Here is a 261,652-nt window from a genome sequence, read left to right on the forward strand (position 1 = left end):
GCATCTAGCCTGTCCAATCCTTTTAGGATTTTATACATTTCAATAAGATCCCCCCTCAATCTTCTAAATTCCAGAGAGTATAAGCCTAGTCGATCCAGTCTTTCATCATATGAAAGTCCTGCCACCCCAGGAATCAATCTGGTGAACCTTCTTTGTACTTCCTCTATGGCAAGAATGTCTTTCCTCAGATTAGGGTACCAAAACTGCACACAATACTCCAGGTGTGGTCTCACCAAGGCCTTGTACAACTGCAGTAGAACCTCCCTGCTCCTGTACTCGAATTCTCTTGCTATGAATGCCAGCATACCATTCGCCTTTTTCACCACCTGCTGTACCTGCATGCCCACTTTCAATGACTGGTGTACAATGACACCCAGGTCTCATTTCCCCTCCCCTTTTCCTAATCGGCCACCATTCAGATAATAATCTGTTTTCCTGTTTTTGCCACTAAAGTGGATAACCTCACATTTATCCACATTAAATTGCATCTGCCATGAATTTGCCCACTCACCTAACCTATCCAAGTCACCCTGCATCCTCTTAGCATCCTCCTCACAGCTAACACTGCCGCTCAGCTTCGTGTCATCCGCAAACTAGGAGATGCTGCATTTAATTCCCTCGTCTAAGTCATTAATATATATTGTAAACAACTGGGGTCCCAGCACTGAGCCTTGCGGTACCCCACTAGTCACTGCCTGCCATTCTGAAAGGGTCCCATTTATTCCCACTCTTTGCTTCCTGTCTGCCAACCAATTCTCCATCCACATCAATACCTTACCCCCAATACCATGTGCTTTAAGTTTGCACACTAATCTCCTGTGTGGGACCTTGTCAAAAGCCTTTTGAAAATCCAAATATACCACATCCACTGGTTCTCCCCTATCCACTCTACTAGTTACATCCTCAAAAAATTCTATGAGATTCATCAGACATGATTTTCCTTTCACAAATCCATGCTGACTTTGTCCGATGATTTCACCACTTTCCAAATGTACTGTTATCACATCTTTGATAACTGACTCTAGCAGTTTCCCCACCACCGATGTCAGGCTAACCGGTCTATAATTCCCCGGTTTCTCTCTCCCTCCTTTTTTAAAAAGTGGGGTTACATTAGCCACCCTCCAATCCTCAGGAACTAATCCAGAATCTCAAGAGTTTTGAAAAATTATCACTAATGCATCCACTGTTTCTTGGGCTACTTCCTTAAGCACTCTGGGATGCAGACCATCTGGCCCTGGGGATTTATCTGCCTTTAATCCCTTCAATTTACCAAACACCACTTCCCTACTAACATGTATTTCCCTCAGTTCCTCCATCTCACTAGACCCTCGGTCCCCTACTATTTCCAGAGATTATTTATGTCCTCCTTAGTGAAGCCAGAACCAAAGTAGTTATTCAATTGGTCTGCCATGTCTTGTTCCCCATAATCAATTCACCTGTTTCTGTCTGTAGGGGACCTACATTTGTCTTAACCAATCATTTTACAGTCAGTTTTTATGTTCCCTGCCAGCTTTCTCTCATAATCTTTTTTCCCTTTCCTAATTAAGCCCTTAGTCCTCCTCTGCTGGACTCTGAATTTCTCCCAGTCCTCAGTCCGCTTTTTCTGACTAATTTGTATGTTTCTTCTTTGGAATTGATACTATCCCTAACTTCCCTTGTCAGCCACGGGTGCACTACCTTCCCTGGTTTATTCTTTTGCCAAACTGGGATGAACAATTGTTGTAGTTCATAGAAACATAGAAAATAGGTGCAGGAGTAGGCCATTCGGCCCTTTGAGCCTGCACTGCCATTCAGTATGATCATGGCTGATCATCCAACTCAGAACCCTGTACCGCCTTCTCTCCATACCCCCTGATCCCTTTAGTCACAAGGGCCATATCTAACTCCCTCTTATATATAGTCATAGTCATACTTTATTGATCCCAGGGGGAAATTGGTTTTTGTTACAGTTGCACCATAAATAATAGTAATAGAACCATAAATAGTTAAATAGTAATATGTAAATTATGCCAGTAAATTATGAAATAAGTCCAGGACCAGCCTATCGGCACAAGGTGTCTGACCCTCCAAGGGAGGATTTGTAAAGTTTGATGGCCACAGGCAGGAATGACTTCCTATGACGCTCTGTGCTGCATCTTGGAGGAATGAGTCTCTGGCTGAATGTACTCCTGTGCCCAACCAGTACATTATGGCCAGTGAACTGGCCTCAACTGTTTCCTGTGGCAGAGAATTCCACAGATTTACCACTCTCTGTGTGAAGAAGTTTGTCCTCATCTCGCTCCTAAAATGCGATCTTTAAATGCTTGCCATTGCATATCCACCATCAACCCTTTAAGTATCATTTGCCAGCCTATCTTAGCTAATTCACGTCTCATACCTTCAAAGTTACCCTTCTTTAAGTTCAGAACCTTTGTTTCTGAATTAACTATGTCACTCTCCATCTTAATGAAGAATTCCACCATATTACGGTCACTCTTACCCAAGGGGCCTCGCACGACAAGATTGCTAACTAACCCTTCCTCATTGCTCAATATCCAGTCTAGAATGGCCTGCTCTCTAGTTGGTTCCTTGACATGTTGGTTCAGAAAACCACCCCGCATATATTCCAAGAAATCCTCTTCCTCAGCACCCTTACCAATTTGGTTCACCCAATCTATATGTAGATTGAAGTCGCCCATTATAACTGCTGTTCCTTAGATACGCCTTAATGCTCTTTGAGATAACTGATACTACCTCCTTTATCTCAAAATATCCTCACATATAACAATAATGGAGACAGTCACAGGGTTTCACAATCTCATTCTGCAGGGAAACTATTGTTTCATGCATTCTCAGGCAAGTTGCCTTCAGATGGAAACGTGGTCTATCAGTTTTGTATGACACCATCACCACACATAGCACTACTCTGAGACATACCGAAGGTGCAAGAACTCAGCGATCTTATCAATGGCAGCAATATCAACATCATTGTGGTTGGAGGTTTGACAGTGGAAGTAAAACTCGAGATTGACAGAAGCAGTTCCTCTGAAATACAAATAGAAAAATGTGGCTACAACTGCTGAGTGTGTCCCAGCATCCGTGGAGTGAACCTTCACCCACCTCAACAGTGAACTAAGTCCACAAGCTTCCTACTTATTTTCAACTTGTGCTCTCAGTATTATTTATTTTCTTATTATTTGCATGATTTTCAATTTGCATATTAATTGTGATCAAGTGAGAAGCTTGGAGGTGATAGGTGGATGAGTTAACAAGATGGCAACAGAGACAAATTCACAGGAAAGTCCTGAGTAAATTTTGTTATCAAATCACATATATGTAACCTAAAAAAACTCATCGCTTGCTTCTCTGAGATAATACAACCCTGAGATTAATTTTCTTGTGGGCATACTCAATAAATCTATAGAAAAATAACCAATGCCCAACTAGGGCATTCAATCAGAGTGCAGAAGACAACAAACTGTGCCAATACAAAAGAAGAATTAATAGTAATAAGTAAGCAACAAATATTGAGAACATCAGATGAAGAGTCCTTAAAAGTAATTGGTCGTGGAAACATTTCAGTGATGGGGAAGTGAATTTGAATGAAGCTTAGCCCTTTTGTTCAAAGCCTGATGGCCGAGGGGTAGTAAATGTTCCTGAAACTTGTGGTATGGGACGAGGCTTCTGTCCCTTCTTCCTGCTGGCAGCAATGAAAAGAGAACAGGGCCTGGACGCTGCTTTCCTGTGACAGCGTTTCATGAAGATGTGCTCAATAGTTGGGAGGACTTTACCCACTACTTTTATCCACTACATTTTGTAGGATTTTCTGTTTAAGGGCATTGGCATTTCCATACCAAGCTGTGATGCAGCCAGTCAATATACTCTGCAATCAGGAATTTATCAACTTCCACTTTGAATATATCCACGGACTCGGCCTCCACCGCTGTCTGTGGCAGAGCGTTCCACTCATTCACCACTCTATGGCTAAAAAACAAAAATCCTCGTTACTTCTGTTCTGAAAGGTCACCCCTCAATTCTGAGGCTGTGCCCTCTAGTTCCGGATACCCCCACCATAGGAAACATCCTCTCCAGATCCATCAATATTCCTTCAACATTCGGTAGGGTTCAATGAGATCCCCATGCATTCTTCTAAATTCCAGTGAGTTCAGGCCCAAAGCAGCCAAACACTTCTCATGGATTAACCACTTCATTCCTGCAATCATCCTCCTGAACCTCCTCTGGACTCTTTCTGATGACAACACTGGACTGGAACCAATGTCCTGGGGGAGCGTTTGCTACTGTTGTTCAGGAGGATTTAAACTAATGTGGCGGGGGGGAGGTGGGAACAAGTGCAGAGAGACAGAAGGGTGTAAAATGAGGGTAGAAGCAAAAAGTAGTAAGGTGAAAAGTAAAAGTGGCAAGCCGGCAAATCCAGGGCAAAAATCAAAAAGGGCCACTTTTCAACATAATTGTATAAGGGTTAAGAGTGTTGTAAAAGCGCGCCTGAAGGCTTTGTGTGTCAATGCAAGGAGCATTCGTAACAAGGCGGATGAATTGAATGCGCAGATAGTTATTAATGAATATGATATAGTTGGGATCACAGAGACATGGCTCCAGGGTGACCAAGGATGGGAGCTCAACATTCAGGGATAATCAATATTCAGGAGGGATAGACATGAAAGAAAAGGAGGTGGGGTGGCGTTGCTGGTTAAAGATGAGATTAACGCAATAGAAAGGAAGGACATTAGCCGGGAGGATGTGGAATCGATATGGGTCGGGCTGCATAACACTAAAGGGAAGAAAATGCTGGTAGGAGTTGTGTACAGGCCACCTAACAGTAGTAGTGAGGTTGGGCACAGCATTAAACAGGAAATTAGAAATGCATGAAATAAAGGAACAGCAGTTATAATGGGTGACGTCAATCTACATATAGGTTGGGTGAACCAAATTGGTAAAGGCAGGACTACCATCCTGTCTAGTAGTCTCTTAAACTTCACTAGTGTACCTGCCTCCACCACTGACTCAGGCAGTGCATTCAACGCACCAACCACTCTCTGAGTAAAAAACCTTCCTCTGATATCCCCCTTGAACTTCCCACCCCTTACCTTAAAGCCATATCCTCTTGTATTGAACAGTGGTGCCCTGGGGAAGAGGCGCTGGCTATCCACTCTATCTATTCCTCTTATTATCTTGTACACCTCTATCATGTCTCCTCTCATCCTCCCTCTCTCCAAAGAGTAAAGCTCTAGCTCCCTTAATCTCTGATCATAATCCATACTCTCTAAACCAGGCAGCATCCTGGTAAATCTCCTCTGTACCCTTTCCAATGCTTCCACATCCTTCCTATAGTGAGGCGACCAGAACTGGACACAGTACTCCAAGTGTGGCCTAACCAGAGTTTTATAGAGCTGCACCATTACATCGCGACTCTTAAACTCTATCCCTCGACTTATGAAAGCTAACACCCCATAAGCTTTCTTAACTACCCTATTTACCTGTGAGGCAACTTTCAGGGATCTGTGGACATGTACCCCCAGACCTTCTGCTCCTCTACACTACCAAGTATCCTGCCATTTACTTTGTACTCTGCCTTGGAGTTTGTCCTTCCAAAATGTACTACCTCACACTTCACCGGGTTGAACTCCATCTGCCACTTCTCAGCCCACTTTTGCATCCTATCAATGTCTCTCTGCAATCTTCAACAATCCTCAACACTATCCACAACACCACCAACCTTTGTGTCATCTGCAAACTTGCCAACCCACTCTTCTAACCCCACATCCAGGTCGTTAATAAAAATCACAAAAAGATAAAGGTAAAATAAAACTCACGAAAAGATAAAAGATAATTTTTATGGAAAACAAAAGGAATAACATGTTTTTGTGATTTATTCATGGATGATCGTTTTATGTCTTTTAAACAGTTGTGTAATAAATATAATTTGCCTAGATCACACTTTTTCAGATATTTACAGATTAGAAACTTTCTGAATATTATTTTACCTACCTTTCCGATATCACATCAAATTGAAGTTACAGAAAAAATTTTAAACACAAAATAATCTGCAGATGCTGGGGTTAAAGCAACACTCACAACACGCTGGAGGAACTCAGCAGGTCAGGCAGCATTCATGGAAAAGATTGGTCAATGTTTCGGGCCCGAACCCTTCGTCAGGATTGAAGAGGGAAGGGGCAGAGGCCCTATAAAGAAGGTTCGGCCTCCTTCTACTACCCATTGTGTTTTCTCCAATTCCTTCTTCACCTTTCCTGCCTATCACCTCCCTGCTTCCCCTCCCCCACACCTTTATCGTTCTCCTTCCTGGTTTTTCACCTGGAACCTACCAGCCTTCTCCTTCCCACCCTCCCCCACCTTCTTTATAGGGCCTCTGCCCCTTCCCTCTACAGTCCTGATGAAGGGTTTCAGCCCGAAACGTCGACCAACCTTTTCCACGGATGCTGCCCGACCTGCTGAGTTCCTCCAGCATGTTGTGAGAAAAAATTTTAAGTGTAAATCCCCATCAGAAGAGTTTAATAGCATTTATTTATGATGTAATTATGAAAATACACTTTGGTACTTCTGATAAAATTAAGAATGAGTGGGAAAAAGAACTTCAGATATCTTTACCCACAGAGAAATGGGCGAAAATTCTTCAACTAGTTAATACTTGTTCAATGTGCGCCAGACACGCTTTGATACAATTTAAGGTGGTTCATATGGCTCATATGTCCAAGGATAAGTTAGCTCACTTTTACTGCCATATAAATCCTGTTTGTGATAGATGTAATCCAAAGGTAGCTTCCTTGACACATATGCTCTGGTCTTGTCCTCTTCTAGAAAACTATTGGAAAGATATTTTTGATATTATTTCAGTAGTTCTGCGTATTGATTTACAACCTCATCCTATTACTGCAATTTTTGGACTACCAGTGATAGACTCCAGTCACTTATCCTCGTCAGCTCGTCATCTAATTGTATTTGTTACATTAATAGCCAGAAGATCCATTTTATTTAAATGGAAAGATTCCAATCCCCCTACTACATTTCAATGGTTTTCCCAAACGATAGCATATTTAAACTTGGAAAAGTTTAAATCCTAAACTTGGAAAAAATTAGGTTTGGTACTATGGATCCTTCGGTTAAATTTGAAGAAACTTGGAGGCCATTTATTCAATATTTTCATATGATGTAAGCTGACCCTTTCTGAATCCTTTGTAGTAATTTTTTGTTCAGGTATAGAGGAGCGGAGTTAACGACAAATAATAATTTTAGTTGATGAAATATGGCAGCCCAATCTTTTTTTTTAGTTTAAGGGTTTTTTTCCTCTTTATAAAATATCTTTTTCATGGTTATTTAATAAGAGATTGGGAGGCTAAACTACATTTGTTACTTGGAATCTGTGCTTGTACATGTTAACCGTTATTAATGTAATCCCGATTTCTTTGTATCATTATTATTATTGTTATCTTTATTAATTTTGAAACTTAATAAAAAGATTGAAAAAGAAAGAAGAGATTATAGAGGCATTAGTAATAATCTTTCTGGTATCAATTGATTCTGGTCTGGTTCTGCAGGACTGAAAATTGCAAACGTCACTCAACTTTTCAAGAAGGGAAAGAGGCCGAAGAAAGAAAATTAAAGTTAGTCTGACTTCATTGGTTGGGAAGATGGTGGAGATGATTGTTAAGGATGTGGTTTTGGATTACTTGGAGGCACATGATAAAAAAGGCCATAATCAGCATGGCTTCCTTAAGGGAAAATTTTGCCTGACAAATCTGTTGGAATTCTTTGAAGAAATATCAACCAAGATAGACAAAGAGAATCAGTGGATGTTGTATACTGTATTTGGACTTTCAGAAAGCCTTTGACAAGGTGCCACACACAAGGCTAGATAACAGGTTAAGAGCCCATGGTACTTACAGGAAAGATACTAGCATGAATAGAGCATTGGCTGATAGACAGGTGGCAAGGAGTGGGAATAAAGGGAGCCTTTTCTGATTGGCTGCCGATGATAGAGGGATTCTCTGTGTTGGGACCACTTCTTTTTACATTTTCTGTCAATGATTTGGTTGACAGAATTGATGTCCTGTAGCCAAGTATGCAAGTAATACAAAGATAGGTGGGGGGCAGGTTGTGTTAAGGAAGTAGGGAAGCTACAGAAGGACAGATTAGGAGAACGGGCAAAGAAGTGGCAGATGGAATACAGCGTCAGGATGTGTGCGGTCATGCACTTTTGTAGACGAAATGAAAGGGTTGACTATTTTTTAAATGGAGAGAAAATTCAAAAATCTGAAGTACAAAGGGACTTGGAAGTTCTCGTGCAAGATTCCCAAAAGGTTAGTTTGAAGATTGAATTGGTGATGAGGGTGCAAATGTGATGTTAACATTAATTTTGAGAATGTAATGTTGAGGCTTTATAAAACACAGTGTGTGAGGCCTCACCTGGAGTATTATGAGCTGTTTTTGGGACCCTTATCAAGAAAGGGAGCCGGCTGGTGGCATAGTGGCATCAGCGTTGGACTGCGGGGCGAGAGGTCCCGAGTTTGAATCCAGCTGGCACCCTTGCACGCTCTCCATCCGTACTGGGTTAAGAGCTGGTGATCTCTTAAGAAAAACTCAAAGTTGTTCATAGAGCACATATGTCCAAAGATAAATTAGCTCGCTTTTATTCTCATATTAATCCTTTTTGTGATAGATGTCCGGGGCAGATAGCCTCTTTAACTCATATGTTTTGGTCTTGTCCTACTCTGGAAACTTTTTGGAGAGACATTTTTAATATTATCTCCAAGGTATTGAATATAGATATCTCTCCTCACCCTATTACTGCTATCTTTGGACTACCTAAAATTTCCAGTAATCTTTCTCCTTCAGCCCGTAGAATGATTGCATTTCTTACTTTAATGGCGAAAAGATGTATCTCACAATATTGGAAAGAGCTTAATGCTCCAACTACCTTTTTTTGGTTTTCTCAGACGATATTATGCTTGAATTTGGAGAAAATTAGAAGCAATCTTTATGATTCCTCACTTAAATTTGAACAGACCTGGAGATCTTTTATTCAATATTTTCATTTAATGTAATTTTTTTCTCCTTTTTTTTGCTCCATATTTATATACCCTTCTTGTTTTTTTTTACTGTTTTTAATGGAGGTCGGGATTGAGGACGTGATTTTAAGTTTTTTAACTCTGCTTGGTTCCAAGTTAACCCATTGCTTTGCTTTGCTTTTAGTTAGTTGCACGGTGGTTTTTTTGGGGTTTTTTTTCCTTTTCTCTATTGATATATATATATATAAATTAGTATACTATTATGTTACCTTAGTATGTTATGTTTAAATTACATTGTTTGTATCATTTTTTTTGTATTAATATCTCCTGTAATTTTATTATATTCTAACAGTGTATTAGCGCCTTTGTGGCTTACCCTTTTGTATACTTATTCAATAAAAAGATTTAAAAAGAAAGAAAGAAAAACTCAGCCGGCAGAAGGCAATGGCAAACCACGGCTGTAACTTGCCTCGTCGCGATTTCCCACTACGTCAGAGTGGCGTGGAAGGAAATCGCCCGCTAACTGGAAAATTCCGGATGCGACATACCTTTCCCATCAAGAAAGGCTGTGCTGACATTGGAGAGGGTTCAAAAGAGTTTCATGTAAATGATTTTGAGATTGAAAGACTTGTCATATCAGGAGCGTTTAATAACTCTGGACCTTTATTCATTGGAATTCAGAAGAATGAGTGGTGACCTCATTGAAAGCTAATGAATGTTGAAGAGCCTCGATAGATTGGGTGTGTTGAGGATGCTTCCAGTGGTGGGGGAGTCAAAGACTGGAAGATGTAGCCTCAGAACAGAGAGGCGCCCTTTTAGAATGGAGATGAGGAGGAATTTCTCGAGCAAGAGAGTGGTTAATCTGTGGAATTTGTTGGCACAGGCATCTGTGAAGGCCATATCCTTCACAGACCATAAGAAATAGAAGTCTCCCCTCGTGCCCTGTCCAATCAGGGATCGTTCAACCTCTGCCTTAAATATACATAAAGATTTGTCCTCCACAACCGTCTGTGGCAAAGAATTCCACTGATTCACCACTCTCTACCTAAAAAAAAAATTCCTCCTCATCTCTGTTATAAAAGGACACCCCTCTATTCTGAGGCTGAGTTTTCTGGTCTTAGACTCTCCCACCATAGAAATCATCCTCTCCACATCCACTCTATCAAGGCCTCTCACCATTTGATAGGTCACCTCTCATTCTTCTGCATTCCAGTGAATACAGGCCTAGAGCCATCAAAAGATTTTCATATAACAAGCCATTCAATCCCGGATTCATTTTTGTGTGCTTCCTTTGAACCTTCTCCAGTTTCAGTCCATCCTTTATAAGGGGACCAAAATTGCTCACCATGTTCTGTGAGGCCTCACCAGTGCTTTATAAAGTTTCAACATTACATCCTTGATTTTACATTCTAGTCCTTTTGCTCTATTATATGCCCTCTCTTTGTCTTTGACTTCTCTTGTTAGCCACGGCTGTATCATCTTGCCTTTAGAGCTTTACAGTACTCCTACCTCTCTGGGATATATATACATAAATAAATATATAAATTGGGTGAATTGGATCATATTATGATCACTCTCCCCTAAGGGTTTTTCAAGATTCAAGATTCAAAAAACTTTATTGTCATTCTAACCGTACATCAGCTCTGCAGGGCAGAATGAGACAGTGTTTCCCAGGAGCAGTGCAATCATAACATAACACACGCAACACTAAATAATAAACATAACAATAAATAGTAAAACACAACAGCCACATGTCAGTTAAAATCAGATATAATTGTCCAGTGCAAGTTAAAAGTGTCCAAAGCAAGAGTCAGGGGGAGCAGCTATTTAGCAGTCTGACTGCCTGAGGGAGGAAGCTGTTTAGTAGCCTTGTGGTTTTAGTTTTGATGCTCCTGTACCTTCTTTTACCTTAAACTCTCTAATCTATTCCAGTTCACTGCACAACACCCCATCCACAATAACTGATCCCCCTACTGGGCGCAATCACAAACTGCTCTAAAAACCTTCTCATAGGCATTCTAGAAATCCTCCTCCTGGAATTCAGCACCAATCTTATTTTCCCAATCTACCTGCAAATTAAAATTCCCTATGATTATTGTAACATTGTCCTTTTGGTATGCATTTTCTATCTCACATTGTTATTTGTAGACCACATCCTTACTCCTGTTTGTGGGACTGTATACAATTCCCATCAGGGTCTTTTTACCTTTGCAGTTCCTTAACTCTATCCACAATGATTCAGCACCTTCTGACCCTGTCACCTCTTTCTAATGATTTGATTTCATTTTTTACCAACAAAGCAAGAAGCTCCCTCTGCCTTCCTGCTTGTCCTTTCAATACGTGTATCCTTGCACATTAAGCTCCCTGCTATAATCTTCTTTCAGCCATGATTCAGTGATGCCTACAACATCATACACGCCAATCTGCCACTGTGCCACAAGTTCATCTACATTATTCCGCATACTGCGTGGTTTCACATGTAACACCTCAGACTAGTATTCAGTCTTTTCAATTTGGTCGCCTTTTATGTTTCAACTCAACCTGTTGACTGCAATTTGGCCCTATCAACAGCCTCTCCATGCAAAACCTCGTCACTCGTCCTACCCATGTAATTAGTACCTCCGGGGACCACGGTTTCTGGCTGTTCACCATCCCACTTAAAAATGCTGAGGTCTCAAACCAATCTATCCTGGACTCTGGCACCCTGGAGGCAACATACTATCTGGGAATCTCGTTCTCTCCCACAGAACCTCCTGTCCAATTCCCCTGACTAACGAACCCCCATCACCACGGCATGCATCTTCTCCCCTCTTCCCTTCTGAGTCACAAAGCAAGATAGTGCCAGAGACCCACCCACAGTGACTTTCCTCTGTAACGTCGCCAAACCCCACCACCCCCGAAGAGTATCTTGTTGTTGAGGGGGATGGCCACAGGGGTACTCTGCACTGGCTCCTCAACCCCTTTCCCCTTCTTGACTGTCACCCAGTTTCCTGTGCCCTGCACCTTGCGAGTAGCTACCCCTCTATATATCAACCCTTCAGCCTCCCGAATGATCGGAGTTCATCCAGTTCCAGCTCCAACTCCTAGGGAAGGCAACCTCTGGCCCTGCCAAACTAGTGAGATTGAGACTAGTGCCGATTGCATCGCCTCTGATCTGGGGCGACAGTTACGTGTCGGGCAGCACCTAATTAATTAGCATGTTTATTTTGGCTTTTTTCTTAAAGATGTGCTGTGTGTCTCCTGGCTACTGCTGCATTCTCCGCGAATCGGTATCTGTCCGTGGCCTGGGTGTTGGGGTGGTGGGACACTGGGGTGTCATCTCGTTGTCTGTTTCCATTAGAGCAGGCAGCTCATCTTCTCCTATGAGATCGGCTGTGTCATTTGCTACTATGTAACAAGTTAATGCCAAGAAACGCTACACTGCATAAGATTGCAGGGATTATATTTATGAATCTTAACTAGAGAGTTAGTAAAGAAAAACAAAAAGAAAAGGGCCCATTCAGTCAAATGTGCACAAGTCGGAGTTCACCTTGAACTTCTCTGCCACTCATGCACTGGGCCCTCGGTCAACTTGAAAGCACATACCGCCTTCCGAATGTCGCTCACAATCCATCTGAAACAAACAGGTCTCCCACAGGATTGTAACCTACGACCAGTTGTTTCCAACATCTTCTCTCTTTATCACTATCAGCTCTCGAACAAAAAAAACCCCCAGCATAACCGTATTGTCCCTCACCCAGAAAACCTCCTGCTAATTGGACGGCACCACATTCCACATCATCCCTTATCTTCAACAATAACCCAAACAGGCTGAAAGCAGAACAGCAGCACTTACAGAGCTGCTAAGGGAAATGTGAACCAGGGCATTACTTTAGGTACTTGACTGAGAATGGTCTCGAGTTTAGAAGATCATTACGTGAAGCTCCTTGTGTCCACATTCAATTGCTCTGATTAGACTATCCCAGATCAAGAAAGTGTTCAGAGTCCACAAAATGAGGGGAAACAAAGACAACTGATTTGTCTACTTCCCCTGTCCTTGATTCATCAAATCCAATCCTTGATCAGACTGTAGTTTCTTCTGGCCAACATCTCCCTCCTCTTGATCCAAAGATATTTATCTTAGGATCATTATCCTCCTCTCATTCAGTTGACTGCCCATAGGACAGCCACGGAACCCCAGTAGGTGTGCAACACTTGCATTCTATAAATAATATTAACATTTACTAACTAACTTCTCCAACTTTATACTGACAATCGTCTGCTGTTTCCATGAAAACCTTATCCTCTAATTTTTACATTATTTCAGCCTTCCATCTTTTCAGTTGATATACATTGAGCAATACAATTATCAGGGTACATAAAATTAGTATTACAGCAGCATGTGGTACTATTCTTACCCATGGATGTATTTGAATATTTGTCCCCCCAATTCCAAAACTTACTCCAAAAACCTGGTCACTCAATATTTCATTTGCCACCCAGCAACATACTAATTTAATGCTAATACCGGACAACTTACAATGATCAATTAAGCTACGTCTTTAGACTGTGGGAGGAAACCGGAGCACCAGGAGGAAACCCACACATACACACACAGGAAGAACGTACAAACATTCCTGCAGAGGATGCCAGAATTGAACTCTGACGCTCCAAGCTGTAATCAAGTCATGCATCTACTCCTCCACTCTGGTCCCTTTGATCCCTCCTGCCACCTGGTAGTCAGTAAGGGCACTGCAGCTTCCTCCCACCACCTGGTGGTCAGTAAGGGCACTGCAGCTCCCTCCCACCACCTGGTGGTCAGTAAGGGCACTGCAGCTCTCTCATGCCACCTGGTGGTCAGTCAACGCCTCAGGTCACAGAGTTTTACAGCAGAAACAGACCCCTTTGACCAATCTCAGTGTATTTATGTGATATATTTGGGTGAGATGCAAAGCAAAGCTTTCACTGCATCTCAGTACTTGTGACAATAATAAACTAATATTAATCTGGCAGGAGGAGCATAAAGCTGTCCATATTGCCATCTCAAAGACTTTGGGAGAAATCTGGAGATTATAACCTTCAAACATACAAAACTGAGAAGGCGGGGGAGTGGGACTAAATGGGAGAATGGATCGGCTCATGATAAAATGGCGGAGCAGACTCGATGGGCCGAATGGCCGACTTCTGCTCCTTTGTCTTATGGTCTTATGCTGGAGGAACTCAGCAGGTCAGGCAACATCTGTGGTAAAGAATAAGCAGTCGATGTTTTGACCAAAGACACTTCATTCAGTGTTTGTGTTTACGATTTCCTGCTTTTCAACCTGCCACTCACATCTACAGTGATGAAATGCTCTGAGAGGTTGGTCATGAGTAGACTGAACTCCTACCTCAGCAAGTTCCTGGACCCTTTGCAATTTGCCTATTGCCACAATAGGTCAATGGCAGATGTAATCTCAACGGCTCTTCACTCAGCCTTACATCAATGTCAGGATGCTGTTCATCAACCATAGCTCAGCATTTAACACCAGCATGCCCACAATCCTGATGGATAAATTACAGAACCTGGGCCTCTGTACCTCCATCTGCAATTAGATCCTCGTCTTCCTAACCAGAAGACCACAATCTGTGCAGATTGGTGATAATATCTCCTCCTCGCTGACAGTCAACACTGGTACACCCCAGGAGTGTACTCTGCTCACCCACTGCTCACTCTCTGTATCCCATGACTGTGTGGCTCGGCATAGCTCAAATATCATCTATAAATTTGCTTATGTTACAACTATTGTTGGTAGAATCTCAGGTGGTGATGACAGGGCGTACAGGAGTGAGACATACTAACTAGTTAGTGGAGTGGTGTTGCAGCAACAACCTGGCTCTCAACGTCAGTAAGACGAAAGAGCTGATTGTGGACTTCAGGAAGGGTAAGATGAAGGAACACATACCAATCCTCATAGAGGGATCAGAAGCGGAGAGAGTGACAGTTTCAGGTTCCTGGGTGTCGAGATCTCTGAGGACCTAACCTGGACACAACATGTTGATGTAGTTATAATGAAGGCAAGATAGCGACTATACTTCATTAGGAGTTTGAAGAGATTTGGTCTGTCAACAAAAACGTTCAAAAATTTCTGTAGATGTACTGTGGAGAGGCTGCATCACTGTCTGGTATGGGGGGGGGGGGTGGGTGGCTACTACACAGGACCAAATGAAGCTGCAGAAGGTTGTTTAGTCAGCTCCATCTTGGGTACTAGCCTACAAAGTACCCAGGACATCTTCAAGGACCAGTGTCTCAGAAAGGCAGTGTCCATTATTAAGGACCTCCAGCACCCAGGGCATGCTCTTTTCTCACTGTTACCATCAGGGAGGAGGTACAGAAGCCTGAAGGCACACACTCAATGATTCAGGAACAACTTCTTCCCCTCTGCCATCCGCTTCCTAAATGGACCTTGATACCGTGAGCAGTACCTCAATTTTTAAATATATATTATTTCTGTTTTTGCATGATTTTTAATCCATTCAATATACATATATAGCAATTGATTAACTGATAGATTTTTCTTCTAGATTATGTATTGCATTGACTGCTGCTGCTAAGTTAACAAATTTCACAACACATGCCGGTGAAAATAAACCTGATTCTGGTTCTATATTCACTCTGTAGGGCATCATCTCTTTCTACATTGATGGTTGGTAGCAATGTGCACCACAACTCTGGCTGCTCACCGTCCCCCTTGGAAATATTCTGCAATAACTCAGAGACGTCCTCAACCCTGGCACCCCACACACCCCTCACACAAACTCTTCTCCCCCTAGCCATCTGGCTAAAGGTACGGAAGCATTCCAGCTCTCACGACCAGACTGTGCAACAGTTTCTTCCCCCAAGCCATCAGAATCCTCAATACTCAGAGTCTAGACTGACATCTTCATCACTTATTACTATATTGTAATTTGTCCTCTACTGTGATTATTGTCTTGTTTATTAATTATTGTACTGCCCTGCAATGTTTTGTGCACTTTATGTAGTCCTGTGCAGGTCTGTAGTCTAGTACAGCTTTTATGTTGTTTTCTGTAGTCTTGTGCTGTCTCACATAGTCTAGTGTAGTTTTGCGTTGTTTCATGTAGCACCGTGGTCCTGGAGGGACATTGTTTCATTTTTACTGTGTACTGTACCAGCAGCTCATGGTCAAAATGACAATGAACTTGACTTGACTTCAGGAGAAATGGCCACAGAATCTCCTGATTGTCCTCCTAATTAGACCATAAGACCATAAGACAAAGGAGCAGAAGTCAGCCATTCGGCCCAACGAGTCTGCTCCACCATTTTATCATCTGATCCATTCTCCCATTTAGTCCCACTCCCCCGCCTTCTCACCATAACCTTTGATGCCCTGGCTACTCAGATACCTATCAATCTCTGCCTTAAATACACCCAATGACTTGGCCTCCACTGCTGCCCGTGGCAACAAATTCCATAGATTCATCACCCTCTGGCTAAAAAAATTTCTTCGCATCTCTGTTTTGAATGGGCGCCCTTCAATCCTTAAGTCATGCCCTCTTGTACTACACTTCCCCACCATGGGAAACAACTTTGTCTCATCCACTCTGTCCATGCCTTTCAATATTCGAAATGTTTCTATGAGGTCTCCCATCATTCTTCTAAACTCCAAGGAATACAGTCGAAGAGCAAAACAAATGTTCCTCATATGTTAACTCTCTCATTCTCAGAATCATTCTAGTGAATCTTCTCTGAACCCTCTCCAATGTCAGCACATCCTCTCTTAAATAAGGAGACCAAAACTGCCCACAGTACTCCAAGTGAGGTCTTACCAGTGCCTTATAGAGCCTCAACATCACATCCCTGCTCCTATACTCTATTCCTCTAGAAATGAATGCCAACATTGCATTCGCCTTCTTCACCACCAACTCAACCTGGAGGTTAACTTTAAGGGTATCCTGTACAAGGACTCCCAAGTCCCGTTGCATCTCAGAACTTTGAATTCTTTCCCCATTTAAATAATAGTCTGCCCATTTATTTCTTCTGCCAAAGTGCATAACCATACACTTTCCAACATTGTATTTCATTTGCCACTTCTCTGTCCATTCTTCCAATCTATCCAAGTCTCTCTGCAGACTCTCTGTTTCCTCAGCACTACCGCCCCTCCACCTATCTTCATGTCGTCAGCAAACTTAGCCACAAAGCCATCTATTCCATAATCCAAATCGTTGATGTACAATGTAAAAAGAAGCAGCCCCAACACGGACCCCTATGAAACACCACTGGTAACTGGCAGCCAACCAGAATAGGATCCCTTAATTCCCACTCTCTGTTTCCTGCCAATCAGCCAATGCCTATCCACGTATGTAACTTTCCCGTAATTCCATGGGCTCTTATCTTGTTAAGCAGCCTCATGTGCGGCATCTTGTTAAAGGCCTTCTGAAAATCCAAATATACAACATCCACTGCATCTCCGTTGTCTAGCCTACTCGTAATTTCCTCAAAAAATTGTAATAGGTTTGTCAGGCAGGATTTTCCTTTAAGGAATCAATGCTGAGTTGTGCCTATCTTGTCATATGCCTCCAGGTACTCTGTAACCTCATCCTTGACAATCGACTCCAACAACTTCCCAACCACCGATGTCAAGCTAACAGGTCTATAATTTCCTTTTTGCTTCCTTGCCCCCTTCTTAAATAGTGGAGTGACATTTGCAATCTTCCAGTCTTCCGGAACCATGCCAGAATCTATCGACTTTTGAAGATCATCGCTAATGCCTCCGCAATCTCCACAGCTACTTCCTTCAGAACACGAGGGTGCATTCCATCTGGTCCGGGAGATTTATCTACCTTTAGACTATTCAGCTTCCTGAGTACTTTCTCTGTCGTAATTGTGACTGCGCACACTTCTCTTCCCTGACACCCTTGAGTGTCCGGTATACTGCTGATGTCTTCCTCAGTGAAGACCGATGCAAAATACTCATTCAGTTCCTCCGCCATCTCCTTATCTCCCATTACAATTTCTCCAGCATCATTTTCTATCGGTCCTATATCTACTCTCAACTGTCTTTTACTCTTTATATACTTGAAAAAGCTTTTAGTATCCTCTTTGATATTATTTGCTAGCTTCCTTTCATAGTTAATCTTTTCCTTCTTAATGACCTTCTTAGTTTCCTTTTGTAAGCTTTTAAAAACTTCCCAATCCTCTGTCTTCCCGCTAATTTTTGCTTCCTTGTATGCCCTCTCCTTTGCTTTAACTTTGTCTTTGACTTCTTTTGTCAGCCACGGTTGCAACCTTTTTCCATTCAAAAATTTCTTCTTTTTTGGAATATACCTGTCTTGCACCTTCCTCACTTCTCGCATAAACTCCAGCCACTGCTGCTCTGCCGTCTTTCCCGCCAGTGTCTCTTTCCAGTCAACTTTGTCCAGTTCCTCTCTCATGCCACTATAATTTCATTTACTCCACTGAAATACCGACACATCAGATTTCAGCTTCTCTTTCTCAAAATTCACAGTGAACTCAATCATGTTATAATCACTGCTTCCTAAGGGTTCCTTCACCTCAATCTCTCTAATCACCTCCGGTTCATTAAACAATACCCAATCCAGTATAGCCGATCCCCTGGTGGGCTCATCAACAAGCTGTTCTAAAAAGCCATCTCGCAGACATTCTACAAATTCTTTTTTGACATCCAGTGCCGACCTGAGTTTCCCAATCCACTCGCATGGTAAAATCCCCCACAATTATCATAACACTGTCCTTCTGACAAGCCTTTTCTATTTCCTGTTGTAATTTGTAGTCCACATCACTGCAGCTGTTTGGAGGCCTGTATATAACTGCCATCAGCGTCCTTTTACCCCTGCGATTTCTTAGCTCAACCCATAAAGATTCTGCACCTTCCGATCTTATGTCACCTCTTTCTAATGATTTAATATCATTTCTTACCAATAAAGCCACGCCTCCCCTCTGCCTACCTTCCTATCCTTCCGATACACTGTGTATCCTTGGACGTTCAGTTCCCAGAGACATGCATCGTTTAGCCACGTCTCAGTGATGACCACAATATCATACCTGCCAATCTGTAGCTGTACAACAAGATCATCCACCTTATTCCTTATGCTGCGTGCATTTAAGTACAACAACTTAAGACCAGTATTTGGTACTTTTTGCTTTGATTTCACTGCAACTTTATTGCACTGCAACTCATCCCAATGGCTACAAATTAGCCCCATCACCTGCCTGTCTTTCCTGACATATTTACTGCTCACTATCTTAGATTTATTTCTGTTTTCCCCTTCCTCCGCTCTATCATTCCAGTTCCCATCCCCCTGCCAAATTAGTTTAAGCCCTCCCGAACAGCTCTATTAAACCTTCCCGCCAGGATATTGGTCCCCTTCGGGTTCAGGTGTAATCTGTCCATTTTGAACAGGTCATACTTCCCCCAGAAAAGATCCCAATGATCCAAGAATCTGAAGCCCTGCTCCCTGCACCAGTCTCTCAGCCACACATTCATCTGCCTGATCCGACTATCCTTGCCCTCCTCGCTAGCACGTGGCACAGGTAGCAATCCCGAGTAATTAGTCTTCTATTACTCTACGTCTCATCTCCACTCTCCTCTACAATGCATCTGAATGAGTCATTAATACGCTTGTTAGAGAGGGAAATGGCCACAGGGGAACCTTGTGCTCTCTTCCTTACTCCTTCAACCTTTCCTGCTGGTCAGACAACCAGCCGCTGTGACCAGCTCACTGACGCTCCTGTCTATAACGTCATTGGTCCTGAGTGACTCCATCTGCAGCTCCAGCCTCTGGAGGTGATTGGTCTGGAGCTGCAGCCCGACACACTTCCCATAAGAGTATTCACTGGGGTTACTGGCAGATTCCCACTTCCTGCAGGAAGAGCATACCACTGACAACTCAAAAAGAGCAAAGACTCAATGTTCTTGCCAAAGCTACCTTGACAACAGCCACTTTCACAATTCAAAGTTCAAAGTAAATTTATTATCAAATGACATATATGTCACCGTGAGAGTCATTTTCTGGCAGGCATCTACAGGAAAAACCTAAAAATACTATTGAATTGATGAAAAACTGTGCATAGCAAAGACTGACAAACATCCGATGTGCCGAAGAGGAGAAATTTTGCAAAAAATCAATTTTTTTAAAAAGTGAACGAATGGCTGTCCACTGGAGCCCTTTTCCTCACAGTGATGGTCTGAAATTAACCTCTGAGTTTGCTCACGAGGCCTCTGCCAGGAACAGGAACCTGTTAAGCTTACCCTGCTCACTCTTTAAACTGCTCCTTGATCCAGCCGTATCCAAAACAAGGGATTGTGAAGTTGCTGCAAATGTGTAAACCTAAGAGGAATGTTTAATTGGTGCAGAGCATGAATTAGTTGTTTAACTGCTGGTCACTGGCCGTGAGCTGTCAAACCAGTTGATGTGGCAGTGTGGAGGGAGGAGGATGCAGCTGTGGGTCAGGAAACCAGCTACAGACACCGGTCATCATTCAGTACCCAGCACCATGGCATCACGATTCAGGACATGAATATGGTGACAGGTGTGATGGGGAGGAAGACCAGGTGAATATTTCTACAAATTTATAATTTAATCAGAATCAGGTTTATGATCACTGATATATGATGTGAAATTTATTTATGTTTTGCGATAGCAGTACGGTGCAGAAGATTACAATATTGCTATATTGTCTTGTCCCCCTTTCTCTTCACCATTTACACCTCGGACTTCAACTACTGCACAGAGTCTTGTCATCTTCAGAAGTTTTCTTATGACTCTGCCATAGTTGGATGCATCAGTAAGGGAGATGAGGCTGAGTACAGGGCTCCGGTAGGAAACTTTCTCACATGGTGTGAGCAGAATTATCTGCAGCTTAATGTGAAAAAGACTAAGGAGCTGGTGGTAGACCTGAGGAGGGCTAAGGTACCAGTGACCCCTGTTTCCATCCGGGGGGTCAGTGTGGACATGGTGGAGGATTACAAATACCTGGGGATACGAACTGACAATAAACTGGACTGGTCAAAGAACACTGAGGCTGTCTACAAGAAGGGTCAGAGCCATCTCTATTTCCTGAGGAGACTGAGGTCCTTTAACATCTGACGGACAATGCTGAGGATGTTCTACGAGTCTGTGGTGGCCAGTGCTATCATGTTTGCTGTTGTGTGCTGGGGCAGCAGGCTGAGGGTAGCAGACACCAACAGAATCAACAAACTCATTCGTAAGGCCAGTGATGTTTTGGGGATGGAACTGGACTCTCTCACGGTGGTGTCTGAAAAGAGGATGCTGTCTAAGTTGCATGCCATCTTGGACAATGTCTCCCATCCACTACATAATGGACTGGGTGGGCACAGGAGTACATTCAGCCAGAGACTCATTCCACCGAGATGCAATACAGAGCGTCATAGGAAGTCATTCCTGCCTGTGGCCGTCAAACTTTACAACTCCTCCCTTGGAGGGTCAGACACCCTGAGCCAATAGGCTGGTCCTGGACTTATTTCCTGGCATAATTTACATATTACTATTTAACTATTTATGGTTCTATTACTATTTATTATTTATGGTGCAACTGTAACGAAAACCAATTTCCCCCGGGATCAATAAAGTATGACTATAACTTAAAATAAGAATATATTAAAAATAGTGAAAAAGAGAACAAATGTTGATGGGTTCATTGTCCATTCAGAAATCCGATGGTGGAGGAGGCGATGCTGTTCCTAAAACACTGAGTGCATGGCTGAGGCTCCGGTCCCTCCTCCTTGATGGTGGCACTGAGACGAGAGCATGTCCTGGATGGTGAGGGTCCTTCATGGCTAATGCCGCGTTCTTCAGGCATTGCCTTTTCAAAGATATCCTCTTCTAAGGTCACTTAAACTAAAATAAATACAAGACTGGTCATTTAAATGTGAGGTGTGTTGGAGCAGAGGCTTGAGGAGGCCAGCTCTCCACAGCTATTTAAAGAAGTCGGTAAATGTTTGACAGATCAGTGCAATGAGGGTGGTAGTGAACTGGTACAGAGAGGAGGGGCCGGGGGCAGTTCAGCCATAACCACATTTAATGGACATAGAACACCATTCCACCCATCTAGTCTCTGCCAAATTATTAATCTGTCTAGTCCCATCACCCTGGTGGGCAGAATGGCCTGCTCCTGCTCCTAATTCTTTTTGATTTTATTTCCTGTTTCAGATCAGGCAGATGGGGCTTGTCAGCTATGATCAGCAGCTTGTCTAGGAGAAGGAAAAACTCTAATCACAAAACTCTGTTGCATTGCAACTGTACATACTCACGGAGAAGGCTTTGGGAGTTAACCCCGAGGGAAAAATCAGGAGCTGGAGTCCTACTTTAAGTTCAATGCTGACTGGCAACTCCTGTGATGCTGCTGGTGCCAAACTGTATTGGTCTTTGCCATAGAACATAGAATAGTACAGCACAGTACAGGCCCTTTGGCCCACAATGTTGTGCTGACCCTCAAACCCTGCCTCACATATAACCCACCTTAAATTCCTCCATATACCTGTCTAGTAGTCTCTTAAATTTCACTAGTGTATCTGCCTCCACCACTGACTCAGGCAGTGCATTCCACACAACAACCACTCTCTGAGTAAAAAACCTTTCTCTAATATCCCCCTTGAACTTCCCACCCCTTACCTTAAAGCCATGTCCTCTTGTATTGAGCAGTGGTGCCCTGGGGAAGAGGCGCTGGCTGTCCACTCTATCTATTCCTCTTAATATCTTGTATACCTCTATCATGTCTCCTCTCATCCTCCCTCAGAAGGTCAGACAGGATCTATGGAGAGGAATAAAGAAGCAATATTTCAGCCAGAGTCACTTCATCAGGACTTGAATGAAAGGGGGAAGATCCCTAGTTATCTTCTTCTGAAAATGCAAGTCCAAAATGCTTTGGGATTTGCTTTACTCCTAGCTGCAAAAGATAACAGTTGCTACCTCTCAATCATCAGTCTTGAACAAAATGGGGTAACTAAACTCATTTAAAGACTGTTTTATACTTTTTCACATCCATTATTTATTGCTATTTATTTATATCTGCATTTGCAGTTTGTGGTCCATTGAATCTGTTTACAATTTCTATAGATTTGCCAAGTACAGGTGTCCCCTGCTTTTTGAACGTTCGCTTTACGAAACCTCACTGTTACGAAAGACCTACATTAGTACCCTGTTTTCGCTTTCATAAGGTGTTTTCACTGTTACGAAGAAAGGCAGCGCGCGCTCTGAGCAGCCGCTCTCCCCTGGATTCGGAACGGCATTGCTTTAACACGTGCCTGTGAGCAGCCGTTTGCAAGATGAGTTCTATGGTACTGTATCAGAAAAGCCTGAAAGAGCTCGTAAGGGTGTTACACTTAGCGTAAAACTAGACATAATTAAGTGTTTTGTTCGTGGTGAACGAAGTAAGGACAAAGTGAGTTTGGCTTGTGGAAGCTGACGAACATGATGTTGACGAGGTTTTGGCATCCCATGACCAAGAACTGACAGATGAAGAGCTGATGCAATTGGTAGAAAAAAGGATAACAATTGAAACCGAATGAGTAATGATAAAGTACGACTTTAATTTTGAAAGGGTACGTCGGTTTAGGGGATATTTGCAGGATGGTTTGAGTCCTTACTAAAGAACTGTGTGATAGAAAACTGCACGAGTCTCAGCAGTCAAGCAAGCCTTCCACATCAGCTACAGCAGACGACGAACCTCGACCTTCGACATCGAGGCGGGCAGTCATAGGAGAAGATGAGCTGCCTGCTCTAATGGAAACAGACAATGAGATGACACCCCAGTGTCCCACCACCCCAAATCCCGGGCCCCGGACAGGTACCGATTCACGGAGAATGCAGCAGTAGCCGGGAGGCACACAGCACATCTTTAAGAAAAAAGCCAAAATAAACATGCTAATTAATTAATTAGGTGCCGCCGACATGTAATTGTCGGCCCAGATCAAAGGCAATGCAATCAGCACTGATCTGGGCCGAGCATTACGTGTCAAGCAGCACCTAATTAATTAGCATGTTTGTTTCGGCTTTTTTCTTAAAGATGTGCTGTGTGCCTCCCGGCTACTGCTGCGTTCTTCGCAGATCGGTATCGCTCAGCGGCCCGGAGGGTGGGGGCCACTGCACCACCCCAGCCTGCTACGACTCGGTCTAACACACCATCATCAGTGAGCTCGATGTCTTCCCAATTCCGGTAAGTGATACTACATTGTACATACATTATTTCTACTTTATATCGGCTGTGTATTTTTATGTGTTATTTGGTAGATTTGGTAGATTTGGCAGCTTCATCGCTTAAAGGTTATTGGAGAGCGTGTTTTTGCCGAGAACGCTTGCGTGAGATTTTCGCTGCGGAGAGCAGTGCAGTAATGATTGTGGAAAAGTATTTCTACTTTATATAGGCTGTGTATTTATCATATCATTCCTGCTTTTACTATATGTGACTGTTAATTTAGGTTTTATGTGTTATTTGGCATGATTTGGTAGGTTATTTTTGGGTCTGCGAACGCTCACAAAATTTTCCCATATAAATAAACGGCAATTGCTTCTTCGCTTTATGACATTCCGGCTTACGAACCGTTTCATAGGAACGCTCTACCTTCGGATGACGGGGGAAATCTGTGTTTCCATAGAAAAATAATCTCAGGCATGTACTCTGACAATAAATTTTACTTTGAACTTTTTATTTCAGGGCACCCTGTCCTTGCTAACTCCCTGCTTGAGCTCTTTTCCGCTTCATCCACGTCCCTCATGATTTTACCTCACATCTGCTGTGGACAGCTCTCGGTGCTGCCCGGCCAGTTTTACTCAGCCTCAGGACTCTGCCCAGGCAGACTTGTGGAGTGCACTGGGAGCGATCTGCGCGCGTCCCTCACATAAAAAAAGAAAAGCGGCGCAGACAGGCGACGAGAAGCAGATTCCCGCTGCTTTCGGGGAACGAAGAGCGTGTTAGTCCGCCCGCTCGGTCGGCCTGCTCTCGGGGCCGCCACACGTCCATTACTGCAGCAGGCGCGCCGCCGAGCCCTTCCGTGATTGGTCAGGCTCCCGGAGTGGTGGGCGGGGATTCCGGAGATGGACGTGACGGCGAGAGGCCGGGCCGGTTTCCACGGAAGCCGTTGCCATGGTGACCGAAGGCCCACGCTGCGAGTGGAGCCCGGAGATCGCGGAAGATGACGGAAATTCTCTGCCGGTGGTTGAATGAGGAGCTCGGGCTGTCCCGGAGAGTGGGTGGGTGAGCGGCTGGGGGAGGGACTGAGGGAAGGTGGGTGGGGGCTGGGGGAGGAATGAACAGAAGGTGGGGGGGCTGGGGGAGGAATGAACAGAAGGTGGGGGGGCGGGGGAGGAATGAACAGAAGGTGGGTGGGGGCTGGGGGAGGAATGAACAGAAGGTGGGGGGGCTGGGGGAGGAATGAACAGAAGGTGGGGGGGCGGGGGAGGAATGAACAGAAGGTGGGGGGGCTGGGGGAGGAATGAACAGAAGGTGGGGGGGCTGGGGGAGGAATGAACAGAAGGTGGGGGGGGCTGGGGGAGGAATGAACAGAAGGTGGGGGGGCTGGGGTAGGAGTGAACAGAAGGTGGGGGGGCTGGGGGAGGAGTGAGCAGAAGGTGGGGGGGCTGGGGGAGGAATGAACAGAAGGTGGGGGGGCTGGGGGAGGAGTGAGCAGAAGGTTGGGGGGGCTGGGGGAGGAATGAACAGAAGGTGGGGGGCTGGGGTAGGAGTGAACAGAAGGTGGGGGGGCTGGGGGAGGAGTGAACAGAAGGTGGGGGGGCTGGGGGAGGAATGAACAGAAGGTGGGGGGGCTGGGGGAGGAGTGAGCAGAAGGTTGGGGGGGCTGGGGGAGGAATGAACAGAAGGTGGGGGGCTGGGGGAGGAATGAACAGAAGGTGGGGGTGCTGGGGGAGGAATGAACAGAAGGTGGGGGGCTGGGGGAGGAGTGAACAGAAGGTGGGGGGCTGGGGGAGGAATGAACAGAAGGTGGGGGGGGCTGGGGGAGGAATGAACAGAAGGTGGGGGGCTGGGGGAGGAATGAACAGAAGGTGGGGGTGCTGGGGGAGGAATGAACAGAAGGTGGGGGGCTGGGGGAGGAGTGAACAGAAGGTGGGGGGCTGAGGGAGGAGTGAACAGAAGGTGGGGGGCTGGGGGAGGAGTGAACAAGGTGGGGGGACTGGGGGAGGGAGTGAACAGAAGGTGGGGGGCCAGGGGAGGGAGTGAACAGAAGGTGGGGGGACTGGTGGAGGGAGTGAAAGAAGGTGGGGGGCTGGGGGAGGTGGGTGAAAGAAGGTGGAGGGCTCGGGGAGGAGTGAACAGAGGTGGGGGGGACTGGGGAGGGAGTGAACAGAAGGTGGTTGGGGGCTGGGGGAGGGAGTGAACAGAAGGTGGGAGGACTGGGGAGGGAGTGAAAGAGGTGGAGGGGCTGGGGGAGGTGGGCGAAAGAAGGTGGGGGCTGGGGCGGTGGGTGAAAGAAGGTGGGGGGCTCGGGGAGGAGTGAACAGAAGGTGGGGGGACGGGGGAGGGAGTGAACAGAAGGTGGGTGGGGGCTGGGGAGGGAGTGAACAGAAAGTGGGGGGACAGAAGGGAGTGACAGAATGTGGGGGGGCTGGGGAAGGAGTGAACAGAAGGTGGGGGGCTGGGGGAGGAGTGAACAGAAGGTGGGGGTCTGGGGGAGGGAGTGAAAGAAGATGGGGGGCTGGGGGAGGTGGGTGAAAGAAGGTGGGGGGCTGGGGGAGGAGTGAACAGAAGGTGGGGGGACTGGGGAGGGAGTGAACAGAAGGTGGGTGGGGGCTGGGGAAGGAGTGAACAGAAGGTGGGGGTCTGGGGGAGGGAGTGAAAGAAGGTGGGGGGCTGGGGGCGGTGGGTGAAAGAAGGTAGGGGGGCTCGGGGAGGAGTGAACAGAAGGTGGGGGGACTGGGGAGGGAGTGAACAGAAGGTGGGTGGGGGCTGGGGGAGGGAGTGAACAAAAGGTGGGGGGACAGGGGAGGGAGTGACAGAATATGGGGGGCTGGGGAAGGAGTGAACAGAAGGTGGGGGGCTGGGGGAGGAGTGAACAGAAGGTGGGGGTCTGGGGGAGGGAGTGAAAGAAGGTGGGGGGCTGGGGGCAGTGGGTGAAAGAAGGTAGGGGGGCTCGGGGAGGAGTGAACAGAAGGTGGGGGGGACTGGGGAGGGAGTGAACAGAAGGTGGGTGGGGGCTGGGGGAAGGAGTGAACAGAAGGTGGGGGGACAGGAGAGGGAGTGACAGAATGTGGGGGAGCTGGGGAAGGAGTGAACAGAAGGTGGGAGGCTGGGGGAGGAGTGAACAGAAGGGGTCTGGGGGAGGGAGTGAAAGAAGGTGGGGGGCTGGGGGAGGTGGGTGAAAGAAGGTGGGTGTCTGGGGGAGGGAGTGAAAGAAGGTGGGGGGCTGGGGGAGGTGGGTGAAAGAAAGTGGGGGGGCTGGGGGCATTGGGTGAAAGAAGGTAGGGGGCTGGGGGAGGTGGGTACACTATTACAGATAGTCAGGTATGATGTTGAGGGATGGTTGTAGTTGGGAGCCAAACGCCCAAGGTTACAAGTTGTACAGGGGAGGGCGAGGCGTGGCTCTCATGTTAAAGTCTGTCCCAAGTCTTGTGGCTCATCAGGCCGGTGCTTATGTCGGTTTCTGTGGCATGAAACAACCGAGAGTACGAGACTTCCCCCTGGAATACGATGCCAGTCTATCGCCCAGCATTTGCCGATACCCATTTTCATCTGGATGGACTGGAGCAGTGTATAGTTAAGTGCCTTGCTCAAAGACACAACACGCTGTCTTGGTGGAGACTCGAACCCACGATTGTGAGCCTAACGCCCTAACCACTTGGCCACACGCCACACTCTACTGGTGAAGAATGGCATCAAATCAGTAGAAAGATGTGACATTGGTTCAGAAGATGTTGAATCCTTGTAGGTTGAGTTAAGAAACTGCAAAGGTAAAAGGACGTTGATGGCAGTTGTATACAGGCCTCCCAACAGTGGCTGGGAGGTGGACCACACTCTACAACAGGAAATAGAAAAGGCGAGTCAAAACGGCAATGTTATGGTAGTCATGGGAGATTTTAACATGCAGGTCGATTGGGAAAATCAGGTTGGTAATGGATCTCAAGAGAGTGAATTTGTTGAATGCCACCATGAGATGGCTTTTTAGAGCAGTTTGGTGTTGAGCCTACTTGGGCATCGGCTACACTGGATTGGGTGTTATGTAATGAACCAGAGGCGATTAAGGAGTTTACGGTAAAAGAACCCTCAGGAACCAGTGATCACAATATGATTGAGTTCAACTTGAAATTTGATAAGGAGAAAGTATTTCAGTGGAGTAAGGGAAATTACAGAGGAATGAGAGAGGATTTGGCCAAAGTAAAGAGAAAGGAGCTGCCGGCAGGGATGTCAGCAGAGCAGCAATAGCATGTGTTTTTGTGAAAAATGAGGAAGATGCCTTATGAAGTATGGGTCCAGTATATGCTTTGGTGAAATAGCTACTCACATTTTAAGCCTTAAAGATAATGCTGGATTCAATGTAATGTTTCATCCTTTTCTTTAATCACTTGTTTCATCACATGAAAACTTCATTTACCCCCTTTTACATTTCACAGACTTTATTTATTGACAGAATTTCCTCAAACCTCATTTCCTTTTAATTTTTATTTCCTTTCCATAGAGGTGTATTAGGTTTGCCTTTGGCCCTTTGAAGTAATATACTGAGTTCGTCCCAATCCATCTCTGAAGACAATCCAATGCTCCGTACTTTAATTTGCACTTACCTTTCCTATTATAACTGTGCCAGTAAATAGAAACATAGAAAACCTACAGCCCAATACAGGCTCTTCAGCTCACAAAGTTGTGCAGAACATGTCCTTACCTTAGAACTACCTAGGCTTACCCAAAACCCTCTATTTTCCTCAGCTCCATGTACCTATCCAAAAGTCTCTTAAAAGACCCTATCATTTCTGCTTCCACCATTGCCACTGCCGGCAGCCCATTCCACGCACTCACCATTCTCTGCGTAAAAAAACTTACCCCTGACATCTCCTCTGTACCTACTCCCCAGCACCTTAAACCTGTGTCCTCTTGTGGCAGCCATTTTAGCTCTGGGAAAAAGCCTCTGACTATCCACACGAAATACATAGTCATAGTCATACTTTATTGATCCCGAGGGAAATTGGTTTTCGTTACAGTTGCACCATAAATAAATAAATAGTAATAAAACCATAAATAGTTAAATAGTAATATGTAAATTATGCCAGGAAATAAGTCCAGGACCAGCCTATTGGCTCAGGGTGTCTGACCCTCCAAGGGAGGAGTTGTAAAGTTTGATGGCCACAGGCAGGAATGACTTCCTATGACGCTCAGTGTTGCATCTCGGTGGAATGAGTCTCTGGCTGAATGTACTCCTGTGCCCAACCAGTCCATTATGTAGTGGATAGGAGACATTGCCCAAGATGGCATGCAACTTAGACAGCATCCTCTTTTCAGACACCACCGTCAGAGAGTCCAGTTCCATCCCCACAACATCAATGGCCTTACGAGTGAGTTTGTTGATTCTGTTGGTGTCTGCTACCCTCAGCCTGCTGCCCGAGCACACAACAGCAAACATGATAGCACTGGCCACCACAGACTCGTAGAACATCCTCAGCATCATCCAACAGATGTTAAAGGAACTCACTCTCCTCAGGAAATAGAGATGGCTTTGACCCTTCTTGTAGACAACCTCAGTGTTCTTTGACCAGTCCAGTTTATTGTCAATTCGTATCCCCAGATATTTGTAATCCTCCACCATGTCCACACTGACCCCCTGGATGGAAACAGGGGACCTCGGTGCCTTAGCTCTCCCCAGGTCTACCACTAGCTCCTTAGTCTTTTTCACATTAAGCTGCAGATAATTCTGCTCACACCATGTGACAGAGTTTCCTACCACAGCCCTGTACTCAGCCTCATCTCCCTTGCTGATGCATCCAACTATGGCAGAGTCATCTGAAAACTTCTGAAGATGACAAGACTCTGTGCAGTAGTTGAAGTCCGAGGTGTAAATGGTGAAGAGAAAGGGAGACAAGACAGTCCCCTGTGGAGCCCCAGTGCTGCTGATCACTCTGTCAGACACACAGTGTTGCAAGCACACGTACTGTGGTCTGCCAGTCAGGTAATCAAGAATCCATGACACCAGGGAAAGCATCCACCTGCATCGCTGTCAGCTTCTCTCCCAGCAGAGTAGGGCGGATGGTGTTGAACACACTGGAGAAGTCAAAAAATATGACCCTCACAGTGCTCGCTGGCTTGTCCAGGTGGGTGTAGACACAGTTCAGCAGGTAGATGATACCTTAATTAAGTACTTTAATTTGCAATTACCTTTCCCATTGTAACTGTGCCAGGTCTTTTAAATAATTGAAATTTACATCAAAACATAGTGAAATGTATCATTTTGCATCACCAACAAATACAGTCCAAAGATGTGCTGAGTGGCAGCCTACAAGTGATGCCAAGCTTCCGGTGCCAACATAACATGCTCACAACTTCTTAACCCTACAAGTGATGCCAAGCTTCCAGTGCCAACATAACATGCTGACAGCTTTTTCGCCTGCAGGTACTTTGAATGTGGGAGGAAACCCACGGTCACGGGAAGAACTTACAAGCTCCTTCCGGACAGCGCTGGGAATTCAATCCAGATTCCAGATCACTGGCGTTGTAAAGTGTTCTGCTAACCACTACGCTACCATGCTGCCCCTCAGGTTACTTATTTTCTTAACCATATAACAATTACACCACAGAAACAGGCCATCTCGGCCCTTCTATTCCGTGCTGAACTCTTACTCTCACCAAGTCCCACTGACCTACACTCAGCCCATAACCCTCCATTCCTTTCCTGTCCATATATCTATCCAATTTAACTTTAAACGACAACAACGAACCTGCCTCAACCACTTCTGCTGGAAGCTCGTTCCACACAGCTACCACTCTCTGAGTAAAGAAGTTCCCCCTCATGTTACCCTGAAACTTTTGCCCTTTATCTCTCAACTCATGTCCTCTTGTTTGAATCTCCCCCACTCTCAATGGAAAAAGCAAATCCACGTCAACTCTATCAATCCCCCTCATAATTTCAAATACCTCTGTCAAGTCCCCCCTCAACCTTCTACACTCCAAAGAATAAGGACCCAACTTGTTCAACCTTTCTCTGTAACTTAGGAGATGAAACCCAGGTAACATTCCAGTAAATCTTCTCAGTACTCTCCCAATTTTGTTGACATCTTTCCTATAATTCGGTGACCACAACTGTGCACAATACTCCAAATTTGGCCTTACCAATGCCTTGTACAATTTCAATATTACATCCCAACTGTGTGTTGATTGAAATTCCAGTATCTGCAGATTTCCTCGTGTTTCCTATACTCAATGCTCTGATTTATAAAGGCCAGCATACCAAAAGCTTTCTTCACCACCCTATCCACATGAGATTCCACCTTCAGGGAACTATGCACTATTATTCTTGAATCCCTCTGTTCCACTGCATTCTTCAATGCCCTACCATTTACCATGTATGTCCTATTTTGATTAGTCCTACCAAAATGTAGCACCTCACATTTATCAGCATTAAACTCCATCTGCCATCTTTCAGCCCACTCTTCTAACTGGCCTGAATCTCTCTGCAAGCTTTGAAAACCTACTTCATTATCCACAACTTCACCTATCTTAGTATCATCTGCACACTTACTCATCCAATTTACCACCCCATCATCCAGATCATTAATGTATATGACAAACAACATTGGACCCAGTACAGATCCCTGAGGCACACCACTATTCTCCAGCCTCCAATCTGACAAACAGTTATCCACCACTACTCTGTGGCGTCTCCCATCTAGCCACTGCTGAATCCATTTTACTACTTCAATATTAATACCTAACGATTGAACCTTCCTAACTAACCTTCCGTGTGGAACCTTGTCAAAGGCCTTACTGAAGTCCATATAGACAACATCCACCGCTTTACCCTCGTCAACTTTCCTAGTAACCTGTTCAAAGAATTCAATAAGATTTGTCAAACATGACTTTCCATGCACAAATCCATGTTGACTGTTCCTAATCAGACCCTGTCTATCCAGATAATTATATATACCATCTCTAAGAATACTTTCGATCAACTTACCCACCACTGACGTCAGACTCACAGGCCGATAATTGCTAGGTTTACTCTTAGAACGCTTTTTAAACAATGGAACAACATGAACAATAAGCCAATCCAATGGCACCATTCCCGTTTCTAATGACATTTGAAATATTTCTGTCAGAGCCCCTGCTATTTCCACACTAACTTCCTTCAAGGTCCCAGGGAATATCCTGTCAGGACCCGGAGACTTATCCACTTTTATATTCCTTAAAAGCGCCAGTACTTCCTCTTCTTTAATCATCAAAGTTTCCATAACTACCCTACTTGTTTCCCTTACCTAACACAATTCAATATCCTTCTCTGGACTGGACTCTCTGATGGTGGTGTCTGAAAAGAGGATGCTGTCCAAGTTGCATGCCATCTTGGACAATGTCTCCCATCCACTACATAATGTACTGGTTGGGCACAGGAGTACATTCAGCCAGAGACTCATTTCAGCGAGATGCAACACAGAGCGTCATAGGAAGTCATTCCTGCCTGTGGCCATCAAACTTTACAACTCCTCCCTTAGAGGGTCAGACATCCTGAGCCAATAGGCTGGTCCTGGACTTATTTTCTGGTATTTACATATTACTGTTTAATTATTTATGGTTTTATATTGCTTTATATATATTCTTGGTTTGTGCAACTGTAACGAAAACCAATTTCCCTCGGGATCAATAAAGTATGACCATGACTATGAAGACCGAAGAAAAGAAATTGTTCAAAATCTCCCCCAACTCTTTTGGCTCCGCACATAGCTGTCCACTCTGATTCTCTAAGGGACCAATTTTATCCCTCACTATCCTTTTGCTATTAATATAACTGTAGAAACCCTTTGGATTTATTTTCACCTTACTTGCCAAAGCAACCTCATATCTTCTTCAGGGTATCTAATTTCTTTCTTAAGATTCTTTTTACATTATTTATATTCCTGGAGCACCTCATTTACTCCATGCTGCCTATATTTATTGTAGATTTCTCTCTTTTTCTGAACCAAGTTTCCAATATCCCTTGAAAACCATGGCTCAAACTTTTAACCTTTCCTTTCAACCTAACAGGAACATAAAGATTCTGTACCCTCAAAATTTCACCTTAAATGACCTCCATTTCTCTATTACATCCTTCCCATAAAACAAATTGTCCCAATCCGCTCCTTCTAAATCCTTTCGCATCTCCTCAAAGTTAGCCTTTCTCCAATCGAAAATCTCAACCCTGAGTCCAGTCCTATCCTTCTCCATAATTATATTGAAAGTAATAGCATTGTGATCACTGGACCCGAAGTGCTCCCCAACACATACCTCCATCACCTGATCTATCTCATTCCCTAACAGGAGGTCCAACATTGCCCCTTCTCTAGTTGGTACCTCTATGTATTGCTGCAAAAAACTATCTTGCACACATTTTACAAACTCCAAACCATCCAGCCCTTTTACAGAATGGGTTTCCCAGTCTATGTGTGGAAAATTAAAATCTCCCACAATCACAGCCTTGTGCTTACTACAAATATCCGCTATCTCCTTACAAATTTGCTCCTCCAATTCTCGCTCCCTATTAGGTGGTCTATAATACACCTCTATAAGCATTACTACACCTTTCCCATTCCTCAATTCCACCCAAATAGCCTCCCTAGATGAGTCCTCTAATCTATCCTGCCAAAGCACCGCTGTAATATTTTCTCTGACAAACAATGCAACGCCTCCCCCTCTTACCCCTCCTATTCTATTACACCTGAAGCAACAAAATCCAGGAATATTTAGTTGCCATTTACACCCCTCCTGCAACCATGTTTCACTAATAGCTACAACATCATATTTCCAGGTATCAATCCATGCCCTAAGCTCATCCACCTTTCTTACAATGCTCCTAGCATTAAAATAGATGCATTTAAGAAACTCTCCTCCTTTTACTCTCTGTTTATCCCTAATGGTGCAAACAACTTTGTTATCTTTTTCTTCCTTCTCCCCTACGTCATCGGTATGAGTGCTCCCTTTCTCTGTCCCCTGCCTATCCTCCCTCACAGACTGTCTACTAGCTTTCTCTATTTGTGAACTAACCTCCTCTCTCCCAGTCTCTTCAATTTGATTCCCACCCCCCAACCATTCTAGTTTAAAGTCACCTCAGTAGCCCTCGCAAATCTCCCTGCCAGGATATTGGTCCCCTTGGATTCCGGTGCAACCTGTCCTTTTTGTCCAGGTCACACCTGTGCCAAAAGAGGTCCCAAAGGTCCAGAAACTTGAATCCCTGCCCCCTGCTCCAATCCCTCAGCCATGCATTTATCCTCCACCTCATTGCATTCCTACTCTCACTGTCGCGTAGCACAGGCAGTAATCCCGAGATTATTACCTTTGCGGTCCTTTTTCTCAACTCCCTTCCTACCTCCCTATATTCTCCTTTCAGGATCCCTTCCCTTTTCTGACCTATGTCATTGGTACCTATATGTACCACGACCTCTGGCTCCTCACCCTCCCACTTCAGGATATCTTGGATGCGATCAGAAACACCCCGGACCCTGGCACCAGGGAGGCAAACTACCATCCGGGTCTCCTGACTGCGTCTACAGAATCGCCTATCTGACCACCTAACTATTGAGTCCCCTATTACTACTGCCCTCCTCTTCCTTTCCCTACCCTTCTGAGCTACAGGGCCTCTCCATTTTGTCCCTCTAACTTGTCCCACTTGTCCCATTTGAACTTGCTTGGACCAGATTTAACACTTGTAGTACTGTGCTCAGTTCTGATCACCTTGCTACAGGAAGGATGTGGAAACTATACAAAGGGTGCAGAGGAGATTTACAAGGATGTTGCCTGGATTGGGAACCATGCCTTATGAGAATAGGTTGAGTGAACTCGGCCTTTTCACCTTGGAGCGACGGAGGATGAGAGGTAAACTCCCTGCTTCCCCTCTCCCACCCCTTTATCTTTCCCCTTACTGGTTTTTCACCTGGAACCTACCAGCCTTCTCCTTCCCAACCTCCCCCTACCTTCTTTATAGGGCCTCTGCCCCTTCCCCCTTCAGTCCTGACGAAGGGTTCCAGCCTGAAATGTTGACTGATCGTTTCCACGGATGCTGCCCAACCTGCTGAGTTCCTCCAGCATGTTGTGGAGGATGAGAGGTGACCTGATAGAGGTGAACAAGATGATGAGAGGCATTGGTCGTGTGGATAGTCAGAGGCTTTTTCCCAGGGCTGAGATGGCTAGCACGAGAGGGCACATTTTTAAGGTGCTGGGGAGTAGGTACAGAAGAGATGTCAGGGATAAGTATTTTACACAGAGAGTGGTGAGTGGCTGGAATGGGCTGCCAGCGGTGGTGGTGGAGGCGGATACAATAGGATTTTTTAAGAGACTCCTGGATGGATACATGGAAAATAGAGGGCTATGGGTAAGCCCAGGTAGTTCTAAGGTAAGGACAAGCTCGGCACAGCTTTGTGGGCCAAAGGGCCTGTATTGTTCTGTAAGTTTTCCATGTTTCTGCGACTTTGAAATGTGTATTTCAAAAATGAAGAAGTACTCGTATGGCAAAATATTACAACCATGGCTGATAAGGGAAGTCAAAGCTAATGTAAAAACAAAAGAGAGGGCATACAACAAAGCAAAAATTAGTGGGAAGGTACAGGATGGGAAATTTTTAAAACCCTACAGAGAGCAACTAGAAGAATCATTAGAAGGAAAAGATGAAATATGAAAGCAAGCTAGCAAATAATATCAAAGTGGCTTGTAAAAACTTTTTTCAAGTATGTAAAAAATAAAACAGATGGGAGTGGATATAGGACTGCTAGAAAATAAGGCAGGTGAAATAATAGACAATAGGTGCAGGAGTAGGCCATTCAGCCCTTCAAGCCAGCACCGCCATTCACTGTGATCATGGCTGATCATCCACAATCAGTACCCTTTTCCTGCTTTCTCCCCATATCCCTTGACTCCGCTATCTTTAAGAGCTCTATCTAACTCTTTTTTGAAAGAATCCAGAGACTTGGCCTCCACTGCCTTCTGAGGCAGAGCATTCCACAGAACCACAACCCTCTGTGTGAAAAAGTTTTTCCTCAACTCTGTTCTAAATTGTCTACCCCTTATTCTTATCTGTGGCTGCTGGTTCTGGACTCCCCCAACATCAGGAACATGTTTCCTGCCTCTAGCGTGTCCAATCCCTTAATAATCTTATATGTTTCAATCAGATCCCTTTCATCCTTCTAAATTCCAGTGTATACAACCCCAGTTGCTGCAATCTTTCAACATATGACAGTCCCGCCATCCCGGGAATTAACCTCGTGAACCTATGCTGCACTCCCCCAATAGCTAGAATGTTCGTCCTCAAATTTGGAGACCAAAACTGTACACAATGTTCCAGGTGTGGTCTCACCAGGGCCCTGTACAACTGCAGAAGGACCTCTTTGCTCCTATACTCAATTCCCTTTGTTATGAGGGCCAGCATGCCATTAGCTTTCTTCACTGCCTGCTGTACCTGCATGCTTGCTTTCAGTGACTGGTGTACAATGACACCCAGGTCTCGTTGCACCTCCCCTTTTCCTAATTGGCTGCCATTCAGATAATAATCGGTTTTCCTGTTCTTGCCACCAAAGTGGATAACCTCACATTTATCCACATTAAACTGCATCTGCCCACTCACCCAATCTGTCCAAGTCACCCTGCATTCTCATAACATCCTCCTCACATTTCACACTGCCACCCAACTTTGTATCATCTGCAAATTTGCTAATGTTACTTTTAATCCCTTCATCTAAATCATTAATGTATATTGTAAATATCTGCGGTCCCAGCACCGAGCCTTGCGGTACCCCACTAGTCACTGCCTGCCATTCTGAAAAGGACCCATTCATCCCTACTCTTTGTTCCTGTCTGCCAACCAATTTTCTATCCATGTCAGTACCCTACCCCCAATACCATGTGCTCTAATTTTGCACACTAACTTCCTATGTGGAACCTTATCAAAGGCTTTTTGAAAGTCCAGGTACACTACATCCATTGGCTTTCCCTTGTCCATTTTCATAGTCAGGTTCTCAAAAAATTCCAGAAGATTAGTCAAGCATGACTTCCCCTTCGTAAATCCATGCTGGCCCTCGGACCTATCCTGCCACTGCTATCCAAATATGCCACTATTACATCTCTTATAATTGATTCCAGCATCTTCCCCACCACTGATGTCAGACTAACTGGTCTATAATTCCCTGTTTTCTCTCTCCCTCCTTTCTTAAAAAGTGGGATAACATTAGCTACCCTCCAATCTGCAGGAACTGATCCTGAATCTATAGAACTTTGGAAAATGATTACCAATGCGTCCACGATTTCTAGAGCCACCTCCTTAAGTACCCTGGGATGTAGACCATTAGGCCCTGGGGATTTATCAACCTTCAGTCCCATCAGTGTACCCAACACCATTTTGTGCCTGATGTGAATTTCCTTCAGTTCTTCTGTTACCCTAGGTCCTCTGGCCAATAACAATAATAACAGGGTGCAAGGAGATGGCAGATGATCTAAATGAGTATTTTGCATCAGTCTTCACTGTGGAAGACACTAGCAGTGTGCCAGATGTTGTAGTGTGTGAAGGAAGAGCAGTGAGTTCAGTTAGTATTACAAGGGAGAAAGTGCTCGAATAGCTGAAAGACCTAAAGTTACAGAAGTCACCCGGACCAGATGAACTGTACCCTAGAGTTCTGAAAGAGGTAGCATTGGAGATTATGGCGGCATTAGCAATGAAATTTCAAAAATTATTGGACTCTGGTATGGTGCCAGAGGACTGGAAAATTGCAAATGTCACTCCACTCTTTAGGAAAGGAGGAAGGTAGCAGAAAGGAAGTTACAGACTAGTTAGCCTGACCGCAGTGGTTGGGAAAATGTTGGAGTCAATTGTTAAGGATGAGATGATGGAGTACTTGGTGACACAGGACACGATAGGACAAAGTCAGCATAGTTTTCTGAAGGGAAAATCTTGCCTGACAAAGCTGTTGGAATTCTTAGAGGAGATTACAAGTAGGATAGATAAAGGGGATGCAGTAGCTGTTGTATATTTGGACTTTCAGAAAGCCTTTGGCAAGATGCTACATATGAGGCTGCTTACCAAGTTAAGAGCCCATGGTATTACAGGAAAGTTGCTAACATGGTTAGAGCATTGGCTGATTGGTAGGAGGCAGTGAGTGGGAATAAAAGGATACTTTCCTGGTTGGCTGCCAGTCACTAGTGGTGTTCCGCAGGGTTTGGTGTTGGGACCTCTTTTTTTTTACTGTATATAAATGATAGATGATGAAAAAGATGGCTTTGTTGCCAAGTTTGCAGATGATACAATGATTGGCGGAGGGGCACATGGTGTTGAGGAAACAGGTAGGATGCAGAAGGACTTAAACAGATAAGGAGAATGGGCAAGAAAGTGGCAAATGAATTATAATGTTGGAAAATGCATAGTTATGCACTTTGGTAGTAGAAGTAAATGTGCGGTGGGTGGGGTCTGGGGGAGGAGTGAGAGGAGGTGGGTGGGGACTGGGGGAGTGAGAGGAGGTGGATGGGGACTGGGGAGGGACTGAGAGAAGGTGGGTGGGGACTGGGGGGGAGTGAGAGAACGTGGGTGGAGACTGGGGAGGAGTGAGAGAAGGTGGATGGGGACTGGGGGAGTGAGAGGAGGTGGGTGGGGACTGGGAGAACATGGGTGGGGACTGGGGGGGAGTGAGAGAAGGTGGATGGGGACTGGGGGAGTGAGAGGAGGTGGGTGGGGACTGGGGGGTAGTGAGAGAACGTGGGTGGGGACTGGGGGGAGTGAGAGAAGGTGGGTGGGGACTGGGGGAGTGACAGGAGGTGGGTGGGGACTGGGGAGGGAGTGAGAGAAGGTGGGTGAGGGGCTGAGGGAGGGTGGGTGGGAAAGAGGGATGGGCTGGGATGGGAAGGTGAATGGCTGATGGAGGGAAGATGGGTGAGGGGCTGAATGAGGGAGAGACTGGAAGAGGGTGAGTAGGTGGCAGTGGTTAGAAAAGGGTGGTAGAATGAGGAGAGAGTAGTGAGGAGCAGTGGTGGAGTGGGGTTATGGGATTAGATGGAGCAGAGAGAGTGGGGAGAGTCCTGGCGAACGAGTGAGATCGGTTGGGCTCTCTGCTCCACATTGCAGTGCTCCCTGGGCCAGACCCTTCCTGGTGCACAGCGCTTCCTCAGCCCTGGCCCTCCCAGGTCTCTCTGCTTCCTCAGCCCTGGCCCTCCCAGGTCTCTCTGCTTCCTCAGCCCTGGCCCTCCCAGGTCTCTCTGCTTCCTCAGCCCTGGCCCTCCCAGGTCTCTCTGCTTCCTCAGCCCTGGCCCTCCCAGGTCTCTCTGCTTCCTCAGCCCTGGCCCTCCCAGGTCTCTCTGCTTCCTCAGCCCTGGCCCTCCCAGGTCTCTCTGCTTCCTCAGCCCTACCTGGCCCTCCCAGGTCTCTCTGCTTCCTCAGCCCTGGCCCTCCCAGGTCTCTCTGCTTCCTCAGCCCTGGCCCTCCCAGGTCTCTCTGCTTCCTCAGCCCTGGCCCTCCCAGGTCTCTCTGCTTCCTCAGCCCTGGCCCTCCCAGGTCTCTCTGCTTCCTCAGCCCTGGCCCTCCCAGGTCTCTCTGCTTCCTCAGCCCTGCCTGGCCCTCCCAGGTCCCTCTGCTTCCTCAGCCCTGCCTGGTCCTCCCAGGTCCCTCTGCTTCCTCAGCCCTGGCCCTCCCGGGTCCCTCTGCTTCCTCAGCCCTGGCCCTCCCGGATCCCTCTGCTTCCTCAGCCCTGGCCCTCCCGGGTCCCTCTGCTTCCTCAGCCCTGGCCCTCCCAGGTCCCTCTGCTTCCTCAGCCCTGGCCCTCCCGGGTCCCTCTGCTTCTTCAGCCCTGGCCCTCCCGGGTCCCTCTGCTTCCTCAGCCCTGGCCCTCCTGGGTCCCTCTGCTTCCTCAGCCCTGCCTGGCCCTCCCAGGTCTCTCTGCTTCCTCGTCCCTGGCCTTCCCAGGTCTGTCTGCTTCCTCGGCCCTGGCCCTCCCAGGTCTCTCTGCTTCCTCGGCCCTGCCTGGCCCTCCCAGGTCTCTCTGCGGCCCTCCCAGGTCTCTCTGCTTCCTCGGCCCTGCCTGGCCCTCCCAGGTCTCTCTGCTTCCTCGGCCCTGCCTGGCCCTCCCAGGTCTCTCTGCTTCCTCGGCCCTGCCTGGCCCTCCCAGGTCTCTCTGCTTCCTCGGCCCTGGACCTCCTAGGTCTCTCTGCTTCCTCGTTCCTGGCCCTCCCAGGTCTCTCTGCTTCCTCGGCCCTGGGCCTCCTAGGTCTCTCTGCTTCCTCAGCCCTGGCCCTCCCAGGTCTCTCTGCTTCCTCAGCCCTGCCTGGCCCTCCCAGATCTCTCTGCTTCCTCGGCCCTGCCTGGCCCTCCCAGGTCTCTCTGCTTCCTCGGCCCTGCCTGGCCCTCCCAGGTCTCTCTGCTTCCTCAGCCCTGCCTGGCCCTCCCAGGTCTCTCTGCTTCCTCGGCCCTGGCCATCCCAGGTCTGTCTGCTTCCTCGGCCCTGGCCATCCCAGGTCTCTCTGCTTCCTCGGCCCTTCCTGGCCCTCCCAGGTCTCTCTGCTTCCTCAGCCCTGGCCCTCCCGGGTCTCCCTGCTTCCTCAGCCCTGGCCCTCCCAGGTCTCTCTGCTTCCTCAGCCCTGGCCCTCCCAGGTCTCTCTGCTTCCTCAGCCCTGGCCCTCCCAGGTCTCTCTGCTTCCTCAGCCCTGGCCCTCCCAGGTCTCTCTGCTTCCTCAGCCCTGGCCCTCCCAGGTCTCTCTGCTTCCTCAGCCCTACCTGGCCCTCCCAGGTCTCTCTGCTTCCTCAGCCCTGCCTGGTCCTCCCGGGTCCCTCTGCTTCCTCAGCCCTGGCCCTCCCGGGTCCCTCTGCTTCCTCAGCCCTGGCCCTCCCGGGTCCCTCTGCTTCCTCAGCCCTGGCCCTCCCGGGTCCCTCTGCTTCCTCAGCCCTGGCCCTCCCGGGTCCCTCTGCTTCCTCAGCCCTGGCTCTCCCGGGTCCCTCTGCTTCCTCAGCCCTGGCCCTCCCGGGTCCCTCTGCTTCCTCAGCCCTGGCCCTCCCGGGTCCCTCTGCTTCCTCAGCCCTGGCCCTCCCGGGTCCCTCTGCTTCCTCAGCCCTGGCCCTCCTGGGTCCCTCTGCTTCCTCAGCCCTGCCTGGCCCTCCCAGGTCTCTCTGCTTCCTCGTCCCTTGCCTTCCCAGGTCTGTCTGCTTCCTCGGCCCTGGCCCTCCCAGGTCTCTCTGCTTCCTCAGCCCTGGCCCTCCTGGGTCCCTCTGCTTCCTCAGCCCTGCCTGGCCCTCCCAGGTCTCTCTGCTTCCTCGTCCCTGGCCTTCCCAGGTCTGTCTGCTTCCTCGGCCCTGGCATTCCCAGGTCTCTCTGCTTCCTCGGCCCTGCCTGGCCCTCCCAGGTCTCTCTGCGGCCCTCCCAGGTCTCTCTGCTTCCTCGGCCCTGCCTGGCCCTCCCAGGTCTCTCTGCTTCCTCGGCCCTGCCTGGCCCTCCCAGGTCTCTCTGCTTCCTCGGCCCTGCCTGGCCCTCCCAGGTCTCTCTGCTTCCTCGGCCCTGGACCTCCTAGGTCTCTCTGCTTCCTCGTTCCTGGCCCTCCCAGGTCTCTCTGCTTCCTCGGCCCTGGGCCTCCTAGGTCTCTCTGCTTCCTCAGCCCTGGCCCTCCCAGGTCTCTCTGCTTCCTCAGCCCTGCCTGGCCCTCCCAGATCTCTCTGCTTCCTCGGCCCTGCCTGGCCCTCCCAGGTCTCTCTGCTTCCTCGGCCCTGCCTGGCCCTCCCAGGTCTCTCTGCTTCCTCAGCCCTGCCTGGCCCTCCCAGGTCTCTCTGCTTCCTCGGCCCTGGCCATCCCAGGTCTGTCTGCTTCCTCGGCCCTGGCCATCCCAGGTCTCTCTGCTTCCTCGGCCCTTCCTGGCCCTCCCAGGTCTCTCTGCTTCCTCAGCCCTGGCCCTCCCGGGTCTCCCTGCTTCCTCAGCCCTGGCCCTCCCAGGTCTCTCTGCTTCCTCAGCCCTGGCCCTCCCAGGTCTCTCTGCTTCCTCAGCCCTGGCCCTCCCAGGTCTCTCTGCTTCCTCAGCCCTGGCCCTCCCAGGTCTCTCTGCTTCCTCAGCCCTGGCCCTCCCAGGTCTCTCTGCTTCCTCAGCCCTGGCCCTCCCAGGTCTCTCTGCTTCCTCAGCCCTACCTGGCCCTCCCAGGTCTCTCTGCTTCCTCAGCCCTGCCTGGTCCTCCCGGGTCCCTCTGCTTCCTCAGCCCTGGCCCTCCCGGGTCCCTCTGCTTCCTCAGCCCTGGCCCTCCCGGGTCCCTCTGCTTCCTCAGCCCTGGCCCTCCCGGGTCTCTCTGCTTCCTCAGCCCTGGCCCTCCCAGGTCTCTCTGCTTCCTCAGCCCTGGCCCTCCCAGGTCTCTCTGCTTCCTCGTCCCTGGCCTTCCCAGGTCTGTCTGCTTCCTCGGCCCTGGCCCTCCCAGGTCTCTCTGCTTCCTCGGCCCTGCCTGGCCCTCCCAGGTCTCTCTGCGGCCCTCCCAGGTCTCTCTGCTTCCTCGGCCCTGCCTGGCCCTCCCAGGTCTCTCTGCTTCCTCGGCCCTGCCTGGCCCTCCCAGGTCTCTCTGCTTCCTCGGCCCTGCCTGGCCCTCCCAGGTCTCTCTGCTTCCTCGGCCCTGGACCTCCTAGGTCTCTCTGCTTCCTCGTTCCTGGCCCTCCCAGGTCTCTCTGCTTCCTCGGCCCTGGGCCTCCTAGGTCTCTCTGCTTCCTCAGCCCTGGCCCTCCCAGGTCTCTCTGCTTCCTCAGCCCTGCCTGGCCCTCCCAGATCTCTCTGCTTCCTCGGCCCTGCCTGGCCCTCCCAGGTCTCTCTGCTTCCTCGGCCCTGCCTGGCCCTCCCAGGTCTCTCTGCTTCCTCAGCCCTGCCTGGCCCTCCCAGGTCTCTCTGCTTCCTCGGCCCTGGCCATCCCAGGTCTGTCTGCTTCCTCGGCCCTGGCCATCCCAGGTCTCTCTGCTTCCTCGGCCCTTCCTGGCCCTCCCAGGTCTCTCTGCTTCCTCAGCCCTGGCCCTCCCGGGTCTCCCTGCTTCCTCAGCCCTGGCCCTCCCAGGTCTCTCTGCTTCCTCAGCCCTGGCCCTCCCAGGTCTCTCTGCTTCCTCAGCCCTGGCCCTCCCAGGTCTCTCTGCTTCCTCAGCCCTGGCCCTCCCAGGTCTCTCTGCTTCCTCAGCCCTGGCCCTCCCAGGTCTCTCTGCTTCCTCAGCCCTACCTGGCCCTCCCAGGTCTCTCTGCTTCCTCAGCCCTGCCTGGTCCTCCCGGGTCCCTCTGCTTCCTCAGCCCTGGCCCTCCCGGGTCCCTCTGCTTCCTCAGCCCTGGCCCTCCCGGGTCCCTCTGCTTCCTCAGCCCTGGCCCTCCCGGGTCCCTCTGCTTCCTCAGCCCTGGCCCTCCCGGGTCCCTCTGCTTCCTCAGCCCTGGCTCTCCCGGGTCCCTCTGCTTCCTCAGCCCTGGCCCTCCCGGGTCCCTCTGCTTCCTCAGCCCTGGCCCTCCCGGGTCCCTCTGCTTCCTCAGCCCTGGCCCTCCCGGGTCCCTCTGCTTCCTCAGCCCTGGCCCTCCTGGGTCCCTCTGCTTCCTCAGCCCTGCCTGGCCCTCCCAGGTCTCTCTGCTTCCTCGTCCCTTGCCTTCCCAGGTCTGTCTGCTTCCTCGGCCCTGGCCCTCCCAGGTCTCTCTGCTTCCTCAGCCCTGGCCCTCCTGGGTCCCTCTGCTTCCTCAGCCCTGCCTGGCCCTCCCAGGTCTCTCTGCTTCCTCGTCCCTGGCCTTCCCAGGTCTGTCTGCTTCCTCGGCCCTGGCCCTCCCAGGTCTCTCTGCTTCCTCGGCCCTGCCTGGCCCTCCCAGGTCTCTCTGCGGCCCTCCCAGGTCTCTCTGCTTCCTCGGCCCTGCCTGGCCCTCCCAGGTCTCTCTGCTTCCTCGGCCCTGCCTGGCCCTCCCAGGTCTCTCTGCTTCCTCGGCCCTGCCTGGCCCTCCCAGGTCTCTCTGCTTCCTCGGCCCTGGACCTCCTAGGTCTCTCTGCTTCCTCGTTCCTGGCCCTCCCAGGTCTCTCTGCTTCCTCGGCCCTGGGCCTCCTAGGTCTCTCTGCTTCCTCAGCCCTGGCCCTCCCAGGTCTCTCTGCTTCCTCAGCCCTGCCTGGCCCTCCCAGATCTCTCTGCTTCCTCGGCCCTGCCTGGCCCTCCCAGGTCTCTCTGCTTCCTCGGCCCTGCCTGGCCCTCCCAGGTCTCTCTGCTTCCTCAGCCCTGCCTGGCCCTCCCAGGTCTCTCTGCTTCCTCGGCCCTGGCCATCCCAGGTCTGTCTGCTTCCTCGGCCCTGGCCATCCCAGGTCTCTCTGCTTCCTCGGCCCTTCCTGGCCCTCCCAGGTCTCTCTGCTTCCTCAGCCCTGGCCCTCCCGGGTCTCCCTGCTTCCTCAGCCCTGGCCCTCCCAGGTCTCTCTGCTTCCTCAGCCCTGGCCCTCCCAGGTCTCTCTGCTTCTTCAGCCCTGGCCCTCCCAGGTCTCTCTGCTTCCTCAGCCCTGGCCCTCCCAGGTCTCTCTGCTTCCTCAGCCCTGGCCCTCCCAGGTCTCTCTGCTTCCTCAGCCCTGGCCCTCCCAGGTCTCTCTGCTTCCTCAGCCCTACCTGGCCCTCCCAGGTCTCTCTGCTTCCTCAGCCCTGCCTGGTCCTCCCGGGTCCCTCTGCTTCCTCAGCCCTGGCCCTCCCGGGTCCCTCTGCTTCCTCAGCCCTGGCCCTCCCGGGTCCCTCTGCTTCCTCAGCCCTGGCCCTCCCGGGTCCCTCTGCTTCCTCAGCCCTGGCCCTCCCGGGTCCCTCTGCTTCCTCAGCCCTGGCTCTCCCGGGTCCCTCTGCTTCCTCAGCCCTGGCCCTCCCGGGTCCCTCTGCTTCCTCAGCCCTGGCCCTCCCGGGTCCCTCTGCTTCCTCAGCCCTGGCCCTCCCGGGTCCCTCTGCTTCCTCAGCCCTGGCCCTCCTGGGTCCCTCTGCTTCCTCAGCCCTGCCTGGCCCTCCCAGGTCTCTCTGCTTCCTCGTCCCTTGCCTTCCCAGGTCTGTCTGCTTCCTCGGCCCTGGCCCTCCCAGGTCTCTCTGCTTCCTCGGCCCTGCCTGGCCCTCCCAGGTCTCTCTGCTTCCTCAGCCCTGCCTGGCCCTCCCAGGTCTCTCTGCTTCCTCGGCCCTGCCTGGCCCTCCCAGGTCTCTCTGCTTCCTCGGCCCTGGCCCTCCCAGGTCTCTCTGCTTCCTCGTTCCTGGCCCTCCCAGGTCTCTCTGCTTCCTCGGCCCTGGGCCTCCTAGGTCTCTCTGCTTCCTCAGCCCTGGCCCTCCCAGGTCTCTCTGCTTCCTCGGCCCTGGCCATCCCAGGTCTGTCTGCTTCCTCGGCCCTGGCCATCCCAGGTCTCTCTGCTTCCTCGGCCCTTCCTGGCCCTCCCAGGTCTCTCTGCTTCCTCAGCCCTGGCCCTCCCGGGTCTCCCTGCTTCCTCAGCCCTGGCCCTCCCAGGTCTCTCTGCTTCCTCGGCCCTGCCTGGCCCTCCCAGGTCTCTCTGCTTCCTCGGCCCTGGCCCTCCCAGGTCTCTCTGCTTCCTCGTTCCTGGCCCTCCCAGGTCTCTCTGCTTCCTCGGCCCTGGGCCTCCTAGGTCTCTCTGCTTCCTCAGCCCTGGCCCTCCCAGGTCTCTCTGCTTCCTCGGCCCTGGCCATCCCAGGTCTGTCTGCTTCCTCGGCCCTGGCCATCCCAGGTCTCTCTGCTTCCTCGGCCCTTCCTGGCCCTCCCAGGTCTCTCTGCTTCCTCAGCCCTGGCCCTCCCGGGTCTCCCTGCTTCCTCAGCCCTGGCCCTCCCAGGTCTCTCTGCTTCCTCAGCCCTGGCCCTCCCAGGTCTCTCTGCTTCCTCAGCCCTGGCCCTCCCAGGTCTCTCTGCTTCCTCAGCCCTGGCCCTCCCAGGTCTCTCTGCTTCCTCAGCCCTGGCCCTCCCAGGTCTCTCTGCTTCCTCAGCCCTACCTGGCCCTCCCAGGTCTCTCTGCTTCCTCAGCCCTGCCTGGTCCTCCCGGGTCCCTCTGCTTCCTCAGCCCTGGCCCTCCCGGGTCCCTCTGCTTCCTCAGCCCTGGCCCTCCCGGGTCCCTCTGCTTCCTCAGCCCTGGCCCTCCCGGGTCCCTCTGCTTCCTCAGCCCTGGCCCTCCCGGGTCCCTCTGCTTCCTCAGCCCTGGCTCTCCCGGGTCCCTCTGCTTCCTCAGCCCTGGCCCTCCCGGGTCCCTCTGCTTCCTCAGCCCTGGCCCTCCCGGGTCCCTCTGCTTCCTCAGCCCTGGCCCTCCCGGGTCCCTCTGCTTCCTCAGCCCTGGCCCTCCTGGGTCCCTCTGCTTCCTCAGCCCTGCCTGGCCCTCCCAGGTCTCTCTGCTTCCTCGTCCCTTGCCTTCCCAGGTCTGTCTGCTTCCTCGGCCCTGGCCCTCCCAGGTCTCTCTGCTTCCTCGGCCCTGCCTGGCCCTCCCAGGTCTCTCTGCTTCCTCAGCCCTGCCTGGCCCTCCCAGGTCTCTCTGCTTCCTCGGCCCTGCCTGGCCCTCCCAGGTCTCTCTGCTTCCTCGGCCCTGGCCCTCCCAGGTCTCTCTGCTTCCTCGTTCCTGGCCCTCCCAGGTCTCTCTGCTTCCTCGGCCCTGGGCCTCCTAGGTCTCTCTGCTTCCTCAGCCCTGGCCCTCCCAGGTCTCTCTGCTTCCTCGGCCCTGCCTGGCCCTCCCAGATCTCTCTGCTTCCTCGGCCCTGCCTGGCCCTCCCAGGTCTCTCTGCTTCCTCGGCCCTGCCTGGCCCTCCCAGGTCTCTCTGCTTCCTCAGCCCTGCCTGGCCCTCCCAGGTCTCTCTGCTTCCTCGGCCCTGGCCATCCCAGGTCTCTCTGCTTCCTCGGCCCTGGCCATCCCAGGTCTCTCTGCTTCCTCGGCCCTTCCTGGCCCTCCCAGGTCTCTCTGCTTCCTCGACCCTGGCCCTCCCAGGTCTCTCTGCTTCCTCAGCCCTACCTGGCCCTCCCAGGTCTCTCTGCTTCCTCAGCCCTGGCTCTCCCGGGTTCCTCTGCTTCCTCAGCCCTGGCCCTCCCGGGTCCCTCTGCTTCCTCAGCCCTGGCCCTCCCGGGTCCCTCTGCTTCCTCAGCCCTGGCCCTCCCGGGTCCCTCTGCTTCCTCAGCCCTGGCCCTCCTGGGTCCCTCTGCTTCCTCAGCCCTGCCTGGCCCTCCCAGGTCTCTCTGCTTCCTCGTCCCTTGCCTTCCCAGGTCTGTCTGCTTCCTCGGCCCTGGCCCTCCCAGGTCTCTCTGCTTCCTCGGCCCTGCCTGGCCCTCCCAGGTCTCTCTGCTTCCTCAGCCCTGCCTGGCCCTCCCAGGTCTCTCTGCTTCCTCGGCCCTGCCTGGCCCTCCCAGGTCTCTCTGCTTCCTCGGCCCTGGCCCTCCCAGGTCTCTCTGCTTCCTCGTTCCTGGCCCTCCCAGGTCTCTCTGCTTCCTCGGCCCTGGGCCTCCTAGGTCTCTCTGCTTCCTCAGCCCTGGCCCTCCCAGGTCTCTCTGCTTCCTCGGCCCTGCCTGGCCCTCCCAGATCTCTCTGCTTCCTCGGCCCTGCCTGGCCCTCCCAGGTCTCTCTGCTTCCTCGGCCCTGCCTGGCCCTCCCAGGTCTCTCTGCTTCCTCAGCCCTGCCTGGCCCTCCCAGGTCTCTCTGCTTCCTCGGCCCTGGCCATCCCAGGTCTCTCTGCTTCCTCGGCCCTGGCCATCCCAGGTCTCTCTGCTTCCTCGGCCCTTCCTGGCCCTCCCAGGTCTCTCTGCTTCCTCGACCCTGGCCATCCCAGGTCTCTCTGCTTCCTCGGCCCTGCCTGGCCCTCCCAGGTCTCTCTGCTTCCTCGTTCCTGGCCCTCCCAGGTCTCTCTGCTTCCTCGGCCCTGGCCCTCCCAGGTCTCTCTGCTTCCTCAGCCCTGGCCCTCCCAGGTCTCTCTGCTTCCTCAGCCCTGGCCCTCCCAGGTCTCTCTGCTTCCTCAGCCCTGGCCCTCCCAAGTCTCTCTGCTTCCTCAGCCCTGCCAGGCCCTCCCAGGTCTCTCTGCTTCCTCGGCCCTGGCCATCCCAGGTCTCTCTGCTTCCTCGGCCCTGGCCATCCCAGGTCTCTCTGCTTCCTCGGCCCTTCCTGGCCCTCCCAGGTCTCTCTGCTTCCTCGACCCTGGCCATCCCAGGTCTCTCTGCTTCCTCGGCCCTGCCTGGCCCTCCCAGGTCTCTCTGCTTCCTCGTTCCTGGCCCTCCCAGGTCTCTCTGCTTCCTCGGCCCTGGCCCTCCCAGGTCTCTCTGCTTCCTCAGCCCTGGCCCTCCCAGGTCTCTCTGCTTTCTCAGCCCTGGCCCTCCCAGGTCTCTCTGCTTCCTCAGCCCTGGCCCTCCCAAGTCTCTCTGCTTCCTCAGCCCTACCTGGCCCTCCCAGGTCTCTCTGCTTCCTCAGCCCTGCCTGGCCCTCCCAGGTCCCTGCTTCCTCAGCCCTGCCTGGCCCTCCCAGGTCCCTGCTTCCTCAGCCCTGCCTGGCCCTCCCAGGTCCCTGCTTCCTCAGCTCTGGCCCTCCCATTGTGCAGTGCTCCTTCAGCACCATGCTCCTCTGCAAAGTTATGCTCCTTTATTTACAGCTGTTAGGCAGATGTGTCTGACAAGAAGACAAAACAAAACCAAAGATTAGAAACAGCAAAAATGAGGGAGACATTTACGAACAATAGAACAGGTGACACCGAGGAAGTTAGACACATTCAATGTGATAAGGGCAGGCATGGAAGCGAGCTTAAACAGGGCTTAAAGCAGAGCGATATTGATAGATAATGGAGTTGAGTAGGAGAGACGCAGGGACAGAGAGACAGGTAGCAGGAGTTGGCCATTCATCCATCCAATATGTGCCGCCACTTAATAAGATAGTGACTGATGTGATTGTAAACTCACCCTTACAATTCTGTGCGCTCCCAGAGTTTCCATCTCTGATTTAAACTATTCAGATGTTATACTTCCACTGCCCTTTACAAAAGAGAATTCCAAAGACCGCCATTTTCTAAGAGAAAAACAATCACCTCATCTCTATCTTAAATGGGTGACCCCTAGAGAGAGCTAAGATCAAGAAAGATACCACAATAGTGGAAACTTTCCCTGTGCCAGATGCTTGGACTGATTGTCATTTGCCTATTTGAAGAGCCTAGAACATTTGCGAAGGAATTTTCCACTGGCTATCTGATTGGAGAGATTCTGAACAAGCACCAACTTCAAGAGGATTTTGATCAGTTCTCCCAGGGCAGGTGAGAAAATTTTCAGTCTAACAGAAAGTTAAATAAATCTAAATCACACTGTAGAAACTGAAAATTTTGAACTCATGCGCTGGTACCCCAATTTGGATACCGTTAGTTTTGGCAGGGGGCGGGGTGGAGGAATCGTTCAGCTTCATTATCACCAGCATGTGTCATTAAATTTGTTAACTTAGCAGCGGCAGTACAATTCAATATATGATAATATAGAAAGAAAAAAATGAATAAATCTATTACAGTAAGTATATATATTTTTATTCATTAATTGAATTGACGTTAATACTTACATCTTTCATATACAGGAGTAAAAATCTTTACGTTATGTCTCCATCTAGATGGGTAATGTGCAATTATAGTAATTTATAATAAATATTATGTACAACAGGATAGTCAATATAACACAGATATACAGTGGCATTAGCATGAATTAATCAGTCTGATGGCCTGATGGAAGAAGCTGTCCCGGAGCCTGTTGGTCCTGGTTTTTATCCTGCGGTACTGTTTCCCGGATGAGTAACGTTGTACACTGAGGGACAGAGGAAAGGGTGACATTGTTCAGTGAGGGACAGAGGGGAGAGTGATGTTGTTCAGAGAGGACAGAGGTGAGAGTAGCGTTGTTCAGTGAGGACAGAGAGGAGAGTAATGTTGTTCAGTGAGGACAGAGAGGAGAGTGACTATTGTTCAGTTAGTGACAGGGGAGAGTAACATTGTTCAGTGAGGACAGAGGGAGAGTAACGTTGTTCAGTGAGCAACAGAGAGGAGAGTGATGTTGTTCACTGAGGGACGGAGGGAGAATAACGTTCAGTGAGGACAGAGGGGAGAGTGACATTGTTCAGTGATGGACAGAGGGGAGAGTAACGTTCAGTGAGGACAGAGGGGAAAGTAACGTTGTTCAGTGAGGGACAGGAAAGAGTGACATTGTTCAGTGAGGGACAGGAAAGAGTGACATTGTTCAGTGAGGGACAGGGGAGAGTGATGTTGTTCAGTGAGGGACAGAGGGAGAGTAACGTTCAGTGAGGACAGGGGAAAGTAACGTTGTTCAGTGAGGGACAGGAAAGAGGGACATTGTTCAGTGAGGGACAGGGGAGAGTGATGTTGTTCAGTGAGGGACAGAGGGAGAGTAACGTTCAGTGAGGACAGAGGGGAAAGTAATGTTGTTCAGTGAGGGACAGGAAAGAGTGACATTGTTCAGTGAGGGACAGGGGAGAGTGATGTTGTTCAATGAGGGACAGGGGAGAGTGATGTTGTTCAGTGAGGGACAGAGGGGAGAGTAATGTTCAGTGATGGACAGAGGGAGAGTAACGTTCAGTGAGGGACAGAGGAGAGTAACGTTGTTCAGTGAGGACAGAGGGGAGAGTGACTATTGTTCACAGTGGGACAGAGGGGAGAGTGACATTGTTCAGTGAGGGACAGAGGGAGAGTAACGTTCAGTGAGGACAGAGGGGAGAGTGACTATTGTTCACAGTGGGACAGAGGGGAGAGCGACATTGTTCAGTGAGGGACAGAGGGAGAGTAACGTTGTTCAGTGAGAGACAGAGGGGAGAGTGACATTGTTCCGTGAGGGACAGAGGGGAGAGTGACCTTGTTCACTGAGGGACGGAGAGTAACGTTCAGTGAGGACAGAGGGGAGAGTGACATTGTTCAGTGAGGGACAGAGGGAGAGTAACGTTCAGTGAGGACAGAGGGGAGAGTGACTATTGTTCACAGTGGGACAGAGGGGAGAGCGACATTGTTCAGTGAGGGACAGAGGGAGAGTAACGTTGTTCAGTGAGAGACAGAGGGGAGAGTGACATTGTTCCGTGAGGGACAGAGGGGAGAGTGACCTTGTTCACTGAGGGACGGAGGGAGAGTAACGTTCAGTGAGGACAGAGGGGAGAGTGACGTTGTTCAGTGAGGGACAGAGGGAGAGTAACATTGGTCAGTGAGGGACAGAAAAGAGTGACATTGTTCAGTGAGGGACAGAGGGAGAGTAACATTGTTCAGTGAGAGACAGAGGGGAGAGTGACATTGTTCCGTGAGGGATAGAGGGAGAGTAACATTGTTCAGTGAGGACAGAGGGGAGAGTAACTTTGTTCTGTGAGGACAGAGGGGAGAGTAACATTCACTGTGGGACAGAGGGGAGAGGGACTATTATTCACTGTGGGACAGAGGGCGAGTAACTTTGTTTTGTGAGGGACAGAGGGGAGAGAAATGTTATTCAGTGAGGGACAGAGGGGAGAGTAACATTGTTCAGTGAGGGACAGAGGGGAGAGTAATGTTCTGTGAGGGACAGGGGAGAGTAATGTTGTTCAAAGAGGGACAGAGGGAAGAGTGACGTTGTTCAGTGAGGGATAGAGGGGAGAGTGACATTGTTCCGTGAGGGATAGTGGGAGAGTAACATTGTTCAGTGAGGACAGAGGGGAGAGTAACTTTGTTCTGTGAGGACAGAGGGGAGAGTAACATTCACTGTGGGACAGAGGGGAGAGGGACTATTATTCACTGTGGGACAGAGGGCGAGTAACTTTGTTTTGTGAGAGACAGAGGGGAGAGAAATGTTATTCAGTGAGGGACAGAGGGGAGAGTAATGTTCTGTGAGGGACAGGGGAGAGTAATGTTGTTCAAAGAGGGACAGAGGGAAGAGTGACGTTCAGTGAGGGATAGGGGAGAGTGATGTGGGTTTATTGGGACATAATGGGGTGTGAAGTGGGTTCAGTGGGGGCAGAGTGGAGAGTGATATTGGTTTACTGAGTGATAGAGGGGAGTTTGAAGTGTGTTCTCTGAAGGGAGTGTGATGTCGTTCACTGAGGGATAGAAGGCTGAGCATTGTGTATTCAGTTTGGGACAGGGTTACAGTGATGAGGGTTCAATGACGTACAGAGGGGTGAGTGACATGGGTTCAGTCAGGAACAGGGGAGAGTGAGACTGGTTCACTGAGGGACGGGGAGAGTGATGTATGTTCACTGAGGGATGCAGGAGAGTTTCATAGTTTCACTGAGGGTCGGGGAGAATGATGTTCACTGAGTGGCAGGTGAGATTGACGTGGGTTCAGTGAGGGATGGGAGTGTGACGTGGGTTCACTGAGGGTCAGAGGGATCAGCGATGTAGGTTCAGTGAGGGGTAGAGGTGTGCCATGTGGAGATTTGTCGATTTGGAAGCAAGAATGAAAGGTATTGAGTGTTTATGTAGATGGACTCCCAATGGGTAAAAGAGGTGAAACGTTTAGGTAGGTGGACACCCAATCAATTAAGGGGATGAACATTTAGGTTGATAAACACTTAATAATTAAGAGTTGTAGGTTTGCTGTGAGTGGTGGGGATTATGCAGTTGAGGTTACAACTGGATCAGCTCTACTGAAATAGTGGAGTAGATTTGCAGGGCCAAGTGGCCTAACTGAGATGTTTGTAATAGATTTCTGGCATTTCAGGGAATTGGGTTGTCATTGTTCTTGAAGATAATTTGAACTTGTTTCCTTAGGGATGTGGTTTCCTTGCCCTGTGACAACCCACCTTGTGGTTTATGGTTTGAATTCATCCTTGAGCAGGTTGAAGGCAGCTAATGATTCCCAGTTGTTGACTGGAGGGGTCGATTTCAATGAGATCTGGTTTCTCAGTATTTTGGACCCTAATGGTTTTAACGTAGCAATGCTAATCATTGTACAGCTCCACTGAAAGCTCTTCCAATACAGCTACAATGCCAGGCTTACCTGAAGTGATCATAGACAGTGCATGATGTAACCCAGTGGCAACTAGCCCTCTGCACAGTAAGCTCTCCTTCTCTCCACAGAAATGCAGTTTCTCAGCTCAATAACTTCCAGCGTCTATTACCCACGCTGCAGCTGTTGGGGGTGATGTTCAGTGACAATGTGGTGAAGGCACTCATTGAAGAGCAGCACGGAGTGGCCACACGCCTCCTGTATCAGATTTACATTGCACTCCGCAGGAAAGAGAAGGCCCAGCTCTCAAAAATGGCGATGGAAACCATGAGACCACCTGCAGCGGCCAAACTTGCAAGCATCAGCGCTGAGATGTACAAAGAGGTAAATGGGAGCAATGTGGCAACCAAGGGCAATTTGGCATAGGAGTGTTAAGGGGAGCCGGAGAGGAGTCAGAGGGACGGGAGAAGATATGCCAATACTGCCTTCAATGTTGTCCTAGGCTTACTTTCCATGGAGGGTCTGCAGTGAAGTTTCATCAGACCAGGATTTGCTGTATTTGAAGAGATGGAATTGAGTCACAGAACACCACTAGTCATGGACCTGCAGCCCGAACAAGACCCATCAACCACTACCCTCTGTCTTCAATGGGCAAGCCAATTCTGATTTCAAATAACCAAGTCATGGTTATGCTATGCATCTTAACCTGATGGATGTGCCTCCCATGAGGCACCTTGTCAAATGCCTTACTAAAGTCCATGTAGACAACATCCACAACTCTACCTTCATCAATCATCCTCGTCACCTTATCAAAAAACCCAATTAAATTAGAAAGACATGACTAGCCCAGATTGTCCCTAATTAGACCATGTTTTTCCAAGTACTTGAATCTTAACCCTAAAAATCCTCTCCTATAGTTTCCATAGCATTGACATAAGACATGTCAGTATGTAGTTTGTAGGATTAAACTTATTTCCCTTCTTGAACGAGGAACAGCATCACCTACCTGCCGATCATCTGGGGCCTCGTCTGTGGGCAGAGAGAAGGTCTGAGCAATCTCATCTCTCGTCTCAATACCTTGGGGTGTATCCCATCAGACCCTGGAGACTTATCCACCTTAACGGTTCTTTAGAAGACTCACTGCCTCTATCTTTATCTCAAAATGCCCTAACTATTTTCCACATCCTTCTCCTTGCTAAACACTGACTCAAAGTATTCACCCGTCTCCTCTGCCTCCAAGTATGATCACTCCTCTCTACTTAAAGGACAGAAAAGGACAATTGGCTTGAAATGTCAACTGTTCCTTTCCCTCTCAGATACTGCCTAACCTGCTGTGTTCCTCCAGCTTCTTGTTTGATGCTGTACTGTTACTAGGAGTATTTTTGTGTTTTCTTCCACGATTGATCTACAATAATTACTTAGAACTATTGTCATTTCTTACTTACCATTACTCTCCATTGAGGGTCTGTTGTTTCCTTTGTCTGCTCACTTAGACTCATAGAGTCATGGAACCCTGCAGCACAGAACCAGGCCACTGAGCCCATTTGTTCTGTGCCAAACCATTAATCTGCCTGGTCCCAACCTGTATTGTCTTCCAGATCCCTCTGGCCCATGGACTTTCCCAAATTTCTCTTCAATGTTGAATTCAACCCTGCTCCACCCCTTACGCTGGCAGCTCATTCCACACTTTCACCACCCTCTGAATGAAGATATTCTCCTTAAATGTTTCACCTTTCACCCTTAACCTCCAGTTATGGTATCACCCAATCTCAGTGGAAAGAGCCTATCTATATCCCTTGTAATTTTGTGTACCTCTATTAAAGTTGAATTCTATTACCTCTATTAAATCTCCTCTCATTCTTCTACATTCTCAGGAATAAAGTTCTAACCTGTTCAACCTTTCCCGGAAACATCCTTGTAAATTTTATTTGCACTTTTACAATACTTCCTTTATATAAATCTGGCAGTTACACTGTCTTCTTTGATATGATTTCCAGTATACTTTATACTCAACTTTCCCCACTCTTTTTTTACACAGCCATCCCATGACAGGAAAATAAATAAAACTTAGAGACAGAAGGAAGTTCTAATTTAAATTAAATTAACATACAACCAAAATTGATCCCATGCGTCTCGCACTTTTCCCTCACTGTTAATTCTTCCCAACATGTTTTCATATGATGAAATCTTAATCATTTCCTCAGTCCATCCCTTCACAGTGGGACATCTGGGTTTTTTTCCAGTTTTGCAGTATAATTAGAAACATAAAAACATAGAAAATAGGTGCAGGAGTAGGCCATTCGGCCCTTCGAGCCTGCCCCGCCATTCAGTATGATCATGGCTGATCATCCAACTCAGAACCCTGTACCAGCCTTCCCCGCATACCCCCTGATCCCTTTAGCCACAAGGGCCATATCTAACTCCCTCTTAAATATAGCCAATGAACTGGCCTCAACTGTTTCCTGTGGCAGAGAATTCCACAGATTCACCACTCTCTGTGTGAAGAAGTTTTTCCTAATCTCGGTCCTAAAAGGCTTCCCCTTTATCCTCAAACTATGACCCCTCATTCTGGACTTCCCCAACATTGGGAACAATCTTCCTGCATCTAACCTGTCCAATTCCTTTAGGATATTATATGTTTCAATAAGATCCCCCCTCAATCTTCTAAATTCCAACGAGTATAAGCCTAGTCAATCCAGTGTTTCATCATATGAAAGTCCTGCCATCCCAGGAATCAATCTGGTGAACCTTCTTTGTACTCCCTCTATGGCAAGGATGTCTTTCCTCAGATTAGGGTACCAAAACTGCACACAATACTCCAGGTGTGGTCTCACCAAGGCCTTGTACAACTGCAGTAGTACCTCCCTGCTCCTGTACTGGAATCAAATAATACTCGAATAATTCTTGCAGCTGTGATGAGACCCACCTGTAAAATAGTAAATTTGTCATTGTTTACATTAGATGTCATTGTCCTATCACCCAGGGGACAAAGCCGTGGGCACAAGGGCAGTGTGGAACCCGACCAACTCCCCAACAGATCAAGAACTCTACACCAAAATGGACGAACCATGGACCACTCCCAAATCATGTGAAAATATGTTGTTTGCGTTGAAAATATGTGCCCACCTCATTTTTACATTTTCAGCATGAATTATTATCAACAATCCCCATTTTGTAGTCTAGTTGGTGTCCAATAATATCTGTGTACTATCTTATACTGAATAAATTCCCTTCTCGCTTCCGTATTATGTCTACCCACGTTTGATAAAATATTTAACCACTCATTATCTTCAATATTGCTTCCAAGATCCTTTTGCCATGCTGCTTTGAGATTGTTACATGATTCACCCACAGAGTGCTTGAACATTTTATAAAACACTGACACTTTATGAGCTTCCTGTGGTAATGTAAAGTATTCAGTTAAAGAGTTACTTTGTGGGTCACCGTTCTTAAATATGCTACTAATGCAATGTCTTATTTGTAAATACTTCCAAAAATTCCCTTTATCTACAAAGTTATGTTCCCTCTGCAAATCCACATATGACATAAAAATCCCATTCACAGAGATCACCTACTGTATTTACACCTTTAATCTTCCATTCTGTCCAGGACACCATTCTTTTCTCAATGCATATCTCAGGGTTATTCCAGAGTGAGGAGTATAACTGGTTTAAATGTGACATTCTACAATACAGGCTTTATGAATTGTAATCCACACACTCCTTGAGTGAAATAGTGTAGGATTTAGATTAGTCTGCTTTTCCACATGTTGTGAGAGGATGTTAAGGGGTGCAGCCAGGCTCCGTTCTATAATTACCCAATCTAAATCAAAATCAGCCCTTCTTGGTACCTAAAATTTGGTTCACCTTGTTAAGAAAGTCTGGGTCTTCCTTATTAGGTGCATATATGTTACAAAGTACTACTTTCACCCCATTAATAAGTGCATCTATATAAATTATCCTGCCTTCCTTGTCTTTAAATTCCCCAAGCAATACAAAACTAAGTTTTCTGTTAACTAAGATCATTGTCCCATTTTGTTTGCTATTAAATGATGAATAGAATACCTGGCCTACCCAATCCCTTCTAAATTTCAGTGCTTCAACATCTTTAAAATGTGTTTCCTGGACAAATGCAACAACTTTCCCCAGTCTTTACAATTTTTATTCAAGTCTACAAGAGGAGAGACAGTACTTGATCTGATATTGGGAAATGAACCTGGTCAGGCGTCAGATCTCTCAGTGGCAGAGCATTTTGGAGTTAGTGATCATAATTCTATCTCCTTTACAATAGCATTGGAGAGAGATAGGAACAGACAAGTTAGAAAAGCGTTTAATTGGAGTAAGGAGAATTATGAGGCTATCAGGGAGGAACTTGGAAGCTTAAATTGGGAACAGATGTTCTCAGGGAAAGGTACGGAAGAAATGTGGCAAATGTTCAGGGGATATTTGTGTGGAGTTCTGCATAGGTACGTTCCAATGAGACAGGGAAGTTATGGTAGGGTACAGGAACCGTGGTGTATAAAGGCTGTAGTAAATCCAGTCAAGAAGAAAAGAAAACCTTACAAAAGGTTCAGAGAGCTAGGTAATGTTAGAGATCTAGAAGATTATACGGCTAATAGGAAGGAGTTTAAGAAGAAATTAGGAGAGCCAGAAGGGGCCATGAGAAGGCCTTGGTGGGCAGGATTAAGGAAAAAATAGGACCTATCAAGTGTGACAGTGGGAAAGTGTGTATGGAACCGGAGGAAATAGCAGCAGTACTTCATGAATACTTTACTTAAGTATTCACTACAGAAAAGGATCTTGGTGATTGTAGTGATGACTTGCAGCAGACTGAAAAGCTTGAGCATGTAGATATTAAGAAAGATGATGTGCTGGAGCTTTTGCAAAGCATCAAGTTGGATAAGTCGCCGGGACCAGATGAGATGTACCCCAGGCTACTGTGGGAAGCAAGAGAGGAGATTGTTGAGCCTCTGACGATGATCTTTGCATCATCAATGGGGACGGGGGAGGTTCCGGAGGATTGGAGGGTTGCGGATGTTGTTCCCTTATTCAAGAAATGGAGTTGAGATAGCCCAGGAAATTATAGACCAGTGAGTCTTACTTCAGTGGTTGGTAAGTTGATGGAGAAGATCCTGAGAGGCAGGATTTATGAACATTTGGAGAGGTATAATATGATTAGGAATAATCAGCATGGCTTTGTCAAGGGCAGGTCGTGCCTTACAAGCCTGATTGAACTTTTTGAGAATGTGACTAAACACATTGATGAAGGAAGAGCAATAGATGTAGTGTATATGGATTTCATCAAGGCATTTGATAAGGTACCCCATGCAAGGCTTATTGAGAAAGTAAGGAGGCATGGGATCCAAGGGGACATTGCTTTGTGGATCCAGAACCGGTTTGCCTACAGAAGACAGAGTGATTGTAGACGGGTCGTATTCTGCATGGAGGTCGGTGACCAGTGGTATGCCTCAGGGATCTGTTCTGGGACCCCTACTCTTTGTGATTTTTATAAATGACCTGGATGAGGTAGTGGAAGGATAGGTTAGTAAGTTTGCTGATGACACAAAGGTGGGAGGTGTTGTGAATAGGGTGGAGGGCCCTCAGAGGTTACAGCAGGACATTGATGGAATGCAAAACTGGGCTGAAAACTGGCAGATGGTGTTCAACCCAGATAAGTGTGAGGTGGTTCATTTAGGTAGATCAAATATGATGGCAGAATATAGTATTAATGGTAAGACTCTTGGCAGTGTGGAGGATCAGAGTGATCTTGGGGTCCGGGTCTGTGGTTAAGAAGGCATACAGTGTTTTGGCCATCAATCATGGAATTGAATTTAGGAGCCGAGGGGTAATGTTGCAGCTATATAAGACACTGGTCAGACCCCACTTGGAGTACTGTGCTCAGTTCTGGTTGCCTCACTACAGGCAGGATGTGGAAACCATAGAAAGGGTGCAGAGGAGATTTACAAGGATGTTGCCTGGATTGGGGGGGCATGCCTTATGAAGACAGGTTGAGTGAACATGGCCTTTTCTCCTTTGAGCGACGGAGGATGAGAGGTGACCTGATAGAGGTGTATAAGATGATGAGAGGCATTGATCGTGTGGATAGTCAGAGGCTTTTTCCCAGGACTGAAATGGCTGCCCAAAGAGGGCACGGGTTTAAGGTGCTTGGGTGTAGGTACAGAGGAGATGTCAGGGGTAAGTTTTTTATGCAGAGAGTGGTGAGTGCGTGGAATGTGCTGCCGGCAACGGTGGCGTAGGCGGATACGATAGGGTCTTTTAAGAGGCTTTTGGATAGGTACATGGAGCTTAGAAAAATTGAGGGCTTTGGATAACTCTAGTAATTTCTAAGGTAGGGACATGTTCGGCACAACTTTGTGGGCCAAAGGGCCTGTCTTATGCTCTAGATTTTCTATGTTTCTATGTTTTCTCTGGTTTCTGAAATAATTACTAATATTTATCACCGATCTTTACAACATGGTTGCTTTTCCTTTCAATATACTATCCTCACTACCTAAAAGTGCTCCTCACGGCACTCGCCTCAAATAGCCTCTGACAACCAAGTCCAACTCCTGGCCTTCTCGTGTGGCTTAGCCTCTAAGCCCGGCGGAACTGTTTCTACTGACAGGAGAAGGGACAAAGGTGGGTCCTAGCGCCTTAAAACCAGTGCTTCAGGTAGATGGAGCTCGTCAGCCTGGGAAGGCAGTCCATCTAAGAGAGGGAAAAAACTGATTTCAAACCTCTGCTTCCTTGCGGCCATACCCACACATGGGAAAGGCTTCGGGAGTAAACCCTGAGGACAAATCCGGAGCTGGAGTCCCTCAGGCAGTCTGACGTTGCCTTCAACCTCGCTTTGGCAACTCCTGCGACGACACTGGTGCCAAGCTGTATCGGCCATTGCCTTTCCCTTGGACAACTTCAGTGTTGTGGAGAGGGGAGACTTGCTGCTTGGGCAACTGTTGGTCTTCCATACAACCTTGCCCAGGCCTGCGCCCTGGAAAGGACACTCCAGACTTTCCAGGTGCAGATCCATGGTCTTGCGAGACTAACGGATGCCACCACATATCATCCTTACCTTCTTGGTCCATCTTTCTCATGGAGCCTGTCTTCATAAAAATGCTTACATCTTTAGCTGAGTTTATGAACTATTTCCTCCCATCCCTGTACCATTGGAATTGCCTTTTTAAAAATTTATGATAATAGTTTTGGGCCCAAGTGTCTACCCTCTGGCTGAATTTTAAATTCTACCATGATATGATCTCATTTTTTCCCAAGGGATTCTTTACCATAAGGCCATGAGTTAATTCTGTCTTCAAGATTCGAAGGTTCAAAGGTACATTTATTGACAAAGTATGCATCTACAATATAACTCTGATACCTTCTACTCCAGATAGCCATTAAATACAGAAGTACTGTGGGTGTTGATGAAAGAAAAATCATCACCTTCCCCCTGACATGAAAAAGAAAAGAAACAAAACTTGCAGACCCCAAAATACCCCTCCCCCCGCAACAAAAAATAGCCACAATAACAATCATTGAGTCCCTATGCATAACAATCCCGACCTCCTCACTCACAGAAAAAAAACAATATAAAGTACAGTTCAATAATCACATAAATCTCAGAATATTGGGAACATCTTTTCATCTGTGTACGAGGGGAGCAGCCACAGGAGCTCAGTCCTTCGTAAGGAGTAACCGCTGACCTAGGCTAAGCATGCTGATCGGCTGCTGACCATCTCTGTTGGGAGCCATTGCCGACCCTCTCCGCATTCACCTTGACACTTCAATCTTCCTTGTCGCCTCAAGATGGAGTTGTTCGTGACCTCATGCCTCGTCTCTGGTCTTTTCCACAAGCCAGCTTGTGTTCTCGGACCTTTTCAGCCCCTCGTCTCTAATCTCCACGAGGAAGCTCTCCTGACACAGCACCCTCAATCGAGTTCCAGTCAGTACATCACAGGCTCCAACAGTTTCCATAACACAAACAAGACAAAAAGAACAAGCAGAAAGTGTAGAAAATGTAAAATAATTGAATAGATTTGCTCTCTACAAGCTGTTGCCCAAGGAATCATTGTTCGCTGGCACCATCTTGACCATAAAGTGTCTGAAGTCAATGATTCTTCATGAGTTTGTTGTGCCCCTGCATAGACTTTCGTCAGGTCACGCGTCTGAGTGCTACTGGTACCATGTAACCCAGTATTACCTGTTGCATGGTCGGGTGGTCGGCGACTAAACCGGCTCCCCTACCAGACTTGCCTGCTGTGGAGGGTGGCTAGACACCCTGCAAGACGAAAAATAAGACCTGTCAAAGGGTGGATGAACCCTCTCATAGGGTCAACGGCCATCTAGCAACACGTGCCATGAAGCGCAGAAAGGGCATCCCTTACATCGAAACTTGGTCTGGCCATTCACTGCAATGGAAATTCTCCCAGCTGTCTTGGACCCTACCATGCCGCTGGATCTGGGAGGGGATGTCGAGAGGGTGGGTCTGTACCCCCTACTCACCTAAAATCCATTCATGCACAGGCTGTTCCTTTCTGAGGAGTGGGGTCAACCCCACTAACTGACTGAAAAGAACCATCGTCCTATAGGATGGATAGCCAGAGAGAGAGAGTTTCTGACTGTTCTATGGCTCCCACACCATGTCAGATCTAAAACAGTCTGTTTCCAGATTGGGTCCTCACTACATTGCTCTAAGAAACCTTTCTGATTCCATTTGGTGAAATTATACTCAAGGCTACCATGGCAATTGGATTTGTCCAGATTCAGTCATGACTAATGTTGTCTTGGTTGTTGGGGTGGTGGTGTCTTCACAGTTTGTAGCATTTAGGGAGGCGTCTCACCATCCCAAGGACACCTAGGTGATGGGCACTGCTCGCAATTCCAGAAACAATATTGAATGATGAGCTGCTCTGGTGCACCATTGCTGACTGAATTTTCCTTGTCTTCCAGCGTATGAAGTCAATGATTCCTCGTGAGATTGATATGGCCCTGCAAAGAGTTTCTGACCGCTACATTGCTAAAGGCAAGGAGGTTGAGGAGGAGGCAGCCCTTAAGGATGAACAGGAGCTGCAGAAGCAACAGAGCATCCAGGAAGAGCAGCAGACCCAACACTTGGAAATGGTGGATATCCACAGGAAATTGCAATTTGCCTGACCCGGAAAGAGCCAGTACTGGGAAATAGAGAGAACGGAGAAAAAATAGCAGGGGATTGAGAAATGGAATGGACTGGAAAAGAGTTGGCATTGAGACTGGGGTAGATCGAAGGCTGAGAAAAGCACGAGGCTGGATTAGAGCATGCATTAACATGGTACAAGGCTGGGGGAGAGCAGGACGCTGGGTTTGGGAAGGGACTGGGAGTGGCATGAGATGGGAGCAGAGCATGGATTGAATGGTGTACAAGAGGGAAACATCTGGGAGTGGGATAAAGATCAACAAATGGGGTGTGAGAGATTAGCAGATATTAAAGCACTGAAGCACTTGTGCTCTCATGCAAGCTGCATTGTTCCTGTTCACTCCCCTGATGAGCCTTCTCTTACTCTGCTTGTTTCAGCTACATAAAGCAAAGAGGCAGAACAAAGAGTTGATGGAAAAAGTGCAGGGATCAATCATCCCTGTCTCCAAAAAGATGCCACGTGAAATGGAGAACACCAGCTTGAAACGCAAGCAAGAGCTGAGAAAGAAAGAAGCTGAGGTGGGGTATTGTTGCAATAAAAACTGATGCGAGGTCATTGACCTGAAACAATAATCCCCACAGATGTTGCCTGACTTGCTAAGTGTCTGTAGCATTTCTATTTTATTACTATATTTACATGAGCAGAGGCCGTTGAAAACTGCTGTTTGCAGATGGTGGAGCTGTGTTATGTGGTGAGGTTTTAAGGCTGAGAATAGACTGGGGAGATGCAGGATAATAGTTGAAGGTCAGAAGGTTAGGGTGATAGAGGAAGTGAACATGTATAGAGAGCTAGGGTGATGGGGGTAGGGAACATGAATACAGAGCTACGGTGATGGGTAGGGAACACAAATAGAGGGTAAGGTCAGAGAGCTACAGTGATAGGGGTAGGGAACACAAATAGAGAGCTACGGTGATAGGGGTAGGGAACACGTATAGAGGGCTAGGGTGATAAGGGTAGGGAACACGAATAGAGGGCTAGGGTGATAGAGGTAAGGAACATGAATAGGGAGCTAGGGTGAGAGGGGTAGGAACACGATTAGAGAGCAAGATCAGAGAACTACAGTGATGGGGTAGTGAACACGAATAGAGAGGAAGGTCAGAGGGTAGGGTGACAGGGGTAGTGAACACGTATAGAGATCTAGGGTGATGGGGTAGGGAACATGAATAGAAAGGAAGGGTGATAGAGGTAGGGAACATGAGTAGAGAGCTAGGGTGATAGGGGTAGGGAACATGAATAGAGGGCTAGGGTGATAGAGGTAAGGAATATGAATAGAGGGCTAGGGTGATAGGGGTTGGGAACATGAATAGGGAGCTAGGGTGATAGGGGTAGGGAACATGAATAGAGGGTTAGGGTGATAGGGGTAGGGAACATGAATAGGGAGCTAGGGTGATAGGGGTAGGGAACATGAATAGAGGGCTAGGGTGATAGAGGTAAGGAATATGAATAGAGGGCTGGGTGATAGGGGTAGGGAACATGAATAGGGAGCTAGGGTGATAGGGGTAGGGAACATGAATAGAGAGCTAGGGTGATAGGGGTAAGGAACATGAATAGAGGGCTAGGGTCATAGGGGTAGGGAACATGAATAGAGGGCTAATGTGATAGAGGTGGGGAACACGAATAGAGGGCTAATGTGATAGAGGTAGGGAACATGAATAGAGAGCTAGGGGAAAGAGACTGGAAGGGAGTACACATGACAGGGGAAAGTAGGATGGGTAATAATACTGTATGTGGAGCACTTGGGGACCAGGAGGTGCATCAGAACTATGGGGCAGAGGTTTTGGTTTAGGATTTATTGTTAATTAAGTAAAAGCCAAAAGTTTGTGTTGCCTTTGAAGTTGTTGTTGATGATGTTTAGGAGCCTGTAGCCTCAGGCTCTGACTATTGGTGCAAGGCTGGGATTTAGTTTCCATCCCAAAATGTGTCAAGAATTCCATCTCTCTGCTGGCTCGTGCTTTGTAAATGGTGGAAAAACCTTGGGTCATCAGGAGATTAATCACTCACTTTGGATCGCCAGTCTCTGACCTACTGTTGTATCCACAGTATTTGTGTGCCTGGTCTAACTGAGTTTCTCTCAGTGATGACACCAGGAACCTGATGCCGAGGACTTGCCATTGAATGTGAAGGGGAGGTAGTCAGGGTGGATAGGTAGGACCTGTGAAGGGGGGTGGGCTGGGGGGTGGCTGCAGGACTGTCCAAGTTGGCCAGTGAGTATGGGGTCTGTGATGGAGGGGAAGGTGTTATTTCGGGTCAGATGTTGAGGTGTAGGTCTAACTCCAGTTAGTGGAGGAATGAGGGACTGAGCTTGGTACCTGTGCACTGACTGTGCTATATGATTTCAGATGTTCAACAACGAGATTACAAAATTTGAGAAGATACTGAAGAACCTGACACCTGCTGGAGGTGAAGAGGAGAGTGAGAGGTAAGCACCAGAACTGAAAGAAGCAACACAAACTCAGCAGCTCACCCAACAAGTGGTGGGAGACGCTGTCCCAGCAATCATTCCAGACAAGGACACAGTGTAATGGACACACAGAAACAAACATACTTGTTTTCTTCAAATTCCAAAGTAAATTTATTATCAAAGTACCATATACAAACCTGAAATTCATTTTCTTGTGGGCATACTCAGTAAGTCCAAAAGGAATAATAACCATAATAGAAAGACAGCGTTCAACCAGTGTGCAAAAGACATCAAAGTGTGCAAATACAAAAACCAAGAAATAATAATAAATAATGTATATAGGCAATAAATATCGAGAACATGAGATGAAGAGTCCTTGAAAATGTGTTCAAAGCTTATGGGAACAGTTCAGTAATGGGGCAAGTGAAGTTGAGTGAGGTTATCCCCTCTGGTTCAGAAGCCTGATGGTTGAGGGGTAGTAGCTGTTCCTGAACCTGGCGGTGAGTCATGAAGCTTCTGTATCTTCCTGGTGGCAGCAGCGAGAAGAGAGCGTGTCCCGTTTGGTGGGGATCTTGATGATGGATGCTGCTTTCCAGTGACAAAGCTTTGTGTTGATGTGCTTACTGGTGGGGAGGGCTTTACCCATGATGGTTGTGCCGTACTTTTTCTCGAAGTTTTCGTTCAAGGGCTTTGGTGCAGCCAGTCATTACACATGAAAGCCATTTGACCCACTGGGGGTACATTGGATCTCAGATCCCATCAATCTCATTCCCAAGTTTACTTCCATGTGCACCAGGATTATGCAGTTAATTAACTTGCCCATTTGGGATGTGGCCAGGTGCTAGAGCTGAAGTCGCAAGGACGATGTGCAAACTCCACGAGACCGCAGGAGGTCAGGATTGAACCTGGTTCCCTGATGCTGTTAAACAGTAGCAATAATAGATTCACAGCTGTCCGTCCTGGAATGGTGACAGACACTGCCTATGGAGAGAGCCAGAGACAGTCCTGACAGGCGGCCCTCACGCTTACGGCAGTATCAGCCTGGCACGGTCCAGTGAAGGTTCACACACACTGCCCACAGAGAGACCAAGGGACAGTCCACCCAGGCGGTCCCTGATCCAGATCCAGGCACAATGGCATCTGACAGACCTACATGCTTCAGAATCAGGTTCAGTATCACTGGCAGATGTTGTGAGATTTGTTGCTTCATGGCAGCAGAACATTACAATACATAATTTTAAAAAGCTATAAATTACAATAAGAAATGGATACAAAAGTTAAATAATTAGTGTAAAAAGATAGCAAAAAAAAGTAGTGAGCTAGTGTACATGGGTCCATTGTCTACTCAAAAATCTGATGATGGAGAGGAAGAACTGTTTCTGAAACACTGAGTATTCAGGCTCCTGTACCACCTCCTTGATGGTAGCAATGAGAAGATGGCATATCCTGGTTCACTGTTGCAGATAATCAGAGTGTTAGACAAAGAAACTGGGTGTCTGGGACAGTCTGTTGGACAAATACCGACACTGAGCCTCTCTGACAGACAGATTAACTTGGAATCCCTGCAAATGATCTCAGTGTGGGATTGGAGTAGCTCGGTGTGTTAGCAGCAATGAATCTTAAAGGTGACTCAGGACAGGGATGTTTGCAGTTCCATAAGACCATAAGATATAGGAGCAGAAGTAGGCCATTCAGCCCATCGAGTCTGCTCTGCCATTCAGTTGCGGGCTGATCCAATTCTTCTAGTCATCCCCACTCCCCTGCTTTCTCCCCATACCCTTTGATGCCCCAGCTAATCAAGAACCTATCTATCTCTGCCTTAAATGTACCCAAAGACTTAGCCTCCACAGCTCGTGGCAACAAATTCCACAGATTTACCACCCTCTGACTGAAGTAATTTCTCCACGGCTCTGTTCTAAGTGGACATCTTTCAACCCTGAAGTCGTGCCCTCTTGTCCTAGAATCCCCTACTATGGGAAATAACTTTGCATATCTAATCTTTTCAAGCCTTTTAACATCTGGAATGTTTCTATGAGATCCCCCCTCATTCTCCTGAACACCAGGGAATACAGCCCAAGAGCTGCCAGACGTTTCTCATATGGTAACCCTTTCATTCCTGGAATCATTCTCGTGAATCTTCTCTGAACCTGCTCCAATGTCAGTATATCCATTCTAAAATAAGGAGCCCAAAACTGCACACAATACTCCGTGTGGTTTCATGAGTGCCTGATAGAGCTTCAACATAACATCCCTGCTCTTATATTCTATACCTCTAGAAATGAATGCCAACATTGCATTCATCTTCTGTACCACTGAAGTGTATGACCATACACTTTCCAACATTGTATTTCATTTGCCACTTCTTTGCCCATTTCCCTAAACTACCTAAGTCTCTCTGCAGACTGACTGTTTCCTCAACACTACCCGCTTCTCCACCTATCTTTGTATCATCGGCAAATTTAACCACAAATCCATTAATACCGTAGTCCAAATCATTGACGTACATCTCAAAAAGCAGCGGTCCCAACACCGACTCCTGTGGAACTCCACTAGTAACCGGCAGCCAGCCAGAACAGGATCCCTTTATTCCCACTCTCTGTTTTCTGCCTACCAGCCAATGCTCCACCCATGGGCTCCCCTGTAATTCCATGGGCTCTTATCTTGCTAAGCAGCTTCATGTGTGGCACCTTGTCAAAGGCCTTCTGAAAATCCATACACCACGTCTACTGCATCTCTTTTGTCTAGCCTGTTTATAATTTCCTCAAAGAATTGCAGTAGGTTAGTCAGGCAGGATTTTCCTTTCAGAAAACCATGCTGGCTTTGGCATATCTTGTCATTTTTTCTCCAGGTACTTCATAATCTTATCCCTAACAATCGATTCCAACAACTTCCCAACCACTGATTTCAAGCAAACAGGCCTGTAGTTTCCCTTTGTTGCCTCCCACCCTTCTTAAATAGCAGAGTAACACTTGCAATTTTCCAGTCATCCGATACAATGCCAGAATCTATCAATTCATGAAAGATCATTGTTAATGCCTCCACAATTTCTCCAGTTACTGCCTTCAGAACCCGAGGGTTCATTCCATCAGGTCCAGGAGATTTATCCACCCTCAGACCATTAAGCTTCCTGAGCACCTTCTCAGTCGTAATTTTCATTGCATGTACTTCACTTCCCTGACACTCTTGAATGTCCGGTATACTGCAGATGTCTTCCACGGTGAAAACTGACGCAAAATACGCATTCAGTTCCTCTGCATCTCTGCATCTCTCATTACAGTATCTCCAGCATCATTTTGTATTGGTCCTATATCTACCCTTGACTCTCTTTTACCCTTTATATACTTAAAAGTCTTGAACAAAACAAAAAGGAAATGGTTTCCAGTGGCGGGAAAGTGGAGAATCAGACAAAATAATTGCCAGTGGGTAGAGGTTGCTGTAGCTGGTGGAGGGGAATGGGAGAGGTTGCAAGCCCCAGAAGTGACAGTACTGGCAGATGTGAAATATTACGGACATGGACAAACACCTGAGCAGCTGGGTGGTGTGGGCTGTGGGGGAGAGGGATGCTAGGCCATTGCAAGAGGTGCGACACGTTGAGTAACAGATCCAAATTGATGTTCAGCAGCCTGAACCTGCCGGGCAGAGCTGGGCCCCCACACGTGCTCAGTAGCCCCTGCACCAGAGTGCAGGAGGGACAAAGCTTCATCGAGAACGTCCGCACTCGACTCAAGGAGGACAGGCGGGCTCGGAGGGAACGCGAGAAGAGGCGGCGCAGAGTCATGTTGGAGCTGTTGGAGGCACATGAGGCCCAGGAGGTGGGAGGAGTGAACAGAGACAAGCCTGGCACTAGACTATGGGGCAGAACAGGGGCAAAGGGAAGGGCAACTGGCCAATGAGGGGGTGAGGAAAGGAGGAGGAGGTGATGGAAAGGAATGAGTGAGGGTATGGAGTAGTTGGGATTGGGTAGGCTGGATGGGGGAGTGGAAGAATCAATGGAAGTGGGATAGTGAGTGGGTTGTAGGACAGGGTGAGCTGGGGAAGCTGACCTCCGCAAGGCAGTGAGCGGGTGGGACAGGGTGAGCTGGGGAAGCTGAGCACCCTGGGGTGGAATGGGAGTGAGTGGGACAGGGTGAGCTGAGTAAGCTGACCTCCGCGAGGCAGTGAGCAGGTGGGACAGGGTGAGCTGGGGAAGCTGAGCACCCTGAGGTGGAATGGGAGTGAGTGGGACAGGGTGAGCTGAGTAAGCTGACCTCCGCGAGGCAGTGAGCGGGTGGGACAGGGTGAGCTGGGGAAGCTGAGCACTGCGAGGCAGTGAGCGGGTGGGACAGGGTGAGCTGGGGAAGCTGAGCACTGCGAGGCAGTGAGCGGGTGGGACAGGGTGAGCTGGGGAAGCTGAACACCCTGGGGTGGAATGGGAGTGTGTGGGACAGGGTGTATGTTTCTACTCTGCTGCCCTGACGCTGTGCTCTGCCACCAGGAGGTGTACCGGGAGGAGGAACTGGTCAACAGGCTGATGCGACAGTCTCTGCAGGAGCGCCGGGTCACCGTGCAGCTCGTGCACGCTCGCCATGAGAAGCACGTCATGGAGCAGAACCGCTTTTTCCGCGAGAAGCAGTATGAGGAGCAGCGGCTGAAGGAGTTCCGGCAGGCACTGGACCGAGAGGAAGTACGTTGGATAGCCTCATCCTCCAAGCACCAGACAGTTCCCTGTCAGCAGTGGGACTGATGCCATCTCACGGGCAGGCTGCCAGGCCAGGTCCAATGGGCTGAGTGGCCTCATACATATTGTGGGTGGGAGGTGAGAAAAGGAACCCTCTCCAGTCTTAAACACTGCCAGGGACTGCAAACAGAGAACACAGGAAACACTCAGCACGTCAGGCGGCGCCTGTGGGGAGAGTTTCCATTCCGGGACTCTTGGTCAGAACTGGGAAAGAGAGAAACAATTCAGTTTTCATTGGAGAGAGGGTGGGGGTGAGTGGGTTGAGCGAAGGGACCTTGAATCAAAGAACTCTACACTTTTTTCTCTTTGCCCCCTCTCATGCACTTCTCCCCAACCCCCACATTGTCACCTGTCGTTGCTGCACTGGGATCTCCTGCTTCCTCTCCACAGATGTCTGATGACCATGTTCCTGCCCAGAGTCCGATTTGTAAGTGGTCTTTAGGTGGACGGATGCTGCCTGACCTGCTGAGAGTTTCCCGCCGATGGTGGTTGCCGCAATTGTAGTCACAACCTCTTCCCCACCCACCTACAGTGACCACCCTCCTTTACTTGCTTCTCCCCCTCGCTGATGTGTGTGTCTATGCGACTGCCCGCAGATTCTGGCGAGACAGGAGAGAGTGGAGCAGGGAGAGAGAATGGAGCAGGAACGGGAAGTGCATGAGCAGCTGATGGTGGAGAGGGCTGAGCGACGATACCGCAAATATTACCACCTGTGCCAGGAGGTGGTGACACATATCCTCGACCTGGTCACCAAGGTGGCTGAGTACAGAGAGCTCTGTGTTGGGTAGGTGAGCACACTGCACTCGGACAGGGGCAGCCTAATCCCTCAACCCCACTCCTCACCCATACTAATCCCTCAACCCCACTCCTCACCCATCCCAATCCCTCAATCCCTCACCCATCCTAATCCCTCAACCCCTCTCCTCTCTCCCATCCCAATCCCTCAACCCCCCCTCCCATCCCAATCCCTCAACCCCACTCCTCACCCATCCCAATCCCTCAACCCCACTCCTCACCCATCCGAATCCCTCAATCCCTCACCCATCCTAATCCCTCAACCCCCCTCCTCTCACCCATCCCAATCCCTCAACCCCACTCCTCACCCATCCCAATCCCTTAACCCCACTCCTCTCTCCCATCCCAATCCCTCAACCCCCCTCCTCTCACCCATTCTTCACTGTATCTCATTACTTTCATCTCACCCACACCACCCCACCAATCACCCCGACCCACCCCATCTTCCTCACCCATCCCTCCCATCTGACACATTTATCATCCTTGGCCTCCTCATCCATCACTCACCCTCCGCACCCATCACCCACCTGACGCATTCATCCGTCATCCTCCCCGCCCGTCACCGTCCCTACCAGTCACCCATGCGACACATTCATCATCTGTCACAATCCCCACTTGTCACAATCCCTACCCAACACCTACCCGACACATTCATCACCCACCAGACACCCTCCCCAACCATCCATCACCCACCTGACACATTGTATCATGTCACCTCTCATCCTTGTTCACTCCAACAAGAAAACCCCTTGCTCACTCAACCTATCCTCGTAAGACTACCTCTTTATTCCAGGCAGCATCCTGGTCAATCTCCTCTGCCTCCACATCCTTCCTATGAGATGACCAGAACTAAAAACAATATTCCAAGTGTGGTCTATAAAGCTGCAACTTATCTCATTTGTGTAGGTCTCAATCCCCTGACTAATGTAGGCCCATATGCTGTATGCCTTCTTAACCACTCTATCAACTTGTGCTGCCACTTTGAGTGATCTATGGAATAGATCCCTCGGTTCCTCCACACTTCTAGGAATCCTGCCATTAAATCTGTATTCTGCCTTTAAATTCAACCTTGCAAACTGAATCACTTCACATTTTACTGGATTGAATTCCATCTGCCAGATACCGCATTTCTCTCCCCTGTACTCACTCTTGTCCGTAACCTGCTCCGCGGGAAGTATATGCGAGAGTGGGAAAGGAATGAGCAGAGTCCCCTGCTGTCGAGGTTGGTGTTTGTTCCAGTGTAAAATGTATTCACCCCCACAGTTTGATTCCAAACAAGCTGATGAGAGAGTGGAAGGAGCTGTTCTTCACGCAGATGCCCATCTATGATCAACCAGATGCACAGCTTGAGGCTTCAGGCGAGAGAGCGGTGGATAGCATTGAGCAGGCCAAGATGCACTTACTCAACTCGCAGGATTATGAAGATTACCAGGTATTAATATTAATACCATCCGAACACAGCTCAGTCCATCACCCCTGCGTACGAGGTGGATTCCAGTCCGTTGCTGTGTCACGGTGTGATCGCGGGCGGGGGCTGTGTCACGGTGTGATCGCGGGCGGGGGCTGTGTCACGGTGTGACCGCGGGCGGGGCTTTGTTTTGAAAGGACAGGCAGGAAGGCAAAGATGATGAGGTAGGTAGCGCTGAGGAAGCAATGCAATTGCCGCAGGACTTAGACAATTGGAGGATTGGGCAAGAAAGTGACAGATGGAATACAGTGTTGGGAAATGTATGATCATGCATTTTGGTAAAGGAACAACAGTGTAGAATATTATCACAATGGGGAGAAGGTTCAAACATCAGAGGTGCAGAGGGACTGAGGAGTCCTCGTGCAAAACTCCCAGAAGGTTAATTTACAGATTGAGTCTGTGGTAAAGAAGGCAAATGCAATGTTGACAATTATTTGTGTTAGGGATCTGGATCAGCAGCTGGAAGACTTTTGGCTTGTATGGGAGAGCGAGGAGATTATTGATCAGAATTACAGGGAAGTAGTCACACTGAAGTTGCAGGAGGCGAGTAGCTAGGTGACTGTCAGGAGAAATGGAAAGGTGAATAGGCAGTTAGCACAGAGCACCCCTCAAAAACAAGTATACTGCTTTGGATACTGTTGTAGGGGATGACCTCCCGGGAGAATGCCACGGCGACTGGGTTACAGGCACTGAGCATGGGTCCGTGTGCAGAAGGGAAAGAGGGAGAAGAAGGGAGCGGTAGTGATAGGGGACTCAATAGTGAGGGGAACAGACAGGAGATTCTGTGGACGTGAACGGGACACCCGGATGGTATGTTGCCTCCCAGGTGCCAGGGTCAGGGACATCTCAGATTTCATCCACAACATTTTGGAGAGGGCATGAGAGCAGCCAGATGTCTTGGTACATATTGGTACCAATGATAAAGGAAGGAAAAGCCAAGAGGTCCTGAAAAGAGATTTTAGAGAGCTAGGTAGAAAGCTGAGAAGCAGGACCTCCCAGATAGTAATTTCTGGATTGCTGCCTGAGCCACATACCAGTGAGGGTAGAAACAGGATGATTTGGCAGATAAATGCGTGTCTGAGAAGCTGGTGCAGGGGCAGGGCTTCAGGTTCTTGGATCATTGGGATCTCTTCTGGGGGAGGTATGACCTCTTCAAAAGTGACAGCTTGCACCTGAACATGAGGGGACCAATATTCTCACTGGCAGGATTATTAGAGATGTTTTGGGGGGGGGAGGGGAACGTCAACTCAGACCATGAGAGGCCTGCGTCAGGCATTTTCATGCCTTACAAGGCGCATATTGGAAGTCTGTGTGGGGCACCACTCCTCACACAGACTAGAGCTGTTTGGGAGGGTTCAAATAAATTTGGCCGGGGTGTGGGAACCAGAGTGATGGGACTCAGGATAGGACGGATGGTAAAAAGATAAAGATAGCATGCAGTCAAACTGTCAGGAAGAGCAGGCAGGTGATGGGACATAGTTGCAGCCAACAAGGTATCAGTATATCAGGAATGCAGAATCAAAAAGGGTAGCAAATTCGGTACTCAAGGTGTTGTATCTCAATGCGGTGGATGATCTTGTTGCACTATTACAGATTGTGAGGTATGATGTTGTGGCCATCACTGAATCATGGCTGAAGGATGGTTGTAGTTGGGAGCTGAATGTCCAAGGTTACACGTAGTATCGGAAGGATACAAGGTAGGCAGAGAGGTTAGGAAACATAGAAAGATAGAAAACCTACAGCACAATACAGGCCCTTTGGCCCATAAAACTGTACTGAACATGTCCTTACTTTAGAAATTACCTCGGGTTACTCATGGCCCTCTATTTTTCTAAGCTCCATGTACCTATCCAGGAGTCTCTTAAAAGACCCTTTCATACCTGCTTCCACCACCGCTGTTGGCAGCACATTCCATGCACTCACCACTCTCTGCGTAAAAAAAAAAAACGTGCCCCTGAAATCTCCTCTGTACCTCCTTCCAAGGACCTAAACTCTGCCCTCTCATGTTAGCCATTTCAGCCCTGGGAAAAAGCCTTTGACCATCCACACGATCAATGCCTCTCATTATCTTATACATCTCTATCAGCTCTATCGTAGCTCCAAGGAGAAAAGGCCGAGTTCATTCAACCTATTCTCATAAGGCATGCTTCCCAATCCAGGCAACGTCCTTGTAAATCTCCTCTGCACCTTTTCTATGGTTTCCACATCCTTCCTGCAGTGAGGCGACTAGAACTGAGCACAGTACTCCAAGTGGGGTCTGACCAGGGTCCTATATAGCTGCAACATTACCTCTCGGCTCTTAAACTCAATCCCATGATTGATGAAGACCAATGCATCGTATGCCTTAACCACAGAGTCAAATGAGTGACCTATGGACTTCGACCCCAAGATCCCTCTGATCCTCCACACTGTCAAGAGTTTTATCACTAATGCTATATTCTGCCATCATATTTGACCTACCAAAATGAACCACCTCACACTTATCTGGGTTGAACTCCATCTGCCACTTTTGCATCCTATCAATGTCCCGCTGTAACCTCTGACAGCCCTCCACGCTATCCACAACACCTCCAACCTTTGTGTCATCAGCAAACTTACTAACCTATCCCTCCACTTCCTCATCCAGGTCATTTATAAAAATCACGAAGAGTAAGGATCCCAGAACAGATCCCTGAGGCACACCACTGGTCACCGACCTCCATGCAGAATATGTCCCGTCTACAACCAATCTTTGCCTTCTGTGGGCAAGCCAATTCTGGATCCACAAAGCAATGACCATAGGATCCCATGCCTCCTTACTTTCTCAATAAACCATGCATGGGGTACCTTATCAAATGCCTTGCTGAAATCCTTATACACTACATCTACTGCTCTACCCTCATCAGTGTGTTTTGTCACATCCTCAAAAAATACAATCAGGCTTGTAAGGCACGACCTGCCTTTGACAAAACCATGCTGACTATTCCTAATCATATTATGCCTGAACAAATGTTCATAAATCCTGCCTCTCAGGATCTTCTCCATCAACTTACCAACCACTGAATTAAGACTCACTGGGCTATAATTTTCTGGGATATCTCTACTCCCTTTCTTGAATAAGGGAACAACATCCGCAACCCTCCAATCCTCTGGAACCTCTCCCGTCCCCATTGATGATGCAAAGATCATCACCAGAGGCTCAGCAATCTCCTCCCTCACCTCCCACAGTAGCCTAGGGTACATCTCGTCCAGTCCCAGTGACTTATCCAATTTGATGCTTTCCAAAAGTTCCAGCACACCCACTTTCTTAATATCTATATGCTCAAGCTTTTCAGTCCACAATCACCTAGATCCTTTTCTGTACTGAATACTCAAGCAAAGTATTCATTAAGTACCTTTGCTATCTCCTCTGGTTCCATACACACTTTTCCACTATCACACTTGATTGGTCTTATTCTTTCACATCTTATCCTCTTGCTCTTCACATACTTGTCGAATGCCTTGGGGTTTTCCTCAATCCTGCTCACCAAGGGCTTCTCATAGCCCCTTTTGTCTCTTCTAATTTCATTCTTAAGCTCTTTCCTGCTAGCCTTATAATCTTCTAGATCTCTATCATTACCTAGCTTTTTGAACCTTAAGTAAGCTTTTATTTTCTTCTTGACTAGATTTACAACAGCCTTTGTACACCACGGTTCCTGTACCTTACCATCTTTTCCCTGTCTCATTGGAACGTACCTTTGCAGAACTCCACGCAAATATCCCCTGAACATTTGCCACATTTCTGCCATTCCCAATTTATGCTTCCAAGTTCCTGCCTAATAGCCACATATTTCCCCTTACTCCAGTTAAACGCTTTCCTAACTTGTCTGTTCCTAGCGCTCTCCACTGCTGTGGTAAAGGAGATAGAATTGTTATCACTATCTCCAAAATGCTCTCCCACTGAGAGATCTGACACCTGACCAGGGTCATTTCCCAATACCAGATCAAGTACAGCCTCTTTTCTTGTCAGCTTATCTATATAATGTGTCAAGAAACCTTCCTGAACAAACCTAACAAACTCCACCCCATCTCAACCCCTTGCTCTAGGGAGATGCCAATTGATATTTGGGAAATTAAAATCTCCCACCACGACAACTCTGTTATTATTACACCTTCCAGAATCTGTCTCCCTATCAGCCCCTCATTGTCCCTATTACTCTTGGGTGGTCTATTAAAAACACCCTATGGAGTTATTAACCCCTTACTGTTCTTAACTTCCACCCACAGAGTCTCAGTGGACAACCGTTCTATGATGTTCTCCTTTTCTGCAGCCGTGACACTATCTCTGATCAGCAGTGCCACACCTCCACCTCCTTTGCCTCCCTCCTTGTCCTTTCTGAAACATTGAAAGCCTGGCACTCGAAGTAACCATTCCTACCCATGAGCCATCCAAGTCTCTGTAATGTCCAGAACATCATAGCTCCAAGTACTGATCCATGCTCTAAGCTCATCCTTTTTGTTCATAATACTCCTTGCATTAAAATAGACACATCTCAAACAATTGGTCTGAGCGTGTCCCTTCTCTATCACTTGCTTATCCCTCCTCTCGCAACTCAAATGGTACTTGTGGCTGACAAGGGAAGTCAATGCTAATGTAAAAACAAAAGAGACGGCATACAACAAAGCAAAATTTATAAGGTAGAGGATTGAGAAGTTTTTAAAATCCTACAGAGAGCAACTAAACAAATCATTAGAAGGGAAAAGATAGAATATGAAAACAATTTATAAAATAATATCAAAGTGGATAGTAAATGTTTTGTCAAGTATGTTAAAAATAAAAGAGAGATGAGAGTGGATATAGGACCACTAGAAAATGAGGCAAGAGAAATAATAGCAGGTGACAAGGAGAGGGCTGATGAACTAAATGAGTATTTTGCATCAGTCTTCACTGTGGAAGACACTAGCATTGTGCCAGATGTTGTAGTGTGTAAAGGAAGAGAAGTGAGTGCAGTTACTATTACAAGAGAGAAGGTGCTCAAAAAGCTGAAAGACCTAAAGTTACAGAAGTCACCTGGACCAGGTGAACTGCACCCTAGGGTCCTGAAAGAGGTAGTGTTAGAGATTGTGGTGGCATTAGAAATCATCTTTCAAAAATCATTGGAAAAAATCTGCCGGATGAACCTGTTGGAATTCTTTGAGGAGATTACAAGTAGGATAGGTAAAGGGAATACAGTGGATGTTGCATGTTTGGACTTTCAGAAGGCCTTTGACAAGATACCAGACATGAGGCTGCTTACCAAGTTAAGAGCCTGTAGTATTACAGGAAAGTTACTAACATGGTCAGAGCATTGGCTGATTAGAAGGCAGCAGTGAGTGGGAATAAAAGGAGCCTTGTCTTGTTGGCTGCCAGTGACTAGTGGTGTTCTGCAGGGGTCGGTGTTGGAACTACTTCTTTTTATGCTGTATATAAATGATTCAGATGATGAAATAGGTGGCTTTGTTGCCAAGTTTGCAGAAGTACCAGTTGTTGAGGAAACTGGTAGGCTGCAGTAGGACTTAAATGGATTCAGAGAATGGGCAAGAAAGTGGCAAATGAAATACAATGTTGGAAAATGCATGGCCATGCACTTTGGTCGTGGAAATAAATGTGCGGACTATTTTCTCGATGGGGAGAAAATCCAAAAATCTGAGATGCGAAGGGACTTGAGAGACCTTGTGCAGAACACTCTAAAGGTTAACTTGCAGGTTGAGTCGGTGGTGAGGAAGGCAAATGCAATGTTAGCATTCATTTCAAGAAGTATAGAATACAAGTGCAGTGATGTGATGCTTTATAAAGCAATGATGAGGCCTCACTTTGAGTATTGTGAACAGTTTTGGGCCCTTCATCTTAGAAGAAATGTGCTGGTGTTGGAGACCATAAGACAAAGGAGCAGAAGTCGGCCATTTGGCCCATTAAATCTGCTCCACCATTTTATCATGAGCTGATCCATTCTCCCATTTAGTCCCACTTCCCCGCCTTCTCACCATAACCTTTGATGCCCTGGCTACTCAGATACCTATCAATCTCTGCTATAAATACACCCAATGACTTGGCCTCCACTGCCGCCCATGGCAACAAGTTCCATAGATTCACCACCCTCTGGCTAAAAAAATTCCTTCGCATCTCTGTTCTGAATGGGTGCCCTTCAATCCTTAAGTCATGTCCTCTCGTACCAGACTCCCCCATCATGGGAAACAACTTTGCCACATCCACTCTGTCCATGCGTTTTAACATTCAAAATGTTTCTATGAGGTCCCTTCTCAATCTTCTAAACTCTGAGGAGTACAATCCAAGAGCAGTCAAACGTTCCTCATATGTTAACGCTCTCATTCCCAGAATCATTCTAGTGAATCTTCTCTGAACCCTCTCCGACGTCAGCACATCCTTTCTTAAATAAGGAGCCCAAAACTGCACACAGTACTCCAAGTCTCACCAGTGCTTTATAGAGCCTCAACATCACATCCCTGCTCCTATACTCTATTCCTCTCGAAATGAATGCCAACGTTGCATTCGCCTTCTTCACCACCAACTCAACCTGGGGGTTAACTTTAAGGGTATCCTGTACGAGGACTCCCAAATCCCGTTGCATCTCAGAACTTTGAATTCTCTCCCCATTTAGATAATAGTCTGCCCGTTTATTTCTTCTACCAAAGTGCATAACCATATACTTTGCAACATTGTATTTCATTTGCCACTTCTTTGCCCATTCTTCCAATCTTCCAAGTCCCTCTGCAGACTCTCCGTTTCGTCAGCACTATTGGCCCCTCCACCTATCTTTGTGTCATCAGCAAACTTAGCCACAAAGCCATCTATTCCATAATCCAAATCGTTGATGTACAATGTAAAAAGAAGCGGCCCCAACATGGACCCCTGTGGAACACCACTGGTAACCGGCAGCCAACCAGAATAGGATCCCTTTATTCCCACTCTCTGGTTCCTGTCAATCAGCCAACGCTCTATCCACGTATGTAACTTTCCCGTAATTCCATGGGATCTTATCTTGTTTAGTAGCCTCATGTGCGGCACCTTGTCAAAGGCCTTCTGAAAATCCAAATATACAACATCCACTGCACCTCTCTTGTCTAGCCTACTTGTAATTTCCTCAAAAAATTGCAATAGGTTTGTCAGGCAGGATTTTCCTTTAAGGAAACAATGCTGAGTTCTGCTGATGTTGCCATATGCCTCCAGATACTCTGTAACCTCATCCTTGATAATGGACTCCAACAACTTCCCAACCACCGATGTCAAGCTAACAGGTCTATAATTTCCTTTTTGCTTCCTTGCCCCCTTCTTAAATAGTGGAGTGACGTTTGCAATCTTCCAGTCCTCCGGGACCATGCCAGAATCTATCGACTTTTGAAAGATCATCACAAATGCCTCCGCAATCTCCACAGCTACTTCCTTCAGAACACGAGGGTGCATTCCATCTGGTCCGGGAGATTTATCTACCCTTAGACTATTCAGCTTCCTGAGTACTTTCTCTGTCATAATTGTGACTGCGCACGCTTCTCTTCCCTGCCACCCTTGAGTGTCCGGTATACTGCTGATGTCTTCCTTAGTGAAGACTGATGCAAAATACTCATTCAGTTCCTCCGTCATCTCCTTATCTCCCATTACAATTTCTCCAGCATTATTTATATTGGTCCTATATCTACTCTCACCTGTCTTTTACTCTTTATATACTTGAAAAAGCTTTTAGTATCCTCTTTGATATTATTTGCTAGCTTCCTTTCATAGTTCATCTTTTCCCTCTTAATGAACTTCTTAGTTTCCTTTTGTAAGCTTTTAAAAATTTCCCAATCCTCTGTCGTCCCACTAATTTTTGCTTCCTTGTATGCCATCTCCTTTGCTTTAACTTTGGTTTTGTCTTCTCTTGCCAGCCACGGTTGCATCCTTTTTCCATTTGAAAATTTCTTCTTTTTTGGAATATACCTGTCTTGCACCTTTCTCATTTCTCACATAATCTCCAGCCACTGCTGCTCTGCCGTCTTTCCCGCCAGTGTCCCTTTCTAGTCAACTTTGGCCAGTTCCTCTCTCATGCCACTGTAATTTCCTTTCCTCCACTGAAATACCGACACATCGGATTTTGGCTTTTCTTTCTCAAATTTCACAGTGAACTCAGTCATGTTATGATCACTACCTCCTAAGGGTTCCTTCACCTCAATCTCTCTAATCACCTCTGGTTCATTACATAATACCCAATCCAGTACAGCCGATCCCCTAGTGGGCTCAACAACAAGCTGTTCTAAAAAGCCATCTCGCGTCTCACAGACATTCTACAAATTCTCTCTCTTGAGATCCAGTGCCGACCTGATTTTCCCAATCCACTCGCATGTTAAAATTCCCCAGAATTATCATAATACTTCTCTTCTGACAAGCCTTTTCTATTTCCTGTTGTAATTTGTAGTCCACATCCCTGCAGCTGTTTGGAGGCCTATAAATAACTGTCATCAGGGTCCTTTTACCCCTGCTATTCCTTAGCTCAACCCGTAAAGATTCTGCACCTTCCGATCCTATGTCACCTCTTTCTAATGATTTGATATCATTTCTTACCAATAAAGCCACGCCTTCCCCTCTGCCTACCTTCCTATCCTTCCGATACACCGTGTATCCTTGGATGTTCAGTTCCCAGAGACATGCATCCTTTAGCCACGTCTCAGTCCAGAGGAGGTCCACAAGAATGATTCCACGAATAAAAGAGTTACTATACGAGGAACGTTTGATGGCTCTGGGTCTGTACTCGCTGAAATTCAGAAGGATGGGGGGGGAAATCTCCTTGAAACCTTTCGAATGTTGAAAGGCCGAGACAGAGTAGATGTGGAAAGGATGTTTCCCATGGTGGCGGTAACCAGCACTAGAGGTCACAGCCTCAAAATTAAGGGGCACAGAGGTAAGGAGGATTTTTTTTTAGCCAAAGAGTAACGAATTTGTAGAATGCCCTGCCACAGACTGTGGTGGAGGCCAAGTTGTGGATATGTTTAAGGTGGAAGCTGATTGTTTCCTGATCGGTCAGGGCATCAAAGGATAAAGTGAGAAGGCAGGTGAGTGGGATCTGGGTTCAGCCATGATGGAATGGCGGAGTAGACTTGATACACTAAATGGCTTAATTCTGCTTCTATGTCTTATGGTCTTAAAATGTGATCGCAGTCCGGGGTTGTCTCACAGTGGGGGATTGCGGGCCGGGGCTTTCTCATGGAATGGGGTTTGGTTTTGTTGCATAGATTGTTGTTGGTGCCACACTTGGAATGCTGTGTGCAGTTTTGGTCAACTTGTTTTTGGAACGACGTTTAAACTGGAAAGAGTGCAGAGATTGTAAGGACGTTGCCAGGATTAGTCGTCGTTAGGTCGCATCTGGAATTTTCATTTGGCGGACGATTTCCCTCACGCTGCTCTGACATATTGGGAAATCGTGTACTCGGCAAGTTACAGCAGTGGTTTGCCTCCAGGATTAGAGGACCTGAATTATAAGGAGGGGTTGGCCATCTAAATTTTTAATCTTTGGAATTCAGGAGAATGAGGGTTGATCTTACAGAATTGTTTAAAATTATGAAGTGCTTGAGTAAGGTGGTTGGTAACAGTCTTTTCCCCAGGGTAGGGGAGTCCAAACTGGGGAACACTAATTTAGGGTGTAGGGGAAAGAGTTAAAAGTGACTCGAGGGGCATCTTTCTTAATGCAGAGGGTGGCGAGTACATGGAACGAGCTGCCAGAGGAACTGTTTGAGGCAGGTACAATAATTTCATTTAAGAATCACTTGGATAGGTGCAGGGAGGGGTTGACTTGGTGGGATATGGGTGAAACGCAGGAATTTAGGACTTGCTGATTGCCAGGGACTCTTCAGGCTGAAGGGCCTGTATTTATCCTGTATCGATTTATGATTCCATGTGGCCAAGGTACTGTGTTATTTGTCATGTATGTTAATGAACTGGAAGAGAATGTAGCTGGCATGTAGGTAGATTAACACCAAACTTAGTGGTACAGCAGACAGTGGTGAAAGGTTTTCTGAAGTTGCAACAGGATGCAGATCAGCTGGGAAAATGGGAAGGGAATGGCAGATGAAATTTATGGTGGACACCTGCAGAACGATGCACTTTGGAAAGTTAAGCCAAGACAGGACATAGAGAGGGAATGGCAAGGTCCAGGAGGGTTTCATTGATCAGAGAGACCTAGGGGTACAGGTACATAGTTCTCCGAACGTCGAACTGTGCTGTTTCTCACTTCTGAGTGATCCTGTTGTGTGCTGCCTTGTTCTGTCATCTGTTTGTCATGCACTTTCACATTCCCTTCCTCATGTGTTCTCTCAGTTACTCTCTCCTTACACTCTGTCTCTAATCTCTCTCTCACATGCCCTCTCCATCAGCCATTCTCTCACTTGTCTGGCTATTTCTCTCCCTCCCCCTCCCCTCTCCCCCCTCCCCCCTCCCCCCTCTCTCTCCCTCTCCCCGTTCTCTCTCCCCCCTCTCTCTCCCCCCGCTCCCCCCTCCCCCCCTCTCCCCCCCTCTCCTCCCCCTCTTCCCCCCTCCTCCCCCCTCTCCCCCCCTCCCCCCCTCCCCCCTCTCTCCCCCCCTCTCTCCCCCCCTCTCTCCCCCCCTCTCCCCCCCCTCTCCCCCCCCTCTCCCCCCCTCTCTCCCCCCCCTCTCTCCCCCCCCTCTCTTTCTCCTCCCTCCCCTCTCAGGCTTTTCCTCATGGCACCTTTCTCTTGTACACACTTTTTCATGCCCTTTCTCTTCTGTGTATTTTCTCTCCCCCTCCCCCCATGTTCTCCCCTCCCTCCCCCTCTCCACCCTCACATTCTTCCTCTCCTGTTCTCCCTCTCTGCTTACTCTCCCCATGGTCTTTCTTCAGCTTTTCATCTCTTGCATATGCTCTCCCGTGCTCTCTCTTACGCTCTCACACTTTCTGTCTTCTTTGTCCCTTAGCTGATGACTGGTGAATGGCAGCCTCCTGTAGATGGTGATATTCACGGCCCACCTCCAGATAACAATGTTCTGGGTCACGTGGTCAACCGGATCACTGAGATAGCCCATCCAGCCAAGGAAACGAGTCCACCACCACAGTTCCCCCCATTTCCCATCAAGGCCTGCATACTGGGCAAACTGCATGCAGGCAAAACCACCTGCCTGAAGCACCTAGCAGAAGGTAAGCTCTGAGTCAGGGAGGGTGGGGTGTCCAACACTACCAGATCAGTGTGCTGTGTGTCAACAGACCATGCATTCAGTCTGTCCACACTTCATGATGGACTGCTCACCAGAAGACTAATCATTCTTCTTTGTTGAGGAATGTCTTTACCTACCCCTGAGGAGGACAATCCCCTCCCATAGACAGCCTCCCCCATACACTGATTCCTTCAGTTTTACAAAATTGTGCACTCCAGTCCTGAACTTATGAAGTCAAGTGTCCAATTTGCCTTCTTCAATATGTTAACTACCTGTGCTGCCCACTTCAATGATCTTGGACATTTGTCACGGATTCTTTGTCCTTATGTCCCTTTGTTCCTCAGAACTCCCTAGTGTTATGTTTTGTAACTCCAAACTTAAAACATATTGAAAGGAAAACATGGGAGAGCCGAGGAGAACATGCACACTTTGAGTTTCACTTTCTTTAGTAAGGTGCACACATGACAGGGTGGCATGATGACATATGTCATTCACGTACTTTTACATATAACCCGTAATGAATTATGTAAACAACAAAGAATACTTAATCAAACAATATATTTACAATATTACTCAAATATTATTGAAATATTAAATCCACAACACTTCTCCTTGCTTAGCTATAAACTCTGATTCAATGTAGAAAGCATCTCAACTTGTATATAAGATCAATATACAATGTACTATTTCATATAAAAAATACCATATATAGACATCCACAGTATAGTAAATTATAAATGGTCCCATTCAAACCTAAAGATTTAATCGCTGTGGAGGATTTCTTACTCTTGCGGGATAACATCTTTCCTAACGAGGGTTCACTCTGCTTGGCAGGTGGGACTTGTGGCTGGGAAACAACCTCAGGTTCTGGGGCCTCCTCTGTGGTGGTTGTAGGAGTTGACTCTGGGACTACAGGAAGTGGTTCTGACATCTCTGGATGCCTTTCTTCTCTAACAGTTGACTTTGATCTCCTCAACTGATTGATATGTCATCTCCCGATGACATCAGACGTAATCTCCACTGTGTAGGAGAGCAATCCAGTTGTGTCCTTAATGTTTCCAAGTCTGCATTTTTGATCACTTTTGTAGTCCTTCACCATGACTGATTGTCCAGGACTGAAACAGCAATCCCCCCTTCATTCGAGGAGCCCTCAATTTGTCTCAGCTGTTTGTCCTGTATCTTCCTTCTGAGATTAGGTTTGAGGAGATCCAAGTGTGAGCACAAGGGATAAGCCAGAAACAGCATGCCTGGTGAGCTGTTGGTTTCAGTGTGCTACGTTGCTATATGCAGGGAGGAAATTGGCGAGCTTCTGATTCAGTGTCAGTGTAGTTTGTTCTTTGGACTCTGAGCAAACCTTTCCAGTAAGTCATTTGTAGCTGGATGTTACAGTGCAGATGTAATCTGTCTTACTTCATTCATTTAAAGAAATGACTGAACCTGATCCGCAACAAACTGTGGTATATTGTCACTGACTAAATGTTCTGGAACACCAGTCCTTGCGAAGAGGCTTCTCAACACATCAACAGTGTGCAAAGTTGTAGTAGAGGCTATTGGGAACACTTCTGGCCACTTTGTGGCTGCATCTGCTACAACTAAGAAATTTATACGCAGAATGGTCCAGAAAACTCCACATGAATGCTCTGGCAGTCCATTCCCAGGGATGGAGAGGTGCTGCCCTTGGCGTCTTCTAGACATGTTGGCATCACGAACAGTATGTGGCAAGCTGTTTGATCTGCTGGTCTATCCCAGGCCACTGGACAAAGCTTCATGCCAACACATTGATTTTGACCATGCCTAGATGACCAGCATGACCATCAAGCAGGCTTCAATTATACCAGTGCCTAAGAAGATCGCGGTAACCTGCCTCAGTGACTATAGTTCAGTAGCACTTGCATCCACAGTGATGAAGTGTTTTAAGACATTGGTGATGAAGCATATCAACTCCTGCTTGAGAAGCAACTTGGATGTGCTCAAATTTGCCTACTGGCACAACAGGTCTATGGCAGATGACATTTCCATATGACCATAAGACATAGGAGAGGAATTAGGCCAACTGGCCCATCGAGTCTGCTCTGCCATTCAATCATAGCTGATCCTTTTTTTCTATCTCCTCCTCATAGCTGATCCTTTTTTTCTATCTCCTCCTCAACCCCAGTTCCCGGCCTTCTCCCTGTAACCTTTGATACCATGTCCGATCAATAACCTATCAATCTCTGCCTTAAATACTCCCAATGACCTGGCCTCTAAAGCTACATGTGGCAACAAATTCCACAAATTCACCACCTTTTGGCTAAAAAAATTTCTCCGCATCTCTGTTTTGAAAGGGCGCCCCTCTATCCTGAGGCTGTGCCCTCTTGTCCTAGACTCTCCCACCATGGGAAACATCCTTTCCACATCTATTCTGTCCAGGCCTTTCAACATTTGAAAGGTTTCAATGAAATCTCCCCTCCCCCCCATCCTTTTGAATTTCAGAGAGTACAGACCAAGAATCATCAAATATTCCTCATATGATAACCCTTTCATTCCTGGAATCATCCTTGTGAACCTCCTCTGGACTCTCTCCAGTGCCAGCACACCTTTTCTAAGATGAGGGGCCCAAAACTGTTTACAATACTTAAGGCAAGGCTTCAGCAATGCCTTATAAAGCCTCAGCATCACATCCTTCCTCTGAATTGAATTTCTACCTGCTCTTGAGTTTCCCTCTTCTTGCCCTCTTATCTCTCCATGGCCTGGCTCTTTGCTAACACTGTAGTGTCAGCCTACTGGGACATGGGCATCCCAAGCAATTCTCAGCCCCAGTACACACAACTCCATCTCTCTGCTGTGACTATCTCTTCCTTTATCCACTGAGGCTAGCATTGTGAGCTCCCTCCCTAAAATCCTTTTCCTCTGCACCTCCATAAACCTTCTGTTGGAGCTTTCACAGAGTGATCACACAGCTGACCACAGAAGGAGCCTATTCACTCCACCAGTCTATTCCTGTGCTTCCATTGTGTTCTGAATTCTGCCTCCAGTACCAGTCCCGTGCTACCCTGGTGTGCACATGACTGGTGATGTGGGATGAGATGGTGGCTCGGTCTACTGACTTCCTGCAGGGATTTGTGGTTGTATCAGGGGTAGGGCTTGCAGGCTGGCTCAGACCTCAGGTAAGACCATAAAACCATAAGACCCTAAACTATAGGAGCAGAATTAGACCATTTGTCCCATCAAGTCTGCTCCATCATTTCATCATGGCTAATCCATTTTATTCCTCAGACTTGATCTCCTGTCTTTCCCCCTCCCACCCACCCCCCCCCCATATCCCTTCAAGCCCTGACCAATCAAGAATCTATAAACCTTCGCCTTAAATAGACATAAAGACTTGGCCTCCATAGCTGCCTGTAGCAACGAATTCCACAGATTTGCTACTCTCTGGCTAAGCAAATTCCTCCTCAGCTCTATTCTAAAAGGATACCCCTCTATTCTGAGGCTGTGCCCTCTGGTCTTAGACGCTCCCACCATACGAAACATCCTCTCCACATCCACTCTAACAAGGCCTTTCACAATTTGATAGGTTTCAATTAGGTCACCCCTCATTCTTCTGAATTCCAGTGAATACAGGCCCAGAGCCATCAGATGCTCTTCATATGACAAGCCATTCAATCCTGGAATCATTTTTGTGAACCTCCTTTGAAGCCTCTCCAGTTTCAGCACATCAAGATAAGGCACCCAAAACTTCTCACAATACCCCAAGTGAGGCCTCACAAGTGCTTTATGAAGTCTCAACATTATATTCTTGCTTTTATATTCTAGTCCTCATGAAATGAATGCTAACATTGCATTTCTCTTCCTCACCACAGACTCAACCTGCAAATTAACCTTCAAGGAGTCCCTTTGTGCCTCGGATATTTGTTCTTTCTCTTCATTTAGAAAATGGTCAACCCTTTCATTTCTTCTACCAAAGTGCATGACCATACATTTCCCGACACAGTATTCCATCTGCCATTTCTTTGCCCGTTCTCCTAATCCATTCTCCTAGTCTTTCTGTAGCTTTTCTGTTTCCTCAGAACTATCCGCCCCTCCACCTATCTTTGTATCAGCTGCTAACGATGCAACAAAGCCTTCAATTCCATCACCCAAATCATTGACATATAATGTAAAAAGAATTAGTTCCTACACAGACCTCTGTGGAACACCATTATTCACCAGCAGCCAATCAGAAAAGGCTCCCTTTATTCCTAACTCTTTGCCTCCTGCCAATCAGCCACTGCTTTATCCATGCTAGAATCTATCCTGTAATACCATGGGCTCGTAGCTTGTTAAGCAGCCACACTTGTGGCACCTTGTCAAAGGCCTTCTGAAAATCCAACTACACAACATCCATTGATTCTCTTTTGTCAATGCTGCCTGTTATTTCTTCAAAGAATTCCAACAGATTTGTCAGGCCATATTTTCCCTTGTTGGTGACTACACCCTATTTTATTATGTGCCTCCAAATACCCTGAGATCTCAGTTTAATAATCAATTTCAACATGTTCCCCACCACTGAAGTCAGACAAACTGGCCTATAGTTTCTTTTCTTCTGCCTCTCTCCCTTCTTGAAGAGTGGAGTGACATTTGCAATTTTCCAGTCTTCTAGAACCACTCCAGGATCCAGTGATCCTTGAAAGATCATTACTATTTCCTGCTCAATCTCTTCAGCCATCTCTTTCAGAACCGTGGTATGTACACCATCTGGTCCAGGTGACTTATCTAACTTCATACTTTTCAGTTTCCCAAGAATCTTCTTTCTGGTAATGGAAACTTCACACACTTCATGACACTTAATGTACACGTCTCCTCACCTCCACAGCCCTGAATATCCGAGCAATCAGCCCAGAGACCCTGGTTCAGGAGGCAGTGCAGGCCTTCAGTGCGGGTGAAACTGCAGATCCCGGTGTGAGCCAGGAGCATGGAGCAGACACACAGACAGTGGTGAGTCGGGGGCATGATCAGCAAGTTCAGAGATGATACAAAAATTGCAGGGTAGTCGATGGTGCGATCACTGGTTTTACTCTTCAGGGTCATAGCGATGTGTTGGTGAAATGGGCTGAGAAATGGCAGATGGTGTTTAATCCTGATAAATGTCAGGAGATGCATGTTGGGAGCTTCAATGAGGCCAGGACACAATCATGTACAGTAGAGTCTTGGGGAGCATTGAGGAACATCATGGTGTATCCCAGCATTATGGCAGTTCAGATGGAGGAATTCACCCTTACAGATTTTTCATATCACTACTGAAAAATTTATCATTCACATCAATGACTGAGATAGTCTGAGCATACGCTGGGGGAATCCCTCAAGTGTCGCCATACTTCCAGTGGCAACATAACGTACCACAACTTACTAACCCTAAGCCAAAAGCCTTTGGAATGTGGGAGGAAACCAGAGTAGCTGGAGGAAACCCATGTGGTCTTGGGGAGAACGTACAGACTCCTTCCTGAAAGTGGTGGGAATTGAACTCCAATTGCTGGTACTGTAAAACATATGCTAACGGCTATGCTACTTTGCTGCCCCATGGTACAAGCAGGTCCTGAATCATCCCTCCCCTTGGCAACTCAGGAATTCAAACACAATTAGTCTTAGTCTCAGTAACAAAGACGCTGAATATGGTTTCCCATTGGGTTCACTGATATTCTTAAGAGAGGAAATAGTCATAGTCATACTTTATTGATCCCGGGGGAAATTGGTTTTCATTACAGTTGCACCATAAATAATAAATAGCAATAAAACCATAAATAGTTAAATAGTAATATGTAAATTATACCAGTAATTTATGAAATAAGTCCAGGACCAGCCTATTGGCTCAGGGTGTCTGACCCTCCAAGGGAGGAGTTGTAAAGTTTGATGGCCACAGGCAGGAATGACTTCCTATGACGCTCTGTGCTGCATCTTGGAGGAATGAGTCTCTGGCTGAATGTACTCCTGAGCCCACACAGTACATTATGTAGTGGATGGGAGACATTGTCCAAGATGACATGCAGCTTGGACAGCATTCTCTTTTCATACACCACCGTGAGAGAGTCCTGTTCCATCCCCACAACATCACTGGCCTTACGAATGAGTTTGTTGATTCTGTTGCTGTCTGCTACCCTCAACCTTTATACCCTTAGGTACCCTAAGGCATCTTTGAAGCTTCGGGTTAAAATGGTGTTACCAAACATATGTGACAGCTTCCTGGGTGTCAAAAGGCTAAGAAATCTCAGTAAAAGCATCATGAAGAATACCTTTTCTGGGGTAAATTATTTGAAATTATCACCGCAAGCAGTGAAGAGATGAGCGATGGCGAGATGAGTTAGGGGGATGAACTGTTGCAGAAGCAGTTCCCATACCTGTACAGCTGGCCCAGGAGTGAGGCTGGGTCACTCTAGGTTCCATAAGGAGAAGTTGGGGCCCAGGCAGATAAGATTATACTTCGATGTTTGTACAACTGAACCCCAAAGCATTCTAAATATACACCAAGAGTAGGAGGATGACAAGGGAGAGGGTGGATCCTCTCAAGGGTAAAGGGAGGACATTTGCTAGGATGCAGAGAATGTGAGTGAGGTACTTACTAAGACAGGACCAGAACTAGGACATTTAGCCCATCAAGTCTGCTCCACGATTTAATCATGGGTAATCCTTTTATCTCCTCTCCTCAGCCCCATTCCTCAGCCTTCTCACCGTAACCTTCACCGTCACCGTCCAATCAAGAATCTGTCAAGCTCTGCCTTAATGATCTGGCCTCCGCAGCTGCCTGTGGTAATAAATTCCACAAATTCACCACCCTCTGGCTAAAGAAATTTCTCTGTAACTCTGTTTTCAATGGTTGCCCCTCTATCCTGAGGCTGTGCCCTCTTGTCCTGGACTCTCCCACCATGGGAAACATCCTTTCCACATTTACTCTGTCTAGGCCTTTCAACATTCGAAAGGTTTCAATGAGATTCCCCCTCATCCTTCTAAAGTCCAGTGAGTACAGACCGAGAGCTATAAAAAGTGCCTCATATGATAGCCCTTTCATTGTGAAAACATCCTTGTGAACCTCCTCTGAACCCTCTCCAATGCCAGCACACCTTTTCTTAGATGAGGAGCCCAGAACTGTTCATAATATTCTAGGTGAGGCCTCACCAGTGCCTTATAAAGCCTCAGCATCACATCACTGCTCTTTTATTCTAGACCTCTTGAAATGAATGCTAACATTGCATTTGTCTTCTCACCATTGATTGCCATAGGACCATAGAACCATAGAACATTACAGCACAGAAACAGGCCTTTTGGCCCTTCTTAGCTGTGCTGAACCATTTCTCTGCCCAGTCCCACTGACCTGCACCTGGACCATATCCCTCCATACACCTCTCATCCATGTATCTGTCCAAGTTTTTCTTAAATGTTAAAAGTGAGCCCACATTTACCACTCCATCTGGCAGCTCATTCCACTCTCTGTGTCAAGAACCCCCCCCCCATGTTCCCTTTAAACTTTGCCCCCTTCACCCTTAACCCATGTCCTCTGTTTTTTTTCTCCCCTAGCCTCAGTGGAAAAAGCCTGCTTGCATTCACTCTATCTATACCCATCATAATTTTATATACCTCTATCAAATCTCAAGCACCTTATTTGCTCCGTTTCCTATACATGTCATACATCTCTCTTCTTTATCAGAGTTCCAATATCCCTTTAGAACCAAGGTTCCTTATTCCTATTCACTTTGCCTTTAATCCTGACAGAAACACACAAACTCTGCACTCTCAAAATTTCTTCTTTGAAGGCCTCCCACTTACCAATCACATCCTTGCCAGAGAACAACCTGTCCCAATCCACGCTTTTTAGATCCTTTCTCATTTCTTCAAATTTGGCCTTTTTCCAGTTTAGAACCTCAACCCGAGGACCAGATCTATCTTTATCCATGATCAAGTTGAAACTAATGGTGTTACTGGAAAGTGTGTTCCCCTACACACACTTCCGTCACCTGTCCTAACTCGTTTCCTAAAAGGAGATCTAATATTACATCCTCTCTAGTTGGTACCTCTAAATATAGATTTAGAAACCTTTCCTGAACACATTTTACAAACTCTAACCTGTCTAGACCCCTAACAGTATGGGAATCCCAATCAATATGTGGAAAATTAAAATCACCTACTATCACAACTTTATGTTTCCTGCAGTCGTCTGCTCTCTCTCTGCAGATTTGCTCCTCCAATTCTCGCTGACTATTGGGTGGTCTATAATACAACCCCATTAATGTGGTCCTACCTTTCCTGTTTCTCAGCTCCACCCATATGGCCTCGGTAGTCAAGCCCTCTAATCTGTCCTGCCTGAGCACTGTTGTAACATTTTCCGAACTAGCAATGCCACCCCCCACCCTTCATCCCTCTGCCTCTATCACGTCTGAAACATCGGAACCCTGGAACACTAAGCTGCCAGTCTTGCCCCTCCTGCAACCAAGTTTCACTAATGGCTATAATGTCATAATTCCATGTGTCAATCCACACCCTCAGCTCGTCAGCCTTCTCCACAATACTCCTTGCATTGAAATACACACACCTCAGAAGATTATTACCACCACACACAACCCTTCTATTTGTGACCTTGCATGAACTTCTAACATTGTTTATTTTCACACCCACTCCACTATCTCCACTATCTGCAAACTTGACAACAAAGCCATCTATTCCATCATCTAAATCATTTATATACAGCATAAAAAGAAGTAGTCCCAACACCAACTCCTGTGGAACACAACCAGTCATTGGCAGCCAACCAGCAAAGGATCCTTTTATTCCCACTTACTGCCTACTACCAATCAGCCAGTGCTCTAAACATGCCAGTAACTTTCCTGTAATACCATGGGCTCTTAACTTGGTAAGCAGCCTCATGTGTGGCACCTTCTCAAAGGTCGTCTGAAAGTCCAAATATACAACATTCACTGCATCCCCTTTATCTGTTCTACTTGTAATATCCTCAAAGAATTCCAACAGGTTCATTTGGCAAGACTCTCTGTTTAGGACACCATACTGACTTTGTCCTGTCTGTCCTTTGTCACCAAGTACTGCATTACCTCATAGATTTACATAGAATAGTACAGCACAGTACAGGCCCTTCGGCCCACATTGTTGTGCCGACCCTTTTAAGAGATTTTTAGATAGGTACATGGAGCTTAGTAAAATAGAGGGCTATGGGTAGGCCTAGTAATTTCTAAGGTAGAGACATGTTTGGCACAACTTTGTGGGCCGAAGGGCCTGTATTGTGCTGTAGGTTTTCTATGTTTCTATAACTCCTATCAGGATGCTTTTGCCCATGCAGTTTCTTAGCTTCACCCACAGCGATTCAGCACCTTCTGATCCTTTGTCATCTCTGTCCACAGATTTGATTTCAGATTTTACCAACAGGGCCATGCCATCCTCTCTGCCTAACTGCCTATCCTTTTGATACAGTGTGTATCCTTGGACATTAAGCTCCCAACTATGATTTTCTTTCAGTGATGCCCACAATGTCATACATGTGAATCTGTAACTGTGTCCCAAGTTCATAAGAACATAAGAAATAGGAGCAGGAGTAGACCATCTGACCCGTTGAGTCTGCTCTACCATTCAATAAGATCATGGCTGATCTGGCCATGGACTCATCTCCACCTCCCTGCCTTTTGCCCATAACCCTTAATTCCCCTACTATGCAAAAATCTATCCAACCTTGTCTTAAATATTTTCTGAGGTAGCCTCCACTGCTTCATTGGCCAGAGAATTCCACAGATTTACCACTCTCTGGGAAAAGCAGTACCTCCTCATCTCCATTATAAATCTACTCTACTGAATCTTGAGACTATGTTCCCTAGCTCTGGTCTCACCTACCAGTGAAAACAGCATTCTGCCTCTATCTTATCTATCCCTTTCATAATTTTATATGTTTCTATAAGATCTCCTCTCATTCTTCTGAATTCTAGTGAGTACAGTCCCAGTCCTCGTAGTCTAACCCCTTCATCACTGGAATCAACCTGGTGAACCTCCTCTGCAAAGCCTCCAAAGCCAGTATACCCTTCCTCAAGTAAGGAACCAGAACTGCACGCAGTACTCCAGGTGCGGCCTCACGTACCCTGTACAATTGCAGCATAACCTCCCTGCTCTTAAATTCAATCCCACTAGCAATGATGGCTAACATTACATTTGTTTTCTTGATAGCCTGCTGCATATGAAACCAACCTCTTGTGATTCATGCACAAGCACTTCCAAGTCCCTCTGCACAGCAGCATGCTGCAACTTTTTACTGTTTAAACACTAATCTGCTTTTCCATTTTTCCTTCCAAAGCGGATGACCTCACATTTACCAACATTGTTCTCCATCTAGTAGACCCTTGCCCATTCACTTAACCTATCCATATCTCCCTGCAGACACTCTGTATCTTCTGTAAAATTTGCTTTTTCACTCAAGTTAGTGTCATCAGCAAACTTAGATACACTGCACTCTGTCCCTTCTTCCAGATCGTTAATGTGTATTGTGAAAAGTTGCGGGCTGAGCACTGACCCCTGTGGCACACCACTCACCACCGATTGCCAACCAGAGTAACACCCATGTATCCCAACTCTCTGCTTTCTACTAGTTAATCAATCCTCTATCCATGCTAATATGTCACCCCCAAATCTATGCATCCTTATCTCATGGACAAGTCTTTTATGCGGCACCTTATCAAACGCCTTCTGGAATTCCAAGTAAGTAACATCCATCTGTTCCCCTCTATCCGCTGCACCCGTTATATCCTCAAAGAACCCCAGTAAGTTTATCAAACAGGACCTGCCTTTGCTGAATCCATCCTGTGGTTGCCTGATGGATCCATTCCCAACTTCAGATTTTAAACTAACTGGCTTATAGTTACCTGCCTTTTGCCTAATCCTTTTTTGAACAGTAGCGTGATACTTGCTGTCTTCCAGTCTGCTGGGGCCTGTTATTTTTACCTTTTATTCTGACAGGCACATCTACCTTATTCTGTAGATAAACACCTTTAGTCCTGAAGTCACCCTTTTCGGTTTTGTCCATCTTTTACATTGCACTTCATCCTGTCGAGAAGATGCAATAGAAATTCTACAGCACATTACAGGCCCTTCAGCCCACAATATTGTGCCAACCATGTAACCTACTCTAGAAACTGCCTAGAATTTCCCTACTGCATTGCCCTCTATTTTTCTAAGCTCCATGTACCTGTCTAAGAGGATCTTAAAAGACCCTATTGAATCCGCCTCCACCACCTTCGCTGACAGTGCATTCCACGCACCCACCACTCTCTGTGTGAAAAACTTAACTCTGACATCCCCCTTGTAGCTACTTCCAAGCATCTTAAAACTATGCCTCCTTGTGTAAGCCATTTCAGCCTCTGAAAGATGAGAATGATAATCCATGCATGGAGCCAAAACAGATAAGGAAGATCTTAAGTGATCTTTTTGCATCTGTATTTACTCAGGAGATGGACACAGTGGATAGAAGTAAGGCAAGCCAGTATCATCTTCGTGGATCCTATATAGATTACAGAGAGGAGGTGTTTGCTGTCCTGGGGCAAATTAGGGTGAATAAATCCCCAGTGCCTGACAAACTGTTCCCTCAGACCCTGTGAGAGGCAAGTGCAAAAGTTTCTGGGGCCCTACAAGAGATATTTAATACATCCTTAGTGACAGGTCAGGTACCAGAGGATTGGAGTTTAGCTGGTGTTCTGCTGTTAAGAAAGGCTCAAAATAAACCAGGAAGTGATAGGCTGGTCAGCCTGACATCAGTAGTAGGAAAGTTATTGGAAAGTGTTCAAAGGGGCTGGACATGTGAATATTTGGATGGACATAGACTGATTAAGGATAGTTGGCATGGTTTCGTTCTTTGTAGGTCACGTCTAATCAACCTTAGAGAGTTTTCAAGGAAGTTACCGGAAATTTAAAGAAGTCAAGGCAGTAGATATTGCAGCCATGGGCTTCATTAAAGCATTTGGCAAAGTCCCGCATGGGAGGTTGGTCCAGAAGGTTCAATCACTCAGCATTCAAGATGAGGTAGTAAATTGGTGTAAGGCTCAGGGCTATCGGCTGGTGTTTGTCTCGGGGAAACCCCGTCTGCCCGCCAAACCATGTCTCACATTTGCATAGTTGCTGTGTAATGCACCCTGGTACAAACTCACACATCAAATATCACACACCACACAATGAACAACTTACAGATTACACTTTATAGATCTTACTGGAACTATGTAATTAATAGAGATACAATATAAAAGGAAAGTAAAAGGTGCCAAACTTATCAGAGTTCAACCACTTCGTGCACAACCGTTGGAGCTCAATTAACGGGGTCTTCTGTTCGCCAGTCGATCTCCTCCGACCTCCTCGAGCCACCGCCTGGGACCAGCCCCAGTGGTCGACCAGAGCGCGTCCAGCATGTCCTTCCTCTTCAGTTCTCCTCCCGAAAAACCCATGCACTCACCCAGGTTCCCACACATACAGATAGAATCACATAGCTTCCATTGGTTAGTTCCTCCGTTATCTATAACTATAACACAAACATTTCAGCTACAGAGAACATTACCTCATAGTTAACATTGCAAAGAAGCCATTTCATTATTACGCTAAAGAGGAGCCATTTTAAAATTAGCAGTTAACAGTTAACATTACAGTTAATATTACTGAGAACCCTACATTGGATTAAATACTGGCTTTGTGGGAGAAGCCAGAGAGTGGTAGAAGATGGTTGCCTCTCTGTCTGAAGGCCTGTGACTAGTGGAGTGCTGCAGGGATCAGTGTTGTGTCCATTGTTGTTTGTCATCTATACCAATGATCTGGATGTTGATGAGGTTAACTGGATCAGCAAGTTTGCGGATGACACCGAAGCTGCGAGTGTAGTTGGCATCAAGGAAGACTGTCAGAGCTTGCAGAAGGATCTGGACTAGCTGATAAAATAGGCTGCAAAATGGCAGATGGAATTTAACGCAGACAAGTGTAAGGTGTTGCATTTCGGTAGGACCACCCAGGGTAGGTCTTCTACAATGAATTACAGGGCACTGAGGAGTGTGGTAAAACAAAGGGATCTGAGAATACAGGTCTATAATTCATTGAAAGTGACATCACAGGTAGATAGGGTCGTAAAGAAAGCTTTTGGCACATTGGCTTTCATAAATCAAAGAATTGAATACAGGAGATAGGACGTTATATTGAAGTTGTATAAGATGTTGGTGAGGCCTAATTTGGAGTATTGTGTACAGTTTTAGTCCCCTACCTACTGGAAAGAATACAGAGAAAATTTATAAGGATGTTGCTGGAACTGGAGGACATGAGTTAAAAAGAAAGATTGAATAGATTAGGGCTTTATTAGGGCAAATAACAAGCAAATGAACCCCATCTTTTCTCAAAATCAAACACAGGTTCAAAGGTTTGACTTCTAATTTTCTCCAAACTAAGACACAGCATCACTTGAGAGAACCATTGTGACAATGTGGGAGCTGATGTATCCTTCCACTTCAACAAAATGGCCCTCCTAGCTATCAGTGTAACAAATGCAATAACATGTTGGCCAGACAAAGAGATACCGTGGATATTTTGAGGAATTATTCCAAAAAGCACAGTTAATTTGTTAGGTTGTAAATTAATTTTAAGTGCTTTAGAAATTGTCAAAAAAACCTGACTTCCAGAACTATTCCTAATTGGAAGGTGCACATTCCACGTCATCCCTTACCTTCAATAATAACCCAAACAGGCTGAAAGCAGAATGGACTGCTCTTACAGAACTGCTAAAATGAAATACCTACAGCATAGCAGTAAAAATGTGAATCAGAGTGTAACAGGAGTAAACAGTTTAAATGGTTTAGCATGGACTAGATGGGCTGAAGGGCCTGTTTCTGTGCTGTACTTTTGTACGCCTCTGCAGCTTTCATAAATTCTATTGTAATTATTTAATTTTCCTTTAATTAAACAAGATAGTTCGAAGTAAATTTATTATCAAAATATACATATGTCACCCTGAGCTTCATTTTCTTGCAGACATTCACAATAAATACAAAGAAACACAATAGAATAAATGAAAAACTACATCAAAATCAGAATCAGGTTGAATATTACTGGCGTATGTCATGAAATTTGTTAACTTAGCAGCAGCAGTACAATGCAATACATGACAATATAAAGAAAAAAATAAAAGACTTAAATCCATTATAGTAAGTATATATGTACATTAAATAGTTAAATTAAAAATGGTGCAAAAACAGAAATATAAAAACAAAAAATAAGTGAGGTAATGTTCATGGGTTCAATGTCATTTAGGAACAAGCGCAAAGATGGACAAACAAACAATGTGCAGAAGAGAACAAACTGCTTGAACTTCAATTGGAACATAGTTTACTATTAACATCCTCGATTGAAAATCAATTAATGAGAACTAAAAGTGAGTTTTATATTCATAGTGATAAATCAGGTAAATTATTGCCTAATCAATTGAAATTTGCTTAGGTTAAACATCAAATTACTAAGATTCGTAAACACGATGATACTGTGACAATTGATCATGACGAGATAAACAAAACCTTTCAAGAATTTTATACCTCTTTATATCACTCTGATGTTCCTCATGATTTTAATATCATGCATGATTTCTTAATTAAACTGAATTTTTGGAAATTATCACCCGAAGACTGCTTATCATTAGAAACTCCTATTACAGAGGAAGAAATAACAACTGCAATTTCATCAATGAATTCTGGTAAAGCACCTGGTCCGGACGGGTTAACAGCGGAATTTTTTAAATCCTTTTCCTCTATTCTCTCTCCTTGGTTGTCTAGAATATTCAAAGAAGCAATCAGTTTAGGTAAATTACCACAATCATTTTATGAAGCCTCTATTTCCTTAACTCTTAAAAAGAATAAAGATCCTACTGATTGCGCATCATATAGACCGATATCTCTTTTGAATGTAGATTCAAAAATTTTAGCAACTAGGTTACAGGAGGTATTACCTGAAATTATATCTATGGACCAAATGGGATTTATTAAAAAGCATTATTCATCTTTTAATATTAAGAGGTTAATGAATATTGTTTATACCCCTTTATTTAATACTCCGGAATGTATTATCTCATTAGATGCTGAGAAAGCCTTTGAAGAGTTGAATGGCCTTATTTATTTAGTGTGCTTGAGAAATTTAAGTTTAGTTTGATATTTATATCTTGGATTAAATTGTTATATTATATCCCAGTAGCTTCAGTTTGTATTAATAATCAAAGATCTCCCTTTTTTCGTCTATTTCGTGGTACTAGGCAAGGATGCCCTCTTAGTCCTTTACTATTTAATATCGCCCTTGAACCTTTAGCAATTGCTATCCGTGACTTGCCCAATATTTTTGGTATTACCCGTGGAAATGAAATACATAAATTATCACTATATGCAGATGATTTGTTATTATATATTTCTAATCTGGAGAAGTCAATTCCTGCTATTTTAGCTTTGTTGGCTCAATTTAGTAATTTTTCTGGCTACAAATTAAACCTATAATAAGAGTGAATTATTTCCCCTAAATAAGCAGGTACCTATTTATGGATGTTTACCTTTTAAATTGGTTACTGACTCGTTTATATACTTAGGGATTATAATTAGGAAAAAGTATAAAGATTTATTTAAAGCTAATTTTTTACCTTTAATTAATCAGATTAAACTTTTGTTTACTAAATGGTCACCAATATCTTTGTCTTTGATTCGTCGGATTAATGCTATTAAGATGATTATTTTGCCTAAATTTCTATATGTATTTCAATCGGTTCCAATTTTTATTCCAAAATCTTTTTTTGATAATGTTGACTCAAAAATTTCTTCATATATATGGCAGAACAAAAATCCTAGGCTAGGTAAAAGGTATTTACAGAAATCTAAAAAAGACGGGGGGTGGGGGTTAACGCTCCCGAATTTTAGATTTTATTATTGGGCAATTAATATTCGATACTTAAAATTTTGGTTACCAGATTTGGATGCAACTTCAAGTCCACATCAGGTAAATCTTGAATGTAATTCACTACAAGGGTTTTCTTTGGGTTTGGTTCAAGGAACTTCGCTTCCTTTCATTTTTTCTAAACTGAATAAACAAATGAATAATCCAATAGTTAAGCATACTTTACGTACATGGTTTCAATTTCCAAAATTTTTTGGGTTGAATCAATTTATTTTAGCAAGTCCTATTATATCTAATTTCTTTTTTCAACCTTCCATGATGGATCAAGCTTATTTTGATTGGAAAATCAAAGGAATAGTACGATTTCATGATTTATTTTTGGATAATTGTTTTATGTCCTTTGATCACCTTTCTAATAAATATAATTTACCCAGATCTCACTTTTTTAGATACCTACAGGTTAGAAACCTTTTAATTATTGTTTCTCCTAATTTTCCACACCTATATCCAATGGATATTTTGGAAAGAATTTTAGATTTAAACCTCTCTCAGAAAGGTGTTGTAGCAATTATTTACGTTTGTATAATATAATTATGAACTTATGTCCTGATGTATCTAATAAAATTAAAACTGATTGGGAAAGAGAGTTTAAGATTATTATACCGATTGAAAAATGGGAAAAAATTCTTCAATTAGTTAATTCATCCTCTATAGGTGCTAAACATGTGTCGATACAGTTTAAGGTAGTGCACAGGGCTCATATGTCCAAAGATAAACTAACTCGTTATTACTCTTATATTAATCCTATATGTGATAGATGTCATTCCGAGATAGCTTCTTTAACTCACTTGTTTTGGTCATGCCCTTCGTTGAAAAAATATTGGAAAGATATTTTTGACATTATTTCAACAGTTTTGAATATAGACTTACAACCTCACCCAATTACTGATATTTTTGGGTTACCAATGATAGAATCAAATCATTTAACTTCTTCAGCTCGTTGGATGATTGCATTTCTTACATTAATGGCTAGAAGATCCATTTTGCTGAATTGGAAAGAGATTAACCCCCCTACTATATTTCACTGGTTTTCACAAACTATGTTGTGTTTGAATTTGGAAAAAATTAGAAGTGTAGTTTATGACCCTTCCATTAAATTCGAAAAAACTTGGAAGCCATTTATTCAGCATTTTCATATGATGTAATTTGACCATTTCCAAACTTATTTTACTTCTCTGTAATGTTGGTTGAGAGGAACGGAGTCGTCGGCACTAAGGTTTTCTTTCTCCCATTTTTTATGATGTGAAAACAGCCCAGATCTTTTTTAGTTTAGTTGATTAATTCTGTTTAGATTAGTTTTTTTTTGATGGGGTTATTTTTTTTTCCCTTTTTCATGATTTTTGTCTAGATATTTTTTTGTTCTGTATTATTCATTGGTACCCTATATGATTGGGAATTTTGTCAATTAAGTACTATTTGGTTTTATAATTACTCATGTTAAGTATAACAGTGTATTCCCAATAACTTTGTACTATTATTATGGCATGTTTATATTTTATGAAACTAATAAAAAGATTGAAAAAGAAAGAAAGAGAACAAACTGCAAATAAAAAGAACAAAATAATGACAATACATAAATCGGTAATAAATAATATCGAGAACATGAATTGCCGAGTCCTTGAAACAAGACTCTACCCATAGGTTGTGTAATCAGTAGGGACCTCACTGTTGGGGTGAGTGAAGTTATCCATTCTGGTGCAGGGACCTGATAGTAGAAAGGTAAAAACTGTTTGTGTGAACAAGGAAGGGTCGCAGTAGGAGGAGGAGCGAGGGGCTCGGGAGAGCGCTGAGTGCTGGGAAGCAGCTCAGGTGAGTGTGCTTTAAGAAGGAGCGTGGAAGGCAACCGAAGGGTTAAACAGAGTGATTAGTTGATGCGAGGGAGTGAGTAATTGGCAGGGACAAATAAAAGGAGGGGTAACTGAAGAGGAGTGGCCAGTGTGTGAATGGCTCAGGGTAGGAGTGGAGCTTTGAGGCTTTGGCTCGAGAGGCTTCGGCGAGCAGAGGCTGAGGATGAGCCTGCTCCCAGTGAGGTAAGGCCGGGTAAGTTCCTTTAATTAATTTAATTAACTTAGGAGTAGGTAATGGAGGCAGCAGTTAGGGCAGTTGAGTGCTCCGTATGCAGTATGTGGGAAGTCAGGGACAGCACAATTGTCCCTGATGACTACACCTGTAAAAGGTGCATCCAGCTGCAGCTCCTGATAAACCGAGTTAGGGAACTTGGAGCTGGAGCTGGATGAACTTCGGATCATTCGGGAGGCCGAGGCAGAAATAGACAGGAGTTTCAGGGAGATAGTCACCCCTAAAAGTCAGGAGGCAGGTAGCTGGGTGACTGTTAGGAGAGGGAAGGGGAATAGACAGAATGAGCAGGTCAGCCCTGTGGCCGTCCCCATCAATAATAAGTATACTGTTTTGGATACTGTTGGTGAGCACAACCTACCAGGGACAAGTTGTAGTGGTCACATCTCTGGCACCGAGACTGGACCCTCAGCTCAGAAAGGAAGGAGGGAAAAGAGGAGAGCTGTAGTGATAGGGGATTCGATAGTTAGGGGGACAGATAAGAGGTTCTGTGGAAGAAATCGAGAATTCTGGATGGTCTGTTGCCTCGCTGGTGCCAGGGTCCGCGATATCTTGGGTCAAATTCTCGGTATTCTCAGGAGGGAGGATGAGCAGCCGGATGTCGTGATCCATGTAGGGACCAATGACGTGGGTAGGAAGGAGGAGGAGGTTCTGCAAAGAGAGTTTAGGGAGTTAGGTGCAAAGTTGAAGGACAGGACCTCCAGGGTTGCAATCTCAGCATTGCTACCCGTGCCACGTGCTAGTGAGGCTAGAAACAGGAAGATAATGCAGCTAAATACGTGGCTAAGGAGATGGTGCAGGAGGGAGAGCTTCATGTTTCTAGACAATTGGGCTTTGTTCCAGGGAAGGTGGAACCTGTTCTGATGGGACGAGTTACACCTGAACTGGAGGGGGACTAACATTCTTGCGGGAAGATTTGCGAGTGCTGCTCCGGGGGGTTTAAACTAGATTTGCAGGGGGAGGGGAACCAGAGTGTTAGAGCAGATAGTGAGGTGGAGAAGGATAAAGGTCATGCGAGAAGTGCATGTATAGACAGAAATCAAAGGTTTGTACGTGTTAGAAATGTTCTCAGGTGCATCTATTTCAATGCAAGGAGTATTGTAGGTAAGGCAGATGAGCTTAGGGTGTGGATTGGCACGTGGGATTACAACATTATTGCTATTAGTGAGACTTGGTTGCAGGAGGGGCAGAACTGGCAGCTTAATGTTCAGGGGTTCCGTTGTTTCAGACGTGACAGAGGGGGAGGGGTGGCATTACTAGTCATGGAGAATATCACAGCTGTGCGTAGACAGGACAGCCCGGAGGGCTTGCCTACAGAGGCCATATGGGTGGAGCTGAGGAACAGAAAAGGTGTGACCATGCTAATAGGGTTGTATTATAGACCGCCCAATAGTCAGAGGGAATTGGAGGAGCAAATCTGCAGAGAGATAGCAGACCGATGTAAGAAACAGCAAGTTGTAATAGTAGGGGATTTTAACTTTCCACATATTGACTGGGACTCCCACACTGAAAGGGCTAGATGGCGTGGAGTTTGTCAAATGTGTTCAGGAAAGTTTTCTAAGTCAATATATAGAGGTACTAATGAGAGAGGATGCAATACTTGATCTCCTATTAGGGAACCAGACAGGTCAGGTGACAGAAGTATGTGTAGGCAAACATTTTGGGTCCAGTGACCATAATGTCATTAGTTTCAAGTAAATTGTGGATAAGGATAGGTCTGGTCCTCCAGTTGAGGTTCTAAATTGGAGAAGGGCCAATTTTGTGGAAATGAGAAAGGATCTAGGAAGAGTGGATTGGGATAAGTTGTTTTCTGGCAAGGATGTGTTCAGTAAGTGGAAAGTCTTCAAAGGTGAAATTTTGAGAGTGCAGAGTTTGCATGTTCCTGCCAGGATTAAAGGCAAAGTTAACAAGCATAAGGAAAAGTTAGTCCTGACGAAGGGTCTCGGCCTGAAACGTCGACTGCACCTCTTCCTACAGATGCTGCCTGGCCTGCTGCGTTCACCAGTTAATCCTGACGAAGGGTCTCGGCCTGAAACGTCGACTGCACCTCTTCCTACAGATGCTACCTGGCCTGCTGCGTTCACCAGCAACTTTGATGTGTGTTGCCTGAGGCATAAGGAACCTTGGTTTTCAAGAGATATTGGCGATCTGGTTAAGAATAAAAGAGAGGTGTATAGCAGGTATAGGCAACAAGGAACAAATGAGGGACTTGAAGAGTACAGAAAATGTAAGAAAATACTAAAGAAGGGAATCAGGAAGGCAAAAAGAAGACATGAGGTTGCTTTGGCAGATAATGTGAAGGTAAACCCGAAGGGTTTCTACAAGTATATTAAGAGTAAAAGGATAGTAAGGGACAAAATTGGTCCTCTAGAAGATCAGAGTGGTTGTCTATGTGTGGAGCGTCACGAGATGGAGGAGATCTTAAACAATTTTTTTGCATCAGTATTTACTCAGGAAACTGGCATAACGTATATCGAAGGAAGGGAAACAAGCAGTAGTGTCATGGAACATATAGAGATTAAAGAGGAGGAGGTGCTTGCTGCCTTACAGCGAATAAAGGTAGATAAATCCCCCGGGCCTGACATGATATTTCCTCGGACCTTGAGAGAGACTAGTGTAGAAATTGCAGGGGCCCTGGCAGAAATATTTAAAATGTCCTTAGCGACGGGTATGGTGCTGGAGGATTGGACGGTAGCTCATGTTGTTCCGTTGTTTAAAAACGGCTCCAAAAGTAAACCAGGTAATTACAGGCCTGTGAGCCTGATATCAGTAGTAGGTAAATTATTGGAAGGTGTTCGGAGAGATCGGATATACAAGTATTTGGACAGCCAAGGGCTGATTAAGGATAGTCAGCATGGCTTTATGCATGGTAGATCGTGTTTAGTGAATCTTGTAGAGTTTTTTGAGGAGGTTACCAAGAAAGTATATGAAGGAAAAGTTGTGGATGTTGTCTACCTGGACTTTAGTAAGGCCTTTGACAAGGTCCCACATGGGAGGTTAGTTCAGAAGGTTCAGACACTAGGTATCCATGGAGAGGTAAACTAGATTTGAAATTGGCTGCATGGGAGAAGACAGAGAGTGGTAGTGGATGATTGCTTCTCAGACTGGAGGCCTGTGACTAGTGGTGTGCCTCAAGGATCCGTGCTGGGACTATTGTTGTCTGTTGTCTATATCAATGATCTAGATAATAATGTGGTAAATTGGATCAGCAAGTTTGCTGATGACACTAAGATTGGAGGCATTGTGGACAGCGAGGAAGGCTTTCAAAGCTTGCAGAGGGATCAGGACCAACTGGAAAAATGGGCCAGAAAATGACAGAATGAACTTAATGCAGACAAGTGTGAGGTGTTGCATTTTGGAAGGACAAATCAAGGTAGGACATACACAATAAATGGTAGGGCACTGAGGAGTGCGGAGGAACAAAGGGATCTGGGAGTTCAGATGCATAATTCCCTGAAAGTGGGATCACAGGTAGACAGGGTTGTAAAGAAGACTTTTGGCATCCTGGCATTCATAAATCAAAGTATTGAGTATAGGAGTTGGAATGTTATAGTGAGGTTGTATAAGACATTGGTGAGGCCAAATTTGGAGTATTGTGTACAGTTCTGGTCACCTAACTATAGGAAGGATATCAGTAAGATTGAAAGAGTGCAGAGAAGATTTACTAGGATGTTGCCGGGTCTTCAGGAGTTGAGTTACAGAGAAAGATTGAACAGGTTAGGACTTTATTCCTTGGAGCATAGAAGAATGAGGGGGGGATTTGATAGAGGTTTACAAAATTATGAGGGGTATAGATAGAGTAAATGCGAGTAGGCTCTTTCCACTTAGATTAGAAGAGATAAATACGAGAGGACATGGCTTTAGGGTTAAAGGGGAAAAGTTTAGGGGGAACATTAGGGGAATCTTCTTCACTCAGAGAGTGGTGGGAGTGTGGAACGAGCTGCCATCTGACATGGTAAATGTGGGCTCACTATTAAGTTTTAGGAGTAAATTGGATAGATGCATGGATGGGAGAGGTCTGAAGGGTTATGGACTGGATGCAGGTCAATGGGACTAGCAGAATAATGTTTCGGCACAGACTAGAAGGGCCACATTGCCTGTTTTCTGTGCTGTAGTGTTCTATGGTTCTCTGGTTCTATGGTTCCTGAACTTGGTGGTGTGGGACCTGAGGCTCCTGTACCTCCTTTCTGATGGCAGCAGTGAGAAGAGGGCATAACCTGGGTGGTGGAGATCCTTGATGATGAACACTCCTTGTGGAAGTGCTGAGTGGTGGGAAGAGTTTTATCTGTGATGGACTGGGTGTATATGGTAACATACAGACACATTGATAATAAAGTTAGTTTGACTTTGAATGAATACTGGTATTGTCAGCATGTCCACACCCTCTCAGTCTCCTACCTACCAGCCTCCTGACCCACCCTCTTGTATCCTCCTCCCTCAGCTTCTGCACCCTCCCATGAAATGCATTGCTGATTGCTGATGGCCAATTTTTGTGTTGCATCGTGTAGGCAGGCTCTCCGGACCCAGCACAGCAGCAAGCTGAGAACAGTGGAGTTTCCCATGGACACAACGGAGAAAAGGGTGCTGTCCAGGATCTGCTGCACGACCCATCCATGGATCACTTTGAGCCCCCAACCCCCGGCAGCGGAGCTAACCAGCAGCCTGGTACCAGTCACGCACAGCAGGGTCGGGCTGGGAAGGGGGTGGCGAGTTGGGGTGTAGGGGTAAATATTGCGATGTTGGTCGGGGCAGAACCAGAACCCGAACCCAGTGCAGCCAGCTTGACCCCTGCTGCAGTTGTAATCTCACGGTCCACATACAGCAGTCATTTGGTGCTTTGTATCTGCGCACTGGGGCACCGGCTGGGCCCTGCAGCACCAGCCAAGCTGTGGGACACCGTCTGGTCTCTTGGCCAATGTCAACACTGGGGCACTGGCCATGCTGTGGGGCTCTGGGCAGGTCATGGGTTGCTGACCAGGCCATGAAGCACCAGCTGAATCACTTGATTACTGTCCTACCATTCTAACTTGACAGCCTATTCTGCTGCCCTTTCCCCATGGCCCTGGGACAGTTTCTCTCTGGAGTCCCTGAGTGGCATTCAAACGATAATGATTCCAGGGTCACCACGGTGTTGTCCGTCTCACTCTGAGGGTAGTTAGGTTTCATCCTCCTGGTGAGGAAGGAGGAGCTCAGCACTGATGGTCTCTGTCACCCCCTGGACGATGTTGAGGGAACTACCCAACGAGATCCCTGTTCTCCTTTGGTCTGTCGGTATCAGTCTCCGATGATACGGTGAATGCGGAGGGTCAAACTGCTGGGTATTTCAGGGGAGATTGCTCATGTTAATGTGACTTTCTCAGCACCTGAGACACAGGAGGAATGGAAGGAAGTGCCCGAGGCCCAGACTCGCACCTCTGCCAAGCAAGAGTCTCAGGTAGGTGAATACATACATATCTGGGAGGGGGGGGGGGCGGGGTGCTGCAGGTAACAGACCCCTTCACCTGTGCTCTCACTTTCAACTGTCCCTGGGCTTGACCACAGAAGCCTCTACCTTCCTCAACACCGTCTTGTCCTACCCTTCATTATGCATCTCCTCCCAAAGTGCATTGCCTCACACTTAACAGGATTAGATTCCATCTGCCTTTGCATTTCCCATCTAAAAACTGGACAGTACCAACATGTACACTGTGACTGGCTTCCCCGCTATCAACAAAAGCACTGAATTTCACGCTACTTCCTCTTTATTTCAGAGGGTGGTTAGTGTTTGTGATCAGCTGCCACAGAAAGTAGTTTAGCTGCTACAATAACAATATTTAAAAGACATTTCCAAATTAAACTAACTAATGCTCCCTGCACACAATCCATATCCCTCAATTCCCCATACACTCATGTGCCTTTGTCTAATCTCGTAGTCATAGTCATAGTCATAGTCATAGTCATACTTTATTGATCCCGGGGAAATCCCAACACTACTCCTGGCACTGCATTCCAGATACCTACCCTTCTATGTCCTCCAGTATTTGACATTTCTACCCCGGCAAAAAGATTCTAACTGTCCATCTATGCCTTTCATAATTTTATAAACCTGTCAGGTCTCCCCTCAGCCTCCATTGTTCAGAGAAAACAATCCAAGTTTGTTCAACCTCTCCTTGTAGAACATACCTTTTAATAGAACATACCTTCTAATGGAACATACCTTCTAATGGAACATACCTTTTAATAGAACATACCTTTTAATAGAACATACCTTCTAATGGAACATACCTTCTAATGGAACATACCTTCTAATGGAACATACCTTCTAATGGAACATACCTTTTAATAGAACATACCTTTTAATAGAACATACCTTTTAATAGAACATACCTTCTAATGGAACATACCTTCTAATGGAACATACCTTCTAATGGAACATACCTTTTAATAGAACATACCTTTTAATAGAACATACCTTTTAATAAAACATACCTTCTAATGGAACATACCTTCTAATGGAACATACCTTCTAATAGAACATACCTTCTAATAGAACATACCTTCTAATAGAACATACCTTCTAATAGAACATACCTCCTAATAGAACATACCTTTTAATGGAACATACCTTCTAATGGAACATACCTTCTAATGGAACATACCTTCTAATGGAACATACCTTCTAATGGAACATACCTTTTAATAGAACATACCTTCTAATAGAACATACCTTCTAATGGAACATACCTTCTAATGGAACATACCTTCTAATGGAACATACCTTCTAATGGAACATACCTTTTAATGGAACATACCTTTTAATGGAACATACCTTTTAATAGAACATACCTTTTAATGGAACATACCTTCTAATGGAACATACCTTCTAATAGAACATACCTTGTAGAACATACCTTTTAATAGAACATACCTTCTAATAGAACATACCTTCTAATGGAACATACCTTCTAATGGAACATACCTTCTAATGGAACATACCTTTTAATAGAACATACCTTTTAATAGAACATACCTTCTAATAGAACATACCTTCTAATAGAACATACCTTTTAATAGAACATACCTTCCAACAGAACATACCTTCCAACAGAACATACCTTCTAATAGAACATACCTTCTAATAGAACATACCTTCTAATCCAAGCAACATCCTCATGAACCACTCCTGCATCTTCCCTCCAAAACCTCTACTCAACGCGTGCCCCCTAGTCAGGGTGCTGGCCCCGCTGGGCATGCCCTCCTTGTTACCCTAACCACTTGTGTTGTGGGGTAATGAAGAAGGCACATTTTCAGGGAGCTATTTTACACAGGAGGAAATGTTTGCTGTTCTGAGGCAAATTAAGGTGGATAAAGCCCCAGGGCCTGCCAAGGTGTTCCCTCAGACCTCACGGGAGGCAAGTGCGGAAGTTGCCAGGGCCCTAGCTGAGACAGTTAAATCATCCTTAAAGACAGGTGAGCTACCAGAAGATTGGAGGATAGCTAATGTTGTTCCTCTGTTCAAGAAAGGCTCTAAAAATAAACCCGGAAATTATCGGCTGGTGAGCCTGACTCAGTAGTGGGAAAGTTACTGGAAGGTATTCTGAGATTTGGATATATAAATATTTGGATAGACATGGACTGATTGTCATCATAGCTTTGTGTGTGGTAGGTCATGTCTAACTGATCTTAGAGAGTTTTCTGAGGAAGTTACCATGGAAGTGGATGAAGGCAAGGCTGTGGATATTGTCTATGTGGATTTTAGCAAGGCATTTGACAAGGTCCCACATGGGAGATTGGTCAAGAAGATTCAGTTTCTTGGCATTCAATATGAGGTAGTAAGTTGGTTTCAACATTGGCTTTGTGGGAGAAGCCAGAAAAGGGTAGTAGATGGAGGTCTCTGGTTAGTGGAGTGCCGCAGGGATCGGTTTGGATCTGTTTTTGTTTGTCATCTACACCAACAGTCTGGATGATAATGTGGTTAACTGGATCAGCAAATTTGCAGATGACACCAAGATTGGGGGTATAGTGGACAGTGAGAAAGGCTATCATAGCTTGCAGCAGGATCTGGACTAGCTGGTAAAATGACAGATGGAATTTAATGCAGACAAATGAGAGGTGTAGCACCTCAGTACAACCAACCAGGGTAGGTCTTACACCATGAAGAGTGGGACACTGAGACGTGTGGAAGAACAAAGGGATCTGGGAATATAGGTCCATAATTCATTGAAAGTGGCAACACTGGTAGATGGGGTCATTAAGAAAGCTTTTGGCACAATGGCCTTCATGAGTACAGAAGATGGGATATTATTTTGAAGTTGTTATTTTTAAGACATTGGTGAGGCTTAATTTGGAGTATTGTGTGCAGTTTTGGTCACCTACCTACAGGAAAGGAGTAAATAAGGTTGAAAGAGTACAGAGGAAATGTACAAGGTTGTTGCCAGGTCTAGAGGACCCGAGTTATGAGGAAAGGTTGAATAGGTTAGGACTTAATTCCTTGGAATGTAGATGATTGAAAGAGATTTGATAGAGCTGTACATGATTATGAAGGCTATAGGGTAAATGAAAGCAGGCTTTTTCCACTGAGGCTGAGTGGGACTACAACCAGATGTCATGCGTTAAATGTGAAAGGTGAGAAGTTTAAGGAGAACATGAGACAAAACTTCTTTACTCAGAGGGTTGTGTAAGAGTGAATGAGCTGCCAGCACAAGTGGGGCATGCAAACTTGATTTCAACATTTAAGTGAAGTTTGGATAGGTGCATAGATGGGAGGGGTATGGAGGGCCATGGTCCTAGGTCGATGGGAGTAAACAATTTAAATAGTTTGACATGAACTAGATGGGCCAAAGGGCCTTTTTCTATGCTATACTTTTCTTTGAGTCTACGACTAGACCCAAAGGTCCCTTTTGCATTAATACTTCTAACGGGCCTCCTATTTACTGAATGAGATATTCCTCTTTACATTTTACCTCCCAATGTGCAACACCTCTCACTTGTTCAGATCACACTTCATCTGCCATTCTCTGCCACATTTCACATTCACATTTATTGATCACATGCAGTGAAAGATCAAGTGTCATTGTTAATGCAAACATTGTTTCCGTTAACAACCAATTCAACCAAAGGATAAGCTGGGTTAAGCTTGCAAGTGTCATCACACATTACTGCGCCAACGTACTGCATGTCCAAAATGTTCAGCAGAACAACAACAACTGATCTATATCCTGCTGTTTGCTTTCAAACCCTTTCTCATTATCAACAACTCTGGCAATGTTTGGGAGATCTGTAAACTTGCTAATCAGCCTACCTACACTATATCTACATTAGATAAATCTCAGACAACACAGGACCCAGCACTGATCCTTGCCAAACACCAATTGTCAGAGATCTCCTATCAGTGTGTGGCACCTGTCCCTGAATGAGGATCAGTGTGTGTGTGGGACTGTCCCCCAGTGAGAGTCAGTGTGTGTGTGGGACTGTCCCCCAGTGAGGGTCAGTGTGTGTGTGTGGGACTGTCCCCCAGTGAGGGTCACTGTGTGTGTGGGACTGTCCCCCAGTGAGGGTCAGTGTGTGTGGGACTGTCCCCCAGTGAGGGTCAGTGTATGTATGGGACTGTGCCCCAGTGAGGGTCAGTGTGTGTGTGAGACTGTCCCCCAGTGAGGGTCAGTATATGTGTGGGACTCTCCCCCAGTGAGGGTCAGTGTGTGTGTGAGACTGTCACCCAGTGAGGGTCAGTGTGTGTGTGGGACTGTCCCCCAGTGAGGGTCAGTGTGTGTGTGGGACTGTCCCCCAGTGAGGGTCAGTGTGTGTGTGTGTGTGTGTGTGGGACTGTCCCCCAGTGAGGGTCAGTGTGTGTGTGGGACCGTCCCCCAGTGAGGGTCAGTGTGTGTGAGACTGTCCCCCAGTGAGGGTCAGTGTGTGTGTGGGACTGTCCCCCAGTGACGGTCAGTGTGTGTGTGTGGGACTGTCCCTCAGTGAGAGTCAGTGTGTGTGTGGGACCGTGCCCCAGTGAGGGTCAGTGTGTGTGTGGGACCGTTCCCCAGTGAGGGTCAGTGTGAGTGAGGGACTGTCCCCCAGTGAGGGTCAGTGTGTGTGTGTGGGACTGTCTCTCAGTGAGGGTCAGTGTGTGTGAGACTGTCCCCCAGTGAGGGTCAGTGTGTGTGTGTGGGACTGTCCCTCAGTGAGGGTCAGTGTGTGTGTGGGACTGTCCCCCAGTGACGGTCAGTGTGTGTGTGTGGGACCGTCCCCCAGTGAGGGTCAGTGTGAGTTAGGGACTGTCCCCCAGCGAGGGTCAGTGTGTGTGTGGGACCGTCCCCCAGTGAGGGTCAGTGTGAGTGAGGGACTGTCCCCCAGTGAGGGTCAGTGTGTGTGTGAGACTGTCTCTCAGTGAGGGTCAGTGTGTGTGTGAGACTGTCTCTTAGTGAGGGTCAGTGTGTGTATGGGACTGTCCCCCAGTGAGGGTCAGTGTGTGAGTGTGTGAGACCCATCCCAAGTGGGTGAGTTGGTTGTATGGAGAAATTGTATCGAACTGTGCCCCTGTGTTCACAATAGACATTGAATCTGCTCTGCCCGACAGCCTAGTGCCCGTGCCCAGCTGGGAGAACGTGCTGCCAAGTTTCTGAGGAAAGGGAAAAGTGTTCCTGATGATTTATTGACAGAGATGGTGAATGAATGTCTGCGGTGAGTTCACTGATCGCTGCTGGTGTCTTAACATTGTGCTGAGCTGTACAGGTTACGAGATTCAAGTCAAGTCACTTTTTATTGTCATTTCAACCATAACTGCTGGTACAGAACATAGTAAAAATGAGACAATGTTTTCCAGGACCATGGTGCTACATGAAACAATACAAAAACTACACAGAACTACGTAAGAAAAAACACAAAAACTACACTAGACTACAGACCTACCCAGGACTGCATAAAGTGCACAAAACAATGCAGGCACTACAATAAATAATAATAAATAATAAACAAGACAGTAGGCACAGTAGAGGGTATAGTAGGTTGGTCAACATCACATCCCTGCTCTTAGTATTCTATACTTCTTGAAATGAATGATAACCTTGCATTTGTCTTCCTCACCACCGACTGTACCTGCAAGTTAACCTTTAGGGTGTTCTGCACAAGCACTCTCAAGTCTTTTTGCGTCTCAGGTTTTTGGATTTACTCCCCGTTTAGAAAATGGTCTGCATATTTATTTCTTCTACCAAAGTGCATGACCATGCATTTTCAAACAATGAAAACATTGTATTCCATTTTCCACTTTCTTGCCCATTCTCCTAATCTGTTTTAGTCCTTCTGCAGCCTTCCTGTTTCCTCAACACTACCTGCCCCTGCACCAGACCTTGCATCCTCTGCAGACTTGGCAACAAAGCCATCTATTCCATCATCTGAATCATTTATATACAGCATAAAATGAAGCTGTCCCAACGCCAACCCTCTGTGGAACACCACTAGTCACTGGCAGCCAACAAGAAAAGGATCCTTTTATTCTCACTGACTGCCTCTTACCAATCAGCTTATGCTCTAACCATGCCAGTAACTTTCCTGTAATACCATGGGTTCTTAACTTGGTAAGCAGCCTCATGTGTGGCACCTTGTCAAAGGCTTTCTGAAAATCCAAATATACAACATCTACTGTTTACAAGTAGGATAGGTAAAGGTAATTCCAACAGATTCGTCAGGCAAGATTTTCCCATGAGGAAACGATGCTGACTTTGTCCTACCTTGTGTCACCAAGTATTCCATAACCTCTTTCTTAACAATTGACTCTAACATTTTCCCAAGCACAGAAGTCAAGCTAACTGGTCTGTAATTTCCTTTCTGCTGCCTCCCTCCTTTCTTGAAGAGTAGAGTGATATTTGCAATTTTCCAGTTCTCCAGAATCATGCCAGAGTCCAGTAATTCTTGAAAGATCATTACTAATGCCTCCATATTCTCGACCACTACCTCTTTCAGAACCCTAGGGTGTAATTCATTTGATCTGGGTGACTTATGTACCCTTGGGTCTTTCAGCTTTTTGAGCAACTTCTCCCTTGTAATAGTAACTGCACTCACTTCTCTTCCCTCACACCCTTTAACATCTGTCACACTGCTAGTGTCTTCCACAGTAAAACTGATGCAAAATATTTATTTGGTTCATCTGCCTTCTCCTTGTTCCCCCGTTATTATTTATCCGGCCTCATTTTCTCGCAGTCCTTTATCCACTCTCACCTCTCTTTTATTTTTTACATACTTAAAATCTTTTTCAATCCACATTGATATTGTTTGCTAGCTTGCTTTCATATTTCATCTTTTCCCTCCTCATGATTCTTTTAGTTGCTTTCCGTAGGTTTTTTGAAAACGTCCCAATCCTCTACCTTCCTGATAAATTTAGTTTGTTGCATGCCCTTTCTTTTGCTTTTACATTAACTTTGACTTCCCTTGTCAGCATGGCTGTACTATTTTGCCATTTGAGTATTTCTTTGTTTTTGGAAAACATCTATCCTTCACCTTCCTCATTTTTCCCGAGAAACTCAACCCATTGCTGCTCCACTGTCACCCCAATGGCACCTCCTTTCAGTTTAGATAGATAGGCAGATGATCCTTTATCGATCCCAAAGGAAAGTGCAGAGCCTCAGTAGCATTAGAAGTGCACAGATATACATATATTGGAAGAGAAGTAAGAAAGAATAAAAAATACAAACACTAGAGAATCTGCAGATGCTGGAAATTCAAGCAACACACACAAGATGCTGGTGGAACGCAGCAGACAAGTCATAGTCATACTTTATTGATCCCGGGGGAAATTGGTTTTCGTTACAGTTGCACCATAAATAGTAATAGAACCATAAATAGTTAAATAGTAATATGTAAATTATGCCAGTAAATTATGAAATAAATCCAGGACCAGTCTATTGGCTCAGGGTGTCTGACCCTCCAAGGAAGGAGATGTAAAGTTTGATGCCCACAGGCAGGAATGACTTCCTATGATGCTCTGTGCTGCATCTTGGAGGAATGAGTCTCTGGCTGAATGTACTCCTGTGTCCACCCAGTACATTATGTAGTGGATGGGAGACATTGACCAAGATGGCATGCAACTTAGACAGCATCCTCTTTTCAGACACCACTGTGAGAGAGTCCAGTTCCATCCCCACAACATCACTGGCCTTACGAATGAGTTTGTGATTCTGTTGGTGTCTGCTACCCTCAGCCTGCTGCCCCAGCACACAACTGCAAACATGATAGCACTGGCCACCACAGACTCGTAGAACATCCTCAGCATCGTCTGGCAGATGTTAAAGGACCTCAGTGTCCTCAGGAAATAGAGATGGCTCTGACCCTTCTTGTAGACAGCCTCAGGCAACATCTATAGAAAGAAGTACAGTCGACATTTCGGGCCAAGACCCTTCATCAGGAATAAAAAAATAAGCTAGTTCAAACAGTCTAACATGAGGGGTCATCATTTCTCCGGCTTTTAGTTGACTCATTATAGCAGAGGTTAAGAATGACCTCATATAGCGCTCTTTGGAGCAGTGCAGTTGTCTTAGCCTATTACTAAAAGTGCTCCTCTTTTCAGACATGCAGAGGGTGAGAAACATTGTCCAGAATTGCCAGGGTTTTCCGTAGGGTCCTTTGTTCTACCACATTCTCCGGTGTGTCCAGTTTGACTCTTATAACAGAGTCAGCCTTTCTAATCAGTTTATTACTGTTGGCATCACCCGTGTTGATGCCCTTGTCCCAGCACACCACCACATTGAGGATTGGACTGGCGGCAACAGACTGGTAAAAAGTGAAGGAGTGGCCTGCATACTCCAAAGGACCTCAGTCTCCTCAGGAAGTAGAGGTGACTCTGGCCCTTCTTGTACACAGCCTCAGTGTTGGTGCTCCACTCAAGTCTGTCACCCAGGTGTACCCCCAGGTACTTGTAGGTCCTCACCACATCCACACCTCACCATCAATAGTAACAGGGAGCAGTGCAGGCTTAGACTTCCTAAAGTTCATCAGCATCTCCTTTGTCTTACTGATGCTGAGCTGCAGATGATTCAGCTTGTACCATTTGACAAAGTCCTTTGCCAGGGCCCTGTATTCATCCTCCCGTGTTCCCTTTATACACCCAACTATTTCAAGTCAAGTCAAGTCAAGTCACCTTTTATTGTCACTTCCACCATAACTGCTGGTACAGTACACAGTAAAAACGACCATGTTTTCAGGACCATGGTGCTACATGAAACAATACAAAAACTACACTGAACTACGTAAAACAACACAAAACTACACTAGACTACAGATCTACCCAGGACTGCATAAAGTGCACAAAACAGTGCAGGCATTACAATAAATGATAAACAAGACAATAGGCACAGTAGAGGGCAGTAGGTTGGTGTCAGTCCAGGCTCTGGGTATTGAGGAGTCTGATGACTTGGGGGAAGAAACTGTTACATAGTCTGGTCGTGAGAGCCCAAATGCTTCGGTGCCTTTTGCCAGATGGCAAGAGGGAGAAGAGTTTGTCGTGGGGCCCTTCATAATACTGTTTGCTTTACGCATGCAGCGTGTGGTGTAAATGTCTGTGATGGCGGGAAGAGAGACCCCGATGATCTTCTCAGCTGACCTCACTATCCGCTGCAGGGTCTTGCGATCCGAGATGGTGCAATTTCCGAACCAGGCCGTGATGCAGCTGCTCAGGATGCTCTCAATACAACCTCTGTAGATTGTGGTGAGGATGGGGGTTTTCTGAGTCATCAGAGAATTTCTGCAGATGACATTACTGAGTGTTGCATCTAAAGTCCTAGGTATACAGGGTAAACAGGAAACGAGTCAATACAGTCCCCTGTGGTGCTACTTATAGCCAGTCTGACACACAGCTCTGAAGCCACACAAACTGTAGTCTTCCAGTCAGGTAGTTCATTACCCAGGATACAATGGAAGTGCCAAGCTGCACTCAGTGGAGTTTTTCCCCCGGCAATGATGGCTGTATGTTATTGAAGAATAAAAAAACATGATCCTCATGGTGCTGCCCTGCTTATCCACATGGGAGTAGGCTCTGTTCAGCAGGTAGATGACAGCATCGTCGACTCCTGTGTGCTCCCGATAGGCAAAATGCAGGGAATCGAGGGCTGATCTGACCAGGGGTTGGAGATGAGCCAGGACCAGCCTCTCTAGGGTCTTTGCTTTGACCAACTCCTCTCTTGTTCCACTGTAATTTCCTTTATTCCACTGAAGTACTGCTATGTCAGACTTTACTTTCTCCCTATCAAATTCAAGTTGAACTCAATTATATTGTGATCACTGTCTCCTAAGAGTTCCTTTACCTTCAGCTCCCTAATTGCCGCCAGTTCATTACATAACGCCCAATCCAGTGTAAGCTGATCCCCTAGTGGGCTCAATGATAAACTGTTCTAAAAAGCCATCTCATAGGCATTCAACAAACTCACTCCCTTGAGATCTATTACCAGCCTGATTTGCCAAATCTACCTGCATGTTAAAATCTCCCATGACTATCAAACATTGCCCTTTTGTCAAGCCTTTTCTATTTCCAGTTGTAATCTGTAGTTCACATCCCAATCACTGTTGGGAGGCCTGTATATAACTGCCATCAGGGTCCTTTTCTGCTTGCAGTTTCTTAACTCAAACCAAAAGAATTCAACATCTTCTGATCCAATGTCACATCTTTCTAATGATTTGATGTTATTCTTTACCAGCAGAGGCACACCACCTCGTCTGTTTACTTTCCTGGCCTTCCGATACAATGTGTAACCTTGGACATTCATCTCCTAACTACCACCATCCTTCAACCATGATTCAGTGATGACCACAGCATCATACCCAACAATCTGTAAACGTGCAACAAGATCATCCACCTTATTTCTTATACTCCGTGCATTGACATATAACATATTGAGTACTGTACTTACTACCCTTTTTAATTCTGCATCTCTAATGTACTGATATTCACTCTGCTGGCTGCAATTTTATGCTATCATCTGTCTGCCCTTCCTGACAGTCTGACTGCACGGTATCATTGCTTTTTCGCCATCCATCCTCTCCTGGGTCGTAAATACGAAGTACTCTGCAGATGCTGGGGTCAAAGCAACACTCACAACATGCTGGAGGAACTCAGCAGGTCAGGCAGCATCTGTGGAAATGATGAGTCAACGTTTCGGGCCGGAACCCTTCGTCAGGACTGAAGAGGGAAGGGGTAGAGGCCCTATAAAGAAGGTGGGGGGAGGGTGGGAAGGAGAAGGCTGGTAGGTTCCAGGTGAAAAACCAGGAAGGGGAAGGATAAAGGGGTGGGGGAGGGGAGGCAGGGAAGTGATAGGCAGGAAAGGTGAAGAACGAATAGGGGAAAACACAATGGGTAGTACAAGGAGGCAGAACCATGAGGGAGGTGATAGGCAGCTGGGGGAGGGAGCAGAGTGACATAGAGATAGGGGAAGGGAGGGAGAGGAAATTACCGGAAGTTGGAGAATACTATGTTCTCTCCTGGGTCACTTCACTCTGATTCCCACCCTCTGCCAAATTAGTTTAAATCCTTACCAATAGCTCTAACAAACTTGCCCACCAGAATATTAGTCTCCCTTGGGTTCAGATGCAAGCCGTCACTTTTGAACAGGTCATACCTCCCTCAGGAGTGATCCCAATGATCCAAGAACCTGAAGCTCTGCACCCTGAATGTCAGTCGCACAATGATCTGCAAAATCATCCTGTTTCTCCTCGCACTGGCACGTGGCATAGGTAGCATCCAGAAATTACTACCCTGGAGGTCCTACTTCTTAGCTTAAGGATATGGTTTCAGGGCATTTGGAGGCACATGATAAAATAAGCCATGGTTTCCTCAAGGGAAAATCTTGCTTCACAAAGCTGTTGGAATTCGCAAGCAGAATAGACCAAGGAGAATCAGTTGATATTATGTATTTGGATTTTTAGAAGGCTTTTGACAAAGTGCCACACATGAGGCTGCTTCATAAGCTATGAACCCCTAGCATGGATAAAGCAGCGGCTGATTGGCAGTGGCCACGTGGCCAAGTAGTTAAGGCATTGGACTAGCGACCCGAAAGTCGTGAGTTCAAGCCCCAGCCGAGGCAATGTGTTTTATCCTTGAGCAAGGCACTTAACCACACATTGCTCTGCGACGACACTGGTGCCAAGCTGTATGGGTCCTGATGCCCTTCCCTTTGGTGTCATGGAGAGAGGAGACTTGCAGCATAGGCAACTGCTGGTCTTCCATACAACCTTGCCCAGGCCTGCGCCCTGGAGAGTGAAGACTTTCCAGGTGCAGATCCATGGTCTTGCAAGACTAACGGATGCCTTAATGATTGGCAGGAGGCAAAGAGTGGAAATAAAGGGAGCCTTTTCTGGGATGAGTGAAGTTATCCACTCTGTTGAGTTCATGGTCGAAAAGTATTAACTGTTCCTGACCTGGTGGTGTGGGTTCTGAGGCTCCTGTACCACCTTCCTGATGGCAGCAGTGAGAAGAGCATGGCCTGGGTGGTGGGGTTCTTGATGGATATTGCTTTCCTGCAACAGTGCTCCTTGTGAAATGTGCTTATTGGTGTGGAGGGCTTTACCAGGTTCCATGCTGTGTGAGTCTGATAGAATCTAAAAATCTGTTTGTTCTTTCAGTGCTGGGTTTTGTGTAAGAGTTGGTGTAATAGCCCAGGCCACTGAGCGGAGGTTCCTCGTACACTACCCCCTGCTTGGTCTCTTTTGTAGGCGACTGCCGGCAGGATGTGGCTGGATCCTTGATGGATTCCCAGCAACTATCACACAAGCCAAGCTGCTGGAGAAGTTGCTGACCGGGGTCGACCCTGATTACACTGTACCAAAGACTAAGAGGTCCAGAACCAAAATGGCTGTGGACCCAAAGGCTTCCAAACAGCCCCTTCCTCCCCAGCCTGCCCTGGACATCGCCATTCTCCTAGAGGTTTCAGACAATACTGTGCTGGTTCGCCACTTGCATAACAATGGTAGGGCCCAGCACCCTGGTCAGAATCGCAGCAGAGAGTTTGGGAAGGAGAATGGACAGGATGGGGGGGTGAGGAACAGGCCAGGTAAAGGATGGGCAGTGGGTCACGGCAGGGACGGTGGGGGACTGGGGGGGGGGGAGGTAGAGATTGGAGAAGGGAGTGGGGATTGGGGGTGGTAGAAGGGGATTGGGGGTGGTAGAAAGGGATTGGGGGGTACAGATTGGAGAAAGGGGTGGGGATTGGGGAGTGTTAGAAAGGGATGGGGGGAGGTAGAGATTGGAGAAGGGGATGGGGATTGGGTGATGATAGTAGAGGGGATTAGGGGTGGTAGCAGTAGGGGATGGGGATTGGGGGTATTAGCAGAAGGGGATTGGAGAAGGGGATGGGGATTGGGGGTATTAGCAGAAGGGGGTTGGAGGGGGGTGGGGATTGGAGAAGGGGATGGGGATTGGGAGTGGTAACGGGATTGGAGAAGGGGATGGGGATTGGGAGTGGTAACGGGATTGGAGAAGGGGATGGGGATTGGGAGTGGTAGCAGAGGGGATTGGGGGTGGTAACGGGATTGGAGAAGGGGATGGGGATTGGGGGTATTAGCAGAAGGGGGTAGGACGAAGGGGGTGGGGATTGGGGGTGGTAGCAGTAGGGGATTGGACGAAGGGGATGGGGATTGGGGCTGGTAGCAGTAGGGGATTGGAGGGGGGTGGGGATTGGAGAAGGGGATGGGGATTGGGGGTGGTAGCAGTAGGAGATTGGACAAAGGGACTGCCACTCGAAGTGGGTGCTGCATTAAATCAGAATGTGGTGCTGTCTTGTGTTTCTTTGTGCTGTGTGTAACAGTTGGTCAGTGTGCTGAGGCCATGATCCAGAAAACATCCGGTGAACAGGGACCCCAGGAGATCCTGGATGTTGGTGGAAATATGTCCCCAACAGAGGAGCAGCTGCTGCCTCGGTGAGTAATATCTATAGCCCTTGACCTGAAGACCGTGCTTTGTGATTCTCTGACTTTGGGGAGTGTGCCCTTTGCTCCTGACCATTGAACACGTCCCTCAGCCATTGAACATGTCCCTGAGCCATTGAACACACTTTGTGAACCCTAACCTTGGGGAATGATTAGGGATTGCATCCCTTGTCTCTGATACCCCTCCCTCTGGCCCTAGGGGCCAGTGCCATGAGTTCAGCCGATAGTGAATCCTTATCCGTGGTGTGCCTGTGACCTGGGAGACGAGTGGGTTTCAGAGCGATTAGGTGGGTTATAATGCCTGTGCCTTTTGATAGACTGACAGGTTTCCTGGAGCACTGGCCCAAGCTGGAGAAGTGGTTTACGGGACAGCAGATCCTGGCAAAGGTGAATGGGGAGCTGCAACAGGCCGAGCTACTGGAGAAGCTGGAGCTGGTCCTGGTGGAGTCCCTGCTCAAAAAGCACAGCAGAGGTGAGCAGCCGTGGCACAGGAGTCAGGATCAGACCCACAGCAGGTACCCGGGCACCCGGTGTAACAGTGGTCAGTGAGGCAGGTGTAGTGAGTGAAGCCCTGCCCTGCACGTTCTTGCCCATTTGCTGTCTGCACAGGTGAAGGAAGGCTCGAGGGGGGAGGAGGAGGCAGGGTATCCAAAGTCCCAGTGACTTCAAGAGGCAGGGCGTCCAAACTCCTATTGACTAGAGGGGCAGGATGCAGAGTGCTCAAAATTCCAGTGACTGGAGGGGCAAGAGGAAGAAGGCAGGGTTGTTGTAGAAGGAAGAGGAATCAGGGGTGATGAGGAGACAGGGAAAGAGAGAGAGGGAATGCACTGCGTCAGTCTGGATACGTGGTGTGTTATAGCTTAGGCTGCAGTACAGTTGACAGTGTGGTGGGTGTACAGTGTTGGCTTTCTTAAGGTAGGGGATTGAGTTTAAAGCTTCAAAGTAATATTGCAGCTTTATAAAAACCCAGGTTAGATCATACTTTATTGTGTTCGGTTCTGGTTGCCTTATTACAAGAAAAATGTGGAAACTTCAGAGAGGGCGCAGAGGAGATTTACCAAGATGCTGCCAGTACTAGACAGCGTGTCTTTGTGGATAGGTTGAGTGAGCGAAGGCTTTTCTTTTGGGGGTGAAGGCTGATGAGAGGTGCCTTGATAGAGGTGTACAAGATGATAAGAAGCACAGATGGAGTGGACAGCCAGAGACTCTTTCCCAGAATAGAAATGGCTAATAAGACGGCCATAATGTTAAGGTGATTAGAGGAAAGTATTCGGGGGTGGGGAGAATGTCAGAGGTAGGTTTTGTTTTACAGAGTGTGGTGGGTGTGTGGAATGCCCTGCCAGGAGTGGTGGTAGTTGAGGCAGATACAGTAGGGATACTTAAGAAACTCTAGGCACATGGATGAAAGAAAAATGGAGGGCTATATGGGAGGGAAGGGTTAGATTGATCTTAGAACAGGTTGAAAGATCTGCACTGTGCTGTACTATTCTATATTGTCAGCCTCTGGTGAAGACAGTGGTGTCGGGGAGGAAACTCCAGGGTGTGGTCAGGGAATGGTTCAAAATACATGTATCGTAAAAGTATGTGTACAATATACAACTGTGAAATTCATCTTCTTGTAGGCATCCACTAAACAAAGAAACAAAAAAAACATACACAACAAAGACCAGCAAACATCCAATTTACAAAAGAGGAATTAATAAAAAAAGTAAACAAATAATGCATAAAACATGGGCTGCAGGGTCCCCGAAATTTAGTCCACAGATGGCGAGCCCATTCAGTGCTGTGGCCAGTGAGGCTGTTTCCAGAACCCGATTTCTGCAGGGAATGACTGATCTCAAATCTAGTGGTGTGGGACCCTGCGCCCCCCCCCACCCCTTGCGCCTGATCATTGTAATGAAAAGAGAGAGAGAGATGGGATGGGCACAGGTGGGGAATCTTCGTTGGCAAGGAGTCATGTTCCCCTGTCCTACAGCTACATTGACTGAAGGTCCTGGTCCAGGCAGTCCCCTGCCTCCAGTACTTTTATTGTGGGACTCTGTCTGAACCCAGTGTTCAGCTCTTGCAGGCATCTGCTCAGTTCCTGCAGCTCAGATCCATCACAAAGTGTCCAGCTCCCTTAGTCTGCTGCCACTATCCCCTCCTGTGGTAAATGAGGGTTTAGTCTTCATCGGTTGGAGTGCTGACTGTAAAAGGAGAGGTGTTACAGCTGTATTAAACATTGGCTAGGCCACAGCTAGAGAGTGTACATTTGTCAGGGCTGCATTACAGAAAGGATATGGAGATTTTGGAGAGAATGCTCCCTGGATTAGAGGGTATGTGCTATAAGAAGATTTTGATCAAACAAAGAGTGAGTATTCTGGAGCATTAGAGGGTATAAGTGTGTGTAAAATTATCTGCAGTATGAGTAAGATAAATAAGAAGAGCTGTCATATGAAGAGTGTCTGATGTCTCTGGGCCTGTATCTACTAGAATTCAGGAGTGACCTCATTGAAACCTAGTAGGCAGCCGTCGATCCCAGGGTGTCGCGGGTTTGTGACTCTGGTGGATTGTGTCCTCTCCAGGGCGCAAGCCTGGGTGGGAAGTTTTGAAGAACAGGTTCCCCCTCTCCACATCACTGATGTAGTCCAAGGGAAGGGCAAGCTCTCATTCAGCTTGGCACCAGTGTCATCGCAGAGGTTGTCAGAGTGAAGTTGTAAACAACATCAAACTGCCTTAGGTACCCCAGCTCCAGATTTCTTCCTTTGGGTCTACTCCTGAAGCCTTTCCCATGGGTGGGTATGGACACAAGGCAGTGGAGGTATAAAATCAGAGTTTTCCTTCTCCTAGACAGGCTGCTGTCCAAGGCTGATGAGTCCCACCTGCCCAAAGCAACTGGTTTTGAGGCGCCAATGGTCCACCTTTGCCCCTTCTCTTGTCAGTAGAAACAGTTCCGCTGGGCCTAGTAGCTAAGCCACACATGGCCAAGAGTTGCACTTGGTTGTCAGAGGCTGTTAGAGACGCAGGACATTTGGAGCACTTTATAGGTAGTGGGAGCTTATCGCCACTACCACCCCCGGCTATGACAACCTTAAGTGAAAGGCTTTGATAGAGTGGATTTGGAGAGAATATTTCCATGGTGGGGGAGTCTAAAGCCAGAGAACACAGCCTTAGAATACAGAGGCATCCTTTTAGAAGGAGGATCTCGTGCAGGATAGATGTATTCCAAAAACAAAGAAATACTCAAATGGCAAAATAGTACAACCATGGCTGACAAGGGAATGCAAAGCTAATATAAAAGCAAAAGAAAGGGCATACATCAAAGTAAAAATTAGTGGGAAAACAGAGGAAAGCTACTGTCATGTTTAGAGCATTGGCTGATTGGGAGGAGGCAGCGAGTGGGAATAAAAGAATTGTTTGCTGGTTGACGGCCAGTGACTAGTGGTGTTCCACAGAAGTCAGTGTTGGGACAGCTTCTTTCAAAAACCTACAGAGAGCATCTAAAAATCATTAGGAGGGAAAGGCTGAAATATGAAAGCAAGCCGGCAAACAATATCAAAGTGGATAGTAAAAGCTTTTTTCAAGTATGTAAAAAATAAAATAGAAATGAGAGTGGATATAGGACCATTAGAAGATGAGGCCGGAGAGATAATATTGGGGGCCAAGGAGATGGCAGATGATCCAAATGAGTATTTCAGTCTTCGCTGTGGAAGACACTTGCAGTGTGCCAGATGTTAAAGGATGTGAGGAAAGAGAAATGAGTGCAGTTACTGTTACAAGGGAGAAGGTGCTCAAAAGTTGAAAGATATAAGGGGACTTAAGAAACCTGGACAACTGAACTGCACCCGAGAGTTCCAAAAGAGGTAGTGTCAGAGATTGTGGAGGCATTAGTAATGATCTTTCAAAAATCATTGGAGTCTGATATGCTGCCAGATGACTGGAAAATTGCAAATGTCACTCCACTGTTTAAGAAAGGAGGAAGGCAGCAGAAAGGAAATTATAGACTAGTTAGCCTGACCTCAGTGGATGAGAAGATATTGGAGTCAATTGTTAAGAATGAGTTTATGGAGTACTCAATGACTCAGAACAAGATAGGACGAAGTCAGCATGGTTTCCTTAAGGGAAAATCTTGCCTGATGAACCTATTGGAACAAGTAGGACAGGTAAAGAGGATGCAGTGGATGTTGTATATTTGGACTTTCAGAAGCCCTTTGACAAGGTGCCACACATGAGGCTGCTTACCAAGTTAAGAGCTGATGGTATTACAGGAAGGTTACAGGCATGGTTAGAACATTGGTTGAATGGGAGGAGGCAGTGAGTGGGAATAAAAGGATCCTTTTCTGGTTGGCTGCCAGTGACTAGTGGTGTTCCACAGGGTTCAGTGTTGGGACCACTTTTTTATGCTGTATATAAATGATTTAAAAGATGGAAGAGATGGCTTTGTTGCCAAGCTTGCATATAATATGTAGATTGGTAGGAGCCAGGTAGTCTACAGTTAGGCTGCAGAAGGACTTAGACAGATTAGGAGAATGGGCAAGAAAGTGGCAAATGAAATACAATGTTGGAAAATGCATGGTCATGCACTTTGGTAGTAGAAATAAAGTGCAGACTATGTTCTATTCAGGGAGAAAATCCATAAATCTGAGATACAAAGGGACTTGGGAGTCCTTGTGCAGAACGCCCCAAAGCCTAACTTGCAGGTAGAGTTGGTGGCGAGGAAGGCAAATGCAATGTTAGCATTCATTTCAAGAGCCTAGATTACAAAAACAGTGATGTGATGCTGAAGCTTTATAAGGCTCTGATGAGGCCTCACCGTGAGTATTGTGTATATTTTTGGGCACCTCATCTTAGAAAAGATGTGATGGCATTGGAGAAGTATAGAGGAGCTTCACATGGATGATTCCGGGAATGAAAGGGTTTATCATACAAGGAACGCCCTGGGTCTGTACTCACTAGAATTTAGTAGGATGAGGGGGGGATCTCATTGAAACTTTCCGAATGTTGAAAGGAATGGACAGAGTAGACATGAAAAGGATGTTTTCCATGGTGGTGGAGTCTAGGACAAGAGGGAACAGCCTCAGGATAGAGGGGGTCCAATTAAAACAGATGCAGAGAAAATTCTTCAACCAGAGAGTGGTGAATTTGTGGAATTTATTACCACAGGCAGCCGTGGAGGCCAGGTCGTTGCGTGTATTTAAGGCAGAGCTTGTTAGATCCTTGATTGGTCAGGGCATGAAAGGATATGGAAGAAGGCAGGAGATGGGGTCTGAGAGGAAAATTGGATCAGCCATGATGAAATGGTGGAGCAGACGCGATAAGTCAAATGGCACAATTCTGCTCCCATATCTTATGGGCTTATAATCGCAGTCTTTTTCCTAGTGTAGAAATGTCGATTCTAGAGGGCATAGCTTGAAGATGAGGGAAGAAAGTTTAAAAAGGATTTATAGGGCCAGATTATTTTTGCACAGAGAATGGTGGATACCTGGCACATGCTTCCAGGGCAAGTCGGAGAGTTATACAGTGCTGACCCAGGTGCTAAAAAGCCAGTCCCATTTGCCCACACTTGGCCCACATCGCTCTAAACCAGGGCTTCCCAGCCTTGGTTTTACGGACCCCTTGCTTAATGGAATTGGTGAGCCCTTAATGGTAAGCCCTTCCTATCCATGTACCTTCCAAAATGTCTTTTAAGTGTCATTATGACAGCAGGTACAATATCAATCTTTGGGCACACTCATGAACAGACAGGGTATGAATGGGTACTGACCACTGACTAGCATGGTCAGCACAGGCATGGTGGGCCGAAGGGCCTGTTCCTGTGCTGTGAACTATACGGCTTGATCGGATGCTCCATTGTGATACTTCCGGAATATCGTCTTTCAGATTAACCGATTGTACACACCCTCAAGATGCTTCACAGCCAGAGGGTGCCGTAGTGGTCAGAAATGTGACCATCATGGTCAGCACTGACATGTGTGTGCCATACAGTTCTGTGAAGGTCTGGGTGAAAGGTCATTTGCTTGGAGAGAGTCGGAACTTATTTCAGTCCGGGGTTGAGTTTCTGTTATCCTGATCACTGATCTCACTGCTGTTGGAGGGAACTGGCTGTGTGGAATCTCACTGCCCTGTTTCCCAGGTCAGCATAGTGACTTTACCCCACTTGGTCTGAATTGCAGATGCTGTGACTGAGAAGCCTCCAGGGGAGACCACGCCCGCCCTGGCTGAAACATCTCCTTCCCAGGGCCGTCAGGAGACGTCCCCAAAGGATGTGGATTTAGTGGGAAGTGGTGAGTGTCAGTGTGGATGTAGGGGGACACTGGGATTCATTGCACTCTGTAAGGTCTGATTCAGAATAGAGCCCATCTCCTTTCCTTCTCCGTTCATCTCTGAAGCTGCCATCAAAGTTATTGAAGAATAAAATGTCCCAGAGAGGCAGGCCATTCAGCCCCTCTTTGTGTTTGATTACCATTTGATTCAATAGTGAATATTAACATTATTTCACAGCAAAACACAAAATTGTGAAGGAACTCAGCAGGTCAAGCAGTATCTTTGAAGGGGAATATACAGTTGACATTTTGAGTTGAAACCCTTCATTGGGACTTGGCTCAAAGCATTGACTGTTTACTCCTTTCTGTAGATGCGCCTGACCTGCAGAGTTCCTCCAGCATTTTGACTGTGTTTTCTCTGGATTTCCAACATCTACAGAATCTCCTGTGCTTATCTCTTCTCATCAGTTGTGCTGTTTGTGCCTGAAACACCTCATTGAGATTGGTTTGAGCCTCCCAGTCTGTCCAACCTTTCCTCAAAAGACAACTCGCCCACAAACCTAATGAACCTTCTCTGAATCTCATTTAACACGTTAACCCTTAGTCTCTGCTCAAAACATTGAGATTCCCCACCAGAAATGCTGCCTTACCTGGGTTCATCCAGTACTTTGTGTGTGTTGCTCTGGATTTGCTGCATCTAATGAATCTCTTGTGTTTCTGTGGTTTTATACTACTTAACGTTTCCACTCTGTGATCCAAAGTGTCTCCACCACCATCAAGGACCCCTGTGATAACCAGGCAATCTCGCTCTTCCCCGGCTATCTCCTTAATAACTTGTCTTACCCGCAGGTTCTGTGAGCGTTCCCAGCTCTGCCAAAGAGAAGATTAAGGTGTCGCTTGGTGATAAGAAGCAGAACAAATCTGCCTCCATTAGTCAGGCAGGTACGATGGATCAGTGAGTTAGCGAACCACCTCAAGTGGGAAAGCATTGTACTGGAAAGTTCAGTCTGTGGAGCTGCTTCGTGTTCAGTGAGGCAGTTAGACCTGTCAACTGCTGCATCGGCCCAGTCCCTTCCAAAGATGTTTATTGCACAACAGGCCTCTGGGGCAGATGAGTACAGCACAGTCATTTCAAATGGAGGTGTAGAGAAGTGTCTCCTGTCAGAGAGTAATGTGCCTGTGGAATTCTGTGTGTGCCAAATCATTAGGCAGAGTTAAAAGATCAACTGTTTGTGGGAGGGGATTCAGTGGGTTGGGGGAGAGTGTCCCTGGGGTGTGGGAGGGGATTGAGTGGGTGGGGAGAGCAGGGAGAGTGTCCGGGAGCTGTGGGAGGGGATTGAGTGGGTAGGGAGAGTGTCCGGGGGCTGTGGGAGGGGATTGAGTGGGTGAGGAGAGTGAGGTGTGTGGTGAATGTGAATTTCCGTCATTGTCAGCTGTTTTCTTTTTCACAGACACTATGAGCAAGCAGAGCTCAGCAAAGGGGAAGAGCGGTAAGTTCCACCTGTCACCCGGTAACGGGAAGAAATCCAAGTCTGGCTCGCTCAGTCAGTCAGGTACGGCATGGGCCAGCTGAAGCAGCGATTTCCCTCACAGAGTGGATGACCTGTCCATGGGGAGAGTTGCGGAGCAGGATGGCAGGGTGCAGACGAATGTTAACCTACGTTGGGTGAGGCATCTAGTGCAGGAGGTGGGACATCATGTTAAAGTTGACAAAAAGATTCTGCAACCACATCTGGTATATTGTGTTCAACTCTGGTCGCTGTGGTGTGTCGGAAAGTAGAGAGGGTTGAGCGAACATTTATGAACTAAGACTGTACATCCACTGTGCTTGAGGGAAATCCTGAGGTAAGCTGAAGCATAGCAGCAAAAATTGCTGTATTTGTCACACATATATATCAAAACATACAGTGAAATACATCCTTTGCTTCAATGAGAATGTAGTCCAAGAACGTGCTGGGAGCAGCTCACAAATATCACCATGATTTTAGCAACAACATATCATGCGCACAACTTGCTAACTAACAAATATCTCTAAGGAATGTAGAAGGAAACCAGAGCAACCACACAGTCACGGGGAGAAGGTACAAATTCCTGAAAGGCAAAGACGGGAATTGAACCCACATCACTGGGGCTGTAAAGCATTATACTAATCGCTACATGACAGTCAGGATGTTGGTTGGTCCAGGTTGGACTCGGTCCAGAGGGATTGGGTTAGAAGGAGAGACTAGAATGTTTTCCTTGGAGTACAGGAGGTGGAGGGGTGACCCTGCAGTTTTGAAAATCATGAGGAACAGACATAGTTTAGATGCTCAGAGAGGAAAACCAGAGGTCAGAGGTTTCAGATGAGAGGGGAAAGATTGAAAATAGACCTGAGGGCTGGTGGATATTGTCACGGTCCCAATCATTAATTCCCTATTTTCTCCTATTTTTCTTTGAGTGTGCCACGGTTCCGACCGTTAATTTCCCATTTGCTGCTAATTCTCTTTGACAACACACCTGGTTTCCATCAAGACCTGCAGCATAAGAATGCCGGCGTTACAACCACTAGTTAACCATATAACAATTACAGCACGGAAGCAGGCCATCTCGGCCCTTCTAGTCCATGCCAAACACTTAGGCTACGTCCACTACGCCGGATAATTTTGAAAATGAAGCTTCTTCTCTTCGTTTTGACCTGCCGCCCACACTGAAACGGCGTTTTCATTTCCCAAAAATGGAGATTTTTGAAAACACTCTCCAGAGTGTGTAAATTTGAAAACGATTGTTTCGCGTTGTAGTGTAGACAGGGTAAACGGAGAGATTTAAAAACGTTGTCATGACAACAACACAGCAACAATGCTTTTACTGCTTCTGCTTGGGACTGCGCAAGCACTGCCGGACAGCTGTTCTTGGTCCTCCAAGATATTCCGCATGGAATTTAAACTGGAGGTGGCTTTCAACTGGTCCCCTCGGTTTCTCTGTTTGCATCCTCTGTTCTTCTGCCCGTACCCTCCGGTCTCCCAGTCTGCGGTGGTCGTACCCTCGATCTCCTGTACCCCTGGTCTCCAAGCCGGCACTGTCGCTGACTGACCACCATTGGTTAAACGCGCAGTCGGTGTGAACAGCGTGAGAGTTAAATTGTAAAGTGAGCTTTTTTGACTAGCTCCCCTAAATTGATTTGATTGAATCTATCTTTAAAAATATTAATGTCAGAAATACTGCGCAGGTCTGGCGGCAGAAGATTCCACTCTCTTGGTTTTTGATCCTCCAAAATATTCCGCATGGAACTTAAACTGGAGGTGGCGGAGGGTGGGCTTAAGAAGGAGAATTTTGAAGAGGAAAAGCTGCCTTAATTTTAATTGGGTTTAGTTGTGTGACAGTGTTAGGATGAAGATTATTCCATGCTTTAATTGTGCGGGGAAAAAATGAATTGCTGTACACATCTGACTTGGTAGTTAGTATTTCAAATTGAGTTGAGTGCCCTCTTCTGCCCAAGGTTTGGGTTTGATGTGGGATTGGTAGTCTATGTCGAGTTGACCATTTAACATTTTGTAATTGTTGATAATGGGTAGAGGACGGCTTCGTGCGTGCGTTGTTTACTTTATTGTCTATGTTAATAGTTTGTTTGTAATTAAGCATCTCCACGTTCTCCACTGCTTTGCTGACTTTGTAGTCGTTTGTAACTCGCAGAAACAGCTCGACTTCATTGTCTGTCTAAACGAAGAAGTCCGGTCTGATTTCTTCAGCGGAGCTTTTCCTTGTATTCCTCAGACATTTTTGAAAACTTTCTTTTGCCGTTGTTGTAGGTACTCTAGTTTTTGACCAATGGAAATAGCACAACGCTGCTGCAGAAACGTAAATATTATACCGTTTCCGCTTCGCTTGTTTTCTGTAGATGTGTCTTTGCATGCCCAGTAGGAGGAGATTCACCCAAATATCTGTTTTAATGTGGACAGAGATATTTTGAAAAATGCCTACTGTGAACGCCTGTCGTTTTTACTCGAAACCGGCGTTTTCAAAATTATCTGGTCTAGTGTGGATGTAGCTATAGAGACATAGAGAAGTACTGCCCTTCGGCACAACACTAGTCACAGGCTTCCAGTCAGTGAGGCGACTATCTACTTCCACCCTCTGGCTTCTCCCACAGAGCCAATGTCTTGTCCAATTTCCTACCTCCTCTTGAATGATGAGTGATTGAACCTCCCTGATCAACCTTCCATGGAGGACCTTGTCAAATGCCTTGCTGGAGTCCATGTTGACAACATCCACTGTCTTTCCTTCATCCTCTTTCCTGGTAACTTTCTCAAAGCTCAGTAAGATTGGTTAGATATGCCCTACCAGACATGAATCCATGCCAACTTTCCCGAATCTATCTATCTATCTATCTATCTATATATATCCCCCCTTTTTCTCTCTCTTTTTTTCTCCCTCTGTCCCTCTCACTATAACTCCTTGCCTGCTCTCCCCCCATTCTCTTTCTCCCCAGGCTTCCTGTCCCATGATCCTCTGCCTTCTCCAGCCTGGTATCCCTTTTGCCAATCACCTGTCCAGCTCTTGGCTCCATCCCTCCCCCTCCTGTCTTCTCCTAGCATTTCAGATCTCCCCCTCCCCCTCCCACTTACTAGCTCTTCTTTCAGTTAGCCCTGACGAAGGGTCCCGGCCCGAAACGTCGACTGTACCTCTTCCTATAGATGCTGCCTGGCCTGCTGCGTTCACCAGCATTTTTTGTGTGTTGCTTGAATTTCCAGCATCTGCAGATTTCTTCGTGCCTGCCTTCTCCACAGAACCTCCTTTCTGTTTGCCTGACTAACGACACCCTATCACCACAGTGTGCCCCTTCTCCCCACTTCACTTCTGAGTCACAGAGACCTGACCACTGTGACTTTCCTCTGTTAGATCATCCCTCCCTCCCCTCTCACTATCCAAAGTGATATACCTGTTGTTGAGGGGGATGGCCACAGGGGTACTTTGCACTCCTTAACCCCCTTCCCCTCCCTGACTGTCGTCCAGTCTCCTGTCCCCTGCACCTTGGGTGTAACTACCTCTCTGTATGTCCTATCCATCACCCCTTCAGCCTCCCGAATGATCTGGAGTTCATCCAGTTCCAGCTGCAGCCCCTTAATGTGGTTTGTTGCAAGCTGCAGCTGGACTTCTCATGGTTATGGTGGTCAGGAATGCAGGACTTCCCACTGGCTTCCCACGTGATGCAAGAGGAGTTGTTCAGTATCCTGCATGGCATCTGTATTGCTCTAACTTATCAGAAATGGGAAGCAGGAACCTCTATCTTCAGCTTTTTTGTTTTTGCCTTCTCTTACTGAAGCTTCAAAGAGCTAAAGCCTCAAAATCTCCACTTTAACTCTGTCCACTCCAACAATGGTTGCTGCAATGATGGCTGATCTGCTTGCCTCTGTCTTCCTTTAATTTGTTCTTGCTAATCAATCACAAGCACCAATTGGCTGCTGGTCAAAGCTCCAAAAAACTGCTGTGAGGAGCTGCCTTCCATACTCTGTCAGCAAACCTGAGTCAAATTCCGTCCACTCAAACTTCTGATCTCCCAATTAGTTCCTGGTCAAAGCTTCATACATGAACTGTGTACTTCAACCAAGCTGATCCTGTTCATTTTCTGATACAGGCTCCGCCAAAGGCAAAAAAGGCAAAGAACAGAAGGCGAAAGCAGAACTATACCCATCAGAGATCGCCGGTGAGACAGATGACGCCCTCCCCCCAGCTCCCAAACCAGGTTCTGACCAGTGGGTCTACGTGGATGAGCCAGTGCCCCAGGTAACCACCAAAACACCACAGGTGAACATCTACATCGCACACTGTCCATGGGACACCACAGGTGAACATCCACAGGGTATTCTGTTCCCAAGGCACCACTGGCATACATCAACATGACGCACTGTCCATAGTACATGAGTGAACACAGGTGAACATACATGGGCACACTGTCCAAGGCCCCCCCTCCATGGGATACCCCCTCAGTCCACGGGACACATCCGCGGAGCTCAGTGCCCATGAGATACACAGGTGTACATCCGCTCTGTCCATGGGATACCGCAGGTGTACATCCGCAGGGTATTCTGTACACCTATGGGACTCTGTCCATGGGATACCGCAGGTGTATATCTCCGGAGCATACTGTCCATGGGATACCATAGGGGTAATTTCGTAGGGTACACTTTTGACAGGATACCACTGACGAAGAGAGGAGGGGTCACTGTTCATTGTAACACTATAGGTGTGTGAGGTTGGTATATTGTTCACTGTAACCCAGCAGCTGAGGGTTCAATGGGGACATCTTGGTTGGCATGAGCCTTTTGGACTGAAGGATCTATTTCCATGCTATATGACCCTATATTCAGTATTTCCACCATTTCTGTGTTTTAATTCAGTTTTTCAAATTGCTAACTTTTTCTTCAAAAACAGTTTTGGCTTAGAACCAGTTCGGAAGGAAATGACTGTTCATTAATTATGAGGCACCTTTTACTCTGTAAACATGAGTCAGCATTGAATTTATTTGAAAACAGAACCCAAGTCATGGAGTACTAGAGTGAAGAAGGGATGGACTGTGAGGTGGAGAGACCAGCTGAACCACTGGCCCATTCAGCAGTGGGTGTGGAGTGGGGTTCTGTGTGCCGTAAGGTGGAGAAACCAGCTGAACCCACCGGGGCTCTGGCCCGTTCACAGTGGGTGTGGAGTGGGGTTCTGTGTGCCGCAAGGTGGAGAAACCAGCTGAACCCACCAGGGCTCTGGCCTGTTCACAGTGGGTGTAACTAAAGTGGTCACTCACAGCACCATGCAGCAGGCTGATACCCCTCGTGAACTGCAGTACATCAATCTTGCCGGCCAGAGAGCACAGAACCAGGTCTTTCAGCCCATCTAGTGCATGCCGACACAGGATTCCCATTCAAGGCTCATTCAGTTTGGTTGCATTTGGCCCATATCCCGAGTGTTGGGGTTCTGCCCGAGCTGACTGCCTGCCCTTCTTCTGAGGCTACATCTGTATTCATGTGTCTCTGGAGAGGGAGCCTGTGCTGTGCACTGTCTCTCTGGAGACCTCCTGGTGAGATTTGCAAGATGTAGAGTGTGTCCTGGGCAAGGGTGATTATTGTTTAAATTATAAAATAGTTCAAGTAAGAAGTCATTTATGTAACAAAGCTGTTCTTTGTGGCTGGCTGGGTCTGTTGTGTTTCAGGAGATTGTGGAGTACCTCTGTCATTACTGGGACAGCATTGTGGAAACGTACACCAGCACCATTCGCAGAGTGATGCAGGAGCTGCGCAGGGAACAGCAACGTGCCATCCAGGATCTGCACACGCTTCGGTGAGGGGAACGACACCAGCTCTGGGAATCCCGGGAAAAGGGAACCAGCAGCCTAGGGGATGAGGAGTGGGCAGGAAGGGCATGAAGGTACCCAGACTCTGATCTGGGGGAGAGTGGGGAATGGATGTGCAGAACCCTGGGTGCCCCCACGTTCCTTCCCCTCAATCTGCCATGTGCTGTAGATGGCTAGGGATCAAGGAACTGACACCCCACCCACTCTGTTCATTCTTGCCTCTCTCACTTTCCATTCAGTAGAAGATGCAAATATCTGAATGCATGTACCACCAGGCCCCAGGACAGCTTTTACTCTGCATTCATAAGACCATTGAATTGTCTAGTACAAAAACGATGGACTCTTGATCTCATAATCTACCTGATCCTGGCCTTGCACCTACAGTGCGCTTTCTCTGTTAATGCAGCAAATTATTCTGCATTCTGTTGTTCCTTTTCCCTCGATGTGTGAATGTGATGAGGTGATCTGTATGAATGGAATGCAAAGGAAAGTTCTGTATATGATAATAAGCGGGTCCAAGTGTATATGAGAGAGTTGCATTTCACTGTGTTTGACACGTATCCCACTAAATCTGTCCTTTTATAGTTGGAATTCTACCCCCCTCTACCACCTACTTTGGCAGCTTGTTTCATACATCCATCCATCCTCTGTGAGGAAAAAGTGCTCCTCAGGTCCCTATCGTTGTGATGTGAAAGAAGGATAAAAAATTATCAGAGGCATATTTTGAGTAGACAGTCAGATTTTTTCTTCAGGGAGATCCCAATTACAAGAGTGCATGGGATTTAGGGAAGTGGGAAAAACATTAAAGGGGATGTATCGGGATTGCATGCCCAACCCTGAGTGTGGACACAGACAAGTGTGCCCAGCCCCGAGTGTCAACAGAGTGTGGATCCCTCCCTAAGTGTGAACACATAGTGTGAGCCCCTCCCCAAGTGTGAACACGGAGTGTTGTCCCTCCCCTAGTGTGAAAACAGACTGTGGGCCCTCCCCATGTGAACACAGATGAGTGTGGGCCCCTCCCCTAGTGTGAACCCAAAGTGCAGGATCTTTCCCGAGTGTGAACACAGGTGAGTATGGACCGAAGTCTCTCCAAAGTTTTGCCAACACATCCAGGTGAGCACATGGGGAGATAGCATACTTGATCACTGCTACTGTCCCTTCCACAATGGTTCAAAGTGCTCCTCCATCTGCTATTTGGAAAGTCAGATCACTCCTCCATCTTGCTTCTGCCGACGTACAGGCAGAAGCTGAAACTAGAGGCAGCCACAGTTTAAAACCATCCATTGTTGGTCTGACCAATCTCACCTCCATGCTACAGGACAGCTTTGATGTCGACTGGAAAGTCTTCCATGATAAGGATGTCTCCGAGTTCAGGGAAGGGGTCACGAGTTTCATCCGGAAGTGCATCGAGGATGTTGTCCCCGAGAAATCGGTCAGGGTCTATCCAAACTAGAAACCCTGGACCAACAGTTCCGAGCGAGCAGCACTTACCACACGAAACAGAGCTTACGTTGCCAGTAATCAGCAGGAGCTGACAAAATGCAGCTACGATCCGCACAAAGTTATCAAGGCAGCAAAATGTCAATACAGGGACAAGACCCAGCCACAACTTTCCACCGACACACGCTGCTTATGGCAAGGTCAGCACACCATCGCAGACTTCAAAGCGTAACGCTGTCGAGTTTCTAACATGGCTGCCTCTCTCCCAGATGAGCTAAATCTTTTTACGCTCGGTTCACTGTTGCCACCACTGAGCCTCTGAGGAGACCTACAGCTGATGCTACCTGCAGCTTAGTCATCTCTGAGGCCGAAGTGTTTCCAGCGAGTGGACAGTCGCAAGGCTGCGGGACCGGACGGCATCCCAGGGCGGGTACTCAGGATGTGTGCAGCACAACTGACAGGTGTGTTTACAGACATTTTTAATCTCTCCCTCTCCCAGTGTAGCGTGCCCTCCTGCTTCAAAACATCCATCATTGTCCCTGTTCCTAAAAAGACCAAGGTATTGTCTGAATGATTGGCGTCCTGTCACACTCACCTCATTAATAAGCAAATGCTTTGAGAGGCTGGTCAAGGACTACATCTGCAGCAAACTACCACCCACACTGGACCCCCTACAATTCACCTATGACACAACTGACCAACAGATAACGCAATAACCACAGCTCTACGCACCATCCTTACACATCTGGTGAAGAGGGATACTTTTGTGAGAATGCTGTTTTTCGACTACTGTTCAGCATTCAACATCATAATTCCCTCCAGGCTCGACAAGAAGCTCAGAGACCTCAGCCTTCACCCTGCCTTGTGCAGCTGGATCATGGACTTCCTGTCAGATCGCCGGTAGGTGGTAAGAGTGGGCTCCCTCACCTCCAACCCTCTGACCCTCAACACAAGAGCCCCTCGAGGCTGTGTACTAAGCCCCCCACCTTATACTTTCTGTATACCCATGTCTGTGGTGCCACCCACAGCTCCAATTTGCTAATTAAATTTGCTGATGATACTACACTGATTGGCCTAATCTCAAATAATAATGAGGCAGCCTACAGAGAAGAAGTCATCACCCTGACACAGTGGTGTCAAGAAAACAACCTCTCCCTCAGTGTCGCAAAGACAAAGGAGCTGGTTGTGGATTACAGGAGAAATGGAAACAGGCTAACCCCTATTGACGTCAATGGATCTGGGGCTGAGAGGGTGAACAGCTTTAAATTCCTCAGCATAAACGTCACCGAGGATCTTACATGGTTTGTACATACCAGCCGTGTGGTGAAAAAAGTACAACAGCGCCTCTCTCACTTCACATAGTTGAAGAGGTTTGGTATGGGCCCCCAAATTCTAAGAACTTTCTATAGGGGCACGATTGAGAGCATCCTGACTGGCTGCATCACTGCCTGGTATGGGAACTGTACCTCCCTTAATCACAGGACTCTGCAGAGAGTGGTGCAGACAGCCTAGTGCATCAGTAGATGTGAACTTCCTACTATTCAGGACATTTACAAAGACAGGTATGTAAGAAGGCCCCGTAGGGTCACTGGGGACCTAAGTCACCCCAACCACAAACTGTTGCAGCTGTTACCATCTGGGAAACGGTACCATAGCATAAAAGCCAGGACCAACAGGCTCCGGGACAGCTTCTTCCACCAGGCTAACAGACTGATGAACTCGTGCTGACACAACTGTATTTCTGTGTTATATTAGCTGTCCTGTTGTACATACTATTTGTTATAAATGACCATAAATTGCACATTGCACATTTAGACGGAGATGTAACGTAGAGATTTTTACTCGTCATGTATGTGAAGGATGTAATTTATAAAGTCAATTCAATGAAATGCCATGAGTCGTGGGGCTGTGTGTCTGTGGAATCTCGGACATACCCAGGGAGGTCCTGGCTCAGGCGTAAGGAATGGTGGCAGGCATAGACCAACTGCAGGGGTTGAGGCTGTGTGCAGACATACGGACGGGGTTCAGAGTGGACAGCTGAAGACCGTATGCAGGCAGATGGACAGGGAGGAATGGACGGCTAAAAATGGTGTGCAGACAGGTGGATAGGTGGGTTGATGGCTAAGGACTGTGTGCAGATGGATGGAGTTCGAGGGAGTGGACGGGTAAAAATGGTGTGCAGTCAGATGGACAGCAGTGATGGACGACTAAAGACTGTTGCAGGCAATTAGACAGTGGTGGTAGACGGCTAAAGACTTGTAATGGCTTCTTTGTTATGTTTCATTGCTAAGGCTAATGTAATGGCTTCTCTGTAATGTTAATTGTTGAGGTAATGGTTTCTCTGCAGCAGAAATGTTTGGGTTATGGCTGGAGATAATTATGCAGGTTAGCCCATCAGGATTCTGTTGCCCTTTCTGGTGATTCTGGAAGCTGTTGGTTTCACGGGCTTTTGCGAGAGGGCGAGAGGGGGATGAAGAGAGAAGACGCGAATGGAGCGATTCAGTAGGCCACCAGATGGAGTGGAGTCCGAGCGGGGGTCCGAAGGTCGGCGACGCTCGGAGGAATTCGAGTGGTGGAAGGCAGGCTACTGACCAAGCTCCAACGATTGTGCACAGATGTTTGATTAGATTGGCGCCCTTTTTCTTTTATATTTTGTTTTATACTAACCACGTAGTCAAAGTAAGAGTTATAAAGCTTAATCATTTAATCACATATTGTGCACAGTTTGTTATTTCGGGGTACTGATTTGTAACGGGACACATCGCGCAGCATCCACCTAAACGAGATTTCTTAAGTTTGGCCGGGCAAGGGGGTTATCACTCCCGAGATCAAGCCGCTCGGTGAAGCGAGTGTTACAATGTTGGGAGCTACGTCCTGGATTGATTCCATTGGATGCTGTGTGATTGCCCTGTTTAAATCAGTGCTGGTGTGCCTCTGTGGGATTGCAGTTAATGATGCGTGTGTGTTGAGTGGGGTGGATATTCGTACCACGAATGAATTGTTAATTCGATTTTTGAGTATGGTTAAAGCGGTTGGCAAAGTTGAATTCGTAGCACGAAAGTTTGATAAAATAGCGGGCTGAGACCTTGTTCTAGTTCAGACTAGCGCTAACGTAATGGCGGTGGGACTGCCAGTGTCTATCGGTGTCCCAGGGGAGGCGGGGCCATGGGTTGTCCATACCGTCAGGCAGGATCGAGCAGTGGATCAACTGGGAGCTTCTGATGACACCATACCCCAAGTTTACTGTAACCTGACTGCCCTGAAGACAAAGCAGCGGCTGGAATTGAGCTCTGAGGAAGTGGCAGAGCTGAGAACTGAGATGTCCCGGGTGTTAACAGCGGGTGTGGACCCGCCATATGATAGGACTGGTACAGAGGCCCCTCCCCAAGGGGACGGATGACGTAGAGGGCTGCGGGTGGCCGCGGTTCTGCGAGAGGAGGGGCGGCCGGTAGCGTGTGCTATAACTGTGGGGAGAGGGACACTTCCAGCGGGAATGTGAGCGGCAGAAAGCCCCTCGGGGAGTGAGCTCCCGGGTACTTAAGCAGGGAGAGGTGTCGGGAAACTTATAGGAGACCCAGTGAGGCAACGGCCTGGTTCCCAGCAATGTACCAAGGAACTTCCGAAAGCAAAAGACCCATTTCCTGAAGGCTTAGTGGGACCACGCTCCAGTGTGTCGCTACGGATAGAGGGAATCTATGCTAAAGCCATACTCGACACCGGGTTGCAGGTCACGTTGTTGTACCATTTGTTTTACAACCAGTATCTGAAGCATTTACCCTTGTCACGTACCCCGTGACTGGTTAAAGAACCAGCAGGAATGGAAAACAGCTTGGAGTCTGGTAGTGCTGTTAACTAACACTATTTATTAGTAACTACGCAATACAGTAATATAAATTCAGATATATCAAACAGGTTAGCAATGATTTTATATATATATATATGTGTGTGTGGAAATATAAAAACCAAGCTTCCTCAAGCCTAGGGGTAAATGGATATAGCCTTACAGTGATGGGTAAAGGGAATCAGTTCAGTTCGTGGTATTCAGTTGAGTACTGATGGAGAGAGAGAGAGGTGTTGTTGTTGTCGGAGTAAGCCGATGCCGTTGATTCTTCCCAGTGTCCTCCGAAACTTCCAAGTTAGCCAAACTTGACCAACTTAAGAGCACCATCTTCAAGTGATAGTCTACCGACTCAGGCAAAGGTTAGACACACTGGTACACTCCACAGGGTCACTCTTTCACGCACTAATAATCACAGGTCGACCCTCAGTCCCACACTCGTGGGCACCTGAACAGAATAGTGGTAACTTCACCACACCTTAGTGCGTCTGCGTGTCCTGTGAAACGGGCAATTACGCTGGTTTAAATACTGTTGTGCTGAACGCCAGCTGTCCATGAAGTAGCTTTTCCCTTCTCTCTCTGTAGGAACTCAGAAGCTGGCAGTGTCCTTGCAGAAATTCCAAACAAATTGTGAGCAGTCTTTGTCTGTCTGTCTGTCTCTCTCTCCCTCTCTCCCTCTCTCCCTCTCTCCCTCTCTCCCTCTCTCCCTCTCCCCCTCTCCCCCTCTCCCCCTCTCCCCCTCTCCCCCTCTCCCCCTCTCCCCCTCTCCCCCTCTCCCCCTCTCCCCCTCTCCCCCTCTCCCCCTCTCCCCCTCTCCCCCTCTCCCCCTCTCCCCCTCTCCCCCTCTCCCCCTCTCCCCCTCTCCCCCTCTCCCCCTCTCCCCCTCCCTCCTGTACAGCTCTCAGCAATGCCTCCACCAGCTGCACGCTCTCCCTCTCTCTTTTTGAAAGCACAGTCCATAAGGGATAATTCAGGATATCGTCACACCCTTGACACCATTCAGTGCACTGGAGATTGGGGTATCAGTGCTGGTGATTATCCATACGATGGTTATTTGTCAGTGAAACTGGAGTTCTCGGATTTTCTGCTGGGCTACTGGTGAGGCCTGAGGTGCAGAAGCCCTTGGTTGTACAGGCGAGCAGGATGACAGTGATCATCAGAAACCCTACAAAGAGGGAGGTCTCCTTCAAGCGAGGGGTGCCCCTGGTGCATTTGTTCCCAGTGACGGTAATGTCTAGTGCCCCCGTGAGGCCGGCTGGGGAGAAACTAATGGAAAAGGGGGAAAAATTAACCACTGAGGACACGCTGTTTAGAGGGAGGTTGTGACAACTGGCCCCCGCAGACGTGGAAGACGTGCAGCAGCATTTGTGTAAGTTGAAGGAAGCTGGGATCATCACTGAGTCCCGAAACCCCTATGCATCCCTAGTAGTAGTGGCCCAGAAGAAGAACGGGAAGGTATGCATGTGTGTGGACTTCAGGACCCTGAACAGGCGCACCGTCCCTGACCAGTATACGGTCCCGAGGGTCGAAGATGGGCTGGCCTGTCTGAGTGGTGCGAAGTGTTTCAGTGTGTTGGACTTGAGGAGTGGATATTACCAGATCCCGATGAGTGAGGCCGACAAAGAGAAGATGGCATTTACAGTTGAAGTCAGAAATTTACATACACCTTAGCCAAATACATTTAAACTCAGTTTTTCACAATTCCTGACATTTAATCCTAGAAAACATTCCCTGCATCCTTTGAAACTGAGTTTTAAAATAAAGTAGTGATCTTAACTGACCTAAAACAGGAAATATTTTCGAGGATTAAATGTCAGGAATTGTGAAAAACTGAGTTTAAATGTATTTGGCTAAGGTGTATGTAAACTTCTGACTTCAATTGTAAATGTCCCCTGGGATTCTTCCAGTTTCAAAGGATGCCCCAGGGCATATCGGGAGCTCCTGCAACCTTCCAGCAGGTCATAGAGAAGATGGTGGGGGATATGAACTTGCTTGAGGTGTTGGTGTATTTGGATGATCTCATAGTATTTGGATCCACGTTGGAAGAACATGAAGTGAGGCTGCTAAAGGTGCTGGGCCACCTGAAAGCTGAAGGGTTAAAACTTTCCCTGGACAAGTGCCAGGTCTGCCAAAGGACAGGACTGTGAGCATTTTGCGCTTGTTCCAGGGGTTCTGTGGCTATTATTGGAGATTCGTGAAGGGTTATGCCAAAGTGAGTCACCCCTTGAATCAGCTTCTGTGTGGTTCCCCTCCCTTGGAGAAGAAAGGGAGGGGGAAAAAAGGACCGGAGAGTGGACAATATTTAAACCCATCGGAGCCCTTTGGACCGAGGTAGGATGTAAAATGTGAGGATGCTTTTCAGTCACTGAAGGAGTTGCTGGCCCAGGCACCGGTGCTGGCTTTTGCGGACCTCTGATTACTGTACATACTGCCAAGAGGGTTTAGGGGATGTCCTGTATCAGGATCAAGACACCAGGTTGAGGCCTGTGGTGTTTGTCAGCCGGAGTTTGTCGCCCTCCGTGAAATACTATCCCACGCACAAGTTGGAATTCTTGGTGTTGAAATGGGCGGTGGTGGATGAGCTGAGTGACTATCTCTACGGGGCCAAGTTTGAGGTGAGGATGGAAACAACCCCCTGACTTATATGCTGACCTCGGCAAAACTGGATGCCACAGGCCATCGGTGTTTGGCAGCGTTGTCTGCCTATGATTTCAGCCTGAAGTACTGGCCGGGGAGCCGGAACATTGATGCAGATGTTTTGTCACGACGGGTGCATGAGGGGCTGGACTGGGACGAGGAGTGAGATCAAGCCGCTAGGCGAAGCAAGTGTTACAGATGGACAGGGAGGGAGTGGACGGCTAAAGACTGTGTGCAGACGGCTGATGACTGTGTGCAGACAGATGGATGGGATGCAGACGGCATTAAAGTGGATAAATCCCCGGGACCTGACAGGGTGTTCCCTCGGACCTTGAAGGAGACTAGTGTTGAAATTGCGGGGGCCCTGGCAGAAATATTTAAAATGTCGCTGTCTATGGGTGAAGTGCCGGAGGATTGGAGAGTGGCTCATGTTGTTCCGTTGTTTAAAAAAGGATCGAAAAGTAATCCGGGAAATTATAGGCCGGTGAGTTTAATGTCAGTAGTAGGTAAGTTATTGGAGGGAGTACTAAGAGACAGAATCTACAAGCATTTGGATAGACAGGGGCTTATTAGGGAGAGTCAACATGGCTTTGTGCATGGTAGGTCATGTTTGACCAATCTGTTGGAGTTTTTCGAGGAGGTTACCAGGAAAATGGATAAAGTGAAGGCAGTGGATATTGTCTACATGGACTTCAGTAAGGCCTTTGACAAGGTCCCGCATGGGAGGTTAGTTAGGAAAATTCAGTCGCTAGGTATACATGGAGAGGTGGTAAATTGGATTAGACATTGGCTCGATGGAAGAAGCCAGAGAGTGGTGGTAGAGAATTGCTTCTCTGAGTGGAGGCCTGTGACTAGTGGTGTGCCACAGGGATCAGTGCTGGGTCCATTGTTATTTGTCATCTATATCAATGATCTGGATGATAATGTGGTAAATTGGATCAGCAAGTTTGCTGATGATACAAAGATTGGAGGTGTAGTAGACAGTGAGGAAGGTTTTCAGAGCCTGCAGAGGGACTTGGATCAGCTGGAAAAATGGGCTGAAAAATGGCAGATGGAGTTTAATACTGACAAGTGTGAGGTGTTGCACGTTGGAAGGACAAACCAAGGTAGAACATACAGGGTTAATGGTAAGGCACTGAGGAGTGCAGTGGAACAGAGGGATCTGGGAATACAGATACAAAATTCCCTAAAAGTGTCATCACAGGTAGATAGGGTCGTAAAGAGAGCTTGTGGTACATTGGCCTTTATTAATCGAAGTTTTGAGTATAAGAGCTGGAATGTTGTGATGAGGTTGTATAAGGCATTGGTGAGGCCGAATCTGGAGTATTGTGTTCAGTTTTGCTCACCAAATTACAGGAAGGATATAATTAAGGTTGAAAGAGTGCAGAGAAGGTTTACAAGGATGTTGCCGGGACTTGAGAAACTCAGTTACAGAGAAAGGTTGAATAGGTTAGGACTTTATTCCCTGGAGCGTAGAAGAATGAGGGGAGATTTGATAGAGGTATATAAAATTATGATGGGTATAGATAGAGTGAATGCAAGCAGGCTTTTTCCACTGAGGCAAGGGGAGAAAAAAACCAGAGGACATGGGTTAAGGGTGAAGGGGGAAAAGTTTAAAGGGAACATTAGGGGGGGCTTCTTCACACAGAGAGTGGTGGGAGTATGGAATGAGCTGCCAGACGAGGTGGTAAATGCGGGTTCTTTTTTAACATTTAAGAATAAATTGGACAGATACAGGGATGGGAGGTGTATGGAGGGATATGGTCCGTGTGCAGGTCAGTGGGACTAGGCAGAAAATGGGCCTAAGGGCCTGTTTCTGTGCTGTAGTTTCTATGGTTCTATGGCTGATGACTGTGTGCAGACAGATGGATGGGATGTAGCCTGTGTGCAGACAGATGGACGGGATGCAGACAGCTGATGACTGTGTGCAGACAGATGGACGGGATGCAGACGGCTGATGACTGTGTGCAGACAGATGGATGGGATGTAGCCTGTGTGCAGACAGATGGACAGGACGCAGACAGCTGGTGATTGTGTGTAGACAGATTAACAGCTGGTGGATGACTAAAGGCTGTGTACAGATAAATGGACAAGGATAGAGTGGATGGGTAAGACTGTGCAGACAGATGTATGGGGCAGAGTGGACGGCTAAAGACGTGTGCAGACAGACCGAGGGGAATAGAGTGGATGGCAAAAGTCTGTCTGCAGACAGGTGGACAGTGAGGGAGTGGACGGCTACGGACTGTGTGTAGACAGATGGATGAGGAGTGAGTGGATAACTCAAGACTGTGTGAAGGCAGAATGATTGGAGGGGGGGTATGGCTAAAGACCGTGTAGACAGATGGACAGGTGGGTGGGCAGGCTTGGATAACTAGAGTCTGTGTGCAGAGAGATCGACTGGGAGTGAGTGGACATCTGAAGACTGCAGACAGATGAACGAGGAAGGAATTAATGACTAAAGACTGTGTGCCGACAAAGGGACTGGTGGGTTGACAGATAAAGACTGTGCAGACAGATGGACGGGGAGGGAGTGAACGGCTAAAGATTGTGTGCAGAGAGATTGACTGCTGGTGGACGACTAAAGTCTGTGTTCAGATAAATGGACGGGGAGTGAGTGGATGGGTAAGACTGGCAGACAGGTGAACGGAGGGAGTGAACGGCTATATAGACTGATGGACAGGGCTCCAGAGTGATGACCAAAGACTGTGCAGACTGATGGGACAGGTGTTATGGGCTGAATGGATTGTGCTGCTTTTCTCTTCTTTGTTGTCGGTGGTTTTGAAGGAGGTTGATGAGAATCACCAATGAATTCCCTATTCCTGTCTCTAGGAATGATTTTTGGGAATACATGGAAAGTCGCCCGGACCACAAACAGGCATTTGTATCCCAGTGGCAGGACGACTACAATTCCATCCCTGATGACCAGCGCGGCGACGATGATGTCAAAGCTGAACTGATGCTGCGGCTGTATGTGAGTGTGATGTGCCCCCGGGTGTGAACATAGTGCGGGCTCCTGCCCGAGTGTGAACACAGAGTGTGGGCCCCTCCCAGAGTGTGAACACAGAGTGCGGGCCCCTCTCCCCGAGTGTGAACACAGAGTGCGGGCCCCTCCCAGAGTGTGAACACAGTGCAGTCCCTCTCCCCGAGTGTGAACACAGAGTGTAGGCCCCTCCCAGAGTGTGAACACAGTGCAGTCCCTCTCTGAGTGTGAACACAGAGTGCGGGCCCCTCTCCCCGAGTGTGAACACAGTGCGGGCCCCTCTCCCCAAGTGTGAACACAGAGTGTAGGCCCCTCCTGGAGTGTGAACACAGTGCGGTCCCTCTCCGAGTGTGAACACAGAGTGCGGGCCCCTCCCAGAGTGTGAACACAGAGTGCGGGCCCCTCTCCCCGAGTGTGAACACAGTGCGGGCCCCTCTCCCCAAGTGTGAACACAGAGTGCGGGCCCCTCCCGGAGTGTGAACACAGTGCGGTCCCTCTCCGAGTGTGAACACAGAGTGCGGGCCCCTCCCGGAGTGTGAACACAGAGTGTGGGCCCCTCCCCAGGTGTGAGCTCAGATGAGTATGGGCTCAATGCCCAGAGCCACAGGGCTGTGTACCCATGGAATCTGGGAGGTGCCCAGTGAGCTCTGGCTCGGGCGTGTGGAACGGTTGGGGCACAAACCAAGTGCAGGGGTTGGGGCTGTCTTAGGATGGGGTAAGGGTTGGGTTGGGGAGGGTACCAGTAGGTGTGTGATGGGGGTCTGGTACATGGACAGAGGATAACAGACCACAGCGTGTGCAAGGGTTGTGTGTTTGGGTGTGTGAGGAACTAGTGGAGGGGTGCACTGCAGTCTGGGGCACACGGAAGTCGCTAATGGCCTATGTGTGTGTGCAGACTCTGCGGGAGTGTCTCTGGGACATCTCGGACAAGCGGAAGGAGGAGGCAGAGCAGGAGCGACAGAATGCAATGGGGAACGGCTGGCTACAGGATCACCTGGGGATACTGCTCAATCTGTACAGCACTCTGATGCAGGTGAGAGTCGTGGACCCTCTGACCCAGTGCCAATTCACCCTCGCCCTGTACAGTGTGACTGACACACACCGGAGGAGGCCGTGTCCCCCACTCACTCTTGCGGCTCCGGTGACGGTCAACACCGACCTCAGGCTTACAGCCGTGCAATGTGATTTCACAGCACCAGGGGATGAGCTGGGACCCAGTGTGGTGCTCCCTCAATACTACTTTCAGACTTACAAATCTTTATTCAAATATATAAGACATACAAAGGATTGGGACACCATCTATAATGCACTCAATTCCTTGAGAGGCCCCACCGTTCCCAGAATTCCCCCACTGTACCCATAATGGTCGCATGCTCTCACTCTAAGAACACCCTTTGTTTTCCAAAACTACAGAAGTTTATTCACACACAAATAAATGAAATACAAACATGAATATATTTATAAGACAGTGAACAAATTCAAATTAAAATCTGTTTATTACTGTCTATAAAACAGTCAATTCACTGGGGGCCGACTGTCCCAGGAAATCCTCCTGTGGGCCCATAATGATCATGTACTCCCTCTCCAAGAACACGAATGTTTTCCTGGAAGAGTGGCAGGCAGAGCCCTCGACTGCCCATTGCCTGGCCCCATGAATTGCCATCTGGCCACACCCAGGAGCAAGCCCACCTGTAGATCCTGTGAGCGACCTGCCCCCTCTGTACTGGGCACCCATAACCAGGAGTGTGGAGGTGAAGTGCAGCCAGAACTTGAGGAACTTCAGATATTCAAACCAAGGCTGCAACCTCTCATACGTCCTGTAGACATGGCGCTCTAACTTCTCCTGACCACAGAAAAGACAGGTGGATGGGGTATCTGTGAACTTGCTCAGGAATCTATTAGCAATACTGCCTTGCCCTCCATCCAACCCCAATGTACAGGGGTAAAACCCTGCATAGACAGACTTTCACTGGGGGCCCACCATGACAGACCACCATGGCGCGTCCAGAGTGCAGGCAAAGGCAACGAAGCTAAAAGTGCGCGAGAGCAGCCCACACAGGAATCGTCTCAGCGCACAGTGGGTATCTCTGCAAAGTGGCTCATCTCCTAAAGGAGATCTCAGGGTCTGGGTCCCACAAACACTTCTAGCGGAGCAGGGATTGGCTTGGCTGGAGCCACCCTGCGCCCCTGAACCAGCTCCACAACCACTGTGGCAGGATGAGAAACTACCTCCCCTACGGCCCGAATGCTACTCCCTGCCTGCACAGGAGCACTCTGAGCAGAGGAAACCCTATCCTCAGTCCCGACAGTTCACCAGCCAAGTGTCTCAAACCCTTAGATGGAGGTGGGTGGTGCTCCACACAAATGGACTTAGCTCCCCTGGCCAGGAGTCCACTCCCATGGCCTACTGACCCACAAAAAGACAGGAGTACCTTTTCCTGATGACCCTGGCAGAGGAGGCGGCTGACAGGACCCGCTAGCAGTCTTGCGTCCCCTGTAGGTCTACAGGATTGGTGATCATAAGCAGGACATCTTTCATCTCGGGCTCACAGGAGCCAGACATGTCGACCACTTCCAAAGAAGGCACAGGAAGGGCTCCATGCAGACAGAGGATAGTTGCCCTGATGTTGGGCAGCCCAAAACAAAAGGACACTGTCAAAGATCCATTGAACTTTGTCAGGCTCTCTGCAGGATGATTGCTTCTCAGACTGGAGGCCTGTGACTAGTAGTGTGCCTCAGGGATTTGTGCTGGGACCATTGTTGTTTGTTGTCTATATCAATGATCTAGATGATAATGTGATAAATTGGATCAACAAGTTTGCTGATGACACTAAGGTTGGAGGCGTTGTGGACAGCAAGGAAGACCTTCAAAGCTTGCAGAGGGATCTGGACCAACTGTAAAAATGGGCCAGAAAACGGCAGATGGAATTTAATGCAGACAAGTGTGAGGTGTTGTATTTTGGAAGGACAAACACAGTAAATGGTAGGGCACTGAGGAGTGTGGAGGAACAAAGAGATCTGGGAGTTCAGATACATAATTCCCTGAAAGTGGCATCACAGGTAGACAGGGTGGTAAAGAAGGCTTTTGGCATCCTGGCATTCATAAATCGAAGTATTGAGTATAGGAGTTGGGATGTTATGGTGAAGTTGTATAAGACATTGGTGAGGCCAAATTTGGAGTATTGTGTACATTTCTGGTCGCCTAACTATAGGAAGGATATCAGTAAGATTGAAAGAGTGCAGAGAAGATTTACTAGGATGTTGCCGGGTCTTCAGGAGTTGAGTTACAGGGAAAGATTGAACAGGTTAGGGCTTTATTCCTTGGAGCATAGAAGAATGAGGGGAGATTTGATAGCGGTTTACAAAATTGAGGGGTATAGATAGAGTAAATGTGAATAGGCTCTTTCCACTTAGATTAGGAGAGATAAATACGAGAGGACATGGCTTTAAGGTGAAAGGGGAAAGGTTTAGGGGGAACATTAGGGGGATCTTCTTCACTCAGAGAGTGGTGGGAGTAGAACGAGCTGCCATATGATGTGGTAAATGAGGACTCACTCTTAGGCTTTAAGAATGAATTGGATAGGTACATGGGTGGGAGAGGTCTGGATGCAGGTCAATGGGACTGGCGGAATAATGTTTCGGCACAGACTAGAAGGGCCGAATGGCCTGTTTTCTGTGCTGTAGTGTTCTGTGGTTCTATGGTTCTAACAGACATGGGCAACAAGCTGCAGTCTGAGTCCAAGCACACACCCACATGGTCCTGAAGAGGTAGTCGTGATTCACTGTCAAACATTTCTTCATAAGACATAGGAGCAGAATTAGGCCATTTGGCCCATCGAGTCTGCTCCTCCATTTCATCATCACTGATCCACTTCCCTCTCAACCCCATTCTCCTGCATTCTTCCATAACCTTTCACACCCTGACTAATCAAGAACTTATCCACCACAGCCTTAAATGCACCCAGTGACCTGTCCACCACACACCTCCATCGGACACTTGGGATTTAGGATAGGGTTTCCTCTGCTCAGAGTGCTCCTGTGCCCCCAGGGAGTAGCATTCGGGCCACAGGGGAGGTAGTTTCCCATCCCGTCACAGTGGGTGTGGGGCTGGATCAGGGGTGTGAGATGGCTCCAGCCAAGGCAACTTCCGCCTGTGGAAATGAATTCCACAGATTTATGATCCTTTGGCTAAGGAAATTCCTTCTCATCTTTGTTCTAAATTGATGTCCCTCTATTTTGAGTTTGTGCCCTCTGGTCCTAGACTTCCCCACCAATGTAAAAATCTCCTTCACATCCACTCAAAGTTCAGTGTATATTTATTAACAAAGTTAGTCTAAATTATACAACCATGAGATTTGTTTCCTTACGAACAGCCACAAAATAAGAAACCAAGAAGAACCAAAATTTTTTTAAATGCTCTGAGAGAGGAAAACCAAATCATGCACACAATAAAAGGAAGCAACAGCGTTCAGAACAAAACTGAGTCTGTACGCCTGAAGCCCAGAGCCTCACTTCATCATATAACAGGGCAAACCATCAAGAAGCTCACAGAGCCAAGACGCAGAGCAGCTGGAGCAGGACAAGGCTTCAGCCTCAGCATCAGGGAGAGCAGAGTAAATGTCACGGAGCTATGAGCCCTCTCAACCCTTCAACATTCAGTAGGTTTCAATGAGATCCCCTCTCATTCTTCAAGTTCCAGCAAGTATAGGACAAGAGTCATCAATTGCTGCTTATGTGATAAGCCTCTCATTCCAGGAATCATTCTTGTGAACCTCCTTTGAAGCCTCTCCAATGTAAACCCATCCTTTCTTAAATAAGGAGCCCAAATTGCTTACAATACTCGAAATGAGGCCTCACCAGTACACTCTTGCTTTTATATTCTAGTCCTCTTGAAATGAATGCTAACATTGTATTTGCCTTCCTCACCACCAATTCAACATGAAAATTAACCTTTCGGAAATCCTGCACGAGAACTCCCAAATCACTTTGCAACATTGACCTTTGAATTTTCTTCCCATTTAGAAAATAGACTATGCTTTTATTCCTTCCACTAAGTGCATGACCAAACATTTCCCAATGTGGCAATGTATTCCATCTGCCACCTCCTTACCCATTCTCCCTATAGGTTTAAGTCCTTCTGCAGCCTTTCTGATTCCTCACCTCCATCTATCTTCATATTGTCTGCAAACTTGGCCACAAAGCCATCAATTTCATCATCCAAATCATTCACATACAATGTAAAAAGAAGTGGTCCCAACACAGGACCCTTCTGGAACAACACTAGTCACCTTCAGCCAATCCAAAGAAGATCCTTTTATTGTCACTCTTTGCCTCCTGCCAATCAGCCAATGCTCTATCCATTCTAGTATATTCCTTGTAATTGAGTGAACTTAGCCTTTTCTCCTTGGAGTGACAGAGGATGAGAGGTGACCTGATAGAGGTGTATAAGATGATGAGAGGCATTGATCATGTGGATAGTCAGAGGCTTTTTCCCAGGGCTGACATGGCTAACATGAGAGGACACAGTTTTAAGGTGCTTGGAAGTAGGTACAGAGGAGATGTCAGGGGTAAGTTTTTTTTACGCAGAGAGTGGTGAGTGCATGGAATGGGCTGTCAGTGGTGGAGATGGAGACAGAAATGATAGGGTCTTTTCAGAGACTCCTGGATGGATACATGGAGTTTAGAAAAATAGAGGGCTATGAGTAAGCCTAGGTAGTTCTAAGATAAGAACATGTTCGGCACAGTCTGTATTATGCTGTAGGTTTTCTATGTTTCTATGTAATACCCGGGGTTCTTATCTTGCTAAGCAGCCTCATGTGTGGTACATTGTCAAAGACCTTCTAAAAATCCAAGTACACAACATCCAACTATTCTCCTCTGTCCATCCTGCTTGCTATTTCTTTGAGGAATTCCAACTGATTTGTCTGGTAAGATTTTCCCTTGGGAAACCATGCTGACCAGCTTATTTTGTCATGTGCCTCCAAGAATGCTGAAACCACACCCTGAACAAACAACTCAACATCTTTCAACATCACTGAAGATGTGTCCAGAAGCATCAATAGATGTATGTACACAGCCAACTACTGAGTTCGGGCTAACTGGCTTACAATTTCCTTTCTTCTGCCTCTCTCCCTTCTTGTAGTGTAGAATGACCTGCAGCTTTCCAGTCCTCTAGAACCATGCCAGAATCTACAGATTCATGAAAGGTCATTATTAATTTCCCACAATCTCCTCAGCTACCTCTTTTAGAACCGTGGGGTGTAGTCCATCGGGTCCTGGTGACTTATCTACCTTCAGACATTTCAGTTTCCAAGCACTATCTCCTAGTAATAGCAACTGCACTCACTTCTGCCCCCTGAAACGCTCAAACTTCCGGCATACTACTAGTGTCTTCCACATTGAAGACTGATTTAAAACACTTATTCTGTTCGTCTGCCATTTCCTTGTCCCCCATTACAATTTAGACTAGAAGACATAGGAACAGAATTAGGTCATTTGGCCCATCGAGTCTGCTCCACCATTTCATCATGGCTGATCCAATTTTCCTCTCAGCACCAGTCTTCTACCTTCTCCCCATATCCCTTCATGCCCTGACCAATCAAGAATCTATTAACCTCTGCCTTGAATATACATAAAGACTTGGGCTCTGCCTGTAGCAAAGAATTCCATAGATACACCACTCTCTGGCTAAAGAAATTCCTCCTTTTCTCCATTCTAAAAGGATAGCTCTCTATTCTGAGGCTGTGTCCACTGGTCCAAGACTCTCCCAACATAGGAAACATCCTTTCCATATCTACTCTATCAAGGCCTTTTACTATTTGATAGGTTTCATTGAGGTCACCCATCACTCTTATATGACAAGCTGTTCAAACCTGGAATCATTTAGGTGAACCTTCTTTGAACCCCTTTCAGTTTCTCCAGCTTTGGCTAGCTTACTGTCATATTTAATATTCCCCCTCAGTTTTTTTCAAGGTGCCTTCCTTTGGTTTTAAAAAATTTCCACTCCTCTAACTTTGCACTGATTTTTGCTATATTATATGCCCTCACTTTTCTTTTATGGTGGCTTTGTCTTTCCTTGTCAGTCACTGTTGTGCCATCCTGCCTTTAGAATACTTCCTCTGCTTTGGGATGTATCTATCTTACGCCTTCCGGATTGCCCCCAGAAACTCCAGCCATTGCTACTCTGCCATTATCCCTGCTAGTGTCCCCTTCAAATCAACTTTGGCCATCTCCTCTCTCGTCCCTCTGTAATTCCATTTATTCCCCATCTTCTCCCTCTCAAATTGCAGGGTGAATTCAATCATATTATGATCACTGTTTCTTAAGGGTTTCTTTACCTTAAACTCCCTAATCAATTCTGAGTTCATTATACAACACCTAGTCCAGAATAGCTAATCCCTTAGGAGGTTCAACCACAAGCTAATCCAGAAAGTTATCTCAGAGGCATTCCATAAATTCTCTCTCTTGAGATCCAGCATCAGCTTGATTTCACAATGTATCTGCATATTGAAATCTCTCATGACCAAAATGACATTGCCTTTTTGCCATGCTTTTTCTATCTCCTGCTGTAATTTGTAGGCTACTTTTTGGATACTTGCAAATAACTCCCATCAGGGTTTTCTTCCCCTTGCATTTTCTTAACTCCACCCACAAGGATTCTACATCTTCCAATCCCTTGTCACCTCTTTCTAAAGATTTGATTTCATTTGTTACCAGCAGAGCTACTCCTCCTCTGCGGACCCTCCTGACCTTTCAACAGATTGTGTATCCCAATTCCCAACTACGATCTCTTCCAGCCATGACTCCATGATATTCACAACGTCATACCTGCGAATTTCCAACTGTGCTGCAAGATCATCTGTATTATTTTGCATACCGCATGCATTCAATTATAACACCTTCAGTCCTGTATGTCATCCTTTTCAATTTTGTCCCCTTTTACGCTGCAACCCATCCCACTAACTGCAAGTTTGCTTAATTATCTGCCTAACAGTCTCATAATATATGATCTCTGTTTGTAAACCAATATCCCTATCCTCAGCCTTATCATTTAGTTTAAACAGCTCTAGAAAACCTTCCCACAATGATATTAGTTCCCCTTGGGTTCAGGTGTAACCCATCCCTTTTGTATAGGCCATACCTTCACCAGAAGAGATCCCAATCATCCATAAGTCAGAAACCCTTCCCCTCACAGCAGTTCCTCAGTCACGCATTCATAGAAACATAGAAAACCTATAGCACAATACAGGCCCTTCGGCCCACGAAGCTGTGCCGAACATGTCCTTACCTTAGAACTACCTAGGCTTTACCCATAGCCCTTTATTTTTCTAAGCTCCATGTATTCTAAGCTCCAGGAGTCTCTTAAAAGACTATCGCTTCCGCCTCCACCACCACCACCAGCAGCCCATTCCACACACTCACCACTCTCTGCATAAAAACTTACCCCGACATCTCCTCTGTACCTACATACAAGCACCTTAAAACTGTGCCCTCTTGTGCTAGCTATTTCAGCCCTGGGAAAAAGCCTCTGACTATCCACATGATCAATGCCTCTCACTAACTTGTACACCTCTATCAGGTCACCTCTCATCCTCTGTCGCTCCAAGGAGAAAAGGCTGAGTTCACTCAACCTATTCTCATAAGGCATGCTCCCCAATCCAGGCAACATCCTTGTAAATCTCCTCTGCACCCTTTCTATGGTTTCCACATCCTTCCTGTAGTGAGGCGACCAGAATTGAGCACAGTACTCCAAGTGGGGTCTGACCAGGGTCCTATATAGCTCTCAGATGCCCATATCTCACACAAAGAACAAAGCACAGCCCATAGAGCCCTAACTATACACTAACAGATGAAGAATGAGCAAGAAAAAGCTTACCAGATACTTAGGTCACCCATGCCTGTTGAGCCAAAGACAAAAGTCTCCCCATTTTAACACTGTCTCACTCCAACGATGGCCGCTCTGCTGGCCCTTGCCCTATTTTTATTTGGCCTTCCTAATGAATCCTGAACTCTGATTGGTCACTGTTCAAGCTCCAAAAAAATTAGGTCTGAAGCACTGATTTCTAAAGGTTTCTCCTCAACCTGGGTGAAATCGCCTTTACTTTTCACTTCCGAACTCTGATTGGCCACTGTTCAGGCTCTGAAAAAATAGCTAAGAAGCACTGATTTTAAAGCTCCCTCAATGACCTGGGTGTAGAGAGGTAGAGGTAAAAAAAAGCAACTAACAGGCCAGCCCCACGGGACAGGTGGTTCTGGACAAGATGGTTATTGTCCTGAATAGACTGGCCCGGTAAGTGTTGGATCTTCTTAAAAACATCAAGATTGATAATTCCCCAGGGCCAGATGTGATATACCCCTGGTTGCTGTGGGAAGTAAGAGAAGAGATCGCTGGAGCAGTAGCTATGATCTTTGAATCTTCTTTGGCTGCAGGGGAGGTGCCCGAGGATTGGAGAATGGCAAATGTAGTTCCCTTGTTTAAAAAAGGTAATAGGGAGAATCCTGGGAACTACAGACCGGTGAGTCTTACGTCGGTGGTCTGCAAACTATTGGAAAGGATTCTTGAGAATAAGATCTACGAGCACTTGGAGAAGTACAGTCTACTCAAGGATAGTCATCATGGCTTTGTGAAGGGAAGGTCGTGCCTCACAAGCCTAGTTGAGTTTTTTGAAGAGGTAACAAAAGAAATTGATGAGGGTAGGGCGGTAGATGTAGTTCACATGGATTTTAGCAGGGCATCTGACAAGGTTTGAGGCATGGGATCAGTGGAACCTTGGCTGTTTGGATAAAAAATTGGCTTACAGGAAGAAAGCAGAGGGTAGTAGTGGAAGGAAAGTATTCTGCCTGGAGGTCGGTGACTAGTGGAGTGCTGAAGGATCTGTCCTGGGACCCCTGCTCTTTGTGATTTTCATAAATGACCTGGATGAAGAGGCAGAAGGATGGGTGAGTAAGTTTGCAGATGACACGAAGATTGGAGGAGTTGTGGATGGAGCTGTAGGTTGTCGAAGGTTACAAGAGGATATAGACAGGATGCAGAGTTGGGCAGAAAAGTGGCAGATGGAGTTCAATCCAGATAAGTGTGAGGTGATGCATTTTGGAAGGACAAACCAGAAGGCTGAGTAAAGGGTTAATGTTTGGTTACTTAAGAGTGTGGATGAACAGAGGGACCTTGGGGTTCAAATCCATACATCCCTCAAGGTCGCTGCACAGGTTGATAAGATAGTTACGAAGGCCTATGGGATGCTAGGCTTCATTAATAGGGGGATTGAGTTCAAGAGTAGAGAGGTCATGTTGCAACTCTACAAATTTCTGGTGAGACCACACTTAGGGTATTGTGTTCAGTTCTGGTCACCTCATTACAGGAAGGATGTGGAAGCTATGGAGAGGGTGTAGAGGAGATTTACCAGGATGTTGCCTGGATTGGAAAACAAGTCTTCTGAGGCAAGGTCAGCAGACCTGGGACTTTTCTCTTTGGAGCGTAGAAGGATGAGAGGGGACTTGATAGAGGTCTACAAAATTATGAGAGGCTTAGATAGAGTGGATAGCCAGTACCTGTTTCCCAGGGCATGAATAGCAAACACCAGAGGGCATATGTACAAAGTTAAGGGAGGGAAGTTTAGGGGAGACATCAGGGGTAAGATATTTATACAGAGGGTTGTGGGTGCCTGGAATGACTTGCCAGGGATGGTGGTGGAGGCTAAAACATTAGGGGTATTTAAGAGCCTCTTGGACAGGCACATGGATGAAAGAAAAATAGAGGGTTACGGCGTAGCGTGGGTTTAGTACTTTTTTTAAGGAATATATGGGTCGGCATAACATCGAGGGCCGAAGGGCCTGTACTGTGCTGTAGTATTCTAGTGTCTAGTGACTAGTACCATGCAGGACTGGTCTGGATGGATCATTTGGGACAGCAAGGAACCCAGCTGATAGGCCATTGCCTTGGCAAAGATCTCCTACTTGGTGCACAGGAGAGATACCGGCTGCCAGTTCCTCTGGCAGAGAAAATCCCCCTTCTTTGGCAGTAGGACCACAACAGCCCTTTGCCAAGAGTGGGGCGTCTCACCTGGAAAAAGCTCACTAGGCTTTCACCCAGGATCCTGGTATAGTCAGCACCCACTATGTCCCAGAAGGTCTGGAGGAATTACACAGTCAACCCACTGAACCCCAGAGACTTGTCTCCCCGTAGCTGGTTAAGGGCGCTGGTGAGTTTGGCCAGTGATAAGGGATAGCCTCCTGGAAAGCTACTTGTTACATTGTTTGTCAATGATTTGGATCGTGGAATTGTTGGTTTTGTGGCAAAGTTTGTGAATGATACGAAGATAGGTGGAGGTGTAGATAGTGCTGAGGAAGCAATGCGATTGCAGGAAGACTTAGATAACTTGGAAGGATGGGTAAAAAGGAGGGCAGATGGAATACAGTGTTGTGAAATGTATGATAATGAATTTGGTAAAAGGAACAATAGTGCAGACTATTATCTAAATGGGAAGAGAAGGTTTAAGCATCAGAGTGCAGGGGGATTCAGGAGTCCTCTTGCAAGACTCCCAGAGGTTAACTTACAGGTTCAGTCTGTGGTAAAGAAGGCAAATACAGTGTTGGCATTTATTTCAATATAAAAGCAAGGAGATAATGCTGCGCCTTTATAAGACACTAAGAATTTAGAAGAAAGCAGGGGGATCTCATTGAAAGCTACAGAATGTTGAAAGGACTAGATAGGGTGGATTTGGAGAGGATGTTTCCTATGGTGGGGGTGTCCAGAACTAGAGGGCACAGCCTCAAAGTTGAGCGACATTTTAGAACAGAGATAAGGAGCACTTTTTTACCCAGAGAGTAGTGAATCTGTGGAATGCTCTCCTACAGACTGCGGTGGAGGCCAAGTCTGTGCATATAATTAAGGTGGAAGTTGATAGTTTCCTGATTGGTCAGGGCATCAAAAGATATGGCGAAATGGCAGGTGTATGGGGTTGTGGGATCAGCCATGATGGAATGGCAGAGCAGACTCGAAGGGCTGAATGGCCTTGTTGTGTTCCTGTCTCATGGTCTGGTGGTCTCATGGCTGACCTTTGGTGGACCCTCCCACACCTCCTCACGTGGCCAGTCCATGGAGAACAGGGTAAAATGAGTAAACTTCTTTAACGATTCTCACTGGATCTATGATGAAGGAGCCATCCTGCACCAGCAGCTCCACAGGTTGCCGGTGCACACCACTCCATTTCTCCAGAGAGTAAAAGAAGGGTGATGTGTGCTCCAGATCTTGTAACAGCCGGACCTCACAAAAGCACCTCAGGACCCCTTGAGCTGCCGGTTGCTGAGAATTCCCTCCTTCTCCTGGTACTTTCAGCTGAGACTCCAGTTCAAGCAGCACTTTCTGGAACCACTCGATCTGGGACACCTATTTCTTGGTTAACCCTCACGTGTATTCCTTGCAAGAGTCAGAAGTGAGCTTTGCCCATATCCCACCAGAGCCTCGGGGAGGGGAAATCCCTCTGCTCTCCCCTCCAGGCTTCTCAGATCAGACGAAATGAGACTTGGAATTGGCCATCCTCCAGCAACCGGTTGTTGAAATGCCAGTACGTGCAACCTGCCCACGTAGACAGTGGATTAAGCTCCACCCACAACAGATGGTGGTCCAAGAACGGCACCGACCGCAAGGAGGCCAGCAACACACGGGGGATATACGTCCTGGAAATGTACAGCCAGTTGTGTGGTAAACCTCCTCCTCCTCCCGTCATCGTGCAGAACGCTCAGGAGTCAGGATGGAGGTTCCACCGGACGTTGGCCAAATCAAACGATCCAGCCAGCTCCCCCAGCGGCTGCCTTGGCACTCAACTGCTCTGAAGACGAGAGCGATCTCTCCCCTCAACGAACAACTGAACAATTGTCTCCTGAGGACAACCCACTCTCCTCTGTCAATAGAGCCCAATAGTACAAAACAAGCACACCGGCGTCGGGCTGGGCTGGGCTGGCTACGCATTAATGAAGTGTACACCATCTAAGCACACGGTGAGATGAGGCAGTGTCCTGGCTCGAGCTCGTGTACTTTCAGCATCTCCAGCTGCATGTTTGGAGCCAACGGTGTCGCCATCTCGCTCAAACTGGAGTTGAGGTGACTCATGTAGACCCTCCCATGCCAATCCAGGAACTTGGTGGATTTGATTGCTGGAATAGTGTGGGTTTCCTGCAGGAAGCTTGCTGCACACCTCCGTTCCCTGAGGACCAAGAGATGAGGGAACCTGGAGTAAGACTCCCTGCTGCCATTAGGCTCTCTACTGTGACCTTTATGATTGTGCTACATTCTCTTGCCAGCACCCAGGCTAGCGGGAGCCGGCCTCTTTATCCTGTGTCTATGCACCCCTAACAGGGCTTTCAGGAATTTCCTGAAACAGTGTCGCACCCGCCCAACCACTTCCAAATCCCTCGCCTTCGTTTTAAGGATGGTGTGGACAGATCGCACAATGCCAGACAGATCTGTCCATCAACCTTACGCTGTCAGTGCCAAGAAACAGATGGGAAACTCCTGAATATCCTCCGTGGTGATGGTCTGAGACTCGCTGCTCAGGATGAGCTTGTCCACCATCTTGGCTTCAAAAGAGTCCTCCTCATCCCTGTCACTGCATCCCAGGTCATTCTCATCGTCATTGTCCCATTCACGTACACACACCCCACTACCAGAAACAGCCTCTTTGAGTGGCCCCACCACGGGAGTGGCTGCAGTCTCAGAACCACTGCTAGGGGGAGGCCCCATTCCCCTGGATCATCGACAACACCCACGGCCTGTTCCTGGTCGCAGGGCAGGGCTGGTCCTCTGATCACTGACGCTGTTCTTGACTGTGCCTCTCGCCCCTAGTTGGGGCATCCCACTGGCCTTTCCAGAGTCCAAGAGAAGGGCTTGAGCTCTTGGCCTTGCTTGCCTCTGAACCCAGGTGGCCTTCATCAGCCACCCCTGAGGTAACGCACGGAGGAATTGTGACTTCCCCACCTATCATGACCCCAGCACTCCACTCCTTCTGCCAGGATGGTGACCTAGGAGCACTCTCACCCAGGTGAACTCCCCGCTACCCCAAGTAACCCCCATTCGCCAGTGTCAACCCTCCCTCCCCCCCCCCCCCCCCCAGCAGACATGCGCTCTGAGCACTCTGCCCAAGGACAAATCACCCTCCTTGGACAACCCATCAAACTGGAAGCAATAAGCTCAGGGGTTGTAATCCGGCAGAGAATGAGTCTCATTCCACAGAGGGTCCCTGACTTACCGGTCAGTCCTCCTGCTCCAAGGAAGGATCTCCAAGCATGCAGCCTTTTGTGGGGTAAAACCTTCCCCCAAGTCGGTCCCCTATCTTCAGATCTAGAGGATGCGTGCCTCCTTCTTTTCATACTTCCAATGGGGAGGTTTTGGAGGAACTCTCAGTCCTCAGCACCACTCCATCCTTGTGGTCACCAGGCCCTAATTGAGCCAACCATGCTGCACCTATCTCACCTTCCTCCGCTGTAGAGCCAGGATGACCAACATCGGCAGGAGCAATGGGAGGAAGGCCCTACTGTGGCCTTTTGTACCGCCATGGAGGAGTTAGTGGTCTGGCATTTCTCACTGTTCTCACTAATCTGCTCAACCTCCTTGCAGGCATGGCACCACAGCTGGCCCACAGCCCAATGTTTCCATGCCACTCATGAAAGTACCCCTTAGCGTCCCCTGGCCTTTCCAACACCATAAATATCTCACATGCCCAAATGGGTATACACATGCCCAAAATGACCTCCACTAGGCTTGAGCAATATATGGGTGACCGGCGACCTCACCTCAGCCAAAGAATACAGGTGAGGGTGGAGGTCTACTTCCTTGAGGTGAAGATGCATGTTGTAGAAGGTCACCTTCTGAATGGGGCCTGTCACCAGCTCTACCAGCACAAAGACCGCATTCCACATTTATTCCCCTACTAGGGGCCAGGGACACCTCTCTAGCAGACCATGAGAAGAAAAAGGACATTTGGTATATCTCACTGATCACAGTAATGCCCCCATCCCTACCCACACACACAGTCAGGAGAGCTATCTTCTCAGCATTCAGCGGTGCAACGATATCACATTGCACCGCGTTTTAGAGTTAGCAGTCTGAAAGGAGGTGGCCCTTCTTTCACCAGAAGCTACAGCTCCTACGCAGGAATTAGGTCCAGCCTCTCCAACGCTACGGTAAAGGAGATAGAATTCTGATCAATGCCCTCATGGTCTCCAACAGTCTCCGCTATGGCCTTTATGAAGGCATTCCTACTGACTGAAGCACACACAGTATTCTGTACAGCATTCTTTAAAGTCAGTCATTTGAACATGTGGACCTCCTCGTAGACTGTAATTCTTGACCCCACTTAAGCCCAGATATCTTAGAGCCGCACCCCGCCAGGACACTGTTTGAATTCAAATGTTCAACACCACTGCTGGGATACGGCAGTCTCCACTCAGCGGAACACCAGCAAATTTTCAAAAAGGAATTGTGCAGAGAGGGTACGGGAGAGGGAGAGGGAAATCTGTGCAGTGTTAAAGACCTCAGCACTGTCTGTGCAACTGCGAACAATCAAAGCTTTTCTGGGCTGGTCCGCTGTTCCTCTAGCCGCTCCAAAGTCCTCTTCACCCAGTCGCCCTGGGCTAGGCTCTCTGAACGGGAGGGGTTTTTCGCTGTTACAAACAGAATAAATCAGTCCCCACTTCTGGCAAAGTCAGACTCGAAACTTTGTTGAACTACTTGCTGCACCCAGTGCTCAACGCTGAGAGATACGGACCGAAAACTTCACCGAACAGAATCCTTCAGGGAAAGGATTCTATTATAAACCCATGGACCTGGACTATACCTCTTCCCGCTCTATTACTTGTAAAAATGCCATCCCCTTCTCTCAATTCTTCCTCCTCCATCGCATCTGCTCTCAGGATGAGGCTTTTCATTCTCGAACAAAGGAGATGCCCTCTTTTTTCAAAGAAAGGGGGTTCCCTTCCTCCACCATCCATTCTGCCCTCAACCACATCTCTTCCACTTCACGCACGCCTACCCTCACTCCATCCTCCTGCTACTCCTCACCTACCAGTCCACCAGCCTCCGCATCCAGCACATAATTCTCCAAATCCTCCGCCATCTCCAATGGGATCCCGCCACCAAGCACAACTCCCACCCCCCACCCACATTTTCTGCTTTCAGCAGATGTCGCTCCCTGGGTGGAGGAACAACACTTTCTATTCCTATTTGGGTAGCCTGATGGCATGAAGATTGATTTCTCAAACTAACAGTAATGCCCCCAAACCCCCCCCCGCCCCATCCTTCACCATTCCCCATCCCTGTTTCCCTCCCTCACCTTATCTCCTTGCCCACCCATCACCTCCCTGTGGTACTCCTCCCCCCTTTTCTTCCATTGACTTCCCAGCTCTTTACTTCAACCCTTCAAGTTTCACCTCATCACCGTGTTTCTCTCATCCCTCCCCCACCTCTTAAGCCATCTCAGTTTCTCGCTTTAGCCCGAAACGTCAACTGTACTCTTTTCGGAAATGCTGCCTGTCCGGCTGAGTTTCTCCAGCATTTCATGTGTGTGGCTCAGATTTCCGGCGTCTGCTGATTTTCTCTTGTTTAGGAAAGGAAACGGTTACTTTCCACAGCTGAGACAATACTCCACACTCCCAGAGTCTTCTGGCAGTCGCCAAAATTGTTCTTTGGTGATTTTGTTGCAAATTTTCAACTTCAGGAGAGAGAACTCCAACAGTGTGAGGCCCTCTCAGTACACCCCTCCCACAGTGTGTCCTTCCTCAGTTTGCCCCTCCCACAGTGTGAGCCTCCCAGTTGCATCGACTCTGGTGGCAATATGTTGCAACCCAGGCTAGAGTGAGTACAGAGTGGTGAGGAATGTCCGGTGCTGGTAGATGGGCCAGACCAGGAAAAGGGGAATTCATTTCTACGTCCTTTTAATCTATGGCAGGTGGAGGTGGATCGCTTCCAGGATACTTCCCGATTCCTGCAGGATTACTACAAAGGGATGGAGGGGAAGATCCCCCTGGACAGCAGCAAGGAGTTTGCACGGATACCACTGGTTAATGTGGCTGATGTACAGTTACCCGCCTTGGGAGGCCCGAATATAGTGAGGTATGATGTGGGTGGGCTGGAGGTTGCCATCGGTCTCCCTGCAGTGACAGAAGACACTTGGATGTCCTGTCCTCGCTTGTGATACCGCTGGATGGGGCTTTAGTTCATTGTCCGTTACAACTGCACTGCAGGTGGGGTTGAGCCACTCTGAGCCTTTGGTGAAGGTGTTCCCAGAGCGCTGTTGCAAAGGGAGACTAAGACTTCGTGCTGGTGATATGCCAGCGGACTTTGCTTCACACACCCCCTCATGAACCTCTGTTCTTCTTGCTGCAGTCCTGATGAGCTTTTGCATAAGCATTAATCAGTTCATTTGTAAATGCTTTAGATATTGGGGTACAAACACAAAAACTACTGTCCATCCCACCTTCTGCCTAATTTAACCCATCAGATTTGGATACAATAACTTTCAGAGAGAGTGTGTTAAATACCATGAGGAATTCACAAACCACAAACACCTTGATTGATTCCATACACCTTGATTGATTTCACACTTGCTTTCCTGGTAATCTCTCTCAAATACTTAAAACTTTGTTACTTGTGTGACTTTCTCCTCTGGTGTTGCTGTTCTGTTAGTCAGTGGTTAGGTGTGCAGTGTGTGTGTGTGTCTGTGTGTGTGTGTGTCAGTGGTTAGGTGTGCAGTGTGTGTGTGTGTCAATGTTTAGGTGTGCAGTGTGGTGTGTGTGTGTCAGTGGTTAGGTGTGCAGTGTGTGTGTGTGTGTCAATGGTTAGGTGTGCAGTCTGTGTGTGTGTCAATGGTTAGGTGTGCAGTGTGGTGTGTGTGTGTCAGTGGTTAGGTGTGCAGTGTGGTGTGTGTGTGTGTGTCAGTGGTTAGGTGTGCAGTGTGGTGTGTGTGTGTCAGTGGTTAGGTGTGCAGTGTGGTGTGTGTGTGTCAGTGGTTAGGTGTGCAGTGTGGTGTGTGTCAGTGGTTAGGTGTGCAGTGTGGTGTGTGTGTGTCAGTGGTTAGGTGTGCAGTGTGGTGTGTGTGTGTGTCAGTGGTTAGGTGTGCAGTGTGTGTGTGTCAGTGGTTAGGTGTGCAGTGCGTGTGTGTGTCAGTGGTTAGGTGTGCTGTGTGTGTGTGTGTACGTGGGTAGGTGTGCAGTGTGGTGTGTGTGTGTGTGTACATGGGTAGGTGTGCAGTGTGGTGTGTGTGTGTATCAGTGGTTGGGTGTGCAGTGTGGTGTGTGTGTGTCAGTGGTTGGGTGTGCAGTGTGTGTGTGTCAATGGTTAGGTGTGCAGTGTGTGTGTGTGTCAGTGGTTAGGTGTGCTGCGTGTGTGTGTGTGTGTGTACGTGGGTAGGTGTGCAGTGTGGTGTGTGTGTGTGTACATGGGTAGGTGTGCAGTGTGGTGTGTGTGTGTATCAGTGGTTGGGTGTGCAGTGTGGTGTGTGTGTGTCAGTGGTTGGGTGTGCAGTGTGGTGTGTGTCAGTGGTTAGATGTGCAGTGTGGTGTGTGTCAGTGGTTAGGTGTGCAGTGTGTGTGTGTCAGTGGTTAGATGTGCAGTGTGGTGTGTGTCAGTGGTTAGGTGTGCAGTGTGTGTGTGTCAGTGGTTAGGTGTGCAGTGTGGTGTGTGTCAGTGGTTAGGTGTGCAGTGTGTGTGTGTCAGTGGTCAGGTGTGCAGTGTGGTGTGTGTCAGTGGTCAGGTGTGCAGTGTGTGTGTGTCAGTGGTAAGATGTGCAGTGTGGTGTGTGTCAGTGGTTAGGTGGGCAGTGTGTGTGTGTCAGTGGTTAGGTGTGCAGTGTGGTGTGTGTGTCTTTGTGGTTAGGTGTGATGTGTGGTAGATGTGGCATTAGTGGTTAGATATGCTGTGTTACGTGTGGCAGTCAGTGGTCGGATCTGTAGCGCTCAGAGCTTGGACGTGTGGCGGTCAGTAACTGTACGTGCTGTGTTGTGTGTGTTGGTCAGTGGTTGGATGTGTTGTGTGGCGGGTGTGTGTTAGACAATTGTTAGGCAGTGGTTAGCTGTGGTGTGTGTTGGGGGACTGGAGAGACTGTGTGTCCGAACACCATCGGAATCTCCTCACAAATCTGTGTCTGTTGCTGTTCACAGTGTATCCATTTCCTCCCTGTCCGATGGACAGAGAAAGCCAAACAGTCCAGGCAGCAGTAGCAATGCGTTGAAAGATGGGGAGTTGATTGGAGGCCAAGAGCTGAAACAATTACGGTACGTCTTGCGGCTCCGGACATCAAACTCGGCACTAACCGGGTCTTCAATAACGCCTGGTGCTCTTTGGATAGGAGTGAGCTGGACCCTTTACTGAATACAGTCTGAAACAGGGAGGGGTTCTCTCCAAGATCCTACTTGTGTCGATGGAACTTCACTTCGTGTTTAACCCCAGGAGTGTGTGATGGGACGGTGTAGAGGGAGTTCCGCTCCGTATCGGATGCCGGGAGTGTATGATGGGACAGTGTAGAGGGAGCTTCACTCTGTATCTGACCCCGGGAGTGTGTGATGGGACAGTGTAGAGGGAGCTTCACTCTGTGTCTGACCCCTTTTTTTTTAATATACAAAATTCTTTATTACGAATGTCGGTGCTATACAATATTTACAAACCCAGTGACTAACACATTTACTACACTACAAACAGACAATACATGTTAAACCAATATATTGCCATCCTCATCAATGATGGCATTTACACCCCGCGGAGCCCAACGGTCCCGGAAGATCTCGACGGTTGCCGTGGACTGTGCGTATTCCTTTTCAATATTCACCCGGGCACGAACATACCCCCTAAACATAGCCAGGCAGTCCGCCCGGGGAGAACTTCCTGCCACCCTTTTCCAGGAGCCACGGATGGCAATTTTCGCCAGCCCCAGGAGCAAGTTGACAAGGACATCCTCATCCCTCTGTGCCCCCCTCCTTACTGGATGACCATATATGAATAGGGTGGGACTGAAGTGCAACCAGAAGGCAAGAAGCAGCCCACGCAAATATGTGAAAAGGGGCTGCAGCCTCACACACTCCACGTACATATGGTACACGGTCTCCTCCAGCCCGCAGAAGTGACACGCGGCTGGGAGATCCGTGTACAAACTAAAGAACTTATTGCAGGGCACCGCTTTATGCAGCACCCTCCAGCCGAGATCCCCAAGGTGCATGGGAAGGACTCCCTTGTAGAGGGACTTCCATTGGGGACCCCCCTCACCTCCAGGTGGAAAGACCGACCGCCATGGCGTGTCGGGACGGTGGACAAATGCTAGGAAGTGGAGGGTGTGGAGCAGCAGCCCATAAAGGTACCTCCTGCCTGCATCCCTGAATGGGATTGTGGGTGTTGTTGAAAGACGGCTCAGGTTGTGTGGATTCGTCTCTCGGGTAAGGCTGCGGGGCCTGGGCCCAACGAGCAGCTCAGCCCGAGTCGTTCCACACACCTGAGCCACACTGACATCCGTTGAGACAGGGCAAGCGTCGGCCAGGACCCCGCCCTCTGCCAGAGGAGGGGATTCCCGGCCTGAGGCAACCATGTTCCAGACTCTCAGTAGGTCCTGATAGAAGCCGGGCAGCCTCTGCAAAGCAGCACGGCTAACGCCCGCCGGTGGTAGCTGCATATCTTCGGCAAGACAGCAGCCCCTCCGGAGGAAGAAAGTCGCCAACACGTGCCACCTGGGAGGGTGATCGGCGTACAGGAATCTCTGCAGAGTCCTGAGGCGGAGAGCCGCCAGTCGTGTGCGTACACACACCAGCAACTGTCCGCCCTCTCCTTCTGGGAGACTCAGAACCGCTGCAGAGACCCAGTGCTTCCTGTTTCCCCAGAAGAAGTCCACGAGCATCCTCTGCATTCTTGCGACAAAAGGGGCAGGGGGGGCCAAGGTGACCATCCGGTACCACAACATGGAGGCCACCAGCTGGTTTATGACCACCACCCTGCCTCGATAGGAAAGCACCCTGAGAAGGCCTGACCAGCGCCCTAGCCGGGCCATGACCTTTGTCTCCAGGTCCTGCCAGTTCGCCAGCCAGGTCTCCCCAGAAGGACTCAGGTAGACTCCCAGATAGAGAAGACGTCTGGTGCTCCACTCAAGAGCTCTCATCTCCTCCGGCAGGGAGTCCACCTGCCACTGGCCTACTAAGAGTTCGGAACATTTCGCCCAGTTGATCCTGGCGGAGGATGCCGCCGAGAAAACATCTTGGCACTCGCGCATCCTCCACAGGTCACAGGGGTCTGTCATCATGAGGAGTACGTCATCAGCGTAGGCCGAGAGGACGACCCCCATGTCCGGTTCGCGCAGAACCAGACCTGTCAGCCTTCGCCGAAGGAGGCTGAGGAATGGCTCGACACAGACCGCATACAGTTGACCGGACATGGGGCACCCTTGACGCACTCCTCTTTGGAAGTGGATAGGTCCTGTCAAAGATCCGTTAATCTTAACTAGGCACTCTGCGGCAGAGTACAGGAGCCGAACTCGGGCCACAAAGTGTGGTCCAAGCCCAAAAGCCTGCAGGGTGCCCACCAGGAAACTGTGGTCCACCCGGTCAAAAGCCTTCTCCTGGTCAAGAGAAAGAAACGCTGCCGGGGTCCCAGTCTCCTGGAGTAGGTGGATCAGGTTCCGTACTAGGTGGACATTGTCCTGGATGGAGCGGCCCGGTACTGTGTAAGATTGGTCAGGATGGACCACCTGTCCAATTACCAAACCCAGACGGTTGGCCATTGCCCGGGCGGAAGATCTTGTAGTCCACGCACAAGAGGGAGACCGGCCGCCAGTTCTTTAGCAGGCGGAGGTCTCCCTTCTTGGGCAGTAGGACCACAACAGCTCTTCACCATGAGAGGGGCATTTCTCCGGTGGCTAGGCTCTCCCCTAGGACAAGGCTGTAATCATCCCCCAGGACATCCCAAAAAGCCTGATAAAACTCAACACTCAGTCCATCCAAACCAGGAGACTTGCCCCTCCGGAGTTGCCGAAGGGCAGTGGACAGCTCCTCCCGAGTCAGGGGGGCATCCAGACGCACTGCATCCTCTGGGCTGACCTTAGGCAAATCCTTCCAGACCTCATTACACGCCTCCGCATTTGACGGATCAGGCGAGAATAAGGACCGATAGAATGAACGGACCTCGTTGTTAATTCCATCAGGGTCCGTGATGGAGGAGCCATCGGCAGCCAGCAGCTCCACTAGCTGCTTTTGAACTCCCCGCCACCTTTCCAACGAGTAGAAGAAGGGTGAGCCACGGTCCAAATCCTGCAGCATTTGGATCCGTGACCTCACGTACGCACCTCGGGACTGCTGGAGCTGCAGGTTCCTTAGTGTGTCCTTCTTCCCCTGGTGTTCCTGCCACAGCTGCTGGTCTCCAGCGGTCGGACCGAGGCGGGACTCCAGGTCAAGCAACGCTCTCTCAAGCCGCTCAACCTCAGAGCTCCGCCTCTTTGTCGACCCCCTAGTGTACTCCTGACATAAATACCGGATGTGGGCTTTGCCCACATCCCACCATAGCTGTAGGGAGCAGAACTCTCTCCGCCTCTCCTTCCAGGAGACCCAGAAAGCTCGGAACGAATCCCAGAATCGGCTGTCCTCCAGCAGCCGGTTGTTAAAATGCCAATACCCGGATCCCACCCGAGGGTGTAGTGGAATAAATTCCATCCACACAAGGTGATGATCCGAGCACGACACCGGCCGCATGGAGGACGCCGACACGCGGGAGACGTAGGCCCGAGAGATGTAAATGCAGTCTATCCTGGAACCTCCTTCTCTAGACCTTCTCGAGAAGGCGCTAGAGTTGGGGTGAAGATTCCGCCAGCTGTCCACCAAGTCAAAGAAGCCGACTAGCTCCTTTAACTTTTTTGCCGATGCTGGGTCGCGTTGGAGGCCCGAACGGTCCTCCGCCTCGAGGGTACAATTGAAATCTCCCCCGAGGATGACGCAATCCCCAGGATCGATGGAGCTCAGCAGGGTGGACAGCTGGCAGAATAGGCGCGTCTGCATCACACTGCGCCTGGGAGCATACACATTGATAAAATGCAATGGTACGCCATCCAGGCGCACAACCAGGTGGAGCAGACGGCCGGGCACAATGTCCTGGACTCTTTCAATTACTGGCTGGAAGGTCGGGGCCAACAGGATCGCCACCCCGCTAGAAATGGAGCTGAGGTGGCTCATGTAGACCCCGCCCCCCCCACTCCAGGAGCCAAACAGACTCGTCCCCAGGGATGGTATGGGTTTCCTGCAGGAAACTCACCGTATACTGCCCATCCCTGAGGGCTGAGAGATTGTTATGCCTGCGAAGAGGACCCCTGCTGCCGTTTACATTGAGACTAGCTATGGTAAGCTTCATGGCGGGAGCACACTAGGTCTCAGCAGCTGTGCCCATTCCGGTGAGAGCGGAGGCGCCCTCCACCACACTGTCCGGAAAGAAAGCAAGGTTACTTTTTGCCTTCTGGGCTCGAGCGGTACCAGTGACACCCTGTGACCCACCATCCCCCGTAGGAGCGAGGCTGCTTCTCCCTCTGATGTCCCTTACTAGGTCATCTAGGAAAGATTTTAATTGCCGTCTGTCGTTCCCCGCCACCGCATTCCTCTTTCCCTTTCCCTTTCGTCCGAGGATGACTTGCAGGGACCTCACCAGCCTCGGCATGCTGGGCCAGCGTAGCGAGGCTAGTTGAGGCCGGTGCTTGGCACCCTCAGAGGTGAGAATAAAATGCTTAATTTCCTCTACAGGTATCAATGGGGACTTCTCAGGAGGGGTGAGGATGTCCATTATTTCACTATCGAAAGAGTCCCCCTCCAACCCGTCACTGCAGACAGAATCCCCATCGGCCTCCCCGCATGTTCCAATAGATGGCTGCGCTTGTGACCCATACCGCGCAGCGGGCACCTCGCTTTTACCTGCCCGCTCCACCGTCGCATCAGCCTCATCCACATTTGCGACAGTGGAGGGACAATCCCCAGGGACTCCCTGCAAGTCATTAATTGCTGGGGTTGACGTGCACAGAAAAACGCCCTCCCCAGGGGGCAGGCATAGAGGGGAACCCGGCACCTTTGGTCCAAGGAAATCACAAGCAGCCTGGTGCTGAGAATGAGAGAGCTTTGTCTCGTCTCCTCTTACATTATTCGGTACACTGGCCTCCAGAGAGGCGCTGACTTGTAGGTCCTGGGTGGAGGCCTCCAGGGCTGCCTCATTTGTGCAAACAGGGCTATCACAAGCTTTTGCACAACCACACCATCTACCCCAGGACTGGTGGCTACATCTGGGGACTCAGGTTTAGAACCAACCCCTACCCGGATTCCCACCCCTTCCTGGGACTCCCCCGCATCTACATCCCCTGCCCTCTTGCGGGAACGTTCCCTTCTCCTCTTCACACCGGAGGAGCACACAGGTGCAGGCTTCACCGATGGGGCGGCGCTTTCTGTTTCCATCGCCCCGTCTGCTTGCGCACCTCCCCGAGCCCCACGCTCCACTTCAGGCGAAATGGGCGTGAGCTCTGCAGCCTCAAAGGCCCGCTTCTTACTGTGTTTGGATTTCCCCTTTGCCTTCTTACTCCGCACAGACTCCACCCCGTCCCCCACCTGAACCACAGGGAGAGGGGCAGGGACCGACCCAACCGTAGGAGTAGGGACAGGGGTAGGGGCAGGGTGAGGGGCTGGGGCAGGATCACGGGTGGGGGCAGGGTCAGATGCAGGCGCAGATGCACGTGCAGGAGTAGGATCAGGGGCAGAGGTAGCTGGGGCACTGGTGCCTGAAATGGGCTCCCTCGGGTTCCGGGCGGCAGGACAGTCCCTCCGAAAGTGCCCCACCCCCCTGCACGCATGGCACCGCGGGCGCTCGGAGCTCCAGTACACCTGATAATCCACTCCCTCGTGCCGGACAGTAAACTGGCCCTCAACATCGTCCTCCCTTTCCAGCTGCATGAATACCTGACGCCGGAAAGAGATTACGGTGCGGAGGGTGCGTCTCTTAAATTTGGGTCGGATGGCAGTGATCTCCGACCTTACTTGCCCTAAACGGGCCAGTGGGGGAAGCAAGTCCTCATTTGGAATGAAAGGCTTAACATGCCCAAGCACGATACGTTGCGTGGGGGCCGTCACCAGCTCCATAGGTAAAAAAATGTTGTCTACCGTGACTCCCTTGCTTAGGGCCCGGTGCACTAGCTCTTCATTCGCCAGATAAAACACCGCCTTTCCGAACTCCTTCTCGGTGGCCAGAATACCACCTTTCCCAACAAGGTCCTCCATTGCCTCCGTACACTTTTCTAGTGTCATTCCAGGGCGCAAAATACATTGCACCCCACGTTCCACCTTCACCGACCGAAACAGGGCGTTGTCCGAGGCCGGGGAGGCAGCCGCCCTTGCGTAACTCCCCAAAGGCCCGCGACTCCCTGGAGACCGGTCCGGCATGCTGGCGCTCTTTCCAGTCCGAGAATCCTACAGGTTAGAAGTCCTGGAACGAGTCGAATAACTGGCCGGGCAAGTTTGCAGTCGACAGTTCCTCGCTGGCTCGACGCCAGGAAAGGCTCCGTCGGACTTGCAGAGACCCAGGCCGGGAGAGGCCGAAACGTCCTTCCAGATGCTCCGGCACCAACACCGGATGAAAATCAGGAAAACAATGGAGGAGGAACGTTGCCCCGATGTCAATGGGGGGGAACGACGGCGTTTGCCTCCGGTTTTGGAGCGAACCGGCTTCCTGGCGAGTTGCCAGCGGCCGCAGCTGGGAGCTACGCAGTTAGCAGCCGCCAACAAACCCAGCCCAAACCGGCAGTAAAACTCCACACCGAGTTTCCACACCAGCGCCGTCACTCACTGGGTTGTCCAAGAGACTTTTAGAGCCACCTCCAAAGTATTCCACGAACTTTATCCAGTAGTTTTGCCTCGATTTCTCCCAGCTCAGTCAGTACAGCTCCTCTCTGTGTCTGACCCCGGGAGTGTGTGATGGGACAGTGTAGAGGGAGTTCCGCTCCGTATCGGATGCCGGGAGTGTATGATGGGACAGTGTAGAGGGAGCTTCACTCTGTGTCTGACCCCAGGAGTTTGTGATGGGACAGTGTAGAGGGAGCTCCACTCCGTGTCTGACCCTGGGAGTGTGTGATGGGATGGAGGGAGCTTCACTCTGTGTCTGACCCTGGGAGTGTGTGATGGGATAGTGTAGAGGGAGCAACACACATCAAAGCCGCTGGTGAACGCAGCAGGTCAGGCAGCATCTGTAGGAAGAGGTGCAGTCGACGTTTCAGGCCGAGACCCTTCGTCAGGACACTGGGACAGTGTAGAGTGAGTTTCACTCTGTGTCTGGCCCCGGGAGTGTGTGATGGGGCAGTGTAGAGGGAGCTTCACTCTGTGTTGGATGCCGGGCGTGTGTGATGGGACAGAGTATTAACTGGCTGTCTGCCTCCACAGATGCTGCTCAATCCACTGAGATCCTCCAGGAGTAATATTAAATGTAACATCCCATCTCCTGTACTCAATATTTATCAAGGCCAATATGCCAAAAGCTTTCTTTACGATCCGATTTACCTGTGAAGCCACTTTCAACAAATTATGGACCTGTATTCCTAGATTCCTTTCTACTACCACACTCCTCGGTGCTCTACCATTCACTGTGTGAGATCTACCCTGGTTGGACCTACTGAAGTGCAAAACTTCACACCTGGCTGCAGTAAATTCCATCTGTCATTTTTCAGCCCTTTTTTTTTTAGCTGATCCAGATCCCTCTGCAAGCCATGATAGCTTCATCATTGTCCACTACACCCCCAGTCTTGGTGTCATTTGCAAATTTGTTGATCCAGTTAACCACATTATTATCCAGATCATTGATATAAATGACAAAGAACAACGGACCCAGCACCGATCTCTGCGGCACAGCACTAGTCACAGGTCTCCAGTCAGAGAGGCAACCATCTACTACCACCTTCTGGCTTCTTCCAGCAAGCCAATGTCTAATCCAATTTACTACCTCATCTTGAATGCTGAGTGACTGAAGCTCCTTGACCAGCCTCCCATGGGGTCATTGTCATATGCCTTGTAAAAGTCCATGTAGGTAACATGCACAGCTTGGCCTACCACGCATGAAGCCATGCTGACTATCTTTAATCAGTCTGTGTTTTTACAAATATTTACATATCTGGTCCCTTAGAATACCTTCCAAGAGCTTTCCCCCAGCTGATGTCAGACTCACCAGCTTAGAATTTTCTGATTTATTTTTAGAGCCTTTCTTAAACAGTGGAACAACATTGGCTGTCCTCCAGTCCTCTGGTACCTCTCCTCTCGCTGAGGATGTTTTAAATAGGGCCCCGGCAATTTCAGCACTCGCCTCCCACCAGATCCGAGGGAACACCTTGTCAGGACTGGGATTATCCACTCTGATTTGCTCCAGGGTAGCATACACCTCCTCCTCTGTCGTCGGTTCAGGATCCATGAAGTTGGTGCTGCTTTGCCTCACTTCAATAGACTGTGTGTCTGTCTCCTGAGTAAATATAGCGAAGAAGGGCCAAAAGGCCTGTTTCTGTGCTGTAATGTTCCACGTTCTATGTTCAAAAACGAAAATTATTTAAAGATCTCCCACACCTGTTTTGGCTCCACATTTGGATTACCATTCTGATCTTCCAGAGGACCAATTTTGTCCTTGCAATCGTTTTGCTCTTAATATACCTGTAGAATCCCTTACGAATCTACTTCACCCTGTTGGCTAAGGCAACTTCATGCCTTCTTTTAGCCTTCCTGATTTTTTCCTTAAGTTTTCTCTGGTATTTCTTAGATGCCATAAGTACCTCATTTGTTCCTACCTGCCTCTTCCTGCTATGACCTCCTTTTGTCTCTTAAACTGAACCTCAATATAGGTTTTTTTCTCAATTTAACCATATAACCATATAATATTACAGCACGGAAACAGGCCATCTCGGCCCTCCTAGTCCGTGCTGAACTCTTACCCTATCCTAGTCCCACCGACCTGCACTCAGCCCATAACCCTCCATTCCTTTCCTGTCCATATATATATATATCCAATTTAACTTTAAATGACAACATTGAACCTGCCTCAACCACTTCTGCTGGAAGCTCATTCTACAGAGCTACCACTCTCTGAGTAAAGAAGTTCCCCTTCATGTTACCCCTAAACTTTTATCCTCCAACTCTCAACTCATGTCCTCTTGTTTGAATCTTCCCCACTCTCAATGGAAAAAACCTATCCACGTCAACTTTATCAATCCCCCTCATAATTTTAAACACCTCTATCAAGTCCCCCTCAACCTTCTACGCTCCAAAGAATAAAGACTTAACTTGTTCAACCTTTCTTTGTAACTTAGGAGATGAAACCCAGGCAACATTTTAGTAACACACATCAAAGTTGCTGGTGAACGCAGCAGGCCAGGCAGCATCTCTAGGAAGAGGTGCAGTCGACGTTTCAGGCCGAGACCCTTCGTCAGGACTAGTCCTCTTCAGTCGACTGCACCTCTTCCTAGAGATGCTGCCTGGCCTGCTGCGTTCACCAGCAACTTTGATGTGTGTTGCTTGAATTTCCAGCATCTGCAGAATTCCTGTTGTCAACATTTTAGTAAACCTGCTCTGTACTCTCTCAATTTTGTTGACATCTTTCCTATAATTCGGTGACCAGAACTGTACACAATACTCCAAATTTGGCTTTACCAATGCCTTATACAATTGCAGCATTACATCCCAACTCCTATACTCAATGCTCTGATTAATAAAGGCCAGCAAACCAAAAGCTTTCTTCACCACCCCATCCACATGAGATTCCACCTTCAGGGAACTATGCACCATTATTCCTAGATCCCTCTGTTCTACAACATTCTTCAATGCCCTACCATTTACCATGTATGTCCTATTTTGATTAGTCCTACCAAAATGTAGCACCTCACATTTTTCAGCATTAAACTCCATCTGCCATCTTTCAGCCCACTCTTCTAACTGTCCTAAATCTCTCTGCAAGCTTTGAAAACCTACCTCATCATCCACGCCACCTATCTTAGTATCATCTGCATACTTACTAATCCAATTTACCACCCCATCAGCCAGATCAATAATATATATGACAAACAACATTGGACCCTGTACAGATCCCTGAGGCACATCACTAGTCACCAGCCTCCAACCTGACAAACAGTTATCCACCACTACTCTCTGGCGTCTCCCATCTAGCCACTGCTGAATCCATTTTACTACTTCAATATTAATACCTAACGATTAAACCTTCCTAACTAACCTTCCATGTGGAACCTTGTCAAAGGCCTTACTGAAGTCCATATAGACAACATCCACCGCTTTACCTTCGTCAACTTTCTTAGTAACCTCATCAAAAAATTCAATAAGATTTGTCAAGCATGACCTTCCACACACAAATCCATGTTGACTGTTCCTAATCAGACCCTGTCTATCCAGATAATTATATATACCATCTCTAAGAATGCTTTCCATCAATTTACCCACCACAGACGTCAAACTCACAGGCCGATAATTGCCAGGTTTACTCTTAGAACCCTTTTTAAACGATGGAACAACATGAGCAATATGCCAATCATCCGGCACCATCCCCGTTTCTAATGACATTTGAAATATTTCTGTCACAGCCCCTGCTATTCCTACACTAACTTCCCTCAAGGTCCTAGGGAATATCTTGCTCCAGGGTAGCAAACACCTCTTCCTCTGTCGTCTATTTGGGATACATGAAGTTGGTGCTGCTTTGCCTCACTTCAATAGACTGTGTGTCTGTCTCCTGAGTAAATACAGCCAAGAAGGGCCAAAAGGCCTGTTTCTGTGCTGTAATGTTCCACGTTCTATGTCAAAAATGACAATTATTTTACGATCTCCCACATCTGTTTTGGCGCCACATGTGGATTACCATTCTGATCTTCCAGAGGACCAATTTTGTCCTTGCAATCGTTTTGCTCTTAATATACCTGTAGAGTCCCTTACGATTCTACTTCACCCTGTTGGCTAAGGCAACTTCATGCCTTCTTTTAGCCTTCCTGATTTTTTTCCTTAAGTTTTCTCTGGCATTTCTTAGACGCCATAAGCACCTCATTTGTTCCTTCCTGCCTCTTCCTGCTATGACCTTTTTTCTCTTAAACAGAATTTCAATATAGGTTTTTTTCTCAATTTATCATCTTTTCCTTCTGTTCTGACAGGTCTGAACTCTGAACTCTCAAAATTTCACTTTTGAAGGCCTCCCCCTTACCAAGGATATTTTTGCCAGGAAAGAGCCTGTTCCAATCCACACTTGCCAAATCGTTTCTGATACCATCAAATTTGTCCTTTCTCCAATTCAGAATCTCAACCCAGGACCAGACCTATCTTTTTCCATATTTACATTAAAACTAATGGCATTGTGACCACCAGATGCAAAGTGTTCCCCTACACAAACTTCTGTCATCCGCCCTGTCTCATTCTGTATTAGCAGATCCAGTATGACATACTCTCTTGTTGTGACTTCTATTGAGGAAACTTTCCTGAACACACTTAACAATCTCTATCCCATTTAGTCCTTTCACAGTATGGGAGTCATAGATAATATATGGAAAGTTAAAATCACCTACAATGACAACCTTATTTTTCTTGCAACAACCTGTGAACCTACAAATTTGTTCCTCTAAATTCCTTGGACTGTTGGGTGATCTGTAATATGCCGCTGTTAACGAGGTCATACCTTTCCTGTTCCTCAGTTCCACCCATAGCGCCTCACTAGTCCAGTTCTCCAGTCTGTCCTGACGGAGCACTGCTGTGACATTTCCCTGACTTGTATCGCCAGCCCCTCCTCCTTAATCCCTCCTGCTCTGTCATGACTAAAACAATGGTACCTCAGAATACTGAGCTGCCAGTCCTGCTGCCCCCCACAACCAAGTCTCACTAATTGTTACAATATCATAATTCCAGGTGTTGATCCATGCCCTCAGTTCATCTGCCTTTCCTACAGTATTTCTTGCATTGAAATACACACTGCTCAGGACACTAGTCTCACCATGCTCAACCTTTCGATTTCTGACTTTATCTGAGATCTGTCTCCACAACCTCTCCACTGACTGTTCTGGCACTCTGGTTCCCATCCCCCCTGCAACTCTTTAAACCACTGCCAACCCCTGCCCCATGCAGCACTAACAAATCTTCCTGCCAGGATATTCATCTCCACAGCACGGCTTTGTCAAAGACAGGTCATGCCTTACGAGCCTGATTGAATTTGTTGAGGATGTGACTAAACCCATTGATGAAGGTAGAGCCATAGATGTACTGTAGTGGATTTCAGCAAGGCATTTGATAAGGTACCCCATGCAAGGCTTATTGAGAAAGTAAGGGGGCATGGGATCCAAGGGGACGTTGCTTTGTGGAGCCAGAACTGGCTTGCCCACAGAAGGCAAAGAGTGGTTGTAGATGGGTCATATTTGGCATGGAGGTCGGTGACCAGTGGTGTGCCTCAGGGATCTGTTCTGGGACCCCAACTCTTAGTGATTTTTATAAATGACCTGGATGAGAAAGTGGAGGGATGGGTTAGTAAATTTGCTGATGACGCAAAGGTTGGGGGTGTTGTGGATAGTGTGGTGGGCTGTCAGAGGTTATAGCAGGACATTGATAGGATGCAAAACTGGGCTGAGAAGTGGCAGATGGAGTTCAAACCAGATAAATGTGAGGTGGTTTATTTTGGTAGGTCAAATATGATGGTGGAATATAGCATTAATGGTAAGACTCTTGGCAGTGTGGAGGATCAGAGGGATCTTGGGTCCGAGTCCGCAGGACACTCACAGCTGCTGCGCAGGTTGACTCTGTGATTAAGGTGGCATATGGTGCATTGGCCTTCAGCATTCGTGGGATTGAGTTTAGGAGTCGAGAGGTAATATTGGTCTGACCCTACTTGGAGTACTATGCTCAGTTCTTTAACGTAGCACCTTTCTCCCTGAACTCACTTTGCAGATCCTCATACCTCCACGTTATTGGTGCCTACATGGACCACAACCACTGGCTGTTCCCCCTCTCACTGAGGACTTGATCTGAGATGTCCCGGACACTGGTACCCAGTGTCAAGTGCCAAGAGGCAACATACCATCCGGGAATCTTGTTCTCGTTCACAGAACCTCCTTTCTGTTCCCCTAACTAACAAATTCCCTATCACCACAGCTCACTTCTTCTCCCCCCTTCCCTTCTGACTCAGAAAGCCAGACTCAGTGCCAGAGATCTGACCACTGTGACTATCCTCTGCAAGGTCATCCCCCACCCCCACCCCCCTAAGAGTATCTTAAGGGTTGTGCACCTGTTGTTGAGGGGGATGGCCACAGGGGTACTCTGCTTTATCCCTGTCCCCTTCCTGACTGTCCTGCGCCTTGGGTGTAACTACCTCTCCCTATACCCTCTCTATCACCCCTTCAGCCTCCCAAATGATCCAGAGTTCACCCAGTTCCAGCTCCAACTCTTGACATGGATTGTTAGAAGCAGAATCTAGAGATGCACTTCTTGCAAGTGAAGGTGCCAGGGACACTGGAGGTCTCCGTGCCTTCCCACATCCCACAAGAGGAGCATTCTACTATCCTGCCTGGCATCTTTACATTTGCTCAGTTAGAACAGTAAAGAAAGAAAAGCAATACTTCTGCCCCGACACTCTCGAACCTCTGGCAGACTGCTAGTGCCTTCCACAGAGAAAACAGATGCAAAACTTGGATGGCTCAGGGGCAGGAATGGTTATTTGCTCAGTTAGAACAGTAAAGAAAGAAAAGCAATAAACCGTGGGGGGGGGGGGGGGGGGGAGGAAATCTACCAACAACTTTTTGCTTTCTGTCACTTAAGCCAGTCCTTGCTGAAGACTCGAAGAGCTAAAGCCTCAAAATCCCCATACTAACTGTCCACTCCACTAATTGCCACTTGGACATTGGCCACTCCAAACACAAGCTGCTGTGAGTCATTGCATTTTATAGTCAATCGGTGAAGATGAGTGAGCTACATCTTCTCATGCTTCTGATGCCCAGTTGACCTCCGTAATCTCCCCAGCCACCTCTTTCAGAACTCTGGGGTGTACACCATCTGTTCAGGTGACTATCTACCTTCAGACCTTTCAGTTTCCCAAACTCCTTCTCCCTAGTAATGGCAACTTCACACTCTTCTGCCCCCCGACACTCTCAAACTTCTGGCAGACTGCTGGTGCCTTCCGCAGAAAAAACGGATGCAAAATCTTGCCAAGTTTATTTTTGCCAGAAAACAGCCAGTTCCAATCCACACTTGCCAAATAATTTCTGATCATTTAAGATGTAGAGAAATTACTTTAATCAGAGGGTGGTAAATCTGTGGAATTTGTTGCCACGAGTGGCTGTGGAGGCCAATTCATTGGGTGTATTTAAGGCAGAGATAGATAGGTTCTTGATTAGCCAGGGCATCAAAGGGTATGGGGAGAAGGCAGGGGAGTGGGGATGACTGGAAGAATTGGATCAGCCCATGATTGAATGGCAGAGCAGACTCGATGGGCCGAATGGCTTACTTCTGCTCCTATGGTCTTATGATACCGTCAAAATTGGCCTTTCTCCAATTCAGAATCTCAACTCAGGACCAGACCTATCTTTTTCCATATTTCCTTTGAAACTAATGGCATTGTGATCACTAGATGCAAAGTGTTTCCCTACACAAACATCTGTCACTTGCCCTGTCTCATTCCCGAATAGCAGATCAAATATTGCACACTTTTGTTCGGACTTCTTGGTACTGTTGAAGGAAACTTCCCTGAGCACATTTGACAAACTCGATCCCATCTAGTTCTTTTACAGTTTGGATGTCCCAGTCAATATGTGGAAAGTTAAAATTACCTACTATGACAACCTTGTGTTTCTTGCATCAGTCTGTGATCTCTCTACAAAATTTTTCCTCTATATCCCTCATCTATTGGGAGGTCTGTAATACAGCCCCATTAACATGATCGTATTTCTCAAATCCACCCATAATGCCTCACTGGACAAGTTCTGACAGAGCACTACAGTGACATTTTTCCTGACGCCAGCCCGCCTTTAACCCCACCCCGCCTTTAACCCCCACCCCTCCTTTAACCCCCACCCCTCCTTTAACCCCACCCCTCCTTTAATCCTTCCTGACATAGTAAAAACAAACAACAGAACCCTGGAATATTGAGTTGCCAGTCCTGGCCCTCCTGCAACCAACTCTTACTAATAGCTACAATAACATTATTCCAGGTATACATCCCTGCCCTGAGCCCATCTGCCTTTCCTATGATTCTTCTTGCATTTAAATACATGCATCACAGGATATCAGTCGCACCATGCTCAAACTTCTGATTCCTGACTTTGTCAGAGGTCTTACCAACGTCTGTCTCCACAACCTGTTCCCTCATTCCAGTTCCCATCTCCCTGCAACTCTAGTTTAAAACCCACCTGCAAATGCTCCATAGTACCTGCCTATCCAAGGGACATGGATAGGACAGTTTTAAGGGAAATGAGACTGGCTCAGATTGCCACCTTGATCAGGACGGAGAAGCTGGGCCAAATGGCCTTTTTCTGTACTGATAACTTTGTTTCTCTTACATTGTATGCCCTTCATCTGCTTCCTCCTATCACATACCAAGGTGAGAGGTGGAAAGTTTAAAGAAGATGTGCAAGGCAAGTTTCTTTACATAGAGTGGTGAGTGCCTGGGCTGGTGGTGGAAGTGGATATGATGTGCAGGGAATGGAGGGATATGGGTCATGTGCAGACGTTTAATTCAGTGTGCTGTTTGGCACAGACGGAATGATCTAAGTGAACTGAATGGAGGGGATATGGATCCTGTGCAGAGTCTAATTCAGTGTAGTGTTTGGCACAAACACCATCAACTAAGTGGCCTTTTCCAGTGCTGTGTTGTTCTATGTTTTATTCAAAGACCATGCATCCACTGGTCAACAGGGAAGGCACCCAATCCTCATAGGATAAATCTGCCTTGTAGTTGGTTTATGGTAGGCAGATGAACTGTTCTGTGTGGAGAGGTATTCCAGCACCATTGGAAATGGTTCACTGTCTGTTGCTATTCACAGCACTCCCGATTCTGATGGACGGGGAAAGCCAGAAACCGGTAGCCCAGGCAGCAGGGGCAAGGCGGAGCAGGAAGGGGAATGGGAAGGCGTCCAAGAGATGAAAGAATTCCGGTAAGTTGAGAGGGCTGTGGAGCTCAAACTCAACCCCAGGTGAATACCCAGCAGATGTGGTTCTGGGGGAAATGAGAGAGACAGACTCTTCCCTCTCCACATTTACGAATCTCCAGCTGGGGTATACAGTTCAAATTGCTCTCTGACACTGGTATATACAGCCTCAGCACTGGTGTTGACAGCCTGTTTCATCACATTGTTTCGGGTTCTCTGAACCTTAGTGTGTAGTCTGACCTGCCGGGCAGTTTCCACCAGCTTACCAAGACGTTATATGTTCTGGTTCACCAAGATTGGACAATTTAAGCGCCAGGCCGCAGGTGAGGGATGAGCTGGTTCAGCTCACTGTTCCATGAGTTTTACTGAACTGAGGCAGTGGCCTTCAACTAACAGGCTTCTGGACTGGCTGCAGTGATGAAAAGGACTGCAGCTGTGATAGACGATTCCACAGAGGAATAGAGACGAGATTCTGTGGACGCGATAGAGACACCCAGATGGTATGTTGCTTTCCAGGTGCCAGGGTCATAAATATCTCAAATCTGGTCCGTGGCATTCTAAAGTGGGAGGGAGAGCAGCCAGAAGTCTTGGTATATACTGGCACGAATGACCTAGACAGGCAAGGTGAGGAGGTCCTGAAGAGAGAGTTTACGGAGCTAGGTAGCAAACTGAGAAGTGAGAGCTCCAGGGTAGAAATCTCTGGATTGCTGCCTGTGCCATGGGGCAGTGAGGGGAACAATGAGATAATCTGGCAAATGAATGTGTGGATGAGGAACTGTTACAGGGGGCAGGAATTCACATTTATGGATCATTGGGATCTCTTCTGGGAAAACTATGACCTATATAAAAGGGACAGGCTGCACTTGAACCTGACCTGGAGCAATATACTTGTGGACAGCTTTGTTAGGACTGTTTGGGAGGGTTTAAGCTAATTTGGCAGGAAGATGGGAACCAGAGTAATAGGATAGGATAGCTGGATTACCAACAGAGGAAGTGTGCAGGAGACTGCTAGCAAGGAGAGGCAGATGACGTCGACTCAGACCTGAGAGGCCAGCATCGGGCATTTTCATGCCTTACAAGGTGCAGTTCGAAAGGCTGTGTGGGGCGCCACTCCTCGCACAGACATTATTTTATTTTAAAATAATATTACTTTACAAGGCCGAGTTGCGAGCTCAACATCAACCCGGTGTGGATGGAGAGCGCGCACGGGGGGCAGTCTGTCGCTGGATTGAACTCGGGAACCTCCGTTCTCGAGCCCGGCGCTGATCTCACTGCACCACCAGCCAACCAAGAGGCAGGTGATTGAGCAAAATTGCAGTGAATAGGATGAGCTGCAATGTAAAAGGGGGACACAATTGAAAAGGATGATGTATAGGGACTGAAGTTGTTATATGTGAATGCAAGCAGTATGTGGAATAAGGTAGATGAACTTGTAGCACAGTTACTGATTGGCATATATGACATTGTGGGTATCACTAAATCGTAGCTGAAAAAAGATTATTACTGGGAACTTAACGTCAAAGGATACACATCATCGTATTGAAAGGACGGCCAAGTAGGCAGAGGAGCTGGGAGTGGCTCTGTTGGTTTAAAAAAAAATGAAATCAAATGTGACTCTCAGTTCGACTAGTGGCTTGATCTAGGGGAAGACAGCCCTCGGCCCGACTGAACTTAAGAAATCTTGTTTGGGTGGAGGCTGCATGATATGTTCCCCTGTAACAATTCAGTACCACGCAATAACAAACAGTACACAATATGCAATTAAACAATAGAGTATGTGATTAGTAAAGAAACAAAAAAAAAGAAAAGGGCCCTTTCTCATGAAACAGTCTAATACGCAACATTGGAGCTCACGGTTCCGTCCACTGGTTCCCCGTCGACCTCCGCCAAGCGTAGCCGACCCTCGGACCCTCACTCTGAGTCCACTCCATCCGGTGGTCTACCAACTCCCTCCATTCACGTCTTCTCTCCTCACCTCTCCCCGACAAAAGACCACGAAATCCCTGCTCCCACACCCACAAGAAAGAACAACATCCCTCTCATTGGATAGCACACATTCCAAAGCCCCATTATCTCTGGTCATAACCCAAACATTGCTGCTACAGATAAATCATTTCATTAGCAGTGAACATTACAGCATGTTATACTCTCCCCTGACCCCCACCAAATTCAGTCATGTCCTCAACCATAATTCAGTCATAATTCACCAACCCTTCCTGCAAAACACAGAGTCCAATCCAGGTGTAAAAGGCAGTAACATAGCTCCCCAATACAGTAGGGGTCACACTCTGTTCCCCTAGTGCTATGTAGGCCAGCCTAACCGGTGGTCTCACTCGTGCCCACCTGCAACTCGGAGCCCTCTGTTCCGCGACCAAACCCCACTTCCTCCCCGCAGGGTCCCGCTGCAACCCAGACTGCCCACAGATAGCTCCCCCCCCCCCACTTTACCTGTCTCAGTGGGAGAAGGGCCAGGAGTCTCTTCCTCAATCACTGGGGAGTTAGCGAAAGGCAGCAAATACCACACATCCAGGTCCTCATCCTCCGAATCAGTATCCCTCTCAGGGGTGGGAGCTGGCCTAACCTCGCCTGTTGGGGGCCCGGTAGTCACCCTGCGTTTCCGCAGAGTCCTCTTACGAGGTGTAGGCTCCAAGTCGGGCTCTGGGTCTACCTGCACCTCTTGTCCCAGGGGCAGCAGGTGGTTCCAATGGAGAATTTTGACAGGCCCATTCCCCTCCTCTGGTTTTACCCGGAAAACTGGTAGGTTTGGCATCTGACTCTCCACCACATCGGGTGTGGCTGCCCAGCGGTCAGCCAACTTGTGCTTTCCAGGTAGTCCCAAATTCCTTATGAGGACTCCGTCTCCCGGCAGGAACTGGGAGAACCTCACCATCTGATCATACCTCCTCTTATTCCCTTGATTCTGCTGGGCAGCCACAACCCCAGTTAATTCATAAGCCCTTTTCAACTCTCTTCCCATGTCAGACACATACTTCAGATAAGTCTTCGGTGGTAAGTCACCCTTGTCAGTCCCAAAACAAAGGTCAACGGGCAACCTCCCCTCACGCCCAAACATCAGATAATATGGTGAGTACCCAGTCGCTTCATTCCATGTACAATTATAACTGTGAACCAGAGGCTCAGCAATCTCCTCTCTCACTTCCCACAGTAGCCTGGGGTACATCTCATCTGGTCCCAGCGATTTATCCAACTTGATGCTTTCCAAAAGCTCCAGCACATCCTCTTTCTTAATATCTACATGCTCAAGCTTTTCAGTCTGCTGCAAGTCATCACTACAATCACCAAGATCCTTTTCCATAGTGAATACTGAAGTAAAGTATTTATTAAGTACCTCTGCTATTTTCTTCGGTTCCATACACACTTTCCCACTGTCACACTTGATAGGTCCTATTCTTTCGCGACTTATCCTCTTGCTCTTCACATACTTGTAAAATGCCTTGGGGATTTCCTTAATCCTGCCTGCCAAGGCCTTCTCATGGCCCCTTCTGGCTCTCCTAATTTCATTCTCAAGCTCCTTCCTATTAGCCTTATAATCTTATAGATCTCTAACATTATCTAGCTCTCTGAACCTTTCGTAAGCTTTTCTTTTCTTCTTGACTAGATTTATTACAGCTTTTGTACACCACGGTTCCTGTACCCTACCATAACTTCCCTGTCTCATTGGAACGTACCTGTGCAGAACTCCACACAAATATCCCCTGAACATTTGCCACATTTCTTCCATACTTTTCCCTGAGAACATCTGTTCCCAATTTAAGCTTCCAATTTCCTGCCTAATAGCCTCATAATTCCCCTTACTCCAATTAAACACTTTTCTAACCTGTCTGTTCCTATCCCCCTCCAATGCTATGGTAAAGGACATAGAATTGTGATCACCATCTTCAAAATGCTCTCCCACTGAGAGATCTGACACCTGACCAGGTTCATTTCCCAATACCAAATCAAGTACAGTCTCTCCTCTTGTAGGCTTATCTACATATTGTGTCAAGAAACCTTCCTGAACACACCTAACAAACTCCACCCCATCTAAACCCCTCACTCTAGGGAGATGCCAATCAATATCTGGGAAATTATAATCTCCCATCTTGACAACTCTGTTATTAATACACCTTACCAGGATCTGTCTCCCTATCTGCTCCTCGATGTCCCTGTTACTATTGGGCGTCCTATAAAAAACACCTCGTAAAGTTATTGACCCCCTCCTGTTCCTAACCTCCACCCACAGAGACTCCGTAGACAACCCCTCCATGACTTCCTCCTTTTCTGCAGCCATGACACCATCTCTGATCAGCAGTGCCATGCCCCCACCTCTTTTGCCTCCCTCCCTGTCCTTTCTGAAACATCTAAAATCTGGCACTTGAAGTAACCATTCATCTCCCTGAGCCATAGAACCATAGAAACTACAGCACAGAAACAGGCCCTTTGGCCCTTCTTGGCTGTGCCGAACCATTTTCTGCCTAGTCCCACTGACCTGCACACGGACCATATCCCTCCATACACCTCCCATCCATGTATCTGTCCAATTTATTCTTAAATGTTAAAAAAGAACTCGCATTTACCACCTCGTCTGGCAGCTCATTCCATACTCCCACCACACTCTGTGTGAAGAAGCCCCCCCCTAATATTCCCTTTAAACTTCCCCCCCTCACCCTTAACCCATGTCCTCTGGTTTTTTTCTCCCCTTGCCTCAGTGGAAAAAGCCTGCTTGCATTCACTCTATCTATACCCATCATAATTTTATATACCTCTATCAAATCTCCCCTCATTCTTCTGCGCTCCAGGGAATAAAGTCCTAACCTATTCAACCTTTCTCTGTAACTGAGTTTCTCAAGTCCCGGCAACATCCTTGTAAACCTTCTCTGCACTCTTTCAACCTTATTTATATCCTTCCTGTAATTTGGTGACCAAATCTGAACACAATACTCCAGATTCGGCCTCACCAATGCCTTATACGACCTCATCATAACATTCCAGCTCTTATACTCAATACTTCAATTAATAAAGGCCAATGTACCAAAAGCCATCCAAGTTTTGCATCTGTTTTTTCTGTGGAAGGCACTAGCAGTCTGCCGGAGGTTCGAGAGTGTCGGGGCAGAAGTATTGCTTTTCTTTCTTTACCGTTCTAACTGAGCAAATGTAAAGATGCCAGGCAGGATAGTAGAATGCTCCTCTTGTGGGATGTGGGAAGGCACAGAGACCTCCAGTGTCCCTGGCACCTTCAATTGCAAGAAGTACATCTCTAGATTCTGCTTCTATCAATCCATGTCAAGAGTTGGAGCTGGAACTGGATGAACTCCAGATCACTTGGGAGGCTGAAGGAGTGATAGATAGGATATAGAGAGACTGCCAAGAAGGCCCACCAGCGCCTTTATTTCCTGAGAAAGCTGAAGAAATTTGGCCTGTCCCCTAAAATCCTCGCTAATTTTTATAGATGCACCGTAGAAAGCATTTTTCTAAGGTGCATCACAACCTGGTATGGAAGTTGTCCTGTCCAAGACTGGAAGAAGCTGCAGAAGATCGTGAACACGGCGCAGCACATCACACAAACCAATCTTCAGTCCTTGGACTCAGTTTACACCACACGCTGTTGGAGCAGTGCTGCCAGGATAATCAAGGACGCGACCCACCCAGCCAACACACTTTTCGTCCCTCTTCCCTCCGGGAGAAGGCTCAGGAGCTTGAAGACTCTACGGCCAGATTTGGAAACAGCTTCTTTCCAACTGTGGTAAGACTGCTGAACGGATCCTGACTCGGATCTGGGCCATACCCTCCAAATATCCGGACCCACCTCTCGGTTTTTTTGCACTACCTTACCCACCTCTCGGTTTTTTTGCATTTTTCTATTTTCTATTTATGATTTATAATTTAAAATTTATAATTTAAATTTTTAATATTTACTAATTTTAACTATTTTTAATATTTAACAATTGTAATCAAGGGAGTGTGAAGTGCAGAATCAAATATCGCTGTGATGATTGTACGTTCTACTATCATTTGATACAGAGATAGGATCTATAGGCATTTAGAGAATCATGCTCTGATCAAGGACAGTCAGCATGGCTTTGTGAAGGGCAGATCGTGTCTAACAAGCCTGATAGAGTTCTTTGAGGAGGTGACCAGGCATATAGATGAGGGTAGTGCAGTGGATGTGATCTATATGGATTTTAGTAAGGCATTTGACAAGGTTCCACACAGTAGGCTTATTCAGAAAGTTAGAAGGCATGGGATCCAGGGAAGTTTGGCCAGGTGGATTCAGAATTGGCTTGCCTGCAGAAGGCAGAGGGTGGTGGTGGAGGGAGTACATTCAGATTGGAGGATTGTGACTAGTGGTGTCCCACAAGGATCTGTTCTGGGACCTCTACTTTTCGTGATTTTTATTAACGACCTGGATGTGGGGGTAGAAGGGTGGGTTGGCAAGTTTGCAGACGACACAAAGGTTGGTGGTGTTGTAGATAGTGTAGAGGATTGTCAAAGATTGCAGAGAGATATTGATAGGATGCAGAAGTGGGCTGAGAAGTGGCAGATGGAGTTCAACCCGGAGAAGTGTGAGGTGGTACACTTTGGAAGGGCAAACTCCAAGGCAGAGTACAAAGTAAATGGCAGGATACTTGGTAGTGTGGAGGAGCAGAGGGATCTCGGGGTACATGTCTACAGATCCCTGAAAGTTGCCTCTCAGGTGGATAGGGTAGTTAAGAAAGCTTATGGGGTGTTAGCTTTCATAAGTCGAGGGATAGAGTTTAAGAGTCGCGATGTAATGATGCAGCTCTATAAAACTCTGGTTAGGCCACACTTGGAGTACTGTCTCCAGTTCTGGTCACCTCACTATAGGAAGGATGTGGAAGCATTGGAAAGGGTACAGAGGAGATTTACCAGGATGCTGCCTGGTTTAGAAAGTATGCATTATGATCAGAGATTAAGGGAGCTAGGGCTTTACTCTTTGGAGAGAAGGAGGATGAGAGGAGACATGATAGAGGTGTACAAGATAATAAGAGGAATAGATAGAGTGGATAGCCAGCGCCTCTTCCCCAGGGCACCACTGCTCAATACAAGAGGACATGGCTTTAAGGTAAGGGGTGGGAAGTTCAAGGGGGATATTAGAGGAAGATTTGTTACTCAGAGAGTGGTTGGTGTGTGGAATGCACTGCCTGAGTCAGTGGTGGAGGCAGATACACTAGTGAAGTTTAAGAGACTACTAGACAGGTATATGGAGGAATTTAAAGTGGGGTGTTATATGGGATGCAGGGTTTGAGGGTCGGCACAACATTGTGGGCCAAAGGGCCTGTACTGTGCTGTACTATTCTATGTTCTATGTTCTATTTGTTTGGCGACAATAAAGTATAAAGTAAAGTATAAAGTATTTGGTAAAGTAAAGGTAGTTACACCCAAGGTGCAGGACAGTCAGGAAGGGGACAGCAATAAAGCGGCCAGCGCAGAGTACCCCTGTGGCCATCCCCCTCAACAACAGGTGCACAACCCTTCAGATACTCTTAGGGGGTGGGGGTGGGGGATGACCTTGGAGGATAGTCACAGTGGTCAGATCTCTGGCACTGAGTCTGGCTTTCCGAGTCAGAAGAGAAGGGGGGAGAACAAGCGAGCTGTGGTGATAGGGAACAACACACATCAAAGTTGCTGGTGAACGCAGCAGGCCAGGCAGCATCTGTAGGGAGAGGTGCAGTCGACGTTTCAGGCCGAGACCCTTCGTCGACTGCACCTCTTCCTACAGATGCTGCCTGGCCTGCTGCGTTCACCAGCAACTTTGATGTGTGTGTTGCTTGAATTTCCAGCATCTGCAGAATTCCTGTTGTTTGTGCTGATAGGGAATTTGTTAGGGAAACAGAAAGGAGGTTCTGTGAACGATAATAGGATTCCCGGATAGTATGTTGCCTCCTGGCACTTGACACTGGGTACCAGTGCCCGGGACATCTCAGATCAAGTCCTCAGCATTCTTAAGTGGGAGGGGGAGCAGCCAGTGGTTGTGGTCCAGGTAGGTACCAATAACGTGGAGGAATGAGGATCTGCAAAGTGAGTGTAGGGAGTAAGGTGCTAAGTTAAAGGGCAAGACTACCAGGATTGCTATCTGTGACACGTGCTAATGAGGTCAGGAATAGGAAGATTTTACTGTTTAACGTGTGGCTAAGGAACTTGTGGAGGAGAGATGATGTAAGATGTTTGGATCATTGGGCTCCCTTCCAGGAAAGAGGGAACAGTTTGCACCTGAACTGGATGGAGATTAATATCCTGGCAGGAAGATTTGTTAGTGCTGCATGGGGCAGGGGTTGGCAGTGGTTTAAAGAGTTGCAGGGGGGATGGGAACCAGAGTGCCAGAACAGTCAGTGGAGAGGTTGTGGAGACAGGTCTCAGATAAAGTCAGAAATCGAAAGGTTGAGCATGGTGAGACTAGTGTCCTGAGCAGTGTGTATTTCAATGCAAGAAATACTGTAGGAAAGGCAGATGAACTGAGGGCATGGATCAACACCTGGAATTATGATATTGTAACAATTAGTGAGACTTGGTTGTGGGGGGGGGCAGCAGGACTGGCAGCTCAGTATTCTGAGGTACCATTGTTTTAGTCGTGACAGAGCAGGAGGGATTAAGGAGGAGGGGCTGGCGATACAAGTCAGGGAAATGTCACAGCAGTGCTCCGTCAGGACAGACTGGAGAACTGGACTAGTGAGGCGCTATGGGTGGAACTGAGGAACAAGAAAGGTATGACCTGGTTAATGGGGGCATATTACAGATCACCCAACAGTCCAAGGGATTTAGAGGAACAAATTTATAGGTTCACAGGCTGTTGCAAGAAACATAAGGTTTTCATTAGATTATGAGAACACCCAGTCCTCTTTTATTGTCATTTAGAAATGCATACATGCATTAAGAAATGATACAATGTTTCTCCAGAGTGATATCACAGAAAAACGGGACAAACCAAAGACTAACACTGACAGAACCACATAATTATAACATATAGTTGCAGCAGTGTGAAGCAATACCATAATTTGATGAAGAACAAACCATGGGCCCGGTAAATAAAGTCTCAAAAGTCCCCGAGTCGATCGACTCCCGAGTCCCCAATAGCAGGCGGCAAAAGGGAGAAACTCCCTGCCATAAACCTCCAGGCACCGAAGCCTTGGAAGCAGCTGACACTGAGTCCATCCGTCCGAAAACTTTGAGCTTCTGACCAGCCTTTCTGATACAGCCTCCCGAGCGCCATCCTCTGCCGAGCGCCTTCGACCTCGCCTCGGCCGCTGAAACACGCAAAGCCGAGGATTTCGGGGCCTTCTGCTCTGGAGATTCCGGTTACCACACAGTAGCAGCGGCAGTGAAGCAGGCATTTCAGAAGTTTTCCAGATGTTCGTCTGTACTCTCACATCCGTCTCCATCAAATCAGAATTGTGCACGGTCCCCTACTTGACAGATTACAGACATCATTCACCGGAAAGGCCGGCGCGCTGCCGTCAGGCCGCCATCTTCTCTCCATTGTGGGTGATTTTAACTTTCCACATATTGACTAGGACTCCCATACTGTGAAAGGACTTAATGGGATAGAGATTGTTAAGTGTGTTCAGGAAAGTTTCCTCAATCAGTACGTGGAAGTCCCAACAAGAGAGTATGTCATACTGGATCTGCTAACAGAGAATGAGACAGGGGAGATGACAGAAGTTTGTGTAGGGGAACACTTTGCATCTGGTGGTCATAATGCCATTGGTTTCAAAGTAAATATGCATAAAGATAGGCGTGGACCAAGGGTTCAATTTATAAGCTGGAGAAAAGCCAATTTTGATGATATCAGAAATGATCTGGCAAGTGTGGATTGGAACAGGCTGGTTTCTGGCAGAGGAGAACTTTGGATCTACATTGGATCAGTACATGGAAGTACAATGTTGCAGCTATTACTGAAACTTGGTTGAGAGGGCCTGGAATGGGTGATTCATGTACCAGGTTTTCAAAGAAAAGATAGAAGAGAAAGTAAAAGAGATAGAAACATAGAAAATAGGTGCAGGAGTAGGCCATTCGGCCCTTCGAGCCTGCACCGCCATTCAGTATGATCATGGCTGATCATCCAACTCAGAACCCTGTACCTGCTTTCTCTCCATACCCCCGATCCCTTTAGCCACAAGGGCCATATCTAACTCCCTCTTAAATATAGCCAATGAACTGGCCTCAACTGTTTCCTGTGGCAGAGAATTCCACAGATTCACCACTCTCTGTGTGAAGAATTTTTTCCTCATCTCTGTCCTAAAAGGCTTCCCCTTTATCCTTAAACTGTGACCTCTCGTTCTGGACTTCCCCAACATCGGGAACAATCTTCCTGCATCTAGCCTGTCCAATCCTTTTAGGATTTTATACATTTCAATCAGATCCCCCCTCAAGGTGTTGCACTACAAATCAGGGACATGATCACAGTTACACTCGGGAGACATAATGGAGGGGTCAGACACTGAGTCCACTTGGGTAGAAGTCAGGAATAGGAAGGGTGCAATAACACTGATGGGGTTGTACTACAGACCCCCTAATAACCAATGGGACATTGAAGAATAGATACTGTATGTAATCAGATTTAGGAAATGTGTAAAAAATAATGGAATTATTATCATGAGTAATTTCAACTTCCCAAGTATAAACTGGGACCATCTCAGTACAAGGGGTTTAGATGGGGCAGAATTTGTTAAGTGTATCCAGGAAGGTTTTTTAAAATCAATATGTGGATGGTCCAATGAGAGAACGGGCCATACTGGACCTGGTGTTGCATAATGAGCGTGGCCAGGTGACTGACCTTTCAGTTATGGAACAGTGACCACAATTCCTTATCTTTCAGAAAAGCTATAGATAAGGATGGTATGGCCCTCGTGGGAGAGTTTTAAATTGGAGTAGGGCAAATTATGAGGGCATTGGGCAAGAACTAAGGTGTAAATTGGGAACACCATTTCTCTGCAGGTCCACATCAGACATGAGGAGGGTGCTTAAAGATCAAATGCACAGAGTACAGGAAAGGTATGTTCCTGTTAAAAGAAAGGACGGGGATGGAAAGATAAGAGAACCTTGGATGTCCGGAGAGGTGATGAATTTAATCAAGAAGAAAAAGCAAGAGTATGTAAAGCTTCCAAAGTCATGATCAAACGAAGCACTGAGTATAAAGAATCCAGAAAAGAATGAAAGTAGGGAATTAGGAAAGCCAAGAGGAGCCAGGAAAAGTCCTTGGCAAGTAGAATTAAGGTGAATCCTCAAACACGAGGAAATGTGCATATGCTGGAATTTCAAATTGCTGTTTTTGTGTGTGTTGCTAAGGTGAATCCCGTACACCAAAAACAGGAGGATAACTGGGGAGAGGGTGGGTCCACTCAAGATAAAGGGGGGAACATTTGTTTGGGTGCAGAGAATGTGAGTAAGGTACTTAATGAGTAGTTTGCTTCAGTGTTTATCAAGGAAAAGGATATAGAGGACCAAGGAGATCAGTACTCAGTATATAAATATGTTAGGGAGTTTAGAGGCCAAACAGGAGCAAGTGTTGGGACTCATAATGAGTATAAAGGTGGATATCTCCAGGGCCTGATGGGATTTACCCCAGCTTATCGAAGGAAGCAAGAGATGAGGTTGCTAGGGCCTTGACTAGTACCTTTGCGTTCTCCTTAGCCACAGGTGAGGTTTCGGAGGTCTGGTGAGTGGGTAATATTGTACCTCTATTTAAGAAGGGAACTATGGACCATTGAGCCTCATGTCATTTGTAGGAAAATTGCGGGAGAAAATTCTTAGGGAAGGTGTAATGTATGCATCTATTTCTTTTAGACACTCCCCTTAGCACTAATAATAGTGTCGAGGTCTTCATCGACGACGATGGATGAACAACATATTGCTAACAAAGTTAGGCTACTGTGTTCAATGCCAACTTGTCGCTTTGTTTTCTCACAGAGTTCCTCTAGTGCCGTATCGCATTCCCTCGTCCAGCGTGATTGTGAAGGAGAAAAGCAAGCTACCAGTCAAGGTGACGGGGAAGGCCAAGGAGGAAGTGGTAGTGACAGACGCACCATCCTTCACTGATATCGATGAGTATCTGATCTCTGAAGCCTACCACACTGCAGTATCAGCTCTCTCAAATATAGTAAGTGCCTGGTGTTGAACACACTTGCAGGGCCTGTTGCCACCCTGAAGCCGTGTGGCTGCCACATGCTGTTACCTCACTGCTGTGTGCAGGTCAGTGAGTGTTCCTCTTTGAAGATTCTCACCTTTGCTGGAGTCAGACATGCTTGTCCATCCCTTCATATCCTTTGCCCCAAAGCTAATGACCTCCCCCAGAGCTGTGAGTCACACCTTATACAAAGGGTGTGGGTGTTGGAGGTTCACCAACCCAGCTCAGGACATCACTGCAGCACAGTGTCCTGGGCCCAGCCATCTCCAACTGTTTCATCAGTGACCTTCCCTCCAGTAGAAGGTCAGTCGAGGGGATGTTCACTGATAATCACACAATGTTCAGCTCCACCCAGGTTCCCTCTGCCTGCGCACAACAAGACCCAACAGCATTCAGACATGGGCTCAGAGTGGCAAGTGGCCTCAGTGAGAGGCAATGATCACAGAACACTAAACACTACAGCACAGCGACCGACCCTTTGGTTCACACGTCAGTGCTTAATAAAATGATAAGTTAAACTAACTGCCTGCATGTGATCCATATTCTCACCCCTACTCTCTCTGCCCCCCCACTCTCTCTACCCCCAGTCTTGCCCCCCACCCTGTTGCCCCGCAATGATTCACCCTCCCCATCTCTTGCCCCCTTCTCTCTGTCCTCTATGTATCAGTTGATAGAGGTGTACAAGATGATAAGAAGCATGTATCGAGTGGACAGCCAGAGACTTTTCCCAGGGTGGAGATGGCTAATACAAGGGAAAGTATAGGGGATGTCCGAGGCAGTTTTATTTGCACAGAGAGTGGTGGGCACGTGCAACAGGTTGCCAAGGCTGGTGATAGAGGTAGATACATTAGGGACGTTTAAGAGACTCTTAGATACATGGATGAGTTAAAAATGTGGGAGGAAAGGGCTAGATTGATCTTGGCATAGGTTAAAAGGTCAGCACAACATTGTGGGCTAAAGGGGCTGTACTGTTCAGTTGTGTTTTATCTACTACGTTATCCCCTTGTACCGCCTTGATGTATGTGTGTTTAAAGTGATCCCTATGGATAGCTCATTAAGTTTGAATACATGCAACAATAATAATGCAATTATTGCCATGGGAAGTTTAATTATCATTCAACAATACATGAATAAAGCTGAACAAAGCAGTGTTCCTCTGGGGCCAAGGTACCAACAGAACACAGCACAAAGAGCAGATATGGTAATGATTTCAAACAAGCACACGGTCACAAAGAAAAAAAAATAAAAAAGCCCAACTTCCTGAGTGGCATGACTGTCCAGCTTGTTCTCCCATTGAGTGGGCACCACAAGGCAGTACCGGGCGAACACCGGGTGGCGGGGGAGTAGGCTTCTTGAACCACTGCGTCCCCCAGTGCTCTTGCGGAGGGAGTTCCAGCACTCAGACCCATGAACACACAGATTACCACAGTGAAAGAGACTATTTGACTCACTGAGTCAGTGCCCGCTCTAACAGTTTACTCTGTCCATCTTGTTTACCCAAACCATTAAACAGTACAGGGAAGTGGTCCTTGTCAAGAGCTCACACTTCAATGTAAAAAACCAGAAATGTACAACATGAGATCAGGCCCCTCAGCCCCCTGTGTCTATACAGAGTGTCAAACACCGATCTTACCCAAACCCATATTACCCTGCCTCCGCCTTCCCATAATTGTACCATTCACCCACGCACTGGGGGCACTCTACAGGGGCTGACTAGCCCGCCAGACCCAAAGCAGGCACAGAGAGAGTTTCTGGCTGCCTGCAGTATAATGTGGACATGACAGCCGAACTGACAGGGAAGAATTTGTCATCTACGAGGGGTGATTGATAAGTTCATGGCCTAACGTACAAAGAGATGAGTTATTAACTTCAATCTTTCTGCATAATCACTCAAAGAGTTGACCTGCATGTGCATCTACTTCTACTTTAGGCCACAAACTTATCAATCACCCCTGCTGTGGACACTTTCTAGAGGTCCAAGATCCGTATGCTCCACGACCACTGGACTAAGTGTGTAAATGTAGGAGGGGACTATGTTGAAAAATAAATGTGCTAGGTTTTCTAAAATTGACTCCGTCTACCTTAGGCCACGAACTTATCAATCACCTCCCCCACCCTCGTATGTCAGAATCAAAATCAGAATCAGGTTTATTATCACTGGCATGTGACGTGAGATCTGTTAACTTAGCAGCAGCAGTTCAATGTAATACATAATGTAGAAGGAAAAGTTACAAAATAAAATAATAAATAAATAACAGTATACGTATATTGAATAGAGTAAAAATCATGCAAAGAACAGAAATACTGAATATTAAAAAAGTGAGGTCGTGTCCAAGGGTTCAATGTCCATTTAGGAATCGGATGGCAGAGGGGAAGAAGCCGTTCCTGAATTGCTGAGTGTGTGCCTTTAGGCTTCTGTACCTCCTACCTGATGGTAACAGTGAGAAAAGGGCATGTCCTGGGTGCTGGAGGTCCTTAATAATGGATGCTGCCTTTCTGAGACACCGCTCCTTGAAGATGTCCTGGGTACTTTGTGCGCTAGTACCCAAAATGGAGCTGACTAAATTTACAACCCTCTGCAGCTTCTTTCGGTCCTGTGCAATAGCCCCCCTGCCCCATACCAGACAGTGACGCAGCCTGTCAGAATGCTCTCCATGATACATCTATAGAAGTTTTTGAGTGTACTTGTTGACATACCAAATCTCTTCAAATTCATAATGAAGTACAGTCGCTGTCTTGCCTTCTTTGTAACTGCATTGATATATTGGGACCAGGTTAGATCCTCAGAGATCTTGACACCCAGGAACTTGAAACTGCTCACTCTCTCCACTACTGATCCCTCTAAGAGGATTGGTATGTGTTCCTTTGTCAATGATCTGGATGATAATGTGGTTAACTGGATCAGCAAATTTGCAGATGACATCAAGATTAGGGGCATAGTGGACAATGAGGAAGGCAAGAAGATTATTGTGGACTTCAGGCATACCAGGAGCCACACTCATGTCCCCATCTACATCAACGGAACTGTAGTGGAGCGTGTATCAAGCTTCAAATTCCTTGGTGTCCACATTTCCAATGATCTCACCTGGCCCCTGAGCTCTTCCATCCTGATCAAAAAGGCGCAACAGCACCTTTACTTCCTATGGGTTGATTCCAGACATGATGGGGTTAGACGATGAGGAGAGATTGAATCGCCTGGGACTGTACTCTCTGGAATCCAGAAGAATGAGAGGATATCTCATAGAAACGTATAAAACTATGAAAGGGATAGATGATATAGAGGCAGGAAAATTGTTTCCACTGGTAGGTGAGACTAAAACTAGAGGACATAGCCTCAGGGTTCAGGGGAGTAGATTTAGGATGGAGATGAGGAGGAACTGCTTTTCCTGGAGAGTGGTGAATCTGTGGAATTGTCTGCCCAATGGAGCGATGGAGGCTACCTCAGTAAATATATTTAAGACAGTGTTGGATAGAATTTTACATAGTCGGGGAATTAAGGGTTATGGGGAAAAGGCAAGTAGGTGGAGATGAGGCCATGGCCAGATCAGCCATGATCTTATTGAATGGCAGAGCAGGCTCAATGGGCCAAATGGCCTACTCCTGCTCCTATATCTTATGTTCTTTATTATGTGTCCCTTGTCCTTTAGGTGTAGATATATAGCAAGATCTTGACCCGAAGTGTTAGTCCTATGTTGGGCCATCCATTTGTGAAGTGGTTGTTTTATCTCTCTGAGAAACTGATCTGTGCAGTTCTCATTGCACTGGATAGCATATACTGCTCTGTTTATGTTTGGGCATTGGATGCGTTTCTGTCTGAGTGTTTGAAAACACAGGAATTTTGTGTTTGTTTGAAATCTTTCTGAATTTCCAGCTACACATGGGATGTCTATGCTTTTCCATATGCTTTGCTTCTTACTTCTGTCTGTTGGGCTGATGTCCCAGCTGGTGTTTGTTGCCGTCTTGATGAAAGCCCAGTCAGGGTAGCTTCAAGGACAAGGGACTCTCCTTTGATAATAACGATGTGCACATTTTGGACAGGGGGGACAGGTGGTTTGAAAGAGGGGTTAATGGAGACATCTTTGTCAAATTGGGAAACCCATCCCTGAACAGAGGGTGTGGAGTGTGTCACCAATGCAGTCCTGACATCTCTACCCTGGTGTCTGCACAACAGTTTACACCTTCATTCATGCAAAGGTAAGACTAATGACCCTCTCATTACCTCTACGAATCTTAACAACCCTCATGTGATTACTGTACCTTTAAACAACTCACCGAATTTATGCCAGAAAACTACCCACCGTCAATCAGAACTGAAGAAGCTTCTCGGATGAGCGGCAAAGCATCAGTTGCCTTGATTTACTACTGCTTGATATACTGAGAACCTTCATAGACAAGACAAGTTGTGAGGCTCAACTTGAAGTATTGTGTGCAGTTCTGATCTCCTATTTACAGGAAAGATAACAATAAAATTGAAAGAATGTAGATAAAATTTACAAGGATGTTGCTGGGACTTGACCTGAGTTTTAAGGAAAGGTTGAATAGGTTTGGACTTTATTCCCAGGAGAATGAGGGAAGATTTGATAGGGGTATACAAAATTATGAGGGGTATAGATAGGGTAAATGCAAGCAGGCTTTTTCAACTGAGTTTGGGTGAGACTAGAACGAGAAGTCATAGGTTAAGGGTGCAAAGTGAAGTGTTTACAGGGAACATGAGGGGAATTTATTCACTCACGGTGATGAGAGTGTGGAATGAGGTACATGGGTTGGAGGGCTATGGTACAGGTGCAGGTCAATGGGACTAGGCAGTTAAATAGTTTGGCACAAACTAGATGGGCTGAAGGCTCTGTTGCTGTGCTGTAGTGTTCTATGACTCTATGAATGTGTGGGGTGTTGGAGGGCGGACAAGCTGAGTGGTTCCTGCACAAAGCAGGTACATACAGGCCTTGTATGTCCATGGACATGTCCCCTTGGTTCTCACTTCCTCCTGAATTTTGCCACTTAGCCCAAGGTACCCTATCCTCGATATTAAACAGGCAACACCTGCCTGTGGACCACTTTTGCCCATGCTTTGCTAACACACCCTCATTGTTCCTCTCTGACCCTTATCATCTCACTTTGGTTCAGATCCAAAGGGAAGTGAAACTTAAGGAGGATGAGGAGAAGAAAGAGCAGAAGCTGAAGCAAGACAAAGAGAAAGACCAGCCAAAGTCCTCAGCTGGAAAAGACAGGAAGAAAAAATCTGCGGAGAAGAAGAAAGGCCAGTGTCTTGAAGCTTGGAGCTATGCTGTGCCAGGGCCAGGGAATGGGGCTGGGGCTGGGGAGGGTGTGGGCAGGTGCACAGGTTCTGTCATGGCTTGGGGAGGGTGAGGCTCCCTGTGCAGTGTGGAGTTGGCCTAGTTTCACTCGCCTCTGTGTGTCTGCAGGCCTCCGATCCACCACGCCTGTGTTGCCGGCACTGGTGGAGAACCCGCAGGAAGTCAGCCGAAGGGAGCACATTTACACTGAGTACTTTGGAGCACTGCAGGATGAGGGTGAGTGAGAGCAGGGGTCAAGATGATGTGAGTGGACTGGAGCCTGAGCTCAGTTCAGACCACCCCCTACTCCTTCTGCTCACCACTGCAGCTCCCCCCGACCCACAGAGCAGCCCCCCGCCCCGACCCACAGAGCAGCCCCCCGCCCCGACCCACAGAGCAGCCCCTCGCCCCGACCCACAGTGCATCTCCACCCCCGACCCACAGTGCATCTCCACCCCGCCCCGACCCACAGTACATCTCCACCCCCGACCCGCTGTGCAGCCCCACCCCCCTGACCCGCCACTGCAGCCCCAATTCCCCCCGACCCACTATTGCAGCCCCCCCTCAATCTGCAGGTGCAGCCCTCTTCCCCCCGACCCACTGGTGCAGCCTCCAGCAACCCACCAGTGCAGACTTCTCTGACCTCCTCAACCCAGCAGCACAGCCCCGCCAACCCGCCAGAGACCAGTGCAGTCTCCACAGCACCAGTGTAATCCCCAGAGTTCAGCTCCATGCATGTGGCTGTCCCCTCTCCCTGATCCTCGGTCTGATGTCTTTCCAGCGGCTGCAGTCACCACCCGTCTTGCTCTGATCAAACTGAAAGCTCTGATGACAATCCAGGATCTGAAATCCAAGGCAGGTGATCTCTTTACCACCATGGAGGACTGGCTCGGCATCCAGTTCCTGCAGGAGATGAACAGGTAATAACGGGATGTTTCCTCTCTTCCCCACCACCCCCCGCACCCTGACTCCTCCAGCAGCCTTCCTTCTCTCCCCTCTAGCGGGGGTGTTAGTTCCTTTGAGCCATTAATGGTAGTGCTTGTTCACGAGCTGCTCTGTGGAGCTCTCTCCAAAACTCAGGCCCTCCAGGCCTGTCAACACCCTTGTAAACCTCCTGTGCTCACTTTTCAGCTTAATGGCATTTTTCCTCTACCAGGATGACCAAAACTAAAGACAATATTCCAAATGTCTTGTACAAATGCAACATAACATCCCACCTTCTATAAATGGAAAGCCCTGACATGTGAAGAGCAAGATGCCAAAAGCAGCCTTCACCAGCCTGTCTACCTGTGAAGCCACTTTCAGAGAACCACACTCCAGGCCCCACCAGTCACTGTGCATGTCCCACCCTCATCTGTCTCCCCAGAATGCAACTTAGCTGAATTAAACCCCATTTCTCTTTCTTTTTCAATCTTTTTATTAATTTCAAAATACAGAAACAGAACATAGCCATAATACAAATAGAAGGAGATGTATTGTTACACTTAAAAAAATTAATTGCGAAACCAAGTAGTGGAAATTAACAAAGCTCCCAAGCATGTAGAACTAACCACGGATAATACAAAATAAAAAAAAACTGGGAAAAAAAATGAAAAAGAAAAAAAAACAAAACAAAAAAAAAAAACCCATTCCCAAAGAAAAACAAAATTAATCAACTAACCTAAAAGACTTGGGCAAAACTAACAACTTAAAAATGGAAAAGAAGAAAACCTTAGTGGCGACGACTCCAATCCCCTCCAACAACAGTACAGAGAGATAAAACAAGTTTGGAAATGATCAAATTACATCAAATGAAAATGCTGAATGAATGGCCTGCAAGTTTTTTCAAACTTAATAGAAGGGTCATAAACTGCACTTCAAAGTTCAAAGATAAACTATCTCGTTATTACTCTTATATTAATCCAATATGTGACAGATGCCATTCCGAGATAGCTTCTTTAACCCACATGTTCTGGTCATGTCCCTTGTTGGAGAAATATTGGAAAGATATTTTTGATATTATTTCAACGGTCCTAAATATAGACTTACAACCTCATCCAATTACTGCTATCTTTGGACTACCAATGATAGACTTAAATAATTTAACCTCTTCATCACGAAGGATGATTGCATTTCTTACTTTAATAGCTAGAAGGTCCATTCTGTTGAATCGGAAAGAGATCAACCCTCCTACTGTATTTCATTGGTTTTCACAAACTATGGTGTGTTTGAATTTGGAGAAAATTAGAAGTGCAGTTTAAACCCCATTTCTCAGCTTCTTCTCCAGCTTATCAAGATCCCAGTGTAAATCCTCGTAAATATCTTTATAGTATCCACTTTCAGAACTCAGATACCTTCCAGATGAGGACACTTGCCTCACCTCAAAATTTATCAAAATGGCAGAAGTTAGTCTTCAAGCTGAACACTCCATCACTGCCCCCTTCCCACCTCTACCCCTCTAATCATTGCCCCCCCCCCAGCTCTCCACTCCCATTCCCACTGTTGACTGGAATTTTCCCTATGATGCCATTGACAAGTAGGGGCGAAGAGGAGAGAAGTGTGGAGTGTGGAGCGAGGTGGACATACGTGGAATAACCTTGAAGTGGGAGAGTAAGGTGTCATGATCACAAAATTCTCTGCAGATGCTGGGGTCAAAGCAACACTCACAACATGCTGGAGGAACTCTGCAGGTCAGGCGGCGTCCGTGGAAATGATGGGTTGACGTTTCAGGCTGAGACCCTTCGTCAGGACTGAAGAGGGAGGGGGCAGGGGCAGAGGATAATGTGCTGGATCCGGAGGCTGGTGGGGTGGTAGGTGAGGACAAAGGGAACTCTGTCCCTGTTGTGGTGGTGGGAGGATGGGTTGAGGGCTGAAGCGTGGGAAATGGAGGAGATGTGGGTGAGGGCATCATTGATGACAGCAGAAGGGAAACCACGATCCTTAAAGAAAGAGGACATTTGAGATGTCCTGGAATGGAAAGCCTCATCCTGGGAGCAGATGCGGCGGAGACGGAGGAACTGGGAAAAGGGAATGGCATTTTTGCATGTGGCGGGGTGGGAAAAGGTATAGTCGAGGTAGTTATGAGAGTCAGTGGGCTTATAGAAGATGTCAGTGGACAGTCTGTCTCCAGAGATGGAGACTGAGACATCAAGAAAGGGGAGAGAAGTGTCCGAGATGGACCAAGTGAACTTGAGGGCTGGGTGGAAGTTGGAAGCAAAGTCGATGAAATTGGCGAGCTCAGCATGGGTGCGGGAAGCAACACCAATGTAGCCGTCAATGTAACGAAGGAAAAGTTGGGGAGCAGTACCAGAATAGGTTTGGAGCACAGACTGTTCCACATAACCAACAAAGAGGCAGGCATAGCTCAGGCCCATGCGGTGCCCACAGCTATACCCTTGGTCTGAAGAAAGTGGGAAGAGCCAAAAGAGAAGTTATTAAGTGTGAGTACCAGTTCTGCCAACCGGAGGAGGGTGGTGGTGGTGGGGAACTGGTAAGGTCTATAGTCCAGAAAGTAGCGGAGGGTTTTGAGGCCTTCTTGATGGGGAATGGAGGTGTATAAGGATTGGACATCCATAGTAAAAATAAAGCGGTTGGGACCGGGGAACTGGAAGTTATCGAAGAGGTGGAGGGCATGGGATGTATCCTGGATGTAGGTGGGGAGGGACTGAACTATGGGCGACAAAATGGAGTCCAGGTAGGCAGATACAAGTTCGGTGGGGCAAGAGCAGGCAGAAACTATGGATCTACCGGGACAGTCAGGCTTGTGGATCTTGGGGAGGAGGTAAAACCGAGCAGTATGGGGTGTGGGAATTATGAGTTTTGTGGCTGAGGATGGAAGGTCTCCGGAGTTGATAAGCACCGTGATGGTACAGGAGACAATGGTTTGATGTTTTTTGGTGGGGTCCTGTTTCAGAGGAGGTGTCAGAGAGCTGCCGTTTGGCCCCAGTGAGGTAGAGGTCCGTCCGCCAGACTACTACAGCACCACTTTTGTCAGCTGCCTATCACCTCCCTCATGGTTCCGCCTCCTTCTACTACCCATTGTGCTTTCCCCTATTCCCTCTTCACCTTTCCTGCCTATCCCCTCCCCCACCCCTTTATCTTTCCCCTTACTGGTTTTTCACCTGGAACCTACCAGCCTTCTTCTTCCCACCCTCCCCCACCTTCTTTATAGGGCCTCTGCCCCCTCCCCCTACAGCCCTGACGAAGGGTCCCGGCCCAAAACGTCGACTGATCGTTTCCATGGATGCTGCCCAACCTGCTGAGTTCCTCCAGCGTGTTGTGCGTGTTGAGGTGTCATGATTCCTATTATGCCCTCTTTTCATTGCTACCATCAAGGAGGTACAGGAGCCTGGAGGCGATCACACAATGTTTCAGACAGTTTCAGGAACAACATGCTTCCCTGCACCAGATTTCTGAATAGACATTGAACTCATGGGCACTTCCTCACCTTTTCTATTTACTTTCTCTTTGCACAACTTGGTTAAATTATATATATATATCTTTTTGTAATTTATAGTTTTTATTATTATGTATTCCAGTGTACTGCTGCTGTAAAACAACAAATTTCACAACATATTCACATGATATTGAACCCAGTTCTTATTCTGAAGGGGTGCTGGTGAGAGAGGGGGGCCGTGGGGGAAATCTCTTGCTACCTCAGTGATGCTGAATGTGTTCTTGCTGTGCGAACTGCCTTGGTGCTGACAGGCTTTCTCCTTCCCCACCCTCCCCGGTGCCTCCGACCAGCATTGCTGCCTTGCTTGCTGTGGGACTGCAACACGTACAAACTGGCACCAAGATCCTGTTCCCACTCGTGCTCGGAAGCCAGGAGTTCTTCATCAACGGGGACCTGAAGCTGATTCCAGATCCCCCTCCACCGCCACACCTGCCCCCCAAGGAGAGGCCAAAGGTCGGCGAGTTCACAGTGCAGCAGCTCCAGGACCTCGTGCAGCATTTCAGCCTGCTGTCACCCACAGGTGAGCTCGCAGAGACAGTGCCTGCTGGGGGGTGGGGGAGCTGGTCCACACCCTCAGCACACCTCACCAGTCTTCCTGCGCTTCACAACAGGGGGCAAGCAAGCCGGGAGGGGTCAGATTGGGGTGGGGTTGACACTGGGAGGGATCAGACAGTTGGGATGTGGGGGGTGACAGTTACACAGGAGCCCATGTTACTCTGTAGCTAGCACTCCATTGCTGCCTACCTTTTACGGATTTCTGTTTCTATTTCCTCAGCATTTCTTAAATTAAACGAGAACAGCCTGGTTCAAACTTTACTTTTAAAGCTTTATTGTAAAATCACACAAATTGTCAATAAGCAGGCTACTGATTGGAGAAATAAACATTAGAGTGGTTAAGACTTCCTTCTGATCCCATAAGTATTTCAATATGCTGTGTAATTCATCGCTCCCCTGGCCATCATAGCTTGGGTAGCTTCTGGTACCTCCTTAGTAGGTGATGCCAGCTGTGCCCTCAGCCAGTAGGACCATTACACGCTCAGGCAAGGGAGTGCTGACTCGCCTTCCCGTTCACATTCAACACAGAAACAGATCCTTCGGCCCGACTCATCCGTGCTGACCAAGGTGCCTTGGCCCACATCACTTCAACTTCCCTGTCTTTCAAACATTGTAATTGTACCCACCTCTACCCACCTCCTCTGGCAGCTCAGCTCATTCCACTTACCCACCCTCTCTCCCTCAAGCCCTCCTGAAATTGTTTCCCCCCTCATCTTAAACATCTGCCTAATAGTTTTAGACTCCCTCTACCCTGTAGAAAAGATCTGTAACCATTGACCTTGCCTCTGTCCATCAAGATTATATAAACAAGAGAAATATGCCAGACATTGGAAATCCAAGCAACACACGCAAAATGCTGGAGGAACTCAGCAGGCCTGGCAACATCTATGGAAAAGCCTATGAGATGGTTTCTTTTAAAGCAGTTTGTTGTTGAGCCTACTAGGGGATCAGCTGTACTGGATTGGGTATTATGTAATGAACACGAGGGGATTAAGGTAAAAGAACCCTTAGGAGGAAGTGATCACAATATGATTGAATTCAACTTGAAATTTGATAAGGAAAAATTAAAGTCTGATGTAGCAGTATTTCAGTGGGGTAATGGAAATTACAGTGGTATGAGAGGAGTTGGCCGAAGTAAGTTGGAAGGAGCTGCCAGCAGGGATGACAGCAGAGCAGCAATGGCGTGTGTTTCTCTGAAGAATGAGGAAGGTGCAGAATAGATGTATTCCAAAAACAAATAAATACTCAAATGGCAAAATAGTACAATCCTGGCTGACAAGGAAGTCAAATCATGTAATAGTAAAAGAGAGGACATACAACAAAGCAGAAATTGGTGGGAAGACAGAGGATTGGGAAGCTTTTAGAACCCTACAGAAAGCAACAGAAAGAATCATTAGCAGGGAAAAGGTGAAATATGAAAGCAAGCTTGCAAACAATATCAAAATGGATAGTAAAGGTTTTTTCAAGTATGTAAAAATAAAAGAGAGATGAGAGTGGATATAGGATCGCTAGAAAGTGAGGCTTGAGAAATAATAATGGGGGACAAGGAGATAGCAGATGAACTAAATGAGTATTTTGAATCAGTCTTCACTGTGGAAGACACTAGCAGTGTGCCAGATGTTGAAGGGTGGAAGGGAGGAAGGGAGGAGAAGTGGGTGTAGTTACAATTACAAGGGAGAAGTTGCTCAAAAAACTGAAAGACCCAAGGATACAGACCTAAGTCACCCAGACCAGAGGAACTGCACCCTAGGGTTCTGAAAGAGGTAGCAGTAGAGATTGTGGAGGCATTAGTAATGATCTTTCAAAATACTCTAGCATGGTGACAGAGGACGGGAAAATTTCAAATGTCACTCCACTCATTAAGAAAGGAGGAAGGCAGCAGAAAGGAAATTATAGACCAGTTAGCCTGACCTCAGTGGTTGGGAAGATGTTGGAGTCGATTGTTAAGGATGAGGTGATGGAGTACTTGGTGACACAAGACAAGATAGTACAAAGTCAGCACGGTTTCCTTCAGGGAAAATCCTGCCTGATGAACCTGTTGGAATTCTTTAAGGAGATTACACATAGGATAGATAGAGGAGATGCAGTGGATGTTGTATATTTGGACTTCTAGGAAAGCCTTTGACAAGGTACCACACGAGGCTGCTTACCAAGTTAAGAGCCCATGGCATTACTGGAAAGTTACTAACATGGTTAGAGCATTGGCTGATTGGTAGGATGCAGCGAGCGGGAATAAAAGGATCCTTTTCTGCTTGGCTGCCAGTGACTAGTGGTGTTCTCCAGGAATCAGTGTTGGGACCGCTTCTTTTTATGCTGTATATCAATGATTTAGATGATGGAATAAATGGCTTTGTTGCCAAGTTTACAGATGATAGATTGGTAGAGGGGTAGGTAGTGTTGAGGAAACAGGAAGGCTGCAGACGGATTTAGACAGATTAGGAGAATGGGCAAGAGAAGGGAAATGAAATACAATGTTGGAAAATGGATGGTCATGCACTTTGGTAGTAGAAATAAATATGCAGACTATTTTCTAAATGGGGAGAAAATCCAAAAATTTGAGATGCAAAGGAAATTGGGAGTCCTTGTGCAGAACATCCTAAAAGTTAACTTGCAGGTAGAGTCAGTGGTGAGAAGACAAATGCAATGTTAGCATTCATTTCAAGAGGTCTAGAATACAAGAGCAGGGATGTGATGCTGAGGCTTTATAAGGCACTGGTGAGGCCTCACCTTGAGAATTGTGAACAGTTTTTGGCTCCTCACCTGAGAAGAGATGTGCTGACATTGGAGAGGGTTCAGAAGAGGTTCACAAGGATGAATCCGAGAATGGAAGGGTTATCATATGAGGAATGTTTGATGGTTCTGGGTCTGTACTCATTAAATTTAGGAGGGATCTTATTGAAACCTTTTGAATGTTAAAAGGCCTAGACAGAGTAGATGTGGAAAGGATGTTTCCCATGGTGTGGGAGTCTGGGACAAGAGGGCACAGCCTCAGGATAGAGGGACGTCCATTTAAAACAGAGATGAGGAGAAATTTCTTTGGCCGGGGGTGGTGAATTTGTGGAATTTATTACCAGAGGCAGCTGTGGAGGTCCTTGGGTGTATTTAAGGCAGAGTTTGATCATTTCTTGATTGGACATGGCATCAAAGACTATGGGAAGGCGGCTGGGGAGTGGGGCTGAGGAGGGGGATCAGCTATGATTGAATGGCAGAGCAGACTCAGTGGGCTAAATGGCCTAATTTTGTTCCTATTTCTTACGATCTTATGGTGTAAAAGAGTACAGTCAACATATCCTGCTGAACGGTCTCGGCCCGAAATGTTGGCTGTACTCTTTTCCATCGATGCTGCCTGGCCTGCTGAATTCCCCCAATATTTTGTGTGTGTTGCTAAGATTTTATAAACCTCTGTAAGATCACCCCTCATCCTTCCAACATGGAGAAAAGAGACACAACCTATCCAGGTTCTCCTTATGACTCAAGCCCTGTGGTCCTGGTGACATCCTGTGAATCTTGGGTCCACTCTTTCCAGGTTAATAGCACCCTTCCTATAGCTGGGTGACCAGAATTGCTCATAATGCTCCAAATGATGATGACCTCAATGCATTCTATGCTCGCTTCGACCATCAAAACATGGAGGAACTCCCACAGCCCCCAGTTGTCCTGTGATTTCAGTCTCTGAGGCTGGCATTTGAACTGCCTTCAGGAGGGTGAACCCACCTAGAGTATCCCGCCCAGACGGGGTAGCTGGTCAAGTGCTAAAGACCTGTGTTGATAAACTGGCTGAAGTGTTCACTGAGATCTTTAACATCTCACCATGGTAGTCTGAGGTGCCCACCTGCTTCAAGCAAGCTTCAATTATATCAGTGCTTAAGAAGAACGTGGTGACCTGCCTCAATGACTATCATCCACTGGAACTTACATCCACTGTGATGAAGTGTTTTGAGAGGCTGGTGATGAAACTTATCAGCGCTGTCCGAGAAGCAACTTGGATCCGTTCCAATTGGAGCAACTGGCCCACAGCAGGTACCATCTCACTGGCTCTTCACTCAACCCTGGAACATCTGGGCAGCAAAGATGCATACATTAGGATGCTCATTATTGACCACAGCTCAGCATTCAATACCATCATCCCCTCAAAACTAATCAATTCGCTTCACACCTTGGCTTCAATACCACCTTATGCAAAAGGATCCTCAATTTCCTCACCTGCAGACCCCAGTCAACAGCATCTCCATCAGCAAGGGCAGGTGCACCATAAGGCTGTGTGCTTAGCCCCCTACTCTACTCACTTTATACTTACGAATGTGTGGCTAAGCACAACTCCAATGTCATGTTCAAGTTTGCTGAGCATACCATTGTCACAGGCTGAAGCAAAGGTGGTGAAAAATCAGCAAAAGAAGGGAGATTGTAAACCTGGCTGAGCATTGTCACAACAACATCTTACTCAAAGGAGCTGATTATTGACCTCAGGAGGAGGAATGCAGAGGTCCATGGGCCATTCCTCATCGGAGGATCAGAGATGGAGAGGGTCAGCAACTTTAAATTCCTCAGTGTTATTATTTCAGAGGACCTGCCCTGGGCCTGGTGTGAAGAAAGCACGGCAGCATCTCTACTTCCTTAGATTCAGTATGGCATCTAAAACTTTGACAAACCTCTATAGGTGTGTAGTGGAGAGTAGATTGACTGGCTGCATCTCAGCCTGGTATGGAAATATCAATGCCCTTGAACAGAAAATCCTACAATAAGTAGTGGATACAGACCAGTAAAGCTCTCCCCACCACTGAGCACATCTACGTGAAGTGTTGTTGCAGGAAAACAGCATTCATCATCAGAGACCCCCACCACGCAGGCCATGCCCTCTTCTCACTGCTGCCATCAGGGGAAAGGTACAGAAGACTCAGGACCCACACCACCTGGTTCAGGAACAATCATTACACTTCAACCATCAGGCTCTTGAACCAAAGGGGATAACTTCACTTGCCCCATCATTGAAATGTTCCCAGAACCTATGGACTTTTAAGAACTCTTCATCTCATGTTCTTGTTATTTATTGCTTATTTATTTATTATTATTATTACTTCTTTCTCTTTGTCTTTGTAAAGTTAGTTATCTTTCATTTTTGTGGTATTTCATTGATTCTGTTATGGATTGAGTTGTATCTTTATATAATGTGCTTCAGTGTCCAACTCACCACCAGGTTTGATGTCGCCCGCATATCGTTGTCAAGACCATCAGCGGAACCAGCCACATAAACTCCATGGCTACAGGAGTAGCTCGGGCTAGGTACCCTGTGATCAGTCATTCCATTAACCTGAACAATTGTCCACTTACATTTTGCAGGTTTTATGACAAGAAGAGGATTTATCGAAACCTTACAGGGCCTGATTTCACAGGATCTTGGATCAGATAATCTTCCTGAGCCGTGGTGCTCTCTCACGTACCCGCAGGTGCGTGAACTGTCTGTGTTTCACAAGGAAACTGAGAGAGCTCTGGTTCCATATGAAACCAGGTGGAAGTCTGAATAAAACTAAACCAAAGGAATGAGGTGTAAACCAGCTAAGGGATAGGTTTGGAAACTACATTACAAGGTACATCGATGACAAACATTTAAAGAATGAATGTATAATTGACAGATAATATGTATTCTTTTAAAGTAAACATTTAATAGGAGAAGTAGTCCATCAGGGAACTGGTTACATGGAGGTAAACACTGACAATTCTGGCCATTCAGGCAGATCTGAGGCCTGAATGTTAGGAGGGGTTCAAAATTCACAACAGTGCAAGGAGTTGCTACAAGGATACGCTGCTGTGAGCGTGGGACAGTCAGAAACATAGGTTAGGACAAATACTCAGATTGGCTGAAGCTAACAAGAGGGAGATTCCACTAATCTGACATAGAAAACCATAATACATAGGAGAAGAATTAGACCATTTGGCCCATTGACTCTGCTCTGCCATTCCATCACAGCTGATTCTCCTGCCTTCTCCCAGTAACCTTTGACACTCTGATTAATCAAGAACCTATCAACCTCCACCTTAAATATACTCGATGATCTGGCCTGCACTGCCATCTGAGACAATGAATTCCAGAGTCACCACCTTCTGGCAACAGAAATTTTTACTAATTTCTGTTCTAAATGGACATCCCTCAATCTGAGGCTGCACCCTTTGGTTCTTGACTCCTCCTCTAAAGGAAACATCCTCTCAAAATCCACTTTATCCAGATCTTTCAATATTCGATAGGTTGCAATGAGATCCCCCTTCATTCTTCTAAACTCCAGCAAGTACAGATCCAGAGCCATCAAATGCTCCTCATATGTTAAACCTTTCAATCCTGGGCTCATTCTCGTAAACTTCCTCAGGTCTTTCTCCAATGCCAGGACACCTTTTCATAGATAAGGGACCCACAACTGCTCACAACACTCCCTGCCTGACCAATGCCTGATAAAGCCTTAGAATGACATCCTTGCTTTTGTGATTGAGTCCTCTTAAAACGAATGCTAACTTTGTATTTGCCTTCCTTACCAACAGCTCAACCTGCAAATTAACCCTCAGGGAATCCCAAGTCCCTCTGTCTCTCTGGTTTTTAAATTTTCCCCTACTTTAGAAAAGATACTGGCAAGGATAGCAGAATGGCTGACAGGCAGGAGGCAGCGAGTGGGAATAAAGGGGGCCTTTTCTGGCTGACTGCCAGTGACTAGTGGTGTTCCTCAGGGGTCGGTATTGGGACCGCTACTTTTCACATTGTTTGTCAATGATTTAAATAGTGGAATTGATGGCTTTGCGGCAACGTTTGTGGATGATAGGAAGATAGGTGGAGGAGTAGGTAGTGTTGAGGAAGCAATGCAATTGCAGCAGGACTTAGACAAATTGGAAGCACGGGCAAAAAAGTGGCAGATGGAATACAGTGTTGGGAAATGTACGATAATGCATTTTAGTAAAGGGAACAATAGTGCAGACTATTATCTAAAGGGGGAGAAGGCTCAAGCATCAGAGGTGCAGAGGGACTTAGCAATCCTCGTGCAAGACTCCCAGAAGGTTAACTTACAGGCTGAGTCTGTGGTAAAGAAGGGAAATGCAACAGAACAATAGAACATTACAGCACAGAAACAGGCCTTTTGCACCTTCTTGGCTGTGCCAAACCATCTTCTGCCTAGTCCCACTGACCTGCACCTGGACCATATCCCTCCATACACCTCCCATCCATGTATCTGTCCAATTTATTCTTAAGTGTTAAAAAACCCGCATTTACCACCTCGTCTGGCAGCTCATTCCACACTCCCAGCACTCTCTGTGTGAAGAAGCCCCCCCTAATGTTCCCTTTAAACTTCTCCCCCTTCACCCTTAATCCATGTCCTCTGGGTTTTTTTCTCCCCTCGACTCAGTGGAAAAAGCCTGCTTGCATTCACTCTATCTATACCCATCATAATTTTATATACCTCTATCAAATCTCCCCTCATTCTTCTACGCTCCAGGGAATAAAGTCCTAACCTATTCAACCTTTCTCTGTAACTGAGTTTTTCAAGTCCTGGCAACATCCTTGTAAACCTTCTCAACACTCTTTCGACCTTATTAATATCCTTCCTGTAATTTGTTGACCAAAACTGTACACAATACTCTAAATTCGGCCTCACCAATGCCTTATACAACCTCACCGTAACATTCCAACTCTTATACTCAATACTTTGATTAATAAAGGCCAATGTACCAAAAGCTCTCTTTACGACCCTACCTACCTGTGATGCCACTTTTAGGAAATTTTGTATCTGTATTCCCAGATCCCTCTGTTCTACTGCACTCCTCAGTGCCCTACCATTTACCTTGTAAATTCTACCTTGGTTTGTTCTTCCAAAGTGCAATACCTCACACTTGTCTGTATTAAACTCCATCTGCTATTTTTCAGCCCATTTTTCCAGCTGGTCCAAGTCCCTCTGCAAGCTTTCAAAACCTTCCTCACTGTCCACTACACCTCCAATCTTTGTATCATCAGCAAATTTGCTGATCCAATTTACCACATTGTCATCTAGATCATTGATATAAATGACAAATAACAATGGACCCAGCACTGATCCCTGTGGCACACCACTAGTCACAGGCCTCCACTCTGAGAAGCAATCCTCCACTACCACTCTCTGGCTTCTTCCATTGAGCCAATGTCTAATCCAATTTACTACCTCTCCATGTATACCTAGCGACTGAATCTTCCTAACTAACCTCCCATGTGGGACCTTGTCAAAGGCCTTACTGAAGTCCATGTAGACAACATCCACTGCCTTCCCTTCATCCACTTTCCTGGTAACCTCCTCGAAAAACTCTTAACAGATTTGTTAAACATGATCTACCACGCACAAAGCCATGTTGACTCTCCCTAATAAGTCCCTCTCTGTCCAAATACTTGGTAGATCCTATCTCTTAGTACTCCTTCCAATAATTTACCTACTACCGACGTCAAACTTACTGGCCTATAATTTCCTGAATTACTTTCAGAGCCTTTTTTAAACAACAGAACAACATGAGCCATTCTCCAATCCTCTGGCACCTCACCCGTAGATACCGACATTTTAAATATATCTGCATGGCCCCTACAATTTCAACACTAGTCTCGTTCAAGGTCTGAGGGAATACCCTGTCAGGTCCTGAGGATTTATCTACTCTGATATGCCTCAAAATAGCAAGCACCTCCTCCTCCTCAATCTGTATAGGTTCCATGACCTCACTTGTTTGCCTTATTTCCATTGACTCCATGCCAGTTTCCTTAGTAAATACAGACACAAAAACCCATTTAATATCTCCCCCATTTCTTTTGGTTCCATACATAGCCGACCACTCTGATCTTCAAGAGGACCAATTTTATCCCTTACTATCTTTTTGCTCTTAATATACCTGTAGAAGCTCTTTGGATTATCCTTCACCTTGACTGCCAAAGCAACCTCATGTCTTCTTTTAGCCCTCCTGATTTCTTTCTTAAGTATTTTTTTGCACTTTTTATACTCCTCAAGCACCTTATTTGCTCTGTTTCCTATACATGTCATACATCTCTCTCTTCTTCTTTATCAGAGTTCCAATATCCCTTGAGAACCAAGGTTCCCTATTTTTATTCACTTTGCCTTTAATTCTGACAGGAACACACAAACTCTGCACTCTCAAAATTTCTCCTTTGAAGGCCTCCCACTTACCAATCGCATCCTTGCCGGAGAACAACCTGTCCCAATCCACGCTTTTTAGATCCTTTCTCATTTCTTCAAATTTGGTCTTTTTCCAGTTTACAACCTCAACCTGAGGACCAGATCTATCTTTTATCCATGATCAAGTTGAAACTAATGGTGTTATAAGCACTGGAATCAAAGTGTTCCCCTGCACACACTTCTGTCACCTGTCCTAACTCGTTTCCTAAAAGGAGATCTAATATTGCATCCTCTCTAGTTGGTACCTCTAAATATTGATTTAGAAAACTTTCCTGAACACATTTTACAAACTCTAACCCGTCTAGACCTTTAACAGTATGGGAGTCCCAATCAATATGTGGAAAATTAAAATCCCCTATTATCACAACTTTATGTTTCCTGCAGTTGTCTGCTATCTCTCTGCAGATTTGCTCTTCCAATTCTCGCTGACTATTGGGTGGTCTATAATACAACCCCATTAATGTGGTCATACCTTTCTGGTTTCTCAGCTCCACCCATATGGCCTCAGTAGACAAGCCCTCTAATCCGTCCTGCCTGAGCACTGTTGTAACATTTTCCCTGACTAGCAATGCCACCCCATTCTTCATTCCTCTGCCTCTATCACGCCTGAAACATCGGAACCCTGGAACATTAAGCTGCCAGTCCTGCCCCTCTTGAGTGTGGCGCTTGGCCAAGTGGTTAGGGTGTTGGACTAGCAATTTGAAGGTCGTGGGTTCGAGCCTCAGCCAAGGCAGCATGTGTGTCCTTGAGCAAGGCACTTAACACAAAGCTCCAGTCTACCCAGCTGAGAATGGGTACTGGCAAAAATGCTGGGGGTTAACCTAGCGTCCTAACCGGGGGGGGGAGTCTCATACTCTTAGTCGCTTCACGCCACGGCTCGTAACAGACTTTAATCTTAATAAAAATCCTGCCCCTCCTGTAGCCAAGTTTCACTAATGGCTATAGTGTCGCAATTCCATGTGTCAATCCAGGCCCTCAGCTCGTCAGCCTTCCCCGCAATACTCCTTGCATTGAAATAGACACACCTCAGAAGATTATTACCACTACACAACCCTTCTATATGTGACTTTGCATGAATTTTTAACATCATTTATTTTCACCCCCACTCCACTATCTGCTCTGTCACTCTGGTTCCCATCCCCCTGCAAATCTAGTTTAAACCCTCCCCAATAGCACTAAAAAACCTCCCTGCAAAGATATTGGTCCCTTGTAGATCAGATGTAACCTGTCTCTCTTGTACAGGTCCCACCTGCCCCAGAAGAGGTCGCAATGATCCTTAAATCTGAAACCTTGCCCCCTACACCAATTCCTCAGCCACGTGTTCATCCACCAGAGCATCCTATCCTTACCCTCACTGGCACGTGGCACAGGTAGCAATCCTGAGATCACCACCCTCGAGGTCCTGCTTCCTAACTTCCTACCAAGCTCTCTACACTCACTCTTCAGGACCTCCTCACCCTGTCTTCCTACATTATTGGTACCGATGTGTACAACGACATCTGGTTGATCACCCTCCCACTTCAGAATGCTGTGCACGCAATCAGAGACATCCTTGACCCTGGCACCCGGGAGGCAACAAACCATCCGGGAGTCTCTGTCTCGACCGCAGAACCTCCTTTATGTACCTCTAACTATCGAGTCTTCTATCACTACCGCTCTCCTCTTCTTCCACCCTCTCTTCTGCACTGCAGAACCAGACTCAGTGCCAGAGATCCGGCTGCCGCAGCTTGTCCCAGGTAAGTCATCCCCCCCCCCACCAACAGTATCCAAATCGGTATACTTGTTGAGGGGAATGGCCACAGGGGAACCCTGCTCTACCTGCCCTTTCCTCTTCCCTCACCTGACAGTAACCCAATTTCCTGTCCTCTCCTGCTTTGGCGTAACTACCTCCCTGTAGCTACGATCTATAATCTCCTCATTCTCCCGAATGACCCGCAGGTCATCCAGCTCCTGCTCCAGTTCCAGTTCTCTAACGCAGTTTGTTAGGAGCTGCAGCTGGATGCACTTCTTGCAGATGTCGTTGTAAAGGATTTGACAGATGTTAAGAGAAAAAGGATTACAAGGGACAAAATTGGTCCTGTGGAAGGTCAGAATGGTAACTCATGCATGGAGCCAAAGTTTACTTAGGCAAAGGTTGGGGTGAATTTGTGGAATTTGTTGCCACATGCAGCTTTGGAGGTCAGGTTGTTGGGTGTATTTAAGGTAGAGATTGATAGGTTCTTGATTGGACATGGCATCAAAGGTTATGGGGAGAGGACTGGGGTTGAGGAGGAGATAGTGAAAAACGGATCAGCCATGATTGAGTGGTGGAGCAGACTCGATGGGCCAGATGGCCTAATCCTGCTTCTATGTCTTCTAGTCTTACGGAGATGGTGGAGATCTTAAAATGCATTTTTTTTGCATCTGTATTTACTCAGGAGATGGACACAGCATCCATAGAAGTCAGGCAAGAAGGCATCAACTTCATGGACTCTATACAGATTGCAGAGGAGGAGATGTTGGCTATCCTGAGGCAGATTAGGGTGGATAACTCCCCCATGGCCTGACAAGGTGTTCCCTTGAAGCCTATGGGAGGCAAGTGTAGAAATTGTTGGGGCCCTGGCAGAGATATTTAAATCATCTTTTGCGACAGGTGAGGTGGCTGAGGATTGGAGGATAGCCAATGTTGTTCTGCTGCTTAAGAAAGGCTCTAAAAATAATCCAGGAAATTATAGGCTGGTGAGCCTGACATCAGTAGTGGGAGATTCTGTGAACTTGTGTCACAGATGCAGATTGGCATGAATGGTGCTGTAGGCATCCCTGAATCATGGCTGAAAGAAGATTATAGCTGGGATACACACTGTAGCGAAAGGACAGGCAGGAACGCAGAGGGATCGATATTCTATTTGTAAAAAAAAAAGAAATCAAATCACTAGAAAGAGTTGACATTGGGTCAGAAGTTGTTGAGTGATTGTGGACAGAGCTAAGGAAATGCAAGGGTAAGGAGACCATGATGGACTCCCAAACAGTAATAAGGATGTGGTCTACAAATTGCAATGAGAGATAGAAAATGCATACCAGATAGGCAATGTTACAGTAGTCATGGGGGATTTCACGAGATGGCTTTTCAGAGCAGCTCATAGTTGAGCCCACTGGGAGATCAAGTGTTCTGGATTGGGTGTTGTGCAGTGAATTGGAGTTGATTAGAGAGAGTAAGGTAAAAGATGCTTTGGGGAAAGTCATTGAATTCACCCTGAAATCTGAGACAGTGAAGTTAAAGACAGTTGTATCAATATTACAGTGGAGTGAAGGGAATTACAGAGGCATGAGAGAGGAATTGGCCAGAGTTGATTGGAAAAGAACACTGGCAGGGTTGACAACAGAGCAGCAATGACTGGAGTTTCTGGGGGCAATTTGAAAGGCAGAAGATATATACGTCCCAAAGGGGAAGAAGTTTTCTAAAGTTAATATACTACTATGGCTAACAAGAGAAGTCAAAGCCAACATAAAAGCCTAGGAGGGCATATAATAGAGCAAAAATTAGTGGAAAGTTAGAGGACTGGGAAAAACCAACGGAAGACAGCGAAAAAAGGTAATTGAGAAAGTAAATATGGAATATGAAAGTAAGCTAGCCAATAATATTAAAGAGGACAACAAAAATTTCTTCAGATACACAAAGTGTAAAAGAGAAGCAAGGGTGGATATCGGACTGCTGGAAAAACAATGCTTGAGAGGTAGTAAGGGGGACAAGGAAATGGCGGACAAACTGAATAAGTGTTTTGCATCAGTCTTCACTGTGGAAGACATGAGCAGTATAGAGAAGTTCCAGGTGCCAGCGGCCATGAAGTGTGTGAAGTTACCGTTACTAAGGAGAAGGATTTTGGGAAACTAGAAGTTCAGAAGGTAGATTAGTCATCTGCATCAGATGGCATACACCCCAGGGTTCTGAAAGAGGTGGCTGAAGAGATCGTGGAGGCATTATTATCGATCCTTCAAGAATCACTAGATTGTGGGATGGTTCCAGAAGACTGGAAAATTGCAAATATCACTCCACTCTTCAAGAAAGGAGAGAGGCAAAAGAAAGGAAATTATAGGCCAGTTAGTCTGACCTTAGTGGTTGGGAAAGTGTTGGAGTCGATTGTTAAGGACGAAGTCTCGGGGTACTTGGAAGCACATGATAAAATAGGCCATAGTCAGCATGGTTTCCTCAAGGGAACATCTTGCCTGACAAATCTGTTGGAATTCTGTGAAGAAATAACAAGCAGGCTAGACAAAGGAGAATTGGTTGATGTTGTGTACTTGAACTTTCAGAATGCCTTTATCAAGCTGCCACACATGAGGCTGCTTAACAAGCTACAAGCCCATGGTATTACAGGAAAGACTAGCATGTATAAAGCAGTGGCTGATTGGCAGGAGGCAAAGAGTGGGAATAAAGGGAGCCCTTTCTAGTTAGCTGTGAAAGACTATGACGTTCCACAGGGGTTTGTGTTGGGACCGATTATATTTATGTTATTTGTCAATTATACAAAGATAGGTGGGGGGCAAACAAGAGAAAATCTGCAGGTGCTGGAAATCCCAGCATCACCAAATGCTGGAGGAACTCAGCAGGCCAGACAGTATCTATGGAAAAAAAACAGTCGACATTCCGGGACAAAACCCTTTGGCAGGACTGGAGAAAAAAAAGCTGAGGAATAGGTTTGAGAAGTGGGGAGTTGGGGGGAGGTGAAAGAAACACCAGGTAATAGGTAAAACTTGGAACAAAGAGCTAGGAAGTTGATTGGTGAAAGAGACAGAAGAAAGAAAAAGGAGGGGGGAGGAGCACCAGAGGGAGGTGACGGGTGGGCAAGGAGATAACATGAGAGTGAAAAAAGGTCGAGAAATAGTGAAAGGGGCATTACTGGAATTTTGAACATCGATTTCTCAAACTTCTATTTTCTAAATGGAGAGAAAATACAAAAATATGAGGCATAAAGAGATTTGGGAGTCCTTGTGTTAGCATTCATTTTGAGAGGACTAGAATATAAAATCAAGGATGTAATGTTAAGATCTTAGAAAGCACTGTTGAGGCTTCACTTGGAGCATTGTGACCAGTTTTGGGCTGCTTATCTTAGAAAGGATGTGCTGAAACTGGAGAGGGTTCAAAGGAGGTTCACAAAAATGATTCCACAATTGAATGGCTTGTCATCTGAAGAGCATTTGATGTCTCTGGGCTTGTATTGACTGGAATTCAGAAGAATGAGGGGTGACCTCATCAAAACCTATCAGATGGTGATAGGCTTTGATAGAGTGGATGTGGAGAGAATGTTTCCTATAGTGGGAGAGTCTAAGATCAGAGGACACAGCCTCAGAAGAGAGAACCATCTTTTTTAGAAAGAAGATGAGGAAGGATTTCTTCAGCCAGAGAGTGGTGAATCTTTGGAATTCTTTTCCACAGGCAGTTGTGGACGCCAGGTCTTTAAAGCAAAGGTTGATAGATTCTTGGTTGGTCAGATCATCAAGGGATACAGGGAAATGGCAGGACATTGGGGCAGAAAGGAAAATTGCTTCAGCCATGATGAAATGTTGAAGAAAACTGAATGGATCAAATGGCCTAATTCTGTTCCTATATCTTATGGTCTTCTGGTCTTTGCTTGCCTTGTTTTCCTTGACAGAAGATGATGCAGCAAGCCTCCTGAATAGTGGAGGGCTGTAGTCTAGAGTAACTGGGCCACGAGAGTATCTGATCCTGGGGTTTTGATGGAGTTCTCTGGAGATGGTTGATTCACTGGGTTTCCTGTCCACAGAATTTTAAACTGGCTGGCCAATTGTCAGCATGGTCTTGCTAGGCCAAAGGGCCTGTTCCCATTGATGTATCTCTCTCTGCTTCTACAGTTCCCACAGTTGGGACGGTAGTCAATATAAGCCCATTGTGTAAGAAAGAGGGCAAAGAAACACCAATATTGGAGGCCACCAGTACTGTCTCCACAATATCCATGAGCAGGCTCTGGGAACCATCAACAGTGACCTCTCCCATTCCTTGGCCCTGGTTACACACAGCATTGACCAGGTCATCTTGTCTGTCTGTCTGACATCCAGACTTGGACAAGATACTCCTCTCCAAGTTTCATCATAGCAAAGGCAAGGATATAGGCCAGAGGGTAAAATTCAGGGATATACGCAAAGTTTCCTTGAAAATGCTACCTTGCCAGGGACTTCTGGAATCTCAACCCATTTCTGTTTGGAGTGGAGAAAGAAGACTGGAGTCTGTGTATGGGGCACAGCAGGACTGCATCAACAACAAAAGGATGTATCGCTTACGCACCACATACAACTCACCCAGCACAGACCCCACTCCACACACATCGACCTCATCAACCGTCTAGCAACTGTTGAACTAGAGTAGAGAAAGTAATCTCCACCCACACCGTGTCACAGACGTTAATCCAAATCCCTCACACTGACCCTCAATTACCCCTCTCCTCCACTCATACCATGTCACTGACACTAACTCAGCTCCCTCACACTGTCCCTCTGTGACCCCTCTCCTCCACCCACACTGTCACTGACACTAATCCAAATCTCTCACACTGTCCCTCAGTGACCCTTCTCCCCCAGGTGCTGTGACACTGACTGTATTCCCACTGACGTTAATCCAGCCCCTTCATGCCATTCTTCTCCCCCAGTGCCCTGACTCTAATTCCAGACATTTCCACCTCACACTTTTTTTGCTTCTGCCTTTGCAGTTGGTGGAGATTTCGCGGGTGTTGGCTCCTGACTCAGACTTCCTTGACTGGCGACAATTTGTCCTTTCGATTGCTCAGCCATGGCCCTATCCCTCCCTGAGGGACCTGTTGGACGCAAAGATACGGTTTCAAGCTGTGGATCAGGCTGATAGTGGTTACATTACAAAAGAACAATATGATCAGGTATAGTGACCTCAAACCCCAACTCTAGTCCATGTCCCATGCCTGTCCCCAACATCTTCCAGACTCCTCAGTAACAGCAAGACATTGACTTCTGGAAGTGGGGTGGACAACCTCCTCCTGTATGTATGAATGATATTCAGCTGGGGAAAGTTGAGAGTTTCAAGTATCCAGGTCTAGTTGACACCAATTTGTCCTGGTCCAGCCACATTGACACTACGGTCAACAAAACACATCAGCAACTCTACTTCCTCAGAAGGCTAAGGAAACTTGGCATGACCCAATAATTCTCAACAACTTTTTGCAGTTTCACCATAGATCTCTGTCTTGGAGGCCGATGTCAGAACATATTTCAAGAGGGTTAACCCTTGTAAGACAGCAGGCCCCTGTGGTGTACCTGGTAGGTCTCTAAAAACCTGTGTTAACCGACTGGTAGGTGTGTCCAAAGACATTCTCAATCTCTCATTGCTACAGTCTGAAGTTCCGACCTGCTTCAAAAGGGCAACAAGAGCAGGGTGAGCTGCCTTAATGACTATCTCCCAGTAACACTCACATCTACGGTGATGAAGTGCTTTGAGAGGTTGGTTATGGCTAGAATCATCTCCTGTCTCAGCAAGGGCTGCAATTTGCCTATCACCACAATGGGTCTACAGCAGATACAATCTCACTGACTCTTCACACGGCCTTGGCTCACCTAGTTCTTACGTCAGGCTGCTGTACATTGACTACAGCTCAGCGTTGAACACAATCATTCCTACAGTTCTGATTAAAAAGCTCCAAAAGCTGGACCTCTGTTTCTCCATCCGCAACTGGATCCTCGACTTCCTCACCAAAAGACCACAGTGTCTGCGGATCAGAAGTAACATCTCCACCTTGCTGATAATCAACACTAGGGCACCTCAAGGATATGTTTAACCCACTGTTGTACTCTCTCTACACTGTTGACTGTGTGGCTAGACATAGCTCAAATGCCATCTATAACTTTGCTGATGGTGCAACTACTGCTGGCAAAATTTCAAATGGTGATAAAAAGATGTATAGGAACAAAATAAATCAGCTGGTAGAGTGGTGTCATAACAACTTTGCGCTTTATTAATCCCGGGGGAAATTGGTTTTCGTTACAGTTGCACCATAAATAATTAAATAGTAATAAAACCATAAATAGTTAAATAGTAATATGTAAATTATGCCAGGAAATAAATCCAGGACCAGCCTATTGGCTCAGGGTGTCTGACCCTCCAAGGGAGGAGTTGTAAAGTTTGATGGCCACAGGCAGGAATGACTTCCTATGACGCTCAGTGTTGCATCCCGGTGGAATGAGTCTCTGGCTGAATGTACTCCTGTGCCCAACCAGTCCATTATGTAGTGGATGGGAGACATTGTCCAAGATGGCATACAACTTAGACAGCATCCTCTTTTCAGACACCACCGTCAGAGAGTCCAGTTCCATCCCCACAACATCACTGGCCTTACGAATGAGTTTGTTGATTCTGTTGGTGTCTGCTACCCTCAGCCTGCTGCCCCAGCACACAACAGCAAACATGATCGCACTGGCCCCCACAGACTGGTAGAACATCCTCAGCATCGTCCGGCAGATGTTAAAGGACCTCAGTCTCCTCAGGAAATAGAGACAGCTCTGACCCTTCTTGTAGACAGCCTCAGTGTTCTTTGACCAGTCCAGTTTATTGTCAATTCGTATCCCCAGGTATTTGTAATCCTCCACCATGTCCACACTGACCCCCTGGATGGAAACAGGGGTTAGTAAGACCAAAGAATTGATTGTGGACTTCTGAAAGGGTAAAATGAGGACACGCACACCAGTACTCATCGAGAGATCAAAAGTAGAAAGGGTGAGCAGTTTCAAGTTTGTGGATGTGAACATCTCTGAAGATGTATCCTGGGCCCAACATATCGATTCAGTTACAAGACAGGCACGACAGTAGTCACATTTCATTCAGAGTTTGAGGAGATTTGGTTTGTCGCCAAAGAGATTAATAAACTTCTACAGATTTGCTGTGGAGAGCATTCTAACTGGCTGCAGCACCATAAGGGCACTGCACAAAATCAAAATAAGCTGCATAAAGTTACGAACTCAGCTCTTTCATGGGCACTAGCCTCCCTAGCATCCAAGACATCTTAAAGGAGCAATGCCTCAAAAAGGGGGCATCCATCATTAAGGACCCCCATGACACAGGACATGTCCTCTTCTTATTACTGCCATCAGGAAGGAGGTACAGGAGCCTGAAGGCACACAATCAACAACTGAGAAACAGCTTCTTTCCTTCTACTGTCCGATTTCTGAATGGAGATTGAACCCATGAATACAACCCACTGCTTTTTTCCCTCTCTTAAGCACTATTTAACTTGTATATAGTAATTTATTTTTTTCATTATGTATTGCAATGCCCTTCTGCCAAATAACAACAAATTTCACAACGTGTGCCGGTGATATTAAAGCGGATTCTGAAAGCAGTCTATTCTGATGCATCACAGCTCGATGAGGCCACTGCTGGGCCCAAGACTGGAGAAACTGCGGGAAGTTGTGAATGTAGCTCAGTCTGTCACACAGATCAGCCTCCCTGCCAAAGGCTCTGTCTACACTGTCTCAGTAAAGCAGCCAGCAGAATTAACCATCCCTCCCACCCCAGACATTTTCTCCTCCCCCCTTCAGACACAAAAGTTTGAAAAAATGTACCACCAGGCTCAAGGACAGCTTCCACCACACTGTTATAATGCTATTGGATAATCCCTAGTACGATAAAATGATTGTTGATCTCACAGTTTACCTCGTTGTGACCTTGCACCTTATTCACTGCCTGCACTGCACTTTCTCTGTAATCTTTCTTTTTCCTTTGCACCACCATGATGTACTTGTGTGTGGAATGATGTGTATGAGCGACAAATCTTTTTCACTGTATCACTGAACATGTGACAATAATTCACTCATTACCAGTTACCCAGCCCTGGGACATTAACATCTCTCAGACACAAACCTGGGCACCATCATCCTGGAGGCCTTTCCCCTCGACCCCAGAACTGGACTTCATCCTAAGGCTCACTGCCTCCCCTTCCTTTCCAGTCCTGAAGAAAGAAGGGTCTCAGTCTAAAATGTTGACTGTGTACTCTTTTCCATAGGTGCTGCCTGACCTGCTGAGTTCCTCCAGCATTTTGTGTGTGTGGCTTCCTAACCCTCATAGGTCCAACCTTGGATCCAGAACAGAACGATCGTTGTCCAGCCTTGATTTGTAAGCCCCTCTGCAACCATCCAGCACCATCATGTCTTTCCTGTGCACCCCTGCCAGCACCCCTGTTAACTCCCCTCAGCTAGCTAATAGAGGCAAGTCTCCTATGTGTGACTGTAATCACCTGCCACAGTGAAGATCCCTAATCCTGGTCAGCTGCCCCAGGGATCAGTGGGTGTGAGGTCCCCTGTCCGCTGTCTGAACATTTACTGTGTATTTTCTTGTCTTGTTTTCTCTCCCCAAAAGCACCAGCTCTCTTCCCCAGAGTGAGTGCCTTTTGCTCCTGTTGTGACTATATAATATTTCATTTAGAGCTCGCCTTCCTGAAGAATGACCTCAGTATCTCTTCCCCAGCCGCTGCCTGACCTGCCGAGTGCTTCCTGCACTTTCTCTTTTTATTCCACGTTTGCACCAGCAGCAGTTTTTAGCATCTTTGAACAATACAGCACAGGTACAGATCCTTTGGCCCAGCTGATCCATGCAGTCTATGGTGCCCACCCAGCTAGTCCCAATTTCCCTCCAAGCCCACTCCTCCCCTAATATTACAGTACTGCCTCAACCACTATTGAGTTTCAATAAGTCAGAGTATCTCTCCTGTGTGGTGCACGTCTCTCTCCCCATACACCTCCCACTGCCCATCTCTCTGTCCGTCTCTGTCTCCCTCGCTCTGTGTGTGTGTGTGTCCTCCTCTGTCCCCTCTCTCCGTTCACTCTCTCTGTTTTGTGTCCACAGGTGGAGCTGTGGTTCACAGGTCATGCTGATCAACAAGACCCTGAGGATCCATTGGAGCCAATTCCCTTCAACAGACTTGCACAGTTGAAGGAGGTACTGAGCTCCCTCTCTATCCATCATCAGCTCTCCTTCCCCACATGACACCTAGTTCCACCACCACCACCCCCCCCCCCCCCCACCCACCATTCCAGGGAAACTGAGAGAAAACTTGGGTAAAGAGTTGGCTGTAACTTATCACATCAGAACAGAGAGTTTTGTAGAGCTGATGTCTCAGGCACCCACATCCCTGAGCGCTCTTGGGCCCCTGACACCTGAGGTCCCTGGCTGATGTTCCCTAGGGTAAATGATCTGAGAGAAACCTACAAAATCCCCACACACTGGATCCAGGCAGATCACGTGGTCAGGTGAGAAGCTGGGCTCGTAGTAACAAAATATGGGACTGAGGTGAAGAGAGCAAAGGCCCTGGCTTGCATATGACGTAGACGGCTCGAATGCCACATCCATAGCCAACCCCGACCAGCAGAGGGCCACAATCAATGAGTGGGAGAAGAATATACAAGACATGGTTAGTAAGTTTGCAGATGGCACTAAAATACTGTATATGGGGTCACATGGATCTCAATCAGCTGGGGAAGTGGGCCAAGGAATGGCAAATGGAGTTTAGTTAAGCTGAGTGTGAGGTGTTACACTTTGGGAAGACAACTGAGGCAGGACATTTAGTGAACAGCAGGTACCTGGGGAGTGTTGTTGAACAGAGACACCTTGAACTACATGTTCATGGTTCCCTGACAGTGGATTCATAAGTAGACAGGGTGCTGAAGAAGGCTTTTGGCGAAGGGTCTCGGCCCAAAACGTCGACTGTACCTCTTCCTATAGATGCTGCCTGGCCTGCGTTCACCAGCAACTTTAATGTGTGTTGCTTTTGGCATGCTGGCCTTCATCTGTCAGGGCATTGAATTCAGAAATCGTGATGTTATGTGTCAGTTGTACAAGACATTGAGGAGGCCACACTTGGCGTTTTTGTGTTCAGTTCTGATCACAAAAACGCCATGAAGCTTGTACGATTCAGAGGAGATTTACAAAGATGTTGCCAGGACTCGCTAGACTAATTTATAGAGAGAGGTGTTGGGAGTGTAGGAGAATGAGGAGTGATCTGACAGAGGTGTATAAAATAAAAGGGGCAGAGATGAGGTGAATGTGCACAGTCTTTTTCCCTGGGTTGGGGAATCAAGATCTAGCCGTGTAGTTTCAGGGTCAGAGGAGAGATCTAATAGGAACCAGAGGAGCAATTTTTTACCAGAGACTGGCCAGTACATGGAGTGAGTCTCCAGAAGAAGTGTTTGAAGCAGGTATATTAATAATTAAAAGGTAATTCTCAAAAGGGATTTGTCTGAAAGTAGAAAACGGGCTAGTTTAGTGGGAATTATGGTGAGCCGAAGGGCTTGTTTCTGTGCTACGTTGCATCTCCAGAACCCACCACACTGACCAGTCACATGCTCTCAGCCCAGGACCTCTGTGTGCCCACCCTGATCTTGTCTCCTAACGCCAAGGGGCTCCCACACACCATTCACGCCGTGATCTCTGCATCTCCTGGCTTTCCCCATTCTCAAAGCTCCCTCTTTCCCAGGTTTTCTTTGGCCTGTTTGTGGAGGACGGCCCCTCTGAGCCCCGACTGGACTACAACAACACCCTGCTGTATTTTAGCCGGCACCAGGACCCAGCCCAGGGCCTGCACCGGGCTCTCAGCATCACCGTGGGCAGTGCACTCCCCTGGGCTCCCCTCTCCAGCCCTCAGAAGGTGAGGGGTGTGGGGGTGGGGCACCGTGGGAAGTGGGAAGGGAGTTTGTAGAGTGAGGGGAGGGCAGTGTGTGGAATGTGAAGAAGCAGTGACACGAGAGGTTGTGGGAGAGCAAGAGTAACTGGTGGGGATAGGGGAGGCATTGTGGGGCATGAGGGATGGGGAGGGTTTCTGGAGCAGGGGGTTGTGGGGATGAAGGGGTCTACGACACAGAATACAGACCATTTGGCCCTTCTAGTCTGTGCCGAAACATTATTCTGCTAGTCCCATTGACCTACATCCAGTCCATAACCCTCCGGACCTCTCCCATCCATGTACCTATCCAGTTTATTCTTAAAACTTAAGAGTGAGCCTGCATTTACCCCGTCAGATGGCAGCTCGTTCCACACTCTCACCACTCTCTGAGTAAAGAAGTTCCCCCTAATGTTCCTCCTAAACCTTTCCCCTTTCGCCCTAAAGCCATGTCCTCTCATATTTATCTCTCCTAATCTAAGTGGAAAGAGCTTATTCACATTTACTCTGTCTATACCCCTCATAATTTTGTAAACCTCTATCAAATCTCCCCTCATTCTTCTCCACTCCAAGGAATAAAGTCCTAACCTGTTCATTCTTTCCCTGTAACTCAACTCCTGAAGACCCAGCAACATCCTAGTAAACCTTCTCTGCACTCTTTCAATCTTACGATATCCTTCCCATAGTTAGGTGATCAGAAATGTACACAGCACCCCAAATTTGGCTTCACCAATGTCTGATACAACCTCCCCATAACATCCCAACTCCTATACTCAATACTTTGATTTATGAATGCCAGGATGCCAAAAGTCTTCTTTACAACCCTGTCTATCTGTGACGCCACTTTCAGGGAATTATGTATCTGAACTCCCAGATCTCTTTGCTCCTCCGCACTTCTCACTGCCCTACCATTTACTGTGTATGTCCTACCTTGATTTGTCCTTCCAAAATGCAACACCTCACACTTGTCTGCATTAAATTCCACCTGCCAATTTCTGGCCCATTTTTCAAGTTGGTCCAGATCCCTCTGCAAGCTTTGAAAGCTTTCCTCGCTGTCCACAATGCCTCCAGTCTTAGTGTCATCAGCAAACTTGCTGATCCAATTTACCACATTATCATCTAGATCATTGATATAGACAACAAACAACAATGATCCCAGCACAGATCCTTGAGGCACACTACCAGTCACAGGCCTCCAGTCTGAGAAGCAATCATCCACTACGACTCTCTGTCTTCTCCCACACAGCCAATTTCGAATTCAGTTTACAACCTCTCCATGGATACCAAGTGTCTGAACCTTCTGAACTAACCTCCCATGTTGGACCTTGTCAAAGGCCTTACTAAAGTCCACATAGACAACATTCACAGCCTTTCCTTCATCTACTCTCTTGGTAACCTCCTCAAAAAACTCTACAAGATCCGTTAAACACGATCTACCAGGCACAAAGCCATGCTGACTATCCTTAATCAGCCCTTGGCTGTCCAAATACTTGTATATCCGATCTCTCCGAACACTTTCCAATAATTTACCTACACTGATGTCAGGCTCACCGGCCTGTAATTACCTGGTTTACTTTTGGAGCTTTTTTTAAACAACGGAACAACATGAGCTACCCTCCAATCCTCCAGCACCATACCCGTCGCTAAGGACATTTTAAATATTTCTGCCAGGGCCCCTGCAATTTCTGCAGTAGTCTGTCTCAAGGTCTGAGGAAGTATCATGTCAGGCCCGGGGGATTTATCTACCTTTATTCGCTGTAAGGCAGCAAACACCTCCTCCTCTTTAATCTCAATATGTTCAATGACACTGCTACTTGTTTCCCTTCCTTCCATACACGCTATGCCAGTGTCCTGAGTAAATACTGATGCAAAAAAAATTGTTTAAGATCTCCTCCATCTCGTGACGCTCCACACATAGACAACCACTCTGATCTTCTAGGGGACCAATTTTGTCCCTTACTATCCTTTTACTCTTAATATACTTGTAGAAACCCTTCGGGTTTACCTGCACATTATCTGTCAAAGCAACCTCATGTCTTCTTTTTGCCTTCTTGATTTTCTTACATTTTCTATACTCTTCAAGAACCTCATTTGTTCCTTGTTGCCTAATACTTGCTATACACGTCTCTTTTTTTCTTAACCAGATCACCAATATTCCTTGAAAACCAAGGTTCCCTACGCCTGTTGACTTTGCCTTTAATCCTGACAGGAACATGCAAACTCTGCACTCTAAAAAATTTTACCTTTGAATATTGATGCACCATCAATAACTCCAAAAGACTGGAAGTAGAGTAAATACTGAAAGGCTTTTATTAGCAGTAAAATGTGACCTCCAGCATGCTGAGTGTCTGCCCCTGGACTGAGAGGAGGAGCAATGGCTCAATCACCTTTATTCAGGGGTCTGTGGGAGGAGCCACAGGGACAGTCAGCAGAGGGGCGTGTCCAGAGAGGTAACCCAGTTACAACATACATATATGGTTTATCACAAATGCCTTCCACATACTGAACACATCCTTGCCAGAAAACAACTTATCCCAATCCACTTTTCCTAGATCCTTTCTCATTTCCACAAAATTGGCCTTTCTCCAATTTAGAACCTCAGCTCGAGGAACAGACCTATCCTTATCCATAATTAACTTGAAATTAATGACATTATGGTCACTGGACCCAAAATGTTCGCCTACACATACTTCTGTCACCTGACCTGTCTGGTTCCCTAATAGGAGATCAAGTATTGCATCCTCTCTCGTTGGTACATCTATATATTGATTTAGAAAACTTTCCTGAATACATTTGACAAACTCCACGCCATCTAACCCTTTCACAGTCTGGGAGTCCCAGTCAATATGTGGAAAGTTAAAATCCCCTACTTATTAAAACTTCCTGTTTCTTACATCGGTCTGCTATCTCTCTACAGATTTGCTCCTCTAATTCTCTCTGACTATTGGGCGGTCTATAATACAACCCTGTTAGTGTGGTCACACCTTTTCCGTTCCTCAGCTCCACCCATATGGCCTCTGTAGACAAGCCCTCCGGGCTGTCCTGTCTACACACAGCTGTGATATTCTCCATGACTAGTAATGCCACTCCTCCCCCTTTCATCCCTCCCCCTCTGTAACGTCTGAATCAACGGAACCCTGGAACATTAAGCTGCCAGTCCTGCCCCTCCTGCAACCAAATCTCACTATAGCAATAATGTTGTAATCACACGTGTCAATCCATGCCCTTAGCTCATCTGCCTTACCTACAATACTCCTTGCATTGAAATAGATGCACCTGAGAACATTTCTATCACATATAAACCTTTGATTTCTGTCTATACATGTATTCCTTGCATGCCCTTTATCCTCCTCCACCTCACTATCTGCTGTAACACTCTGGTTCCCCTCCCCCTGCAAATCTAGTTTAAACCCCCTGGAGCAGCACTAGCAAACCTTCCCGCAAGGATGTTAGTCCCCCTCCAGTTCAGGTGCAAACCGTCCCGTCGGAACAGGTCCCACCTTCTCTGGAACAAGGCCCAATTGTCCAGAAACATGAAGCCCTCCCTCCTGCACCATCTCCTTAGTCGCGTATTTAGCTGCATTATCTTCCTGTTTCTATCCTCACTAGCACGTGGCATGGGTAGCAATCCTGACATTGCGACCCTGGAGGCCGTCCTTCAACTTTGCACCTAACTCCCTAAACTCTCTTTGCAGAATCTCCTCCTCCTTCCTATACACGTCATTGGTCCCTACATGGACCACGACATCTGGCTGCTCACCCTCCCTCCTGAGAATACCGAGAATTTGACCCGAGATATCGTGGACCCTGGCACCAGCGAGGCAACAGACCATCCAGGATTCTCGATCTCTCCCACAGAACCTCTTATCTGTCCCCTTAACTATCGAATCCCCTATCACTACTGCTGTCCTCTTTTCCCTCTTTCCTTTCTGAGCTGAGGGTCCAGTCTCGGTGCCAAAGACGGGACCACTACAACTTGTCCCTGGTAGGTCGTCCCCACCAACAGTATCCAAAACGGTATACTTATTATTGATGGGAACGGCCAGAGGGGTGCCCTGCTCATTGTGTCTATTCCCCTTCCCTCTCCTGACAGTCACCTGCCTCCTGACTTTTAGGGGTGACTATCTCCCTGTAACTCCTGTCTATTTCTGCCTCTGCCTCCCGAATGATCCGAAGTTCATCCAGCTCCAGCTCCAGTTCCCTAACTCAGTTTGTCAGGAGCCGCAGCTGGATGCACCTTTTACAGGTGTAGTCATCAGGGACAATTGTGCTGTCCCTGACTTCCCACTTACTGCATACGGAGCACTCGACTACCCTAACTGCTGCCTCCATTACCAACTCCTAAGTTAATTAAATTAATTACAGGAACTTACCGGGCCTTACCTCACTGGGAGCAGGCTCATCCTCAGCCTCTGCTCGCCGAAGCCTCTCGAACCAAAGCCTCAAAGCTCCACTCCTACCCTGAGCCACTCACACACTGGCCGCTCCTCTTCAGTTACCTCTCCTTTTATTTGTCCCTGCCAATTACTCACTCCCTCTAATCAACACTCTGTTTAACCCTTCGGTTGCCCTCCACGCTCCTTTTTAAAGCACACTCACCTGAGCAGCTTCCCAGCACTCAGTGCTCTCCCGAGCCCCTCGCTCCTCCTCCTGCGACCCTTCCTCGATCACACTGTGTGTGTGATGGAGCGGTGACTCCCTCGGTCTGCCTTTGTGTTGCAGTCGGAACAGTACGTTCCTCAGCACGTCCCGGGTGGGCCCCCAGCACCAGGACTGGTGGAGAAGGTGCCTCTGTCAGCTCTGTTCCAAGTCATGACGCACGGAGTGGCTGGGATTGGAGAAACCCATCGGCAGTGGAGCCCGGAGGCAGGCCGGCACCGTCAATGCCAGGTTTGACATCAGCAATCACCCAGGGAGGGGGCTCGTTCATACAGCGTGGCTGTACCCTCTCTCACTGGAACAGTGAGGTTGAGAGCTGGACTAGTAGAGGTTTATTATGGTAGAAGAAGCACAGATTGGATATTCAGTCAGAGACTTTTCCCCAAAGTTGAAATGTCTAGCACCAGAGGACAGATATTTAAGGTGGGGGGGGGCAAGTTCAAATGAGATGTGTGGGGCAGGGTTTTCTTACACAGTGTGTGGTGCCTGGAATACGCAACCAGGAGTGGTGGTGGGTCAGACATATTAGAGGTATTTAAGATATATGAAAATGCAAGGAATAGAGGGAGGTGGACTACGTGCAGGCAAATAGGATTCAGATAGGACAGGCTTTGTGCTTAGCACGGACCTCATGTTCCTGTGCTGTACTATTCTGCGTCTGGCGACACACAGAAGCTGAGCACACTTGGTGAAGAGAAGATTTAAGACAGCTTACCAGGCGGTTGGATTGTCGGTGGAGCTGTGAGACTGTGGTGTGTGGTTTGGAGAGAGCTGTACCTGCAGAGGGTGCTGCAGGTCTGGGACTCCCTGTTGGCAATGCAGAAGCCCTTCTCAGTACAACAGCACTGCCATGTGTATCTGAAGAGCTGTTATCTGCTGAACTGATGTAGGCCCAGAAGGTCAGCTCTTCCCCTCCACAGACGGTGCCTGCCCGGCTCAGTTCCTCCAGCGTTTTGTGTTGATGAAGGTAGAGCGGTGGATGTTGTCTGTGTGAATTTGAATAAGATGTTTGATAAGGCTGCTCATAAAAGGCTCATCTGGAAGATTAAGATGCATAGGGTCTATGGTTAATTGCCTGTTAGAATTCAGAATTGCCTTGCCCATAGAAGAAAAGATGATCTTGGTCAAAGGGACTTAGTGGAGTTCTGCAGAGATTGGAACTAGGACCTCTGCTGTTAGTGATGTATATAAATGAATTGGATGAAAATATGGATGGTTAGTAAGTTTTCAGATGACAACGATTGGTGGAGTTGTGGATACTGCAGTGGGATATCGATCATTTGCAGATATGGGCAAAGAAATGGCAGATGGAATTTAACTTGGCCAAATGTGAGGTGTTATTCCTTGGTACCGTATGTCAGATGCAAGGAGACAGTACACTGTTAATGGCAAGACCTTTCACGGTGTTGATGTGCAGAGAGATCTTGGCTCCAAGTTCATAACTCCATGAAAGTGGCACTGCAAGTTGATAGGACAGTCAAGAAAGCATATGGAACGCCTGCCTTTATTACTCGAGGCATTAAGCTCAATGGTCAGGAAGTTATGCTACAGCTTGTAAAACTGCAGTCACGCCCCATCTGGGGTACTGCAGTTACTTCTGCTCATCCCATTATACGGAAGATGTGAAGGCATTGCGGGAAGTGCTGAAGATGTTTACGAGAACATTGCCTGGATTAAAGAGTCTGTATTATGGCAGAGGTTGGGCTGCTTGTGTTGGTTTCCCAGGACTGAAATGTGGAATAGCAGAGGGCACGCATTTAAAGTGAGAGGGGTAAGTTCAAAGCAGATGGAAGATGTGGTAGGGAAGTGTTACATTGATTTTAGAGTAGGTTAGATGATAGACACAACATGGTGGGCTGAGGGGCCTGTACTGTGCTGTAATGTTCTGTGCTACATGAGGCAAGTTTTTTATAACACAGTGAGTGGTGCCAGGGATGGTAACGGTACGATGGCGGCTCAAAGACAGCCACATGAACGTGCAGGGAATTTGGGGGGGGCGGGGGTAGAACATTCTGGAGGCAAAAGGGATTGGTTTAATTAGTTTGGCCGAGCATGGTGAACAGAAAGCATGCTGCTGTGCTACAGAGCCAGGGTCCAAAGGAAGGGTGACATAGTAACTGTGGTGCAGTGTCTGAGAATACAGCACGCCAGGCGGAGGGAGACAAGCCTACCGTAGCTCAGTGTTTTCTCGTTTCTCAGATAAAGTATTTGAGCTAAAGCATTGACTTTGTCTGTGTCTCCACAGTGGCTGCCCAACCTGCTGAGTCCTATTTTTGCTGTGCACCGTCAGCTGCAGTGTGTGTCGGAGGAAGTGGGTTACGTGCGAGGTTGGGCAGACATCACGATGTACAAAGCGCTCACTATCTTTCCTGCTTTTGCAGCTTTTCACCCAAGTTTACAAGGAGCTGGGATCAAAGGAGCTTGAACCGGTACCATTCGATGTTTTGCTGAAACATCCTGTCATTATGGACCTCATCACCAACACAACACGATTCAGCAAGTCTGTGAGTGTTGTTTTGCCAATCTGCCGCCGTGTACCCCTCTCTCACACACACAGACACTCCATCTCCTCCTCTCCCTAGCCTCTCACATTCTCGCTTTGAACAGACTGACAGTAATACAGTCTTAAGCAATTTCTTTTCTCTCCATCACTGTGTCTGCTTTTTCCTATTGTAATCCTGTTCCACCAGCCCCCCCTCACTGCTTCCATTGTCCCCTGTCCTCCACGGCAGGTCCTTGGTGGCGGGAGTGGAAAGGTCACCCCATCGTCACCGGCGGGAATGGAGAGTTTCCCGTCATCACTGGCGGGAGCGGAGAGTTTCCCATCATCACCGGTGGGAACGGAGAGTTTCCCATCACCGGTGGGAGTGGAGAGTTTCCCATCGTCACCAGCGGGAGCGGAGAGTTTCCCATCCTCACCGGTGGGAGTGGAGAGTTTCCCATCGTCACCAGTGGGAGTGGAGAGTTTCCCGTCCTCACCAGTGGGAGTGGAGAGTTTCCCGTCATCACTGGCGGGAGCGGAGAGTTTCCCATCATCACCGGTGGGAGAGGAGAGTTTCCCGTCATCACCAGTGGGAGCGGAGAGTTTCCTGTCGTCACCGGTGGGAGCGGAGAGTTTCCCTTGTGTTCACCGGTGGGAGCGGAGAGTTTCCCTTGTCATCACTGGTGGGAGAGGAGAGTTTCCCATCGTCACGGGTGGGAGTGGAGTGGTTCCCTTGTCTTCACCGGTGGGAGCGGAGGGTTTCCCGTCGTCACCGGTGGGAGCGGAGAGTTTCCCTTGTTGTCACTGGTGGGACAGGAGAGTTTCCCATTGTCACTGCTCTCTGGGGAGATGTTTCTTTTGGATACTCTGTTGGGTTTGTTGTTGGCGAGGTCTCTGACACTGATAGCCCCTGGTTGTACTGTTCCCCACCAATGGGACCTTCTCTATATCTGTACTATTCAGCCCTTGTGAAAAGAGGACTAGTATGTTCCACCATTGCTTGTAGATCTACAACAAAGCCTGTCTGGCCCATTGAATCAATGCTGGCTTCTCGAAGAGCTATCCTATGAGCCGCATTGCTCACTCTTTCCCTGGACCCTCATACTTACACTTGCCACTTCCCCTGAAAGCAACATGCCCCACGTCACAGTGAAACAGTTTCTCTCACAACTCTGCTGTGTTCTCCACCATCTCTTCCCTGGTCTTCCCCTATCTCCACTACCTCCTCTAGTTAGGCCAATCAGGATCTCGTCTACCTCCCACAAATCCTTTCTCAAACCTGTGCTTCTGGGGAACAGAAAACAGTAAAGTATAGTTCAGGCCTTTCAGCCCGTGTTTTGTGCTGGCCTTTTAACCTGCTCCAAGATCAATATCACCCTTTCCTCCCACATAGCCCTCTGTCTTTCTATCATCCAAAGTTCAAAGTAAATTTATTATCAAAGTACATATATGTCATCATATACAACCCTGAGATTCAATTTCTTGTGGATATACTACACAAATGTATAGAATAATAACTATAACAGAATCAAAGACCGTCCAACTACAATGCAGAAGATTACAAACTGTGCAAATGCAAAATGAAGAAATAATAATATAAATAATTCAAAGTTCAAATAAGTGATAAATATCGAGAACATGATATGAAGAGTCCTTGAAAGTGAATCTGTGGTTTGTGGGAACATTTCAATGATGGTATGATGTGAAGTGGAGTGAGGTTATCCCCTGTTGCTTAAGATTCTGATGACTGAGGGGTAATAACTGTTCCTGAACCTGGTGGTGAGAGCCCTGAGGCTCCTGTACCTCCTTCTAGATGGCAGTAGCAAGAAGAGAACATGTCCTGTGTATTGGGGCCCCCGATGATGGATGCTTCTTTCCTAGACAGCAGTTCATGTACATATGCTCAATGGTTGGGAGGGCTTTATTCATGATTGATGGTAAACCACAGCCTCTGTAGAATTTTTCTTTCCATACCAGGCTACGATGCAGCCAGTCAATCTACTCTCCACTGTGCATCTATTGAAGTTTGCCGTGTGCCTATCTGAGAGTCTCTTAAATGCCCCAAATGTATTTGCCACCCCGGCTCCATATTTCACACACACTCCACTCTCTATGTAACATTAAAAAAATTACCTCTGACATCCCACCCTTCCGTGATTTTCCTCCACCGAATTGAAAATTCTCTCCCCCCCCCCCCACCCCGCCCGTTAGCCATTTCCACCCTGGGAAAATTCTCTGCCTGTCCACTAAATCACGGCTTCTCCAGTCCATCCCCGAGCTGGAGCTCCTCATCCCTGGAACTGCCCCTGCACCCTGTTCCTTGCCTCCTTGAAGTGTGGTGACCAGTTATGGCTGAGGGCTTTCCGCAGCTTCCACGTAACCGTTGTGTCGTACACTCATCAAACCTGCACACAGTACACGTGTACAACAGGATCCTCTGCACCACACTCCCTTCCAGAATCAGCCGCATGTCCTGTATTCCTACTCAGTGGGTCAACGTCATAGAATCACAGAGCCTCACGGTAAATGTGTACAGCAGGATCCTCTGCGTCACATAGAATCACAGAGTGTCACGGTACACGTGTACAACAGGTTCCTCTGCGTCACATAGAATCACAGAGCCTCACGGTAACATAGAAACATAGAAAATAGGTGCAGGAGTAGGCCATTCGGCCCTTCGAGCCTGCACCACCATTTATTATGATCATGGCTGATCATCCAACTCAGAACCCTGCACCAGCCTTCCCTCCATACCCCCTGATCCCCGTAGCCACCAAGGGCCATATCTAACTCCCTCTTAAATATAGCCAATGAACTGGCCTCAACTGTTTCCTGTGGCAGAGAATTCCACAGATTCACCACTCTCTGTGTGAAAAAGTTCTTCCTAATCTCGGTCCTTTATCCTCAAACTGTGACCCCTCGTTCTGGACTTCCCCAACATCGGGAACAATCTTCCTGCATCTAGTTTGTCCAATCCCTTTAGGATTTTATACGTTTCAATCAGATCCCCCCTCAATCTTCTAAATTCCAACGAGTACAAGCCCAGTTCATCCAGTCTTTCTTCATATGAAAGTCCTGCCATCCCAGGAATCAATCTGGTGAACCTTCTTTGTACTCCCTCTATGGCAAGGATGTCTTTCCTCAGATTAGGGGACCAAAACTGCACACAATACTCCAGGTGTGGTCTCACCAAGGCCTTGTACAACTGCAGTAGTACCTCCCTGCTCCTGTACTCGAATCCTCTTGCTATAAATGCCAGCATACCATTCGCCTTTTTCACCGCCTGCTGTACCTGCATGCCCACTTTCAATGACTGGTGTATAATGACACCCAGGTCTTGTTGCACCCCCCCTTTTCCTAATCAGCCACCATTCAGATAATAATCTGTTTTCCTATTTTTGCCACCAAAATGGATAACTTCACATTTATCCACATTAAGTTGCATCTGCCATGAATTTGCCCACTCACCCAACCTATCCAAGTCACCCTGCATCCTCTTAGCATCCTCCTCACAGCTAACACTGCCGCCCAGCTTCGTGTCATCGGCAAACTTGGAGATGCTGCATTTAATTCCCTCATCCAAGTCTTTAATATATATTGTAAACAACTGGGGTCCCAGCACTGAGCCTTGCGGTACCCCACTAGTCACTGCCTGCCATTCTGAAAAGGTTCCGTTTATTCCCACTCTTTGCTTCCTGTCTGCTAACCAATTCTCTATCCACATCAATACCTTACCCCCAATACCGTGTACTTTAAGTTTGCACACTAATCTCCTGTGTGGGACCTTGTCAAAAGCCTTTTGAAAATCCAAATATACCACATCCACTGGTTCTCCCCATCCACTCTACTAGTTACATCCTCAAAAAATTCTATGAGATTCGTCAGACATGATTTTCCTTTCACAAATCCATGCTGACTTTGTCCGATGATTTCACCGCTTTCCAAATGTGCTGTTATCACACCTTTGATAACTGACTCCAGCAGTTTCCCCACCACCAACGTTAGGCTAACCGGTCTATAATTCCCCGGTTTCTCTCTCCCTCCTTTTTTAAAAAGTGGGGTTACATTAGCCACCCTCCAATCCTCAGGAACTATTCCAGAATCTAACGAGTTTTGAAAAATTATCACTAATGCATCCACTATTTCTTGGGCTACTTCCTTATGCACTCTGGGATGCAGACCATCTGGCCCTGGGGATTTATCTACCTTTAATCCCTTCAATTTACCCAACACCACTTCCCTACTAACATGTATTTCGCTCAGTTCCTCCATCTCACTGGACCCTCTGTCCCCTACTATTTCCAGAGATTATTTATGTCCTCCTTAGTGAAGACAGAACCAAAGTAATTATCCAATTGGTCTGCCATGTCCTTGCTCCCCATAATCAATTCACCTGTTTCTGTCTGTAGGGGACCTACATTTGTCTTTACCAGTCTTTTCCTTTTTACATATCTATAAAAGCTTTTACAGTCAGTTTTTATGTTCCCTGCCAGTTTTCTCTCATAATCTTTTTTCCCCTTCCTAATTAAGCCCTTTGCCCTCCTCTGCTGAACTCTGAATTTCTCCCAGTCCTCAGGTGAGCCACTTTTTCTGGCTAATTTGTATGCTTCTTCTTTGGAATTGATACTATCCCTAATTTCTCTTGTCAGCCACGGGTGCACTACCTTCCTTGATTTATTCTTTTGCCAAACTGGGATGAACAATTGTTGTAGTTCATCCATGCAATCCTTAAATGCTTGCCATTACATATCCACCGTCAATCCTTTAAGTGTCATTTGCCAGTCTATCTTAGCTAATTCACGTCTCATACCTTCAAAGTTACCCCTCTTTAAGTTCAGAACCTTTGTTTCTGAATTAACTATGTCACTCTCTATCTTAATGAAGAATTCCACCATATTATGGTCACTCTTACCCAAGGGGCCTCTCACGACAAGATTGCTAATTAACCCTTCCTCATTGCTCAAAACCCAGTCTAGAATAGCCTGCTCTGTAGTTGGTTCCTCGACATGTTGGTTCAAAAAACCATCCCGCATACATTCCAAGAAATCCTCTTCCTCAGCACCTTTACAAATTTGGTTCACCCAATCTGCATGTAGATTGAAGTCACCCATTATAACTGCTGTTCCTTTATTGCACACATTTCTAATTTCCTGTTTAATACCATCTCCGACCTCACTACTACTGTTAGGTGGCCTGTACACAACTCCCACCAGCGTTTCCTGCCCCTTAGTGTTACGCAGCTCTACCCATATCGATTCCACATCCTCCCGGCTTATGTCCTTCCTTTCTATTGCGTTAATCTCATCTTTAACCAGCAGCGCCACCCCACCTCCTTTTCTTTCATGTCTATCCCTCCTGAATATTGAATATCCCTGAACGTTGAGCTCCCATCCTTGGTCACCCTGGAGCCATGTCTCTGTGATCCCAACTATATCATAATCATTAATAACAATCTGCACTTTCAATTCATCCACCTTGTTACAAATGCTCCTTGCATTGACACACAAAGCCTTCAGGCTCGCTTTTACAACTCTCTTAGCCCTTATACAATTATGTTGAAAAGTGGCCCTTTTTGATGCTTGCCCTGGTACACGTGTACAACAGGATCCTCTGCGTCACATAGAATCACAGAGCGTCACGGTACACGTGTACAACAGGATCCTCTGCACCACAGTGCAGAAAGAGATCCTTTGCCCCATCTGCCTACATCCAAACTATATCCTTGCTTACCTCTCTCACACGTCTTGGCTAAATGCTCTCTGCCACCTGTCTGCCCACTCCACAGTTCATCTGTTGTCTTTTACACTCCTGTTGGTTGTTACACTCGCGACTGGGAGAATGACCTTAACATTGGGACGAAGAATTTCTTACTCTTGTATTCCATCATCTCTGTGTGCTCCCCCCTCTGCCCCTCCACCTCTCTTTTCAGCATCCCCATCGCCTTATCCGTGTCCTCATAACCTAATGACTCCCCTCCGCTCTCTCTCTGCAAGCTCTTACACTCACACACCCGTCCACAACTACGGCCATGGTAGTGAAGCAGTTAGCATGACACTATTATAGTTCAGAGTTCAGAGTTCAATTCCGGTGTCCTCTGTAAGCATGTTTGCACATTCCTTCCCATGTGCTCAGGGGTTTCCCCCAGGTGCTCCAGTTTCCTCCCACAGTCCAGAGTCTAGTGGGTTAATCAGTCCTGTGATTAGGCTAGGGGTAAATTGGAGGGTTGCTGTTGCTGAAGCTGGAAGGGGCTGTTCCACACTTGTATTTCTAAATAAAATACATCCTGACACCCACTGCATTCCCTCCAGATCACTCCCTCCATTCCTGGCACTCCAAAAAATCCTTGTCACTCTCTTACTCCTAACCTCTGCATCACTCCCCTACCAATCACTTGCTCTAGTCCTGCCTCCCCCCTTGAACCCCATCCAGGGGGTCAGTGTGGACATAGTGGAGGATTACAAATACCTGGGGATACGAATTGACAATAAACTGGACTGGTCAAAGAACACTGAGGCTGTCTACAAGAAGGGTCAGAGCCGTCTCTATTTCCTGAGGAGACTGAGGTCCTTTAACATCTGCCGGACGATGCTGAGGATGTTCTACGAGTCTGTGGTGGCCAGTGCGATCATGTTTGCTGTTGTGTGCTGGGTCAGCAGGCTGAGGGTAGCAGACACCAACAGAATCAACAAACTCATTCGTAAGGCCAGTGACGTTGTGGGGATGGAACTGGACTCTCTGACAGCGGTGTCTGAAAAGAGGATGCTGTCCAAGTTGCATGCCATCTTGGACAATGTCTCCCATCCGCTACATAATGTACTGGGTGGGCACACGAGTACATTCAGCCAGAGACTCATTCCACCTAGATGCAGCACAGAGCGTCATAGGAAGTCATTCCTGCCTGTGGCCATCAAACTTTACAACTCCTCCCTTGGAGGGTCAGACACCCTGAGCCGATAGGCTAGTCCTGGATTTATTTCATAATTTACTGGCATAATTTACATATTACTATTTAACTATTTATGGTTTTATTACTATTTAATTATGGTGCAACTGTAAGAAAACCAGTTTCCCCCGGGATCAATAATGTATGACTATGACTATCACTCTCTACCCTCACTGACCATGTCTGTTTGCTGTACAGGATGTCCATGCCGTGATACAGAGGCAATTTCTGGACGGTGAGGCGGTTGCCAGCAGCTCTCCTGAACCTGCGAGCAGCCCAGCTGATGAGCCAGGCCAGGCCCAGAGCCGGTTGAAAATGTCCAGGCTGTGAAGCTCGCACACTAATAAATTCACAGATACGTTGCTGTCTCATTCCTTAGCTGTAGCTCCTGACTGATACAGGGATACAAGATAATGAATTTCTGACATTTGTGGTGTAGTCAGGTGGGCCTCTGGGTGTCGAGTTTGCCCAGTGACTGCTTTTATCCGCCGGCCCCTTTCCCTTGCGATGAGCCAAGGACTCTGGACTCTCTGAGACTTGTTCCAAGTGCTTTGTAACAGAGGGCCCTGGAGTCCCAATCACAGGCTCCAACAGCCACTTCCCACTGAACCCCACTTAGTACTGGATCATTCAGCCTCTAGAGACTGCCCCACCATTCCACCAGCCTTGTTTCGACTCACAAACAAGGGATTCTGCAGATGTTAAAATTCTGGGGCAAAACATGTGAAAAGATGGAGGACCTCAGCAGGCCAGGCAGCATCTACGGAGGGGAATAAATAGTCAAAGTTTAATGTTTAATGCCAAGACTCTACTTCAGACGGGTCCCTTCACCTCCATGGATGCTGCCTGACGATGAGCCTTCCAGCATTTGTTCTGTGTTGCTTGTAGAGACTCAGCAAGGGGAGATCTCCACTTGCCCCACCTGCCCCCGGTCACACCACTCCCCTCAGCCTCCAACTGCACCGCTCCCCTCAGCCTCTGATTATCACACCGCTCCCCTCAGCCTCCAACTGCTCCGATAAGCAGACTCTGATTATCACACCGCTCCCCTCAGCCTCCAACTGCTCCGATAAGCAGACTCTGATTGTCACACCGCTCCCCTCAGCCTCTGATTATCACACCACTCCCCTCAGCCTCCAACTGCTCCGCTCCCCTCAGCCTCCAACTGCACTGCTCCCCTCAGCCTCTGATTATCACACCGCTCCCCTCAGCCTCCAACTGCTCCGATAAGCAGACTCTGATTATCACACCGCTCCCGTCAGCCTCCAACTGCTCCGATAAGCAGACTCTGATTATCACACCACTCCCCTCAGCCTCCAACTGCTCCGATAAGCAGACTCTGATTATCACACCGCTCCCCTCAGCCTCCAACTGCTCCGATAAGCAGACTCTGATTGTCTGAGACAGATCAGCTGTGTGGCCTGCAGGGGCAGCTCCCCCCGCACTCGTCACTGATACCTACCCCACTGGGTGTAGAAACACAGAGACAAGGGAACTGGATTGTTGAGGATGCTGCCATTAGAGACGGTCCAGACGAGATTCACAGCACTGATTCTGGAAATGAAAGGGTTAGCATATGAGGAGTGTTTTGATGACTCCGGGCCTGTACTTGCTGGAGATTAGAATAATGCGGGGGGGGGGGGGGGGATCTCATTGTAACCTATCGAATATTGGAAGGCCTAAATGTATGTGTATATGTATAATTATGTGGTTTTGTCAGTTTTTTCAGTCTTGGTTTGTCCTGTTTTTGTGATTATCACACCGGAGGAATATTGTATCATTTCTTAATGCATGCATTACTAAATGACAATAAAAGGGGACTACTTGTCATAATCTAAATAGAGTGGACATGGAGAGGATGTTTCCTATAGTGGGAGGGTCTCGGGACCACAGGCCACAGCATCAGAATAGAGGAATGTCCATTTAGAACAGAGCAGAGGAGAAACTTCTTCAGCCAGAGGGTGGTGAATCTATGGAATTCGTTGCCACAGATGGCTGTGCCGGCCAAATCATTGAGTATATTTAAAGCAGAGGTTGATAGGTTCTTGATTAGTCAGGGTGTCAAAGGTTATGTGGAGAAGCTGGAGAATGGAGTTGAGAGGGATAATAGATCAGCCATGGAGTAGGCTCATTGGAGTGAATGGCCTCATTCTGTTCCTGTGTCGTGTGGTCTGGAGATGTCACATGGCCCCACTGGTTGATGTGACCGGTGTGATCCCATACCTCACAGACTGCCATCCCAGGGACCACTGCCTCCCCGTTTGGCAGCACTTGCCTGTACACCCGCACTGAACCTTGTACTTCTCAGGATTTGCTCATTGTTGCTGCCTCTCCTGAAGTTGTCCACAAGCAGTCCCCGCATTCACCATTAGCACCCACCACCATCAATAAACTTGTCTTTCCTCCCCACCCTGAGGACAGAACGATGCCACCGGGTCTTTGGGAAAGGTAACTGTGTTCAACAATGTTCTTCAAGTTCTTCAAAAATATAAATGACATTGAAAGAGTACAGACAAAATGTACAAGGATGTTGCCAAGACTTGAGGACCTGAGTTACAGAGAAAGGTTGAATAGATTAGAAATGTATTCCCTGGAGAATTGAAGAATGAAGGGAGATTTAATAAAGATATATGAAATTATGGAAGGGATAGACAGGATATATGCAAGCAGGTTTTTCCACAAGACGTTGGACCAGAATTAGGCCTTTTGACCCACAGAGTCTGCTCCACTGTTTGATCATGGTTGATCCATTTCCGTCTCAAAACCATTCTCCTCGTAACCTTCCACATCCTGACTTATCAAGAACCCATCGACTTCTGCCTTAGGTACACTCAATAACCTCCACAGTGCCTCCACAGCCACTTGTGGCAACAAACTCCACAGAATCAACACCATCTGGCTAAAGAAATTCCTCCTCATCTGCATTCTAAATGGACATCCCTCTCTTCTCTGGTTGTGCTGTCTGGTCCTAGACTTCCCCACTATAGGAAACATCTTCTCCACCTCCACTCTATCTTAGCCTTTCAACATTCAATGGGATTCTTCTGAATTCCAGCACGTACATGCCCAGAACCATCAAATGCTCCTCATATAACAAGACTTTCAATCCCAGATTCATTTTTATGAACCTCTTTTGAATCCTTTCCAATGTCAGCACATCTTTTCTTAGATAAGGAGCCCAAAACTGCTCACAATACTACAAGTGAGGCCTCAATAGTGCCTTATATAAGGCCTCATTGTTACATCCTCAGAATCAGGTTTATTAATCACCGGCATGTGTCGTGTACTTAGCAGCAGCAGTTCAATGCGATACATAATATAGGAGAAGAAAAATAAAATGATAATAATAAGTAAATCAATTACAGTATACATATATGAATAGATTTAAAATCATGCAAAAAAACAGAAATAATATATATTAAAAAAGTGAGGTAGTGTCCAAAGATTCAATGTTCATTTAGGAATCGGTTGGCAGAGGGGAAGAAGCTGTTCCTGAATCACTGAGTGTGTGCCTTCAGGCTTCTGTACCTCCTACCTGATGGTAACAGTGAGAAAAGGGCATGCCCTGGGTGCTGGAGGTCCTTAAAAAAAAAGGATCAGCCATGATTGAAAGGCGGAGCAGACTCCATGGGCCAGATGGCCTAATTCTGCTCCTATACCTTATGGTCTTAATAATGGACGCTGCCTTTCTGAGACACCGCTCCTTGAAGATGTCCTGGGTACTTTGTGCGCTAGTACCCAAGATGGAGCTGACTAAATTTACAACCTTCTGCAGCTTCTTTTGGTCCTGTGCAGTAACACCCCTCCCCCCCCCACCACCACCACCACCATACCAGAGAGTGATGCAGTCTGTCAGAATGCTCCCCACGTTACGTCTGTTACCATCAGGTAGGAGGTACAGAAGCCCAAAGCACTGTCATTAACTGTAAGACATGTAGAAAAACACTATGACAACACTGAAGCATGTCAAGACAAAGTACAAAGTTGTTTACAAAAGTGTTTAGTATTTGTTATCTTGCAAATAAGCTATTTGATTTCATGTGTTCTTAGTTATCTTTCCTGAGATGTAAATTTGGTTAGACTTTTTCCTTTGCACAGTTTGTAAATTTGGTTAGACTTTTTCCTCTGCACAGTTGAGGTTATTGTTACAGTTGTGCCTTGCTTTGGGAAAAAAAGGAATTCCACTTGAGAACACCAAGTAAACTCTGGGGCAGATTTTGAAAAAAATATATATACATAATTGATTTACTTGTTTATTTATTATTATTATTTCTCTATCTGCTAGATTATGTATTGCATTGAACTGCTGCTGCTAAGTTAACAAATTTCACGTCCCATGCCAGTGATAATAAACCTGATTCTGATCTGTACAAGTCCTTCTGCAGCCTCCATGCTTCCTCAATGCTATCTGCTCCTCCACCTATCTTTGTATCATGCACAACCTTGGTCACAAAGCCATCAATTCTGTGGTTCATCCAAATCATTGACATATAAAACAAATTGGTCCCAACACCAACCCCTGTGGAACACAACTCGTCACCAGCTGCCAATCTGAAAAGGCTCCTTTTATTTTCACTCTTTGCCTCCTGTCAATCAGCCAATGCTCTATCCATGTTAGTATCTTTCCTGTAATACCATGGATTCTTATCTTGCTAAGCAGTCTCATGTGTAGCACCATGTCAAAGGTCTTTTGAAAATCCAAGTACACCACAGCTACCAATTCTCCTTTGTCTATCCCACTTGTTATTTTCTCAAAAAAATTCAGCATATTTCGAAGGTAAGATTTCCCATTTATCATGTGCCTCCAAGTACTCTGAAACATCATCCTTAACAATAGACTCCAACATCTCCCCAACCAATGAGGTTAGGCTAACTGATCTCTAATTTCCTGTCTTCTGCATCCCTCCCTTTTTAAAGAGTGGAGTGGCATTTGCAAGTTTCCAGTCCTGAGGAACCATGCCAGAATCTAGTGACTCTAGAAAGGTCATTACTTAATGCCTGCACCATCTCTTCAGCCACCCCTTTCAGGACATTAGAGTATAGTACATCTGGCTTGGATGACTTAGACAGTGAAGACTGATGCAAAATACTCATTCAGTTTGTCTGACATTTCCTTCTCCCTCATGACTGCCTTTCCATGTCATTGTCCAGGAGTATGATATCTACTCTTCTCCTCTTTATAGATCTGAAAAATCTGTTAGTTATCCTCTTTACCTTCATATTTAATCTTTTTGCTCATTATGGCTATTTTTGTTACCTTCTGTTGGTTTTTAAAAGTTCCTGATCCTCTGACTTCCCACTGTTTTTGTTGTTTTTATATGCCCTCTCTTTTGCTTTAATGTTGGATTTATGATGTCTCTATCGTGCACCTTCCAAATTGCTCCCAGAAACTCCATCCATTACTACTCTGCTGTCATCACTGCTAATGTCCCCTTCCAATCAACTTTGGCCAGCTCCTCTTTCATGCCTCTGTAATTCCATGTACTTCACTGTAATACTGATACATCTGACTTTATCTTCTCCTTCTCAAAGTACAGGATGAATTCTATCATATTATGATCACTGTCTCCTAAGCGTTCCTTTACCTTAAGCTCCCTAATCAAATCTGGTTCATCACACAACACCCAATCCAGAATAGCTGACCCCCGAATGGACTAAACCACAAGCTGCTCTAAAAGGCCATTTCATAGCCATTCCGCAAATTCTGTCTCTCGGAATCCAAAATCAGCACCAACCTGATTTTCCCAATCTACCTGCATATTGAAATTGCCCATGACAATCGCAACATTGCCTTTCTGACATGCATTTTCTATCTCTCGTAATTTCTAGCCCACCTCCTGGCTACTTTTCAGAGGCTATATATAACTCTCATCAGGGTCTTTTTATCCTTGCAGTTCTTTAACTATACCCACAATGGTTCTACACCTTCCAATCCTATGTCACCTCTTTCTAAGGATTTGATTTCATTTTTTACCAACAGAGCCATACCCCCTCTCTACCTACCTGCCTGTCTTTTTGATGCAATATGTATCCTTGGATGTTAAGCTCACAACTATAATCTTCTTTCAGCTTCAACTCAGTGATACCCACAATGTCATACCTGCCAACCTCTAACTGTGCTACAAGATCATCTACCTTATTTCATATACTGCGTGCATTCAAATATAACATCTGTGGTCTTGTATTCATCACCCCCTTTGATTTTGACCCCCTGTTACACTACAGCTCATTCCACTGACTGCAACTTTGCCCTGTCATCTGCCTGTCCTTCCCGACAGTCTCTGCTTGTATGCCAACTGCCCCATCCTCAGCCCTATCACTCTGGTTCCCATCCCCTTGCCAGATTAGTTTAAACCCTCTCCAAACCTGACCACAAGGATATCAGTGCGTCTTGGGTTCAGCTGTAACCTGTCCCTTTTGTACAGATCGTACCTTCCCCAGCAGATCCAGAAAACTGAAACCCTGACCCCGCGCCAGTTCCTCAGCTATGCGTTCATCTGCCAAATCATTCTCGTCTCACCCTCACTGGCGGGTGGCACAAGCAGATTACTATCCTGGAGGTCTTGCTTTTCAACTTTCTACCTAGTTCCCTAAATTCTCCCTTCAGAACCTGCCTCCTCAATTTTCCTACCTATGTCATATGTCTATGTACCAAGACTTCTGGCTGCCCACCCTCCTCCTTTAGAGTGCTATGGACCCAATCCAAGATGCCTTTCCCCTGGTAAGTGTCGCCCCCCCCCCCAACATTATCCAAAGCGATATACTTATTATCGAGGGGAACAGCCACGGGGTACTCTACACTGCCTGCTTATTCCCTTTCCCTATCCTGACAGTAACCCAGGTACCTGCCTCCTGCAATTTAGGGGTGACTACCTTGCTTTAGCTCCTAGTTATCACCTCCTCATATTCCCATATTGTCACGGTCCCGATTATTAATTCCCTATCTTGCTCCTAATTTCTTTTGATTGTGCCACGGTTCCGACCATTAATTTCCGCATTTGCTTCCAATTCTCTCTGATGATGACACACCTGGTTTCCATCAAGACCTGCAGCATAAGAATCCCAGCGTTACAACCATAAGTCACCAGATCATTGGTTTTGCCTGTGTGGTAATTAACGTTTCCCGGCTGCTTTGAACCGTGTGTTCTAGGTTCTGCTCCATTTTCAGGGTTTACTTATGAAACCCCGTCTCTCCGTGTCAAGGCTCCGTGCCTGTGGCCTGCACTTGGGTTCGCTTCATTCGCTCATTGCAACACACATGAGCCAAGGGTCATTGAGCTTTCCCCTGAGAATGGCTGAGATCAGAGTGAGAGGTCATAGGTTAACTGTGAAACTTGAAATATTTAACGGGACCACTCAAAGGATGGTGAGAGTGTGGAATGAGCTTCCAGCAGAAGTGGTGGGTTGTTTCTTCAGATATAAAGTGTAAAAGAGAGGCAAGAGTGGATATCAGACCACTGGAAAATGATGCTGGAGAGGTTGTAATGGGGGACAAGGAATTGGCAGATGAACTGGCATTTTGCATCAGTCTTCACTGTGCAACACACTAGCAGTATAGTGCAAGTTCCAGGTGTCAGGGGTCTTGAAGTGGGTGAAGATACCATAACTAGAGAGAAGGTTCTTGGGAAACTGAAAGGCCTGAACATAGATAAGTCACCTGGATCAGAGGATATACACCCCAGAGATCTGAAAGAGGTGGCTGAAGAGATCATGGAGGCATTGGAAATGATCCTTCAAGAAGACTAGAAAATTACATATGCCCACTACACTCTTCAAGAAGGGAGAGAGCAGAAGAAAGTAAACTTTAAGCCAGCTAGTCTGACCTCAGTGGTTGGGAAGATGTTAGAGTTGATTATTAAGAATGAGGTCTCAAGGTGCTTGGATACACATGATAAAATAGGCCACAGTCAGCATGGTTTCCTCAAGAGAAAGTCTTGTCTGACAAATCTCTTGGAATTCTTTGAAGAAGTAACAAGCAGCATAGAGGAAGGAGAATAGGTGGATGTTGTGTACTTGGATTTTCAGAAGGCCTTTGACAAGGTGCGAGCCCATGGTATTCTAGCATTGATAAAGCAGTGGCTGGCTGGCAGGAGGCAAAGAGTGGGAATAAAAGGAGCCTTTTCTGGCAGATTGCCAGTGACTAGTAGTGTTCCACAGCAGTCTGTGTGGGACTGATTCTTTTGACATTATAAGTCAATGATTTGAATGATGAAATTGATGGCTTTGTTTTAAAGTTTGCAGACAATATGAAGATAAGTGTATACGCAGGTAGTTTTGAGGAAGTAGAGAGGCCACAGAAGGACTTAGACAGACTCAGATCATGGGAAAGAAGTGACAGCTGGAATACTGTGTTGGGAAGTGTATGGTCATGCGTTTGGGTAGAAGGAATGAAAGGGTTGACTATTTTCTAAATAGAGAGAAAATACAAAAATCTGAAGCACAAGGGGACTTGGGAGTCCCTGTGAAGAATTCCCTAAAGTTTAATTTGTAGATTGAGTCAGTGGTGAGGAAGGAAAATACAATGACAGCATTCATTTCAGGAGAACTAGAATATAAAAGCAAGGATGTAATGTTGAGACGTTATAAAGCACTGATGAGGCCTCACGTGGAGAACTGTGAGCAGGATGGAGCCCCTCATCTTAGAAAGGATGCACCGAAACAGGAAAGAGTTCAAAGGAGATTCCTGAAAATGATTCCAGGATTGAATGGCTTGTCACAGGAAGAACGTTTGATAGCTCTGGGCCAGAATTCACTAGATACCCTCCCCCTCTCACACCCCTTCCCCCACTCTCCTCTCACCGTCTCCCTTTCTCTCCCTCTCCCTCTCCCACTCTCTCCCCTTTCCTCTCCTCCTTCCCCTCTCCCTTCCCTCCCTTTCTCCCTCCCCTCACCCTCTCCCTCCCCCTCTCTCCCTCCCCCTCCCCCTCCCCTCTCTCTCCCTCCCCCTCTCTCTTACTGTGTGGGAGCTAACAGTCAGGGTTGTTTGTGTCGAGCTGTGGTTAACTTTCCCCAGTTTCGAGCAGCTTGTAACTGGGGCTGTGTACGAGGCAACAGACGAAACACAGGTGGAACTCTCAGAGGTAAACAAGAGGTTGTCTCAGCCTCCACCCCCAGTGGCCAGCGCAATCCCACCGCCCTGTGGTTCTGTGCAACAGTATCAACTGTTGGTCCAGCGGATGGGAGGCGGGCAGGCAGAGAGAACAAGGATAGGCTGCACAAGGATAGTGTAGGAGAGACAAGAATGAGAGCAGAGTGAGAGTGTGTGTGTGTGAGAGAGAGAGAGAGTGAGAGTGTCTGTGCATTACTTTTGTACTTGAGAATGCTGCTCATAAATTAATCCTTTCATTCCAGGAATATTTGTTGTGGGCCCTTCCATTGCAAGGTAGATCTGACAATGCCTTTCAAAGCCTCAGCATTGCATCCGTGCTTTCATATTCAATACTTCAGGCAATTATGCACGAGGACTCCCAAGTCTCTTTGTACCTCTTGATTTCTGAATTTTCTCCCGTTTAGAAAATAATATGTACCTTATATGTGTGGGGCAGTGGGATTAGTTTGGGGATTGTTAAAGGACTAAGGGGAGAGTGTGGGGCAGTGGGATTAGTTTGGGGTTTTGTACAGAGCTAAAAGGAGAGTGTGGGGCAGTGGGATTAGTTTGGGGATTGTTAAAGGACTAAGGGGAGAGTGTGGGACAGTGGGATTAATTTGCGGATTGTTGTCAATGGGGAGAGTGTGGGGCAGTGGGATTAATTTGGGGATTGTTGTCAATGGGGAGAGTGTGGGGCAGTGGGATTAATTTGGGGATTGTTGTCAATGGGGAGAGTGTGGGGCAGTGGGATTAGTTTGGGGATTGTTGTCAATGGGGAGAGTGTGGGGCAGTGGGATTAATTTGGGGATTGTTGTCAATGGGGAGAGTGTGGGGCAGTGGGATTAGTTTGGGGATTGTTGTCAATGGGGAGAGTGTGGGGCAGTGGGATTAATTTGGGGATTGTTGTCAATGGGGAGAGTGTGGGGCAGTGGGATTAATTTGGGGATTGTTGTCAATGGGGAGAGTGTGGGGCAGTGGGATTAATTTGGGGATTGTTGTCAATGGGGAGAGTGTGGGGCAGTGGGATTAATTTGGGGATTGTTGTCAATGGGGAGAGTGTGGGGCAGTGGGATTAATTTGGGGATTGTCAATGGGGAGAGTGTGGGGCAGTGGGATTAGTTTGGGGATTGTTGTCAATAGGGAGAGTGTGGGGCAGTGGGTTTAGTTTGGGGTTTTATACAGGGCAGTGGGAGGAGAGTGGGGACTGTGCTTTGAGCACTGAAGACCCACAAAGTGCTCCCCCATTCTGTGTTTGCTTTGTCCAGTGTAGAGGAGACTACTCTGCCAACACCAAATGCAGTACACTGGGTTGGAGCTGGAGCAAGTGAACTGGTGACTGTTTGGATCCCTGAATGGTGGGAAGGGAAGAGGTGAAAGGACAGGTGTTGTACCTATTGCAGTTGCCAAGCAGAGGGTTAAAAAGCAGGCTGCGATCGGCGCCTTCTTCCCCCTTCCTTTCCAGTCCTGACGAAGGGTCTCGGCCCCAAAAGCCTACGATTTATTCCCCTCCAGAGATACTGCCTGACCTGATGAGCTCCTCCAGTATTTTGTGTGTGCAGAGTTTGGCAGGAATTGTGGACTGAACCAGGGAGTCGGGATGGGAGCTGAAGTCAGGACAGGGAAAGAGACCCCCGTTAGTGCTGGAGGTGAGGTTCTGAGAGCCGGTGTGGGTTAGTTGTTGGCTCCGTGTGGATGTACGAACGGGGTCTGTGCTCTTTGAATCCGTCTGATTTATCGCCTCAACCCTGTCACTTTCCGGAGCTGCCCTGCTACGTGAGGAGCAGGTTCTGGGGGAGGGTTGGGGGGGGGGTCTCCCCCCGCTCAACCCGTGAGTCCTCGCTGACTGGAGAAGCCCGGCGGGCGACAGCCCGCCAAACGGGAGCGGGGACCGGGAGCCGGGAGCGCCCCGGGGACGTTCGCCAGATAGAGAGAACTCCCCCCCCCCCCGGTAAAAAGAACATTCACCACAAAGGCAAAGGAAAAAAATGCAGATATTGGATACGACCATAGATCGGGAGAGATAATTGGAATTGTTAGAAAGGGCTTGAGGGATTGAACAGATATTTCGCAGGAGACGCAGTAAATGGGGGGGGGGAGAAGCGGGAGGGGTGCTGTGGAGGGAACACCCCGGGGTGCCCTGCATCCGCGGCTGGAACATGGGCTCTTGGAACTGGTGAGGACAGGGAAATGAGTCCGATACCTCCCGCCTCTGAGAGTCCGAGAAGGCGAGCATATTGCCGGTCTAACGGGGACGGGGAGGGGGTGGGTGATGGAGTTCACCAGCAAAGTCCCGATGTGAGGCAGAGGCAGCCTGGGTTTCGGAGGCGGGGAGCTGCCGGGAGCAGATTTACTGAGGAAGTCGTGGGACGCACAGAGCGGCTCCACACACCGGGGGCAATGAGGTTGCAACTGGAGATCGGAGGATAATCCCTGAATGTATTCTTCTCCCTACCCACTCCTCCCACCTCTACTCCCTCCTCCGCACACCCCCACCTTCCCCCTCAAACACTCCGCCGAACTTTCACAGGTCCCATTTCGCTCCCCCACACACCACCCACCCTTCCCTCACTCGCCAACTCCCCCTCCCCCCCCGAGCCCCTCGTCCCACGCTGACGACAGGAAGCCGGCAGTGGCTGAGGTTTGAGCGGAGGCCGTGTGTGTGCTGAGTAAACACGCACGATCGTCACCCTGACCTACATTCTGCTCCGAGTTGTCCCCCACGGCTGCTCCTGGTGCCGAGAGTCAGAATGTTGACACGAGTGTACTTCACCACCTGTTACAGTCAGAGTGAGATAGCACAGAAACAGACCCTTCGGCCCAACCGGCTCATGACAACCCAGTTTCTCACCTTTGCCCCACATCCCTCTAAACGCCTCATGCCCAGGTACCTGCCCAAGAATCTTTTACATGTTGTTATTGTACCTGGCCCAACCACTTCCTCTGACAGCTTGTTCCATAAAACACAGGAGCAGAATTAGGCCATTCAGCCTATCAAGTGGCGGATATTTAACTTGTTGATGGTGACCAGAAAGGTGAACCATCTATAGTGAAGGAACTGCCAAATGACAGATGAAACATTAGACCATAAGACCATAAGATATAGGAGCAGAAGTAGGCCATTCGGCCCATCGAGTCTGCTCTGCCATTCAGTCATGGGCTGATCCAATTCTTCCAGTCATTCCCACTCCCCAGATTTCACCCCATACCCTTTGATGCCCTGGCTAATCAAGAACCTATCTATCTCTGCCTTAAATACACCCAATGACTTGGCCTCCACAGCCGCTAGTGGCAACAAATTCCACAGATTTACCACCCTCTGACTAAAGTAATTTCTCTGCATCTCAGTTCTAAATGGAGTTGAGGGGGAGAAGAGATTTCAGAAAGAACTGGTAGTAATTCTCATAATAAACAGCAAGAGACTGAACAGATACATGAGAAGAAAGAGAATCCCTTTGGTTAAATATCTGCTGTTTGACCTTTGGTCTTGCTAGCTGTGCAGTCACACAACTCCGTTACATCTAGATAGCTCAGTTTTTTTACACAGAGTGCTGGGTGTGTGGAACACACTGCCAGGGGTAGAGGAAGAAGCAGATGCACTAGCGCTATTTAATAAGCACATCAATAAGAAAAATGAAGCTAGTGTACATGGTCCATTCAGAATGTGATGGTGCAGAAGGAGAAGGTGCTTCTGAAACATTGAGTGTGTGCCTTCAGGCTCCTGTAGCTGCTGTAGTTCCTGCCTGACGAAGGTGGCATGTCCCGGCTGTGAGGGTTGTTAATGACGGATTGAGGCATTGCCTTTTGAAGCTGTTCTGGATGCTGGGGAGACTATGCCCATGATGGAGTTGGCTGAGTTTCCAGGATAGCTCAGGTGGGTGAGGCTGGGCAGTTAATCACGGGACAGCAGATTGATTAAACTGACACTTTGCATCGGTGTGCAGAATGGTGAAGACTGCAAACACCCCAGAGATTTCTGACAGGTTAGTTTCAAATAACCTGGAAGAATGTGTAACAAGGTTCAAAGTGAATTAATTATCAAAGTGCATATATGTGACCATACATAAACCTCAAATCCATTTTCATGTGGGCATTCACAGTAAACAGCAAGAAATACAATAGAATCAATGAAACACAAGACAAACAACTAACATGCAAAAGATAAACAATGCAAATACAAAAAGTATTAAATAAATAAGCATAAAATATTGAGAACATGAGTTGAAGATTGCTTGGAAGTGAGTCACTAGGTTGTGGGAACAGTTCAATGTTGAGGTGAGTGAAGTTATCTCCTCTGGTTCAAGAAGGGGAAGGTGCTGGGAAAATTAATGTGATTGAAGGCAGACAAGTCACCAGGTCCGAGTCGTCTCCACCCAAGGATACACAGAGGCTGCAGAAAGAGTGGGGCCATTGGGTGAAATATTTCAAAACTAGGAAGGTAGTGGTAGATTGTAAAGTGTAGCTCCATTACTGACAAAGGCAGGGAAGGGGAAAATGGGAAATGATGCTGGTGGAACATCTGCAGCTCGAAAGATGCTGGAGGAAGAACTAACTTGTCATTTCAAGAGGATTCATGTAACTAAACTAAATCATGTTTAGATTAAGGCAAATTGTATTTAACAAATTTATAGGAGTTCTTCAGCCATCACAAGCAGGGTGTAGAGAGATTAACAGAGACTGCACATGCAGTGGTTGTGTATATGGATATCCAGCTGGCATTGGATAACGTTGTATGAAGATGAGGTTGTATAAGGCATCGGTGAGGTCGAATCTGGAGTATTGTGTTCAGTTTTGCTCACCAAATTACAGGAAGGATATAAATAAGGTTGAAAGAGTGCAGAGAAGGTTTACAAGGATGTTGCCGGGACTTGAGAAACTCAGTTACAGAGAAAGGTTGAATAGGTTAGGACTTTATTCCCTGGAGCGTAGAAGAATGAGGGGAGATTTGATAGAGGTATATAAAATTATGATGGGTATAGATAGAGTGAATGCAAGCAGGCTTTTTCCACTGAGGCAAGGGGAGAAAAAAACCAGAGGACATGGGTTAAGGGTGAGGGGGGAAAAGTTTAAAGGGAACATTAGGGGGGGCTTCTTCACACAGAGTGTGGTGGGAGTATGGAATGAGCTGCCAGATGACGTGGTAAATGCGGGTTCTTTTGTAACATTTAAGAATAAATTGGACAGATACATGGATGGGAGCTGTATGGAGGGATATGGTCCGTGTGCAGGTCAGTGGGACTAGGCAGAAAGTGGTTTGGCACAGCCAAGAAGGGCCAAAGGGCCTGTTTCTGTGCTGTAGTTTCTATGGTTCTATGGTTCTATCTAAAGTAATAGTGCGCAGAGTGCTCTCATTCCAGGGCTATGTGTCAGCAAGGACTCAATACTGGGTATATCACACAGGAGAGAGGTTTGGAATAAATGAATCTTCTGCAGGCTGAGAAAACCTCATTGATGGAGAACCCCAAGGATCTGATCTGAGCCCGCAACAATTTTCAATGTTGATCATAGTCATAGTCATAGTCATACTTTATTGATCCCGGGGGAAATTGGTTTTCGTTACAGTTGCACCATAAATAATAAATAGTGATAGTAATATTACTATTAGTAAATAATAAATAGTAATAGTCTTAGAAATAATAAATAGTAATAGAAAATAGTAATAAATAGTTAAATAGTAATATGTAAATTATGCCAGTAAATTATGAAATAAGTCCAGGACCAACCTATTGGCTCAGGGTGTCTGACCCTCCAAGGGAGGAGTTGTAAAGTTTGATGGCCACAGGCAGGAATGACTTCCTATGATGCTTTTGCTACATCTCGGAGGAATGATTCTCTGGCTGAATGTATTCCTGTGCCCACCCAGTACATTATGTAGTGGATGGGAGACATTGACGAAGATAGCATGCAATTTAGACAGCATCCTCTTTTCAGACACCACCGTCAGAGAGTCCAGTTCCATCCCCACAACATCACTGGCCTTACGAATGAGCTTGTCGATTCTGTTGGTGTCTGCTATGTGGTTGGGAGTAGAAGAGAAGTTTCCAAGTTGGCAGGTCAGGTTGCAAGGGCTCCGTAACTAGATGCAGATACGTCAGGTAAGTGGATGGAACTTGACAAACGGAGTTTCGTGCAGGAAAGTTCAAGGTCACTCACTTCAATAAGAGGAATCAAAAGGCAGATTATTAACTAATTGGAGATAAACCATTGATGAGTGGGATGCAAAGGGACTGAGGTGTTTCTGTAAATGAATTGCAAGAAAAGATAGCAGCAGGGACAGCAAGTGGATAGGAAGGAAAATAGTATCTTGGTATTTATAGCAAGAGGTTGGAGTTCAGAAATAGAAGAGCTTAGTGCAATGAAACCAAATTAATGTATACAGACTTATAATTGTATAGGGTGTTAATGAGGTCAGAACCAAGAAGATGGTTGCATCACTTAAAGAAAGATATGCCAGCCAGAATGGAGTCAAGAGGAGATTCATCTGGCTAGTGCTGGGCTGAGAGAGTTGTCTTCACAGAAGTAGTTAGATCTATTGTGTGCTACTTGGAGTTTTGAAGAATAGGGTATGTCTCAATGAAACAGGGAATGTTCTGTGGGGTTGTGACTGGAGCAAGAGCCTCAATGAGGAGAAAGAGGAGGTTGAAGGAACAGCTTCCCTCTGCCATCATATTTCTGAGTGGTCCATGAACCTATCAACATCACCTCTTCTGTGAACCTATCCACCTTGTCCATGAACCCATCAAAACCAATTTGTCCATGAATCTATCAACTCAATCTTGTCCATTAACTTATTGACACTAACCTTTCCATAAATTTGTGAACACCACTTTGTCAAGGAACCTGTACAACATCACCTTATCCATGAACATATCAACACAACGTTGTCAATGAACCAATCAACACCACCTTGTCCATGAACTTATCAACTCTACCTTGTCAATGAATATGTCCAACTCTACCTTGTCCATTAACCTATCAATTCAACTTGTCCATTAGGTTATTGAATCTAACCTGTCCATGAATTTATTAACACCACTTTATCTATGAACCTTTCCAGCATCACCTAGTCCATGAATCTATCAACACACTCTTCTTCATGAACCTATCAACACCACCTCATCATGAAGCTGTCCAACACCACCTTGTCCATAAACCTATCAACACCACCTTATCCATGAACCTATCAACTTTACCTTGTCCATGAACTGATCAACTATACCTTGTCCATGAACTTATCAACTCTACCTTGTCCATGACGTACTGACATTAACCTGTCCATGAACCTGTCCAACACCACCTTGTCCATGAACTTACCAATAACATATTGTCCATGAAACTATCAACACCTTCTTGTCCATAAACACATCAGTACCATCTTGTCCATGACACTATCAACACCACCTTGTCCATGAACCTGTCAGTGAAACTGTCCATGAAACTGTCATTTTCATTTCATTTCATGTTTAAGTATTTTTTTATTAATTATTATTGAAAATCAATCAAAAAACATTAAAGTAATCAAGTCAACATATAACCATATAACAATTATAGCACGGAAACAGGCTATCTTGGCCCTTCTAGTCTGTGCCGAACTCTTACTCTCACCTAGTCCCACCGACCTGCACTCAGCCCATAACCTTCCATTCCTTTCCTGTCCATATATCTATCCAATTTAATTTTAAACGACAACATCGAACCTGTCTCAACCACTTCTGCTGGAAACTCGTTCCACACAGCTACCACTCTCTGAGTAAAGAAGTTCCCCCTCATGTTACCCCTAAACTTTTGCCCTTTAACTATCAACTCATGTCCTCTTGTTTGAATCTCCCACCCCCATCGAAAAAGTCTATCCATGTCAACTCTATCTAACCCCCTCATAATTTTAAATACCTCTATCAAGTCCCCCCTCAACCTTCTACGCTCCAAAGAATAAAGACCCAACTTGTTCAACCTTTCTCTGTAACTTAGGAGATGAAACCCAGGTAACATTCTAGTAAATCTCCTCTGTACTCTCTCTATTTTGTTAATATCTTTCCTATAATTCGGTGACCAGAACTGTACACAATACTCCAAATTTGGCCTTACCAATGCCTTGTACAATTGCAACATTACATCCCAACTCCTATACTCAATGCTCTGATTTATAAAGGCCAGCATACCAAAAGCTTTCTTCACCACCCTATCCACATGAGATTCCACCTTCAGGGAACTATGCACCATTATTCCTAGATTCCTCTGTTCTACTGCATTCCTCAATGCCCTGCCATTTACCATGTGTGTCCTATTTTGATTAGTCCTACCAAAATGTAGCACCTCACATTTTTCAGCATTAAACTCCATCCGCCATCTTTCAGCCCACTCCTCTAACTGGCCTAAATCTCTCTGAAAGCTTTGAAAACCTACTTCATTATCCACAACTCCACCTATCTTAGTATCATCTGCATACTTACTAATCCAATTTACCACCCCATCATCCAGATCATTAATATATATGACAAACAACATTGGACCCAGTACAGATCCCTGAGGCACACCACTGGACACCGGCCTCCAATCTGACAAACAGTTATCCACCACTACTCTTTGGCGTCTCCCATCCAGCCACTGCTGAATCCATTTTACTACTTCAATATTAATACCTAACGATTGAACCTTCCTAACTAACCTTCCCTGTGGAACTTTGTCAAAGGCCTTACTGAAGTCCATATAGACAACATCCACCGCTTTACCCTCGTCAACTTTCCTAGTAACCTCTTCAAAAAATTCAATAAGATTTGTCAAACATGGCCTTCCACACACAAATCCATGTTGACTGTTCCTAATCAGACCCTGTCTATCCAGATAATTATATATACTATCTCTAAGAATACTTTCCATCAATGTACCCACCACTGACGTCAAACTCACAGGCCAATAATTGCTGGAGATCCAACACTGCCCCTTCTCTAGTTGGTACCTCTATGTATTGCTGCAAAAAACTATCTTGCACACATTTTACAAACTCCAAATCATCCAGCCCTTTTACAGAATGGGTTTCCCAGTCTATGTGCGGAAAATTAAAATCTCCCACTATCACAACCTTGTGCTCACTACCAATATCTGCTATCTCCTTACAAATTTGCTCCTCCAATTCTCGCTCCCCATTAAGTGTTCTATAATACACCCCTATAAACGTTACTACACCTTTCCTATTCCTCAATTCCACCCAAATAGCCTCCCTAGATGAGTCCTCTAATCTATCCTGCCAAAACTCCGCTGTAATATTTTCTCTGACAAGCAATGCAACACCTCCCCCTCTTGTCCCTCCAATTCTATCACACCTGAAGGAATGAAATCCAGGAATATTTAGTTGCCAATCACACCCCTCCTGCAACCATGTTTCACTAATAGCTACAACATCATATTTCCAGGCCCCTTGGGTAAGAGTGACCATAATATGGTGGAATTCTTCATTAAGATGGAGAGTGACATAGTTAATTCAGAAACAAAGGTTCTGAACTTAAAGAGGGGTAACTTTGAAGGTATGAGGTGTGAATTAGCTAAGATAGACTGGCAAATGACACTTAAAGGGTTGACGGTAGATATGCAATGGCAAGCATTTAAAGATTACATGGATGAACTACAACAATTGTTCATCCCAGTTTGGCAAAAGAATAAATCAAGGAAGGTAGTGCACCCGTGGCTGACAAGAGAAATTAGGGATATTATCAATTCCAAACAAGAAGCATACAAATTAGCCAGGAAAACTGGCTCACCTGAGGACTGGGAGAAATTCAGAGTTCAGCAGAGGAGGACAAAGGGCTTAATTAGGAAGGGGAAAAAAGATTATGAGAGAAAACTGGCAGGGAACATAAAAACTGACTGTAAAAGCTTTTATAGGTATGTAAAAAGGAAAAGACTGGTAAAGACAAATGTAGGTCCCCTACAGACAGAAACAGGTGAATTGATTATTGGGAGCAAGGACATGACAGACCAATTGAATAATTACTTTGCAAACAACAGGAATTCTGCAGATGCTGGAAATTCAAGCAACACACATCAAAGTTGCTGGTGAACGCAGCAGGCCAGGCAGCATCTGTAGGAAGAGGTGCAGTCGACGTTTCAGGCCGAGACGTCGACTGCACCTCTTCCTACGAATAATTACTTTGGTTCTGTCTTCACTAAGGAGGACATAAATAATCTTCCAGAAATAGTAGGGGACAGAGGGTCCAGTGAGATGGAGGAACTGAGCGAAATACATGTTAGTAGGGAAGTGGGTTAGATAAATTGAAGGGATTAAAGGCAGATAAATCCCCAGGGCCAGATGGTCTGCATCCCAGAGTGCTTAAGGAAGTAGCCCAAGAAATAGTGGATGCATTAGTGATAATTTTTCAAAACTCGTTAGATCCTGGACTAGTTCCTGAGGATTGGAGGGTGGCTAATGTAACCCCACTTTTTAAAAAAGGAGAGAGAGAGAAACCGGGGAATTATAGACCGGTTAGCCTAATGTCGGTGGTGGGGAAACTGCTAGAGTCAGTTATCAAAGATGTGATAATAGCACAATTGGAAAGCGGTGAAATCATTGGACAAAGTCAGCATGGATTTGTGAAAGGAAAATCATGTCTGACGAATCTCATAGAATTTTTTGAGGATGTAACTAGTAGAATGGATAGGGGAGAACCAGTGGATGTGGTATATTTGGATTTTCAAAAGGCTTTTGACAAGGTCCCACACAGGAGATTAGTGTGCAAACTTAAAGCACACGGTATTGGGGGTAAGGTATTGATGTGGATAGAGAATTGGTTAGCAGACAGGAAGCAAAGAGTGGGAATAAACGGAACCTTTTCAGAATGGCAGGCAGTGACTAGTGGGGTACCACAAGGCTCAGTGCTGGGACCCCAGTTGTTTACAATATATATTAATGACTTGGATGAGGGAATTAAATGCAGCATCTCCAAGTTTGCGGATGACACGAAGCTGGGCGGCAGTATTAGCTGTGAGGAGGATGCTAAGAGGATGCAGGGTGACTTGGATAGGTTGGGTGAGTGGGCAAATTCATGGCAAATGCAATTTAATGTGGATAAATGTGAGGTTATCCACTTTGGTGGCAAAAATAGGAAAACAGATTATTATCTGAATGGTGACGATTAGGAAAAGGGGAGGTGCAATGAGACCTGGGTGTCATTATACACCAGTCATTGAAAGTGGGCATGCAGGTACAGCAGGCGGTGAAAAAGGCGAATGGTATGCTGGCATTTATAGCGAGAGGATTCGAGTACAGGAGCAGGGAGGTACTACTGCAGTTGTACAAGGCCTTGGTGAGACCACACCTGGAGTATTGTGTGCAGTTTTGGTCCCCTAATCTGAGGAAAGACATCCTTGCCATAGAAGGAGTACAAAGAACGTTCACCAGATTGATTCCTGGGATGGCAGGACTTTCATATGAAGAAAGACTGGATGAACTGGGCTTGTACTCGTTGGAATTTAGAAGATTGAGGGGGGATCTTATTGAAACGTATAAAATCCTAAAGGGATTGGACAAACTAGATGCAGGAAGATTGTTCCCGATGTTGGGGAAGTCCAGAACGAGGGGCCACAGTTTGAGGATAAAGGGGAAGCCTTTTAGGACTGAGATTAGGAAAAACTTCTTCACACAGAGAGTGGTGAATCTGTGGAATTCTCTGCCACAGGAAACAGTTGAGGCCAGTTCATTGGCTATATTTAAGAGGGAGTTAGATATGGCCCTTGTGGCTACGGGAATCAGGGGGTATGGAGGGAAGGCTGGTGCAGGGTTCTGGGTTGGGTGATCAGCCATGATCATAATAAATGGCGGTGCAGGCTCGAAGGGCCGAATGGCCTACTCCTGCACCTATTTTCTATGTTTCTATGTATCAATCCATGCCCTAAGCTCATCCACCTTTCTTACAATGCTCCTAGCATTAAAATAGATGCATTTAAGAAACTCTCCACCTCTTACTCTCTGTTTATCCCTAATGGTGCAAACAACTTTGTTATCTTTTTCTTCCTTCTCCCCTACGTCATCGGTATGAGTGCTCCCTTTCTCTGTCCCCTGCCTATCCTCCCTCACAGACTGTCTACTAGCTTTCTCTATTTGTGAACTAACCTCCTCTCTCCCAGTCTCTTCAATTTGATTCCCACCCCCCCAACCATTCTAGTTTAAACTAGTTTAACATGTCAATATGTACAATGAGAATTAAATTATCAAATAACTGATTAACAAAGCTGAACAATATATCAATAATATTAAGAAAAAATAAAAATCTGTCAACACCACCTTGTCCATGAACCAATCAACTGTTCCTTGTCAATGAACTTATCAACTCTAACTTGTCTATGATGTGTTGATATTAACCTGTCCCTGAACCTGTCCAGCACCACCTTATCCAGGAACCTACCAACACCACCTTGTCCATGAAACTATCAACACCACCTTGTCCATGAAACTATCAGCACCACCTTGTCCATGAAACTTATTAACATGATCTTGTCCATGAACCTGTCCAACACCACTTTGTCCATGAGTGTGACCTCTTTGTGGCAGTAGAGGAGACCATGGACTGATATGACGGAATGGGAATGGGATGTAGAATTGAAATGTGTGGCACAATGGTGAGACCAAATGTAGACTAGGAAAAGGACTTACACTCAGTCCACCAGAAGCAGCAGGATCTCTCGATGGCGACCCATTTCAACTTTCCCTTGTTCATCAACACCACCTTGGCACTTGTTATTTTGTATATTTATTTATTTTTGTAATTTATGGTAACTTTGCCTGTTGACAGGTTCATGGACAGGTTAGCATCAATAAGTTCATCAACAAGGTAGAGTTTATGGGTTCATGGAAAAGGTGATGTTGATAGGTTCATGGACCAAGTAGCATCAATAGATCTAACGATGTTCACTACTCCTGTGAAGACAACTCTCTGAGCCAGCACTTGCCAGATGAATCTCCTCTTGACTACATCCTGGCTGGGGTATCTTTCCTTATTTCTTCAGCGGTTTGATCGGGGCACGACTGTGCAAGCACGTGGATGTTAGCCAGTGAGAACAGCAGAAGAGTTTAAAAGAGGACATCTTATAGAGCGGGTGTCAGAGTAGGGGGGCTTTGGCTCAATGGGACTTCAGTGTTAACGGGTCGAGGCGAGGTAGGTTATCTGTGTAGATTACAGACAGGAAATATGAGTGTGAGGCCAGTTTTCTGTGCTCAGTGTCAGATGTGGGAGATCCAGGAGACTCCCAGCCTCCTGGACGGCCACACCTGCACCAGGTGCATCAAGCTGCAGCTCCTTAGGGAACTAGAGATGCAGCTCGATGACCTTCATCTGGTCAGGGAGAATGAGGAGGTGATGGAGAGGAGCTATAGGCAGGTAGTCACACCGGGGCCTCGGGAGACAGATAAGTGGATAACAGTCAGGAGAGGGAAGGGCAGAAATCAGAGGCCAGAGAACACGCCTGTGGCTCTACCCCTTGACAATAAGTACTCCTGTTTGAGTACTGTTGGGGGGGGACGGCCTACCTGGGAGAAGCAACAGTGGCCGCGCCTCTGGCACAGAGTCTGGCCCTGTGGCTCAGAAGGGTAGGAAAAGGAGGAGGATGGCAGCAGTGATAGGGGACTCGATAGTTAGGGGGTCAGACAGGTGATTCTGTGGACTCAGGAAAGAAGCACAGATGGTAGTTTGCATATCAAGGTGGTGTTGACAGGTTCATGGACAAGGTGGTGTTGATAGTTTCAAGGACAAGTCCATGATATCCTGAAGTGGGAAGGAGAACAGCCAGAGGTCGTGGTACATATTGGTGCCAGTGACATAGGTAGGAAAAGGGAGGAGGTCTTGAAAACAGACTACATGGAGTTAGGTGGAAATTGAGAAGCAGGACATCAAAGGTAGTAATCTCAGGATTACTCCCTGTGCCAGACGACAGTGAGTATAGGAATAGAGTTCGGTGGAGGATAAATGTGTGGCTGAGGGATTGGAGCAGGGGGCAGGGCTTCAGATTTCTGGATCATTGGGACCTATTTTGGGGCAGGTGTGACCTGTACAAAAAGGACGGGTTGCACTTGAAACCCAGGGGGACCAATATCCTGGCGGGAAGGTTTGCTAAGGCTACTGGGGAGAGTTTAAACTAGGATTGCTGGGGGGTGGGAACCAAACTGAAGTGACGGAGGAAAGGGAGGTTGGCTCACAAATAGAGAAAGCTTGGAGACAGTGTGAGAGGGAGGATAGGCAGGTAATAGAGAAAGGACGCATTCAGACCGATGGTTTGAGATATGTCTATTTTAATGCGAGGAGTATTATGAACAAAGTGGATGAGCTTAGAGCATGGTTCAGTAGTTGGAGCTATGATGTTGTGGCCATTACAGAAACTTGGATGGCTCAGGGGCAGGAATGCTTACTTTGAGTGCCAAGCTTTAGATGTTTCAGAAAGGACAGGGAGGGAGGCAAAAGAGGTGGGGGCATGGCACTGTTGATCAGAGATAGTGTCACGACTGCAGAAAAGGAGGAAGACATGGAGGGATTGCCTATGGAGTCTCTGTGGGTGGAAGTTAGGAATAGGAAATGGTCAATCACTCTACTGGGTGTTTTTATAGACCACCCAATAGTAACAGGGATATCGAGGAGCAGATAGGGAGACAGATTCTGGAAAGGTGTAATAATAACAGGGTTGTCGTAGTGGGAAATTTTAATTTCCCAAATATCGATTGGCATGTCCCTAGAGTGAGGGGTTTAGATGGGGTGGAGTTTGTTAGGTGTGTTCAGGAAGGTTTCTTGACACAACATGTAGATAAGCCAACAAGAGGAGAGGCTGTACTTGATTTGGTATTGGGAAATAAACCTGGTCAGGTGTCAGATCTCTCAGTGGGAGAGCATTTTGGAGATAGTGATCACAATTCTATCTTCTTTAACATAACACTGGAGAGGGATAGGAACAGAGAAGTAGGGGAAAGGTTTAATTGGAGTAAGGGAAAATATAAAGCTACCAGGCAGGAACTTGGAAGCATAAATTGGGAACAAATGTTCTCAGGGAAATGTACAGAAGAAATG

General features: G+C 47.0%; 1 protein-coding gene across 9 annotated transcripts; it reads left to right on the top strand.

The window, feature by feature from the left end:
- Positions 1–25,133: 25,133 nt before the first annotated feature.
- Positions 25,134–241,807, top strand: spef2 (sperm flagellar 2). 9 transcript variants are annotated; one of them, XM_072257490.1, is made up of 40 exons: positions 25,134–25,226; positions 49,259–49,361; positions 53,130–53,382; positions 61,944–62,114; positions 62,545–62,685; positions 64,507–64,586; positions 68,188–68,380; positions 69,043–69,231; positions 69,882–70,069; positions 71,344–71,512; positions 82,464–82,683; positions 87,532–87,653; positions 105,224–105,380; positions 106,076–106,149; positions 111,265–111,368; positions 118,380–118,717; positions 119,471–119,582; positions 119,909–120,063; positions 125,744–125,854; positions 126,683–126,775; positions 127,285–127,323; positions 131,445–131,593; positions 133,011–133,138; positions 143,896–144,037; positions 144,942–145,079; positions 160,987–161,150; positions 163,196–163,309; positions 179,065–179,175; positions 191,095–191,284; positions 196,436–196,568; positions 196,735–196,842; positions 197,387–197,525; positions 201,331–201,560; positions 206,933–207,039; positions 217,479–217,661; positions 221,633–221,725; positions 223,260–223,430; positions 228,165–228,332; positions 230,483–230,605; positions 237,725–241,807. In XM_072257490.1, exons 1-40 carry the CDS (start codon positions 25,169–25,171, stop codon positions 237,854–237,856), a joined length of 5,793 nt encoding a protein of 1,930 aa, XP_072113591.1. In that variant the 5' UTR covers positions 25,134–25,168; the 3' UTR covers positions 237,857–241,807. The 9 variants fall into 9 exon arrangements, with proteins under 9 accessions (XP_072113591.1, XP_072113595.1, XP_072113596.1 ...); XM_072257494.1 differs by lacking the exon at positions 25,134–25,226 and adding an exon at positions 27,786–27,938; XM_072257495.1 differs by lacking the exon at positions 25,134–25,226 and adding an exon at positions 30,698–30,728.
- Positions 241,808–261,652: the final 19,845 nt, after the last annotated feature.

Source organism: Mobula birostris, chromosome 5 (genome assembly GCF_030028105.1).
Source record: "Mobula birostris isolate sMobBir1 chromosome 5, sMobBir1.hap1, whole genome shotgun sequence".
NCBI lineage: Eukaryota > Metazoa > Chordata > Chondrichthyes > Myliobatiformes > Myliobatidae > Mobula > Mobula birostris.

Excerpts from the sequence above, each read along its gene's own strand:
- spef2 (XM_072257488.1), top strand. The coding sequence starts at position 34,944 with ATGTTGCCTGGATTGGGAACCATGCCTTATGAGAATAGGTTGAGTGAA. Across the intron at positions 111,369-118,379 it reads ATGGTGAATGAATGTCTGCG|GCGACTGCCGGCAGGATGTG; the intron begins GTGAGTTCACTG and ends TCTCTTTTGTAG. Across the intron at positions 221,726-223,259 it reads GACTTGCACAGTTGAAGGAG|GTTTTCTTTGGCCTGTTTGT; the intron begins GTACTGAGCTCC and ends CCTCTTTCCCAG.